This window comes from Pan paniscus, chromosome 8, assembly GCF_029289425.2.
Source record: "Pan paniscus chromosome 8, NHGRI_mPanPan1-v2.0_pri, whole genome shotgun sequence".
NCBI lineage: Eukaryota > Metazoa > Chordata > Mammalia > Primates > Hominidae > Pan > Pan paniscus.
The window spans coordinates 135,575,966-135,850,991 of NC_073257.2; the positions used below are offsets into that span (position 1 = coordinate 135,575,966).

The window sequence follows — 275,026 nt, forward strand, 5'->3', positions numbered from 1 at the left end:
CCCGACCCTCGTCTTCTAATTCTTAACAATGGCTGCCAAGTTATGAGGTGAGGCCCAATGACAGCTCGGGCAATGTTAGAAATTGTAGGCGATTTGGGGAGGATGCTGGGAAAGGGCCTCAGTGCATAAAGGAACATCTGAAAACAGCCCAGTAACAGTGTTATTCATTTTAGTCACTGTGTAGTGTTTTGGCTTCTGGTATCTAAAGTTCTCAGGCAGATTAAATTATGAAAATGTAAGCAAAATTGTTCCTGAGTTCTGTGTTGCTTATGAGTTGGAGATGTTGACTTTTGCACCATCAGAGAGACCTGAACTGGAGTCAACCCAGAAGCTCTTTGAACCTCATCTTTTAGGAATTTTCATGGAGGCTTCATCATATAGACATGGTAAATTATTAGCCCAGTCTCTATCCCCTGTCCCTCTCCTGGAGGATGGGATGTGGGGCTGGAAGTTCTAAGCTTTTAATCATGGCTTGGTATTTCTGGTGATTAGCTCCATCCAGGAGCCCACTAAGAGTAGCCTCATTGGAACAAAAGGTGCTCCTATCACCCAGAAAATTTCAAGGGATTAGGTGCTCTGTATCAGGAACTGAGGTCAAAGACCAAACATTCAAACAAAAGATACACCTAGCACCTCTATGGCTCAGGAATTACAAGAACCCGGGGACAGAGACTAAATATATATTTCTGATTGTAAATCACACTATCACAATATTGCTCCCCCCAAAATACTCAGGGTCCTGTTCTGACAGATGCAGGGGATATTAGGTAGAACCTCAGGCTGAGTTCCCCGGAAACAGCTTCTGGGATAAGGATGTGTGTGAAAGAAATTTATTGGAAAGTGAGTCCAAGAAAACCTGATAGGGGCGTGGAGACCTTCGATCAGGAAAGGAAGGCACCAAGCAAAGATGTGATGTCAAGGAAAACCTTGGCTCAGTCCCATGGGAAGTTCTGGGGACCGTGTAGAATCCAACTCAGAAATATCATGATCTAGGAGCGAGAGAGCTGGGGTATTTATAGACTCACACCCATCACTCATTGGTGGGGGAGTGCTCCAGAGAACAGCGTTCCCAGGCACTATGGCTCTCCAAGCACAGGCAAGTGAGCTCTGAAGGCTGAGGGCAGCCCTATGCCTGGAGGGGCCAGTGCCCTCTCTTCGGAGTAAGAGCTCACCTCTCAGCAGTCTTTTGTTTGTCCATTTGTCTATGTAAATGAGATAATAATTTTGTGCCTACTAGGAAAGACAAGAGCTCTTTGATACTTGGAACTGTGAGTTTTTATGAGCAGCAGCTAAAATGGTAGAATTGAAGCTATAAACTATCTACGGGATCATAAGTCTAGGTGTCTGTAATTCAGAAAACTACCTTTCATTGTGTATTTGATGTTTTTGTATATCCAGAGCGTATTAATAAATTGAATTTTAAAAGTCTCTTAAATTAAAGGAGCTAGGCTGGGCGCAGTGGCTCACCCTTGCAATTCTAGCACTTAGGGAGGCCGAGGCTGGTGGAATCTTCAGAGGTCAGGAGTTCAAGACCAGCCAGGCCAACATGGTGAAACCCTGTCTCTACTCAAAATACAAAAATTAGCCGGATGTGGTGGTGCATGCCTGTAATCCCAGCTACTCAGGAGGCTGAGGCAGGCGAATTGCCTGAACCCAGGAGGCGGAGGTTGCAGTGAGCCAAGATCATGCCACTGCACTCCAGACTGGGAAACACAGCAAGATTCTGTCTCAAAAAATAAAAAAATAAAAGAGCTATATTTTGGTTGGATACAAACACTTCTAGAAATGAAATTTTCCCAAATTACGAGAAAATAAGGACATTAAACTTTTAATACTTGAAGTGTGTCAGCCAAAGCTAACTTAAAAGCATTTTAGGAATCCATATAATTAAGGTAAATCTTTGGCAAATGAGACTAGTTTAATAATTTTGATTAATAACAAGGCAGCTATGTCTTTCTAATTAATGCTATGTATAACATGAGGTAGATTTTATTCTACTATACACACTGTTTCCTAACCTTATTCAGGTTTACTGCTCAAATAAGCTAGCATTATTCCTAGTTAATGTTTAACGCTACAAAAAATGTAAATTTGTGTTCAACTAAATGGTATCATTATTCTGACAGACTGTATACAGACATGCCTCATTTTATTGTGCTTTGCTTTATTGTGCTTTATACATACCTCATTTTTTTATAAATTGAAGGCTTGTAGCAACCCTACAATGATCCATTGGTGCCATGTTTCCAACAGCATATGTTCACTTTGTGTCTCTGCATCACATTTTGGTAATTCTCACAATATTTCAAGCTCTTTCATTTTGATTTTATCTGTTATGGTGATCTGTGACTAGTGATTTTTGATGTTATTATTGTAATTGTTTTGAGGCACTATGAACTGCACCCATGTAATATGGCAAACTTAATCAATGAATGTTGTGTGTGTTCCGACTGCTCCCCTAACCAGCCCTTCCTCCATCTCTTTCCCTTTTCTCAGGCCTTCCTGTTCCCTGTGATAAAACGATATTGAAATTAGTCCAGTTAATACTCCTACAGTGGCCTCTAAGTGTTCAAGTGAAAGGAAAAGTCACACATCTCTCACTTTAAACCAAAAGCTAGAAATGATTAAGCTTAGTGAGGAAGGCATGTTGAAAGTTAAGGTAGACCAAAAGCCAGGTAACTTGTGGCAAACAGCCAAGTTGTGAATTTAAAGGGAAAGTTCTTGAAGGAAATTAACAGTGCTACTCTAGTGAACACACAAGTGATAACAAAGCAAAACAGCCTTATTGCCAATATGGAGAAAGTTTGAGTGGTCTGGATAGAAGATCAAACCAGCCAAAACCTTCCGTTAAGCCAAAGTCTAATCCAGAGCAAGGCCCCAACTCTCTTCAAGTCTATGAAGTCTGAGGGAGTTGAGGACGATGTAGAAGAAAAGCATGAAACTAGCAGAGGTTGCTGCATGAGGCTTAAGGAAAGAAGCCGTCTCCATAACATAAAAGTAGAGGGTGAAGCAGCAAGTGCTAATGGAGAAGCTGCAGCAAATTATCCAGAAGATCTAGCTAAGACCACTGATGAAGGTGGCCACACTAATCAATGTATTTTCAATGTAGACAAAACAGCCTTACATGAGAAGTAGATGTCATCTAGGACTTTCATAGCTAGAGAGAAGTCAACGCCTGACCTCAAAGCTTCAAAGAACAGGCTGACTCTCTTGTTAGGGGCTAATGGTGACTTTAAGTTGAAGCCAATGTACATTTGCCATTCTGAAAATCTTAGGGCCCTTAAGAATTATGCTACATCTACTCTTCCTGTGCTCTATAAATGGAATAACAAAGCCTGGATCACAGTACATCTGTTTATAGCACGGTTTATTGAATATTTTAAGCACACTGTTGAGACCTACTGCTCAGAAAAAAAGATTATTTATACTACTACTGTTATTGACAATGTACCTGGTCACCTACAAGCTCTAGCAGAGAAGTACAAGGAAATTAATGTTGTTTTCATGCCTACTAACACCACATCCATTCTGCAGCCCATGGATCAAGAAGTAATTTTGTTGTACAAGTCTTCTTATTTCAAAAATACATTTATTAAGGCTATAGCTGCCATAGATAGTGACTCCTCTGATGAATCTGGGCAAAGTAAATTGAAAACTTTCTGGGAATAATTCACCATTATAGATGCCATTACGAACATTTGTGACTTATGTGAGGAGGTAAAAATATTAACATTAACAGCAGTTTGAAAGATGTTGTTTCCAATTCTCATGGATGACTTAGGGCCCAAGACTTCAGTGGAGGAAGTAACTGTAGCAGATATGGTAGAAACAGCAAAAGAACTAGAATTAGAAGTGGAGCCTGAAAATGTGACTGAATTGCTGCCATCTCATGATACAACTTTAACTGATGAAGAGCTGCTTTTTAAGGATAAGCAAAAAAAAATTGTTTCTTAAGATGGAATCTATTTGTGGATATGCTGTGAACATATTGCCGCAGCAACCCCAACCTTCAGCAACCACCACCCTGATCAGTTAGCAGCCATCAACATTGAGGTAAGACCTTCCACCAGCAAAAAAATCAGGACTCCTTGAAGATTCAGAAGATCATTAGTCCTTTTAAAAATAAGGATTTTTTTTTTTTTTTTTTGAGATGGAGTCTTGATCTGTCACCCAGGCTGGAGTGTAGTGGCGTGATCTCGACTCACTGCAACCTCCGCCTCCTGGGTTCAAGCTACTCTCCTGCCTCAGCCTCCCAAATAGCTCAGACTACAGGTACATGCCACTAAGCCTGGCTAATTTTTGTATTTTTAGTAAAGACAGGGTTTCACCTTGTTGGCCAGGCTGGGCTCGGACTCCTGACCTCTAGTGAGCCACTGCCTCGGCCTCCCAAAGTGCTGGGATTACAGACGTGAGCCACCATGCCCGGCCAACAATAAAGTATTTTTAATGAAGGTATTTACATCATTTTCTTAGGCATAATGCTATTGTATACTTAATAAGTCAGTATGGTGTAAACATAACTTGTTTACACCATAAATGCACTGGGAAAACCAAAAGTTTGTTTCACTTGCTTTGTAGTGTGTCAGCCTGAAGATACTTTCCAAGATCTTTAAGTAATTCAAACATTTGGATGATATTAAATTGCATTAAGTAATGGATAATCATGGGATGCCTAGATCATTCCTAAGATGAATACTGAAACACTGATTATTCAGCATAATTTTGAATTTATAGGTGTTTGCTGCTTAATTTTTAAATGCTTTGGGCCATATTAGTGAACATGTACATTTTTGCTGTTTGTAGAGGTTCTTTAGGAGAGGTAGGTATATGGCTATAGAAATTGTTGCATTAAGGAGCTGTTAATTTGCTAAAATGCTGGTACGTGATAGCAGTTCTCAACTAATGTTTCACAGTTTGCTCTATGAAAGAGACATTATTTACTTTACTTAAAATTGTAGTTGATATAAGTTGTTGAGACTATGCTAGAAACAACACTAATAGAGAAATACAACAGTGTGTGCTTGTCTTTCAAGGAAAACAGTAGTTTGGTCTTAAAGCAACATTTCTCAGATGTTTTTGGTCTCCAGATAACTTACACTCATAAAACTTACGGAAGACCTTATAAAACTTTTGGTTTTTAGGGTTATAACTATCACTGTTTTCTGTGTTGGCAATTGAAACAGAGAATTTTATTTTTTTAACTTTTATTTCAAGTTCAGGGGTACATGTATAGGTTTGTTTCAAAGGTAAACTTGTGTCATGGGGGTTTGTTGTACAGATTACTTCATCACCCAAGTATTAGCTATTTTTCCTGATCCTCTCGCTCCTCCCACCTTCCACAGTGGGCATTGTTCCCCTCCATGTGTCTATGTGTTCTCACCATTTAGCTCCCACTTCTAAGTGAGAGCGTGCAGGATTTGGTTTTCTGTTCCTGCATTAGTTTTCTAAGGATAATGGCCTGCAGCCTCATCCATGTCCCTGCAAAGGACATGATCTCATTCTTTTTCATGGCCGCATAGTATTCCACGGTGTATATATACCACATTTTCTTTATCCAGTCTACCATTGATGGGCATTTAGGTTGATTCCGTGTCTTTGCTATTGTGAATAGTGCTGTAATGAACATTTGTGTGAATGTGTCTTTATAATATAATTATTTCTATTCCTTTGGCTATGTTCCCTAATGGGATTGCTGGATCGAATGGTATTTCTTGTCTTTAGGTCTTTGAGGAATTGCCACACTATCTTCCACAATGGCTGAACTAATTCACACTCCCACCAACAGTGTATAAGTGTTCCTTTTTCTCCACAACCTCACCAGCATCTGTTATTTTTTCACTTTTTATTAATAGCCACTCTGACTGGTGTGAGGTGGTATCTCATTGTGGTTTTGATTTGCATTTCGAAACAGAGAATTTTTTAAACGCTTGTTTAGAGATAATTTGAAGAGAACAGCAGTGAATGTACTGCATGTTAATAACATCTTAGTATTATTATTCAATTAGTCCTGACCTCACAGACTCCTGATACCTATCTTCAGGTAAAGTGTCAGTTTATTCCAGAATATGAATGAGCTTATAGAGAACCAACTTGGAAAGTGAATTGTATTTGCCTTGGTTTTTAATTCCTGAACTGAGAAACTCTCCCTGAGGCTCCCTACTTTGTATGGCTTGATATGGTTATTTGCATAGTAGGAATCTGTCCTCCTTTTTCACTAGGATATAACCCAAAAAGTTGGTTATGCAACTGATATGGTTTGAATCTGTGTCCCCACTCAAATCTCATGTTGAAATGTAATTCCCAATGCTGGAGGTGGGGTCGGATGGGAGGTGATTGAACCATAGGGGTGGTTTCTAATGGTGTAGCACCATCCTCTTAGTGCAGTTTTCATGATAGAGTTCTCATGAGATCTGGTCATTTAAAAGTGTGGTACCTCCCCCTGCCCTCTCTTTCTCCTGCTCCAGCCATGTGAAGTGCTGGCACCTCCTTCACCTTCTGCAATGATTGTAAGTTTCCTGAGGCCTCCCCAGAAGCTGAGCAGATGTCACCATGCTCCTGCATAGCCTGTAGAACTGTGAGCCAATTAAACCTCTTTTCTTTATAAATTACCCAGTCTCAGGGGGTTTTTTTGTTTTGTTTTGTTTTGTTTTGATTTTTTGAGACAGGGTCTCACTCTGTTGCTCAGGCTGGAGTACAGTGGCATGATCATAGCTCACTGAAGCCTTGACCTCTTGGGCTCAGGTGATCCTCTCACCTCAGCCTCCTGAGTACCTTGTACTGAAAGTACACGCCCCCATGCCCAGCTAATTTTTTTGTATTTTTGGTAGAGATGGGATATTGCCATATTGCCCAGACTGGTCTTGAACTCCTGGCCTCAAGGGATCCTCCTGCCTCAGCCTCCCAAAGTGCTGGGATTACCAACATGAGCCCCCTCACAGGCCAGGCATTTCTTTATAGCAATGGGAGAATGGACTATTACAGCTACCAAAGTCTTGCCTGGAATGTCATATTTGAAAATGATGCCTATTTAATGAGGTATGGTTATGTTTTTTTAAAAAACAGCCTTGAAGTGAAATAATCTATACCATACAGTTCACCTGTCTAAAATATACAATGGCTTTTCAGAGTTATGCAGCCATCACCACAATCAGTTTTGAAACACTTAACCACAAAAGGAAGCCTGCACCCCTTAGCCTTCACCCACCCCAACACCTCCTGAATCTCCTATCACCCCAGCCCTAGGCAATCACTAATCTGCTTTCTGTCTGTATGGATTTGCCTGTTCCGGACAGTTCATGTAAATGGAACCACACAATATGTGGCCATTTGTGACTAACTTCTTTCACTTAGCATAATGTGTTCAAGGTTCATCCATGTTGTAGCGTGTATCAGTATTTCATTCCTTTTCATTACCAGATAATATGCCACAGTCTGAATATGCACTTTTTGTTTATCTGTTCACCCCTTGGCATTTGGGTTGTTTCTACATGTTGGCTGTCATAAATAACGCTGCTGTAAACATTTGTGCACACATTTTGTGTTGACATATGTTTTCATGTCTGTTGGGTATATACCTAGGACTAGGATCGCTGGATCATATGGGAACTCCATAGTTAACATTTTTAGAAACTGTTGGTCTGTTCTGTAAAGTAGGCTGCACTCTGCTCTAACAATAGCCCACTTTTGTTTCAGATCATTTCCATGCTAAAGGTCTAAGCATTTCAAATATATTACGTCAAATTGAATCCCCGTGACAATTCTAAGAGGCAGAGCCTCTTAAGATGTTTCTACATCTCAGAGATGTAGAAACAAGTCCCAGGGAGATGAGGTGACTTGCTCAATGTCACCCAGATGGTAAGAGGTGGCACTGGGACCAAACCAAAGCTCATCCACCCCAAAGCTCCATCTTTTCCTTCTTCATCCCATCCCCAGGGAAGTGCAGTGAGGAGGGCTTTTTTCTTTCTCCAGTGGCCTGGGGCTGCCTTTCTCCACAGACCTCAAGGCCCCCTCTCTTGCTCCTGCCCCAGCCCTGGTGCCGTTTGTTCCCTGCGGGTTGGCAGAAGGCCCAGAGATGGAACCTGATGCTGTGGAGTCACTGGGCTTCCGGGAGCTGGAAAAGAGCGGTGCCCAAAGGATGGGATCATGGCCTTTGCCATCTCCCCCTAGTCCCCACAGGGAGCCTGACAGCTGTGCTCATGCTTAGGGAGGATGAAGAGCATGGCAGAGTCAGACAGGAGGCCATTATTTTCAATGAAAATTCACTGAACACCGACCCCATGCAGTAAGGGTTTCCATGGCCAGGAAACCTGCTTCTGTAACCGATTGCTTCCCTCCTGGGCTCAGCTCCCACTTCCCTCACCGCTCAGCTAATGCAGGTTTCAAGAGCAAAGTAAGGAGTGCATCAAAACAGCTGCTTCCATCCTGGTGATGAACTTGGAAAAACTATACTAGAACATCTGACTACATACATCTATGCACACCCTCAGCCTCAGCTTCCTCATTTGAAAAATGGGAATAATAATATTTACCCCTAAATGTAGTTGTGAAGATGACAAGGGATATTGAATAGCACACTGCTGGGAACATAGTACCTGAGAACAATAACCAGCAGCTGCTCTGCCTCTCAGTGCTTGCCATGTGCCGGGTGCCTGTCTAAATGCTTTTCACTGGAGCCCCATGACATGCAAGGTAGGCCCTATTTACTATGCCCATTTTTTTTTCTTTTGAGACAGAATCTCGCTCTGCTACCCAGGCTGGAGTGCAGTGGTGTGATCTCGGTTCACTGCAACCTCCGCCTCCCAGGTTCAAGCGATTCTCCTGCCTCAGCCTCCTGAGTAGCTGGAATTACAGGCGCGTGCCACCACGCCCAGCTGATTTTTTGTATTTTTAGTAGAGACAGGGTTTCACTGTGTTAGCCAGGATGGTCTTGATCTCCTGGACCTCATGATCCCCCCACCTCGGCCTCCCAAAGTGCTGGGATTACATGCATGAGCCACCGTGCCTGGCCTACTATGCCCATTTTATAGATGAGTAAACTGAGATTCATAAGGTACATAATTTACCCTAGGTTGTGCAGGGACCTAACCCGTGTCACTATACTTCCCTGGGGATGGGATACAGAAGGAAAAGATGGAGCTTTGGGGTGGATGAGCTTTAGTGTGGTCCCAGTGCCACCTCTTGCCAAATGAGCGACTTTAAGCAAGTCACCTCATCTCCCCGGGACTTGTTTCCACATCTCTAAAATGCGTATAGGAATCTCTGCCTTTTAAGATTGTCACAGGGATTCAATTCAATGTAATATATTTGAAATGCTTAGACCTTCAGCATCAAAATGATCTGAAACAAAAGTGGGCTATGGTGAGAGTGGCACATCTCCTAGTTATTTTTTGTTATTTTTGTTATTTTTTGACTTTTTAACAACAGGCATTCTGACTGGTGTAGGGTGGTATCTCATTGTGGTTTTGATTTGCATTTCAAAACAGAGAATTTTTTTAAATGCTTGTTTAGAGATAATTTGAAGAGAACAGCAATGAATGTATTGCTGTCCGACACTTTGCTTTACTGACCGCTATCCTGAAGGCCTTGGAGGCGAGGGAGGCCAGTGGGTGCTGACTCACAATGACGGACTGACATTTCAGTGGATACTCACCACTCAGCCTTGCTCAGAGAGGCTGGGAGAGGGCTCCAGAAAGTGGCCTTCCCTGCAGATGTTGACACATGTGTGAGGCAGGGACAGAGTCCACTACCCGCAGCACCTGTGAGCACTGGGTAGAGCCACTGTCCTCTTCCTCTGTCAGCCTGGCTCTCGAGACAGATCAGATAACAAGAAATGCCAGGGTGGTGCTGAACCCCCAGTGCCCAGCACACCAACCAGGCTACAAAGGATGTGGAGGCTGCATATAGGATGGGCGTTACCAACCGCAAATCAAATCGGGCCTTAACAACCGCAAATCAAATTGGGCGTTACCAACCGTAAATCAAATTGGGCATTACCAACTGCAAATCAAAACCGTCAGCTTTTGGGAAGTCAGGACATCATTGGCTCTTAGGTCATCTCAAGCTGACAGGGAGCTACGATGGCAAAAGACATCCAGAATCAGGCCCAATGAGCTTCCCCCGGCTCTGCTACATATTCAATCAGCTCCTTCTTAGCAGATTCCCCAGCCATAAGCAGATTCCCCAGCCATGTTCATCACACAAGGGCTCCATCCTTTATCCTCTGGTTGCTAAAATGCACCCATAGTTCCCAATGTTCTGTCACTGCCCAGGGTGTGAGCTGCTCCTGGGAAAGCTGGCCCTGCAGGTCAAGAGGCTCAGCCCCCAGGCCTGCGCCGAGACCTAATTACAGGTTCCCAGTCAAGCAGTGGAAAGAGCACTGCCCTGAGAGTTCAGCCTCTGCCATGAACTGAAACGGGACTTTGGACACTTCACGCCCCTCCCTGTGCCTCATTTTTCCTGTCTCTACCCCCAGGCGGACTAGACTAGCTCAGGGATGGAGACAGCAGGCATCCTTGCCCTCACCTTTGCCATACCCAGAGCAGACACAGGTAATCAGTTGGAGCATCTCTTCATTAAGCCAGCTCTCTGCCTCAGAATTCTTCTTAACACAGAGCTCCAAGCAAGGACTACCAATAAACCTACAAGAGTTGGCCTACAAGAGGAAGCCTAGGTGCCATCCCAGGCTCCTTGACCTCATGGCTGCCCCTCAGCTCTAAAGACCTGCCATTGTCCTCTGTATACACCAGAAGGTACTGGAAGGCTCTGCCCCATGTGTTTCAGCTCTCTGAACTTTTTTTTTTTTTTTTTTGAGATGGAGTCTCACTCTGTTGCCCAGGCTGGAGTGCAATGGCATGATCTCGGCTCACTGCATACTCTGCCTCCCATGTTCAAATGATTGTCCTGCCTCAGCCTCCTGAGTAGCTGGGATTACAGGCATGTACCACCACACCCAGCTAATTTTTGTATTTTTAGTAGAGATGGGGTTTCAACATGTTGGCCAGGCTGGTCTTGATCTCCTGACCTCGTGATCAACCTGCTTCAGCCTCCCAAAGTGCTGGGATTACAGGCTTGAGCCACCACAGCGGGCCATGAACTTTTTTTTTCTGATTTTCCCTTGATTTCCTGTGAATTGGCTGGCAAGTTGGGGGTGTGTCTATGTGTCAGGGGGATCGACAGACAGGAGGAAGAGCACCCATGGTCTCAGGAGAGGTCGCCCTAGTACACACAGCTCAGTAGTAGAGGCAGACTTGGGCTGCTGTGAGCCAGGCTCTGCCTCCTTCTGGCCAGTCCTGCTGGGCTGTGGCTCCGTAAGCAGCAGCTCCCTCCACACTGTGACCACCCACTGGGATCGGGGACACAGCACAAAGTGGTATGGACATGTGGGCTTCTTCAGGCAGGGTGGCGGCCTCCAGAGCTGATTCTGAACCTGCAAACCTGGGACTCTTCCCTGGCATGATTGTGTGCTAACATCACATGACAGTTTCAAGGTGTTGTAATGCCCTTGTGTACACTGAATAATGCCTAGGGGTTCCTGGTAAAGACTGGGCTCCAAAACTCATAGAAAGTGGGCTGTGATTGCTGACAAATGCTGATTTGAGCTTCTTCTCTGCACAGCTCCTTAAATGCCCCTCAACATAAAACAGACACGAAAGAGGGTGAAGCCGCTGCGGCCCTCCTGGGACCCACGTGGGAGGATGAACACAGTAAACAGGCACTGGACTCCGCCAGAAGCAGACGCACCACGTTGGTTGATTTTATCCTGCAGAAAAACATCTCAAACAGCCTGTCAATCTCTGGACATGTTTCTACTCAGTCAAGTACCAGATTTCACTTATAAAAATGAAGACTCTTCAAGAGGTAAAAAGACACCAAATACATTCAAAGTACAGATTTTCAATTTCTCAAGTCACATTTTCTGAATGTGTTAAGGGAATCCTACAAACAGGGCACCACATGGCAGAGGCTGGCTCGGCTTCACACGTGTTCATGGTGCAACTGCTGCAGTGGGGAGCAGCCCCGCAGGAGGAGTGGGAACCGAGGAGGATGCAGGTCCTGCCCTTGGGAGCTTCCAGACCAACAGCAGAGAGAACCTGAAGTAACACAACTCCTCTGAGAGGCCCTGAGGGCTCTGCAGATTTGTTCAAAGGAGTGAGAAATCACCATGGTCCTGAGAGGGGGAAGGCTTCCTGGAGGAGGCGGCATTTGAGACAGGACTGGAGAGAAGCAGGAGGGTTTTCAGCTCTGAGGAGAGATAATATATGCAGAGGCCCAAGCTGAACCTAGGGAAAGATCTAGGAGGGTAATTCCGGCTGAAAAGCAGGAGAGAAGGCAAGTAGGAGGGAGGTTCCGGGCTCCGGGTTAAGGAAGGTGATGTGGGCTTGAAGGTCCAGTGAGGAGTCGCTGTGTCACGGAAGGGCTGAGGAGAGAAGTGACTCCAACAGAACAGAGCTTTAGGAATCCAGGATGTCGGCTCTCTGCCAGAAATCTTCGGACGCCACAGCCAGCCTGACCTTTACAGTCTATGAAGCCTGAGGGCTTTACTTTGCAGGAGTAGATGAGAGATTAGAGAGGATGCCTGACCTGAGATCACACACCAAACAGCCCTGGCCAGTCCTGAATGCAGAGCCCCTGCCTGCGAGCCCAAGGTGCCTGCAGACGGGCTCAGTTTGGTGACAAGGCTGCAGGGAGGGTTGAGAATGGCATGGATGCAGTAGGCTGTGTGCAGTAGCCCTGCAAGTTCCAGAGCTGACTACTGGAAATAAGACCGGGCCATCTCGGCACCAAGGGCCAGGACCTGGCTTCTGGGTCAGCATGGCAGGGACTGGACAAATCCACAATCTTCCAAGCAAATGTGGGATTGCTCGGGTTTAAACTGTGGGTCCAGGACATGTCTCAAGGGCCCAGAAGGGTCACTTGCACCATCGTCTCTTTCACCCCTGCAGCTCCCCCTTCTGAACTGCAAAGGTGGTTTATAGTTTTAAATGCTTTATAGCACTGCCTCCATATCTACTGCTGCTAGGCTCAGATTTTCCTACCATGGGCTTAGTTGAGAGCTGTGTGGTCCAATATGTAGCCTTTAGCCACAAGTGGCTATTAAAAGTTAAATTAAAATGAACATTCTATAATATAAGAAACCCAGTTTTTAAGTTTCACTGACCACCTTTAAAGTACTCAATAGCCACACGTGGCCAGCACTGTGGCATTCGATAGCACACAATAGGACATTTCCATCATCACGGAAAGTTCTATTGGCCAACACTGGCTTATAGCAGGAGCCGACTATGTCTTAGCTTGCAGGCCAAATCCAGCTGCCACCTGTTTTTGTAAATAAAGATGTACTGGAATGCAGCCATGGCCATTCATTTCTTTTCTTTTCTTTTCTTTTCTTTTTTTGTGACAGAGTCTTGCTCTGTCATCCAGGCTGGAGTGCAATGGTGCAATCTTGGCTCACTGCAACCTATGCCTCCCGGGTTGAAACGATTCTCCTGCCTCAGCCACCTGAGTAGCTGGGACTACAGGCATGTACCACCATGCCCAACTAATTTTTGTATATTTAGTAGAGACAGGGTTTCATCATGTTATCCAGGCTGGTCTCAAACTCCTGACCTCAGGCAATCTGCCTACCTTGGCCTCCCAAAGTGCTGGCCCATTCATTTCTGTACTGTGTATGTCTGCTTTTGTGCTACAATAGCAGAGCTGAGTGGTTATGACAGAGACTGTATGGCTTGCAAAGCCTAAGCTATTTACTGACCCTTTTAAAGAAAAGTTAGCTGACCCTGAGTATAGATTGTGCAAAAGCTATATGAGAATCTTTTCTCTAAAGATGCTTACTGGCATCTCCAAGAGCCAATAGTGGGTCCCAAACATGTGTCTCTCCTGGGAAAGAGGCAGAGAACATAGTGCTGTCAGCATCAGTGCTGAGCTTAGTGGGGGTGCAGGATGGCCACCCCTAAGCAGGCACCTTGTCTAGGCTGACCAACCTCAGAAAGAGGTAGTGGGGTGGCTGCAAGCCTACCCAGAAAAGTCACACACACCAGAAGGGTCTTACCATTTGCTTTATTTTTTTTTCATTTTTCCCAGGTCAATGAGGCAGCAACATCAACAAAAAGTGAGACATACTTTTTTCTTGCAAGATAATTCAATAATTCTTCCCAAACTGATGCTCCACAGATAATCCTAAGAGGTTTTCATTACATTTAGCCTAATCTGGAAGATCTGGCATTCTACATATCAAAAATAACTCCCAGGCTGATATGAGGCCAACCCATGAGCACTCAATTCCACGCAGGGGCAATACCTCAAGCAGAGAGAGGGCTTCAGGCCACCCCACTTCTGGCTCTTTCCAGTCCTAGCAGGTAAAAGAGGAGATCCAGGCTAAATTATCTGGCCCTTCAGGAAGGCTGGCACCTCTGGCTCTCCCTACCTGGGGAACCTCCAGGGCTACTGGATCAGCAGGGACTTTGGGGGTTGTTTATGGACCCAGAATTTGTGCAAGAAGCTCCATGCTTGCTGCCCAACAAACTCCTGAATGATCTCAGCCTCTCTCTCCTTTTCTGAACACGCTCCTTTGTTGAAAAAGGAGACTAAACAGATTCAAGAGGCTCACTGATGTGCACTTGGCAATGACGCTATTGTCAAAAGAACACAGAATTTATTTGTAGCAGCTTGCAATGTCCCAGGGCCAGAGAGGGTGGATTCTCTTAGGACGCCTGGGAGCATCTCAAATGGTAACATTTGGGACAGCCCAGCTGGGGAAATGCTGCAATTTTAGCTGTGCAAATTGCAAATGCACGTGGAACCCTTGCTGCCACGCAAACAGGGGAAGCACCAGAATCCTTTTCTATGCAGCCAGAGGCTCTGAACGGACAGGCTCCCCTCCTTCTCCTTCTCTCTCTGATTCCCAGGTTGGCTTGCTGAGTTCTCTCACTCCCATCAGCTTTTCTTTGCTGCTCTGTCCAAGTTATTTGGATAAATGGGAACAAAGAAAAGAAAACAGCCTCAGCCTCCAGCCTTCCCTTTTGGGACCTGCCTCACAATGCACCCTCTCTTCCAGGCACTTCTTGAATTACAGAGGAAACAACAGTGAGTGAGTCCACTATGGAGCTACTACCAGGTTGGTTTAATTTGCATGGGTCCCAGACGAGTCTCAAGGGCCCAGGAGGGTCACCCACGCTGTCGTCTCTTCCGCCCCCGCAGCTTCAGCCGCCTGGCTGGCAGGCTGACGGGCTGCTTCCCAAACTTCTCCATGATCTCTCGGATCCTGGCCATGTTGGTTTTGCTAAGTGTGAAGTCACACCTTGTGGCCCCCATGTCATAGCCAACCATACAGTTCTTGGTGGATGCAGTGAAGCCTTCGGCCTTTGCTGTGACCACATACTCTCCAGGGTTCAGGAGGCGCCAGTAATCCCCATCGTTGGCTGTGAAAAAGAAAACCAGGGGAGACTCAGAGCAGCTCTTGCTAATGCAGATCCCGCCAGCCCTCCTCCAAGACCAGCTCCCTGGGCCAGAGAGAGACTCTCAGGCTGGCAACGTGGAATCCGAGCTCCTGCAGATGCAAATTCTTAATGCATTTTGGAAGCCCAGATGTTTTCCTCTCTGAAAGCTGCCTTAATGGTTTTAACAGGGAGGGGAGGTATAGGCTCCCCGCAGTGTCAATACACAGGAGCAAAGCTGGAGAGCCGATCACTAATGCTCTGTGACAATATGAGCCATTCATTATGAACTTGAACTTCCAAACAGTATGCCCTCGCCACAAAATGCCATCTTGAAAAGCCATCAGTGCAGGGCCTCCTGGCTTCCTTAGCATGGCTGCAAGTACACAACAACCATTTTTCAAAGGTGTGGGCTCTTCACTTCTGGAAAGAGAAGGAAAGGACTACATGGACTGAGGTCAGATGGCCCCAGAGAGGCCCTGGTACCTGTACCCCATTCCCTGGCTGGGGCCTGGAGAGACTTGGGAGTTGCAGGGCCATGTATACATGGATGCTGCGGGGCAGAGGAGCCTTGAGACCACATGAGACCCATGCTGGAGCTGAGGTGGTGCCCATGCCTCCCAGGTAACTACCGGCCGATTACCTCCCAGGCACCTAATGTGACCTGGGTCCATCCTCAGCTCTAGGCTAGATCCCTGTGGTGGGCACGGTGGTTCATGCCTGTAATCTCAGCACTTTGGGAGGCTGGGTGTGGTGGTGGGTGCCTGTAATCCCAGCTACTCTGGAGGATGAGACAGGAGAATCACTTGAACCCAGGAGGCGGAGGTTGCAGTGAGCTGGGATCACGCCACTGCACTCCAGCCTGGGCGACAGAGTGAGACTCTGTCTCAAAAAAAAAAAAAAAAAAAAAAAAAAGACAGGTTCTAGGCTGAGGTCTCTCCTCCCAGAGAGCCTACAACCTGGTGAGAACATTTAGATCCACAGCATATCAGAGACCATGAGACAGAAAAGGAGACACCAGAGGCCATCCTGGGGAACACTACACACACGCAGAAAGACGAGGCTGGCACTGGTTCACTGAACACTCCAAGTGACTCTGTGATGCAGGCTGCATGCTTATTCCCTTTTCTACGTGAGTAATTTGATGCCCAGAGAGGTGTAGTATCCTGCACCAGGTCACACGGCTAGTAATCAGCAGTCTTTTGCTTGTGACAATCTGAATGTCCTGCCCAGTCTAAAGTTTTGGAGCCAGGTAGAGAAAAGGTTGGGTTTGATCAAGTACTAAGTAGGCCCTGGTCAAGGTTTGCTTATCTTAGCAAGTCCTGAAGTCTTCTAACGGATGGAAGAAAACTATGCGTGTGTTTGCAAATATACATCTCCCACATACACAGATCTATAACACTTTGAAGCATCATGTTGAAATCATGCACATTCTAATCTCAATTCATCCAAGACACCCCGTGCAATACACTGAGCTCACAGGAGCACAGGACATGATGGGAAACGAAATGTGGAGGTAGTCATTTGCCACATGTACATCACTAAGGAGCTGAATGGAAAACAGGACTCCATCTGAGAGGCCCAGGTACACGCTCAGGTGGGCGGCTCCCTGGCACTTCTTGGTGCTGTGTGCTGGGTCTTTTTTTAATGAAATGGCAAGTTCTTCAACTAAATAAAATGCCACATTAGACCTTTTCAGGAGCACGTCGACAGGCTGAATTATGCCATCGGGTGACTCGAGCCTCGCAGCAAAGTATGTCTTTGGAGATCTCCCTCAGGGTCCCCACAGTCCCTGACAAGCCCGAGCGAGCCATCTCCTCCACGTGCCCTCCCTATCCTCTGCCCTCTCCCTGCTACCAGGCAGTATGTCCTTGAGAGTGGAAATGGCCTCCGCTTCCTGCCTCGGCCCGGTGTTAAAGCTGTAGGCGCCTGAAGAGCCCGTGTTTTCCTCTTCTGTGCTCAACATGCGTGCCGTTTATCCTCCTGGACTGAACGCCGAACAGGTCTGAACATTGGTTTATCTGAATGGGCTGGAGAGAAGTGAGCAACCAGGACAGCATGTGGCTTACTGGCCTGAGAAGCAGAGCATATTAGGTCTCAGCTACCAAGGGTGCTCAGAGGGGATTAGTTAAGGCTGAGAGCCTGCCCCCACCAACAGCTATTGTGGGGCTCTGGACGTTGGAGGCCCCTGGAAGCAAGCCTCTCAGTGGGAGCACCTGACTCAATGGCACTTGGAAGTTAGTTTAAATACCTCAGGGAGGGGGCAGCCCAGGTTCTCACCAAGGGAGGTGTTCAGTAAGCTGAGCAGTGAAAGAAACCCACAATTAATGGTTATCAGCATAACTGGCTCAAGTTCATATTTCTAATAAGAAGCCTTTGTGATTCCCCTTATCCCCGCAAAAGCCAGAAGAAGCCCTCCCTGCCCCCTCCCCAGTCCACCCACTGTGCTGTCGCTGGCCTTCTCATACACATCATGGTGCTTACTCCCTAAACCTGCCGTTATTGCAGGGCCACATGGCGATGAAATCCAAAGTCCTTGGGTGGCCCGAGCCTCTGGGGTCCCAGTTCCTGCCCTCCCCTATTGTATCTCACACCCCTTTGTTCCAGCCATTCTGAGTGCCTTGCAGTGGTGTCTCAGAACACACACATCTCACACCTCTGGGCTTTGCATATACTGTTCCCACTGCTGTTCCCAACTCCTGTGCCAGGTCCACTTCATTTCACCCTTTGTAAAGTCAGGCCTTACAAGATTCCATTTAAATGCCTAGAGTTCGTTTCTTGTTTTGTTTTGTTTTGTTTTTTGAGACAGAGTCTCACTCTATCACCCAGGCTGGAGTACAGTGGCGTGATCTCAGCTCACTGCAATCTCTGCTTCCCAGGTTCAAGCAATTCTCCTGCCTTAGCCTCCCAAGTAGCTGGGATTACAGGTATGCACCATCATGCTCAGCTAATTTTTTTTTTTTTTTTTTTTTTTTTTTTTTAGTAGAGACGGGGTTTCACCATATTGGCCAGGCTGGTCTCGAACTCCTGACCTCACGATCTGCCTGCCTTGGCCTCCCAAAGTGCCAAGGATTACAGGCATGAGCCACCATGCCAGTTCTAGAGTTCATTTTTAATAATGAAAGCTATTCTTACTAATTTTCAAGAAATTTGTTCTGTCCTTGTGGCCCTGTCAGGTGGCCCTCTAATTTTTGAGGAGAAATAGACAAGCAGGTGGAGACAGTGTTCCTGTGAGCCTGAGGGTTCACCCCATTCAGATAAGGGCTCAGTGCTTAGAGCAAAACCCAATGCAGGTCCTGGGGGCCCCTTCCACATCATTGCACTCCACTGCTCCCAGCCGGCCTCTCTCCAGCCACACAAGTCTTCCTTTTGTTCCTTGATTCTTGACTCTGAGCCTTTGCAATTACTGTTCCCTCCAACTGGAATGATATTCTTTGCTCTTCTAAAGGCCAGCCTGTGTATGTCCCCTTAGGGAGGGACCCTTCCTTGGCTTTCCCACCTATTTGTAAATATCACTTGATTTATTTTTTTCATGGCACTGATCATAGTGTGTAGTGAACTTTTAAATCTTCCTTTAGAATTATCTCTAGGTCTCCTTCACTAGAATGTGTACTTTTAGAGGCCATACTTGTTTTGCTCACCGCAGTATTTCTAGTTTGGTGCACAGTAGAAGCTCAATAAGAAAGGTCAAAAGAATGAATACAACGATCAGGACTGTGTGTGGGTTCACACAGTCAGAATGAGGGGTGTTGGGCATGTCATCTCAAAGCTTCTACTGCAGAGACATGGATCTGCCTGATGCCCTCATTGGCCTGGCAGGGCACGCTGTCCTCAGTTCTTGGTTGTTTTCCCCATGTCTTCCTTGAGGCTCTCATTTTCTCTGCTTCTGTCTCTAGCCACTGGAAAAGTCTGGAATCATTCACATTATGAAAAGCAGGAGATGCAGTGTTGGGCTGCTGTCCCCATGAGTGCTCAGGTCTGTGTTCAGGGTGAACCTTCTAGGGAGCTGCAGTGGAAGTCAACACATAATGGGCATCCTGGGCATTCATGCGTGCCAAGCCTGTCCTGCAGACTCTGGCCAAGTGATGGATGAAAGAAGTATGCAGACACAGGTATTTTGCCTGAGCGTGTGGCTAGGGAGCTGCACAGCTTAGTGCCACTGACGAGAGTGCAGCACCCATAAGCCAGAGACGTTTGTATTTATTTAGTACAGATTTAATGACAAAGGCTTGGAGCAAACACAATTTGTGGGTAATTAACATTGTCGACCCCCCGAGTAGAGAGCAGTCCTGTGTGCAAATGATCAAAGGTTGGTTTCTGGAGACATAAGTAAACAAATTCATCTAGATAAATTCCTTTACATTCCCTTGTTATCTACCCTTTGCCCTTCCGAAGCTTTTGCAAAACCTCCTGACCTTCTAAGAAGGTTTGCGTCTTTCCTTATAATTTCTCCCGCCACCCTGACACATCTCCTATACGTGGGCAGAAGGGGCAACTCAGGCCCAAAGAATGTCCACACACGAGCAGGTCAGTTCAGCACCCACCAAGCAAAGGACAGGCATGCGGAACGGTATGCATCTAACTCAAAGCATTCCTACCAGCTTCCCTCCCTGTGGAATTCCATTTAATACCCCTGTTTATTTTATGCAAAATCCATCCCGAAATAAAACTTGTCAGATCACATAAACCTCAGACAGAAATCAAGGCAAATTCAGAGCTTTTCTTGAGAACCGAAAGATTCTGAAACAGAATAAAGAGCCGTGTGTAAAGTATGGAGTTTATCTGTCATGAGAATACACTGGGAAATTATTTATAGAGGGGAAAATCAAGGGAGGGAGATGCATTTCCCATTAGCTCATCAAAACTGTCTCCTTGATTGCAGGGGCTTGAAACTCAGCGCCCATTAGGCAAAGTATTCTATCTTGGCTTATGAGGCCCCAGGGTCTTTTTATCTCCCACTCAGTTCAAAACTCCCACATGTTCTCACATTGCATACAAAGCACTAAATAGTCAAGGAATGTTCTAGGCTCTTTTAGAATTGTCATTTCAAAGGAGCTTCATTTGTAATGTTTAAAATACAAATCCTATGCAGAACCACATCACACAGCCTTTCATGCATAATGATCGCCAACACTCTGCGTGGTCTCTGGCACATTCCAGCTATGCAATCTACATTTGCTGAATTAATTAAGGAATAGTGAATAAATATATGAAAAAAATGAACACCTGTGAGGGGCTACTACGTACAAAATTCCATGGTATTCAGTGTGAAGCCTCATGGTTCATGGCTATAAGATCAGTGACAAACGGTAGGAATGTTCAGAAAATATTATTGAGCAAAGAAATCAGTAACTAGATGGGAAAAATGCAATTTATGGCATTACACAGCAATCTACTATTTTGTGGCATTTTAGACACATTTCCCCCATTTACATATTTGGTCTTTTATGCCAGGCCCACTGCTAGGGAGCCTGGCAATGAAGGATACATGGGCCAGGTCTGAACCCTCGCCTCATCCTAATGTCCCAAAGTCTGCTTCCTGGCAGGTGGAATGGGATCTTTTGTTGGCACGACGGGATCATGGGAACAGTTTGCAGAGAAGGAGCCTCTCCTCCCTGTTCAAGAAAAATGGCATGGAAATAAAGGAAGGAGCACCAGATTTGAAGTCTCCAGTGCTTGGCTCCAATCATAGCTCTGCCACTCACTGGGTAATCCTGGAACATCATGGACTGTTCATCCGCCCATTCACCAACAAGTATTTATCGAGCATCCACTGCTCAGAAGTGGCCAGGCAGGGTGCTCGTAATACATTGAGGAACAAACCAACAAAACAGTCAAGGGCTCCTGACCTCGTGGGGGCGAAGAGACAGAAACAAATCATGAGCAGAGTACACATGAGCCTATTACGTGGTGTGTTAGAAGGGAGACATGCCGCGGGGAAGGGACAAAGTTGGGGCAGGTAAGAGGGACCAACAGCGCAGCGGGGAGGTGTGCCATGCTCATAGGGGTCAGGGTTGGTTGCACTGAGACGGTGACGTCTGAGCAAAGACCTGAAAGGGAGGAGGCAGGAACCCAGAGACCCCCCAGGGAAGAAGGTTGAGGTGGACAGAGGCGCCGCAGTGATGACCCCCCGTGTAGTGTCAGTCCACGGGGAGCAGTGGTAAGTCAGATCATGGGACAGTCAGCCCTGTTTGCCTAGGACGGGTGGGGAGTGGGACACAGCATTTTCAGTTTTAAGTGGGGAATCCCAGGTCATGACAGCCCTGTGGCACAAAAGAAAAACCTGGACTTGTCAAGCACCTTTATTTTCATATCACTTTCTAACCAGCAAAGAACAGGGCAGAGTCCTCTGGGACCCTGAGGGGCACCTGCAGGGCATCTTCCAGCCCACCTGGGGGTCAGAAACCTGAAGCCAAACCCCACTTACCCCTTAACCATCAGTGGGTCACTGCCCTCCTTGAGCTTCTGTTTTTCACTTGAATAAGTGGGAAAGAATGGCCTGTCTCCCTCAAAGGGATAAAGTGAAAACAACTGAGAGAAAGCATGTATGAGCGTTCTTTGAGAACAGATCGTGTGGGGAACAGCTCCTTGTTCCTGCTGTTGCTAAGTGATCCAGGGGCAGCCTTCTGCTGTCCTGACGTGGTATGGCCACTTCATATTTGGTTTATAAAACCCTGGGTCTTACAATTTCTTTTCTTCCACAGCAAAGAGAGTTGGAATAAGATGTCAGCACTGCCTTTTAGAGATCATCCTCTGACCCTCAGATTATCCAAGTTCCTAGAATTTGGTACCCTCCATTCAAAAGGGAATCACGCGTGCTAACCCTGACTAGTTAACACCATCAGACACTCATCCCTTCCAGTGAGTGGGAGCTGAGTCTCCCTGAGGCATTTCATCTAATGACAGCATCAAGAAAATACAATTTATGTGAGGAATGATGGAGTTAAATGACAGAGCTAATACAAGAAAGCTATTAAGAGAGTGGCATATAGGAGATGCCCACGTTTATTGTTACTGTTATTCTTATCCTACCCTTCACATTACAGACACCTGAGTCTTCCTAAGACATCACGCTCAGTGATTTCCTGTGCTTTAATGGAAAAATTGCATCCTCTCTGGCCAGTCCCAACCCACCCCTCCAGCTGTCCTCTTGCTGCTGGTCCCTTCAAACTCTCCACTCCTCCACAAGTCACCCAGTCTACAGCTTCTCCCTCTCCGGAGCAGCCTGGCTCCCTCGCTCCCTGGCCCCTCTGCACTCATGGACACAGGCCACATTCCACCTGGTCTGAGAGCTAAGCTGCCTGCAGATGCAACAACTCCATGGAGACAGAGCTGCTTCCTCAACTCCTTAGAAACTTCCACTGCACCTGGAGGCCAGCTGGCTGCTGCACGACCATCCTGTGAAAGGGACAGTGAGCAACCAGGAAGCACAGGCTGAAAACCTCCCTTTCAAGGGTCTCTTGAAAAGTGGGAAATTTAGAGGAAGGAGACTGTAATTTGGCTCTGAGTAAGACGTTTCTGGCAGTCATTTCATGATTGTAACCCAAGTAAAACGCCTAAAAAAATGGGTATTTCTTACCAAGAGACAGTCTGCACACATTTACAGTTACCTGTTCGGATGTCATGGTTAATGCCTTCTACTGAGATAATGGCGTTTGGGATTCCTTTTCCATGTGAATCTCTCACCAAGCCTTTAATGCCACGATGAACCTGCTCAGCAAACATGAGACACAGGGTGAGGTCACCGACCAGCTCTGGACACAACCGGCACAATGGAGAGGGCTGTCAACCCACCATTGGCCGGTTCCCACCAAGAACTCACACAGCACCACGTCTTGCTCAGAAGGCTTGGAACCGAAAAGCAGGTTCATTGCTCACTGCATTGTCGGGTTCAATTAACAAGGGCGAGGTCTTAGTGTAAGAAAAGTGAACTTATTTCTGAAGCTAGCATTAGGGAAGCATCCTGCTTTAAAATGTGACACTTCTCCTTTGGAGCAAAAAGCTGATACTTTTATAAGGGGAGGGGGCTAGTGAGCAAGGGCAGGGGTCCCCCTGCTAGCCTGGTGTCTTATCTACCAGATAGTTGAGCTGGCACCTTCCTGGGCAGAAATAAGTTGTAGAAGTGGCCAATGGGCATGCTTTCGGCATGCCCTCTGAGGCCAGCCCCTGGAGGTGGGTGGTCTGCCTTGGAGCACAGATGAGCTTGCCCTGCAGGGAATGTCTGCTGAGGGGGAAGTGACAGGTTATTTTGCATTTCAAAAAGGGCTAAGTGGGAAGCAGGGGAAAGGAGAAAGGAGGAAAGAAGAGAAAAAAAAAATTAAATTATCTCTTAGAAAAATAGGAGTCCTCCGGTTATAGGATTGCCTGGCTCTGTGTGGATTTGGAATGTAAACTTCTGCATTTCTTTTGGGTTCTTGCACCAGAAAGTCTTCCATTAGAATGTCCAGAGGCTTAAAAAATATTAGGATCTGAGATGGTTCACAGAAACACTTTTACTAAAAACTGAAATTTAATTTTTATAGGCACATTTATTTTGACTTTGTGGGACTTGCTGACTTAAAAGTCAGAGGGAAAAGAAACAATTCAAAGAAACCTTCCTATAGATGACAACTCCATGCATAGACCCTTCCAATGACTTGTGTCATGCGATGCACTCAAACCTTATGCCTCAGTTTCCCCACCTGTAGAATGATGTGCCAATGCAAGGTGACATTCCATCATTACCAATGACTTTACGCATATTTCGAGGACTGGGCATTTTATCCATAGGAGGCCCTTTGGCTATGGCATCATCACTTAAGACTGATCAGGTTGTTACAGTCAAGTCCTTCTCTTTACAGGGATGCAAAAGAAAAAGAGCCTTCTCTTACAAAATTCCAGGGTGGGAACAGGAATTCCTTGAGTGAGAGGTTCCCCAAAGAAGGAAAAATAGACTCACACCCTTCTGTGCCAGAGCAGCTCACCGGGGGCTGGGTCTCCCAAGACCATCATGGGACAGAGTCAGATGCTAAATCCTGGTGCCAACCTCTGCCCCCTGTGCAGAAGTGCAGCCAAAAGTGCCAGCCAAAGCCATGGGCTGAATGTGCCTTCTGACTCCTGAGCACAACCCATGGAAGGGGAACCTTGTGTCCAGCCTCAGAGTCTTACTTCCTAATGGATGGAGGTTAAGGTGGAGTCAGAATTAACACTTAGAAAAAGCAGGGGCCCTGAGGCTTGACACCTGTTTCTGTTTAATCCATTACTTTCCAGGGAGTCTGTTCCTTAGTGGGGCCCGGATATTGTTTGGTTGGTCGCAGAACTAGAACTGGTGAATTCACTAATGCTGCAAGACGGATGTGTCCTTGACAGCCTACGGCAGGGAGGTGTCCAAGGTTCTCAGCGGAGGCAGCAGCAGCCCCTCCCCAGCTGGGCAGCAGAGCCCAGCGGTACTTGTTAAAGCTGCTCCCAGGTCATTCACCTCTGCCACCTGCAACAGTGACTCTGAAGGCCTGGGAGGGTGTTAGGGATTCAGTTGTGTCCCCACCCCACCCCGACCCCCATATTCATATGTTGAAGCCCTAACCCCAGTATCTCAGAATGTGACTATGTACAGATGGAGCCTTTGAAGAGGTAATTAAGGGAAAAGGAGGCTGTTAAGGTGGCGTCCTCCTAAGAAGAGGAAATTTGGACTCATACACAGAGGTGCATGCACAGAGGGATAACCACCGCATGAAGAGGTGGCAAGATGGCAGCCGAGGAGACAAGCCTCCGAGGACACCGACCCTGTGGGTGGCTTGGTTTCAGACTTCCGGCCTCCAGAGCTGCAAGTCTGCCTTGTAAGCCACCTGCTGTTTTGTGATGGCAGCCAGCGTAGACTGAGACAAGGGGCCTGGGCACATTGGCTCAAACACATAGCACCTGTTCCCTGCGGAGCAGCATCAGAGAGCTCAGGAACCAGTCCCAATTGCTCCAGGCCAGTGGAGACAATGACATTGGTTTAGAGCTCTCTTCCCTGGGGCCTGCTCAAGTGTCAACGCACAGTGGCTCCTCGCAGCACTGTGCTGGCCCAGGATGACGGCCAAGGTCTGAAGCTCTAATTCCATCCCATACTTTCAGCCACCTCGACAGCCTCATCCCCCAGCTAGTCCCCCTCATCCTAGCCACACACCCGCAATATACCTGCTCCATGAACACGATCAGAGATTCCCGGTTATTCTCCCACTCCTCGGGCAGCTGGCTCTCATGTGGGTATTTATCACAGCCCACGTAGATGGACAGTTCGAAGCAGTTTGTATGAAGGTAGCTGAAATCGTTCAGACCTGCCAAGCCAACCGGACAACACTTTAACTGAACAATACTCAAAATGGCACTGGGGAATGGGGCACAGCGGGCAGCAAGGATGTTTAAGAACATTCGGAAGGCCTTGTTTAAACAGGGAGATATGAAGTATCTACTATAGACAAAAATTTGCATTAGAGCAAATGTGTGTGAGTTAGAAAGAGTTTGGAGAGAAGATGCAGCCGGAATGGTTTGTGGTGAGGACAGACACATGGAAGTGTGTCTTTGACAAAAGAAGAACTGAAATAAGTGCTATTTAGATAAAATACTTTATTAAAGTAAAAAAGTTTAATGCTCCTTTTTGGAGTAAAGCTATCATTCATGAACACTATAGGTTTTAAGTGTTTGATTAAGTTTATCTCTACAGTTATGCTGTCTCAGCTATAGCTCTATGACAGTCTTCTATTTTGATTCCAAAAACTGCGATCCTTAACCACTGTTTGCCAAGTGCCTCCTATAAGCCAGGATCTGTCCTAAGCACTCTGCAGCCATTAGGTTACTTAATTTTCACCCCAAACCCAGCAGAGGTAGGCAACACAGCACAATTTTACAAATAGGAAAATTGAGGTTGAGAAGGGGAAGAATAGTACCCAGGACCTTGTATGTGTCTGGAAAGGGCCAGAGTCAGGGTTTGGGCCCAGGTCTGCATAACCTTGCCCACAGCTCCTAATAGAGCATCGCTGCTTGGGGACTCGTAGGCAAACCCACTCTCCCAGTATGCCTGAAAGCAGACAAGCCTTCTGCCTCCTGGCATGACAACAGCAGGACAGGAAGCCCCAGCCTAATGTGTAGTCGGTGTCTGGACTCATTTCCTAGGGCCGCTGTTATAATACAAATTACCACCAAATGGTTGACTTAAAGCAACAGAAATTTATTCTCTCAAAGTCTCAGAGGCCAGAAGTCTGAAATCAAGGTGTCTGTGGTCCCTCCAAAACCTCTAGAAGGGGGGGCCTCCTCTAGGGGAGGAGCCTTCCTTGACTCTTGCAGCTTCTGGGGGCTCCCTGGCATTCTTTGTCTTGAGGCCACATCACTCAGCTCTCTGCCTCTGTCTTCATACGGGCTTCTCTTCTTCTGTCTTGCTTCTGTCCCTTACAAGGACACTTCCCACTGATCTTAAGGCCCATCCAGGTAACACAGGGTGACCCCATCTGGAGACCTTGAATATAATGATACCTGCCAAAACTCGTTTTCCAAATAAGCTAACATTCCCAGGTGTGGGGTTTTAGAAAGCAGACATTATCTTCTGGGGAGGCCACCAACCCGCCCACTATACTATTCAACATTTGTGAAATAAATCAATGAGTGTTTGATGGTATGAAGTACCAGTGGCTTCCTTCCCAGCATTTCTGTTTTTGAACAGGATGATGATTAGCAAGCTGCACTCTGCATGACTTACCCAGTAGAAGGCCCCTCTGACCACCCTCCCTGGGCTCTAGGGTCAGGGTCACAGAAAGCAGGAGTGTTCTGTGCCTTGGACAACTTTCCTTCATTCTCACTTAGTGCACCAGAAGGAACCCTCTCCTGCGATGCTCAGTATCAAAACCATGGCTTTGGGGTGTCAAGAGCAACTCTATCAATCTGCTGCCTGGTCACTGAAGGCAGAGGCAAAATGGCATTAAGTATACAGCCACTCTCTACCCAATTCCAGATTCGAACCATTCACACGTCATCAGCAACAGGCCTCTGATCAAGCCTGTGATGAAACACAGCGTGTTTGTAGTGAGAGCAGTGGAATAAAAAGGGTGGGACAGAGCCAAGTCAATGGAAAATCCCTCACATGGGCCCCGGTCTCATTGAAGGAGATTGGTCAAAATTCCTTCGGTCAAACCTGCAGTATGGAATTACAGACAGTGCAAGAAGGCCAGGGGGCAACAAACCACCAGGGAGCACAGGTTTCGGCTTTCCGGGAGAGCTGAACACCTGTCTACAGAGAAAATGATTGTCACTTCCACCCTTTTAGTCCTCATTAGCACTGAAATAAATGCGATATTTAAACATTCTGGAGTGAGCCTGCCATTTTGCAATATGTGTCTTCAGAGCACAGGAAGCTTTAGAAGAACTGGCAAAATGAGAAACCAGAGGGAGGTGGAGAAGCTTGGGCCATGCTGCCTTGCTGCTGCCTGCCAGCCTTCCAGAGTGTATCGCCTTGCTGAGAATACGTGGCCAGAGAAGGGCTTCAAAAGCAAAATGCGACTTCCTGTCTGAAGTGTGTGAACAAGGGGCCATGACGTGCCCCAGACAGTTCTTCACAAGCCTTCGGCCCTAGCTGGGGTGGTGAGACATTCCTTTGTGTTCTCTCCCTGACTGGCATCCTTCTCTTGTCACCAGCTTCAGCAGGGAAGGCACAGCCGCATTCCTTACAGCTCTGTGCATCTGATGCTACCACGACACCTGCCTTCACCGTGGAGGAGAAGGTGCAGGGTTGCAGGAACAGGGAGGGTCACAGGAGTCTGGAGTGAAAGCACACACACTCCAAACAATGTGCATTTCAAAATGTATTGACCCTTGCTCTCAACTGGGCCACTCCCCATTAACTAGTGCCTGGCAGGGCACAGCTAATGAGTGAGAAAAAAAATGGAACAAAAAGGTGGAGAGGAGAGGGAGGGGGAGGAAAGGAAATTACAAGTCACATTTCATTAATCTACAAAGCAATGAATCTGCAGACTTCATCACACTGTCAGGAAGATGAATGATTAAAAAGGCTCAAGCTACCGCATGGCTCTGCCGTGAAGTCCCAGAAATAATGGAAAATATAATGGATAGAAAAAAAATCAAACGCTACCTATGTGATTGTGCGGCAGCCAACTTCGCAAAATGTTATAAGTGACCAACACTGGGGAATCCAGGTGTGCCCGTGCCCAATTTAGTCACAGCAGCCATAAAAAATAAACAGGTATTTTACTTAAAGCTTTTTGTAGGTGGGTTTTTAGGGCTAAAAACTTGAAAAGCAAGAATGTTTTTTGCCATTAGGAATTCTTCTTGATAGATAGAGATTTGCATTTTTTTTTATTTCATACAAGGTAAAACCATGATGGATTTAGATAAAATGCCTCCGCTTGGTCTGTAAAAGGCAAAAACGTCAAGCTTTCTGTACATGTTTTAAAATGGCCAGGGAAACAAGTATTTCTACTTTGTTTTTCTTTTCCCAAGGGTGGGAACATACTTGAAAAGTAGGTGAAGGCTGAGTTTCTAACAAAGTCAAATAATATTGATGCTTATCGGTACAGTGAAACCGACAATAAGGATGTGCTCATTTGAGGTTTCACAGCAGCCGTGTTACTGCAGAGGGGAGTCCGCAGGGGATGGGAACTTATCACGACTGTTTCTGTGAGCCACACGTCAAGCACATCCACATCTTCCACCTGCGTAATCCTCACAGCTTCCTAGAGGGAGCTGGTACTACCACCACCATCCTCCTCCTCCTCTTCATCATCATGCCCGTTTTTACAAATGAAAAAGTGCAAGGGTTCAGAGAGGTTAAGTAACTGGCCCTGCATCACACAGCAGGGCCAGTGATAGAGTGGGATTTGAACCCCCAGTCTGACATGAAAATATTTTGCAAATTCATCACTGTCTTGACCAACCCTCACAAAGGGAAGGAAACAAGCAAGAAGCATTATGCCTGGGGTCCTGCAGTCAATGCAGAGGGACTTCGGAAATGGGACATCCTCATCCCTCCTGGCTTAGGGAACAGCCCTGAGACAGGAAACAAAGTGCTTGTCCTGACATGTGGACCGCGGGGCCCTCTGGCTGCTGTAAGGGAATTTCTGAAGTCTCTCCTGGGAGCCTCTACAGTCCTGAGTGGATGCCAGGAGCAATACTTTGAATTCCCCATGCAGCACACAGTCGGCGTTGACTGCAGGCTGTGGGTATGAGTGTGACGGGCCATCCCGCTGGCCGCTGGAGGACAGCAGGTATGAATGGAACCGTCCTCACCACAGGTTCAGTCTGCAGCTCAGAGTCCCTTCACAGCTGAGCTTGGGATGGATGCCTGGCCCCCTCTGTGGGTTTACACACAGGACATCACCCAAGAACAGAATAGCTCTTACAGCTAAGATAAGAAAAACCTGGGCTCCAGCGCCAGCACCAGCATGCTCTCCACCCCTTCACTGGGTTGGGGTTTCTTTTTGTTGTTGTCCAATATTGCCATTAACTCCAATTTTACCCATCTCTAACCCTATCAAATCTGAATAGCTTGGAGGCTAAGCACAGGCCACGGAGTCAGAGACCCCAGCCCTGTGCCTTTCTTGCTGGAGCAGATCCCTTTGGGTCTCCAGCCCCAGTTACCTCCTTTGAGCACCGGAAAGTGAGACTGGGGCAAGGATGGAAGGAGAGCCTGAGTGTTGTGCTTAGGAAAGTGCTGGCAGGTCCTAAGTGCTCCACCGTGGCAGCCACCACTTAGTGACAACAGGACAGTAGTGACACCAGGAGGGCCAGGAGGAGACCCCTGCAGAGTCCTCCTGCGCCCGCAGCCCACTCTCCCCCAGAGGGAGGCTTACTTCCAGCGACGGTGTGCCAGGAGGCCCCATTGACAGTGCCCTCCTCCTTCTGGAAGTCCTCCGTGTGGCACACCCTCCTCCGGGCGTCCGTCATGAGGCGGTGTGTGGAGGCATAGGAGTAGGCCAGCCAGCGGAACACGTGGTCGTCGGGGGTGGGGGTGTGTTCCTGCGTCTTCCAGGGGGACCGCACCAGGTCGTAGGGGTACGCCACCACCAGCTCGCCGCCCTGCAGGTTGCCGCCCAGCACAAAAGGGATTTTTTCCATCCAGGCTATGACTGCTCTGGTCTCGGCAGCCACCTGTGAACATCCCAAATGGACGAGTAAAATGAGCAGGAAGTCATTTTATCTCCCCAGCTGTCAAACAGGAACATAGTCGAAAAAGCAGTGCTTTTGTGGAATAATCTTAGTAAAGTTCAGAATTTCAAAATCAATTCTGGGAAAATGTGAAGGAGACTTAGAAAGACTCATAAACCAATCAAAATGAACGGGCTTTGTTTGGATCTTGATTTAAACAACCTTGGGGAGGGGGGAATAACAGGGGAAATGTGAGCACTGACCAGATACTTGACAATATTAAGGAATATTTTATTTTGATATAATAACGGTAATGCCTTATGTTTGTAAAAGAGTGCCTTTATTTTTTAGAGATACCTACTGAAATCTTTACAAAGGAAATGCTATGATGCCTGGGTTTAGCTTCAGTAATCTGGGGTAGGAGGAGAAAGAGAGGGAATAGGTGGATGAAACAGGAACTGGTCAAGTGTCAGAGCTGAGATGGGTCCATGGCGATCCTGGGCAGCTTCCTCCCTAATTCTGCATGTTTGACATCGTTTAACAATGAAATTCAAGAAAAAAAGAAAACGATGTTAAAAGCTAAAATTTAAAGTTTGATATGGTCAAACATTGATCAGTGAAACAAGTATTTGTCATAAATTGCTAATCCCTGTGAAGATAATCTCAGTAAGATCAAATCGACAATGACAAAGAAGATATTGGAAATCATTTCACCATGCAGTATAGAAAACTGAGTAAGGGATGAAATGGACTTGGGATTCATTAAGTGTTGCTGTTTTTGTTTAAACACATCGGGGGCCCTGGATTGGACCAATGAGAGAGCTTAATTCATTGCACAGCATCACTGTTGGTCTGTGCTTGGTCCCCCTCTGGTTTTATTTATTTATTTATTTATTTCAGACGGAGTCTTGCTCTGTGGCTAGGCTGGAGTGCAGTGGCGCGATCTTGGCTCACTGCAACCTCCGCCTCCTGGGTTCAGGCAACTCCCCTACCTCAGCCTCCTGACTAGCTGGGACTCCAGGTGCACACCACCACGCCTGGCTAATATTTTGTATTGCAGTAGAGATGGGTTTTCACCATGTTGGCCAGGATGGTCTCGATCTCCTGACCTCGTGATCTGCCCACCTCAGCCTCCCAAAGTGCTGGGATTCCCTTCTGTTATTTATTTCAATATGGAAAACACCTGTTAACCCACCATCCAACCACAGACCTCACTAACAATTTCTGTTGTGTGTGCCTACACCATCCTACCTATCCACCCTCCTGCCTCCCACTCGGAGGCACCCACTGTATCCTAAGTGATGTGATTCTCATTCTGTCTCTTTTGTTTTATCCCATATGTGTATACCTCAAAATATATCGTTTGGTTTTACTTGCTTTTGATCTAAAAAAAAAAGGCGGGGGCAGAGGGGCGCAACTATACTGCTGGTTGCCTTCTGCAATTTCTTTTTTCCTCCCACTTAGTTTTGTGGTTCCCAGATTCATCCTATTGTTGAATAAAGCTATTTCCAGGCTTTTTTCACTTCAATATGGCGATCTCATTTAATGTGTTAATACCTATTCTTAGATGACGGGCACTGGTAATTTTCAATCTTTTGCTATAACGAACAGTGTTGCTTTGAACTTTCTTTTACTGTCTTCTGGTACATATGTGTTGGAATTTATCTTGCACATATCACCAGAAGTGAAATTGCAGAGGCATAGGATATAGAAATATTCTACTTTACAAGATAATCAAGTTACTTTCCAAAATCATTATGCCAGTGTATACTCACCCGCAATGTATAAGAAATCTACTGTCCCGTATTCCCTCCCACACTGGGGGCTTTTTACTTTTGCCAAACAATGGACATATAATGTTCTCTCATCTGCGTTTCCTTAGTACTAGTGAGGTAGAACATCTTGTCATGTTTATTAACTCTGTTTCCTCCTCTCTTACCTTTTGTCCATTTTTCTACTGTATTGTTCATATTTTTATTATTTGTTATTCTTCAGCTTTTAAATTTTCAACTTTCTCAGTTATATAATTTATAAATAACTCCTCCCAATTTGTAGCTTGTCACAGTTTTTCAAATCTTTTGATGAACAGGCTTTCTTATCTCCATGTAGTCGAATTTACTAATCTTTTATGATTAATGCCATTTGTATCTTACCTAAAATAGCCTTCCTTACACTAAAAGCTATATTCAAAATTTGGTGAGATAGTACTGTGAATAATTGTTAAATTTTGTCAAACACACCTTTCTATAGACAAATCACTTCATATTATTTCTTTGTTTCCTATCATTTCATTGATTTTTGCCCTTGCTTTTTATCTATTTTATGTATTTTAATTTTTTTTTTGAGACAGGGTCTCACTCTGTTGCCCAGGGTGGAGTGCAGTGGCACAATCTCAGCTCACTGCAACCTCCACCTCCCAGGTTAAAGCGATCCTCCTACCTCAGCCTCCCAAGTAGTTGGGACCACAGTTGTGCACCACCATGCCTGGCTAATTTTTGTATTTTTAGTAGAGACAGGATTTCACCATGTTGGCCATGCTAGTCTTGAACTCCTGATCTCAAGTGATCTGCCTGTCTAAGCCTCCCAATGCCCTTGTTTTTAAATTAATCTCCCTTACTTTGGGTTTCTTCTGTTATTAATTAATTTATTTATTTGCTAACTTCTTAAGTTAACTTTCAGCCTTCTTTTGCAATGTAATAACTTAAAGTTATAAATTTCCCTAAAGCACTATTCTTTGCTGTAATCCACAAATTTTCATATGCAATATTTTCATTATTATTCAGTTCTAATTATTTTTTAGTCGCCAGTATTTTTTTCTTTGACTTATTCTTTAGAAGTTTTTTATTTTCTAAATACATGATGAGGTTTTCATTAATCTTATTACAACCTTCCAGTTTAATTGTATGGTGGTGAGACAAGGTCTGTCTGACACCTATTCTCTGAAATTTGTTGAGCTTTCCCTTATAAGCCCAGTTTATCATCAATTTTTTAAAATGCTACAGGATTATTGAGAAGAATATTCTCTAATCATTGGTTATAGAATTCTTATACGTACCTTATGTCAAACCTGCTAGCCTTGTTATTCAAATCTTTATCTTTGCTGATTTCTTATCTATCTAATCTATCCACAATTGAGAAAAGTTTTGGTGATGATAGAATTGTGTAATTCTCCTTGTAGTTCTAGACAACAAGCTCAAATAACTAAATTCTAGTCTAAAAGCAAAGACTGAACATCCAGAGACTCTGTACAGTTGTGCTAAAAGGATTACTTAGTTCTTATAGCCTAGTGGCTAAGAAAGTTGGCAACCAAATTCCAATTTTGGTCTAAGTGTTCCCAAAGTATAACACAGCTTGAATTCTCAACTTTGCCAGGTGTCATTGGGATGTTAGGTGGAAAAACAAACAAATGAACAAAAAACAACTAAAACAGGTTCTGTGGGAAACATGAGAGCAGATTTAGAAGATGGAAGACTCAGGGGCCTCCTTAGTCTCCTGCCCGCATCAGCACCCTTGGGCATCCTAACTGAACCAAGTGGCATTGCCGCCGTCTGTCTTCATCACCCTACTGCTCACTTCTGGAGGGCCTGGATGACCCTGTACTGTGAGTTACTAAAGGAGCCCACCCTGCTGCTCCTCCTCCAGCACGTGGCACCCACATGTGCTGTGCTGGGGGCTGGAATGCCAAGGGAGAGCAGCTGTCCTCTCTCCAGCTCCCTTGAATCCCCAGTAGAAGTCCGATCTTTTGTTGTTGTTGTTTGTTTGTTTTGAGCTTGCAATATGCTTGTCTAAAATATAGCATTTCCCAGCCTTCCTTGCAGTGGTTGATACCACGTGCAACTGAATTCTGGCAGGTGAGAGTTAAGCAGAAGTATTATGTAGAACCGCTTACAGGAAATTGAATTATCTGAGAGAAAACTTTTTCTTTTCCCCAAGCCCTTTCTCTCCTGTTCCTTCAGAGACATGACAGCTGGAGCACCAGCTGCCACCCTGGATTATGACCTTGAAGATGAGTGTCACATGCTGACATGGCAGAGACAGAGAGAGAGAGATGAATCCTGGGTTCCTGATGATTACCAGGTTTCTACTTGGCACGCCCTTGGCTGGCTTCCAGGGTACTTTTATGTGAAGAAAGAAAGAAACTTTTACCTTGTTAAGGCACTATTTTGATTTTTCTGTTGCTGCAGTTGAACCTAACACTAACTTATATATCAACAAAGGTAGAACTCTTGAAGGGTGTTTAAGATCAAAGAATCAGAGTAAGGAGCTCAACTATGATGACCAGGAAAGACAATAAGAGGTATGGGAGAATTATTTCTTCTACAACATACTCTTTGTAAAACAAGACCTAAGAAATCTGGGGAAATATTTCTCATCTAATTTCATTTTTCTTTCCAAAGAAACACCACATGTAGTAAACCCAAGGGAATGTACTAAAATAAAAAATAAGATATATTAAGCAATCAGTGAGGGCTAAGGATAATTTCTTAGTAATATAACCGACAGTGAGAAAGATAATAAAGGTAGTAACAAACATGTGCAATTCAGGGGAGATTGTTTTGGTTTTGAAGCTCCATGTGCTTGTTAAGAAATACAATTAGATGATTTCTCCTCTATGAAGAATCTCCCCAAATATCCACCTAAAAGGTAGTTATTATCTAGCATACTTCTCTGCTTTTGGAGAAAACATGAAAGAAAAAAACAGTTTTGTCTCTTTCTTAAATGTGCTATCCTCTGCAAATACCAATGGAGGTTAAGCCTTGCCTTTGGCTGCTTTACAGATGACGGGTATTTTGACTCACCGTGGCATTTTCCGACAGAAACCACTCAGGGATTGCAATATAGTGATTGGGAACTTTCCTGGGGACATTCTGTCGATCCTCTGCCTCCCAGAGCAGCGTGTTTAAATCAGGAAAGTTGTTGTTGATGTCAATTCCATCGTGGGTCCAGCGTCCCAGGGACCAGCCTCCCAGCTCCGAGCCCTGGAGACAAGTGAGAGTGTGAAGAATGCACAGGCTGCAGGACAACGCGGACCCTCTACCATACAAGATGCATCTGTCTCCACTTCCCCTTGGGGAATGTCTCTAAGCCTCTAGATGCCCTTTGACCCAAAGATGGCATCTAAAGGAGAATATTGAAAAACTTCCTATTAATATTTGGTGGGTGATAGATAGTTCAGCCAAATTACTCCAAAGAGGGAATGCAGAGAACCACCCCTGCCACATGGAAGTGCTTAAAAAGCATTAGGTTCTTTTTCCACCCCTACCTTCCTCTCTTCTATACTGGCCAGGTGAACCTCTGAGTAGCAATGAACTCATCAATGGCCACCACAGTAATGCATTCTCCCTGCCTGCCCATGATTCTGGCTCACTATTTAGCAATGCAAATTCCTAACTGACTATATCTGCACCAATAAATGTGACCACATTTCTATACTGTAAAGCTTGCATTTGATAGGTACCCTTGTTTTAATATAATTTTCCATTGTATTCCCAGGTATTGAGATATATCACTGTCAATACACAACACAACATAATACTAACTATATGTTCTCTTTATACATAATTCTGTACATATGCATATTCTATGCACACCTATAACCTATATACATTCTATATCATAATTGGAACACAAAATATAAAGAACATATCAGAATAATAAAACAACTATCCTCAGAAGACTGATGAGAAGATTAAAGGTAATAATCAAGGCTAACACATGCCATGATTAAGTGCTTAGCCAACATAAAGTGTTACTATTGGATTCCATTATCATTGTGTATATAGCAATATTGCTGCTCATCTTCACGTCCTCCAGTTGGTCGGCATGTCCACCTCTCAAGGCCACCATCATTCTCAATGCCTGCTTTGCACCTTTCATAAACCTTGTAGGCTTCCCTGCCTCAGCAGACACTCAAAAATGAAACTCGTGTGGCCAGGCACGGTGGCTTACACCTGTAATCCCAGCACTTTGGGAGGCCAAGGTTGGTGGATTACCTTAGGTCACGAGTTTGAGACCAGCCTGGCCAACCTCCTCTCTACTAAAAATACAAAAATTAGCTGGGCATGGTGGCTGGCGGCCGTAATCCCAGCTACTTAGGAGGCTGAGGCAAATCGCCTGAATCCAGGAGGCAGAGGTTGCAGTGAGCGGAGATCACGCCACTGTACTCCAGCCTGGGCAACAGAGGGAGACTCCGACTCAAAAAATAAATAAACAAATAAAGCTCAGAAAGTGGAATTTTGCATAACCCTAGGGCCAGACATACTCTGGAGCTGGGGCCTCGCTGCCCATGTCCTATTGGGTGAGATGGGCCAGGGCCATTACCCCTTCGTAGGCCTTCTCGTAGCCATCGGGGTTGAGGGAGGGGAGGACGTGAATCCGCGTCTCCTCCACCAGGTGGACGATGCGCGCATTCCGGGCCAAGTACTCCTGACACACGAACTGCACCAGCAGCAGCAGCAGCTCCCGGCCCAGCACCTCATTGCCGTGGGCCCCCGCGATGTAGTGGAACTCGGGCTCACCTTTACTCAAAGACAGAGAGAAGCACAGGTTCATGTTGAAACACTTAGGGCCAAACGGTGCTTGTCACATTGTGTTGGGGGGAAAGTCTTGAATAATATAAGCTTACCGTTTTTGACCTATTTGTTCTTTCAAACAAACCTCTAAAATGACATCAGGACAACTGTCTTATTCCCAGACAGTCAGGTATGTAAGAAAATGTGTAGAAAAATCTGACATGACACCTGTCACAGGGGAATAATGTCCATTTTTACGTACCAAGAACAGATCAAATAACATAGTGCTTAGGGCTTAACATTCACAAGTTGAGCACAAGCCGTAGCAATCAGTGCCTCTCTTTTGGGAGGCAATTATTTTTCTTAAAATAACTTCCTATTAAGTTTAACAAAGACAAATGAATATAAGCAGAGAATAGTCCATCAGGGCAAATCAGCAGTGACACAGTGTAAAGTGGGCTTTCTTTAGGTATTTTCTCTTTCAAAGCTCAGCTTTTAAAATCTCAGGGTGCTATGGTTTAATGTATGTGTCCCCCCAGAATTCATATCCTGGAAGTTAAGATCAAATGTGAGTATTAAGAGGAGGGGCCAGCCGGGCGCAGCGGCTCACACCTATAATGCCAGCACTTTGGGAGATGGCTCCAGTGCAGGAGTTCAAGACCAGCCTGGGCAACATGGCAAAACCCTAACTCTAAAAAATAAAAAATAAAAAAAATTAGCAGGGCATGGTGATGCACACCTGTAATCCCAGCTTCTCAGGAGGCTGAGGTGGGAGGATTGCTTGAGCTCAAAAGGTGGAGGTTGTAATGAGCCAAGATTGTGCCACTGTACTCTAGCCTGGGAGACGGAATGAGACCCTGTCTCAAAAAGAGAAAAAAAATAAAAGAGGTGGTGCCTTCAAGAGGTGATGAAAAGATAACTCCTCTTATAAAAGGGCTCCAGAGAACTAGCCAGGCACTTTTGACCTTCTGCTCCTGCCATGTAAGACAAGAAGGGGTCTTAAGAGGAACAGCCCTCACCAGGCACTGAATCTGCCCGTGCCTTGACCTTGGACTTCCCAGCTTCCCGAACTGTGAGCAATAAAGTTCTGTTGTTTAGAAATTTCCCAACCTCTGATATTTTGTTACAGCAGTCAGAAAGGACAAGGGCCTGGTATTTATCAGTGCTGGGCTCGAGCTGACAACACATCTCCTTCCCTCATTGGCAAAGCTACTGCTTTTGAGGAAATGTGATTTTACCAGCAGATAAAGTTTTTACCATTTAAAATAAACTCCTGCTGGGTGTGGTGCCTCACTCCTGTAATCCCAGCACTTTGGGAGGCCAAGGCAGGTGGATCACCTGAGGTTGGGGGTTCAAGACCAGCCTGACCAACATGGAGAAACGCTGTCTCTACTAAAAATACAAAAATTAGCTGGGTATGGTGGTACATGCCTGTAATCCCAGCTACTCAGGAGGCTGAGGCAGGAGAATTGCTTGAACCCAGAAGGCAGAGGTTTCCATGAGCCGAGATTGTGCCATTGCACTCCAGCCTGGGCAACAAGAGCAAAACTCCATCTCAAAAAAAAACCAAACAAACAAAAAAAACAAAACAAACAAACCAAAAAAACCACTTCCAGAGAGGAACTCCTGAGACCCTGATGAATGTTAAAGTAAATCAGCCAAATCTTTGCACCTAAATATCAGCAGATTTCTAAACAGCTCCCAGATTTACCAAAAAGAAAAACAGAGAAGCCCATCTGACCTATACAGGTGCAGGCTGGGGAGTGACTGAATGGGAAATGTCTGAAAACAGGAAATATCTAAAAATATAATTGAATTTTTTTAAGAATGGGGAGAAGCTCCTCTAATATGAGCCATTAATGATCAGGGAATCCTGAAGGAGGAGGAAATTCTGTCCTGCCCACCTCAGCCACTTTCTTCTTTGGCTATTGTGATTGGTCTCAGAGGTGGACCTCAGAGAATGAAATATGCTCCATTTGGAGAAAAGATGGGTATTTCCAGTGTAAATAATTCTACAGTCCATATCATAAGATGAGTGGTTCACAGAGCCAACATGGGCAAAATCTGTCTACGTGAGACAGCAGTGGTGTGGACAGCTGGATGCCCTGTGGCATGAATCTTCTCATAGGGTGAACAGTCTCCTAACTGTTTACATGAGTACCAAAGATGAAGGGGCCAAGCATCCCAGAGGGGCCCTTCTCACCAACTTCATGCTCCCCAGGGTGATCTGAGATCTCCACAGCATACAGTTTCAGGCCCTGGTGGCTTTTTCCAATGTTGTAAATTCTGGTGATATTGGGACACATTTCATTCACAACTTTCATCAACTGAAAAACAAGGTGAATCAAAAACTCTAAGCATTGATGACGATGCACTAAAAGGACAGAGCTCCCAAGAAGACGGACACCTCTTGCTTTCCTCCACAGCCTCCCAAGCGCCCCCACATTCTGCACACCCCAGCTGCTATCGCCTCTGCCCAGAACACTCTCCTTATATCCCTCTGCCCTGGAAAGTGCCTACTTTCCTTCCAGCACCCGCTCTGTCATCGCCCCCCTAGGAGGAAACTCCTGGCCATTGCCCCCACCCGGTCCTGTACTTTCCACACCCCTTGGTTGTGGCTATCACTTCCTGTTATCCTCCAAATGTTATGTCTCTCAAAATCCATAGGTTGAAACCTAATCCCCAATGCATGAATTGCTAGGCCCTCTAGGAGGTGATTAGTGTCCTTACGAAAGAGGCCCAAAGGAGCTTGTTTGCCCATCTGCCATGGGAGGATGCAGCACGATGACGGCCCTGTGAACCAGAGAGTGAGCCCTCACCAGACCCTAGATCTGCCAGTAACTTGATCTTGGACATTCCCACCTCTAGAACTCTGAATAGATTTCTGTTATTTATAAGCTACTCAGGTTACAATATTTTAGCATGAATGGACTGAGATACTTGCTGATAGGGTTTGGCTGTGTTCCCACCCAAAACTCATCTTGAATTATAGTTCCCATAATCCCCACATGTCATGAAAGGGATCGGGTGGGAGGTAATTGAATCATGGGGGTGGTTTCCCTCATGCTGTTCTTCTGATAGTGAGTTCTCACAACATCTGATGGTTTTATTAAGGGGCTTCCCCCTTCACTCAGCACTCATTCTGTCTCCTGATGCCCTGTGAAGAGGTGCCTTCCGCCATTATTGTAAGTTTCCTGAGGCCTTATCAGCCATGCAGAATTCTGAGTCAATTAAAACTCTTTTCTTTATAAATTACCCAGTCTCATGTATTTCTTCATAGCAGCATGAGAATGAAGGAATACACCTTCCTTAGTTGTGACTATCACCTCTCTGGTTGTGGCTATCACATACTTGGTTGTGATTATCAACTCCCTGGTTATGGTGACATCTTCCCTGGTTGTGGCTATCACCTCCCTGGTTGTGGTTATTACCTCTTTGGTTGTGATCATCACCTCCTTCGTTGTGGTTATCACTTCCCTGGTTGTGGTTATCACCTCCCTGGTTGTGGTTATCACCTCCATTGCTATAGCTATTGCTACCCTGGTTGTGGTTCTCACCTTCACTGTTGTGGTTCTCACCTCCCTGGTTGTAGTCACCACCTCCCTGGTCATGGTTATCACTCCCCCGGTTGCAGTTATCACCTCCCTGGGTGTGGTTATCACCTCTCTGGTTGTGATCATCACCTGCCTTGTTCTGGTTATCACTCCCCTGGGTGTAGTTATCACCTCCCTGGGTGTAGTTGTCACCTCCCTAGTCATGGTTATCACTCCCCTGGTTGCAGTTATCACTCCCCTGGGTGTAGTTACCACCTCCCTGGTTGTGGTCATCACCTCCCTGGTCATGGTTATCACTTCCCTTACTGTGATCATTACCTCCCTCTTTGTGGTCATCACTCCCCTGGTCATGGTTATCACTTTCCTGATTGTGGTTAACACCTCTCTGGTTGTGGTTCTTATCACTCTTATTGTGTCACCACCTCCCTCATTGTGGTTATCAGCTCTCTGGTTGTGGTTATCACCTTCCTGGTTGTGGCTATCACCTCCCTGGTTGTGGTTATCACCTCCCTGGTTGTGGTTATCACCTCTCTGGTTGTGGTCATCCCTCCTTCATTGTGGTTATCACTCCCCTGGGTGTGGTCCTCATTCCCCTGGTTGTGGTTCTCACCTCCCTGGTTGTGGTTCTTACCTCTCTTGTTTGTGGTCACCACCTCCCGTGTTGTGGTTCTCACCTCTCTGATTGTGAGCATCACCTCCCTCTTTGTGGTCATCATTCCCCTGGTTGTGGTTATCACTTCCCTGATTGTGGTTATTACCTCTCTGGTTGTGGTTCTTATCGCTGTTATTGTGGTCACCCCCTCCCTCATTGTGGTTATCAGCTCCCTGGTTGTGGTTATTGCCTCCCTGGTTGTGGTTTTTATCTCTCTCATTGTGGTCATCAGGTCCCTCATCGTGGTTATCACCTCCCTGGTTGTGGTCATCATCACCTCCCTCATTGTGGTTACCACTTCCCTGGTTGTGGTTATCACCTCCCTCATTGTGGTTATCACTTCCCTGGTTGTGGTTATCACCTCCCTGGTTGTGGTCATCACCTCCCTCATTGTGGTTATCACTTCCCTGGTCATGGTTATCACCTCCCTGGTTGTGGTCATCACCTCCCTCATTGTGGTCATCATTCCCCTGGTTGTGGTTATCACTTCCTTTGTTGTGGATCTCACTTCCCTGGTTGTGGTTCTCACCTCCCTCCGTGGTGGTGATTACTTTTCTCACTGTGATTTCCTGCTTCTTTATTGCCCACTCACTACACTGCAGATCATTGAGGAGACAGACTCAGCCTTTTATCTTTTATGCCTGACCAAATACATGTATCTTAATATCAACTTTTTCTCATAATTTAATGAGCATCTACATTGTTGGGTTGAGCAAATACACACTGCTCCTTCCCTCCTGGAGCTTGCAGCACACAGCCAATAAGAGGCATGCAATGACCCAGTTCATTGCCACTAAGTCAGGAGAGCATTGGGTCACCATGACAACAGGAATCATGGGGTTAAATGGTAGGAAAAGCAGGCTTCAGCAAGGAAGTGAAATAAATGCATGCTGTTTTCTGAATTTTGCCTTTTTAGTCAGCTCAACACACTGATAGCTGAGGTCTGGGAAAATGAGACCAGGGGCCAAAGGAGGTACCAAGGGCTCTGCAAGTCACAGGAGAAAAGGCTACCCTAAAGGTCAAAGGCCAGAGACACCCTGTCCCTAGAGGCTGCCTTGCCTCACGTCACTGAACGAGTATCTGTGAGTTCACTGCAAGTAGCTGTGATTTGCTAGGCTAAATTTGTTTATCAATACCCAAGTGAAAGAAGATCTGATTCAAAGGGCATCTCTTTTTTGAGCCAGGCACCAGACCATGCAGTAAGGGCCAGAGGGTTCCAGGGACAATTTCATGACAGTGTGTTAAAGACCAGGAAGGACGCCCAGGTGCTGCAGAAACACACAGGAAGGCCATCCTGGTCAGGGTGGCCGGTGGGCAGGTGCCGTTAGGGAGGCCCGTGGCCTTCTGAAAGCTGAGCTGGAACTGAATTGATGCAGAACAGTGGAAGGGCATGGCCCACAGTGGGGTGGCGTGGAACTGAGTGCGTTCTAGCAAGCTGCCAAAAAATCGGATCAACCGAATTATCCATAAAATGTCCTTGTAAAGTGTAGATAAACAAATCTGTTGCAAATTTTATGGTGGGTTGAAATCTATTAGAACTGGAAAATTGGTATTATGTAAAATTTATGATACGTTGGAGTTATATGGCTGTGTGCTTCATATGCCTTTCATAACACAACATTCTGTAATGACTGGGAAGAGTGGTTTAATGAGCATCAAGGAGCGTTTCTAAAGGAGTGGGAAGATTTACTATAGCCTGGCTTTTATGACATGCCTATGAGAGGTGACAGGTGCAGCCTTGACTGGGAATTCAGGGCCTAACTCTCTTACTGCTCCAGGGGTTAAAACAGGCTTCCCTTTATGATAACTCACTTTATGTCACAATATTTAGGTGAGAGAAAGCTGGCTACAAGGACTCTTATTCCCAAGAATGCTACAACAGAAACCTATCATAAACGGAGAAGCAACATGCAAAGGACATGTAGCTTCTACAGCCATCACCATGAAGACAGACACTGCCAGGACAGCAGGGGGCCACATATGAATAGCACCATGTTTTAATAAAAGACACAGTAATAACGTCACCAATTGTGTTAACAAGAACAGGAACAATACGTTCCATTTCTCTACTAAGTCTCATCATCATGACTGGCAGGTAAAGTAGAGAAGGCAGAGGAGATTTTTCCCATTCCACAGACTTGGAGACTAAGGCCCACAAAGCCATCGAATAATTTACCCTGTGTCACCCAGCTGGGAGCAGGAGAAGCCAGGACTTTGGCCTTTCAGGGCTCTTCCCTTACCCCTATCTGACCATGAAGGTGTAGTAGAGAAATGAGAACCAGTGCATCTCTGCTGCTTGTTTTATTTGCTGCACACTGTGACCATTCTGATGGCCACAGCATACTTGCCATCTCCTTTGAGACCCCATATACTCGTCCCTGCTGATGCAGTCATTCTCAGCCAACAGCATCGACCTTAGCACATCCTAACTGGCAGGCAATTCACTGTCTTACATTGGGATCAGTAACTATCTCTACGGACATAAAGCCTGGTGGCTCATCATGAACTAGGCAATGAATGCAAGCATTCAGCCCAGGCTGGCTTCCTTCACTGTTACCCTAACCCCTTCCAATTAGCTGTGGGAGAAATGTGCTGTCAGTACTAGAGATCACGACCTTGACACTGGAAGAAGAAAAACATCACCTTCCCTTGAGATGCACACTTAGCCATGGCATGGGAAGATGGTTGGGCCACGAGTCATCAGAATGACCTCCTTATGTTCTACCCACTGTCACTGTACTTTCATATCAGCCACACTTTCCCACCGATGGCAAAGTATTGGTTAACAAAGTGCATGCCACTGTGCCATGGTGTCATAAGCATCTTTCCCACATGAGACCATGGGCCTTTGAAGAATCTTCTTCTCAGTGAAGTTTCTTTACAATTCTCTCTGCACGGTGGCCCTCTGCAATGCCAGGAAGCATCTCTCCAGTGGCTACCAGCACCATCAAAGACACGGGTGGTGGCCACTCTGCTCTTCTGAGCAAGGCAACCATGAACATCCCCAGGAATGAAGTTTTCCATTTAAACACAATTAATTCTTGTAAAGGAATACATTTCTTCTTGAAAGGGGTCAAAGATTTTTTTTGGAGTTTGCGTCTTTGTGGTAAATGTTTGAGTCTTGATGACTTCAGTCAGAGTAAGGAATAGAATTTTCACCATGGCCTTAGAACATGCATTCAAAAGGGATGACATCACCCCAAGGGACTGAAAACTGTGGCTAAAAAAGTCTTAGGTATTACAATGCTTTGTGGTCCCCCAAAGCTCAACCCTATCTGGCAAAATCCTATTTCTTAATATTTAATATAATGGAGGGAGAGTGAGTAAGAAAAGAAAAGAAGTCTGAAAAGTCTCCCTAGGTGGGTAGTAATGAAAAAGAATGTTGAGAAACACCATCTTAGAAAGTACCAGGGTTTGCAAGACTCTTGTTCTCTTCAAGACTCTGTTTTCCCAACTCTGAGATGGAAATAAACTTTGCATCCTAGTGTCTACTGAATCCCAGGCTCTGCTGCTTCACTCTCTACTGAAGGATATAGAATCAAGAGCCTCAATTTCTGGCAAAATATCAGAAGGAAATTTTTCATAAAGATGGTAAAATGTTATGCGCAGTGACACTTGTTGTGGCATGTTTCATACTTTGTCAGTATTCATTAAAAGTTATGAATTGGAAGATAATCCAAATGCTCCAGAGCAGGAAAGAAGCTGAGAAAAGTATGATGCATCCACTCACCAGAACATTCTGCAACCTCACAATCACAATTATGAAGACAGCATGGAAAATGGCTAATGATCCAATATTCGCTGAGAAACACAGGGCCAAGATGTAACTATCCTCTCATCAAAACCGTAGGAATTCTGTGAATACAGAAGTTCAAACACCGGATGGAAATGGGGAGAAAATGAAAACTGCCTTTTTTTTAGAGTAGTGGGTTTGTGGAGGATTTGTCTTTAGGCTTTTGGTTTGCATTTGATGCTGACACAATATTGTTTATCCAGTGAATGCAAGTTTTTGTTTTGTTTTGTTTGTTTGTCTTTTAAAGAGGAGAGTGGAGAAGAGGAAAGTTCTCTTCTGCCATCGTTCCTCATTTGTCTGAGAAACAGGCACCGCACCTGGCCCAATGGAAAGGAAATTCCAGAAGAAGGGAAGAGGGAAGGAATGGAGTTGGGTGTGTCTGGATCTAAAGGCTTGCTGCTCCGCCCTGGCTTCCTGTCCCCACAGGGTCAGGCTGAGTGTGGTGCAAGTGGGTGGGTCAGCCATGGTCCCCACAGCCTGATGTCCCCGGCCATCCTTAGTTGCCCTGGAAATCAATGTCATTAGATGGCTGCCTTCCAGCCTGTGTCTGCCTATGTTACTTTTTTCCACCCATATCACACTGTCTACATATGGGCCATCAGCCAGTACTTCCTGGGCATTTGGGACCTGACAACACTGTGCCCAAACCAAAGTAGGTCATTAACCTTGTCCTCAAAATCACTTCTTCCTTTTCTCCACAGAAGCACACCAGGCCTCTCTCTCTCCCCAACTCACTCCAACGGGTGACCTCCACTGGGCAGCCTGCCTCAGAAATGCCTCTCCTCTCATCCTTCTTCAGGCACAGAGGCCCGCCCTCCATACAACTTCCAGAAAGACAGCTCTGCCCACCTAAAGAACCTCCACAGACCCCTGCATCAGGACAAAAGCCTCTCCTGGCACTCAGGACCAGCCTCCTCCTAGCTGCCTGCAAATTGTCACAGAACACACCTGTCGGCTCTGACCCCATGCCTTCACTCTTGCTGTCCTCTCTGCTCAGAGCACCCTCCCACCACCCCTGCCTGCCAGTGCCAGCCATGCACATTGGATGACAGCTGACCCCCTCTGCAACCAAAACCTTCCAAACCATGGCCAAGCAGATGGCTCCCTTCTCTCTCCCATCCCCCATGACTGTAAGGACCTCAAATACACAGATTGATCAAGTGTACACTATGGATGATAAAATGACAGGGTCTCTTCCCTCATTGTCCCAAGTGAGGGAGACAAGCAATGTACATATAAACCAGCAATTAAGCAAGTATAAATTGCAACACACGCTATGAAGGTCCTCAGTATTTTCTTGGAATAATTCCCTTTCTCCGCCTTACAGTGTCAATGTCAGGACTTTCTCCTTCCTCTCCTCCTCCCTTCTCCACCCCAACCACCTGCAGCTCCCCACTGCCTGGAACTGTGCCTTGCAAGTCAGTGCTCTCTGCAAAAAAGTCTCCTCATTATCTTCCTCGTACAAGGCAATAAGGTTTTCTATTTTCACTTCTTGCTTCCTGCTTCTGTTTCTCATTTGTTTTTTGTTTGTTGTAAATGTCTCTTTCAATAGTAGGAAAAATGAACAAGTTTTTCCTGAGAGAGAAAGATTTCTACAGTAACCTAGCAGACTCCATATGGGGAAGTTGCTCAAAATATTGACTTCTTTCCCATTCCCAGGAGCCAGGAATCCAAATGGCAAATCATTTCTGGCTTGAACACTCTTCAGGATTGATGGGCGCTCTCCTGGACAGTCTCTAGTTGATAACTGCTGAGCTGTGGGATCTCACAGGGGTCTCCCAGTGTCACCCAAGGGGGCTGCACTGATTATCCAAAGGTCCCTCTTGGCTCCAGTAGTGATCAGTCGCCTAGGGTAATGAAGCATACTCCGCTTGCTTTCCTTGTAAGAAAAGAGCCCCAAGTCTCCATGCATGACAACTATTTACAGATAACAGCTACCTAGAGTCTCTGTGCAATTCACTCATTTTAAATGCATTGGGATTTATTGCTTTTGACATTAATTGCACTGAGTTGATATTTGTCTCATTTCTGAGCTCAAGAAGCTGTCCTAAGATGTCCAGTGAGCAAAGCGGAGTTAACACACCAGTGCTCCATAAAATAGAATGGCAAGCAGAGCCATATAAATACCCCAAAAATGTAGAGCAGCAGGGATGATTCACAGCCCTCAAGTCCAAACACATTATCTTGATTTCTGAAGAGCAAGACAGCAAGAAGATTTCTTAGCACATCCCACCTCTAAGTCTGTGCTGACAGGTGTCTGGAAGCTGTGTGTGAGTATCTCAAGTTAGATCACATCAAGACAAACCAGGCTTGTTCATTCCATGGGATTGGAGCTCCGCTTAATTACTCTGACCTCAGAAACATCTTCCACATTTGTAGTGGATGGCTGCTCCCCTCCCTTAGCACCTACAAGCCCTCCCTTTGAGCCATGTTAATTTGCCCTTGGTGAATCCTTGTTCTGTAAATGTATTCAGAAGGACGTTTCTGCATGTTCTGTCTCTTCAGATTCTTAGCTCTCTAAGGATTTCTCATTTGCCAGCTCCTCCCCATGCTTTCTAGCACATGCTGGGGGTGGGCGCAGAACAGGATTTCATAGGCACCGCACTTAGCGTAGGTACTGCCTTTTTAGCTTGTCCTAATAAACACACTGTCCCTTCCCCCTTCTGCACTCGGTATGCAAATGCTGTCAAAAGCTCAGAACTATTGGGTTTCTATAATTAAATCTGGGGAAAAATCTCATCTGGGATTGTCTTTTCTTTCTAAAAATACTAAGAGCTATGAAGCTATTAACCAGTAGTTCTGAAACCTGGCTGGACAGCAGAATAACAAAAAGAGGATTTAAAAATCTGGATCCCCAGGCCCCTGTCTCCTAAGGATTCTACTTTAATTGGCCTGAGACGGGGCTCAATTATCAGTAGCTTCACAAATTTTCCCAGGTGATTCCAATATGCAACCAAGATTGAAACTCTGAGAAACTGAATAATAAGGGGTAATGCTATAGTCTCTCAGTGCTGTTTTCCCATCTGTAGATAACAATAACAACAGTCCCTACCCTTCTAGAGTTATTAGGAGGACTGAACGTGATCATGTATGTAAGTTGATCCTATGTGAATATTTCCCACTATTATTATCTATCTTATCCTAGATCCTTTTTCTTCTTCAACTCTGCATATGACCAACATCCTTAAATCAGTGATAGCACTCAAAAACACAATAATTCTCAAGACCTAGAATATTAACTGAGAAGAACCTGGATTCAAATTGTGTTTCAACAATCTGCCAGCCAGGAAGCCTTCCTCTGGTCACCTGAACCCTGAATCTTGAAATGACAAGCATTTAGTGTGTCTTCAGCAAACCAAATGATCATTCAGATCCCTGATCATCAATTTCTGGGAAAAAAAATTTAAGTGCTTATGGACACATAATATGTTGCTTTTTTGACAAATTCCTGGCATGAGGCTTTGTGATCTGGGTCTTACCTGGCGCATTTCCTTATAGTTGTGGTGCTTAAAATCCAGGTCATCAGTGGTGGTCATCTCGTTCCGGCGGTGATAATAGTTATTAGGATCTAGGGACAGAAACATGATTTTGCATTTACTCCCATCATTCTATCTCCCATGGCATCTCTGTTAGAGACACATGGGGACTGCAGGGACAGTGCAGCCCAATCTCTAGCTTCTAACGTTGGCACAGAGATGAGAAAACCAACCTGCAGGAAGCAACTTAGGAGTCCAAATTACCCAGTGGTTAAGAGTGGAGAGCCAGAATGCCTGGGTTCAAATCTCCGCTCTTCTACTTACATGCTGTATGAGTATGTAAGTGGGCAAGTCACTTGCACAGTGTTTGACTTGGTTTTTTACCCATAAACAAGAAAAAGAATGGTACCTCCCTCAATGGTTTATTTTTAGCATAAATGGGACAAATCTATGCACCTGGCAAGCTGTCGACACTGCATAAATAAATGAGTGAATATCGTGACTACACACACATACTTGGAGACTTCTGGAAGGATGTGGACCCTATAAGCCTTTTACCCAGCATTCATTCCCCTTCCTTCCTTCCTTCCTAAAAAAGTCCTATGTTTGGGAATCCCCTTTTTCCACTTCTAGGAAGATCTCAAGTCTCCAGCTCCAGGGCTCCAACATGACTGGACAATCAGAACATGGCATCTACTGGCCACTGTAATTGATCCAGATTGAAGGGAAAGACTTGATTGACACAGAGGAGGATTGAGTAACAATCTCTCCCCAGCAGTAAGAATGCAGAAGCATGTTGCCCACTTGCTACTGTGGCCATCTGACCTCAAGAAGAACTAGCCTCAGGATGACTTCCGTGATGTGGATGACCCAGAGTAGAAGTCAGAGAACTCCAGTAACGCTAAGAACAACTGAATCAACCAACCCCAGAGCCCAATCTTGGACAAGATAAAGAACCCCCTTTGCAGCTAAGCCAGTGGGAGCTGGGGTTTCTGCTGTGGGAGCTGAAGCACCCTGGCGGGTATAATCAGAATGTGTTAACAGAGCTGACCTTTGGGGACTGGGATTCGGGGGGTCAGGGAGGCAATGTCTGCTCTTCACTTGATTCCCTTCCATACAAATTGACTCCCTCTCTGCATTCCTATAAGCCTGTATGGTTTATATAGTTACAAAACCCAAGAACACAGAGCACAGAGGAGAGGACAGGGAGGAGCAAGAACAAGAAGGAGGGCAACTGGGAAGAGACCACTCCATCTGCCTTGAGGTCCCCCAGCCAGCCTGGTGGCATCTCTGTCAGGAAGACGCCACTGGAAATGTGGTGCATTTCCTGCTCAGTGTTCAGCGCTCCCTCCAATGCAGAGAACCCGCAGCCCTAGGAACCATGTGAGCAATGTGAGAACCATGCAGCTGTCTGTTTAACCCAGTGGCTCCTAGGGCCACTCTAGAGGCAGTGGGGGCAGTAGGGGGCTGAACACTCTGTGTTATGTGGAGCAGCGAGGCCAGATCTGTGCCACCAACTGTGGTCCACAGACCAGTAGCATTGCCTGTTCGCTATACCCAGCCCCGATCTGCTGAATTAGAAACCACATTGCAACAGGATCATTCACAGTTTGAGAACACTCACACATGTTACATACATCTGCCATCAACTGAGCCAGCCCTGTGCCTGCATCCCCACAGCCACAGGTCACAAGTGCCATATCCAAACTGATCGAGGTTCACTTAAAGACTGGCTTCACCCTTGAGAACAGAGGCCACTTGCAACAAGTTAAAAATCACATATAGACCCAAACACTGAAAACACAGCTTTTAATATTCACAAACGGCTTTCCAGTCATGCAATTACAAACAAATAACTGTTATGGGAAGGGAAATAACGTAGGAGTGCAACTGGCATTTCGTCCACACCAGAAAGCAAAGCCATTCAGGCTTAGCCAGATGCCTCAGTGATTTCTCAAGCCCTTTCCTTTTAGGAGTGGAGGCTGACCACACCTCAGGCAAGCTGCCTTCCCTTTGATTTCCAAACCTGCCAGTTTCAAAGCAAAGGCAAAACATGTATTTTGCATTCATTTACACCTAACTTACTCAAGCAGGCTATTTTCTAAGAGCTATTCAACATGCCCTAAACCTTGGGGGCGTCTTTTCAAAGGACTTTAAAGCCCCTTTTGTTTTGGAACACAAATTATGCCTTCAAGGTTCTCAAAAAGGATTGAAGAAAAACTGAGAGCCCTAAGTACAAAAGAGCTCTATGTTTGGCAACATTCTTCCTTCCTCAAGGCTAATAGGGCTTCTGAAAGGTATGGGTACCTTTTCCAGAACTGTCTCAGAACTTCACAACTTTCAGTCACCCACATTTTGAACAAATACTCCCTTACTTGTCCATTTATTCTGATTGGACAAAGTTTTATTGAGACCCTCCCTATTAGGAGCCCAGCACTTAGGTAAGAAATGAGTGAGGACCGAGCCCAGAGTCCACAGACAGAGCCGGTTAGTCATCTAAGCCTGCTATCCCCTGCTTCCTTCTGTGGACAAGAGAAGCCCTTCCTCCTGTCAGAGTTGTTTGAACCAGAGTGACTCCATCTTGAATAGGAGCCGCGGAAAATGAGGCTGAGACCTGCTGGGCTGCATTCTAAGTCACAGGATGAGATAGGAGGCTGGCACAAGGTACAGGTCATAAAGACCTTGCTTATATAAAACCGGTTGCAGTAAAGAAGTCGGGAAAACCCAACAAAACCAAGATGGTGACAAGAGTGACCTCTGGTAGTCCTCAGTGCTCATTATACACTAATTATAATGCATTAGCATGCTAAAGACACTCCCACCAGCACCATGACAGTTTACAGACGCTATGGCAAGATCAGGAAGTTACCCTATATGGTCTAAAAATGGAGGGACCCTCAGTTCCGGGAATTGCCCACCTCTTTCCCAGAAAACTCATGAATAACCCACTCCTTGTTTAGCATGTAATCAAGAAGTGACAAGAAATAGAAGCAGCTGAGTGGCCCATGCCGCTGTTCTGCCTGTGAAGTAGCCATTCTTTCTTCCTTTACTTTCTTAATAAACTTGCTTTCAATTTACTCTATGGATTCATCTTGAATTCTTTCTTGCGCGAGGTCCAGGAACCCTCTCCGGGGGTCTGGAATGGGACCCCTTTCCGGTAACACTCATGTGGGGAATCTATTCCAGGTGCTTCAGATATGCAAGTGTAAGCATGTGACTCAGGAACACACTTCCTTCCTTCAGCTAGGCACTGGCTCAGAGATGATCTCCCAGGATCCAAGCCAGGCCGATCAGATGACTTTTCTCACAGAGCTTGCAGGAGCACAGTCTCTTCTGCTGGAGCCCTTGGAGGGTAGGATGTGAGTGGGAGGTGTTTGTGGCCAACCTGCCAGTCTGCAAGTTAGTGACAGAGGGAGCCCTGACCTCCACACGAAGGCCCTGAAATGTCAGATCTATTCTTGCCTAAAGCCAAAGTCAGACCTGCCCCTGGAATTTTCGCTTATGTGAGCCCTAATTTCTTTACATTTTTCTTAACCTAATTTGAGTAGGACTTCTGACCTTTGAAACAGGAATTCAGGCTGATCCAGTCTATGGGGGCTTTATCCTTACAGAGGGAGCTTTGATCCCTTCCTGTGGTTACTTCTATACCTCCTGTATATGGAAAACTAGCTGATTCCTCTGCAACACCTTAGTTACGTGGATCGACAAACTCCAGAAGTAGCGCCTGAAATGCTCTTTCCAACCTTACTTCCCTTATTAAACTACTCAAGCATTCTGCTCTGTCCAAATTGGTCTACTAATCCTGCCCTGTTATGGGCTGAATTGTGCTCTCCCACCAAAGAAAAGCTATGTTGGAGTCCTCATCCCCAGTGCTTGAGAGTGTGACCTTGCTTGGAGATGGGGTTCTTATGGAGGCTTTTGAGTTCAAGTGAAGTCATTAAGTGAGTCCTCATCTGATAGGGAGATTTGAATGTGGACACACAAAGGGGGAACACCAGGTGAGTGAAGGCAGAGGCTGGGGTGATGCATTTACAAGCCAAGGGATGTCAAAGGCTGACATCAAACCACCGGCAGCTCTGAGAGAGACCTGGAAGAAATTCTCCCTGACAGCCCCAGAAGAAACCAGCCCTGTTGACACCTTGCTCTTGGCTTCTGGCCTCCAGAACTGTGGCAGGATAAGTTACTCTAAGCCACCAGTTTGGGGCACCTGGTTATACCAGCCCTAGGAAGCTACTACCTGCCCTAAACATCTCTGCCTCCTCACCCCTGAGTCCTCCTGTGGTTTTCTTTTTACTCCTCAGAGACCAGAACAGACGTCCGCTGCCCCATAGGGCCTTCTGGTCACCCTCATCTCAGTCATTTCTTACTCCTCAGACATGGTCATAAAAATAAATCCTTCAATCACCTGGACTACCCTTCATCTCCTTTCAATAATCTATTCCTGGGTATCCCTGATGTAAATTCTTGGGAGCCCTCTGGAGACTTAAGAGCTCACTCCCTCACGAAGCAGCCTCTGGTGCTATTTTCAGCCCTGATTGCTAGGAAGGTCCTCCTTTATCAAGCTGAAGTCTACCTGCTGATCTTAATTCTTTCCTCTTCAGCTATGATGACTAAGCCTTCTCCCTTTCACGTACGATTGAGGCAGAAGAATAGGGTCTGGAAGAAGGAAACATAAGGCCGATTCATACTGACTTCCTAGAACTAAATCAAATGGAAACACTTCAGCTATGACAGGAAATATCCTTTCCATTTACAGAGGGCATATACCAAGTAAAGGACTTTGTAATTTTACTTCATCCTCTTCATTTACATAGGGCATACACGAAGTGACCAGTGGAAACCTCTAGAAAATTCTGTAATGAGGCTCTTGAGCCCCTATGCTCAGGCCCGCCCCCACCCTGCGGTGCATACTTTCATTTTGATTTTCAATACATCTCTGCTTTTGTTGCTTCATTCTTTCCTTGCTTTGTTTGTGCATTTTGTCCAATTCTTTATTGAAGATGCCCAGAACCTGGACACCCTCCATCAGTAACATGATGATCCTACAGATTTGGAAGAAATGTAGCCTATTTTCCCCTGAGTTGTCTCTGTTCCTGCCTAAATATCCCTCTTCCCTGCACCGCCCTTATGATGATTTCCATGGCTCTCACTGCCCCGGTTTCCTCCTCTGAACACACTCTATTTTATCTGTTGCTTCCCCAACCTGTAGCACTTGGGACTCTGACATGTGGCCTAACAACAAAGCAACCAACTTGTCCCAGATTTTCCCAGGACTGTCCTGGTTTTAAACAGAAAGCATCGTGTCGTTGGAACCCCTCAGTCCCTGGCAGCCTGGGATGGTTGGTCACCCTCTCCAACTAGCTCAAGCAACTTTGGCTTGGTATCTCCTTTCCTGTGACAACTTAATCATGTGGCTTAAATCACTTTAGCTTCTTTTCTTTTTTTTTTTTTTTTTTTTTGAGACGCAGTCTTGCTCATCGCCCAGGCTGGAGTACAGAGGCGCGATCTCGGCTCACTGCAAGCTCCGCCTCCCGGGTTCACGCCATTCTCCTGTCTCAGCCTCCCAAGTAGCTGGGACTACAGGCGCCCGCCACCACGCCTGGTTAATTTTTTGTATTTTTAGTAGAGACAGGGTTTCACAGTGTTAGCCAGGATGGTCTCGATCTCCTGACCTTGTGATCTGCCCGCCTCAGCCTCCCAAAGTGCTGGGATTACAGGCGTGAGCCACCGCGCGCAGCCCACTTTAGCTTCTTAAGGATCACAGCTCTGACTAGGCAGATGCATGCCTGCAGATGTCTTCTAGTTAAAAATTTAATTATTAATTGATCAGCTTGTTGTTTTGCTGTCGTAATGACCACAGTATATGAGAAAGCAATCTCATGATCCCATCTTGGGCTAGATATGACCTACATTTGGCCAATGCCCATTGATTTATGCAGATGTAGCTTTAATCTTGAAGCAAAAAGCTTTTACTGACTTCATCCTATTGTTCACTGAACACTGCTACATGCTCAGCACTGTGTGAGATGCTGGGGAAATAAGCATGAAAGATACAAGGCCCCCAACCATGAGGGGCTCACTCAAGGCTCGTGGAAGGAGCACACGCATCTGTAGACAGAGACGGACGTGTGGCAAAGGCTGCGTTCCTCTTCATCCTCTGTTTTGGGAAGCATATGTGAGAGAGAGAATGAGAGACAGAGGCCCTGCTTCCAGCTGCCTTCCCTGAAACACGAGGCCTAAGCTCTGTGGCATCAGGCAGTTCAAGCAGACACTGACCCCATACCTGACGGCAAACAACTGGACATTCCCAGGACCCTATGCACATCCACAGGTTGTTTAGAAGTGAGAAATAAAAATAAAATTCTAAGCCCCCAACTGATGGAATGGAACACCTCTTGGCCAAGAGAATCCCAGAGAAATTTGGAAGCTGAGTCCACCACCACAACGGATGGAGACGGGACACATCTCATTATACCCCATTCCTTACTGCCAGTCATTTGGCTTTCTACCCTATGGGCTAAACAGAAACCAGCCCTTTCAAAAGACAAGATCCTTCCAGGCACAGCTTATCTTCCCAAGCACCAAAAAAAGACAAGATCCTTCACCCCTCCCTGAGACGTTGCCTCCTCTATTCCCTTTTTCTTCAAATGTTCACCTATCTTATGTCAAATGCAGATTCACTGGGCACTAAAGTCTCCCAAGGATGTCATCATTTGCCTCAGTGCCAACCTGCCCCCCTTCTTGTAAGGAAAATGTATAAATACTAAACCTCCTGAGAACCTCTTTGAAAAAAACAGCCACAGATGCTTCTGTGACTTGTGTTTCTCCCGGGCACACCCTCCAGCTGGCCCAAAAACCGTGGTGATTTGGGACTCAGGCCACAATCCCTCAGAGGAGGGGAGAGGAAGAGGAGGTTGGCTAAGGCTGGAGTGTCAGTGGTAGGAGGCTCCAAGGTGGCTCCCAGGTGGCTACAGCCAGTTCCCCATGCAGCTGGGCTGTGAGCTATGCTGGGGACAAGATGACAGTGCAGACAGAGATGGAAAAGGGACACAATTGGAAGAGAAGATCTAGGAAAGGTGGAAGGAAGACCCAGGTGGGCTTGGCAGCATCAGAACCCATCTCATCCTCACTCCTGCTGGTACCAGCACCCACACCAGCCACAGCTCAGGACTCCTGAGCCCCAAACCAAGCGCCTCCTCACTACATGAGACTTTTTTTTTTTTTGAGATGGAGTTTTGCTCTTGTCACCCAGCCTGGAGTGTAGCTCACTGCAACCTCCTGAGTAACTGGGATTACAGGCACCCGCCACCACGCCCGGCTAACTTTTGTATTTTTAGTAGAGACGGGGTTTCGCCATGTTGGCCAGGCTGGTCTCAAACTCCTGACCTCAGGTGATTTGTACATGGGACTATTCTTAAAAGAACAGTAAGAATCCCAGATCAAGTCCCATTACTGGGACTTCAAAGGGACCAAGATTTTGGGCTGCTCTGCTTGCTGTTTGCTGCCTTCTGGTTGGGACCTTGATTGAAATGAGTAGGTGCTTGGCTGGGGAAAAGAGGTTCCTTTTTTGGGAAGGTGGCTCACCTGCAACCCAGAAGCCCGGGCTCAGGATGCCAGTGAATGCTCTATCCAGACCGGCAGACCCACAGGCACAGCAGATTCCAGGTTACCCGGAGATGGCGGAGGGGACTGGGGAGTGATTACTTTGGGTTTGTAGCCCCCATTTTTCTAAGAGATGGTTTAATTATTTTTTCTCTCTCTCCTTTTCTTATTCCCCCAGTTCCCCACTTCCTCCTTAGCCCTTTAGAAATGCAAATACAGGCTGAGAGCGGTGGCTCATGCCTATAATCCTAGCACTCTGGGAGGCTGAGGCGGGTGGATCACCTGAGGTAAGGAGTTCAAGACCAGCCTGGCCAACATGGTGAAATCCCAGTCTCTACTAAAAATACAAAAATTAGCTGGGAGTGGTGGCACATACCTGTAATCCTAGCTACTCAGGAGGCTGAGGCAGGAGAATCACTTGAACCCCAGAGGCAGAAGTTGCAGTGAGCCAAGATCATGCCACTGCACTCCAGCCTGGGCGACAGAGCAAGACCCCATCTCAAAAAGAAAAGAAAAGAAAAGAAAAAGGAATGCAAATGCAGCCTTTTACCACCCCCTTCACCAGCCTCTCCCTACAGGGCAAGTTCTTTTAACTATCTGCTCCAAAACAGGTCTGGAGAGTTACAAGTGGATTTACAAACCAAAGCAAGCCTGATATGAAACTTTCCCCCTCCAGGAGGTTGCCTGCCCACAAAGGTGCCAGCAGTCACCAGCCCAATCAACCAGTAGGGAAGGCATCAGAGCTAGCATGAACCCTTCACCCTTGCTTGTTCCCTCCCCTGCCTTTTAAAAGTGCCCGCTTTCTGCTCCAAAAGTGAAGCAGCACATTTAAAGACGAGACGCCTCTTCCCCTAAGCTGGCTTCAGAATAAACCACTTTCTTTATACCAGACCTCACTCTGGGTAATTGGACTCTGCATGCGGTGAGAGCAGGGAACCTGCTCTTCAGTGTCAGGTTCAGGGAGATTTTAGGGGGTGATGACAAAGTTTTGAAACTAGAGAGAGCTGGGGCTTGCACAACATTATGAATGTACTAACTATCACCAAAGCGTACACTTTAAAAGGCTTAGTGTATATTATATGAATTTCACCTTGATTAAAAAAAAAAAAAAAAAAGAAAGGATCCCTGGCCCCAAAGTGCTCTCCAAGGACTGAGGACACCAGAGGTGCTAGGTCACAAGAGATTTTTCTTTACCTGGCACAATGCCAGCCTCCCACCCAAGGAACAGCTGCCATTGTGGCCTTGTGACCACCCCAAACCCCAACATGCTCAGCAGACCCCTGAACAAAGATGGTGTGAGCTGAGCACGAAACCCCTCCCACAAAGAGCTGGCTGTCTGAGGCAGTCACCTTTGTCCAGACCCCATTGACTGCTCTGATGACAAGGTAATTCCTATAGAGCAAGGCCACGAGAGACCCAGGAGCCGCGGACCCCCAGGCACAGCCTCACCTGATCCTGGGTCATCACTGTCAGCAAGAACATCAAACCTGCCGCCCCACAAGGCCCCTCAGAGGGGGCAGCACAACCTCTGTGCTTATTCACTCACTTCCACCCCATTTCCTATGTCCCCATCTCACGACTTCTCCACTGTGGGAGCGGAAGTCCAGGAAACCTTCTGGTTCCTTGGCAGATGCTGCTGTGCCAACAGCCCAGGGCCAATTTGCAGCTTGACTGGCAGGGAAGCTGTCAGGAAAGACAGTTTTCAAGAGTGTGGCTGTTTTAACAGTTTCCCAAGATCATCAACATTGGGCAGCTGGACCACGAAGAGAAATCTCACATTTATTTAAACTTGGTAATGTTAGAAACAAATGCTTGTTCCTTGGTGCTTAAAAGAAGAACCAGCACTCAAAGAATTTTCCCAGCAAGGCAATTTTCCTTCTATAGAAGGGTGCAATGTGCAGATGGAGCAACGGTGAGAGCACACCTGAACAAGGGAGGGGAAGGGGTTCTTATTCCTGATGCAGGTAGCCCCTACTGCTGCGTCGTTCCCCTATTGGCTAGGGTTGGACCACACAGTCTAAGTTGATTCCAATTGGCTATTTTAAAGAGAGCAGGGGTGGCTGGGTGCGGGGGCTCACGCCTGTAATCCCAGCACTTTGGGAGGCCGAGGCGGGCGGATCACGAGGTCAGGAGATCGAGACCATCCTGGCTAACACGGTGAAACCCCGTCTCTACTAAAAATACAAAAAATTAGCCAGGTGTCGTGGTGAGCACCTGTAGCCCCAGCTACTCAGGAGGCTGAGACAGGAGAATGGTGTGAACCCAGGAGGCGGAGCTTGCAGTGAGCCAAGATCGCACCACTGCACTCCAACCTGGGTGGACAGAGCAAGACTCCATCTTAAAAAAAAAAAAATAGAGAGCAGGGGTGCGAGCTGGAGTGGAGGGAAAGGTGGTTACAGAACAGGTGACTCAGGATAATTCAGGTCAGAGCAGGTGACCAGGGGTGACTCAGGATGGAGCAGGTGACTAGGAGTGACTGAAGACGGAGCAGGTGACCAGGGGAACAGATGTGAACTACAGATTAGAACTCATGGAAAAGGTTGTTTACTGAAACTAGGGGCGAGGGAGCAAAGAGAACCAGGAAGTTAAACTTTAAAATGGAGAACAAGGAATAAGAGAGCTGAACATACTGACATACTGATTCTTTGAAGAGAAATTTGGAGTTCACTATATTTAACAGTAAGGGGAAGCTGCCTTCTGCTGCTAGGAGGACAGGCTGCAGCCAACCAGGGCCAATCCCACCTCAGCTGAGAAGGATTCACCAAGAATAAAGGCGTCTCACAGGTACAGACAGGTCTCCCCCATCGTGCCAGGAGAGACGGGGGCAGCAAGTGTGTCTACCTTATCTCAGATTCCCAAGAGTCTGCCTCAGAACAGGCACCCCATACATATTTGATATATGAATGAGTGAAGGAGTAAATGAATGAATGGATGGGTGGACATTCTAATCAAGTTATTTGGGAAAGGCCAGTTATGAAGAAGATGCACTTTCTAGGGCACATGAGGTCTCTAACTGGGGCCCACCTGAAGCTGCGATGCTATCATTATTACCCTATTACCATGACAGAACAGAGAATGGAAGGTAGGGTGGGAGACAGTAAGTTAAAGCCACATCATCAGGGGTGAGGACAGTCACGAGAGTGTGCCATCTTTGAGTCTGAGTATCGGTTTCCTGGGGCTGCCATAACAAAGCACACCACACTCCAGGTGGCTTAAAACAGCAGAAATGGCACGGTGGCTCACACCTGTAATCCCAGCACTTTGGGAGGCTGAGGCAGGCAGATCATCTGAGGTCGGGGGTTCGAGACCAGCCTGACCAACATGGAGAAACCCCATCTCTACTACAAAAACTACAAAATTAGCTGGGTGTGGTGGCACATGCCTGTAATCCCAGCTACTCAGGAAGGCTGAGGCAGGAGAATCGCTTGAATCCGGGAGGCGGGGGCTGAAGTGAGCCAAGATTGCTCCACTGCACTCCAGCCTGGGAACAGCAGAAATGGACTCTCTCATGGTTCTGAAGGATAGAGCTTCAAGGCATCAGCAGGGCCGTGGTCTCTCTAAAAGCTCTAGGGGAAGATCCTTCCCTGCTTCTTCCGATGTCCATTGGCTGCCTGCAACCCTTGGCTTGTAGCCACATCACTCCGATCTCCACCTCCGACGTCACATGGCATTCTCCCTGTGTGCCTCTGTGTCTCTGTTTTCTCTTCTTAAGGACACCAGTCATTGGATTAAGGGCCCACCCTCATCCAGTATGACCTCTTGATTGATAACATTTGTAAAGACCCTGTTTCTAAATAAGATCACATCCAAGGTTGTAGGGGGACCTCCTCTTGATTGATTATATCTACAAGGACCCTGTTTCTAAATAAGATCACATTGGAGGTTCTGAGGGGGACATGAATTCTGGGGACACTATTCAGCCTGGTGCAGTCAGTCGTGGCGAGCCCTGAACAAATGCCCACTGCGAGAGGCCATCCTTCCGAACTGAGCTGCTTCTGTACAGTGAGCAGTGGGCTTCTTGCTGCGCAGCTGAACCCAGGCCCAGAGTTTGAGACAGGCCAGGAGAGAAATCTGTGGTTCCCCATGTGACCTGCCATCTCAACCTCAAATCCCAGAGTACTTTGCACAGGGAGAGGCTTTGGCATTCTTGTTGTGGGAAAAGTAGCGATTTAGCACCATTAGCGAGTCACAGAGAGGACAGAAAACAAAACCAGGACAGGGTTAATGGGGAGGAAGTATCTTCTCACATCTACTCACCACCTATGGGATCTGGTGACCTTAGAAATGAGGCAGCCACAGAACAAAATAGCCAAACCTCAGGCAGGGCAAGGAGGAAGAAGGGGAAATTGGGAAAAATAAAGTGTATTGAGCACTAACCATGCACTGGTGCTCATTTAGTCTTCACAGAGTCCCCGATCAGGAATGGAGGGGCTGCTGGAAACTTACAATCAAAACAAGAGCAGCCTCTTCTGCTTCCTAGGGGAGTAGCAGAGTTCTTCTCACGGAACTCATGGTTTTGAAAGGCAAGGTGCCAGCTAGCCAGGATGGAAGAAGGTCTCTATCAGAAAAAACCCAGACATTCCGCCCACCACCCTAACCCAGAAGCCCCAGAGACAGGAAGCCAGGGGACAGCAGAGACAGAGACCAGAAATGAGGAGCAGAGCCAGATAGGAAAGATCTCCCCAGGGAGAGCACAGTTCTAACACCAGTGTGGCAGGGCAGCGGGCTAGACTGAGGAGGAAGGCAGTGAGCAACAGGTTGGTTCCCCTTGCTGGGATGACAAGAAAACTCAGGAAGAGAAACGCTGATTGCCCAGGCTGCCCCTTTATTATCCCCAGACCTTCTGCAATACTTACGCATACAAATCGGCATCAGAAGGTCTGTTATTCCCACACCTTCTGCAATACTCATGCATACAAATCGGCATCAGTGGAGACTGCTGTTCTAGCACCCAGAGCCACTGGCAGGAAAGACCTAAGGCAACCCAGAGCAGAGCTGGGACCCACAGGTGGTAGAAGACAGGTGGGCAGCCACCCCAGAGCCCCCAGAAACCCTAGGGAAGGAGGAGATTTGGGATTTCCCTTAGGACTGTGAGGAACATTTGTGTTATTTTATTTGAATGTTTTATGAAAGCATGACCACAGAAGTTGAAGGACTCAGCCACACCCCTACAGCGAAGGTATTCCCTCTACTCCATAGGAAAGTAAACCATAGAACATTTGCACGGGCTACCTGAGACCACAGTTGCTGAGGAGCAAAAGTGGAATTTGAGGCTGGGCGCAGTGGCTCACGCCTGTAATCCCAGCACTTTGGGAGGCCGAGGTGGGTGGATGACAAGGTCAGGAGATCAAGACCATCCTGGCTGACACGGTGAAACCCCATCTGTACTAAAAATACAAAAAATTAGCCGGGCGTGGTGGCGAGGGCCTGTAGTCCCAGCTACTCAGAGGCTAAGGCAGGAGAATAGCGTGAACCCGGGAGGCGGAGGTTGCAGTGAGCCCAGACCATGCCACTGCACTCCAGCCTGGGCGACAGAGCGAGACTCCGTCTCAAAAAAATAAAAAATAAAAAATAAAAAAGTGGAATTTGCACCCAGGTCTGAGCTGAGCCAAAGCTCATGTCCCTTCTGTCCACCAGGCTTCTCCTGAAAGGGGTGTGAACTCATCTGCTTTTTAAGTCCCTAGCAACCAGAAGGGCTCAGCTGGTACTCAGCAACTCCAATAAGCTTGTCTATGCCCATCAAAAAGACGCTCGCTGATGACATCACCCTCAGCAAAAGGAGGCCTAGAATGAGGAAGCCAATGGCTGCTTGATGCCCTCTACCTAATTCTTATCTTTTTAAGAGTCCAGGCCTGGGGATCAAATGAACGATCAACCCATTGCCACAAGAGGGTATTCAGACTACAGGCCCGACTTTGCAAGCAAAAATGGAAGGGAGCAAAGCAAATCAATTTATGTACAAAGTCTTGCACCCATGGTGACCCAACAGAGCAACAGACCATCCTTTCTCCAATTTGTTCACCTTGATGATGGGTGGGGTGGCTGGCTGAAACATCACAGTTTAGCAAGACAGGTGGTGGCCTTACAATTAAAATAGCTTTTCAATAATTATGAACTAGTGAACATGGGCTGGGAGGATGTGTGTATCAGGAGGAAGGATACAGCGTGTCACCTGCTCTTGGCCGACTTGGAGGACTGACTCCCAGGCACTGCCTTTCGGCAGCTCCTCTGTGCTTGAGGGAGTGGCTCCTGTCCACAGATCTCTGTGCCCATCACTAGGTTCTGTGAGTCACACCCAAGAACCCTGGACACCTCAGTGCTGTACAGAGGGAGGACAGTCGCTCAGACCTGGCCAGGAAGACGAGGTGGAAAGAGTGACAACTTCCTCCAAAGACATCAAAGCCCCACACATTCATAATATAAGCTACTGGGCAGTTCCAGGGGCTCAAGCACTGCCACCCCAGTATCTTGAAGGTCATTTTCTAGGATGCTGGGTGCCAACGCTGTAGCCTAGTGGGGTAATCATGTGCAAAGCTCACCTGGTCCTTTTAAGAACCAGGCAGCATGTAATGCAGTGCCGTTTGCAACAGCAAAATCTCTGAAAACCACCAAGGCCATGACCATCTGGCCAGTCAGCTGGCACAGTTCTTAACTCGCTTTTTTTTATTGTTAAAACTTTATCTTCAGAAATCTCCCCAGGTTCTGATAAGCATAGATATTCAGTGCAAAATGGACTAGTCCATTTGACCTTAGAAAAGAGGACTTTCTTTTATTGTTTTTTATTAATAGCAATCAAATTATTTTTATTTATTTATTTAAGACCGTGTGTGTGTGTGTGTGTGTGCATGTGTGTGTGTATTTGAGACAGGGTCTCACTCTGTCACCCAGACTGGAGTGTAGTGGTGCGATCTCGGCTCACTGCGACCTCACCTCCTGGGCTCAGGTGATTCTTGTGCCTCACCCTCCCAAGTAACTGGGATTACAGGCACCCGCCACCATGCCTGGATAATTTTTGTATCTTTAGTAGAGACGGGGTTTCATCATGTTGGCCAGGCTGGTCTCGAACTCCTGACCTCAAGTGATCCACCTGCTTCAGCCTTGCAAAGTGCTGGGATTACAGGTGGGAGCCACTGTGGCCTGCCAAATTATTTTTAATTGTGGAAAACTACACATAACATAAAGGTTACCACTTGACCATTTTTCCAGTGTATAGTGCAGTAGTGATGAGTTTATACACCTTGCTGTGAAACCACCAGCCATCTCCAGAATGTTTTCATCTTGCAAAACTGACAGTCTGTACCCATTCAACAACTCTCCATTTTCTCTTACTTTTGAGCTTTAAAAATTCTATTAATAGACCATGGTATATGGTAATTCATTTTTCAGCTCAAAAATTTCTGGAAACATTATGCATAGAGTCTTAAAAAGCACCAGCACCCTCATCCGCCCCCACCGGAGAGTTCACAGGAAGATAGTGAAGGAAGAAAGGGACAGAACAAAGAGACACAGAAGCAAAGGTAAATGAATGTTTCATGAGAAAGAGGCCTGGAAAGTGCAGACTCGGAGAGGCTACGTTTAAACCACGAGGTCACCTTGGGTCATCCCTGGCTCTGGCCTCAATAACTTTTACAAAGGAATCTCCCTAGCACCGGGGTGATAAGCAAGACTCGTTTTGGGCCCCTGAGCTGCCCCATCCTTGGACATGATGACCCCATCAGGCAGCATGCGTGAACAGCCGCTCCCCTCTGAGCAAACTGCTAAGTAACTTCTAGAAAAAAAAAATGGTCCTCAATATTTGGGGGGTGGAAAATAGAACCATTCTGAGTCCATACATGAATTCAGATTTCACAGTGTAACCCTGACTTTGTGAGGGTTTAAAGGACCTCCAGGGCCCATCTTCAAACACACACACACCAAGAATAACTTCACAGGGAAGTATTTATTTCATGAGACTCTCATAGGCTGCCTTTTTGCCCTTTGCCAACAACAGATGAGTTCCTACCCGCAGAGAAAAGCTGCGGCCCTACTTTTTCAAGCAAGCAGACCAAGGCTGTGCTGAGCAGAATAGGAGAGCAAGACTCCTGGGCTGGCATCAAGAGGGCCAGAGCCCATAAATGCCTCCTGAAGATACCTGTGCCCACAGTCGCCCTGTGCTGGAGAGCCCAGCGGGTCCAGGATGCCGGGACCAGTCCTGAGGCAGTTCCTGCACCAGCCCGCCACAGAAGGAGGCCCACATCCACGATCAGGCCTTCCACATTCTCTCTGCATCGGCCTTGAAACTGGGCACATTCTTTGTACCAGCAATCCTATTTATTATAATCTAATTTCAGGAAATAATTGTGGACACACACAAAAGAAGGACAGAGCAATAAGAATGTTCTCTGCGGGGTTGTTTACAGAATCCAGTGATTAGAAACAACTGAACTTCCAACCGTCTGAGGCAGATTGAAAACATGGCATTTTTTCCACGGGCTAGGGGAGAAGCATCCCAAAGACAGATGGTCTCTAATGGTTTTGATGACATAAAAAAACTTGCACAATCGAATAAGTACACGTAAATATAAAACACACAAAAAATATGACCAGTGTGAGGGTAAGCAGTTAGGTAGATAAATCTGTCTTTCTCACCAACATGAGGTTTGTATTCTAAAAATCTGAGGTTGGCTAGCAAGATCATGAATACTACGGGATTGAGAGAAAAACAATTAAATGACCTTCAGTATGCTTCAAAAATACAGGAAATGTAAGTTCATGAAGAGGGGGTTACTACAGAAATAGCATCAGAGCTGGTACCCTGCCCCAGGCAGTGCTGGGAGGGACTACGAGTCCCATAGGTAGCCAGCCCTGCACCTCACACTAGGCAGGAGTGGGAAGGCCTCACTGGAGAGTTTGGGGGATGAGCGACGACTGTGCCCCATGTCCCCACGGCCTGACTGCGTGGGTGGACTGCGGGTGAACAGGAATGTGAAGTTTCCTATAGGCCCCATGAAGTGATGAGGCCCTGTAGGGGGTGATCTCAGGCCAGCCACCTTCTTTGGAGATGTGTGGTCAGGATGAAGAGGCTGCAGCCTGCAGGCTCCATCTAGGCACAAGCTTGGAATGCCTGAAAGGCTGAGACAGAGCAGCCTGTGCAGAGAAGACATTACCAAAGATGCAGGTGGCACATGTGAATTCAAACCCCCTTTCTTCAAGCCACCCCGAGGTCACCCCCAAATATCTCATGTGAAAATAAGGCAAGTGGAATACTACCTGAGTAAGCATTTACCCAAAGACACAGGCTTCCAAGAGCAGCTACTTCATCAGAAAAAGACTGTCAATGGTTTAGAATGAACTTCTACTCCCTCCTACCCCACCGCCACTACCCAGTGTAATGGTATCTGCCAATGACAAATAAGTGTGTTCTCCCAAATTTCAACATAATTTTCTTTTTTCTCACTTCTGAGTGGTAGGCATCATCTTAAAATCACTATAGGCAAAACTACACTTGGCAAGGGACTTCAGTAGCCCAATTGTTGACTGTTCTTCCCAGTGGGCTTATGGGAAATGTTTACTCATTTTCTTTTTGGTTCACTTATGTTTTCTAAATATTCTACCATAGACATGTATTTTTTTACATAAGAAAACAATTGCTTGGTTTAGTATTACTTTTTATCTTTTTATTTATTTGAGACAGGGTCTCACTCCATTGCCCAGGCTGGAGTGTAGTGGTGCTATTTCGGCTCACTGCAGCCTTCACCTCTGGGCTCAAGTGATCCTCCTGCCTCAGCCTCCCAAGTAGCTGGGACTACAGGCTCACTCCACCATGCCTGGGTAATTTTTACATTTTATTTATTATTTATTTATTTTTATTTTTGTGGAGACAATGTCTCCCTTTGTGGCCCAGGCTGGTCTTGGATTTCCAGACTCAAGTGATTGATTCTGCCTCCTCAGCCTCCCAAAATGCTGGGATTACAGGCATGAGCTACTGTGCCTGGTCTGCTTAGTTTATTTTTATTTGTCTTGGCTGGGCATCTGTTTTCCATCAGTGCTCCCACCCTGCAGGAAGCACAGGAGGGTGAACTCACCTGGCAGTGGGCAGCCCAGGATCTCCATTCTCATGCAGATGCTCCCGTTATCAAACCAGGACTGAGGGTTTATGCGGATGTAGCGGGCCACCATGGGGACGGGTAGCTCATTGAGAACAGGGATCTCCTTCTCACTGTTTCCCTCAAATATCTATTTATGCTCATGGGAGAAAAGGAAAATCTTTTAGTGCTTAATTACCAAGGGATAAAAAGTCAGAATTCACTCATTCAACAAGACTTTATTGAGGAAAACCTAATATATGCTGTGCATTGAAAAGAAAAAAAAAAAAAAAGAAATGAATCAGGCCTGGATCCTGCCCTCAGGAAGCCTCCATCTAGTTGGTATGCAGGGAGTGGGGCTGGTAATTATATACTGTAGAAAAAATCTATCGGTGTCACGGCAAAAGGACAACTAGAGAGCTTTGGGATTTCAGAAGATGGAGAGGACCAGGCAAAGTTTTGGGGAAGAGGGGCTGTTTGAACTGGCATTGAAGGAAAGCTATTTAGATCTGTAGGGATGAGAGGGTATCCAGAGAAAATGAACAATGAGTGCAGAAGCCTAAATATTGGATTCATAGGCAGAAAAGCAGCTGTTTCACTTGTACAAGGACACAGGACTCTGTGTAGGGGGTAAGAATGATAAAGAAGGTTGAAAAAGGAGGCCACAGTCAAGACTAGTCAGACTGTGTAAGACATTGGATACCATGCTAGGAATATGCACTTGAGAATCTGAGGAAGAGAGTGACAGGATCAGGACTAAGCTGGAGCTAATCATGGAACTAAAAGGCCAAGGTCACGAAATGAAGTTAGGAAACTATTAAGAACAGCTGCAAGGGGCCCTAGCATGCCCCATGCATGCAACTTCCAGGGCTAACTTGCAAATTACATAAGAGGCTGCATTCCTGCAGTTGCCTGATGGGAGTAAATAAAGGCTGAATTTTACATTAGCTCTAAATGTGTGTCACTTGCTGCTGGGCTTCAGGGCAGGGAAGGGGTCTCTGTCCATCAGACTGTTGTGGTAGGTTTGAGTTGACACAGAATCCACAAATCTCCAAAGAGTTGATCATACATTGCCTCTCTTTGCAAAACCCCACCCAGCCAGGAAGAAAGGCATGGTTAAATGGAGGATGAGACTCACCATGTCTCCAGATCCATTCTTAACAGTGACCCACGTGTGGCTGTCATTGCTCACCATGACCTTATAGGATGTCACCCAGTCACTCCTATGAGAAAATAAAACATCATTAGGACTACACACTTTAAAATGTTTGTTCTTCCATGAAGAGGTTTAGAAGTGAGGAGAGCAGGTGCCAGAGGCAGATGGCACTGGGTCAAACCCTGGCTCCAGGACATTTACAGCTCTGTGACCTCAGCCAGGTAACTAACTGACCCACCTATGCCACTATATATTCATCCATAATAAGGGAATCATAAAAGCATCAACCTTAAAGAATTAATGTAAGCCTCAGTTTAATGCCCTTTAATCACTTAGAACAAGGCCTAGCCCCTAGTAATCACTAACCGTTGATCACAGATGTAAAGATATACAAATGTGTATGTATCTTTTTGCATTGAACACCTACATCACACCCAAGAAGCTCAGTCGAAAAATAATCTGGGTAAAGGTTGCAAACTGGTCTAAACATTTTGGTTAGGAAGCTGATTTGGGAATGTAACAAATGAGATTTTATCAATCACAAAAATAAAATGTTGAGTCTCTAAGAGATACTGAGTTTCTCCTTGGCTGTCACAGCCACACAGACAATCCCCACCCCAGGAAGAATCCAGTGATAGCTGGACCCAAATAAATACCCCCATCATCACACCCTACTGCACAGAAATTTCTGGGGGTAAATTAGCCATAATTTGACTTTCCAGAGTGGAGGTTAACCTGATAGCCTTGGCAAGAAAAGTGACCTACACCTGTTTTTCTCTCTGCCTCAGTTTTTTATAATATTAGTTGTTGAACAATATAGGAAAGTCTTCCTGAGTACACCCCCTCTTTTAACTTTTTAAATATTGGAACTAAGAAGCAATTTACTAGTTTTTTGGGTTTTTTTTGTTTTGTTTTGTTTTGTTTTTTTTAGAAAATTCTGCCCATTGAAGTATTTGGAATCCTTTTCCTACTTGCCTGCTTGCCCTCAGGATTCAGATCTATCCAAATAAAGTTTTGAGTTTCCTGTCTGAATTTATACTGCCCAGTAGAGTTTATTTCAAAAGAACAGCTGGTTCTATGCATTCTGGTTCATCCGACTGACTTGTCATGAAAATGATTCTTAGGTGATTTTATACATGCTTGGAAACAAACCCTCATCTCACACCTTCTCTTCTTCTCCTCTCTCCTCCCCACCAGCTCTGTCTGAATACCCGTTAGAAGCCAGAATCGATCACACACCACATTCCTCCTCTGAGAGTCACCAGTTTGAGCCCAGGGCTGGGGAGGGAGATGCATTAGCATTGCCTTAACAAGAAAAGCACCTCGGCAACAGCTCCTTCCTTTGCCCTGGAAAATTATCCACACCCAAAATAGCAACCTGTTTCCCACATACAAATAATTTCCGAATGACTTGTAGCTGCCGTTCCTTTGCTGCCTGTTTTTCAGCTGATAAGGCCCGAGGGTGATACAGCAAGACAGACAACAGAGGCGGGAGCTGTATCCTGCCGAGATAGAGGTGATGAATGTAGGAAACCCCTAGGTCAAGAGAAGCACAAGACAATAAGAGGGGAGTAGAGAGAAAAATAAAAAGAAGTTCTCCAAAGAAAAAGGAGAGGGCAGGGAAAAAAAGGAAATGAAAGCCAAGTCATAATTTCTCAAACTCAAAAAAAAATAAGAATACCAATCCCCTACTTATGTTTGAATCGTAATTGTTTCTATGGCTCAGAACTATCTTCTGAACTGCAAAGCTACATCATATCCTCCTGCCTAGTTCACCCCTCCACTTAAAGTCTCTGCGACATCTCAAATTTAACTTGCTTTAAACGAACTGATTCACGCCTTCCGCTCTACACTCTGACGTGACAGTCCACCAGAGGCCCTGCCCCAGGAAAGGTACTGCCATTCACCCAGGGAGACCAAAATCCCAGTGTTAGCCTGGGTGTCCCACCTTCCCTTCCTCCCTGATACGGTTTGGCTGTGTCCTCACCCACATTTCATTTTGAATTGTAGCTCCCATAATCCCCACATGTTGTTGGGGGGACCCAGTGGGAGGTAATTAAATCATGGGGGCAGGTTCTTCCCATCTCATTCTCATGATAGTGAATAAGTCTCACAAGACCTGATGGTTTTGTAAAGAGCAGTTTCCCTGCACATGCTCTCTTGCCTGCCGCCAGGTGAGACATGACTGCTCCTCTTTCGCTTTCCACCGTGATTGTGAGGCCTCCTCAGCCATGTGGAACTGTGAGTCCATTAAATCTCTTTATAAGTTACCTAGTCTCGGGTATTTCTCCATAGCAGTATGAAAACAGAATAACACATTCCCCTATATTGAATCCATCACCAAGTTCTGTCAATTTTAACTCCCACATTTTCAAGAATGTATCCAACTCTCTCCACCTCCCCTGCCACCACCCCAGTTCACTCTCTCAGGCCCCCTGGCATCTAAATTGCTCCCCCATCTATCTTGCAGGCAAGAGCTTACTTTTCTAATGAAATATTATCATGTCATCCCTGCTAAAAATAGCTCTTATTTTAAGTATTCTTATATTAAATATTATGCCATCTTAGTATTAACAAAATCCTCATCACGTTCTACGAGACCCTTGCTTGCCTTGTGTTCTCTGTGTTCTTTCTTTCAATTCCTGATACTGTTTATACTCTCTCTTGCCCCAGGGCCTTTGCACATACTGCTGCATCTGTTTGAACTCCTCCTCTTCTCTCCGCCTCTGTCTGCCTTTAAATTATTCAGACCCCATACCAAGTAAAAAAAGCCAGTCTTAACCCTTCAATCTAGCCAATTTCTTTCTTATATGCTTTCTTTCATAGTTTAATTCAGTTTGTAATTTCATACTCCTTTCTGGAATTACTTGATACTGTCGTTCTCTCCCACGGACGTATAAGCATCTCACAGATGGAGGAAGGAGGGCACATGGCACTTGGAGGACAGAAAGGATGCTGGTGCCCCAGGAGAGCAGAGGAAGGGACAGGGGAGCAGAGGCCAGGGCATGGTAGGCTCTTAGGCCATTTGATAGGAGTGGAACTTCCTCTGCCAGGCAGTAGGGAGCTACCCCTCTTGAAGTTCGCCAAGGGTGGTCAAAGTACCTGAACACCAATTAGAAAGTATCCTCTACTTCCAAAAGTTCCACCATAATAGAATGCTTGCCAATCAGAGGCTGTCTTTGTTTTTTCCCTGTTTAGAAAACTAACTCCCCTTTCTACCGCCTTTGAACCACTGCTGAAATAAGCGTGATCACAGATGGGTCCTCTTGTCATAGGTTTGTGAAGGCTTTGTTCATTTTGTTTCAGACCTAGTTTCGTCTTTGATAATTCTTATCATTGCTTATAATTATGCTTTATTCATTCTCACTGCGTTCTACTACTCTACTCTGAGAACAGACACCACAATTTATTTATCCATTTTATTGCTAATGGGGATTTGAGTAGTTTCCAGTTTGGATTATTAGGAAGAGTGCTTCTGTGAACATTCCTGCATGTATATTTTAGTGAATTTATACAAAATTCTGTTTGGTGTATAATTAGGAGTGGAATTGCTAGGTCATAGGGTCAGAGGGTAGACATGTTCACATACCTACGTTCAGCCGCATTATTTTCCAAAGTAATTATACCTATTTGTACTCAGACCAGCAATAAACAAGAGTCTGGTTATTCCATGCTCTTATTGACACTTGTTATTATCTTCCTTTTTTATTTTAGCCATTCTTGATGGATGTATCCTTTTATCTCATTGTTGATTTATTTTAAGTTACTTGGTGACTAATGAAGTTCGATATTTTGTATGTTCATTGGGTATTTGAACACCATCTTTTGAGAAGTGCCTACTCAAGTTTTCCCCCTTTTTCAATTAAGTTGTCTGTCTTTCTCACATTGATTTATAGAGCTCTTTATACATTCTAGATATGAGTTGAATATATACATATATTGCAAACGTCTCCTCCAATTTGTCTTCCTTTTCATCCTCTTTGTAGTATCTTTTTTTTTTTTTTTTTTTTTTGAGACAGCGTTTTGCTCTGTCACCCAGACTGCAGCCTCCCAGGCTCAAGCAATTCACCCACCTCAGAGCCTCCCAAGTGGCTGGGACTACAGGCATGCACCACCATACCCAGCTAATCTTTGTATTTTGTTTGTTTGTTTTTGTAGAGATGGGGTTTTGCCATGTTGCCCAGGCTTGTCTCAAAATCCTGGGCTCAAGTGATCTACCCACCTTGGCCTCTCAGAGTGCTGGGATTACAGGTGTGTGCCACCATGCCCAGCCTGTGGTATCTTTTGATGAAAAAAAAGTCTTAATATAATCCAATCTTAGCCATTTTTTTCTTTATGGCTTTCAGTATTTTTGTTCTTTTCAATAAATTTTTGCCTACTCCAAGATGATAAAGATATTAACTGATGTTTCTTCTAAAAAACTTTATTGCTTTACCTTTCACATTTAAGATCTGCAATCCATTTGGAGTTGATTACCATATAGTGTGACGCGTCAAGATACATGGTTTTCTTCTGTTTTTTTTGTTTTTGTTTTTGTTTTTTTGAGACAGAGTCTCTCTCTGTCACTCAGGCTGGGGTGCAGTGATGCCATCTCAGCTCACTGCAACCTCTGCCTCCTGGGTTCAAGCGATTCTCCTGCCTCAGCTTCCTAAGTATCTGGGACTACAGGCACGTGCCACCACGCCCAGCTAATTTTTTGTATTTTTAGTAGAGAGGGGGTTTCATCATGTTTGCCAAGATGGTCTCGATGTCCTGACCTCATGATCTGCCTGCCTCAGCCTCCCAAAGTGCTGGGATTTACAGGCATGAACCACCGCACCCAGCGCAAGATACATGGTTTTCTATATGGGCTTCCAGCTGACCTAGAACCATTTATATGGTTATTTTCCTATTGCACCAGAGTGGAAATTTGCTATAAATCATGTGACTGTATATGTGTAGGTATGTTTCTGGATGCTCTATTCTGTTCTGTTGGTCTACTTCTTATCCTATCCTAAATCTGTCTTAATGTCTATTGTTTTATAATACATCTTTGTATCTGATAGTATATGTTTTCTCACTTTGTTTTTGCTTTTCAAAGTTGCCTTCACTATTCTTAGATCTTTGCAGTCCTATATAAATTTTAAATTCAGCTTGTCAATTTCTAAAACAAAGCCTCTGGATTTTAATTGGGTTAATATTGAATACATACACCAATTTTGGGGGAACTGACCTCTTTACAGTATTAAATCTTTCAATCTATAAACATGGTTTATGATCCTCTTTATTTAGGTCTTCTTTTATTTATCTTTTGCTAGCTTTATTCCTGGGTAGCTGATTTTTTAAATGATTTTACATGGTATCACTTTAAATTTTACTTCCTCCTTATTTGTTGCTGGTATGTAGACACATAGATGCTTTTTATATGTTGACTTTGTACCCAGCTACCTTGCTAATTTTTTAATTAGGTCCAATAGTTTGTGGGCTCCTTTGGATGTTTTTATGGATATGATGCTATCCCAATGACAGTTCTGATTCTTTATTTCCAGTCATTAGGTCCTCTATTTCTTCTTCTTGTCTTATTATACTGGCTAAGATGTTCAGTCCAATGCTGAAAGAAGTGAATAACTGACATCCCAGCCTCATTCGTGAGATCCAAGGGAAGGTTTCTATATTTCACCACTGAGTAAGATGCTTCCTGTAGGACTTTTTCTACTTTTTTTCTTTTTTTGTTTGTTTTTATTTTAATCAAGTATGAGTTCATTCTTTTTCACATAACAACAGAGTCTGGATGTTTGATGCTGCTGGCACTTATTCAGCTAGTCGACTGTGTAAGAACTCAGTTTTCATACTCATTATCTCCAAGTTCTACGTGGATGTGGCAAGAGGACTTATTACACATTCATTTTACATACTTGTCATCTCAGAGTTCTAAGAGGACATCATCTGCTTTCATTCTTCATATTGTCTCAGAGTTCTAACAAAACATCAAGATGTTTTCATTTTCATATGTATTGTCTTTAGGTTGTAACAGAGTTGTTTCAGCTCTGTATCATGTCAACATTCAAAAATATTAAATCAATTATAAATATTATAAATTATAAATTTTTAAAATGACTTATGTCCTTCCTGGTGCATTCTTTAAGTTTGATTTACGATTCTTTTTATATAGCTTCTTGAGGTCACTGATTGTCAGTTTTTCTTCTTTTCTAATATAGCATTTCAGGTTATAATGTTCCCTCTGAGCACTCTTTAGTTTCACGCCATAAATTTCGATAGGTCATATATTCTTTGTCATTTAGTTCAAAATATTAATTCTTATTGTGATTTATTCTTTGATTATGAACTATTTAGAAGTGTGTTGTTTAATGTCTAGGTACTAGATATTTTCCAGTTACTTTTTTATTACTGATTCCTAGTTTAATTCCGTTGTGGACAGAGAACATACTTTAAATCATGTCAGCCCTTTGGTTTCTCTTGAGGTTTCACTTATGGCTCAGTATATGGTCAACTTTGGCAAATGTTCTATGTGCACTTGAAAACAATATCGGCTCTGTAATTGTTGGATGCAATGTTCCATACAAATAATTTTGATCACTCAAAATTGATCACTGCCAATATTAAGATTGGAAAAAAAATCACAAAATAATCAGATTTTGATTACTAGTTTCTCTTTATTGACTTATTAGTTATACACTCACAATATTCTTTTCATAATTCTCTTAAGATTACAATATGCATCCTTGATTACTACAATCTTATTCAAATGATAATTTCTTCTACTTCCATGGTAATGCCAGAACTTCACAACACTTCAAGTCCATTTACTCCTCCAGCTTTTGCATTATTTTGGAATCCATTTCCAATTCCATATGTATTTTAAATTTTATTAAATATTCCTACTACTGTTGTGTGTAGTTAATGATTATAAACCTACTCATTTATCCTTTCTGGTATTCTTCATTAATTTTGCATTTCCACGTTTCCATCTGAGATCATTTTCTTTCTGCTTGAAGAGCGCCTTTGCTATTTCTTTTAAACCAAGTATGCTGATAGTACGCTTTTTCAGTTTCTGTTGTCTGAATATGGCTTCTTCATTTCATCATTTTTGAATGATATTTTTGTTGGGAATTCTAGATTGATGTTTATTTTCTTTCAGCACTTAAAAATTTTGATTTTATTGGCTTGTGAGGCATTGTTTTTCTGTATAAACACACACATGTTGAAACTACTGTTGTGGCATTGAGTAAACGTGCAATAAGAGTATGAGTAGAAAAATGAGTGTCAGCCATTTTAGCTTGAATCCAGCTTTGTTGTTTACTAACTACATAAGCTTGGCAAGCTACCTAGCCTTTGAAAATAATAAAGTTATCTACATAGAGATTATATATTAATGTATGAATTGAGAGATGTTATAGTATACTGGTTAATACCCCAGGCTTTGACATTAAGAAGGCTGTATTAGTCCATTCTCACATTGCTATAAAGATCCTACCCGAGACTAGGTAATTTTTAAAGGAAAGATGTTTAATTGGCTCACAGTTCTGCATGGCTGGGGAGGCATCAAGAAACTTACAATCATGGTGGAAAGCAAAGGGGAACAAGGCACATCTTACATGGCGGCAGGAGACAGAGAGAGAGTACAGGAGAAACTGCCACTTATGAAACCATCAGATTTCATGACAACTCACTATCATGAGAACAGCATGGGGGAAACTGCCCCCATGATCCAGTCACCTCCCACCATGTCCCTCCCCTACACGTAGGGATTACAATTCAAGATGAGATTTGGGCGGGGACACAGAGCCAAACCATATCAAAGACCAAACTGAAATTCTAGTTCTTCCACTTACTAGCTGCAACCCATGTGATAGCAGTGTGTCTACTGAGCCCCAGCTGTAAGATAAGGTAACAACTCTACCTCCTTGTATAGTGACTAGGGATTGAATGGGGTAATGCAAGTAGTCTGAGCACAGTGCCTGGCACGTAGTAACTGTTCCATAAATATGAGCTGTTAATAAGAACACAGAAATTATACACTGTCAGATGCCATACCAACATACAGGATTACTATTAAAGTTGAACTGGGACATAATTCAGATGCTCCCTCCAAACACTTCCAGGGTGTGGATCTTCACATTTACCCCTTTGTGCCCTAGTAATGGAAATGTTCTGTCATTGCCATAAGGAAATTAATAATTAATTAAATCTTCATTAAAATAATGCAGGCTGATAATCCAGGGTGATAGAAGAGATACTTGCCAATCTGCATGATGTTGTGGGAGGACTGAATTGTGTCTTAAAGCTCTACCTACATGAAAAGGTTAAAGCATTATGGGATGTGTGGTTAAGTCCTGCTCCTCTCCCTGCAGCTACTAGCTTCTGGGAATACAAAGGTAACTTATACAACATTCCTTTACTCAAGGTTTTTACAGGTTGATGATGAAGACAAGGAAGTAATCTGGAAATTTCAAGAGAGTGTGATCAAGTGCTGTGATGAGACAAGTACAGCAAGTCGTGGGAGGGCAGAGGAAGTCTGCGTGGCTTAGATGGAAAAGGAGGCGGGGCAGGTTCGTGAATGAACATAGTCCTGATCTAACATAAAAGCTGATTATGTTATTCTTTTGTGACAGGCAAATCCATTGTTATTAAAGAGGCTCAGAAGACTGAAGCTATAATGTCACTGTTTCCTGGTCTTCTAATCTTCAGGGAAAGTTTAAAAACCATGGCACTGTTGTGGCTTTTTTCCACTTTCCTCAAATAGATTATTCCACATCACAAAACCACTTTGACATTTAATTCTCTGCAACTGGAGGTTACGAACTCCAAGCAATGTAGTCCAAATAAAGAAAGGTTTGTGTCAAAGATTTCTTGACTGTGGAATGAGGAGAGGCTTCTATGGGCTGCAGCCATCTCCCTCACTTAAAAAATTTAAAAACAAAACAAAATACCTTTATATGATATTACCACATTGCCCTCCAATCCAGCCTTCCTTCAAATCAGAAAAACAGAGGATGCAGGCCATAATAGAAAAAGCTGGAATATATTTAGACATTTTACTATATGATGCTAATATGGTTTAATTAAAAACAAAGAATACCTATCATTAACAAAAAGAAAGATTAATTGCTTATAGAGCCTTCTACTAGTGTACAACTAGTTTCTGGTGACATCAAAACAAATGCTTAAAACCATCAGTGGGTTTGTGAGCAAGTAAAGAAACTCTCCAATTGGGCAAACAAAAACAACAGCAACAACAACAACAAAAACCAGCTGTTAGCTGAAAAAAAGAATAGTGAGTAATGCACAAACACAAACGCCAGGGTCGCCCCAGGGAAAATGCATCTAACAGTGCCAGGATCAGAGTACTAAGCCTGAGGACCATCGAAAGCTAGGGAAGCTGAACTTGAGACTTTTCCAGGACTCTCAAAAGTGGCTAAAAGATCTCAGCACAGTTGTATCCACTGGTTCCCAACAGAAGCACACATGAATCCCCTCAAAAGAAAAGAATCTTCAACATAGGCTCTTGGAGGTTTCAGCAGGTACAATTAAGTAATTACTGAGTCAAGAACAATTATTTATACAATTTTTAAAAAATCATTAAACCCATAAGAAAATATTCTCCATGAGAAAAAGGCAGCATAAACAAAAAGCAACAAACCTAGGTCCCAAAGAACTTCTGATTTTGTAATTATCACATTTTTAAATTTTCCTTTAGCAAAGATTTATATAGTACCTAGCACATCAGATGCCTTTGGAAGCACTTCACAAATACTGTAATCCCCCCTTATCCATGGTTTCCTTTTCTACAGACTGTAGTAACTTTAAGTCTGAAAATATTAAATGGAAAATTCCAGAAATGAACAATTCATAAGTTTTAAACTGCACCATTTTGAGTAGCATGGTGAAATAGCACGGCATCCTACATCATCCTGCTCAGGACGTGAATCACCCCTTTGTCTAGCACATCCATGCTGTATAGGCTACCTGCCCATTAGTCACTTAGTGGCCTTCTCAGTTATCAGATCGACTGACATGATATGGCAGTGCTTATAACCTTTATTTTATTTAAGAACGGCCCCAAAGTGCAAGAAGTAGGGATGCTGGCAATTCAGACATATGAAAGAGAAGCCATAAAGTGTTTCCTTTAAATGAAACGGTGAAAGTTCTCAACTTAATAATGAAAGAAGAAAAAATAGGGTATGCTAAGATTGCTAAGATCTATAGTAAGAACCAATCTTCTGTCAGTGAAATTGTGAAGAACAAAAAAGAAATTGATGCTAGTTTTGCTGTTGCACCTCAAACTGCAAAAGTTAGTCATAGTGCATGATAAGTACTTAGTGAAGATAGAAAAGGCAGTAATTTGTGTTTGTTATGTGCCAGGTCCCACTCTAAGATATATAAATAGATATAAATACACTCATGTAAATAGATATAGATACACTCACATATATACATATATAGATATAGATACATACACACACATACATATACATAAATTGACTTAAGTATGACTACAATGCTATGAGGTAGGTATTATTATCTCCGTTTTACAGATGAAGAACCTGAGACACATAGGTATCCTATTATTGTTAAGGAAGTATTAACTTATTAAAAATTAATAAGATATTTCTTTCAATTTTGCTTAGTATACTTGGTAAAATTCCAGGAGTAAAAACTGAAATAACAGAGTGTTTTATGCAAAATCAGCATAATGGAAAAACCAAGCAAGGTGAGAAAACTCAGATTATATAAAAGACAACTAAAAAGAATAACAGAGAGAAAGCATAAATAAATCAAATTATAAAAGCTATCACCACAAATATAAATAGATTAGTTAATAGATCATTAAGTTGGATTAAAAATTACCAATATACTGTTCATAGGAAACAGACCCAAAATGTAAGAAAGTTGAAATTAATGGAAGAACTATCCATAAAAGCAAATACTAAAAGAAAACTAAGGTAGCTATAATAATAACAGACAAAATATATTTTAAGACTAAAAGCATTATTAGAGATAAAGACAGTCATTACATTATTATAAAAGATTCAGTTTGCCAGGAATAAAATAACAATTTTAGATTGTATGCACCTAATACAGGAGCTCCAAAAATATAAGCAAAAAGTAAAATAAAATAAAAATCAGTATAAGTAAAAACTGACAAATCCATCAGCATAGAAGAGTACTAACATTCCTCTCTCAATTATTGTTTTAAAAAGGCAACAAAAATAGCAAAAATATACAAGATTTTAATAAAATAAAAACCTTGATGTAATGAATATACATAGAACTCAGAACACAAAAGTTAGAGAATATTCATTTCTTAAGCATACATACAACATTTATCAAACTATGTAATTATCCATAAAGGTAAAAACATTTCTAAAATAGAATTAATAAGAGAGTTCAGCAAGATGGCTGGACATAAGCCAATACACAAAAAATTAATTACATTTCTATACACCGGCAGCCAAAATAATGTACTTACACTTACAAATAAAATAAAGATGTGCAAGATATTTATGGAGGAAACTTTAAATTTTTATTGAATAACATTTTAAAAGACATACATAAGTGGGGATCTATACCATGTTCATTGATAGGAAGATACTGGAAATGTGTCAATTCTTTCCAAAAATCTCAATTGCATTTTCAAGAAACTTCACAAACTGATTCTAAAATGTATAGGAAAGAATAAAGCCCAAAATAGCCAAGATACTTTATGAGAAAAAGAAACAGTAGAGTATTGTCCTATCAAGATATTGAAGCTTATTATTATAAAGCTTTAAGACACTGTGATAATGGTGTATGAATAGACAAATTTATAAATGTAAGAGAATTGAGAGCCCAGAAACAGACCCATGCATATATAAAACCTGCAAGAGATCTCTAGCATATCAATTTTAAATAAATGAACTATTAAATAAATGATCTCAATGCAACTGAATATTAATATAGAAAAAAACTAAAACTGGACCCTATACCCAACATTTTTCACAAAATCATTTCTTTTTTTTTTCTTTTTTCTTTTTTTTTTTTATTATACTTTAAGTTCTAGGGTACATGTGCACAACATGCAGGTTTGTTACATATGTATACATGTGCCATGTTGGTGTGCTGCACCCATTAACTCGTCATTTACATTAGGTATATCTCCTAATGCTATCCCTCCCGCCTCCCCTCACCCCACGACAGGCCCTGGTGTGTGATGTTCCCCTTCCTGTGTCCAAGTGTTCTCATTGTTCAATTCCCACCTATGAGTGAGAACATGTGGTGTTTGGTTTTTTGTCCTTGCAATAGTTTGCAGAGAATGATGCTGACTGGATTAGCTACTTAAATGTGACAAGCGAAACTTAAAACTTAAAAAACCTGAATAACAAATAGAAGAATAAGTTCATAACCATGGAGTTTGGAAGAAATTTATATATAAAACACAACCAGTCAAATCATAAAAGACAAATAAACTGAAGTACATTAAAATTTAAAACTTTTGCTTATTAAAAAACATCATCAAGAAAGCAGTAAAAGAAATTCTAAGCTGAGAGAATCTATTTTGAGCACATTTAGCTGGCAAAAGATTAATATTGAGAATATATTTTAAAAATTCTATAAATCAATGAGGCAAAGAAAAAGCACACAATGTAAATGGAGAAACATGACAAATATTTCACAGCAAAGGTAACTAAACGGCAAATAAACATAGGAAAGGAAGTTCAACCCTGTTAGTGGTTACGGAAATGCAAGTTTCTCTAAGGACATCAGTGAAAGATAATGCTTTACACCTTTTACATTGAAAAGTAAGAATAGCAATGCCAAATGTTGGTAAACATGTTTCACAATAAAAACCTTAAAGAAGACTATGACAATCACCTTAGACAGCAAATGTCATTGTCCTGTTAAACTACCATTTGCACACCTTCCAACCCAGCATTATACTCCTATGTATATATCATGGGGACTGCTTTGTACAAATGATCCAGGAGACATATACAAGAACGCTAATAGCAGCATTATTCTTAAGAGAAAATTGCAATAATGACAACAGCAACAATAAAAAATCGAAAAGAGGACAATCTAATCTTCATCAAAGAAGAATAGATAAATTGTGGTATACCTGCAAGGTTAAATAGCATTACAAATATATGAACTAAACCCACAGGTAACAACATGGATGATCCTGTGCAGCATAATGTTGAGTGGAAAAAGACAATTCCAAAAGCTACATTCAGTATAAAATCATTTTTATAAAGCCTCAACCAAGAAAAATATTTTTTTCATATGTAATACATATGTGACAAGAGTAGTTTCTAAAGGTAGGAGATTAATTGGTCCCTGATAAGGAGAATGATTCCACTTCTGGGAAGAAGCAGGGGAATCTGGAAAAGGCACAGAGATTATTTCCATCAATCAGAGACTACGCTAACAGGACAATATTCTAGCCCCGGGGTCCCCAACCCCTGGACCATGAACCAGTACTGGTCTGTTGCCTGTTAGGAACTGGGCCACACAACAGAATGTGAGTGAGCATTACCAACTGAGCTCCACCTACTGTCAGATCAGTGGTGGCATTAGGGCATTAGATTCTCACAGGAGCATGAACCCTATTGTGAACTGTGCACATGAGGGATCTAGGTTGCATGCTCCTTATGAGAATCTAATGCCTGATGATCTGAAGTGGAACAGTTTCATCCTAAAACCATCCCTTCCCCATCCCCCATCCCCACCATCTGTATAAAAACTCTTCCATGAAACCGGTCCCTGGTGCCAAAAAGGTTGGGGGCTGCTGTTCTAGCCCTTTAGTTGCATGGCAGGTTCATGAGCATTGGTTTTATTGTAACGCTTAATACCTTACACATATATTATATCCATTCTTTTGTATCCATCAAATACTACATAATGATAAAGCTAAAATATATTTATTTGAATGTTGTACAATAGGCCTACATACAGGAAAATGCCACAACTACCTTTTGTGAGACAGATGTGTGTAAAGATGCCACATTCATCTCTTAAAGATGTTTTATAAGTAAAAAAAATAAGATCTTTGCTCTTGATTTCTTTATGTATAATTTCTTCTTTCCTTGAAAGAGCAACTGTATTAACATTTTCTAATAACAATTCATCTGGCACTTCAGTTTGCAAAATGCTTCCATACACATGATCTTACTTTGTCTAAGAAGAAGCCAAGTTCATCATCAAGGATGTGGTAATTCACTAGGTTGGTAGAAAGAAAGGATCAGATCACTTGTTTCCTATTTCTCCAGACCTGGATGCTCTCTTCCCCTATTCTTTGGTCTTCATCATACTTCTCTTTTCCCTAGGTCCTAGGTATAGGATTTCAATGTTCTCAGATCAATTGCCAACCTTTAGGGGTACTTAAGCAAGTTATCTGGAGCTGCACATGATGCGTAGTAATTGTTCTTGGTTAAAAATTCTTACATCTTAAACCTAAAATTAGCACTTCTCCATCACTTGCATATAATCTCCCTTTCTCAAAACACAGAGGCCACATAATCAATCAGAATTTAAGAAATTGAACACTGAAAGCATAAACTAAACATGAAATCTAGATCTTAGTGAATTTTTCTAATGACTGTAATGTCAGTTGTCTTCAATAATTAGAGACGAGAATCTCAACTTTTGGAAGATGTGCCAAACATGGTGGTGCCCAACAGATATCATAATCTGCTTTAATTATGTCTACCTGGAAACATTGTTTTGTGTGCTTAGCTCTATTGTGGGAGTTACTTTTCCACTTAGACCCTTGTACATGATCACCTTTGGAGCAGATGTGTTGTGCAGCATGACTGTGTACCTTGGCCACAGAGGAATACCTAAAGGTGCACCTGACAGAAACTAGGCCAATCACAGTACCTTGATAATGTGATCACAGTTGATTGGCCTACACTAGACACCTGATCCAATACATTCTTTTCTGGGATTTTGGATTTGAGACTAAGTGGTAGCTGCAGTTATCAGTCTTGACCATTGGGTGCTATGATGGTTAATACTGAGTGTCAACTTGATTGGCTTGAAGGATGCAAAGTATTGATCCTGGGCATGTCTGTGAGGGTATTGCCAAAGGAGATTAACATCTGAGTCAGTAGGCTTGGAAAGACAGACCCACCCTTAATCTGGATGGGCACCATCTAATCAGGGGCCAGTGCAGCTAGAATATAAAGCAGGCAGAAAAATGTGAAAAGACCAGACTGGCCTAGCCTCCCAGCCTACATCTTTCTACTGTGCTGGATGCTTCCTGACCTCGCATATCAGACTCCAAGTTCTTCAGTTTTGGGACTCAGACTGGCTTTCCTTGATCCTCAGCTTGCAGACGGCCTATTGTGGGACACTGTGATCATGTGAGTTAATACTTAATAAACTCCCCTTTATATATCTCTCTATTCTATTAGTTCTGTCCCTCTAGAGAACCCTGACTAATACAGATTTTGGTACTAGGAGTGGTTCTAGAGGAGCAGAATATTAAGGATGGAGTTCTTTCATTGGTTTGGGGGTTTCTGGAGTTGGCTGCTTAATATGATTAGACCCAAAAATGCTAAGGACTCTACTTCTAATAGTATGGACAACACTGATAGTCCTTGTTGTGAACTGTTTAGAGAATTATGCAAAATTTCCAGGTGCAGTGGTTCATGCCTGTAATCCCAGCAATTTGGGAGGCTGAGGTGGACAGATCACCTGAGGTCAGGAGTTCAAGACCAACTTGGCCAACATAGCAAAACCCCATCTCTACTAAAAAATACAAAAATTAGCTGGGTGTGGTGGTGTACACCTGTAGTCCCAGCTACTCAGCAGGTTGAGCTGGGAGGATCACTTGAACCTGGAGGGTGGAGGTTGCAGTGATCCAAGATTGCACCACTGCACTCCAGCCTGAGCTACAGAGTGGGACTTCGTCTAAAAAAGAAAAAAGATTTATGTAAAATAAATACATTTGACACTCCTAATTCATCACTCATGACAGGCAAGGAGTTTAGTGACTCTATACATAATACCTTTGACCATATGTGGAGAACCAAGGGACATAATGAATCTGCTTGGTTGCTCCTAAGTTCAGTGGGCAAAATGATGAAAGAAAATGATGAACTCAGGGATTCTATCTCCCAGCTTCACAAGCTGATACTGAGCCTCAAATCTGCTAAGTTTGCCCTGAGTGACAGCCTTATCTCTGGTAGAGAAAGAGCTGAAATTGTGGAAAAACAGACACAAGCTCTCATCATGTGAGTGGCTGACCTGCAATGAAAGGTGCATGCACAGCCTCATCAGATATTTAGTGTTAAAGTGAGGGCATTCATTGGAAAAGAATGGGATCCTGCAACTTGGCATGGGACGTTTTGGAGGACCCTGATGAAGCTGAGGACACTGAGTTTGTAAACTCTGATGAACCTTTTCTGCCAGAAGGAACAGCTTCCCCATACCCAGTAGTGGCAACATCCCCTCCCCAGCCCATGCTGCCATCAGCCTTTCAACCTTTGTCTGAGGAGATAAACCCTGCGCTGCCTGAGGCAACAGTGATGGCTTCCCCTGAGGCAATTGCCAGGCAAGGTGATGTTGATTCTCCTCAGGAGCCACCCCCAACACCCCTGTTTCCTTCTAGACAGATAATTAAAGTCCCGGCAGGCCCCTAGAGGTGAGGTTAAGAGTGTGACCCATGAGGAGATACACCAGACTTGAAAATACTGCTTGAGTTTTCTAATTTATATATACAGAAATCTGAAGAACAGACATGGGAATGCATAGTAAGGGTGTGGGATTATGGTGGAAGGAATGTAGAGTTGGATCAGACTGAATTTATTGATTTGGGCCACTAAATGGGGACTCTGTGTTTAATGCTGCAGCTCAGGGAGTTAAAAAAGTTCTAACAGTTTATTTGCTTGGTTAGCTGAAATATGGATTAGAAGATGGCCCACTGTGAGGGAGGTGGAAATGTCTGATCTCCCTTGGTCTAGTGTAGAGGAAGGGATCCAAAGGCTTAGGGAGATTGGGATGGTGGAGTGGATTAGTCACTTTAGACCTACTCATCCCAGCTAGGAGGGTCCAGAAGATATACCCTTTACTAATGCCATGCAAAATAGATTTGTGAGGGCAGCAACTGCATCTTTGAAGCTCCCTGGATTCATCCTGTGGTCACTTCCCCAGTGCAAGAATGCATAATTGGCATAGACATACTTAGAAGCTGGCAGAACCCCCACATTGGCTCCCTGGCTGGTAGGGTGAGGGCTATTATGGTGAGAAAGGCCAAATGGAAGCCTTTAGAGCTGTCTCTACCTAGAAAAATAATAAATCAAAAACAGTATCGCATTCCTGGAGGGATTGCAGAGATTAGCGCCACCATCAAGGGCTTGAAAGGTAGTGATTTCCACCACATCCCCATTCAACTCTCCCATTTGGCCTGTGCAGAAAACAGATGGATCTTGGGGAATGACAGTGGATTATCATAAGCTTAACCAAGTGGTGACTCCAATTGCAGCTGCTGTACCAGATGTGGTTTCATTCCTTAAGCAAATTAACACATCTCCTGGTAACTGGTATGCAGCCATTGACTTGGCAAATGCCTTTTTCTCCATTCCTGTCCATAAGGCCCACCAGAAGCAATTTGTCTTCAGCTGGCAAGGCCAGCAATATACCTTTACTGTCCTACATCAGGGGTATATTAACTCTCCGGCTTTGTATCATAATCTTATTTGGAGAGATCTTGATCGCTTTTCACTTCCACAAGATATCACATTGATCCATTACATTGATGACATGACACTGATTGGATCCAGTGAGCAAGACGTAGCAAACACACTGGACTTATTGGTGAGACATTTGCTTGCCAGAGGATGGGGAATAAATTCGACTAAAATTCAGGGAACTTCTACCTCAGAAAAATTTCTAGGGGTCCAGTGGTGTGGGACCTGTCAAGGTATTCCTTCTAAGGTAAAGGATAAGTTGCTGCATTTGGCCCCTCCTACAACCAAGAAAGAGGCACAATGCCTAGTGGGCCTATCTGAATTTTGGAAGCAACACATTCCTCATTTGGGTGTGTTACTCCAGCCCATGTATTGAATGACCCATAAGGCTGCCATTTTTTAGTGGGATCCAGAACAGGAGAAGGCTCTGCAACAGGTCTAGGCTGCTGGGAAAGCTGCTGTGCCACTTGGGCCATATGACCCAGCAGATCCAATGGTGCTTGAGGTGTCAGCGGAAGATAGGGATGCTGTCTGGAGCCTTTGGCAGGCCCCCATAGGTAAATCACAGCAGAGGCCTCTAGGATTTTGGAGCAAGGCCCTGCTATCTTCTGCAAATAATGACTCTCCTTTTGAGAGACAGCACTTGGCCTGTTACTGGGCTTTGGTGGAAACTGAACATTTGTCTATGGGTCATCAAGTCACCATGCGACCTCAACTGTCTATCATGAACTAGGTGCTTTCTGACCCATCTAGTCATAAAGTGGGTCATCCATAGCAGCATTCATCATCAAATAGAAGTGGTATATACGTAATTGGGCTTGGGCAGCTCCTAAAGACACAAGTAAGTTACATGAGGAAGTGGCTCAAATGCCCGTGGTCTCCACTCCTGCCACCCTGCCTTCTCTCCCCCAGACTGCATCGATAGCCTCATGGGGAGTTCCCTATGATCAGTTAACAGAGGAAGAGAAGACTTGGGCCTGGTTCACAGATGGTTTTGGATGATATGCAGGCACCACCCGAAAGTAGACAGCTACAGCACGACAGCACCTTTCTAGGACATCCCTGAAGGACAGCACTGAAGGGAAATCTTCCCAGTGGGCAGAACTTTGAGCAGTGCACCTGGTTGTGCACTTTGCCTGTAAGGAGAAATGGCCAGGTGTGCAATTACATACTGATACATGGGCTGTAGCCAATGGTTTGGCTGGATGGTCAGGGACTTGAAAGAAGCATGATTAGAAAGTTGGTGAAGAGAGGAAGAAATTTCGGGAGGAGGTATGTGGATGGACCTCTCTGAGTAGTCAAAAACTGTGAAGATATTTGTATCCTATGTGAGTGTTCACCAACAGGTGACCTCAGCAGAGGAGGATTTTAATAATCAAGTGGATAGGATGACCCATTCTGTGGACATCACTCAGCATCTTTCCCCAGCCACCCCTGTAATCGCCCAATGGGCCCGTGAACAAAGTAGCCATGGGGGCAGTGATGGAGGTTACGCATGGGCTCAGCAACATGTACTCCCACTCACCAAGGCTGACCTGGCTATGGCCACTGCTGAGTACCCAATTTGCCAGCAGCAGAGACCAACACTAAGCCCTCAATATGGCACCATTCCTCAGGGTGATCAGCCAGCTACCAGGCAGCAGGTTGATTATATTGGACCTCTTTCATCATGGAAAGGGCAGAGGTTCATCCTCACTGGAGTACATGCTTATTGTGGATATGGGTTTGCCTATCCTGCACGCAATGCTTCTGCCAAGACTACCATCTGTGGACTCACAGAATGCCTTATCCACTGTCACGGTATTCCGCACAGCATTGCCTCTGACCAAGGCACTCACTTTACAGCTAAAGAAGTGTGGCAGTGGGCTCCTGCTCATGGAATTCACTGGTCTTACCATGTTCCCCATCATCCTGAAGCAGTTGGATTGATAGAATGGTGGAATGGCCTTTTGAAGTCACAGTTACAACACCAACTCAGTGACAATACTTTGCAGGGCTGGGGCAAAGTTCTCCAGAAGGCCATGTATGCTCTGAATCAGCCTCCAATATATGGTACTGTTTCTCCCATAGCCAGGATTCACAGGTCCAGGAATCAAGAGGTGGAAGTGGAAGTGGCACCACTCACCATCACCCCTAGTGATCCACTAGCAAAATTTTCGCTTCCTGTTCCCACGACATTACGTTCTGCTGGCCTAGAGGTCTTAGCTCCAGAGGGAGGAATGCTGCCACCAGGAGACACAACAATTCCATTAAACTGGAAGTTAAAATTGCCACCTAGATGCTTTGGGCTCCTCCTACCTTTAAGTCAACAAGCTAAGAAGGGAGTTACAGTGTTGGCTGGGGTGATTGACCCAGACTATCAAGATGAAATCAGTCTACCATTCCACAAAGGAAATAAGGGAGAGTATGCATGGACTACGGGAGATCCATTAGGTCGTCTCTTAACTGTGTATTACTGTGCCCTGTGATTAGGGTCAATGGGAAGCTACAACAGCCCAATCCAGGCAGGACTACAAGTGGGCCAGACCCTTCAGGAATGAAGGTTTGGGTCACTCCACCAGGAAAAAAACATGACTTGCTGGGGTGCTTGCTGAAGGCAATGGGAATACAGAATGGGTAATAGAAGAAGGTAGTCATTAATACCATCTACGACCATGTGACCAGCTGCAGAAACAAGATTGTAATTATCATGAGTATTTCCTCCTTCTTTTGTTAAAAACATGCTTGTGCATGTTTACACTTGTACTAAGAAAATACCTTCATTTTATTTCCTTTTTCCTTTATGATATGACATGAGATTTATTGACTTCATATCAGCATTTAAGTATTGTTAACTTTATGTAATAGTATTTGGGCTGGGGATTGGTGCATTTCCGGTTGTACAAAGGATAGTGGTATTATGTTAGCTGTAATTATGACCTTATTATTGTCTTTATTTGAAGATTATATATGATATCAGGAGATGTGTATGGGTTCAAATTGACAAGAGATGGGCTTGTGATAGCTAATATTGAGTGTCAACTTGATTGGCTTGAAGGATGCAAAGTATTGATCCTGGGCATGTCTGTGAGGATGTTGCCAAAGGAGATTAACATCTGAGTCAGTGGGTTGGAAAAGGCAGACCCACCCTTAATCTGGGTGGGCACCATCTAATGAGCTGCCAGCATGGCTAGAATATAAAGCAGGCAGAAAAACATGAAAAGACCAGACTGGCCTAGCCTCCCAGCCTACATCTTTCTCCTGTGCTGGATGCTCCCTGCCCTCGAACATCAGACTCCAAGTTCTTCAGTTTTGGGACTCGGACTGGCTTTCCTTGCTCCTCAGCTTGTAGACAGCCCATTGTGGGACCTTGTGATCATGTGAGTTAATACTTAATAAAGCCCTTTTTTTATATATCTGTATTTTCTTAGTTCTGCCCCTCTAGAGAACCCTGACTAATACAGGTGCTAATGACACTCATCCCACATCATGTGTCTGGAGAAGCAGAGGCCACTCTACAGAGACAGAAGAGTGAGAGAGCAGCACAGAGAAGCTCATAGAAGAGACCCTCTGAGAGAGTCCCATCAGAGCTCAGACCCCAGGTTCCAGAGGAAGAGCTTGAGCTCATCTCCATTCCTGACCCTAAACTCACTGACACACATGTCTGCTCACTAGTGTCCCACTTTGGGCTTTATGCTTGCTGGACTCTTGTTTTGGCCTATGAAGGCCTCTGAGAGCTGTATGAATTCCCTATGACTGCTGTAACAAATTATCAAAAATACAATGGCTTAAAACAACATAAATACCTTCTGTAACAGTCCTGCAGGCTAGAATCTAACATAGCTCTCCCTGGGCTATAGTCAAGTTGTGAGCATGGCTGGTTCCTTTCTGGAGGCTCCAGAGGATAATCTGTTTCCCTGCCTTTTCCAGCTTCCAGAGGCCACCCACATTCCCTGGCTGGTGGCCACCTTTATCCATCTTCAAAGCCAGCAACAGTGCATGTCTCTAACCATTCTTCACTAGCTGTGGCTTCCTCTGACCATAGCAGTGCCCCTTTTAACCCATGTGATGAGATTGGACTCACGTGGATAATTCAGGCTCTTCTCTCCATCAAGATCTTTAACTGAATCACATCTAAAAAGTCGCTTTTGCCATGTAAGGTGACATATTCACAGGTTCTGAAGATTAGCATGTGAATGTCCTATGAGAGGATTTCTGCCTACAACAAGAACCCCACTCTGATTCTGGCTCTACTCCAAGACTCATTCCAGATCCCTTTCTATTCTGACCCAGGCTTGACATCCAGTCTTGTCCTGCCACCTGGGTCCCAACAGGACAAAACAATGGTTCCCTAATTCCATTCAACAAATAGAAAGCTTAGGGCACAGCAAGAAAGCCACAGCCACAAAAATTAAGTCTCTGTATACACTCATAAACACCAGTCTGTCTCCCAAAGTGGACATAGAGTTCAAATTTCCTTAAGAAAATTCCTCCCACTTGACAAATCAATGTTTGACTTCATGGTCCACTTACCATAATTAGGGTTTCCTGGTACTTCTCAAAACATTCAGCTCCTTCTACACAATGTTAGAAGTTGCATTCCTGGAAGAGGCACATTCTATGTTTTACCCTAGTAAACCTGACTGGCAAGAACTGACAGGTCATAGGATCGGCCACTGGAGACTTCTGAAAACTCTTCTGATTCCAGCCCAAGGCACAATATGCTCTTCTGAGCATTCTGCCAACCACGTAAGTGTGTTCCCACAGCACCATGGAATGTCAATTTCCTCACATGTCAGGAAGGCAGGTACTACCAATTGTATTTGACTAGGAAGGGACACTGTGTCTGCATGTCCAACAATGGCTGTCAAATGGGGTTAATGTTGTCCTCCAGGGGACATTTGACAATGTCTGGAGACAATGGGTAAGGTGCTACAACTGGGGACATCTAGTGGGTGGAGGCCAAGGATGCTGCTAAAAACCTCCTAAAATGCATTAGACAGACTCTCATAGCAAAGAATTATCTGTCCCATTGTGCCAATTGTGCTAAGTTTGGGAAACCCATTCTAAACAATTCAAATAACAAGATGTTAATTCTCCATTTGATTTGCTCAAAACTGTTGAGGAAAGGGTAAATGTCATTGGCAATTTATGAGTGAGGAAACTAGAGTACAGACTTCCCAGGGACTTATAACATTTTAAACACCAGAATAATTATTAGATAATACAGGTTTCTTCAACGCATTCCTGTTGATTTGCCTAAAAGAGCAGGAAGGATTCAGAACCAGATGTGTGACCAATGAAAAAGGTAACAGCTTAAACAGTTTTCCACAATGGAGCTCAGCTACCTGAAAGACACATGCCACAAATAGCTGTTGAATAAACAGAAATTGGTTTCTCCAAAGTATCTGAACACAATTTATCTTCAAGTGTCCTGGACAAAGTTAACCTGTTCCTTTACTTAACAAAACTTTTCTTTATAGACAGTGCAAACTTCAGCTCAAATCTTTCTCATACTAGCATAGAAGTCACTCTTTCTCTTCACCCTTGCACCAAATACTTGTCAATACCAGGTAGAGGGAGTGTGCCAGGCACTGGGGTACAGTGAATCCCAAAGCAAACCTAGAGCCTAGCTGCAGGGAGCCTACAGTCTAGTGGAGAACACAGAGATTGCATACTAACTATAAAATTAATGAATGAACTGCAATTGTGATATTGTTCAAAGGAGAAAATACAGAGTGCTTGTAAATCGGGGGTGAGGGCTAGCTTAATCTAGGGCGAGTTGGGGGAGGCACTTCTCGGGAGGTGATATTTGAGCTAAAGAGTCAAGATGAACTAACTAGGTGAGGATTGGGTGGCATTTCATTTTAAGCCAGAAAAAAATTTATACAAGAGAATATGCAAATAATAATTTCAAAAAAGTAGGCAGCAGAAAATGGACCTGAAAATAATAATAATAGAATTTTCCAGAATTGAAAAACTTTATCGAGAAGGAATAGCTCAAAGCTTTAGAAGCTTGCCTACCCTCAGTCCTCTACTCTGTAGCACTGAAGGCAATGGAAAGTATTGAAAAATGCCTCACAATCTCCAGAGATAACAGATATGGGGTTTCTTTTTGGTATAATAAAAATGTTCTAAAATTGATTGCATTGATGATTGCACAACCTTAGGAATATATTAAAAACTGCTGAGTTGTACACATTAAATGGCTGAGCTATATGGTAGGGGAATTATATCTCAATAAAGCTGTTAAAAATTCTTGGGGAAAATTATTTCCAAAATACAACCAAGAGTGATATCAACAAAAATGCATTTTCAGACATTCAAGAAATCTAAAATTTTACCTCCCAAGCTCCATTTCCAGAAGATATGTACCATCGAAATAAAGGAAAAACAGAGAGATGTAGGAGCTAAGAAACACAGATTTAACTCAGGAGAGAGGTGAAAAGAATTCTAAGATGAATGGTGAATGGACAAGAGCCATGTAGAGGCCTGGGAACCAAATCAGTTCAGAGGCCAGCAGACACCAGATGGCTCCAGGAGGGATATCTCAGGAAGAAAATGAAAAAGTGGATTGCTAATATGTATGGATATATTAAGAGGAGATTTTTGTGTCTGTCAGAAAGCTTTGGAATTAACTAGTAAGAGGTACCTAGAAAACCATTAAAAATAAGTGATTATTACCTCCAGTAAAAGAAAAAAGGTTGCACAGGGAAGGAAATTTAACTAGAGTACGCTATTTGACCTGACTTGTAAATAACAATTCAATAATAACTATTGTGTAAAAAAACAACACTGATTTAACAAAACTTGGCAATATAACTCTTTTGGAAGGATAAGAAAATAAAGAGAGACAGAGATAGAGAGAAAGAGACAAAATGAGAAAGAGAAAAAAAGTGTGTGTGTTAGAGGTTGGTCAATAAGAGACAAATTCTCTTTTCATACTGGAATGTCAGAAGATGATAACTAATTTAAAAGAATCTGGGGAAAGAGTACTAAAAGCATTTTATTCCAAAATATTGAGATTAAGAAAAAGAAAACAGAAGAAACAGCTAATGGGTTTGCAATTGTTGTCTTGGGAGACCAGAATTGAAACTGAGAAAAGTATGAGACATGGGCCACCATGTTTTATTAAAAGTAGCATTATTTGGCCTTTTAAACTACAAAATAATTTTTAATTAAAAAATCAATCCACTTCACTCCCTTGGCACGTTTTCAGCTTTTCCACTCATTTTAGGGTCATTTTCTTCCAATGCATGCAAGGATTGTGGCCAATTTATACCTCTGTTACACATTCAAAGCAGGGCTAAAAAGCAAAATTTCTTTTTCTTCTTAAGAGTTCATATTTTACTATGTTTCTCTGGAGAGAAAGTCAGTGGAAGTTTATGTGAATAAAATTGGAAAGCATTTTGCTTTTTACTTTCCATTGCCTGGCTTGTGTTCTAAATGTATTGCCAATTGACCACTCTGCTGGCTGTGCTAATGTTATTTTTCAGATGGACTTTAAAGAAAAACTGGAGATCAGAATGTTATTAGAAAAGAAGAAAAATATTGACTTCTGTGAAAGTTAGCAAATATTTCATCTGTCAAAAATGCTTACAAAAATCATAGGCTCAACCATTCCTTCAACCTGGATTGAAGCTAACACAGCACAAAAGATATTCCCACAGAGAGAGATCTTCATTGAAAATAAAGAAGCTTCCTAGCAGGCATGAAAGATGGTACTGAGTGAGCAAAATCCACACCATGAGAGTTGTATATTCTCAAGACCAGCTGGCGTGCTGAGAGCAAGCAGGGAGATTTGCTGCAGACAACCTGTAGTGCTGGATGGCATCCTGGAAAGATCAGGGACTTTCAAGCCAGGCAGAACTGGGCTCAAAGACTTGTTCTGCCACATCCTAACTATGCCACCTCCAGTGGTTGTGGTTCTCTGTAGCAATAAGTTGATAAATCCTAACTTCAAGGGATGTGGTAGGGAACACAGTTAACAATACTTACTATTACAGTAGCTCAACACATGGTAGTTATTGTCATCATGACCATTTTGTAATGAAATATGACATCTCCCGGCCCTGAATGACACACAGGGACTCAGGCATTCAACTGACTGCCATTTTGCCACTTCCAGTGGGAAGGCAAGGCCAATGTACAGAAACATGCACCTGGAGGAATCATGTCTTTTCCTGTTTGAAAGTCTACCTTTCTCTCAAATCAAAATTACCCAACATGGCTTAGAAATTGGACACTTACTGGAAATTCCAAAAAGACCAGAAACTTCTGGAGGATTCTGAGGGGAAAACATTTACCTTCTGGATCTAAACTGGCCACAATTCTGAATGATCCTCATACTGTGGACAATCTAGTGGCTAGATTACATGTAGGCCTCACACCATGTGCTCTATCCACACATACAGTGTGTATGTGTGTATGTACTCATTAGAGAAGAGACAGAGAGGAAGGGGGCAGGGTGAAATGCCCGTACATAAGGCCAAAGTCATCTTGGGTCATGCATGATGAGTTTCCCAGCACGTTAATGTTTGCACTACCAAGTATCAGACAGCAAATGGAAGAAGACATGCTAACTCAGCTGAATGCAGCAGGCCGTGGAGGAATACGGCACAGACCTGATGCCTGTTCTCCCCATCTTCTTCTCTCTCCTCACTTTGCCATGTGTTCTCCCTTGGAAATATTTACTGTACAGTTAGTTACCACCTTTGTGCAAGGGAAACAAACACAAGACAATGAACCAATGAACCTTCATCTCTGGCATCACAGCACTTGAACTAGCGTTCACAGCTGCTAAACCTCACCTTGCCTTCCACTGATGATGCCCATCTGTCCTTGTCTCCATAAGCATCACACAGCAGTCTCAACCCTTCCAAGCTACCTTCACCTTTTGTTAAAAAAAGAGTTCTCTATAAATTTGAATATAGAGTATAACACATCCTTAACTACCGTAATATTTTTATTAAGATTATTGTCACTTTTAGTGACAAGTTGCTTGGGTTTTTTGAGGTCTTCCCAAAGAAGCTCCCTTACTTTCAGTGCACAAATTTTGCAGAATGTGAGGTTTTAAAGACTGGTATATTACCACAGAAACAGCTCTTCTGGGTGAGAAGAGCTCCATGGTTTTCCTCACACCCCTCAGCTGGCTCTGATGTGAACATCTCCTGTCATAATCACTTTCCATTGCACAGCATCATGTAGTTCCAGCAATCAGTACAAACATCTACTGGATGGTGACGATGGGCCAGACACAATTCTAAACTACTATACTTGTTTTATGTCATTTAAGCAACACTATGAGGTATCATTATTATTCCTGCTTTACAGATAAGGAAACTGAAGCACATGAAATCAAGTAACTTGCTCTCAGTCACACAGAAAGCGGCAAACTTCTTCACTGCTAAGCTTACTCCCCCTTCAATGGCAGGAAGACACCACCTGGCAGGATTTTCATCTCCCCTGCAAGATTATGCTTCTGAGCACAGAAGGTTAAGAGCACTTCCCAGTTCACTCACAGGTAGAATGAGGCTCCAAACCCAGGCATCCTGGTCACTATACTGTGCTACTAACAGCAGAAAAAAGGGAAGGGAAGTTGAAAGATATCAAAGCTAATAAATAAGCAGTGGAGGTACAGGAACATTTAACAATGCAAAGGTAAACACTAAGAATGGTAATGAATCAGCTAAAATTGGAAGGAGGAGTAGAGGAAGGGGACAGGGTATGAAGGATTACACAAATTTAACCATTGTTCATAATAGGATGTTAATAGTATCTGAAGAAATACTGTATTGAGCATTATATAAAATTAGAGTCATAATTTTATGACTATAAAATTAGAGAGAGGCCTTCTTAACTATCAGAGGAAACACAGTCCTATGCTGATACACAAGAAACACACAAAGCGATTCAGAAAAGTTGAAATCGACTTATGGATACACAGAAAGCATGCCAAGAATGCATTTGTAAAACCTGAAGGTGGAATTCAGGGCCAAAAGCATCAAGTCAGACAAATAATGGTATTACATTATTCCAAAAGACACAGCTCACAATAAGGCATTAAACAGTTATGAATATCTATGCACTAAAACATAGCATCGACATTAATGAAAAAAATTATAGAAAAATACGAGGAGGGATAAAGACAAACTCTCTAGACTGTAATGGGTCACTAGTGTGAAGGAAACTAAATGTCATAATTAATAAGGTAAATCTAATTAATAGACTTGAAGTTCTGTAGTCTAAAAACAAAAATCATCTTTCTTTTCAAGCATTCATGGAGCATTCACAGAAACTCTCCCTATTTTAGGCCTCAGAAGAAACTTCCAAAACATCAAGAAATTAGAAAGTAGAGACAACATTATCTGATGCAATGAGAAATGTATTAATAAAAATTAAAAATCCAAAAACCTCCCCCAGGGGAAATGTAAATCAGTCTCTTAGACAATCTTGGACTAAATAGAAAAATCAGAAGAAGCCTCCTGAAACCATGCCTAAATGTATTCAGAACACAGAAAATGAAGGAAGATTTCATACCAAAAACAAAGATTGCCCACCAAAAGTAAACCTTTACCATACTGTCATGTGTGAATAGTGATGCAAAAATCATAAATAAAATAGTAGCAAACAATATCATTTACAATTGCTCAAAAAAGACAAAATACTTAGATGTAAACCTAACAAAAGGTTTACAAAAAAGCATAGAAAACAGGACTCGCATGCTGAAAACTGTAAAATTCTGATGAAAGAAAACAAAGAAGATTTAAATAAATGGAAAAATATCCCATGTTCATGGATTGGAAGATTCAACATGGTAAAGATGCTATCTACAAATGTACACACAGCTTTACTGCAATTCCTACCAAATTCCTAGTAAGATGTTTTTGTAGCTATAAACAAGATTATTTTAAAATTAATATAGAAAGGCAAAGGAGCAAGAATAGCTAAAGCAATTTCTTAAAAGAATGAAGTGGGAAAATCAGCCTCCCCAGTTTCAAGATATTATATAGCTACAGTCATCAGGACTGTATGATAGTAAGGGTTCTGTGGAACAGAACAGAAAAATAAATCAGGGTGGGCAAGGTGGCTCACACCTGTAATCCCAACACTTGGAGAGGCCAAGGCAGGTGGATTACCTAAGCCCAGGAATTTGAGACTAGCCAGGGTAATATAGTGAGACCCTGTCTCTACAAAAAATTTTAAAAACAAAAATTAGCCAGATGTTGTGGTGCATGCCTCTAGTCCTTGCTTCTCGGGAGGCTGAGTCAGGAAGATTGCTTCAGCCTGGGAGGTTGAGGCTACAGTGAGTCATGATTGTGCCACTGCACTATAGCCCAGGTAACAGAGCAAGACCTCACCTCAAAAAAAAAAAAAAGAAAGAAAAAAGTTAAAGAAAGAGAAATAAATCCATACAAATATGTCCAACCGATTGTTTACAAGTGCAAAATCAATCTGATGGTGGAAGGATAGATCTTTTCAACAATTGGTACTGAAGCAATTAAGTATTTATAAGCAAAATAAACCAACTGATATGGTTTGGCTGTGTCCCCACCCAAATCTCATCTTGAATTGTAGCTCCCACAATTCCCATGTGTCATGAGAGGGACCTGGTGGGACGTAATTGAATCATAGGGGCAGGTCTTTTCCATGCTGTTCTCACGATAGTGAATAAGCCTCATGAGATCTGATGGTTTTATAAATAGGAGTTCGCCTGCACAAGCTCTCTCTTGCCTGCCACCATGTAAGACGTTCCTTGCTCTTCCACCATGATTGTGAAGCCTCCCCAGCCATGTGGAACTGTGAGTCAATTAAACCTCTTTCCTGGTTTCTCTGGTATGTCTTTATCAGCAGCATGAAAACAAACTAATACACAAACCGTGACCTAAATCTCACCTTTTATATAAAAATTAACTCAAAATGGATAATAGCATTAAATGTAAAACATAAAACAATAAAACTTTCAGAAGATAAAAGAAAGATTTTTGAGATCTAGGGCTTGATAAAAGAAATTATTAAACATGACACCAAAAGCACAATTCATAAAAGCAGGAAATTGAACTTGGTTGAAATTTAAAACTTTTGCTCTGCAAAGTTGATGTGAAGCCAACCTAAGAAGACAGAAAGACGAAACATTGACTGGGAGAAAATATTTACAAACCACATGTCCAACAAAAGACATATATCAAAAATCTGCTACATGAAGAACTCTCAAGAGTGAAAACATAAACAATGCAACTAAAACATGGACAAAAGACAGGGAGAAACATTTCACTAAAAAGGATATCTAGATGGCAAATAAGCACATAAAAACACATTCAACATCGCTAGCTATTAAAGAAATGCAAATTAAGATGGTGACGAGATATCATTACGCACCTGTCAGAATGGCTAAAATAAAAAATAGTGATAAGATTAAATGCTGGTGAGGATGCCCAGAAACTGGATCACTCAGACATTGCTGGTGGAAAGATAAAGTGAACAGTCACTCAAGGAAACAGTTTGGCAGTGTCTTACAAAACTGAATATGCAATGAACAGACAAATGTGTATAACCCACGTGGAAAAAAATTTTGTTTTTTTTTTTTGAGACAGAGTCTCCCTCTATCGCCTCGGCCTCCCAAAGTGCTGGGATCATAGGCATGAGCCACTGCAACCAACCCAAACAAACAACAACAACAACAACAAAATTAAACACAAACAGTACCAGGAGTAAAAAGAAATATCTGAACAAATGGAAAAGTCAACATCATGTCTTTAGAGAGGAAGACACTGATCTCAGATATGCCAATTCTCCCTCAATCCCTCAAGTTAAGGCAATCCCCTAAAAGATCAACAGAAATTTTTCATGGAGATAATTTGGACCTTATTGAAAACTTTGTATGAAAGAGAATATAGCAAGAATAGCCAGAAAAAGTCTGAAAAGATTAATAAGGAGAAAGAACTAAGTCCACGGGATAGCAAAACAATGCACACTATAATAACCACAGTCATGTAGTTCTGGCAAATAAAAACAGAACAATGTGACAGAATAAAAAACCCAAAAGTAAACCCCACGATAGACAGGAATGTAGGCTATCCTGGGGGTGGCATTTCGGTTGGAAAAAATATGGATCATATAATAATGTTGGGATTTCCTGGAAGCCATTTGAGAAAAAAAAAAAAAAAAGCTTGATATGTTACATATACCCTACACCAAAATAAATTCCAGATGGTTCAAAGATGTCAATGTAAAAATTGAAATAATAAATGTACTAGAAGAAAATATAAGGAAAATTATTTATATGTTTAGAAGGGGTAAGGGCTTTCTTACTCCTTCTAAAGTATGACATATCTTAAGAAACTGATGATATTAACCATATAGAAATTCAAAATTTTTGCACAGCAAAAGGTGCCATAAGCAAAGTGACAAGAAAGGAAATAATTGGGGAAATACGAGTAGCTCAAATCACAGTCAAAGAATAATTTGGAGGGATGCAAGGTAAGATTGAGGAGCTACCTCAATCATGCAGGTCTACAATGCTGGAGTTTCACAGCAATCACCTTGCTGGTTAGACCTTCTCCCTCCAACTCCCCAAATCTGTGCAAGCAGCCATCATCAGCTACAGCAAACACCACCAGATGTGACAAGTGGGCAGAGTCAGTCACATAAAAGGAGCGCTAGTAGTCCCCAACCTTCATTTGTGCAAGGCAATGGCTATTGCCCACCTCTACACACAAGTAGGGAAAGCACTATTAAATCCCTTTCTACTCAGAGCAAAGAGTCCCAAAAGCTCTCCTTGTTTTTTAGGCCAGTTCTCTGCTGGAACCATGAGGAAGCTGGCCGCCTCCTCTTCCTGTCCATCACCTCCTGACAGCTGCATTCCAACAGGCTAGCAGGCTTGAATCTTACCCATGGCCAAATTATAACTTTGGGCAGGACTGCTGATTCCAGGAGGGCTGGGCTTGCCTTTTGCAGCTTCTGGGAATAATATGCAAAAAAAAAATGAAAATGTTATCTTATGTCTACAATAAGCATGGGTGCACATAACACTTGAAACATGAGTATGCACTCATCTCTCTCTCTCTCTCTCTCTGTGTGTGTGTGTGTGTGTTCGTGTGTGTGTGTCTTTCTCTCTCTCTTTCTTTGCTGGAACTCTAATCATGTAGTTAAATGGCTCTGCCATGTTCTCAGTACAGCCAAATGTGGGACACTGTGTGAACTGTTGATTTATTGGATTTTTCACTGTGGACTGGTTACCATGGCTTTTTGAGAATTCAGACCACAGGAGGAAATGCTGTAAACGTAGAAATATTATCTATTTTCCATTACCTCCAGAAAAAATATCTATCAGGCAGAAAGCTGGGGAAATGCCACTTTGGGGGCCAAGTCACAATAAACTTGGGTACAGGGTGAAGCAGTTCCTAAACAGCCCCAGTGCAGAGAACTAAAAGTACCAAGGTACTGAAAGCCCCAAAAATCTGGAATAGTTGCTTGAGGGACCAGGAAAAGAGAAACCCAAGAAAGAACTCATAAGAATCCTAAAGAAGAGAGAGAAGTGGGTCAGCCCTGCCTCTGTCCAGTGTTGAGCAGGCACTGCCTACAGCTGGGAGCTCCAGGACCCATGGCCCAGTATCGGACAGCCAGGCATAGAGGAGGCTGGTCAAGTCATTTCAGGACTTACACGTGCCCTCGGCACTTTGCCTTTGTGGGCACCATTAATTTACTATTGCTGACACAAACTTAGTGGTTTAAACCACAGACATTTATTCTCTTATGGTTCTGGTGGTCAGAAGTCCTAAAATCAGGGCTGCATTCCTCCTGTGGGCCCTGAAGAGAGTCCCTGTTCTTGCCTTTTCCAATGTCTGCAGGCCACCCCTGCCTTGTTGTAGGTCTCCTCCTCCATCTTCAAAGCCAACCATAGCCAAGCCCTTCTCAAGTTGCCATATCTCTGGCATTTCCTCCTGTCTCTTCTTCCATATTTAAGAACCCTAGTGATTACATTGGGCCTACCCAGATCATCCAGAAAAATCTTTTCTACCCTAAAGTCAAGCAATTAGCAGCCTTAATTTCATCTGCAAACTTAATTCTTTGCCATGTAACCAACCATATTCACAGGTTCCAAGGATTAAGATAATGACATCCTGTGGGTGGAGGCCGGGGGCAGGGGCGGGGGTGCCAGGGGGTGGGGGTTGTGGGGGCGGGGGTGGGGTGGGGTGCAGACTGGTGCAGGGCAGTGGGGTGATTATTTTGCCAACCATGGGCCCCTTCCTCCAAAAAGAAAAGTTTTAAATATATTTTATGACTATGGTGGTATAAAGATGAATATATTAACATTACATATCAGAATGTTTTCTTCAACCTGCAAGTTTGGGGGTTTTCTTTTGATTTTAAAAGAAATTAAATGCTTTCATGGGCCCCTAAAGGTCTGGAGGCCCCAGGCACTGCATCTCCTGCATCTGAGGGGTAAGTCAGCCCTGGGGCAGCCATGCAATGGCCCCAGCCCCAACTCAGAAGCACTCAGATGAAGCACATACAAGTCCAGGCCTGTGGAGGTGTCTACACTTGCACAGGCCTCACAACACAGGAGAAAGCCTTGAGCAATAGTGTTGTGGGGAAGGATGTGCACTGGACAGGGAGGAGGGGGCAGAAAGGACAGGATTTTACTATGAGGCAAAGCAGGTGCTGTGGTTGAGTGTGTGACCCTCCAAAATTCATATGTTGGAACCAAATCTCTAATGAGATGGTATTAAGAGGTGGGGGTAGCCTGGGCACAGTGGCTCACACCTGTAACCCTAGCACTTTGGGAGGCCGAGGTGGGTGGATCACCTGAGGTCAGGAGTTCAAGACCAGTCTGACCAACATGGCGAAACCCCGTCCCTACTAAAAATTAAAAAATTAGCTGAGCATGGTGGTACACGCCTGTAATACCAGCTAGTCAGGAAGCTGAGACAGGAGAATTGCTTGAACCCAGGAGGCAGAGGTTGCAGTGAGCCGAGATCGCGCCATTGCACTCTAGCCTGGGCAACAAGAGCAAAACTCCGTCTAAAAAGAAAAAAAAAAAGAAGTGGGTCTTTGGGGGAAGAGCAGAGCCCTCATGAATCGATTAGCGCTCTTACAAAAGAGGGTGAAGCAAGCACCTGAGTGTCTTTTGCTTTTCCATCCTTTCCGCCATGGGAGGACACAGAGTTCATCCCCTCTGGAGGATGCAGCAACAAGGCGCCACCTGGGAAACAAAGAGGAGCCCTCAAAAGACATGGAACCTGCCAGCACTTCGACCTTGGACTTCCTAAACGGTGAGAAACAAACTTCAATTATGTATAAGTTTCCCAGTCTAAGGTATTTTTGTTATAGCATCATGAACAGACTAAGACAGAAGGTTAAGCCACGTTACTTGGGCTTTCTAAACCTGTTTTCTTATGCATACAATGAGAGAAGAAAGGAACCCACGTGGGCAGGGTTACAATGAACAGCATAGGAGGTAACACAGGCAAAGTGCCCAGCCGCCCTGGTGTAGGGAACCCATGTGCTTTTATTTTTAAAAAGTTCCTGCCGGCCAAATTTATGCCAACAAAATACAGATGTGTCACAGGAATATTTTCATAAAATGTCAGATGCTACTTCTTAGCTGCAACATAATTCAGTTGCCAGGCCTTTCCTGGGTGCCCTCTGGAGGCACTGGGGGTGCTGGAGGTCCCAGCTAGGGATAAATAGGGCTTGGAGGTGCTCAGAGGTAAGATGAGGCCACCTGGTAAATGAGAGAAGCTTCAGCTTATTGTGTCTCTGCCATGTGTCCAGACTGCGCTCATGGCTTTCCACAGGCATCTCACCAACACTCAGCAAGCTGAAAGAATGAGGCATCTCCTCTTCCCACAGTCCAGGAAACTGAGGCTTGGAAGGGCAAGATGGCCACTGGCCCACCCACCTACTCAAGGCCGGTGGCAACTGCCTCCCAGTTAACGACACTAGGACCACACAGAGCAAGTGAGAGCCATCAGAGAACCGAGGATGTGGTCCGAGCACCTTTCGGCTTAGCTGGAGATAAGATAGAGGAACGGGGTAGGGGCAGTGCTGGCACGAGAATAGGACCCTCTACGAAAGGGAAGGAGACCTAAGAAAACAGCAGCAACAGCAGACTCCTACAGGGCACTTGCTACATGCCAAGGACAATCTTAACTGCTTGATGTGAATTAACTCATTTAATCCCCACAACAACCCTATGTGGTAGCTGCTATTACATCTCCATCTTACAGATGAAGAAACTGAGGCCCGAAAGGCTCAGAAATAGGTTCAAGGATGTGCAGCTCGGTAGGTCTGGAATCCCAGTCTCACTGCAGAATCTGAGCTCTTATTCACTCTGACACCGGTGAGGACCTGGTCATCGGGGACAGAGAGCAAAGGAGCGGAGCTGCATCCCCGCAGGACGTCCAGGAGCAGGTTTCCACCCAGTGCTTTCTGCACTAAAGAGCCCCCGCTATGCTAGGTGGACTCTGGCTTGTCTCCAGAGGAGACAGTGTCAGGAGGGGCTGGTCACAGAGACCTGCCCTGTGCAGGGCTCTAATCTAGCACTGGAGATTCAAGGGCAAACAACCCTGCCTGCTCCCCAGGAGCAACATCAGGGTAAGTACAAACAAATAGATAGGTGGTCAGATAAAGCCAAGAGAGGACACGAAGCAACTGAGGCTGGGTTTTAAAAGGTGGGCAAAGAAGGCCTCTGAGCACAAGGAGGGTTGTGCCTGCAGGCAGAGGAAATGGCAAAGTGCAAAGGCTCCAGGGCAGCAGCAGGCCTGGTGTGTTTGTGGAACAAAAAGGATGCTCCTGGGCTGGAGTGCAATGAGCAAAGGGAATGACATCAGATGGGCAGTAGGAGCCAGTCTCCATAGGCCCCTGTGGGTTGCTATAGTCTGGCTGTTTGACCTCTCCAAACGTCATGTGGAAATCTGATCCCGTGTTGGAGGTGCAGCTTAATGGGAGGTGTCTGGGTCATAGGGACAGATCCTTCATGAATAGAGTAATGCCCTCCTTGGTGGGGATGCAGGGGGTGCTGAGTGACTTCTTGCTCTATTAGTTTCCCCAAGCTTCCATGACAGCTGGTTGTTAAAAGAAGCCTGGCACCTTTCCCCTGTCTCTTGCCTCCCCTCTCCCCATGTGATCTCTGCACACACAAGCTCCCCTTCACCTTCCGACTTGAGTGGGAGCAGCCTGAGTGGTGCAGATGTAGGCACCATGCTTCTTGCACAACTGCTGAATCATGCACCAAATAAACCTCTTTTCTTTATAAATTATCCAGCCTCAGATATTCCTCTATAGCAACACCAATGGACTAAGACATGGGTCAAGGGGTGGGGGAGTTAGTGAGCTAATCAGGGAAGGAGGCCCACAGCAAGGGGGCCTCCCCATGAAAAAACAGGGGGGAAGCAAAGGCAGGGTGTGCTCAGCAGCCATCTGGGGGGTTTCCTGGGGAGTCACACCTGGGGAACAAGGACCCTCAAATAAAGCGGGGTGGAAGCTTCCAACCTAGAAAAAACTCTAAAATTGTTTCCATTTCAGAGATTTCCCCATCTGAGAGCTCATGCCTTCATCATCAACACCCAGAAAGCCAAGAACGAGCCCCTTGTGAAAGCTTTATTTAATTTCAAATAACTATCCCTGCATTGCTGAAATTTAACATAAAATGCAGAAATGATTGCATGCCTGGCATTCTACTTGAACTTAGAGATGTTTTCATTAAAACGCTTCTATTTCATGCTAAACACTATGGTTCAGAAACTGACAGTTTTCAAAGAGGTTAGAAAGGAGTTTGGAAACTTCTCTCTCCCCAGCCCCACATAGGTGCCAAACATTTCATTTCACCCTTAAGTGAGGAGACACAGCATGACACATTCTGAAAACACACACACCCTCTCTCCCGAGAAGATGGGTGAATGATTTATGAAGTGTTGGCCTCACTTTGCATTCTGCTTCTGAGCTCCTGGCCTGGCCCCGCACCTTCTCTCTGCACTATGGCAGGCTGCTGCCATGTGGGCCCAGGTCCCTTGGGAGGAACAAGGGGACACAGAGGCCGGGACGATGCCTCAGGGGAGCAAAAAGCTGGATCCAGTGGAAGAGAAAGGGTGGACCTTGCTGAATGCTTCCTACTGTGAAAATGGGAACCTCAGCCAAAGGAGGTGTTTGGGGAGGCTCGGGCTCCCCGACGCCCTGGACCAAGGTCCTCCAGCTGCTTCTGTATTTGCCTCTGCCCTTCTCACCTTCCTTTCCGCTTCTGCTAGACCCCACTGTCACTTCAGCTGCCTCCTCATCTCCTCTCCCGACCCTTGCAGGGTCCAGTGTACCCTGGAGATACCCGCAACTGGGATGGTGCTGAGTAGCCAGTCCTCAAGCCTCAAGATTCCCAGAAATCTGCTCCTTTGGAACCTCCCCTTGGCTCCATCTCAGCCCCTTGAACCCTGACCCCAGTCATCAACTCCACTGCCCTGTGGGGTCCTCAAATAGGGCCACTGTCTTCCCCTGCCAATCCTCCATCACTTCTTAAGCCTCATCTCCCACAGCGGCTCCTGAACCTGCCCTGCACCTCCAGGTAATCAGCCCTCTAGCTTGAATTCCCGCCCCACCAGCCTTGAGTCTCACAGTCCCTCACTCCTGACACAGTTTGTGCCACCAGTGCCACAATGCCCTTGTTCCCGATCTCCTCCAGCTGCAACTGCCACCAACTCCACTGCCCCTAGTGAACATACCACCAAGCGTGCCCAAAAGGACAGTGACAATTCCACATCTCCAGCGCCCACAGAGCCCTCTCTGCAACTGGAGAAAGATGCTCTCTGTCCTTTATCTCAATGCAGATCTTACACTCTCTGAGTTTCCAGACCCAAATCCTGTCACATCCCCTGTCTGCAGAGGACTCCACCTCCTACTTCACCAAGAATGTGAAACCCTCTGGGGTGAAGGCTTGGAACACCCCTGAGCACTCCTCCCCACCTTCACTATATCAGGGTATAGGAGAACTTCCTCCTTTTCAGGTGAGCCCCTGCCCCAGTTTCAGCCCCTCAGGGACCTGCCCCATCAGCCACCCCCCACCAACTTTCCCTTCACCTGGATCTTCCCCCCAGGCGAGGTCTCAGGGTAAAGGAGACCCTCCTCCTTTCCAGGTGAGCCCCTGTCCCAGAGTCAGCCCCTCAGGGACCTGCCCCATCAGCCACCCCCCACTAACTTTCCCTCCACCTGGATCTTCCGCCCAGTGGAGAAACAGCCAAATTCCCAAGAAGCAAGGAGAGAAATTCACCTTTCTTGTCCTGGTCTTCCTTCTGACGTTGGCATCTTACCCACTCCTTTCCTTCACCATCAGAATTCTCCAAAGAAAAGCCGAACGTGGAACTCCTGCTAGACTTTCCATTGCCAACCAGAAAGTGAGCGTCTCAGGGCTCAGGGCTGAGCCTCCCCGTCCTTGTGCTCTCAGGCACAGAGCCTGGCTCACAGCAGAAGTTCCATCCATCTTCCTCTCATTAGCCTACCTCCTTCTTATAAAGTCAGCCAACCAGCTAACCTTCCTCAGCCCTCACCTCACAAACTCATTCATCAAATCGCTGCCCCACTTAAAGGACAAATGCACTGACTTCAAGATATACAGAGAATCATTTTGTCGATTAAAGAGTTAAAATTGAAAAGATTTGGTTACTTCAAACTGCCTGTATTTAGTCCAAATCATTAGAAGCATCTATTCACCTCAAGCAGAATAATTAACTTTTCAATCATCACATTGGTTATAACTGTTAACACTCATATATCTAATATACTTTCTGTCATTAGGGAAATAAAAGAGTGCTTTTCATTAGTATACTAACATTGCACAAAATTATAATGCAGTAGGGAAGGATGTTTCATAATTGTGAGAAGTATAAATTATTCAATATCATTAAAACAATCTGGTTGTTTTAATGATATTAAATAATTTATATTTTTAATGATATTGGATAATTTATATTTGTATAAGTTATTGTATTACTTTCAAATAGCATGAATTATTTGGAAGACTAATAAAACTGCGGTTGTAGAACTTATCATCAACTTGGTTATGAGCTTGTGTCAGGACTGCGGATTTCGCTGCTTCATCTCTCCCATTTGTCTCCCAGGTCTCACAGCAGCTCCCCTGTGCCCATTTACCATGGCATGCGCCTTGCTGAGTCTAGTAGACCCATGAAGGTATTGGACTCTTCCACTAGACTGAAAGCTCCCTGCAGGCAGGGCCATTTCTTGCTCACTTTTATATCCCTAGTGCTTATTGTAGAGCGCTTGATAAAATCATAGGAATGAATTAGTAGACATCCAGAGAGCATCAGAAACAAATAAGATTATGCATGTTCATTTTAAAATTCCAACTACAGGGCAAGGCACGATGGCTCATGCCCGCAATCTCAGCACTTTGGGAGGCCGAGGCGGGAGGATTACCTGAGGTTAGGAGTTCAAGACCACCTGGCCAACATGGTGAAACCCTGTGTCTACTAAAAATACAAAAATTAGCTGGGCACAGTGATAGGTGCCTGTAATCCCAGCTACTCAAGAAGCTGAGTATCACTTGAACCTGGGAGGTGGAGGTTGCAGTGAGTCGATATCACGCCTCTGCACTCCAGCCTGGGTGACAGAGCGAGACTCCATCTAAAAAGTAAAATAAAATAAAATCCAACTATAAATGTCCTATAAAGGAAAAGTACATTTCTTAAGTGTTTATTATAACTCCAACTGCTAGTCAAGTGTTTCTGTATTTCGATAGCCAGCTAGAAGCCACTCTGAACAGCAATATCCATTTGGAAAAATCTACCGGGCTGGCAAGTTCCTCCCTTTCCATTTCTAAAACATCACTAACCAAAACGCAACACGCTGTGAGACTAGGGTACGCTCTGCACACTTAACTAGAAAACTCAAACTCTAATTCCAACTCTGCCATGGCTTGTCTTGGTGTGAATTCCACTTCTGCCTGCAACCCTGCAGGACCTGGGAAGCGGCAACAGGCACCGGGGAAGTGTGCAGGATAGTAACCTGCGCAGACCACCCTCAAGCTGTTTACTGGGCTCTTACACACAGATACTTCTACCAATTTGTCCTCCAGGGGTGTTCCTGTGAGGGAGAAGAGGGGAGGACCAGGCAGGCGACTGTCCCCAAATCCTCAGACTCATGCAAAGCAGCTTTCTCTGTCTATATTTTCTAAATATTTCCAAGAAAGATTTTATTTGAGAGAAGAATCTACACCTAAAAATAAAGCTTGAAAACCACAGTTACAGATAAACCCAAAGACGTGTGGCAGGAAGAGCCACCACTCACTCTGCACTTATTATGTTCTGGGTCATTTTAAACCTCATGATTTCATTTTACCCTCACCACGTCTTTATGAGATCGAGAGTAGTTATCCCATTTTTAGAGAACAGGAAACTGAGGGTCACAGAAGAGAAATCTCAGAACCAGCAAGGGCCTAAAGCCCTGAGCCGTCCAGCTCCAGACACCTGTGGCTTCTCAATCTTCTCTTCCCAAACCCCTCCACATTCCCCCCTTACATGTATAATATAAATAAATGCTCATTCATGTATCATTATAGATCAATTAACTCATTATCATTCCATGTGAATGAGTCTTTGTCAACTCTTTACTTCATATCAATACCCGTTCATTAAAGAGTTATTTCTCGTACATCTAATAGGTGCCTGGTCCTGGGTAAGGTCCCTGGTCCTGGGTAAGGTCCCGGGAATAATGAGTGCCAAGACATGGATCTGCCATCAAGGGAATCACAGACTAGTGGGAAGAAATATGAAAACCAAACAACAGAAATATAAAAAAATGATACCATAGCCATCTGTACTGGGAGCAGTGTGGGGACAGGTCATGGCAAGAGAGAAAGGGAGATGACTACTGCCTTCTTTACTGTTAGTATTTAATGATACTCATTTTTGACGTTTTCTGGACATACTGAGATAGAAAAAGGCTCAGATACCAAGATGTATCCTCATCCCATTTCCTCTTCAGTCCTCGTTGGAGACAGTACTATTCCCAGAGATAAGACAAACCAAAACTCATCAGGTTTCTTTTCATTGTTCCTGGAGAATAATTTGGCTTGAAATACATTTTTTAAAAGTAACTCTTAAAGTAATTCTATCCCTTGCCTTCCCTCTGAGATGTTCCCGTACTGTCTGAGCTGAGGAAAGATACTGTTCCACTGCAATTCCTTGCTTACCCCAAACCTTCTTGTGTTTCTAGCTGAAATGGAATGTGAGCTTTATACCTACCTTTCACTTATTTTCTAATACAATAATAACCCGACTACTGGGTCTCTAAGGACAGTGGCCAGACAGCTTAACATGCAAGCATTAAGGCAAAAATCCCCATGGATAATCTCAAACCAGTGTTTTGTTTTAAGTTTCCATTTTTTCTTGAGCAACCCAACTGCCCCCATAAATTCTTGCCTTTCAGAATATCAACAGGGAAAACAATTGTCGTGGTAATAAGCTACTGCTAAAAGCAAAATGCATACCACAGAGCAAAAATCAGCATGTACATACACAAAAGTGACTGAAAAGCAAGGCAAATAAAATGTGATACACAAAATGGCATAAATGCATAATCAACTGTTGTCAAAATGCACAAATTATTTGAGCTCTGAAAATGTATTCAAAGAAAAGAATTCAAATGAAGAAAAAGTATGAAAATGCTTTCTCACAATATGATATATGATAATAGAAAATTGGGACAGTGATGGAGGTGTGGCTGAGTAAATTACAGGCCATTAAAAATAATCATTACAAAGCCTGAGTAACAGCATGAAAAATGTTACTGGTATGTCTTTAAGTTAAAAATAAAATAACCGGATATGTAACATTATTGCAATATGGGGGGAAAAATCTGTTCGCATAAGGACCACGGAATCATGCATAATGTTTTAAAATTTTGCTGGATGTTATAATATTGTCTTTACAGTAAAAAAAAAAAATTCAGAGTAAAATAGATGATGAGTCACTGCCTGACAATTGTCACTGTATAAGAAAGTCCCCTTTGCAGGGACAATGACAGGTGGTTAAATGTAAGCACAGATGCCAGGTCCATCTCACTTATCCCACTTTATTTATTAATGTCGACCTTCTAGAAATTAAAATTAATCTAGTCAGCAAATTAAACTCTGATTTTATTTGATTGCCAACAAGTAATTAGTAAATATTGAAAGATGCCAAGACATGAGCTTTGAGAGTGCAGTATAGATGGGAGGGTTGGGGAGGACTGCAGACGGGAGGGATCTGAGCTCACAAAGATCACAGTTTCCTAATGTTCACGCGTGGGGCATTTGTGATCTTGGCTTCTCAATGTCGGCAGATGTTAGAAGAATTTGAAGATTTCTTGTATAAGTTCAGAAAGCACCTGAGGTCCTGCTGACCCTACTGCGCCCCTCCACAAAGCCCCCAAGCTCTGCATGACCACCCTCCACATGGCTGGAGCCACACAACATCCCTCAGGGATGCAGCTCTACCTCTGTCTCCACAACCAGCCCTGAGCCGCGGTCGACAGGGTGATTTTGTTCATGTATTTTTGCTTGCTTGTTGTAAAATAAACATAACATAAAATTTATCATTGTAACCATCTTGAACTGTACAGTTTTGTGGTATTAAGTTCATTCACATTGATTTGCAACCATCTATCTCCAGAACTTTTCATCAAGCTATACTGAACCTCTGTACCTCTTCAACATTAACTCCCAATTCCCCCTTCCTCCTAGCCCTGGCAACACCATTCTAATTTCTGCCTCTATACATCTGACTGCTCTAGGTCATCATGGAAGTGGAATCATGCAGTGTTTGTCTTTCGTGACTGGTGTATTGCACTCAGCAGAATGTCCCCAAGCTGTACCCATGTGTAGCATGTGGCAGCATGCCTTCCTCTTTAAGGCTGAATAATATGTTTCACTGTATGCATATGTCATAAGACGGAGAGTTTTCAGGGGCTGCAGCCCATCTCTCCTGTGATTACCATCAGATCACACTTGTCACTGTCCCAGCCTTGGCCCTGAGTGGAATTCTGAGAAATGAGACCCCTTCTTATTCTCAGGCCTCAAGCTCTGTCATCCTTGACTTTCACTACTTCTCTCGTGATCCTCCATTTAGGAACCTAGATTTCCAGTCCTTCTTTCCAGGATCTGGACAATCCATGCCCTCTACCCCAGAACTGTGTACTCACTGTTTGTCCAGAGGTCCTGCCTTGGGCTGTGCCCTGGCCACCAGTCAAGACACTAATATCTCGTCCCAGAGCTGCCTAAACTGCCTGGATTTCACTGAGTCTGTGTCTACTCTGCTCTACCTTACAGGCAGATCTTTCTCTCCACTCTTGTACAGGGGGAGGGTGTCATTCTGAAACGCACCTTCCCTCCAGGAGAATGTGTCGACAACGAGCCCAGCCTCCTGTTCATATTCCAATTTTCTCCTCTTCTACTGCCCATCACCAAACACCTCTCTGCAACTTCCCTGTGTCTGTCCAGACCCTCAAAAGCTAGACCCAAAACAGGGTCCAGAAAGCATATGTCCAGGTACACTCACAGCCAGAGGGAGTTCCTCCCTTGAGTGATGACACCAGTGAATCTGGTCAGGCGCCGAGCATCCACTTCAATCCACTGCTGGAGGTCATTTCTTCCTGCGCACCACGCTCCGTCATAAAAATCATTTTCATTAATGCCCGCCTAGAAAGAAAGAAAGCGGTGTTCTTCAAAAAGACTCTTAATTGAAGAAAATTAAGACATATCTTTTCCTGAGGCTGAGAGGAAGGGAGGGAGGATAGGAGAAGAAAATGAGGAAGGTGTTAAAGAAAAAAATAATTGTGCCCTGAACTCCTCATCCTAAATCATAAAAGGGAGTTGCTTAGTATCCACAAGTTGAAAATATTTCAATATACCATGTCCTCTTTTTGCCCAGTGTGAAAGATGAAATTTAATGAGTACTCCTACTACTCATTCATCTAGCACACATAAACCATCTCCCACACAGCAGCCCACGCACACCAGGTGCTGGGGACGCAAAGGTGAATCGTTCCCTCCCAGAACCTCGCCATCTAGGCAGGAAGAAAGATGTGAAAATAGATGAATTAGAACACAGTGGGGCCGGTGCTATTTCAGGAATATGAGCAAACCGCTGCGGGAGCATTTAAGGACAGAATCACTAACTTAGTATGGGGCCGATCATAGACAGAAAGCCCCAAGACCAGGGGATACTTGAACTAGGTGTTGAAGGGTAAGTTTATCCAGTGAACATTTGTTTGTTAGTGTTTATGTCATTTGATGTGTTCAGTATCAGCTGCTATTACTACCAAAAATTCTTTTTTTTTTTTTTTCAGAGATGGAGTCTTGGTATGTTGCCCAGGCTGGCTTCAGACTCCTGGGTTTAAATGACCCTCCCTCCTCGGCCCTCTGAATAGCTGGGACTACAAGCACACACCACCATGCCCTGCTCAAAAATTCTTTTGATCTGAATTTCCAAGATAGGTAAAGTTTTTGCTCTGGAATTTTCTCTATATTATCACCATGTGAAGAGATAATTCCCTGACTCCTCGCCTCCCAAAAAGGACATTTGAACCAAGTGAAGCATCCTCGTTTATTAACCCTATTTTTCCGTGGCTATTTCACAAAGCTATTTTTTTTTTTTTTTTTGAGACGGAGTCTCGCTCTGTTGCCCAGGCTGGAGTGCAGTGGCGCCATCTCAGCTCACTGCAAGCTCCGCCTCCCGGGTTCACGCCATTCTCCTGCAAAGCTATTTCTTATGATCAGATTTTAAAAAAAAAGTCTGAATGATAAAAATGATCAGCCAGCCCATCTTCCCTATCTCTGAGCATTTCAACTCAAATTCTGGGGACAGCCTTACTTTTAATTGGCAATGGAAATGTGAAACTAAGAGTCCAGCTATAGGAGTGAACAACTTGGCCAAAGGTTCTGCTGAGCAAAACTCTATCCATCACTGCACCAGCTAACATAAGCGTTCTATCAGGACAAAACCACGGTACAGTGTTAGACATCTGAGGCTTAGCAGATAAGAATAGAACTGCCACATAGCCTGAGACATGTACCCTATAGAATCATGGAAACTGGAAGGAACTGTCCATCAGAGACTACTGAACAGGATTTGAAATTAAATTTAAGGCTCCTGGTTTTGCCAGCCTGAATATTTTGTTTCTGCTGCCAATCTCAGTTCTTTCTGAGCACACTGGACAGTCAATTAAATGTAGCACAGTGTCAGGGGAATGGAGAGCTCTTCCCAAAGATGACTCATTGGGAAGTGACAGCCACCTCTGCAAAATCGATTATGAATTTAAAAAGCAAGTACCTGGGAGAATTCAGTGAAAGAGGAGGTACCAGCCCCAGAGATGTTACAAAATTATACCATCGTGCAATAAATGATATTCAGATGATGCCTCCGAGAAACCACGAGAAGAATGCATTCATCTCTTTCTCTTTAATAGTGTAGGGAAATCGCTGATAAATTTTGGAGAAATTTCAATTAAAAGTTGGTGAACCAAAAGGTTTGATTCTTTAAAGGGTACGCTAGTCTTGAAAACGTCACTAACATAGAATGAATCTTTCTACTACAATACCAAAAAAAAACCTGAGAATTAATGTAATTTTATAAAGGAAATTAAATTATATGCATTTTTTTTTTTACCTTAAAGAAAGCACACCAATGCCCCTAACACACTCAATTTTGCTTAAGATAAATGTGGGAATTATCAAATCCATAACAAAGAGAAAACCTGATACTGTCTAAGGTCAATCTAAGAGGATTTTTCTGTTTCAAGATGATGGGATAAACACGTTAGTTTTTCTGTGTTCTTCTCTCAAAAGTCAACCCCAAGCAAAGAAAGCAAGACACAGAAATACAACTTTGATCTCTGATAAAACCAGAAGACATGAAAGCCCTAAATTACAATATATGAAGACAGAATCAGATGGAGGAATCCTGAATGACTCAGCAAGAGAAGGAAGTGCAAACGTCAAAACAGCACAATAAGAAGCAAGCCACACAGAACCTTAGAAAAGCTGAGAACCTGGGTTTCAAGATACCTTTGGGAGGTGAGGGTAAGGCAGGACTCAACAGGCAATTGCTTCAAAATGTGTATTAAAAAAACAACTAGACTAGGCACAGTGGCTCACGTCTGTAACCCTAGCTACTCAGGAGGCTGAGGCAGGAGAATCACTTGAACCAGGGGGGCAGAGGCTGCAGTGAGCCAAGATTGCACCACTGTACTCTAGCCTGGGTGACAGAGCAAGACTCAGTCTCAAAAAAAAAAAAAAAAAAAACAATTAATTCCCCCATATCTCTACCTCCACTCCACAGAGGACCTGAAATTTTTCTCTGAAAAGAAAGCAAACTGTAGAGACCCTGGATTGGGGATACTAGGCACAGAGGAGGCAGGGGTGCCGTGATGGATGAAAACAGTAACCTCTGGGGGCATCAGCACACCAAAGAGTGAGATGTTCCAGCTCCTTCCCCCAACCAGCTATAGAACACCATGCAGCCAAGTTTATAATACACAGAAAAAAAAAATGCAAACTATAATAGAGAACAGAAAAAAGGCTTTAAAAATCTATAATTAATATTTCTAGAAAGGTCTTGATTTCATGAAACAAGAACAGAATACTCTAAAAAAGGAAAAAGCACTGAACAAGAAAGAGCCCTTGGAAATTAAAATGTGAAAGTTGAAATTTTTAAAATGTCAGCAACTTTTAAAATAGAAAGGCTTTCTATTTTTAAAACAAAAAGGCTAAAAAGATAAAGTTGAAGAAATCTCACAAAAAGTAAAACAGAACACAAAAATAGACAACAGGAGAAAAATAAGAAAAGCAGAGGAAGAAATCCAGAAGAATTTTAGGGGGAAAAAAACGACCAAATAAAAACTATACTTTCCCAGTTAAGTCTTCAAAACACGTAAGAATCTAGTATACATAATAAACTAATATACACACCATGGAATATCATTTTGAAACTTCAAAACATCAGAAATAAAGAAAAGATTCTAAAAGTTTCCAAAGAGGAAACAAGCAGTAAAAGGAACACACACAAAGAAAGAAAGAGGAGTAAGAATGACATCAGAATTCCCAATAGCAGCATCTGAAGCTAGAAGAATGGAGGGATGGTGCTTTCAAAGTTCAAAAGGGAAAGATTTTTCATCCTAGAATTTTTACGCTCAGCCAAACTATCAATCATGATGGCAAAATAAAGACATTTTCAGATTCACAGACTCTCAAAAAATCTATTTTTCATACACCATTTCCATGAAGCTACTGAAGCAGCAGTCCCCAACCTTTCTAGCACCAGGGACTGGTTTTTCCACCATCTGGGGGTGGGGGATGGTTTTGGGATAATTTAAGCATATTATATGTATTGTGCACTTTATTTCTATTATTATTAAATTGTAATATATAATGAAATCAAATTACACAACTTACCATAATGTAGAATCAATGGGAGCCTGAGCTCGTTTTCCTGCAACTAGACATTTTCATCTGGAGGTGATGGGAGACAGTGACAGATCATCAGGCATTAGATTCTCATAAGGCGCGCACAACCCAGATCCCCTACATGCACAGTTCACAATAGGGTTTGCGCTCCTTTGAGCATCTAATACCACTGCTGATCTTACAGGAGGTGGAACTCGGGCCGTAATTTGAGCAATGGGGAGTGGCTGTAAATACAGGTGAAGCTTTGCTCTCTGGCCTGCCACTCACTTCTTGCTGTGAAAGCCCCGTTCCTAACCAGCCATAGATTGGTACTGGTCTGTGGACGGGGGACTGGGGACCCTGTACTAGAGGATGCACTCCAAAACAATGAGGCAGAACACTACAGAGAGGAATATATCAGACCCAGAAACCAAGGGTTCCAACATAGCAGAGAGTTATCAGAATGATGGTGAAGAAGACCCAAGACAGTAGCCATGTAGGAGACCCAGAGAGTAGCCCATTCAGAATGCAGCAGGTGAAATGGCTTCTGAAAGGGTATCTGACAGAAACGTAAGACACAAAGCAGGACTAAAAACCACTGAACAGATGTGGCTGCATAAAAAAATGATACTGAAGGTTTTTTTGTTTGTTTGTTTTTTCAGATCCAGACCTATTGCAGGGTGTGGGGAGAATACGTTCTTACAAATACAAGCAGGCCCAGGAAAACAAAAGGTTGTTAAGAAATGATATGAAGTAAATATTTCCTGACTCAAAATTAAAGTATTTCTTGGCTCAGTAAGTAGGAAACAAAATTTTCAGTCATAATAATGAAAACCTTAGATACAGATTTACCCAAAAATTGAGCTACAATTTTATTGGAAAGATGGAAGAGGGGAAAGGGGTGATAAAAATGAGTGATAGCCTCATCTTCCAGAATAGGGATCTAAAACATCAAGTCTACATTTAGAAATTGATACAGATCAATATGTGCATATTATTTAGAAGTGAAGATTTCAGGCCAGGTGCGGTGGCTCACGCCTGTAATCCCAGCACTTTGGGAGGCCAAGGTGGGTAGATCACTTGAAGTCAGGAGTTCTAGACTAGCCTGGCCAACATGGTGAAACCTCGTCTCTACCAAAAATATAGAACATTTGCCGAGTGTGGTGGTACAGGCCTGTAATCCCAGCCACTCAGGAGGCTGAGGCAGAAGAATTGCTTGAACCTGAGAGGCGGAGGTTGCAGTGAGCCGAGATGGCACCACTGCACTCTAGCCTGGGCAACAGGGCGAGACTCTGTCTCAAAAAAAAAGAAAAAGAATTGAAGATTTCAATTCCCAAAGAGACAATTAAAAAGAGTTTCCAGTAGCTGTGCCATCCACAGTGCTTGATGGCAGTCAGGGGCCAGGTGGAATGTGAAGTGTGTTTGTTTGTTATAAAATTGATTAAAACAAGTTTTAAAAAGCAATTTTAAAAAGTAAAAGGAAAGGGATACATAGATATAGAGGGTGACTGATACAATGTCTACTGTTTATTCTTTCATTTTTCAGGTATCTACAGAGCATTGACTACGTGCTAGGTATTATGCAAAGGGCTTTGATTTCTGAGAGATAGAGACAACAGTGAATATCAAAATCATTCTGCGGCAGTGAGTCACTGATCTGCACTGTACATATTTCATAATCATGGGCTGCCTCTACACAGAAACATCTGGAAGCAAATAAAAAGTCATATCCAAGTGAATGTAACTATTTAGTGACTCCAGGATAATTGACTTACAGCTGCCTCTCTGTAGACGTATCCCAGGGCTATTTGGAGAGAAACAGGATAAAGTGATAGTTATTTTAAAATATTTTTGAGAAAAAAATTTAGAAGCAATAGCTGAAACTATAGATTATCAGCAAGTTAATGCCTTTTCAGGGGGAGGTTATCTAAAAAACGTTAGCTGTGACATTTGATTAGTAAAGTAAGTAATCTGCCATAAAATGGCCATCATGTGGTCTGAATGTCTGCCTTCAATAAACCTCTGTAATAAACCACTGCTATAAACCCATAAAACTTTCCAGGTGCAATCAGCTGATCCTTCTGCAAATTGGCAATGCACCTTGTCCCAATTCCAACCTTAATCATTGGTAAAGTAGGCTGTACAAAAACACTGTATTCATTGTTTTTGAAGCAATTTTTAAAACCAAAACCAATTTCTTAACTATTTCCTTGCATTGGCCAAGGAAACTAGTAAACATCCACGGTTTAAAATTAAAAATATTTAAAAATAAATTCTATTCAACACACCATAAACCATTTATTAACTATTTAAAAGAAGAAAAGATGAAGAAATATACTAACTGAAAAAGAAACAGGCAAATGTTTTCACATCAACATTCTAATTCAATTTAACTCCAATCTGGGAAATGCTTTAGCCATTAAAATTGTATATCTATGGAACAAGTTTAATTCTTAAACAATTATTAATTCACTTATGAGTGACCCAGTAAAGATTGTGTATATCCTCCTGTGCACTCCAAGAAGGCAGCACAGCTCAGAATCGCCTTCGAAATGCATGCAGGTCAAGTGCAAGTCTTCATTCTACAGCTCATTATTTAAATACCCCCAGTTAGGTCAGTTGATCTATAAAATGAGGATAGAAATAAAATATGTGATAATACCATTGTCACGGTTACAAGTATTTTGTATAGTGCCTGGCACAGAAAACACAGTCAATACATGGAAGCCACTGGGGGTACAAGTATGATTCCCTTTATGTTTAGTATGTGCCTGCTGTGACCTGTGATTACATTTGCTTTATGGTACAATTTCAGTTTAGTTCTATTAATAGGTAAGTTAGGTCCATTTAGCCCATTGACAGATGTTCTTTGTCTGAATGAATCATCCGTGTTTCTTAGATATTCTATTTTTATTGCTTCCTGTGGCTTTGTTTTATTTTTATCTATTGATCGGTTTTGTGTTTTTTGTGTTTTTTGCTTTAAGTGCATATTTCCTCTGAAAATGCTAATGAGCTGTACCTTTGTTTTAGTGGTTGATTTAGTAACTAAGTCTTTTACGTAACATACTTAATTCTGTATTTTTTAGAAAGTACCCATTAACTCCCTACTATAGGCAGTGATGAAATCATTATTTCTACTTCCTGCTGCCTCTCCTCCTTCCCCTTTATCCCTTTTATCACCTAATTTCGTTTATTATATTCTTAACGTTCACTCTTTTTTTTTTTTTTTTTTTTTTTGAGACGGAGTTTCGCTCTTGTTGCCCAGGCTGGAGTGCAATGGCACAATCTCGGCTCACTGCAACCTCTGCCTCCTGGATTCATTAGCTGGGATTACAGGCGCCTGCCACCACATCTGGCTAATTTTTGTATTTTTAGTACAGACAAGGTTTACCATGTTGGTCAGGCTGGTCTCGATCTCCTGACCTCAGGTGATCCGCCTGCTTCAACCTCCCAAAATGCTGGGATTACAGGCGTGAGCCACCATGCCCGGCCTAACATTCACTTTTAAAAGGCTAAATCAAATATACCTCTCTTCTTTAGTTAAAAAAGTAAAGTTTTCATTAATTTTATAACAGATACAGAAAAGTGTGCAAATCCTAAGTGTGCAGCTCATCCAATTTTTACAAACTGCATGTACCCACATAACCACATCCAGACCAAGATGTAGACCATGAGCACCATGCCAGAAGCTCCCTGTGCCCCTTCCCAGACATTAACTTCCCCCAGACATAACCACCACTCTGACTTCTATCTCCTCAGGTTGGTTTTCTTATTTTCAAACTTTATATAAATGAAACCTACTGTAACTACTCTTTTTGTCTGGCTTCTTCTGCTCAATATTTATTATATCTGAGAGATTCACCCAGACAATTGCATGCAGTAGTAATTTAGTCCTTTTAACTGTCATATAGCATTTCACTGTAGTACATAAAAAATGACTTATGATATATCTGGATTATTTCCATTTGGGGGTTATAAATAATGCTGCTATGAACATACCTATGCATGTCTTCTTGTGCACATGTGAGCACATTTCCATTTATGAATGAGAGTGAATCTGTTAGGTCGATGCGCATGAGAATGTTCAACTTTAATAAATACAATAGTTCCCCATTATCTGTGGTTTCTCTTTCCATGGTTTCAGTTATCTGAAGTCAACCACAGTCTGAAAATATTAAATGGGAAATTCCAGAAATAACCAATTTATAAACTGCATGCCATTCTGGTAGGGTGACAAAATCTCACACCGTTTCTCACCATTCCACCTTGATGTGAATCCTCCCTTTGTCTGGCGATCCACGCTGTCTACTTTAGCCACCCAGTAGTCACTTAGCAGCCATCTTGGTTATCAAAGAGCTGGTATTGCGGTGCTTGTGTTGAAGTAATCTTTTACTTAATAATGGCCCCACAATGCAAGGGTATTGATATTGGGAATTCAGATATGCCCAGGAGACAAGTAAAATGCTTCCTTTAAGTGAAAAGATGAAAGGTCTCAACTTAATTTAAAAAAGAAAGAAAATCGTATGCTGAGGCTGCTAAGATCTACGGTAAGAATGAATTTTCTACCTGTGAAATTGTGGTGAAAGAAAAAGAAATCCATGCTTAGCATCTAAGAGCATTTGGTACTATCCACAGTTTCATGCATTCATCGGGGTCTTGGAATATATCCCCCAGATAAAGACAGACTATTATACTGCCAAACAGGTTTCCAAGTGGCTGTGCTACTTTACATTCCCAGCATTTTATGAACGTTTCCATTGCCCTACATCTTTGCCCACACTTGATATTATCCTTTTTTCAAAGCCATTCTGGTGTCTGTGCATCCTGTCTCATTGCGGCTTTCATTTGTATTTACTTGACGACTAATGGTGGAAAGCTCTTTTTCTCATGGCCATTGGCCATGTCATTGCTCCATAACCACAGTGTAGCTCCAGTCACACTGGCTTTGCCTCAGTCCTTCCAGTAGACCATGTTCCCCACCACCACAGGGCCTTTGCACACACTCTTCTCTTTGACCTGGAATGCTCTTCTCTCCCTCTGCCTACCCTTTGTCCAATAAACTCTCAACTTATAATCCTTCTTCATCTATTAGCCCAAGTACTCACTCCATCCTCAGGAAAGTCCTCCAAGCTCCAGCCTGAGGCAGATATATTGGGCATACAGAACCACAGTATTGAATTGTGTTCCCCCTCTCCAAAATAGGCTCATGCCCTAACTCTTGGAATCTCAGAATGTGACCTTATTTAGAAATAGGGCTGGTGACCAGGCACGGTGGCTCATGCCTGTAATCCCAGCACTTTGGGAGGCCAAGGCGGGCGGATCACAAGATCAGGAGATCCAGACCATTCTGGCTAACACAGTGAAATCCCAGCTCTACTAAAAATACAAAAAATTAGCCGGGCATGGTGGCACACACCTGTAATCCCAGCTCCTCGGGAGGCTGAGGCAGGGGAATCGCTTGAACCCAGGAGATGGAGGTTGCAGTGAGCCAAGATCACGCCACTACACTCCAGCCTGGGTGACAGAACGAGACACCATCTCAAAAAAAAAAAAAAAAAAAAAAAAGAGCTGGTACAGATGCACTTAGTTAAGATGCAGTCAGATTAGAGCAGGATGGGCATATCCAGCATGACTGTGTCTTTAAACAAGGGGATATCTGAACACAGAGACACACAGGCAGAGGGCAGATGATGTAGAGGCTCACTGGGAGAAGCCTGAGGTACCAGGAAGGCAGAGACTGGGGTGATACATCTACCAGCCCAGGGATGCCACAGAATGCCTGAGGCCACCAGACGCTGGAAAGGGCAAGGAGGGACCCTTTCCTAGAGACTTCGGAAGGAGCGATGCCCTGCTAACACCTTGATTTCAGATTTCAAGCCTCCAGAATTGTGAGAGAATCAGTGTTTGTTGTTTTCAGTTTCCCTGTCTGGGCTCCCAACTTTGTCGTGGCAGTCCCAGGGAATGAATGCACCTGCTCCTCTCCTTCCCAGGACTCATTGTAATTATGCATTCCCAGGTGGGATTTTTTTCAGTAATTTCATCTCCCCATTAGATTACTAGATTATCAGAGTTACAGGTTAAAAAGCATGCCCGACTCCCTTCTATTCTCTTGCATCCTTCATCCAAACCTCATCTGCCCTGCATCAGAAAATCCTACTTTCAAAATAACCTAAATCCAACCACTTCCAACCCCCCTCCATCACGCCTATCTTGGCTCAAGCCAGTACCATCTCCTGTCTAGGGCCTGAAGTCACCCCCCTTAACAGGCCTCTGCTTCAATGCTTGCTCCCCAAAAGTCAACACAGTGACTAGGTTGATCCGTTTCACATGTAAGCCACAGCATGTCATTCCTGTGTCCAGAACTTTCCAGGGCTCCCCTAATTGGCTCACGGCTAAAAGCCGAAGTCCTTCCAGGGGGCCTGCAGGCCTCCTATTACCTCTGGCTCATGTCTTCTCCCCTGATGCTCACTCCAACCTCCTGCTGCCCCTTGGCTATACCGAGCATGCTATACCTGACCTTTGCTCAAGCCATCCCCTGTGCCCAGAATGCTCTTCTCATACCCCCTTGGCTCCCCATTGATCCCCTTCTTGAAAAGCAGCTGCCACCTTCCCAGAGTCTGCCCCCATGACTACCACTGCCAGCTGTCTGCTGGTTTTGTTTCCCTTCTCTCCATAGTACGTGCCACCTTCTAACATACTATAATAGTAAACACTATGATTTGTTACATTTCCTGCTGATATAGTTTGGATCTGTGTCCCTGCCCAAATCTCATGTCAAATTGTAATTCCCAGTGTTGGAGATGGGGCCTGGTGGGAGGTGATTAGATCATGGGGGTGGATCTCCCCCTTAGAACTGTGTTTGATAATGAGTGAGTTCTCATGAGATCTAGTTGTTTAAATGTGTGTGGCACCTCCCCAGTCTTTTGCTCCTGCTAGGGTCATGTAAGCAGTGCCTGCCTCCCCTTCACCTTCCGCCATGACTGTAAGTTTCCTGAGGCCTCCCAGAAGCAGAAGCCACGATGTTTCCTGTACAGCCTGCAGAACCGTGAGCCAATGAAACCTCTTTTCTTAATGAATTATCCAGTCTCAGCTGTTTCTTTACAGCAGTGAGAGAATGGACTAATACATCTGCCTTGATTTGCCTCCCGCACTAGAACACAAGCTTCAAGGTGGCAAGAATCCTTGTTTTGGTCATTTAGGCATCCTCAGCACCTAGAACATGACCCAGCACATCATAGGCCCCCAGTAAATATTTGCTAAGTGCTCAGGGCTCTTCTGTTTTTGCTCAGCATTGTTTCCTCAGTTCTTATGACAGTGCTGACTGCATGAAAGGTTTCCAGAGGTGTGTTGTGTTTTTGTGTTGTTGTTATAATAAAATGAATAAATAAAAGAAAGAATCTGGCCAGGTGTGGCGGCTCATGCCTGTAATCCCAACACTTTGGGAGGCCAAGGCGGGCAGACCACTTGAGGTCAGGAGTTCGAGACCAGCCCGGCCAACATGGTGAAACCCTGTCTCTACTAAACATACAAAAATTAGCTGGGCATGGTGGCACGTGCCTGTAATCCCAACTACTCAGGAGGCTGAGGTGCAAGAATCACTTGAACCCGGGAGGTGGAGGTTGCAGTGAGCAGAGATCACGCCATTGCACTCCAGCCTGGGCGACAGAGTGAGGCTCAGTCTCAAAAAAAGAAAGAAAGAAAGAATCTGCTGTTATTCTTTCTTTCCCTCCTCCTCTCCTTTTTTCCCCCCTCCCTCTCCCCACCCTGGCTTTTTCTGCTTATATAGCACTTATTGTGTCCTTGAAGCACTAACACAGAATGACCTACACACCTGATTCCCAACCATGCACCTCCAGGAGACGGTCATCTGACCTGTGTGTAGCAGGGCAGGTGCCTTGGGGAACCATCCCCATGAGGCATCACTGGAGAAGCAGCTCTGACTGCTGAACGGACACACAGGCTCCGGGGGTGACTACTGATGCCTCTCAGATCAGACTTTTCTGGGCCCTTCCTGGATGTGGGCGTGGGAGATCCTAGGGGAAACTCAAGCCAGTGGTCAGGGAGATAAGGCAGCACAAGCTGGGAGGCAGGGGTGGCCCAAGAGCTAGTGAACAAATATATATATATATATATATATGTGTGTGTGTGTGTGTGTGTGTATGTAAAATATATATATATGTATGTAAAATATATATATATTATATACTTTTATATATAATATATATAATATATTTTATATATATTTGTTTTAGAGATAAGGAAACTGAAGTCAGGGGCTAAGTGACCTGCCCTAACCCCACAGCTACTAAGTACAGACCTGAGACCCTAATCTCAGTTTTCTGGCTGTAGATAACCCAGGGCTCCTTCCCTGCCAGCTCCAGCACCCACGTGGTGGCTCGGCTTGTTCAACAGACAACCCCCGGAGCCTGTGTGTCTACTCCGCAGTCATAACTGCACTGTGCCTTCTCCAGTGATACCTCATGGGGATGGTTCCCCAGGGCACCTGCCCCACTGTACACAGGTAGGATGACCGTCTTCTGGATGTGCACGTCTCCCGGCAATCAGGTGTGTAGGTCATTCTGTGTTAGTGCTTCAAGGACACAACATATGAAATTTAATAACATATTAAAGAAAAATGCACATAGCAAACAGAACAGAAGCTATATCTGAACCAGATAACCCTGTGGTTCCTTAATAATCTGTGGTCCATGGGTCAAGGAGGCTTTGGTGGTTTTGGACGCTTTTTACTTTGGTTACATTGTCCTTCTACCAGCTTGTGTGTCTACACTGTAAGCTTCTTGAGAAATGAGAACAGCGTATTACCATCATACTAGATATTCATTTTGATTTCTCCAAGGGAGTCACAATTTAAAATATTCAGTCCTGTTATTCCCATAAAAATCCAAATACCCAAAATTCCAATGTTTTGGCTTCCAAACACTGTCTCCCAGACTGTCTGCTTGAAGCCAGATGTAGAACAAAATCCCTTTATCAGAACAAACACGACATTCCTTGACTCGGAAACTATGTCTACTGTGATTATTTTTGCCTCTGCAGCACTTAGCACATATATGGCCCCCAAGAAGAACTTGTGAGACACAGTAAGGTTTTGCATAGCCAGGAAAAACAAAAACAAACAAACAAACAAACAAAACAGAAAATCGGGAAGGCCTGAAGGAAGAGATAGGCTTAGGGTCAAAGACACAGGTGCAGGGCCCAGCCACAGGCAGGTGTGGGTCGGGCACAGGTGAGACCTGGGAAAATGGTGCTGCCAAAGGTTCTCCATAGACTTCCTGCCAGGAGAAATGTGGGTGGCCTCCACCTTTGGTCAAAGTGGGGCCCCAAGAGCACTGGGGCCAAAAGGTACAGGGAGACACGTACAGGACGTGCCCTGGAACATGAGCTGTGACACAGGATAAAACTCAGTTGGTTCAATGTTCTAAAACTGCATTCATGTCTTCATGCGGGGTACAAATGAAGCCACAGGCAGCAGCCACCTCCAAGTATCCCACCTCATTTTAGGTAAAAAGTGGATGAGAACACTGGAACTAGATTCTAGTACTGGCATCGAGGTGCTCCATATAATTTTTTTAAGGAAATGACTGAGGAGAGGACTCATGATTCCTTCCAGCAGTGCTGGGGAAATGGCTCTGACAGACATTATTATTATGGCCAGACGTTTCCTCCTGGAAGAGCGGCAAGAGGTGAGCCTCTCTCTCTAGGGGACCAAACTCTCAGTCATTTCTAACATGGGTGAGACAAGACCTGGTCCACAGAGTGCCAAACGACCGTGACCAGGCTATCACAAGGACACCCAGAGCTGTGCAGGGAGTGTGCTACGTTTTTCCTTGTGACCTCAAAACATCAGCTGTTTCTTCCAAGCTCTGATCTGAGCACCAACTTTTCTACATCCCCATTTATAAGGGATGTAAATCGGTCCCCAGTTATAGGCAGGAATTGTGGTGACATCCTGAGTCCCAACCACACACTTGGTGTTTCATTTCTTCTGATCACACGTCAGACCCTGACTTACTTACTGTAATTTAAATTCTTGAGAATAAGGTTGAAAGCCAGCCCTCTGACACGGCAGTGCTTACTACTGCAATCTGTTTGAGGCTTGCCAGCTAAGAAAATATCCAAAATAATAACAGTGGTGCAATAAATCACTTCAGCAGGGCTGCTGTCCCCGAACCCCCTTCCTTAGTTTATGACCCAGGGAAAATAACTTAGGGTCCTCAAAGGAGGATTCTTTGGGGTGGGGCAGGTGATGAGCTGCCATTAGATGGCCCACCTGAATATAGGGTCACTTCCTAAGACTACCTACAGGCAAAGGATCCAAGCATGTTTTGTTTTGGTTTGGTTTGGTTTTTGTTTTTTTGTTTTTTTTTTTTTGAGACAGAGTCTCATCCTCTCGCCCAGGCTGGAGTGCAGTGGCATGATCTTGGCTCACTGCAACCTCAGCCTCCCAGGTTCAAGTGATTCTCCTGCCTCAACCTCCCAAGTAGCTGGGATTACAGGCGTGTGCCACCACGCCCGGCTAATTTTTGTATGTTTAGTAGAGACGGGATTTTGCCACATTGGCCAGGCTGGTCTTGAATTCCTGACCTCAGGTGATCCACCCGCCTCGGCCTCCCAAAGTGCTGGGGTTACAGGCATGAGCCACCGCACCTAGCCCTAAGCATGATTTTAGAGGTCATTGTCAATATGTTCTCTTGGAGACTCAGAATGTTAATTTCCAATCTGTCTGTAGTTGCTCCCAGAATGGAAGAAACCAGTGACTGTTTCTAAATGAGATCAGAGCCTCACAAGTGAGTTAGTATAAAAGGGTCCTGGGCGCACAGGAAGAATAATCATAGGTGAGGGGCCGAACTTTTGCTCTCCTGCTGAACTGGATGTCTTCCTTGAATTCCTGAAAAGTCTGTTTTGTCCCAATGTAGTGATAAAATGTAAATGTTGGTTTTTTTCTCTAACCTTATATTATTAAGTTAACAAAAGTAAAATTCTACTTGAAAAAAAGGAAGTATTGAGTTATAAGGACTCTTTCAAAGTCTTCTGCTTAAAATGATGGAAAAGGAGACAGGTATTTCTGTAGTAACATGGCAAATGTATTCCAGTAAAAGTTCCCAGTCTAAAACCCAGCTCACCAGCCAGCCCATTCAAAATCTATACAGGTCTGGAAGCAGAAGACTGAAAAAAATTAATTTTAAAAACACATTAGCACAATTAAGAAGACACGTTGAGTTGCTCAAAACAGTGTTTAAATACAGCTGTAATTATAGGATTTGATCTGAAAAGGAAACAAGCAGGGAGGCAGGTGATGCCAGCGATGGAAGGCGGCGTGGAGATGGAAGGCGGCGTGGAGATGGAAGGCGGCGTGGAGATGGAAGGCGGCGTGGAGCTGCTGAGTTGAAGGCTAGGGCAAAACAGAGAAGAACCTGAGCAATGCACCAGCACAGGCCCCACTGACGCCGAGGAACAGGAGGCATAGGGCACCACGCACAGGACTCCGCAGCTTCCACGCTCACCCCTGACAGTGCACTCCGTGGTCAGGTGCTGGTGCTGGGTCCCACAGACTATTCATAGACTCCACACTCACCCGTGACAGCGCACTCTGTGGTCAGGTGCTGATACTTGGTCCCACAGCCCATTCATAGACTCTACACTCACCTGTGACAGTGCACTCTGTGGCCAGGTGCTGATACTTGGTCCCACAGACCACTGATAGACTCCATACTCACCCGTGACAGTGCACTCCATGGCCAGGTGCTGGTGCTCGGCCCCACAGACCATTCACAGACTAGCAAAAGTCACACATGAACCAATGCTGTTTCTGTGTCATAATGACATCATCCCTGTATCTGCCAACCACACAGGGCAAATATGCAGTAGAAAAACACATGTGACAGCAGACCAGCCTGCCCGGCCTCCTCCTAGGCTTCTCCTGCTTAAGCTCCCTTAAGCACTGCAGCCACTACACAGAAGCTTTGTTGATTCAGCGCATCCATATGTGCAGACACCGCGCTCACACAGGGTGGGGAATACCCAGAAATGCAAGAGACACATTTTCTGCAAGCGGCTCAGCATTTGGCGAGGGTGCAGATGAATAAATCAATGTGAGATAACTGTCAGAAAAGAGAGATGTACACGGTTTGATCACTATTGCAGCTGTTGGACCTATACCACTTCTATCTGTTGACTTGGGAGGCAGTTTTATGGCATCATTAGGAGCAACAACTCAAGGTTTAAAGCTGCCTAGATTCTTAATCTGCCCCTCCTGGGAAATGTGAGCTGAGTCATCCCATGCTCCCTGTGTCTGTTTTTCTATAAGGCAGAGGTAATAATAACAGTACTGTCTTCCATGTTGGAGGAATAAATGAAATCAAGTGCATAAGGCACTTAGCACTGTGCCAATAATGCTTGGAGCTGATTCCCACTCTCCCTCTGCTAGAGACTGAAGCATCTTGAAGGCAGAGAATCCCTAGGGCTTTTTGTCATGGCCCTTTCCATGCCTGTCACATAGCAGGCACCTCACAATGGTCTGCTGCAAGAATGAATGTTAATAGGTAAGAATATGCATTTGAGAACTGCCAAAGGCAATTCTTTTTCTTTACTCCTTTTGACACTCACAATTCCATGATGGAGGAAGAGCCAGCGGTGGGACCTGCACCTTCCTGATGACGACACTGAGCCTTGGAGAATGAGGGCATCTCACCCGAGGCCACACGGCTGGTCAGCAGAGCGACCAGCACCAGCATCCCAGCCTGTGAGCCCCATCCCTTCCAGCCTGGAACACAGCCACATCTGCGCCTATAGAGTCCTGGGCCGGCACAGCGCTAGGCTAAACCAGCTCACAGCCTGCACTAGGGTATTAAACACAGTTTCTAATTCTGACATCTTGGGGTTTCTCGATCACAAAATCCCATTAGCTCAACACGCCTACAAAATACTCGTATGTGAGACAAGATGTGGTTATTTTTAAACTGCATTTCAAACCGTTCTGTGTGGGGAGATGTATTTTTGGTGCACACTGACTTTAATTATGCACCTGTGACAGTGGATTCACACTGCATGTGGCACTGGCTCTGGAAGACACAAACCACAAAAGTGGGCTGACCTCGTCCCCATTTCCCTGTGGCACAGGAGCACGGCCCTGCTGACACCTCGATTTAGCCTGGTGAGCTCCCCGTGGGGGACTGGGCCTGTATGTCGAAGCCCACAGACACACATTGCAAACGACACTGTCCTCTCTGGGGTTGACACCAGGTACCCGAGTGGGGTCAGAGCCAGAGGCTGGGGATGGTGGGCCCAGATTTGGCTATTAAAGCAGCAACTTCACAGTCTAAGAGCAGGTACGGAGACTTTCCGGTGAGAAAGCATCAGGGTAAATAAGATGCCCCTGAAGAAAGAAAAACCCACGAAGACAAATAGCACTGATGTGATTCCCACGCACGGCCTCCTTTTCACCCTGACCACAGGCAGGAGAGTGCGCTCAGCCAATGCATTCACTGAGGGGAGCTTGGCATTCTGCCTGGGGTGGGCCTCTCACGGGTGAAAGACAACCTGAAGCCGGGAAGATGAAGTGAGAACAGCCTCGCCGGCTGCTCCCTGCTGGACGCCCCATCTACGGTGAGGCTCCTGTGCAGCCCAGCAAAGGCAGGTCAGTGAATAAACACCATCTGCACCTGAGCCAGGTCTCCGTCCATATCCTCAGTGCACCTCCCATGTTGCAGGTGCTATTCTGCACACCAGGGGCTGGGCAAGCAGGAGAAACAAGGCCACATCTAACATGGGGCTTACTCACAAGGAAGGGGCAGATACAACCCAAGGAAATAAGTAAATGAAGGTTCAGAGAGATACCCAGTCACCCAAGGCCAACCTGGGACTTTCCTCATACGGTAACTAGAAGCCACCAGAGCCTTTCAACAGAGGAAGGAGATGATCCAGGGAATGTTTTAAAATCAGAAGTCACCTAAGATCACCACTCAAGGAACTCTGCGAGTGATTAGGACTCTCATCTTTCTGATGAGGCAACTGAGCCTCAGAGACATGAGATCATTTGTTCCAAAGGCCCCCAATCTAGAAACATCAAGGCCAAGGTCTGCACTCAGCATGCCTGTCTACAACATCTCATTGGCACACCCTGCGTGGCACTCTGCCGGTGGAATTCCCAACTGGAGGGACAAAAACACCATGCTCCCCCCACCTTCCCATTCAACCCCAACACATTTAGGATTAACAGGACCTTTTAATTTTTGACCGAAAGCACAAATAAATGTGAACACTTTCTCTTTTTCAAAGGATAATTTCAATTATAGAGAAATCATGCAAAGCATCAGACGACAGCTCCCCTAATTAATGCACAAAACAGGCTGCACACGCCCTGCTTGGGTCTGACTGTCATTTCCTCAGAGGCCTGGAGCCCCTTCTAGGGTACTGGAGGCACTGTGGGAACATGAACATAGCTCCAGCTCAAGCTTTGCGGGCTCATGTGTTCATCCTCTCATAAAACATAAGAGATTGTTTGCAGTTGACAGCTGTGCACATCCAAATATTTCTTATTAGTTATTATTCTTTTTTAATATGAGTATTTATAAACCAACCTTCGGATCTCATTAAAGTTAGTTCTACAAGTGTTCTACCTGAATTCGTCTGAACTGAAAAGTGGCGGAGGTTAAGCAGTTCAAAAGTCTGTTTGATGCGGTGCAGTCTGAGGGGTGGGGTGGAGAAAGAGCAAAGCTTGGAGTCAGAGCTTGGCTCAGATGCCCCCAATCCCATGAGCTCCCTGGGAAGGAACCTTATCTGTTTGTACACAGTTCCCAGCACAGCAGCTGCCTCTAGCACATTTACACAGACCGCTGGGGGAGTCAGGGGTCCACTCTGTCACTTGGAAGCCATTAGCTTTGAGTGCACCTTTGATGGTTCTCAGGGCCGGGGCAAGGAACCTCCTCCCTCCCTAGGCCAGAGATGGTGCACGTGCAAAGGGGCTTGGAAACTACTCCCAATACAGAAGAGCTATAGAAAGAAAACTAGAATATGGTGCCATTAGAGAGCCACACAGGACGGTAGAGATCAAGTGCTAAGTTGAGAAAGAACAGATCAGCAGGAGGTGGGGCAGGAACAAAAAGCCCTGGGGATGGGGCGGCAGAATAACTCCTACCCAAAGATGTCCACGCTCTAATCCGCAGAACCTGTGCATATATTAGATTACACAGCAGAGAGGAATGAGGGTCACAGATGGAATGAAGGTTGCTTGAGGAAGGGAGATGATCCCAGGCTATCCAGGTGGGCCCGGTGTAATCTCAAGGATCCTCAAAAGGGGAACAAAAAATCAGAACAGAGAACCAGACAGGCAGTCACATGAAGACTCCACCTGCCTTTGCTGGCTCTGAAGAAGGAAAGAGCCACTAGCAGGGAATGGGGCAGCTTCTGAAGACTGAAAAGGGGAAGAAAATTGATTCTCCCTACAGTCTCCAGAAAGGAGCATAGCCCTGCATACCTTGATTTAGCCCAATGAGACGTCTGTCCTCCAGAACTGTAAGAGAATACATTTGTGGGAAGAGGCTACGTTTGTCACAGCAGCAATAGAAAACTCATGCATGGATCAGACGGGATTCATGTGAGTGGAGCATGGTTGGGCAGTAGAAGTTTCAGGCAGGGGAACCTGCTACAGAAAGGGCCTGGAGTCAAGAATTGCATGGCATGTAGAGTGTGCAGGCAGGAGCTCACTTTCCTGGAGCAAGACCTTGGACTGATGGGACTGACAGAGAGGGAGGCCTGACAGTCTTGAGGCCCAAGGTCAGAAAGGCCCTTGAGCCTCCAGGAGGGAGACCAGCCAGGATGTGCATGGTCCCAGGAGCCATGCAGGGCTTGACCCGGGGGAACACAATGGAGGGAGCCACAGGAAAGCCTGGAAGATGTGTGTGTGGCAGAGACAAGAAGCATTGGCAGGGAGGCAAGGGAAGACAAATGCCACTGCCTCGTGTGCCACGGCTCTGCCCCGCCATGCCCCAAGCATTCCACCTTCTCCTCCTGTCCTTTCTGGACCAACAGCATATGGAAGAGAAGTGTTCAAAAGGTGGAAGAGGAACAACCTGGGTCCAGGTACTGGTGGTCTCACTTTTACTCATGACAGTCTTTGGAGAAGACATTGCCTCCCTGAGTCTCAGAGCTCTCTCTGTAAAATTAGGATCATTCAGCAATATCCTTTCTTACTGTGAGCATCCAGGCTAATGCATTTTAAATCCTGTGCATTGCCTGATCCAAGCTCAAGGAACCAGAGCAATAAACAAGGCAGTCAAAATCCTTCCAACCACAGGGCCAGGTACCTGGATGTTGAGTCTCCCTCGATGTGCACCCAGGCCATAGCGCTTCACCGTGGAGGCATGGAGCTGGAAGTCTGTGATTTTTAAGGTTTCCAGACCAAGAGGTGGGCAACCTGGAAAGGACAACGCTTGTTAAAAACAACGACAGATGCTGAAAGGGATGAGTTTCTTATTTTCTAAATCTGGCCACGTGCTTTTCCATTTTCCCCTGAACTCCCACCCACAGGCATGCCTGGTCTTTCCAGACACGGTTGATTGAACTGTCAACATTAAGCCAATGTTCTTTCTTGTTGGCATTTGCTTTAGGGGTGTTTTTGCTCTGATATTCCTTCTCTTTTGCTGTCCATGCTACTGTCTGAGGCTGTTCCCAATTAAGGATCCTTCCCCAACATGACTCAGTCAGGAAGCATCGTTGGAGCTCTGCAAATTAATCAGAACTTGCTGATTTTGCTTCAGCAACTCTGGCCTTTATATTGTGCATGCTAATGAGCAGAGGAATATAAGCAGAAAAAAAACCTATTGTTTTCCAGTCTCTGCAAAATGGATAACCTGGAGCACAGCTAGTAAACACCATTTGCCCCTGGAATAAAACACCAGTGCTTGATCGTCCCAGCCTAGCCCATTGTCCGTAAGAATGACAATGCTTACAGCAGCATCCAGAAGGGGTCTCCTGACCTCTGGGCTGCTGTTTGCCCCCACGCCCACCACAGTGAGGGGTGGAGCATTTAGTGAAGGCGGAGGGGTGCACACAGTGAATGTGAAAGGCCATGCAGCGAGAGGGGGCCACATGCTGAACTGGGGGTCCCCGCATTGAGGGGGTTTGTGCAGCAGGCATGCCAACCACCCGAGGCTGACCTCACAGAGAAAAACCTGGCTACCATGCCCCCTTCCTTCCCCAGGGTTTGCCCTCACACCTTCCAGGCCTGAAGGACATGAATCTAACCCATGTGGTGGCAGTTCCTGGGTCCCACATGTTCACTCTCCATCCTGCCTACCAGAAATGGACCTCAAGTGGCTGACCAGCAGGGTTAATCCTCACATGACATACTCAGAAATCCTCACTGCTGGGCCTCCAACAGCCCTGCCTCCTCATAGAACCTTCTCATGCTGTCCCAGAAGCCCCACCCTGCCACTCTCGTGGTCTGGCACCTCCGCAGCTTGGCCCCTGAGCCCAGGTTATAATCCCACACCCCGTCACTCTCTGAGACAGCTGGGAGCCTGGGCCCGTGCCCTCCACTCTCACCTCAGGACAATGGGCCCCTGCTGTCGGATGCCACTCGCCTCTTGGAGCTCACAGTCCCCAGCGGTCACTGGTATCCACCAGAGGGCCTTGTCAGAATCCAGGGCAAGCTCTGAGAGTCAAGGCCACTGACCCATCAGGCTGCCTGTCCCTTTGGAGAGGCTGGACTCCAGGACATCCTGCAGCCTGGCCCCAGGAGCCTGGGCTCTGGCTGAAGCTCTTGGGCTCCCTAAGCTGGGGTTGCTGCCCTGCTGTGCCCCATTCTCATCCTCGTCTCCTGCTCACTCCTTGCTCTTCTCCCCATCACCTGGTCTCAGCCTATCCTGCCTTAGACACAGTCAGCATTCTCAGGAATAACCGGTCTGTCCTGAGAGATCCCGCCCACCGAGAGACCCCACCCACTGAGAGAGAGACCCCACCCACTGACAGTGACACCAAGCTGGCTAGGCAGCAGGTTCTGTCAGGCGATTCCTGGTGGCCTGGGAATAGCCTCTATTTATCTTCACTCTGCCAGCTGTGGTTTCAGGGTTCAAGGGACCTGGGGGGTTTCAGACCCTGATGGGGAACCAGGCACAGGTCCTGTCCCTCCATGTCCTGGTACTCAATACATACCCACAACAGTCCCACATAACCAAGCATCAGAAACACCAAAAGGATCTGCTGCCATCTTATGAACCTATTTCACTGCTGTGTTGAAGGCCTTCCAACCACCAGCTTCTTCCTTGGTAGCAGAAGACACAGCAGGCGGTAAATTCCATGGACTTCCTTCAGCAAAGCCACCTTTATTTATATCATTTATACACTCTAAGTGAGAGACGGACAGATGGACAGATAGCCCACCAGATGGACAGGCAGACATATATAGATCATGTACCAGCTCAATAAAGCAACAATAATTGCTATTCAAAACATTTCTTCCAGAAAAAGAGCACGACTCCTATGCACGTGAGTATTTTAATTCAAACAAGGAAGTACCTGACTAAAATTACATATCCATCAAAATTGCTTTTCTGTCGATAGACAGAAGCTCTGTCACATCCTCTTGCCAAGATACATAAGGGGTGAAAAGAAAGTGCCCCCAAGTGAGGTGCTTCATGGGTGCACGTCTAATAGCAACTGAAAAGTGCAATGCCTGCCCTCTCACGGGCTGAGTTTCCCGCCGCCAGCAGTGCTGGCAGCTGCCACATCTAACAGCCATTCTTGTCCACCCCTGTGATGGTGTCACGGCGAAGCCAGAAACTTCACCCCCTCCACCCACAGCACAGATGATGACTTTGGTGGCAGAGCCCAGATAAACACACACGAACTTGGCCTGCTCGCAAACGTGGTCTTACAGGAACCCAATGCTCTGACACTGGGATTTTTTGTCCTTATTAGAAGATGCTATTTTTAGAGCCATTAATTTTGGTTTGGAAGCCTTCTCCATTGCCCGTGCCACTTACAAAGAAGCTAGAGATTCCACACAGAGAAAACACAATGTCCTTGAAAGGCAAAGACAGAATTACTGATCTGCCTGGGTTAGTGAGGGCCCTTTGGTTTTAAGAAACCTACCACAGCCAACTTAGACAGGAAGGGAAATCCCTAGAGAAATGAGAGGGATGGCAGAAAGTGAGAAGGACAGAGGCGGGACACAGGACACGTGCAGGTGGAAAGGCACAGAGCTCCCGTCATCTAGGAAGCAGAACAGTGGATTCCAATGACACTGTCTACCTCCTATCACACCTCTGAGTTTCCACTCAACCTCACGCATGCCTCCAGAGAGGGCCTGACTCACCTGGTCCCCTGGCTGCCCACTGGGATCAGGGTGCTGTTAGCAAAACAAGGGGACGCCAAATTCACAACCGACACGGGGCACGGGACAGGCACCTGCAGCTACTGCCCAGAGCTGAGGGTGAACACAGCTCAGGCACGCTCGTCCAGCTTCTGAGTTATGGGTTCTTCCAACTGCCTCCTCCTGGCCAACCCCAGGAGGGGCAACACCTCCATCTCTGCTTCTTCTCTCCCTTCCTTTCCTGGGATTTTTGCTCCTGACTCCATTCATTCACAGTGGCCCTGGTCACTCTGTGGCCCTTTGGGACTCCTCAGCCTCTTCTCCGTTTTTCTGTACTGGGCCCCACAATTTCTCCCTCTCAGCCACTCCTCCACCCCCACACCACACACAGCCCTGGTTTCCATCACACAATGTTCTGCTCTTTCTCTTCTCTCTCGGTCCAGACCTTCCTTCCTTGTTTGGACTTTTCTTTCCACCTTCCCCAGGGCAGTCTTTCCTGGCTGCAGCACGGGCTCATCACCCTCAGACTGATTCCCTAAGAGAGCCCCTCCCCTTCCCTTTAACAATCCACCTTCTGAGCCCACACTTCAGCTATGAGGTGTCACACGCACCATCTATGCCACCCAGCGTCCAATCACATGCACAAAGTTTAAATTCAGGGCTGGGTGCGGTGGCTCACGCCTGTAATCCCAGCACTTTGGGAGGTCAAGGCAGATGGATCAATTGAGGTCAGGATTTCGAGACCAGCCTGGCCGATATGGTGAAACCCCATCTCTACTAAAAATACAAAAAATCAGCCAGGTGTGGTGGTACACGCCTGTAATCCCAGCTACTCAGGAGGGCGAGGCAGGAGAATTGCTTAAACCTGGGAGGCGGAGGTTGCAGTGAGCCGAGATCGTGCCAGTGCACTCCAGCCTGGGCTACACAGTGAGACACTGTCTCAAAAAAAAAAAAAATAATAAGTTTAAACTCAGACCACTTGCTTGTCTGGAGACCGGCCTGTTGACGTGGCAGGCAGGCCTCAGAACCCTGGTGGCCCCCATCAGGCAGGTGTGAACGCTGCAGCTGGAGTAAGCCGCCTGCAATCTGCAGCTGAAGCAAATACCCAATCATCTTCCAATGTCTGCTGCAAAAGAATCTCCTCAAGCTTGTCACCACTTCTTCCTCGGCACTCTGTCCCCTCACTTTTGTGTGGCAGAGGCCGCAGTATCAGTCAGGCACACAGCAGTAATGTCAGCTTCACTTGGAAAGTTCTTATTTAATCAATCTTCCATTCTTTATTTTTCCCTTTGATAGCCTCCTCTCCTTCCTTCCATCCCAAGTCTGCCTCACTCTGACTTCACCCTGTTTTCCATGAGCATCAGGGCAATTCACAAATGCTACTGCAAGCCAGCCTAACACACGGCGCCATGCCCCGCAGTAGGCATCCTGCAGGCTCAGATAAAACTACACACTGAGCCAGCTGGGAGTTACCCACCTTCCCCAAATCCCATTTTAAAACATTTTTTAAGTTAAAAAGAAGTTTAAGCATAAAGTAGTCTAAGCACAAGCCCACTATCCCACATCCCTTTATGCAAAGATCAACAAGGCAAAAATCCCATGTCAGAATCAAGCATCCCAGGAAAAGTTCCCAAGCCCATCTTAAAGACATATTGAACATCTGACACAGGAATCTCCACATTTAGAAAAAGGCAGGATTTTCCTATGCTAAAGAATGGGAAAGTAAGGGACTAGAAAATAAAAGACAGGAAAATTATCTTTTGCTTTAAAGATTCTAAATTAATTCAAAATACATAATATTGAAATACTCATGCTTAATACTTCACTCTGAAGAATTTCAGAATATTTCAACCTGATTCATTTTTCTTCTTTCTTTCTACCTTCAGAGCGTCATCCTAGAGATTACTTTCTTTTTTTTTTTTTTTTTTTTTTTTTTTTTTGAGAAGGAGTTTCACTCTTGTCACCCAGGCTGCAGTGCAATGGTGCGATTTTGCTCACCGCAACCTCCGCCTCCCAGGTTCAAGCAATTCTCCTGCTTCAGCCTCCCAAGTAGCTGGGATTATAGGCGCCTGCAACCATGCCCGGCTAATTTTTGTATTTTTAGTAGAGACAGAGTTTCACGATGCTGGCCAAGCTGGTCTCAAACTCCTGACCTCAGGTGATCTGCCCGCCTTGGCCTCCCAAAGTGTTGAGATTACAGGCATGAGCCACTGCGCCCGGCACATCCTAGAGATTTTTGACAGGTCTACTCAATGTCCAAAATGAATAAAGTGACCTGCTCCTCCCCCTTGGGTTCTCCTGCTAAGGGGAACAACACTACAGTGGGGAGAAAATTATGCAGGATGAGGAAACCACTTGCAAAGCATGCTGAGCTACGTAGGAGCGAGGAGGGCTGGGGAATCTTAAACCTGCAGAATGGTCTGGAGGCCTCAGAGCCACAGGGGCTAGGGCAAAACATTTGAAAACATCTGCAGTTCCTAGGCCTTCAGAGGCCTTGAAAAGTGGATGAGACCTCGGTCAGCCCCACCCTGGGCTGGCAAAGACCGAAGGGAGCACAGTGCAAACAAGTCACCAGAAACCAGCAGCTCCCACTCCCTTAGGCCAGCGCCCAAGGCTGCTCTTGGTCCCTGAAGTGACATCACTGTCAGCACTTCAGTCTCTGGGCTGCACCCTGGTCTTTGGACCCCAGCCACCATGGGGAACTGCTGCTAACACCGTAACCCCTAGGCAGCTTCTCTGAGGCAATCAGCAGCCAGACAAGATCCACAGCATGAATGAACCGGCGTCCAGGAAACCTCCATGTCTTCAAAACCAGAAATCTCAAAAGAAAGGCAGAGACGGCAGAAAGGAGACAAGTACTGTCTCCCAGCCACAGTCCCGGGCTTGTCTAGGACCTGCCAGGAGATGAGCAAGAGTGATCATCAGAGTACACAAGATTTTGCAGCAGCAACCTGTGCATTCTAAGGGCTGAAGGAAAAGAAATTGGGATCTGGAAGCCACTACCAGCTAAGTTACAGTCAATAATCACGGTAATTGTCACGGTAACTAAGGGCTTTTTAAGACACAAGAGTATTTGGAAAATGTACCCTACTCCCACCATAACCATAGGCCTTTACTGAAAGAACAGCTAGAATCACGTGCCCAGAAACATAGACACAAAGGCAAGCAGACACGTGACCGGCAGGTGCAGCAAACACTGAGGACTGCATGGCACTTCCCACAAATAAGCCCAGAGGACTCTGCCAGCCAAAGAACTCCAAAAGCATGGCAAAGTTAGAATGAGAGGTTAGAACTCCATCAACTTTAAATTCTCAAAGAAATATCTGGTTCTGGTCCAAGGACCTGTCAATCACAATACCACTTCCAAGGACTAGGACTTTTCCCCATCCTTCAGAAAACATTACCGAGAAAGACAGGAGTGTTGCATAGGTGACTAAGAAAAACGGAGGAGAAGCAAGGTTTCAAAGCTTAATTTAAATATCTGTAATCAGAGAATTTAAAAAAAATCTTTGTTGGAACTGTAACATATTTGTATTACAATGTCAATTGATGACATAATTACTAGGTTTAAAGAGTGCTTGAAACAAGTAGGAAACTCATTGGCAGCTCTTCATCCCTCAGCAGTGTTCTGCGGGTTTCCCAGCCAGGCTGCAGGAAAGCGGCTCCGACAATCAATCGCTCAGTGACTCTTGAGCCAATTTGTTCCAACAGCCTCAAGACGAGCTCCCCATTTCTCCCCTAAAACAAACAAATTCATCCTTTTTCATTAAATCAAGTTTCTGTTACTTCTAGGAAGAAAAAAGGATCTAATCCTGAGAAGCATGTGGGTGAGGAGAACACAGAAAAAAGTGTGAAAACACTTCAGGAAAATATTAATTAGAAATCAGAGATGTGTCACAATCTAGAGGAAAGGAGAGTGACAATCATCCACGATGAATCTGCTTTTCTCTTAAAGAGAGTGCGGCTCTCTGAGAACACACCACGCTGAGCAGGGCGCCATCTCCCAGCCCCATGCTCTATTCCTCGGGAGGCGAGCACGGCTTCCCCTGCCTCATTCTACCCCACCCCACGCACGCACTGCCTTAGCTCTGTCTCTTGCTAGCAGTCTCTGCATTACATATGCTTTAAAAAGAGGCATTTGCCCTCTGGCACAGATTCATTAGTCCTCATCATCATCATCATCATCACCACCATATATTACCATTTATGCACAGCAGCTCTTGAACAAACTGCAAATGTCCACTGCATTTAAGATCATGGAGGCCTTTGTGGCCCAGAAATTCCAGGACATAGTCAGAATATAGCATATAAATAAGAATTCTGAATCTAGCACCGACCCCAACACCCCACCTTCAGTATCCCAAATCTGTCCAGGGGTGGGGGGCCGTTATGAGTCGTGTTATGAAAATTATTTTAAAAGTGTAGTGATTTGGGGAGCAACAGGGAAAACCTGCAGGTAACTACTGCGAGCCAGACCGGCTAGAGACTCCTGTCATTGTATCTGCACAATGACCCCAACAGATGGGCATCGTCGCTCATCATCGCTGAGACTCAGGGATGCCGAACACAGTTAAATAGTCGTTAGGTGTCTGAGTTATAAAATCTCAAGCATAATCTTTACACCACCTCTGTCTGACTTGAAAACTCGAGAGCATAACACAAATGAAGTTGCCTGATGGTGTTTGGGGTCACACCAGGAAAAGAGCTGGAGCCAAGACAGGCATCCCCCGCTGGCAGAGCAAAGCTCAGAGTCCGAGGCCCTGTGGCCTACTGTGATCGCCTCAAGACGTGGTGGGCGCTGCCAGGAACAAACTCACAGCCCTCCTGAACTTTTGCTTTCATTGTCGCCTATAAATGGAGTAGCTTCGACTTAATGGAATTCTTGCCTTCGCCTTTCTGAACTTGACATTCCCTTTGATCAGTGAAGTGTGAAGGCAGCTTCCCAGCGCACTGAAAATCTGTCTGCAGTAGCTCTCTGCCTTTCTCAGAAACCACTGGCTTCCCAGAGGGACAGGGCCTCTCTCTGGATCTTGGGAAATCTCTGAGCCAATCTCAGCCTTACCTAGTCGTCCTTGGAAAGCTCTTTAACACCCACCACAGGAGAGATGATCCTTCAGACCCTCATCACTGAGCTCCTCCAGAGAGCAGCTCTCACTCCAACTGAGCATCAAAATCTCCCAGGAAACTTAAAGGAAAGGTGCCCTAACCCCTCTCCCAGAAACTGATCAATAGGCTAGCAAAGGAACCCACCACTGGTCGGAAGTTCCCAGGTGATTCTTCTGAGACAACCAGTCTCAGAAGAGAGTCCCTGCAAACCTGGCTGGGGTCTTTTACCTGTGAGGCTACACAAGCTCAGAGATTTTCTTTCCCAGACCCCAGTGGGTCCAACAGAGGACACTCTCAAAGAATCGGGTTCCAGCCCACACTGGCTACAGCGGCTGATATCTGGAGTCAGCCCGGAGCCTCAGCCTCAAAGGTTCTGACCACCTACCTCCTTCTTAAATGTCCAGCTCAGGGGCTGTTCTGTCTGAAAAGCCTCCCAAGACTTCCTCCCCTGCACTCAACCCTCTCAGCCTACCCACTCCTACCTTTAGCCTAACCTCCTAGGAAAAGTCCACACTGTTACCGTGGTAGTTTAGTCTGTCTCCCTGAACAGGCTGTGAGCCTCAAGAGCAGCAATGACAAGTTTTCATCCTCGAATTTCCAATGCCCAACCAATGTTCCCAAATGAATGAATCGGCATTATGATCCAGTATAACTGATAATCCCTATGTCTGCATCATCATGGAAAACTAACACCATTCTTTATACATTGCTTATAAGGCTCAAAAAAAAAGGAATTATTGGTTCAAAAGAACATTTCTCAACCCTCAAGCACTTGCCTATTATCAACTTCATAAATTTTTCCACATCCATGTACCACCTGCACTATTATTTCCTTAATGTTTTTATTTAAATCAAATTACTTTAGTGAAAATATGTTCATATAAAAGGAAACTTTATCACTAGAAGATAACATGAAAATATCTTCATGACCTTGGGGTGGGCAAAAAACATTCTTAGTCCAAAGCAACAAGTACTGACCTCAACAGAAAATATTGATGATTGGTCTATATTAAATTTAAGAGCATTTATTATTCAAAAGACACTTCTACTAGAGTTAAAAGTGAGCCAAGAAGTGGGATATTCACTATGCATGTATCTGATACAGGACTTATATTCATCGTGTTTTCAAGAAAAACAAATAAACAAACAAAAACCCTCCTATAAATCAATAAGAAAAACAACAAGCAAAAGAACTGAGCACATATTCACAAATGAGGTTATCCTAATGGTAAGTAAGCATTAGTCACTAGTCATCAGGAAAATACAAATTAAGACCACAATGAGATATCAGCATATACCCACCAATATGAAGAAAATAAAGGCTGACAATATCAAATGCTGGTAAGGATGTGAAGCAACTAGAACTTTCATTCACTGCTGGTAGAAATGTTAACTGGTACAATCAATTTGGAAAAATCTCCAGCAGTACTTAGTCATACACTATGATCCAGCAATTCTTATAGGTATACATGCAAAAAAAAATGCATTCATATATATACCAAAAGACTTATTCAAGAATAGTCCTAACAGCACCATTTATAATAGCAAAAAAACTGAAAACAATCCAAATGCCCATCAAGGGAATGAATAAATAACCTGCAGTATAGTCATGCACTAGAATACTATAAATCAACAAAAATAAATAAACCATGCTATATACAACAACATAGACAAATCTCATAACATCATATTGAGCAAAAGAAGTCAGACACAAAAGAGCATACAATGTATGATCCGATGAATATTAAGTTCAAAACAGGCAAAAGTTGTATCTGATGGTGGTTATCTTTGAGGAGAAGCAGGAGTAATGGTTACTGGCTGGAAGTAGGAAGGAGGCCTGAAGTTGAGACCTCAGAACAAAAATATTTAAAAGACAAAAGGCTGCTAGAAACTGGAAACTCTACTGTATTGGAGGTTCTGCATTTTGAGCTAGTCAACATTTACAGATCTGAGAAAGGGCTTAGACTGTCCCTCCTGGAGAAAATCTGGCTGAATCTTGCCTCATTGAAAAATAAATAAAGAATGAACACTAATGTACAGTCTGTGCAGAACAAAAAATTCCACCAAAAGAACGTTAAAGGAGGTATACCATCCAAAACACTCAGAGAAATGTGACCTTGAAAGTAACTTGATATGCTGGCTAGGAAAATATTTTACCCAGACACTGTTCATCCTTTGTATAATCCAAGAGTCATGGCTTCTACTTGCCATAAAAAAAGGAAAAAAAAACATGCTGAAGAAAAGGATAAGCAGAAAAATATTTTAAATAAGGCCAAATAGCAAGAAAACTAAAAATACAAAAGCAGAATTAAAACTCACAAGGAAGATCTATTCCTTATGAATGGGGGTCTTTGCCAACACAGTAAAGGAAAATAAATAAAGGTATAAGAATTGAAAAGGAGAAAACAAAATTGTCATTATTTCATATACATTACGATTTATACTTAAATATCAAATGATATGTGATTAACAAGAGTTTAGCAAGATTGCTGAATATAAAAGTCAACATTCAAAAATTAACTATATACCTGTAGTCTACCAATAAAGAGTAGAAAATTGAAATTAAAAGTATCACAGAATAGCAAGTATCAAAGAATAAATCTATTAAAAGATATATAAGACCTCTAGCGATAAATTTCTACAAGCGATATTAAAGAAGGTCTAATAAGTGGAGAGATATACCATGTTCATGGATTAGAAGTCAATGTTGTTAATGTGTTCATTCTCCCAAATTGATTCATAAAATCAATGCAAATCTAAATCAAAATTCCAAGAACTTGACTTGACATCATGTAGAACTTGACTACATGATGTAAATGTGTGCGTGTGTGTTTACAAGTACACACAATGGGTCAAGAATAAACACAACTTTTAAAGAAGAATGAGTCCTGCTCTACCAGATGTCAAGATTTGTTATAAACCTACAGTAATTAAGAAAGTGAGATATTTCAAGCATGGGTAGAAAAATGAATTAATAATAAAGATTAGTGAGCCTGAAAACAAAGCCAGGCATATATGGATACTTGATATCCAACAGACAGGTGGCACTGCAAAATAGTGCCCTTTCATTTGGTACTTAGTACTTGTCTTAGTCTATTCAAATTGCTGTACCAGATTATAAACAACAGAAATTTATTTCTCACATTTCTTCTTTTTTTTTTTTTTTTTTTGAGACAGAGTCTCACTCTGTAGCCCAAGCTGGAGTGCAGTGGCATGATCTTGGCTCACTGCAACCTCCACCTCCAGGGCTCAAGTGATTCTCGTGCCTCAGCCTCCTGAGTAGCTGGGACTACAGGCATGCATCACCACACCAGGGTAATTTTTTGTATTTTAGTAGAGATGGGGTTTCACCACATTGCCCAGGGTGGTCGTCTCAAACTCCTGAGCTCAGGTGATCTGCCTGCCTCAGCCTCCCAAAGTGCTGGAATTACAGGAGTGAGCCACCACGCCCAGCCTATTTCTCACATTTCTAAAAGCCGAGAAGTCCAAGATCAAGGCACCAACAGATTCAGTGTCTGATGAGGGCCTGGTTCATATACAGTGGCTATCCTCTCCCTGCATCCTAACATGGAGGAAAGGCCAAGGGAGCTCTTGGGGGTCTCTTTTATAAGTTCACTAATCCCATTCATGAGAATTCCACCCTCGTGATCTAATCACCACCCCCCGCCCCAACCACACACACACACAAAGGCCCTACCCCCAAATACCATCACCTTGTGGGTTAGCATTTCAACAAACACATTCTGTGGGGACATGATCAGTTTATAGCATGTGTTTACTGCTTTCATAGTCAAATGTTTAATAAGCCAGGAAAGAAGTCTACTTTCACCACAAGACCAACTTCCACCACAAGTGGTTTAAGTGCCAATTTTTTTTTGTAAAGTTTTAGGGCATAACATGGTAAATTTGGTTTTCTGTTAAATCCATCCAAGAGTCAGTAATACAGAATAAAGAGGGTTTTATCACAGAAGCTTTGAGAAGATGGAAACAGGATAGCTCACAGTATGCCAAGAACAAATTCCCCAAGAGCAACAGAAGCACGTGTGCTCACCCTTGTCATGGGGATTCTGAGGAGGTACAGCCCTAGAATGTCTCCCCTGTAAGTGGACCAGCATGTACTTGGTCAATAAGAACCACACTTGGGGTTAAGTGGCTGATACAAATGAATGAAATTTCATGCCACCTATGGGTGCTACCGAGCACACCAGAACATCAGAGTTCTGTCCCCTAAACCCTTGTCTGGGAAGTATTTCTAGGCTGACAAGTCCACTGTGCCTATGGTTTCAGACCAAGGTTTCTGAAGCCTATAGCTGCAGACTGGCCACACTGCTCATGTAGTGTTCATAAACACACTCAGTTTACAGACATGTCTACTGTAGGCTACAGCCAGCCCAGGACCCCTAATCAAACCCAGTGAAGGCCCTGCCACAAACCCATTATTGGAAAAACAAAATAAAACTCTCCACATTGTAAAGGAATGCTATAAAATCCTTCAAAGGCACATGTTTCTTTTTAGAGACTAAAGAATAACTTTTTAGGCATGTTTGAGATGGTGCAGAAAGTGGAAAATAGCAAGGAGTAGGGGCACCTTTGGTTTCCCAGTGCCCACATTTCTTGGGCTTCCTAACCACCGTCTGTCAAGAGGGGTGTGACTCTGTCCCAATTCTGGCCCCTCACCTCCCCTGTCACTCCCATAGGAGTCTGAAATACAGGCATGGCAGTTTATCATGTCTACTGTGTCGGTAAAATCTTCCAGAATCAGGGGTCTGGGAATAGCTGTGCCAGATGCCAAGAAGGAAGACCCAACTTAGCCCCAGGGAACTGTCTGGTTATGCAATGAAGAGAAGAGGCTCATAACAAGGGCTTGAATGAAAAACCAAACTGTCTGTGATGCAATGAAAAACCCTCAAGCTTAAAACACACACAAATATACATTAAGTTGGCCAATCCCCAAGTATGGTGCCTGATTGAGGCCTCAAACTTCTTCCAGTCAAGGCATGAGGGAGATGCATCAAGCAAGCTCGCATTCACCAACATGTTTCAGGGAAACCATCCTACTTCCATCCTGGTAGGAGATCATGTTTCTTTCTTTCTTTTTTTTTTTTTTTTTTTCTTTTTTTTTTTTTTTTTTTTTGGTGGGACAGAGTCTCGCTCTGTCACCCAGGCTGGAGTGCAATGGCGTGATCTTGGCTCACTTCAACCTCCGCCTCCTGAGTTCAAGCAATTCTCCTCTCTCAGCCTCCCAAGCATCTGGGATTACAAGTGCATGCTGCCACGCTCGGCTAATTTTTGTATTTTTAGTAGAGACAAGGTTTCACCGTGTTGGCCAGGCTCGTCTCAAACTCCTTACCTCAGGTGATCCACCTGCCTCGGCCTCCCAAAGTGCTAGGATTACAGGCTTGAGCTACTGCACCCGGCTGATCATGTTTCTTTCCTACAGATCTTGCTCTAAGAAGTGAAATCAAAGACCACTTCCTTGAAAGAGCCAGCTGCTGTTCTGGGTCATAGAGAACCCATCTGAGCATATGTAGAGCACCTGTTCTGTTCACCATGATGCTGGCTCTACCACAATGTGGGTACTCAACAAACAGGTTCACCATTGTCAAGTGCTGCTACCAACATTGGGTCTATCCAGAGATGAATCAGACAAGGCCCCTGCTCTTAAGCATTCACAGGCTTTCAGAACCAAAGAACCATGCACAGGAATCACTGTGATATGAGAAAGGAGGGAACCAGGACCATAAGAAAGAAGCACAGGAAACTAAAGAGAGGTGATCAGAGGAGGCTTCCTGGAAGTGGGATTTGCAGAGCACTGAACTTCTAAGACAGAGGTTGACAAACTATAGCCCGTGTAAAGGTCAAATACAGCCCACCGCCTGTTTTTGTATGATCTGTGAAATAAGAATAAACTTTAAATATTTTAAGGGTTACATTTTAAATGGTTATATAAGCACTTATATAATATCCTGGATTTTGGCTCTTAGCTACTAAAGCATAAAATATTTACAATCTGATCCTTTAAAGAAGTTTGCCAGACCCTGTTCTAAGGCACACAAAAGACCCCAAGATGGTAAATTAAAGTCATAGCTAATGTTTGCTGAGAGCTTACCGTGTGCTGTGTGCTACACTGTGCAGACATTATTTAATCTTCACAATATGCCTATAAGGTTAATATTATTCCCACTTCACAGAGAAGGAAACTGAGTCATAGAGAAGTTAGTAACTTGTCCAGAGTCTGGCAGCCAGAAGTTAGTAACTTATCCAAAGTCTCAAGTGTAAGTCTGATCCCAAAGCTGTCCTCTCAATCACCAACTTTGATGCTTGTCCAATTCCCTATAGAGAGAACATGTGAGCAGAGGCTTAAAGCTTAGGACACATGTAAAAAACAAGCCCTCATCTGGCTGCAAACAAAGGGAAGCAGAGGCCAGAAAATGGGTAAAATTATAGTGGGAATTGCCAAGTAGAGAATAATCCTGCAATTAATGCATGGTAAATAACATGGCATAAGGTAATTTCATTGCAAGAAAAGCTGTTTACAGTAGCAAAAAATTGGAAACAACATAAATGTTTATTATTAGGTGGTTATATTACAGAATGTCATGTAACCTTTGAAAAAACAAGGTCATGCTTTATCTTCATTGTATTGGTCAGCTACTGCTGTATAACAAGCAACCCCTAACTCTTAATGGCACACAATTCGCATTTATTTTCAGGTGTCTGTAGATTAGTTGAGCTCAGCTGGGTAGCTCTGGGTTGCTGGTTGGGCCCACATCTGTTCCACTTATTGCTCAGCCTCCTAGGACCAGTGGTCTAGGTATGCACACTCTTCTTGTGGAGATGCAAGAGGCCCAAGAGACAAATGAAAACAAACAAAGCTTGGGCTCAGAACTGACACATGATCCCTTCACCATCTATTGGCCTAAACAAGGCTCATGGACCAGCCCAAAGCCAAGGGACTTCCAGCTTTGGCAAAGGGAACTAAAGAGTTACACAGCAAAGGGTGTGGACATGAGAAGAGGTGAAGAATTAGAATGACGACTCAACCAACTTCTTAAACTATTACAAAACAACACCTAAAATGTAGTTTGATACTTGCCACAGCTGACACCACTCCTTAATCACAGTGACAGCCATGTACATGTTCTCTTCCTCAAAAGCTAAAGTTCCATAAGGATGACTTCTACATCTGAGATGAGCCTTTTAACCCCATCCACTCTCATAACTCAATGTAGTTAACATCGCCTGTACTGCCCACCGCCTTGCAAATGAAGTGGCTGACATCTGCTCTGCCTGCCACCTTGAACATAATGTAGTTGTCACGTACACCAGCCCAACATTCTGCCACGCTGCCTTCAAAGCCCCCCAGTGCAACCTGAGTAGATCCTGACAGGAGGATGGACTCAGGGTTCTGAGAATGCCCAGTTCTGCATTTGAGGCCACACCTTGCTTGTTCAGGTGCCTGACTCTAGGCCTGCGTTCCTAACGGCCACGTCACCCTGCCACATGTGCCCTGCCTCCATGGCCACCATCTGTCGGTTGTCAGGATCTCCTCAGCTGCTTTTCCCCTCAAAGGTTATCCTCGACCCCCTTTTTTTTTCTTTTCTTTTTTTTTTTTTAGTAAAAGAAGTTTCACAGGCTAAAATCACGTATAGGGCATTCAATGAACCAGAGCCGTGATGGCTGCCTGTGAGACCAGTGATCCCAACCTAACAGAGCTTTGAAGCCAAAGCCATGGGAGCAATCCTGGGTGGGCCAGTAGGGAGGGGTGTACCCATGGCAGAAAAGGAGGCAAATTCAGACGTGTGTGTGTGTGTGTGTGTGTGTGTGTGTGTGTGTGTAATTGAGTCTTCAAAAATCTTTCCGAAAATGGTCTCCTCAAAAGTTTAAGAACTTCCAATTCTGATAATAAAGAACTAAGATAATTCAAACCAACCCTTCTGCTGAAGCTACTCAAAAAAATCTGGGCAAAATATGTTTAAAAGCACTTAAAAATTAACAAGGCAGTGAAGAAATACGTTTATTTCTTCACAAGGCAGTGAAGAAGTACCAGGATCCAATCTGATGGCAGTAAGACCCAGGGAGGCAAGACCAACTCTCAAGGCCACGTCAGCCCTGTGGCATTTGTAATCCTGAAGAAACAGCTGGTGTTTTATCAGCCTGCTTGGGCACAAAATGCCAATGTCCAAGGTCCATTCAAGGTGAGGAGTCCTATTACCCCCCATCTAGAGACGACCCCAAAGCACCACACTGTCAGGGTCAAGCAGCAGAAACACAGCCACAGCGTGCACTGTGCAGAATGCGCTCTCCTGGTCCAATGAGTCCTCTCAATGGGCAATGGGTGCAGTGCACGCCTGCCCACTTTAAGAAGGAATATACTTTACATTTGGTAAGTGACCACAGAAGGTCACTGTTGTTGACATCTGTTTTCACTTGAGGATGCACTATTAGTCATCTCTACGATTTCTTTGATGGCGAGTTCTTGGTTAGAAACACTGCCCCAAATCATTACATTGTGCTTAAGGAAGCAGCACTTCCACCTGTGACAATCAACTCTGGAACACTGTTTATGGACTCACATGGCAGCTAAAGTCCTGCCTCTGTAAATGCAAAGTTGTGAAATGCATCATTTATTTTAAGCTAACCAAAAAGTCTAGAATCAGAAAATCTTGGGTTCAAATCCCTGTTTTACCACGTAGAAGCTGCATAACCCTTGGTAAACTATGCACATTCCCATGTCTCATTTTCCTCATCTGTAAAGTATGGATAATAATGATAATAATAATACCCATAGTCAGAGGGGCACTAGGGGATGCCAAATACTCAGCCAAGTGCCTGGCTACTACATAAGTGCTTAATAAATGGCTGTTATTACTAATACTAATTTTAGCAGAAATGTGATCCTGGTTACCGCAGTTTAGAATAACAATGATACAATAATAATAATGGTAGTAGTTAATAGTAATAGCTGTAGCTCATGGGCCAGAGATTGTTCATGAGTCTCAAAATAATACCTTTGAACATTCCAAGGTGAGTAATTAAAGGTGCACTATGTTCATGACTGTGAGATGCCGGCCTAGCACTGCATATTTTGCAAGTAGATTTGATCTCTGACCCCAGAGGCTCCTGGGTCAGGTTGGGAGATAAGAAATGCACACTGAAGGCCATGGGCAGCTAAGAGGTCCCACAAGAGAGGAAATGATGTTGTCTTTGAGGAGAGAGAGGTGGGGAAAGCAACCAAGAGCTCCAGGAAATTCAAAACTGACTGCAGTTGAATCAGAAAATCTGGCTGTGAGTAGTGAGGCAGTGCACAAGTGTGAGTGTGGTGCAGAAGCTGCCGTGAATGTTCTCGCCCCCGCACCATGGATCGGAATAGACAGCAGGCCCCAGGCAGCCCCACACTCGGGAATCTGTAGTCAGGCTGCTGCACCAGGGGCCTGTACCCACCCATCCTCCCTGAACAGGGCCTAGGACTGGTGTAGGGGCTCTCTGAAAGCCTCACTTACTCTCTCTGACATCTTCATGGGCCACACGGACACTGTGATCATCGTTGGCAGCCTTCTCAGAGCTCTTGGTTCTCATAACTTTTTTGTTGCTGTGTTTACCTAAAGGGGGAGAGAGAGATGCATTTACTTTCACATACGTCAGAGCTGGTTCAAGATGCTAAGAGTTCAACCGTCCTCTCCTGCACAGCAGCCATCTCCCCTTCTGCTCTCCTGTCCCTAAAGATGGTGTCTTGGACTTTAAGGAGTCTCTAGTTAAAGGAAAGGAAATGTGTTATTAGCAACACCCAGGAGAAGAAACACTCCTAATAAAAACAATGTACACCTGCACGTTGTTACTATTATAAGACTGAAGATCACACCTGTAATCCCAGCACTTTGGGAGGCTAAGGCGGGTGGATCACAAGGTCAGGAGATCAAGACCATCCTGGCTAACACGGTGAAACCCTGTCTCTACTAAAAATACAAAAAATTAGCCAGGCGTGGTGGTGGGCACCTGTAGTCCCAGCTACTTGGGAGGCTGAGGCAGAAGAATGGCGTGAACCTGGGAGGCAGAGCTTGCAGTGAGACGAGATTGCACCACTGCACTCCAGTCTGGGTGACAGAGCGAGATTCCGTCTCAAAAAAAAAAAAAAAGACTGAAGGATACTTTTGGGTAGTACATTTGACCCTCACTGAGGCCCAGAGACATCATTTGTAGTTTCTGGAACTGGAAGTGGAGCCTCAGACTTGTGACCCCAGAGCTAGCATTTTCCACCCTGCTGGGCTTCTCCAACCTAACTCTCTCCCAGGCCCTGGCTTGGTACCTGTGGGTAAGGATGCTGCCCCCATCTGGGGAGCCTCCTTGCCATAGCCTGAGACACCTGCCTGCCATGCTCCTGCTGGCCCCTTGGCTCCTTTTCACACTGCACTCCCTCTCCCTGCTCCAGCAACACTGGCCTCCGTTTAGCCTTCAGTTCATGCTTCTTCCTCACCAGAACTGTGTACTATGTTGTTCCTTCTCCTGGAGCACCCTTCCCTTCCCTTCCCTTCCCTTTACGCTCAAGCTAATTAGCTCCTACTGATCCTGAAAATCTCAGCTCTGGCATCGCCTCCTTAAACTTTCCTGACCTCCCCACCAAATCAAATCCACTTTGATGGAAGTTGATAGCACCTGTTTTGGGTCAGGTTGCCTCTAGGTAGAGCCTGATGCAGGGCTTTGGATGCACAAGGTGTATTGAGGGAGAGGGGAAGGAAGGGAAGCAGGATGGGGTGAGGAAAGGAGCTAAGCAAGGCTGTGGTCTCAGCCAGAGTCAGGCTCAGCCCATCCCACAGGAGCTCTGGAGCAGCAACTGCACACAGGGTTGTCCTGACTTGGGACAAGGAGCTGTCATTTCTACTGCAGTTGACTTCGGGCTACAGCCTGAGAGTGGGAGATGTAGCCTTCCAAGGGTTCTTCTGCAGAGGTGGAAGCAGGTGTGAGCTGCCTGAAGAGGAGACTCCTGGTATCTGGGGGCTGGGTGTCCCTGTGGGGAAAGAAGACCTGGGTGGGGCACTGGCAGCCACACCGCAGGTCTGCACCCATCTTGGGTGGCAGCATCCCAGTGGCAATGGGACGTGTCTGTTGATGAGACAGGGATGATGTCTGGCTTTGCTCACTGCTCTGTCTCCAGAGTCTGGGACTTAGGAGGCTGTGATGAATGAATGAATGCATGAATGAACAAATGAACCAGTCGGTGAGTGACAAACAGAAACAAGAGGCAGGGCAGGTCTGTGGAGAAAGAAACTTAGCTTGAACTTTAAAAGCCAGTTGAAATACCAAAATTAGCTGGTGGATTCTGCCAATAATGAAATCATTTCCGACTATGTTACAGCCACATGCTAAAAGGACACTTATTAAGAAAACCTTAAATCTTCAAGAAATTCAAGGGGTACATTGGGCCAAGCCAAAGGAAACCCCCTTTTTGTTATATTCTTGGGTGGTACCTGCTGGAAGTATCTTTCATTTCCATGTAAGCTGAAAAGAAAATAAAAAAATTAAGTGCCCCCTTTAGTGTCTAGAAGCCAATTAACTGAAACTTCTGTAAAGGCCAGAGGAGGAAGGCAAGTCAGAGACCTGAACCCACATCTCTGCCCGACACTGCTTTGGCCTGTGTCCTGCTTCTGTGGGCGGGAACATCCCGGCTGGTGGGAAAACCGTGGAAGAAGGCCACCTCCCTAAGAGCCTGACCAGGGCTCTGTAAAGGCCTTAGTGGCTCCACAAAATCAGGAGCATAACTTTTGATAAGGCTGAGTTAGATTTTTCAGAAACATAAGATGTTTTAAGAAAAGGAAAGAAAAAAATTTCACAAAATATGTGAGAAAAAAAGCCAAAGTTCTGGAAAACAATGCCCCATTCCAGCCTTCCCCAGAAAATGGTGTTCACGACAGCCTTCCTTCAGCCAGGGCCGCCTCCCTGGGGCCTCCATGGAACAGGCAGTGAGAGAGGGAGCCAGGCAGTCCCCCAGCACTATGGCCTGGGCAGCTCCCAATACTATGGCCTGGACAGCTTCCAATGACATGGCCTAGGCAACCCCCCCACCATAACACCATGGCCTGAAAAGCCCCCAACTCCACAGCCTGGGCAGCCCCCACACCATAGCCCAGCCAGCCCCCACACTACAACACCATGGCCCGGGCACCTCCCAACACCATGGCCTGCGCAGCTTCTAATACCATGGTTTAGGCACCCCCCACCAACCCCGCAACCATAATACCATGGCCTGGGCAGCCCCCACACGACAGCCTGGACTGCCCGCAATACCATGGCTTGGGCAGACTCCACACCACGGCCCTGCCAGCCCCCACATCACAACACCATGGCCCGGGCACCCCAGGCCCAGGCAGATTTAGGCCTGTGAGGAAACTCTAGGACTCAGCTCTGGGACTCCAGTGAAAGTCTGGATGTCAGGCGAAGGTCCTACTACACTGACAGTGTGACTCCCCTGGCAGGGGGATGGAGGGTAGGATCAACATGTGGGGAACAGACTCCCCAAAGGGAGTGGCAGATGGGGCTGAGACAGCAGGCAGGGGCCCAGCACCTTCGCTGGGGAGGAGGCAGCTGGTGGTTGGAAGTGCAGGCCTAAGGGCCTGGTTCCAGTCTGGGGTGCTGCCATGTCTGCCCCTGTACCCTCAGGTATGTCCTGGGATGACCTCATCACCTCTCTACACTTCAGTTCCCTCATCAGTGAAAGGAGAAGGCAACAATACCTGCCACGGTGGAAGTTACCAGCAGGAAACAAAAATGCTGCCTGATGGGCTTAGGGTGGCCCTGGCCTGCAGCCTCACTGAGCAAGACCTCTATCTTCTCACCCATCACAAAGAGCTATTCCAGTTGCTGGAGGAATAACAGCTAATGTGCATAGCATGGTTCAAAATTGACACGGCATTTTCACATAGATTCTAACAGGGTCTCTGCACACCATTTTATAGATGGGGACACAGATGCTCAGAGGGGAGAAGAGAGCTGCCCAAGGTCACGGACAGAACAAGGAGGGGACAGAGCTGGAGAATGATTCCAAATCCGAGCCCTTCATGGACAGCACACAGGCCCCCCCTTCATAGCCCCTTCCTCTCTCCTAACAAGAAAGGCAGCATATGGTCCATGCAGATGAAAGAAGAAAGCAAAATGGAAACAGTGTGCAGAGAAGGGGCCAAGATCAAGCCAGCATCTCCATCTGGGCCGCGTGACAAAACCGAATCCCTTAAAAGTAGCAAACTGAATTGCCAATGTGGGCCACATGTTCTATTCTGGTCTACAGAGATAAATATAATTCTTGGTTAATAGAGAACTATTTTTCTCCTCACTATACAAAGGGCTTACAGTAGCAACCCCCAGAAGCCAGAAAAAAAAAATGCTTTGCTGCAATTTTGCATCTTCCCCAGGAAATTCCAGTCCAACAGGCTCTGCATTCCTGTAGTAAAGGACCCAGCCCAGGGCTCTGAGGTCCTTGCCTGCTTCTGCTTAAGGAACCCACATTAGGAGAAAAAAATGACCAAAGAGGTTCTCTGGGGCTCCCCAGAATTGCAGCATTAAGGCTAAATCACCACAAACACACCAGATCTGCTGGGAGGATCTGCTGGGAACCCTCACACAGGGAGAGCCGGGAGAACTTCACAGGTGAACGCGAAAATCTAAACAAAAGCAGTGAGAAACGCCTGCTCTGTGCGATGTTGGCAGGGAAAGGGCCATGACACAGGGAGGAACCACCTGCACCCTTATCCAATTCTGAGGACTGGAAGCTCCCAGAGGAAATAAGAATCCAGGGATTCAGTGGGTCCTGAAGGGCGAGTTGAGCAGTGGACTGATGCGCTGGCTTCTATCCATCTCAATGACCTTGACGGGAGCCCGGGGGGAGGCTGTGGGCTGGACATGGAGGTACTCATGAAATTGTCTAAGAACTTCTTACCAAAACTAGACCAAAATCAATCAATCAAACAATCCATCAAAATCCCATGGCCCATCTCTCTCTCTCTTTCTCTCTCTGTCTCTCTTTCTCTCTCTCTCCATTGTGTCTTCTCTGGGATACCTGCCTGGTCAGTCCCACCCTCCTCTGGGCCAGCCTTTCATGCAGAAGACCTGGCCTCAGATCTGGGCATAAGGAAGAGTGGGCATGGCTGGGGCAGCAGTGCCCTGTGGCCCCCACTCTTGCCCTCTGTGCAGCCAGCAGCCACCTTTCTGACTTGCAACCAAATAGAGTCCTTTGCCTTTAAAGAGACACCCCGGTAACAGCAGCAGGTGGGTGTGTGCAGACACTGTGCAGGGAGCTGTTGGTACCTGCCAGTCTCATCTTAGATTCCACCTGGAAACAGAGCCTGAGACAAGAAGGCTTTGGGCACAGTGCTGTATGTGGGAGGAGATTTCAAGTAGCACAGGTGAAAAGTTGAAGGGGAAACACCAATAACTCAGGCTGTGTTGTCTGGCAGGACTCAACGGGGACTCAACCTGGCTGGGGACTCAGGGTGGGGTTGGGAGGGGAGATGCCTCTGAGCTGCCCCACTCCGGAGGCTGGGAGGCTAGAAGGCTGGGAGGCTGGGAGGCTGGAAGGCTGGGCATTGACCCATCCAATCGTACACCTCCTCCAAAAGCTCGGGTTATTAATTGTTCCCATGCCATCGTGAGGAACTGATGCTTGGAGAAGTCACAAATGCCCATGAGTGGCAGAACCAGACTTTGACCTCAGCTCTCTCTTCATCCTGAAAAAACTCACCATGGAGCACCTACCTGTGCCTAGCATGAACCAGGCATTCCATACAAATCTGTGACATCAGGGGCTTAAATTAACATGTGAAGCTGTTTTGTGCCATGCTAACCATCCTATGATGCCCAACGAGTAGCCAGCTGGCTGCCAGCCAGATGTGGATGCCAGCCCTTCCAGTGGCCATCCAAAGAAACCCTAATTTCCTGGGTTTTGTGACCCCAGAGTGGTAGCTGCAGTGGCTGGGGCCTGAGAGGGCCACAGAGGGCACAGCCATTGCTGGAGATGCCAAGCCTGAGAGCTCAGGCTCCCTGGACCCTCAGGGACATCCAGAGAAAACCCCCACCTCAAAAGTCAAGGCTCCAGGGCCAGGCTGCCATTGTCCCCACACTAAAGGTGCCATGAGCTCTGGCAGCCATGGACACTTGAGGCATACAGAAAACACAGTGGCTATTTTTAAGAACCACAGCATGCAGTCCAGCTTTCGCAAACGTGGGAGTGTCCTCCTTTATTATCCATGCGCGAGCCCTGGTTTCTGGAACCTTGGGCACAGGCAAGAGGAAATTTGCCAGCATTAATAGTTGACTTTGGAAAGCATTTTGGAAATGGAGGTGGTGTCTTAGAAAGCTGCTTGCTAATGTACAGGAAATGACATCCTCTCCCTCGGAATTTTGTAGGGAGTTTACCTGGACAAAACACTTTGGATTTAACTCTTAAAGTAAGCATATAATTTGACATGAAGGATTGCTTGTTAATTGTTTAGGTATGCTAATAGCATTGTGATTGCTTTTTAAAGTACTTATTGAAATATTTACAAACACAGCTTCCTAATCCTTACACTCCCATTTTGCCCAGGAGAAGACATTTCCATCCAAAAGCCAAATGCAGCAAAACACACTGAAAAGAGAAGGAAAGCTTAAATGTGAAGCCCTTTTCACCAACTGGCTTACGGCACACACAACAGAAAAGGCTTTGTTTACAACCAAATATGCTCAAAGAACAACTCTTTGGTTATTTCCCCCTGCAACTGGGGCCCAGCACAGTACAAAATGCAAACTCAATGATTCTGAGCACAGACACACAAACAAACGTGGCTCGCTGCCCCCTCTGCAAATTCCACAGGCTCAAGACTATGGCGATGATGTGGGTTTGTCCACATTCAAACAGCGGTGCATTCTCACCAGCACATGAAGAAAGTTATGAACAAAGGACCAAGCAGAAACTCAAATTTAAAGACTACATATCCAAGCCTACTTCTAACCCAATGTGCAATGAAGAGAGAAATAAATAAAATCTTCAAATCCCTCATTCAAATCAATAGTTCAGCTTATTATTTGATTTGATTGTTACTGCCAAGTGGGAGGAAAAGGATAAGTTCTATAACTATGGTTTATTTTTCTGTTCTATTTTATTCTTCAAAAGGAATATGCTGCAAACCAGGGTCATCAATTTGAAGATGGCATGGAAAGTAAGACACCCCCAAATCCACTTGCACGTGCAAAATGTGGCCCCTTACCTTATTCATAACCCTGGGAGAATGAAAACTGAGGATCTGAGATTCACTCCCGTGGCCTTAAATCATTCCAACTGCAGGGATCTAGAAACTGTCAAATTCAATTCGAAACAGCTAAATAAATGGAATTAGAGAGCAGAACGTTGTCAAGTTCATATGAGGAAGAACATTCTAGCAATAAGTACTCTTCATCCACTGAATGGTGAGAGTCCATCCATGGAAGCCTGTGAGCAGAGGCCGGGCAGCTCACTGTTAGAATCTTGCAATAAGCAAGAATCTGTGCTCAGTGTCCACTTAGGTTCCTTAGAGTTCTAAAATTCTCGGATGGATGAGTGTTCACAATGAGGACCTCAGAAACTGTACAGTACCAAAATCCTACTGCAACCTAAGAAAAAGATTCTACGGTTCCATATCCTGACAGTGGTGGTGGTTCCATGAACCTGTACATGTGATAAAAACTGCAGAGAACATGCCTACAAATGCATGTAAGAACTGGTCAAATCTGAGTAAGGCATGTAATCTAGTTAACAGTATCACTGTCAACCTCCTCATTTTGATACTGTATACGACAGTGACTCCCATCCCCCTGGGGATATTTGGCAATGTCTGGAGACATTTTTGGTTGTGACAACAGGGGGGAGGGTGCTACTGGCATCCAATTTGGAGTCCAGGGACACTGCTAAACATCCTGCAATACACAGGAAGGCAACCCCCTTCCTCCTCTGTTGGCACGCACACACAACACACACACACACATACATAAACAAACACACAATTGGCCCAAAACATCAATCCTGCCAAGATTGAAGTATCTTGTACTAGAATCATCTAAGAGGTTATCACTGGGGGGAGCTGACAAAGCGTACATGGGGCCTCAGTGTACTATTTTTGCAATTTCCTGTGAGTTTATAATTATTTCAAAATAAAAGCTTAAATAAATGTTTTTAAAGATTCCATTCTGTTTAATATATTGGGGCTCTACTTCTCTGGAAACCTGTTAGCCACTCATGGAAAATGCAATACTCTCAGTTAGCCAAAGGGTTCAGTTCTCCAAGCATCTCCATGAACGTCAGCATGTCACACCCATTGGGCATTTCTGTGGTGGTGTGAAAGAACAGCCAATGGTCAAAGCCAGAACCCACATCAAGATCAAATCCCCAATGCCCTTGGCTCTTTGCATAAACCCCCCTACACGGTTAAAACAGGGCTCCCTCCTAGGGCCTACCACATAGAAAATCTGCCTGTGTGGGGAATCACTGCTGAATACATCTTTCCTTGAACTCACCTTTATGCAAAACAAGAGCTATCTGGGAAATATTTTATCATCTGCAAAGATAAAGTACATATAGACTTTTAATTAGTTATATATGCTTTTATACTGTTATGCATCTCTAAATTGAACCCCTCACTCCCACCTCAGTGCCTCATACATAGCATTGCATCATCCACCCAGTGAAGCAAAGTACAGAAGTTTGCATTAAACACTCCAGGCCACAGTCCAATGTTCCTTCCTATGTAAGTGCCTTCCTAAGATATTCCAAAACAATCCAATGCAGAGATAAGTGCTTCTATTACACCATGAGCAGCATATAGATCAAGCCGCTACTTAAAGTAGAAAAAAATAATTTTCTCCTAGTGTAGTTTAACTGCACAAAACTGTCACTGATTCCCCTAACTAAGTTCACGCTTAAACCAGTCTTCCCACTTTGGTCCAGGGCAGAGGATTCTGCTGAGCAAACACCAAAATAAAAAAGGACAGGAGTTAAAAATATGAGATAAATGTCACACTTGTCTTGTCATGGTTGGGGAGAGCTCTAAAAAAGCCCCACAGAATTCATTAGAAACACAGCTGACATGGTAGCAGGTCTGCAGGCAGCTGTCCCAACAGGCCTCTGATGTGAGTCTCTAGATCTTCCGAAGACGTGTTTTCAGTATGGGGCTTGGAGATCTCAGTGGATGCCAGGGCTGCGGTGAACTGGGCAATGTGTCCTGCAGGAGCAGAGGCTAGGCACCGAATCAACAGGCTCCCCCATGGCCTGTCTCTACCTGCAAGATGGCCTTCCAAAACCAAATGAGCTTTTTCTTGCAAATTCAGGTTACACTCTGATTTCTCCTCCAGAGACCCCATTCCAAGAGTGGCAAGAGCTGTTTCTCCAAGGACTAAAGAGAGTCACTTCCCCATGTAACCCCTGAGTCTGCAGACACATTAGTCTGTGGACACTGCTCAGGCCAGGCTGTGACTTTCTGAGATGTGTTTTGTAGGGAAAGAAACCTATCTTAGGAATGATGTCCGGTCACTTGTACGAGTCCCCAGGACAATAAAGCTGACTTACTTGTCAAGTCTTAAACATCACCTCTTCGGGGAAGCATTACGCAAGCCCCCACAGATTCAGTGAGCTTCCCCAGCTTGTTTGTTACCTTAACACCCCACACTTTTGTGCAACCCTTAACACAACTGTGATTACTTTCTCAGAGTTCCCAGCTAGTTCCATGTGGTGGGGGGCGGGGGGTGGGGGGCAGGGAAGAGGAATGTCTTGCTCTCCCCATTCCTAGGATCTCACCCAGCACCAGTGCTTAGCAGGTTCTTGGTAACGGCCTGTGGAATGAATGAAAGGTTCACAGGAAGACTAGCACATAAGCTGGCAGGCACACTGGAAGCTTTCATTAAAAAGGTTTTTACAGCAATTGACAAAGTAAAGTGAGGTGGCAGGTGCAGTCTTCCTATTTGCAAACGATGATGAAGTTAAAGCTCAGGAAACTGAGCCATGATTCCAGATCCCCAAGTTGATGAGCCCTAAACATGGGTGTTAGGCCCAGTCTTCAGACTCCCAGTCTGGGGCTCCTTCCACTTTCCCCCTTAGCACCACTCCCAGTGACTGCCAGAACCCAATATACATGTCTCCTGCCTACACCACCCTACCATGCCCAGGATGGAGCTAAGCACATTGCAGGCACTTTAAAAAAAAACTAGAATGCATGTGGATTTGATTCAAACTACCAAACCAAAAAGGCCTTGAGTTAAAAAGGACAGGAGAAAGGCTTTCAAATATCCCAAGCCAGCAAGTGACACTGAGCAAGTTACTTAAACTGTCTGAGCCTCACCCACCCTTCGGAGCCACTGAAAGGGTGAAATGAAACTGGCACATAAAGTTTCTAATGGAGTCACAGTCGACATTCTACAAATATAAGTCTCTTCCCATTCCTAATCCTGTTATTAAGCCACTGTAGCTCTTAAACACCTGAATTCCCATAACTCTCCCTGAAACACTGGAAATTCTGGATGTGTTCAGGGTTGTCACACAACTCAGAAATCCCCGCCCATTCAAAGTTGTCCACAAATGGAAGCATGCCAGGGCCTCTGCAAAGGGGGGTGCTCATATAGGTCCACCCTTTCAGGAGTTCTGTGTCCTCATCCCTCCTCCACTTTCCCACTGCCCTGGCTGCTGACTTTCGTGAGCAGTTTAACCAAACAAAGACGATGCCTTCCATACCCGGAGCCCTGTAACGGTGGCACCCGCACGTATCTCCTTTCAGGAAAGGCCATTGCGAGGCCAGAGAATTTGGCCACATTCCTGCTCATGCCCCACTCTTGAAATACCAGGCCTGCAGCCCTTGCAATTTGAGCAAAGAACATTTGGAACTAGAGAAAGCCCCACTTCACAAGGTGGTTAATAAACTACGTCATTTAGTGGAAGTCATTTTCCTAAGAAAATGAGGTTGGCAGAAACCGAAGATGGATTTGAGAAGGGTATGAGACTTGGATGAAAGACGGAGCACTGCAGGCAGCCAGGGAGCCCCCAAGCCGGAGTCCAGGCTGCAGCAGACTCCAGGCACAGACTCCCCAGTGGAGGCTGTGCCATCCTGCCCCAGCCGGGCAGAGGACCCAAGGGACCCGCTGAGAGTGGGAGGGAGGGAGCTGAGAAGGGACACAACTGGGTAAAGGCCTACTGGCAGAACTTTCCCTAGAAGGCCATCTGCCAAAACAGCCAGCCATCCACATCCCCAAAGCGGAAATTCAGCCGCATTTGAGGATTGAAGAAGTAGGTAGAGAAGTAAGAGGCATCCAGCAGAAAGACCCTTAGCTCAGGGGATTTCAAGCTTGAAACAAGAACTTTGACTCTCATAGGCAGCCTCCCAATTGCACAGCTCCCTCTTTACCTAAGGGCATAAGCCAGAGCTGAAATGCGTGTCAGGGTCAAGGACAAGTTCTGGGAAGCTGGGCGGGCCCGCAGGAAGCGCAGATACAGTCCCTAGGGAGGCAGAGGCGGCAACAGGGAGATTCCCGGGACTGGCCCATCCCAGACACACACACTGGGAGAAGCCAGTTGTCCCCTGGAGGCGCGCAACCACCAGCGCCCCCTCGGGCTGCCCAGCGCAGAAAGTTCCTTACCTGGTGGAGGCGGCTCCGGAGCCGACTTCTCCCTCTTGGGAGCTTTCTTGGGCTTGGTGGCCCTCTTGGGCGGCCTGGGCTCCTGCGGGCGCCGCTCCCACTCCTCCCCGGGCCCCGCAGGCAGCGGCGGAGAGAAGGTCTCGAGCTCGGGCTCCGGGCGCGCGTAGTAGGGCTCCCGGCTCCAGATCTCCTGCCCGTAATAATCAGGGTCCTCGAGGGCTGCGCCCTGGGCTCCGACCCCGGCCAGGGTCACTGCCAGGAGCACCAGGGCCAGCGCTGGGGTAGCGGTCCCCGGGCGGGACATGCCTGCTCCGCCCCGCGCCCAGGGCAGGGTCACGGTCACCGGGAGCGCCGGGCGGGCTGCGGGCGCAGAAGCTGGCGCGGGGCAGGGGCGCAGGGCACAGCAGAGCGGCGCGCTGGGCACGGGAGGCGGCCGGCTGGCTGCGCGTGTGACCGGCCCGCGGGGTTGGGCTGGGCTGGGCTGGGCCGGGGCGGACAGGGGCGCGCAGAGGCGCGGGGCGGGCGCAGGGGGGCCGGCCCCGCCCTTCCTTCTTCCCTCCCTTTCCCGGCGACCCCTCCGAGGCCGGTCCTTGGAGGCAGGTGTTCCAAGCTGCCAAGCCCAAGAAAGCCCCCTTCCCCTCCCCCGCAGGCCAGCCAGCGTGGGGCCTGCTTCCCCAGAGACGCTAATGAGTTTCAATCTTAGAAGAAAACATTGAGGCCCGCTGTTCCATTCCTGTTTTACAGGTGGAGAAACGTGACCTGAGAGAAGAAAAGATTGGCCCAGGGTCCTAAAGTAAATCAGAGCCCAAGCAGCCTCCAGCTCTCAAACCGTGCCCCGTGTGCTGACCATTCCGCAGACGTGGACTTCCCACTAGCCATGCTTCTGTTTCAGGAACTGGGAATGAGGAATTCCTGAGGTTCCCGGGGTTTCTGGGAGTAAAGTTCCCTGGGAGCAGGGCCTAGGGACCCTGGAGGAGCCCTCTCCCATCTGAGACTGTGATTCTGTTGGGTCTTGGGAAAGACAGTGACGTTACCCCAAGGTGGCCATCCAGGGGTCACAAGAGGGTTTGTGGTTCATCCAAGAGCAGGCTCTTGCCCAGAGGGTCCTTTGAGAAAGGGCCTCCTGCTTTGGACAACTCTGCATGGGTTCTTTATGCGGAGCCCAGGCCCACGGCCCTGCGGCTTCTGCTCTCCAGGCGGGGATGTGGGGAACCAGGGACTGCATCATTTCCCTTGCTGCTGTAACAAACGATGACAAACTTAGTGGCTTCAAACAACACCTATCTCACAGCTCTGCAGGTGAGAAGGCTGATGCGAGTGTCACCAGGCCAAAATCAAGGGGTCAGCAGGACTGGTTTCTTAGGGGAGCCTCTGGCGAAAAGTCCACTTCCGGGCTCACTCAGGTATTGGCTGAATTCAGCTCCTTGCGGTAGTAGGACTGACGTGCAGTTCACTCGCTGGCTGTGGGCTGAGGCGCCTTTCCTCCTGCTGGCTGCCTGTGTTCCTCCTCATGTCTTCTGCAGGCTCCTCCAGGCCTCTCCCTGGTCCTCGCACGTGGGCCCGGCATCTCAGAGCCAGCGCTGGCACAGCTTCAAATCGCTTCCCTTCCTGCCACATCTTTCCGCCTTCCAGCTAGAGAAAATTCTGTGCTTTTAAGAGAGAGTGTGAATAGATGGGCCCACCCAAAAAATTCAGTATAGTCATCCTATCTTGAGTGCTGACCTTAACCACATCGGCAAAGTCCATTTTGCCATGTTCCCTAACTTTTTGCCAGGTTCCCTAACTATCTCTTGTTCTAGGTATTCAGGTGTAGATGTCTTTGGGAACCCATGGAGTGCGCTACAGGGACAGACTGACCCTCAAGCCTGCATTGGCCTGTCACCTTCCCAGTTCCTCTGGGTCTGTGGTGTGATCCTACGATGCCACTGAGCTGAGTCAGGGCACCAGGGCAAGGCCTCACCATTGCCCTGGAGTGAGGACTTCCCTAGAGTGGGGGCTCCTGAGACCCCACAGTGGGCAGGGCTTGGACCAGGAAGGCTGTCATTCTCTTTCTGCGCAGGCCACTCCACCAGGCCATCTTTTAGGGCCAGTCTTCCAGGCTTCCAGTTTGAAGGCCAAAGCAGAATGACCAGAGGGAGAGGAGGAGGCTGCTGGTTGAGGCAGGGCCTGTCTGCAGGGACCAGGAGGCCTTGGTCCTGCCTGTCAAACCCCCAGGACGCTCTGGAATCCAGAGCCAGCAGAAGTCCCCAGGGTGAGAGGGCAGGAGGGTCCCCTTCCCCACGCACCACTCTTTGCTCCCCAACCCTTCCTGGATCCCCGCCCGCCCTCCTCCATGGCCTATCCCCAGGGCTCACTCCTGGGGACTGTTTTATCTGAAGCCAGGCACTCCAGACGACAACACAGTCTTTAGTGGTGAAACAGAAAGCGGCTCCAGCAGCAAGCAACACACCCAGCGTTCCAGCGAGCTGTATGAAGCACTAACAAGAGGCTGGCCTGGCATCCTGGCCAGAGGGACTGCAGAGGCAGCCCAGGCCAGGACAGTGCCCTGCACCACCTCCATCAGAACCCCCAGAGCTTGCTCAACAGCAGACCGACACCCAGGCGGCACCCCAGACCTTCAGAATCTCCTAAAGAGTGGGTTCAAGCACTAGCATATCTAAGAAGTTCCTCAGGTAATTCTGATAGCATCCAAATTGAAGATGAATCTTCTCCCTCTCATTTTACACAGGATCCTGAGGCCCAGATTTACCTGAGGACACACAGCAAGCTAGTGATGGCCAGGACTAACCCTGCTCTGCTGCCTTTAACCAATATTTAAAGTCAGGCCATATACATCCCAATGGCCCCAAGCCCATGAGTCCTGAAGACACTTTACCGCTTTTCAGCACCTCTTAGATGAGTAACATAACATATACCCGCTCTGCAGTGTCTGGTAAGTGTCCAGAGAAGGCCCTACCCAAACATGCCTCTCAACATGTCCCTGGAATAAAGAAATGAGTCCCACTTATTACTGCTCTCCCTATCAATGCTTGCTTGTTTGTTTTCCCTGGAGAGACACATAATTAAAGCAAGTAGGACAAATAGAACAAGAATCGATTGCACTGATGCCAGTTCTCCCAACACAGAAGCCCACGGCACTGTTCCTGGAGCATCCTTTGTCTACCTCTGGCTCCCTCTCTCTGGTGCTGCCCGTCCTGGAAAGGTGCAAGGCACAGTCAGAGCTCATGAAGTTTAGGAAGATAGGGCGGCAAAGCTGACCTCATTCTCTTGGTTTGCAAGCCTTATCCTTTCTCCCAACTCTCACCTATCTGCCTGGGAGGGTCCTGCGTTCTTCAGCTTCTCAGATGAAGACCTCCCTGGTCATCTTGGCCCCATCTCTCCTTCACCTTCTAATACATAGCAGTAAGTCCTGCTGCTCTTATGGCACACATTCTTTAATCTGCCTCTTCCTCTGTTCCCACTGCCCATCACTCAGCCCATGGTTCAGAGACCCATGGCAGATGATGGGAATCCGTGCTCAGCAGGTCTCGCTGTTTGGGCCTCTCTGATCTGCCGTCCACCCTTCCTTCAAGGCAACAAGCCATTCATTCTCCCTAAACACCCATTAACAACCTTGCTCCTCGACCGAAGAATCTGCAGGGCTAACCAATCCCAAGTAAACCTAACCCCTCTAGGTAAGATTCAAGGCTCACCAGCTCACTCAAACTTGGCTCTTTCCACTTGCCACTGGGCAACAACCATAAGACAGATTCTTTTTTTTTTCTTTTTTTGACAGAGTCTCACTTTGTCACCCAGGCTTGAGTGCAGTGGCACCATGTCGGCTCACTGCAACCTCTGTCTCCTGGCTTCAAGCAGTTCTCCTGCCACAGCCTCCCAAGTAGCTGGGATTACAGGTGCCTGCCACCACACCCAGCTAATTTTTATATTTTTCATACAGACGGGGTTTCACCATGTTGGCCAGGCTGGTCTCGAACTTCTGACCTCAGGTGATCCACCCGCCTTGGCCTCCCAAAGTGCTGGGATTACAGGCGTGAGCCACCATGCCCGGCCAAAACAGACTCTTAATGGCCTCCTGCACAGCACTGATAAGCTCTGTGATTATTATAATATGCTAACTTTGCATCTTCCACAGAAACCAACAGAATATAAGAAACACAGAAAATTTCAATAACCCCTTCTGCATAACTAATCTTGCCTAGAGTCTTTCATGGCATCAGCCAAAGAATGTTTCTCTCTAGGACTTTTTTGTTCTCAATCTAATAATTTGTCTATTTAACTCAGGACTGGAACCCTCAGGAGGGGCTGTGAGTCTCTCCGCGTAGTGTAAGTGGAGCTCCAGAAAGCACTGATTCTCCCTGGATGTCAGCCGTGCTATAAACCAGACACACCAGTCGGGGGTAGTAATGGGGGCAAACTGGGAAACCAAAATGGCAGTTCAGAATCCCCCCCAGTTTCTGAGTTCTTCAAATGGTGTTCTTTAAAGTCAACCATTGTTTGCCTCAATTGAGAATCTGCTAAGTGCATATCTGCTAAGCAAAATAAGCCCATGTTTGTCCATTCATTCATCCCTTAGACAGGATTCTGCTAAGCCAGTTTCTGTTATACAACATAAATCCATACTTGTCTGATAATCCTCAAACACCTTACATGGCTAATAATTTTTCAAATATTTATGAGCCCCACAAAGGAGATTTATGTTAAGCTGCTTGGCAAGGAACAATAGAGTGTGCAGGTCCAGAGAACATTCTGTTGAAACAAATATTGTCAAGACATCAATATTTTTATAGCATTTTTCATTACGGACTTTTCACACCTGCTCATTTCCCTAATTATCCCTGAGACTCTTACACTTTCAGAGAGAATGAAAATGGAATTTTTTTGAAAGATCATTAATTTGAAAAATTAGCTGCTATATAAAGAAAAATACATACTCAGGCACAGCCATTACTAAAAATATAGTCTGGAGATGGATGCACAGGGAGAGAGATACTAAGTTGTTATGGCAACTATCATTATAATTACAAAGCTGGAGGGTTTTTCTCGTTCATTACTGTGTTGAGATGTGATAGTTTAAACGGCAGTGTCCTTTGTGATGTCCTCAATCTCATTACTACATAATTACCCATTTCATATTTAATTTTCAGCATGTTTGTTCTTACTCCCATACCCTGTACATTTGGCATCTTTTGATAAGCCTTATTCTTAGTTCATGGGTCCCTCTTGCAACTTAATTCCTCTCCTCACTATTGCCTCCACTCTGTGGTTTCATTTTCAATTTGACCTTTGGGACACTTGCTTTGGCATGAGATATTCCATTTGTAAACAGTAAGATGCTGTTGCAAAAGCTCCTAAGAAACCACATGAACAGGCACCCAGGGAGACACTGAACGCAGGATACACCGGAGCCTGCTGAGCGGCCTTGGAGGCACTGTGTTTCTTGGCCACCTACTATGTGCAGGATCATTTACAGAAGTGATCACATTTGACCTTTGTAAGCTGGGTTCTCTGTTTGCACTGCCTCTGGTCTCCAGCCCTCTGGACTTGCCTCTGTATCTGGGAGGCTGGGAGGCTGCCCCTTGTAAATTAGTCCCCTTGTCCTCTGGTTTCTGATTGGGATTGCCCAACAGAGATAGGAAGGTGAGGAGAAAGGGCTCTGGGTATTTCATCCCCTTCCCCCACCCCCACCCTTCCATGCCCCCCACCCTTCCATGCCCCCCACCCACTTTGGCCCAGGGGTCCTAGTGGTGGCTGGATCCTTGGGCTTCCCTGAAACCCACTTCCTCAACTCTAGCCCTGCAGTCCTACGGAGGGACATGACTTCCTGACAGACTGAGCCTCTACTCATTAGTCTCGGGAGCCTCAATATCACTTTTTGTCTCCACATCCCTGACCACACCTCTGCACTTCATTTAATTCACCTGTCTTCTGTGTGTGCCTCTGTTTCCTGCTGGGTCTCTGACTGATATCATCCTCCCAAAGCTTTGTGAGGGGAGAATAGCTCCCCCTATCTTACAGCTGAGGAATCTAGAAGTGGCTAAGTCTCTTGCTGAAGGTCATGTAATTAACAAATGATCGAGTCAGTTGAACCCCCAACTGTTTCACTCCAAAATTTCTGCCTCCATCACTCATGTTACAGTCTCAAGCCAAAGGGAACTGTGGCCCATCAGGCAACCCGAGATGCGCTTGGGCGGAGTGGCATAGTGTGTCAGGGTGCAGCATGGGCACACTGGGGTGGTCATGGGTGGGGGTGGCTTTAGCTTCCAGTAAATCTCAAGCCTCTCCATCCATCAGGAGTGCTCAAGATCTAAGTTCTTTAAATTTAGAAGTTCTGGAGCTGCTTCTGTGGTCACTTAATGCATGAAGCCCGAAAGACAAGAAGCAAAATCATCTTCATGGAGTTGAGATTTGCATGAAGAGGAACTCAGCGTGAGAAGCCAAGAAGCAAAGCAGAGGAAGATGCTGCCCCGGCCCCCAGCTCATCACTGCCACATGGGCAGGGCTGCCATGCTCTGGCCCAGAATCAGAAGCAAGGGTTTGGAAGGTCTGAGTTCAGGCATCCCTCTTTCTATCCTCTCAGTCAAGGTACGGGGCTCTCTGAAACAGCAGTGCCAAATGCAGTTGGTCCACACACTCTATGAGGCCCCAGGGCTGGGAGAGACCTCCCACACCTGTAGTCTGCTGTCGGGCAATCAGACTCCACGCCAGGGGTCTCACTGATGTTTCTGCAAGAGAACATCTCTGCCTCTCCCCACCACACAAGAGACACTGAACTTGGTAGGATAGAGACTAAAAATATAATAAACTAATGAACCTAATGACTTTGAAAATCTAATAAATTCCTAGAAAAATATAAAATGCTACAGCTGACACGAAAATAGAGAACCTGAACAGACCAATAATATTAAATCAATTAAAATGGGAGTCAAACAATCTTTATTAAAAAAAATTCTAAGCCAGGCGCAATGGCACACACCTGTAGTCCCAACTACTTGAGAGGCTGAGGCAAGAAGATCACTTAAGCCCAGGAGTTCAAGGCTGTAGTGCTCTATAATCACACCTGTGAATAGCCACTGAACTCCAGCCTGAGCAACACAGTGAGACCTTGTCTCAAAAAAATATATATCTTTTTAATTAGCCAGGAGTGATGGTGTGCACCTGTAGTCTTAGCTACTTGGGAGGCTGAGACAGGAGGATCACTTGAGCCCAGGAGCTTGAGGTTATAGTGAGCTATAATACACCACTGCAATCCAGCCTGGGCAACAGAGTGAGACTCTGTCTCCAAAAACAAACAAACAAACAAAAGTTCCAGATCATTTTTCAATTTTCCAGTTGAATTTACTAAACTTTTTTAAAAGCTGAAATTCCCACCTTATAGAAAGTTTTCTTTCTTTCTTTTTCTTTTTTAAGATGGAGTTTCGCTCTTGTCGCCCAGGCTGGAGCGCAATGGCACGATCTTGCCTCACTGCAACATCAACCTCTCAGGTTCAAACAATTGTCCTGCCTCAGCCTCCCAGGTAGCTGGGATTATAGGCATGCACCACCATGCCCAGCTAAGTTTTTGTATTTTTTCGTAGCGCAGATGGGGGTTCACCACGTTGCCCAGGCTGGTCTCGAACTCCTGACCTCAGGTGATCTGCCTGCCTCAGCCTCCCAAAGTGCTGGGATTACAGGCACCCGCCACCGCACCCGGCCTGAAAGTTTCCTTTTACAGAAAATAGAAAAAGAGGGAAATCTACTTAGATAATTTTATTATGCTAATGTAATCTTAATTCTAAAACTAGAGAATGAAATTATTAGAAAAGAATATAAAAGGCTCATTTCGTTATATAGACACTAAAAATCTTAAGTCAAATATTAGCTAACTGAATCCAATAGCTTATTTTTTAAAATACATAAAGTATACATAAAATCCATAAATTATACATAAAATCCATAAAGTATAATTAAGTAGGCTTTATTTCAGGAATACAGAAATGGTTCAATGGTAGAAAAATCGACCTATGTAATTTATCATGTCAACAGATCAAAAGAAAAAGGTTGTATGATTATCTAAATCAATGAATTATCTGAATTAGAAAAGCAGTTCATAATATACAGCATCTGTTTAAAGATGTCCTGAACAATGGAAAGATACCTATGCTCTTGCATGGGCAACTTGGGATCAAAGATTCAATTCTTGCTGGGCATGGTGGCTCATGCCTCTAACCCCAGCACTTTGCGAGGCCGAGGTGAGAGGATCACTTAAGCCCGGAAATTTGAGACCAGCCTGGACAACGCAGTGAGACCCTGGGAGGAAGGGGAAGGAAGGGAAGACTGAGAATGTTACACATCAAGGTGGATTCTTTACCATGTGACCTTGGGAAACTTGGCTGTCATATGGAAAAAACTAAAACTGGATCCTTACCACACACGAAAGTGGACTCCAAATGGATTAAAAAACTAAATGTGAAAAGTGAAACCATAACAATAATAGAAAGTGTATAAACATATCTTTGTAACCTAGAGATGAGGAAAAACTTGTTAAATAAAAACCTCAGAAGCACAAACCATAAGGCAAAAATAAGAAGAGGAGGAATTAATGAGGTTACTTATATCAAGATAAAAGATTAATGTTCTACAAAGGACACACTGAACAAAATGAACAGGCAGATAACATATTGGGAGACAATACCTGCAATGTCTAACAAAAAAAATTTTTTTTGGAGACGGAGTCTCGCCCTGTCACCCAGGCTGAAGTGCAGTGACGCGATCTTGGCTCTCTGCAACCTCTGCCTCCCAGGTTCAAGAAATTCTCCTGCCTCAGCTTCCCTAGTAGTTGGGATTACAGGAACCTGCCACCATGCCCAGAAAATTTTTGCATTTTTAGTAGAGAAGGGGTTTCACCATGTTGGCCAGGCTGGTCTTAATCTTCTGGGCTCAAGTGATCTGCCTGCTTTGGCCTCCCAAAGTGCTGGGATTACAGGCATGAGCCACCACGCCTGGCCAAAAAATTAATATCCATGATACATAAGGAAGAAAGGGCAGACTCCTCATAGGAAAATGGGCAAAAGCTATGAACAGGCTATTTACAGAAGAGAAAACTCAAAAGGCTAACTACATATAAAGAAATACTCAAAGCCATTAGTAACCAGAGAAATGCAAATTTAAATGAAGACGTGTCATCTGACAACTATTAGCTGGGCAAAAATCAGAAAGCTGGATGGTGTCAAGTGTTGGTGACGGTGTGGAGTTTTGGGGCACCCCAGCACTGCTGGTGAGGATTCAGATGGGTACCACCCACTGGGAGAGCAGACGCATGCTCCTGACATTCCCAAACATGTGTCTGTCATAATTAAAGGTTTATATAAAAGACATAAAAGATTATGAATCCAATGAAAATAAATTTAGCTGAGAAGCATTTTTTATTAAAATGCTTGTGCCAATAGAGAATATTACATTAACTCAGGACACAAGTCACTGAAACAATTTCTACATGTTACCATTTGAAAAAGTAAGACTTGGCAAAACCAACCTAACAGATTTTTTTTCTTTTCTACTGAACTGAATGAATCAATCCTTTTTTATGGCATTTCATTCTAGAGTCAGCCCACACTAATTATCTGGTAAAGAGGATTAACATTTTATTCTTTTATAATTTTCTGATTGCTTTTAGGGAGTAAGAGACATAAAGAATAAGCAAACAAATGCAATGTATTAAAAGCATTTCTAATATGTCCTTTTGCCCTCCAGGGACTTTGTAATATAAATACCCTTATACAGTAAGAAAAATAGATCACTAATTCTCAAGCTGCAATTACCTGAGATCATAATACTGAACATACATCAAAGCAGAGGCATAGTAGTTTAAATCCAATTGAATTACATCTACCCTTAGGGGCACAATCAGGAAATACAATTTTAAAAAGAGAGAGCTTTGGCATCGTTCCTTCACACCTGGGCTTCACTGACTAGCTCCAGTTGTAAATCACATGCTGAGACCCAGTGTGTTTTTCCAGGGCTGAGGCATAACAGAGAAGGAGCTCCTGGGAGCAGCAAACACCTTGTTTTCCTTCCATCCAAGCAAGTGTGTGTGTGTGTGTGTGTGTGTGTGTGTGTGTGTGTGTGTGTGTGTGTGTGTGTTTTCCCCTATGCAAATGAAGGCAAGTTTTCACATTGCATTATAAGCTTGATAGCTAAGAAACCATTTCTGTTTCTGAGAAGGTTAACTTTCCAGTTCAAACATCTGATGCTTTGGGTATTGTGAACAAATGTGAACCTGAAAGAGCCAATCTTTCAAGATGGATCACCACTGGCTAACTGAGCCAAAATTTAAAATACAGTCAAGTGGCCATTTGCTGAGTAGAGAGGTCACACACATAACTCTGAGTTCCTGAAAAACAGTATCTCTGTTTAACTTCGGGACTGTCACAGAGCACCTGAACCAACCAATCAGAGTTCACCTGCTTGTGCCAATCAGAGATCAGCTGTATCAACCAATCAAGGCTCAGCTATATTGACCAATCAGGGCTCAGTTTTATTGACCAATCAGAACTCAGCTGCGTCATCACTCGGAGGTAAGCGGGGTTGAATTTTTCATTTGCCTGAATTGCAAACTGTTCACTGGAATGAAGTGTCTTTCCTCCGAACTGTTTTCCAGAGAACTTTTGTGCAGAGTATCCCACTGAAGTAACCACTGTCGCAACCTGGATAAAATGTTTAAATGTTTTTCAAACCTAAGCTTACAAACTATAGTGGATAAAATAGCATTTTTGCTCTTATTGGGGATGAAGGGTGTCAAATATGGAAGTGTTTAAATTTTATATTTCAGTATATAAAGAGCTTCTAAATGGGGTTTTCTGAACTTGGAGTGGGCCAGGTGAGCTCATGCAGCTCACAGGCAGATTACCCAGGGGAGTAATCTGACATGGGCCTGAGCGCCTCCCATTCTGACTCTTCCCACGCTAGCTGGAAAGCCTAGAGCAGGCTGACCTCACCAACTTAGCCTTAGTTTACACATCTGCAGATTGGGGGAATCCTGTCCTAACCTGATAGAGAATTATGGTGAGAATTTAATAAAATAATGCATGTAACAGCTTAGAGTAAATCTTGGCATATAGTGTCTTAGTCCATTAGGGCTGCTGTAACAGAATACTATAGACAGGGGGGCCTATAAACAACAGTAATTCATTTCTCACAGTTCCGGAGGCTGGAAGTCCCAAGAGCAAGATACTGGCAGATTTGGAGTCTGGTGAGGGCCCATTTCACAGATGGCAGCTCCTCGCTGCGTCCTCATATGCTGGAAGGGGCACACAGGCACCCTTGGGCCTCCTTTATAAGGGCACTGATCCCATTCATGCGGGCTCCTCCCTCATGACTTAATCACCTCCCCCAAAGCTCCATCTAATATCATTGCCTTGGGGTTGGGGATTTCAACATATGAATTTGACAGGGGAAACACAAACATTCAGACTGCGACACAGAGTGAACACTCAGGAAAGGCTCGCGGCTGTTGTCATTCTTCATGATGATTATCTTAGCCTGTCAGTGTAAAGCACATGCTCATTACTGCCTGAAGAACAAAGGCCACCTCCCCACCGTGCCCTTTCATTCTTTCCTTGTCAGTGCCTTGCCTTTGCAGACATAGTTGCCACCACCTGGAGTACTCTCTGGCACTTCCCTTCACAGCAAACACCTACTTGGACATCGAAGCCCAACTCTAACGCCTCCTCCTGGGGGAGCCCTCCATGATTGCAGCGGGTGAGGTCCTGTGTCCCTGTTCCCAGGCTCCCACAGCTCCCCTAATGTGGCTTTCCCAGCCCTCATGACCTTGTCCTAGGCATAGGGCACAGAGGACCTTGTCCTGGCCATAGGACACAGAGTACCTTGTCCTGGGCCTAGGCCACAGAGGGATCCCTGCTACCCAATTACCTCCTCCAGGGCTGTTGGCATCCCTCTTGCATGCAGAAGGTGCTCAGTAAATGCTGGTTGGAGTTGGATGCCTGGATGCAAAGACCTTAAGAGCAGGATGCAAAGTCTGATTCCTCTCTGCATCCTCAGAGCCTATCCCAGTGCTTGGCACACAGTAGGTGCTCAATAAACAATCATGCACTGAAATTGACTTTCAAAATGCACATGGCCTGGACTGCATTTCCTCTGAGTGTCCTCTCCTGGCCTCCTGGCTCAGCTGAGATCTGGGGTGCCCACCTGTCCTGTCCCACCACCTTTGCCATCTCCAGCCAGTCCTTAGGTCCCTGCCTTAATATGGGTGAAGTCGTCTCAGGGATAGCGGAAGAGGACTCTCATTCCCATGAGACCAGGGCATGGTTCTTCCTCATCTCACACTGGTGGAGTCCTGAGGCTGGGAGGCCAAGGGACTTTGTAACGTGCAGAGAGCATACCCCAGTTGGCACAGTCCCTTGAAATTTTACAACAGATCTCGTTCTCAAAGGAGGAAAAAATGGAGCCAAACCAATTAGCTTTTTAAACAGCTGAGAGATTCAAATGAAGCAAGGTTTGCCAGGCGTAGCTGTAACCTGACAGAAATAGGAGATGTGCTGGGGGAAGCTCTCAGACTCTGGCGTGGGTTTGCCTGGCCAAGACATGAGCCCCTCCTGCCAGCCCCCACGCGGCCCCAGCTGTGTGAGTTCACCCCATCTCCTCCAATGCAGCGCTCAGCTCCCTCTTTGGAGAAAAACATAGATGAGCCTTAGAAAGTGAAATGAAAAGAGCCTCACAATTAAAACCAGTATACCATTTTTTGTTCAAACGAAACCTTCCCAGTTATTTATTACATAAATAAAATACCTTTTATCCTTTCTATATCAGCTTAAATGTTACTTCCTCGGAGACCCCTTTCTGGAAAATTCTGTCTCAATCAGGACTTACTCTTCTTGCCTCTTTCCTGGCTCTGCAGCCTGTTCTTTCCCTTCGGGGCAGACACTCCACTGGGCCACTTCTTTCCGATTGTGCTGATGTTTGAGTAAGGGACACGCAGGCGCAGTGGGTAAGAGGGTGGGCCCTGCAGGTTCTGGCTCAGCTGCCCACAGCTATGTCCTGGAGCAGTCACCTCACCTCTCTGTGCCTTGGGGTCTTCATCTGGAAAGTGGGGATAACAATCGTTCCCACCTCACCGACCAGTTGTGGGGAGTAAACAGGTTAAGACGTGCAGAGTGTTTGGATCAGGGCCTCGACGTCAAGGGGCCAAATTATATTATTCCCATCATCACTGTCAGCTTCCTAAGTGTTTTATTACTGAGCTATGACCGTGTCTAGCACAATGCTTGGCATGGGGCGAGGGTTCAGTAAAGGTTGCCATAGAGCTCTCCCAAACCCTGGTCTGAACGTGTGTCTCCAAACTCCCTGTCACTTCTGCTATTCATGAATCTCCTTTTCTGGCCAAGTTCAGTATCACCCTCTTGTGCATTCACACATCCAGCACTCCTACCTTCTCATCAGGCATTCCCCTCTGCCAGCACCCATCTACCACTTCCTTCTAGTTATGTCAGCCCCTCCCTCATTTCCCCAACCTCTGCGACCTCCCCATCCCACCCACCCACCTGGAGGGCCCAAGCTCTGCATTACATCTGCATCCTGTGACCTCCCCTCCACCCACCCACCTGGAGGGCCTGAGCTCTGCATCACACCTGCATCCTAGTGAGGGATCAGCCTCTTGTGCTCTGTGAAGCACGAGTCCCTGAGGTTCACCCTGTGACAGGAGCTGGATCAGGCAGGTGGCAGGTAGCAGGTGTGCAGGAAAATGCGTGAAGACAAGGACAGAGCAGGACTTTCCAGCCCTGTTATCAGGCGCTTGCATTCCAAGTGGAGCTCCCCTGAGTGAGGCTATTTCTGCAGTCAAATGCCCTACCGCTGAGCTATACCCCCAAGTGAGGCTATTTCTAATGTGGGCCTTTCAGCAAGGAAAAAGAGGAAATGAAGAGAAAAGAATGAACCCCGCCACACAGCCTGGGAGCCGGGCCATTTGCAGGCAGTGCTTCCAGAACGAAAGGCCTTCCACGAGTAGCTTGACTGCCCTGCTTGGATTCTGTGCTGGGATGGTGTGACCTTCTGATAAAGCCATGGTCTCAGATAGTGCAGCACGGGGACAGAGCACTGGACAAGGAGCCACTTTGGCTCTCGGGATGCCACTCTCTATGCCTGAGGCTTTCAAGGCCTCAGCTGTCCCATCTGCCAATCCGGGCATTGGACAGATTACCCTGCCATTTGAGCCCCTGACTTTTCTGATAAAGCTTGACCACAGCTCTGAAGCTTTCAGTCCAGGGCAGAGGATGCCAATGACCGAGGGATGGCCCAACCCAGCACAAGAGATTCCAGACCTCCTCTGGCCCCTGGGTCTAGGCTGTCTCCCACCTAATGTGACCGTACATTCCCACTGCTCCTTCTTCCCACGCAGCTTCTCCCTATTCACGAAGCCGTCTCTGTGATGCCAGGGTCAGACCATCCTGGGGGTCCCCTCCCAGCCCTCTTGCCTGTAGTTTCTTCTGTTTCCCGCCTTCCTGCCTCCCACCCCACCCTCACCCAGTCATCCTCCATCTCCTGCGTTCTGACTCCTCACCCAGAAACGCTGCCTTTGCCATCTCCCCCTCAGGAGACACGCTGAAGCCCTGTGGTTTTTCCAGGCCTTGAGGCTGATGTCCAGAGCCCGATCTCTGGCTCTTGGGTTCTATGTGAACAGGCCGAGCCCCACCTCCCGACGGTCTGTCCACTCTTCCTTCGGCCAGTGACGCCCAGGTACTGAAGTGGGGGCAGGTCATCCACATGGCCTGCACCTTTGCTCTCAAATCCCACTGCCAGGCATAGCCTTGCCAGCTCCAGAAAGCCTCCCCTTGTCTGCTCCTGCACCCATCTCCCACTCCGGATCCCCAAGTCCATGCATTTCATCCCAGAAGACTTCAGAAATGTGACCGAAAGGCAACATGGGCACACTACAGGCTAACCTCGTTCTTTAACCTCACTGAGCCTCTGTGTCCTGATCTATAAAATGAGACGCTAATGTCTACCTAGAAGAGAGATGGAACCAAGGTGCTTCACAAAATGAAACGCTACGTAAATGTCAGGCCCAATGCTGAGTCAAGGCCAGCTCACTCCTCCTCCTCACCCACAGTAGCCTCCTCACTCTCATAGATACGGCACCTTTCTTCCAGACAGCTACGGGATCTTAATGGATCTGCCAAATCACTGTTCCCCAAACACCCTTGCTATAAATCATGTCAGCTTCACTCAGCTGCCTCTGAGGTTCTGAGCATGTGTGCATGATATTGGAATAAAATTTAAATTAAATCCAGAAGCCGCAACGCTTCATAAAACTTAAACTGCAAATTCCTCACTGTGGAATGCCAAACTGAAAAAGTAATCAGAAATAAATACTTCATTTCACCCCATGTGCCCTGAAGACCCCCAAACTTGGCTCCAAAAGATCTGGGGCCTTCCAAAGATAGGAAATCTATGCAAGAAACTTCTCACATGGCCTCAGGATTCAAGCCATCCCCATGCACTTTTAGGAGAGAAAGCAGAGTCCCAAACCAAGGACCAGGATGGAAAGCAACCCCCAAATTGTGCCGGATCAAGAGATTAGGGAGGATGTCTTTGCTGCTTTCCAGGTGGATGTCTGGCTGCCTCCCTTGCAATAACCAGCTCTTGTCTTCTTCGGGTGAAATTTCCAACTGCCCAGAAGCTGCCTGGTGGATGGATGCCTGCTACCCATCTGAAGTTCACCTAAAGGGTTTACGAGTTTCTGCCCTACAAGTTTGATGCAAAGTTCATGCTGAGAGGCACCTTAGGAAACACGAAGCACGGTGTGTGCATGTGTGTTCTAAATAGTAGAGTTTCCAGGAGGGCTTCCATCAGCACCGAGTGTTTACGAGAGGCTGCCACAGCGGTGTGGTAGACATACCTGCTCCTGCTGCCAACACGATTTGCTAGTGTAATTAACATTCAGGCTGAAACTGGAGAAGGCAGTTCAACTCGCAAAGACTATTTTTAGAGGCCTCTTAATGGAAAACTCTGTTCCTTTCAAACCACACAGCTTTCTGTAATTAGAAGAGACACTATTATTCAAGTCAGATTTTACTTTTTCTCACATTTCTGTGCTTTATGTGATGTTATCCTAAAACTGCATTTACTTGGGGCGGACAACACACAGAGAAGCGGCATCGCTGGGCGGGGTCCTAGCAGCGTCCTTACCCACCCTCCCGCAGCACAGGGAGGATGTGGTCACCAGCACAATCCCCCACCCCCACCCCAAGTACCCCCCTGACCCTACTGGGGATCACTTAGGTGACACGGCACCATCCTGTGCATTTTTCTCTTAGAAACTGGCTACAGGTTCCCCAAAAGCTCTGACATTTATGGGGGATAGTTTAAAATGTGTCTTCTATCATTCCCATTACAGAAACATAGATGCCCCCCCTCACAAGTTCATTCATGTGCCCATCAAATAGCATCTCCTTGGTGCCAAGAAAGGGACTGGACCCCGCAAGGCGCCCACCCAGATGTACACTGAAGGCACCATCCCTGCCTTCATGGAGCTTATTTTCTAGTGTGGGGACTAGGGGGATGGTGCTAAACAAGGCAATACATCAGCAAAACATATAGGGCTTTTGATAAACATTTTAAAAAGAAAAAAGAAGGAAGAGAGGGGAAGCAGGAGGAAGGAAGGGAGGGGGAGGAAAGGAAAAGGGGAAGAAGGAAATGAAAGAAGTGAGAAAGGAAGGGAGGAAGCAAGGACTCAATAGGAGACTTTAAACAGGGGAGAGATGTGACAAGGACCATATTCAGGATTGGGTAGAAAGTGGGGATCTGGTAGACCAGTCTGGGGCTTGTGCAGGGGAGGGATAGTGGTGACTTGGGATGGGACAGGGACTGTGGAGAAGGGAAGAAGGGGACAGATTCAAGCCCACTGTTAGGGGTAGCACCAGTAGGACGTCCTGGAGTGGCCGCAGGTGGGAAGGAGAGAGGAGGAAAGGATGGGGCGGGGGCTTGTGCGGGGGACTTCTGCTGGAGAAAGACTAGGAAGTGAGAACACTTAGATTCCAAAGGCTGCAGCTTGAGCAGCAGCTATTAACAAGAGACTCTCTGCTAAGGCCAAGTGCAGAAACCATCCTGTTTGCAGATAAGCCAGATCACCTGCAAGTTTCTTCATTCGATCACTCCATCAGAAAATCCTGGCTGAGCTCATGCCAGAGCCAGACCCCGGGCAGGTTCTGGGAAGTCGGCCACAAGGACTCAATCTGCAGCCTAGTAGGGAGACAGACATGCAGATGAGGACCACCCTCCCAGGAGGTCAAGGCTACCATGGAGGGCTCGGGGCAAGGAGACAGGTGTGGGGAGAGGGGCCACCTGGTCCATCTGCTTGGGGTACCAGGAATGGCTGCACAGGGACCAGACAACTGAGCAGAGTTCTCCAGAACAGCTGGAGGTGGGCAGGATCTATCCATGTGTTCAAGTTCACTGCAGCTTTAAACAGCCATGAGGTTTTTAATGGCAGAAGGGCACTGGAGACCTTCTGCAGTGAAGAAAATATTCCATATCATGGTTCAGGTACACATTATACATTTGTTAAATTTACAATCTGTAAATCAGCAGTGTACAATCAACAAACTGTACACTTTACATCTAATTCACTCTATGCAAATTTTGCTAACAGTACCTTATATCTTCAATTAAAAAAAAAAGATTTAAAGCTGTAAACACAAGCCAGGAGGCTCATTGTTAACTCTCACTAAATTTAAGTGAATACTTTGTAATAACCTAATGCATTGACTTGACCTTTTAAGAGGCAATTCTGCCCTTTTGAAGCTGTAGGTTCAAGCTTTTGGCTGGGCACAGGCACACTCTGCCATCAACCTCAGGCATAGCGGATCCCACACAAGACAGTACAAGAGCAGGATTCGTGTAGCTCGGGACACGGGCTTCCCTCCACCCAGAGGTTCAGCGTCCAGGAAAGATCTCCAGAAAGTACACTACCAGCCCACATCCCACCTGTAACAGGTCTTCAGGGCCTGCAGGGGGGACTCGCCCTCAGCAAGTCCACCTCCTGAATCCTATGTTTCTATAAATCCCGATTGCAGTCCACACAAGGCTTAATTTTTTTTCTTTAAAGAACACTCTTTGCCAAAATCTGTGTTGAGTAATTAACTAGCGCCATGCCCAGCAAGGGAAAGCAGCTGTATAATTTATGTTCCACAAGGCTCCGCCTGACAAGCGGAAGCCCGGCCAGGCGCTGCTTTCCTTCAGCCCTGCATTGGGTTCTAATTGTGTTCACCCAGGCTGCTCATGTTTGCTGGGCCATTCAAAGCCTCCAGAATATTTCTCTTTCCTTTGTATGGTACTAAATCTTTGTCAACACTTCTCCAAATGCAGAAGTTGACAGTCAGCCCTCAATGACTCAAATGGAAAGCTAGTAAAAGCTCCCAAAGGAACATCTTTCAACAAGTCATAATGCTTTCATAAAATAAAGAAGGCAGGATAACTATAACCACTCTCCTCTTCCTGTCATGTTCTCTCAAAGCAGAGACAGTGGAGGTGATTTGGGGCTTCCTCAATGTCCAGGAACATTATCAGTCATGTGTTCACCCATGAGGGCCATGGAGCAGTGCCCTCAACACAATCTCATGCCAACATTTAGTCCCTCCATGCTGATGCACGTGGAAACAAAGATGCCCTCGAGAGAGGTGGCCCAGCTTCCATATTCCAGGACTGCCAGGGTCACAGCCACCTACCTGTACTGATGGGTGCAGCCAGGCAGCGCCCGAACCCACAGAGACCGTGTAGGGAGCAGGTGCAGCCACCATAGACAGGTGGGGCCACCACAGTCCATAGTGGCAGACAGAGGCTGGAATGTCCCCCACTGAACCCAGCCCCACCGAGCTGGCCCACCTGCACATTCGGGCCCCTGCACACCTGCCTCATCTCCTGACTCAGCCTTTGGTTGCTCACCCATGCCAGACGGGTGCCTTGCTCTGAATGCCTGGACACCTGGCCAGGTTTTTTTTATTCCTTCTCCCTCTGGAGTCTGGGAATCAGTTCTGTGCATTTGCAGCCCTGGAGGTAGGATTCTTTGTCAAATCAATGGCCAAGATCATGACCTCCACCCGGACAGAACCCTTTCATGTCCTGTCAGCATTCATCAAACCTAGCATCACTCCCCCACTGCAGAGATTCTCGGAACTGCACCACCGGCCCCTGTTGCAGTTCCCAGGGGGAGTTCTCCTGATCCACTGGATCCCAGCTTTCTTCACTTCCCATCAGCGAGGGCTACCTCAGCACCTCCTCATTGTGCCCGCCCAGATACAAGCCCCAGGTTGGTGCAGAATCATCAGTTACTAGACATTTGCATAAGTAAGTTAGGCATAACTGGTGTGAAATACAGGTATGAACGCAGGTGCTCACCCAACTGCACCTAAGTCTCTGCCTCATTATTGACTGTATCCGTTTTCTGGGGCTGCAGTAACAATGCACCACAAACTGGGTGACAACACAAATTTATTCTCTCACGGTCCTGAAGGCCAGAATTCTGAGATCCAGGCGTCCACAGAGCCATACTCCCTCCACCAGCTCTCGGGGAGGATCCACTCTTTCCTCTTCCAGGTCTGGTGGGCCCAGGTGTTCCTTGGCTTGTGGCAGCATCACTGCAATCTCCACCTCTGCCTCCATGGGGCCATTGTGCTGCTATGTCTGGGTCTCCGTGTGTCCACATGGCACTCCCCTCGTGTGTCTGTGTCTGTGTCCAAATTTCCCTCTTCTTATAAGGACAGCAGTCATCCTGGATTAAGGCCCATCCCAAGGACCTCATCTTATCTTGATTAAACTTGCAAAGACCCTATTTCCATATAAGGTCATATTCATAGATACTGGGAGTTAGGACTTCAACATATCTTTCTGTGAGGGACAAAATTCAACCCATACAGACCTTATGTTTCTCTTGATCTATCTAGTTTTGTGACTCTCTCATTTGGGAATTTGTTCAGCAAGTATTTATTGAGCACCCGTTACATTCCATGCACTATGCTGTGTATGAGGGACTCCTGCCCTCAAGAACTGATGGTCCAGGGGACAGGTCCCCCGGCAGCTGCTAGGAAGTGCAGTCTGAGGACACTCAGAGCAGGGCAGCCCCAAGGGGGCTCCTATCCCAGCCTTAGGGCATTGATGAAGTTTCTCAGAGGAAAGAGTGATGGAGATGAGAACTAGGCTGAATACGATTAGGTTGGTGCAAAAGTAATTGTGGGTTTTGCCATTAGTTTTAAAGGCAAAACCCACCATTACTTTCGCACCAACCTAATAGCCAGGTGAAGAGGCCATGAACAGAAACAGCTCCAAGAAACTCAGAGATGAGAGAAGCTGAGAGACTTTAGGAAACCTTGGATGATTCAGCAAGGTAGAAACAGAGGCATGGCAAGAGATGAAACTCCAGAAAGTCACATGGGTGCTCACATGTCACTGTGATGCCAAGGCACCCACAGAGCCTCTGTGGGCTCTGATTACAGGTGCCACCCATTGAACACACACTGTGAGCACCGTCTCCTCTAATCATTCCTGTCACCCTGCAGGGGTGGGGTGCTCTACATGTTACCGGTGGTGAATCTGCAGCAACCTCAATTCTTGCCTCCTCCGAAGAAAGAATTCGACTGGGGGGGCATAAGGCAGAAGGAGAGACTGAGGCAAGCTTCAGAGCAGGAGTGAAAGTTTATTTGAAAAGCTTTAGAACAGAAAGGAGGGGGGAAGGAGGGGCAAACTTGGAAGAGGGCCAAGCGGGTGACTTGCGGAACCACGTGCACAGCTAGACCTCTCAGCTGGGGTTTTCTGCATTGGCATACTTCCAGGATCTTGCATTCCCTCTCCCCACTCCTGAGATCTTATTAGGAAGCTGCGGATCGGTTTCAGGTGTTTTCTCTTAGGAGCCTGCCTTTCCCTGGCAGCGCCTGTGACCAATTATTATTTTAGAGAAACAGTTGACAGCTGCCTGACCATCACATGATGGTCACCCAACACTCCTAGTGCGTGTGTGTGTGTGTGTGTGTGTGTGTGTGTGTGCGCGCGCAGATGGTGGGGGGGGGCGGGCATTCCTGCCCTGCTCATACCTAAGTAGCTACCCACTGTAACCCACTGAACAGGTGAGAAAAGTGAGGCCTGTTGCATTGACATTTCTCTCCCCAGGTCACATGAGAGAGGCAGCAGAGGCTGCCCTCTGGGACTCAGCTCCACATCCTGGGCCACCCCTGCATCTGCAGACTGGTCCCCTCCCAGACATTGCACCAGTGTGGAAAAGAAGGGGAGGGGCTGGTGGCCAGGGCTTGTTTCTATCTGTGATGCCCTCCTGGGTATTCACCCCAAAGCCTGCTAATTTAGGAGGCACTGCCAGGGATTGGGAGCATGGAAGTGTGAACAGAAACACGCCCAGCCCTCTCCACTCCGGCTGGAGGAAGGCTCTGAAAGGCACTTAGCTTTTTTCATCCTGGGCTCTGATCAATCATCCACTTCCATCTTTGTGATTTTCACAACCTGTTATTTTATCAAACAACCTCAGTCCAGGCAACCATCCAGTTATTTTTGTCTCTGAAGCCACACAACAGGTTCAACTACTTTGTTGTTGTTTTCATTTGCCAACTAGGTATAGAGGGTCATGAAGGAACTGCCAGACCTTGTGGATTTACCTCTCTTTGTAGTCATACCCCAGACTCCTCCAAAGCTCATCCACACGGGTAGTTCTCTGCTGAAAGAGTGCTTAGCGATGGAAATGGATCCCCGGGCTCTACTCTGCAGAGATGAAGGGCTCTAAATCTGCATAGCTCTTACTCTAGGAGGCTGCTGGGCTCTCTGCCTTGATTTGATTAATGAGTGTGGAGTTTGGCAGAGGCATTCTTGGAAGATTCTGGATTGGTTGTGTGTATATACATAAAATAAAAGATGTGCTGTGGGTATTTTGAGCTAAACATGACTGATAGCTATGTTTATTAAGATAGGAGCAGTCAAAGCCTGGCTGTTTGAAGTTATACACAGATATGCTGAAGAAGTGCAGCCTTATCCAAGTGCAGAGTCTCAGGATAAACTCAAAAGAGAATATGTATTCTCCAAGTAGCATTTGGTGAATAACAAGGCTAGAATATATGTCTCGCCACTCTGTATTCTTTCCCTAATGATTGTTTAGGGGGCATTGGCTTGGCAAAAGAGCACTGGAATTATTGCATAAGTGTGTTTATGTGTGTAGGTGTGTATGTGCATACATCTGAATGAATATACGCATGTATTCCGCACCTTGTTCCCACAAGGGGAATTAAAGATGGCTAAGGAAGCTACGTAATAAAATTTAAATAAATTTTAAATAAATAGATGAGGAAATCAGGGCAAGTGAGACAGAAAATTAGGAATAAAAATAGAGGAAAGAAAGTAGAGAGGAGGGCAAGTGGGTGTGAGGAGAGGAAGGAAAGACGAGGGGTGGGGAGCGAGAAAAAGAGAAGAGGAAGTGGTGAACAAAAGCTTCTGTTTCCATGGTGACCAGCAGCTCCAGGTCCGCAGAGATAAAGCTCTGAAAGAAAGATGGTGTGGACTGGCTGTTTAACCGGATCTGTGGCATACTTCCAAGCATCATCCCTCCTCAGGAGGCACCCCCCTCCCAGGCTCTGGAAGCTGGAAGCTGCCCACAGCCTATGCAATACATAATTCCCAGACCCTGAACCATGCCTGATGGACCAGAGTGAGCACCGGAGTCAGGCCATTGCCAACCGCATTCCCTCCCCTGGGGTTTCGGAATCCAACCTGAAAGGCAGGAAGTCAGTGTCATTTGGTGGCTTGACCTCTTTGGCATGGAGCATGCAATTTGGGAGGAGCTCCAGCCTGCCCTGTGCCTGAGAAGCAGAGGAAATGAGCATGGCCAAGTTGAAGGTCAAAACAGCTCTTGCCAAGGTCATCCGGGAACTCTGTGAAGCTAACCATGAGTCTACTTCTTAATCTCTATGCCACATAGAGCACATTAACCATGGCTTCCTTCCCGGACATTCTCCCATCTGGGATACTGGAATGCCCTGACCAGGCCTTCTCTGCCTCGTCTTCCTTCTCTGAGACTCAAGATGTACATGTTCTTTAGCGCTGGGTCTGGGCCCCTTTTCACTTCCAGCTTTCCCCCTTCTCTCTCTAGGGAAGCCTGTTCATTCTACCCATTGCTGTGGCTTTAAATTCTTGCAGAGAAGTCCCATGTTCCAGGTCTGTGTGACTGACAGCCTCCTTGACATCTCCACTTAGATGCTGCCTCCAGGTCCCAAACTTCACTCGAAAGGTGAACTCCCCATTTTCTTTCCCAGATTCGTTTTCCTGGTCTTTGCCAACAACACCATTTTATACCTGGATGGTTACTTAAGCCAGAAGCCTGGCACCCGGGCCCTAAATGCTCAACCCCAGCATAGCATCCATCAGCCCATCTCGTAGATTCAGCTTCCAGCGTATACCATGTATCTGTTTTCTTCTCTGATTCCCCAAGATTTCACTGCCCTCATTCAGGCCAGCACTATCTTCAACACGGATTTGCTTATCAGCCTCCTGACTAGTCTCCATGCTCCCTCTTTCTCCCTGACAACCTGGATTTGATTAACGGCCTCCTAACTAGTCCCCATATTCCCTCTTGCCTCCTGACAATTTGTTCTCCACGCAGCAGCCGGAGGGGCCAGCTCATAACAACAAATGGATCTGCTTCAAACCCTTTCATTGATTCTTCCCACCCAAAGAATAAAATGCAAAGTCCTTACCAAGAGGTTTGAGATTGGACCTGCTCTGGTCCCCTCCCCTCCCGCGGCTCCTCTGATGCCTTCCTCACTTCTCCCCCGCCTAGATCCTTTCAGTTTCTCAAATATTTCCTGCCTCAGGGCCTTGCACTCACTGTTCCTCTGCCTGAAGGTCCTCGCCCTGCCCTTCACACACTTGCTCCTGCCTCACACATCTGACTCTGCACATCATCCCTGCATGGCAGGGAGATCTCCTCCTACCTCTCCATCCAAAATAAGCCCCACGTAGGCCGGGTGCGGTGGCTCATAGCTGTAATCCCAGCCCTTTGGGAGGCTGAGGCAGGGAGATCACTTGAGGCCAGGAGTTCGAGACCAGACTGGCCAACATGACGAAACCCCATCACTACTAAAAATATGAAAATTAACCAGGCGTGATGGCAGGCACCTGTAGTCCCAGCTATTTGGGAGGCTAAGGCAGGAGAATCACTTGAACCTGGGAGGTGGAGGTTGCAGTGAGTGGAGGTCGGGCCACTGCAGTACAGCCTGGGCAACAGAGCGAGATTGTCAAAAACAATAAAAATAAAAATAAAAGCCCCACATATTATTCTCCATCTCAGCTACCTGCTGAGCCCTTCAGACAACTGATCATTTCTTCTTAGTTTGTTGCCTTGTATGATGTCAACTTTCTCCCTGGTCAATGGCTCCTTGTGGACAGGTCTGTGATTGATCCACACTACTTCCTCAGAGTTGGTCCATAGTGCACATTCATGTATTATTTTGAAAGCTAAGCAGAGAGAAAACAATGACAGGGAACCGAGAACGTGCTCTATGAACTTTCCAGTCCCTGGTCCTGGTTGCTGAGGAAGACGTTGCCCACTCCAGCCCTGGAGTTCCTCCGAATACTCCTGACGTTGGCCAGCAAAGCCTTCTGCTGCCCTTGAGCAATTTTCTGCTACTGAAACCAGCACCTAGCACCTGGCCATGACTCTCTGTGCCCTCTGGGAAAACAGTCACCAGCTTTGAAAGCTTGTGGATTCCAGGGCACTTGGCATAAGGCTGCTCTTTCTCAGGCTTGAAGTTTGGTGCTGTACTTTATGCTTTGGGAGAAAAAAAAAAATACCTGTGCAAACCCAAATTACTACAGGAGTGGAAAGCATCTCAGCCACCAAATATTCCCAGCCCTAGGAGCACTATCTTGGTCATTGGTGAGCTTGTATTGCATCCCAGGGGATTAGGGGCAAAATGCTATTATTTGTGGGATCAGAGGCAGCTGGATGAAGCGAGAGTAGGTGGTAGGATCCATGGAGTAGGGGCCAGGAGCCCTGGGATAGAGAAGCCACTCTGCGCTGATGAATGATACACTAGATAAGGCTCTGGATTGTTCTGGGCTTCTGTGTCCAGGTCTGCAAGACTGAGACAACCAGAGCCATCAAGTCACTTAGCTAAGCACTCCCACCCCACCCCCATTCACTCTGTGCTCCTTTCCATGGAGAGCCATGGGAGTTCCTATTCACTGCCGTTGACCAGTCGTCTCTGACTGCATTAAGCCCACTCCTTTGAGTGGTGACTGAAGTCCCTAACTGCTCAGCTTTCCATGCGTGCATCTGGCCTCCCTAACTCAGGCTCCTCCAGGGCAGGGACACTGTGTTCCTCTCTCTTCCTCAGCTCAGAACCTGGCAAACACCAGGCATCAAACTAATGTTTGTTGGTTTGATCTGGCTAAATGATCTGAAGAATCCTTTCATTCCTCTAGCTCAAGCCACCTTCTGCCATTTGATTCTCTCTCTTTTTTTTCTTTTGAAACAGAGTCTTGCTCTGTTGTCCACGCTGGAGTGCAGTGGTGCAATCATAGCTCACCATAGCTTGGAACTCCTGGGTTCAAGCAATCCTCCTGCCTTGATATCCAGAGTAGCTAAGACTACAGGCACATGCCACCACGCCCAGCTCTGATCCTCATCTTGATTCCAGTTGTTTACTGGAGGGGGTGAGTAGGGAGTGAGAATGACAGATAGGGAGATAGGGGGCAGAGGGGAAGCCAGGACAGGAAGGGAGGGGAGGGAAGGCCAGACCTAGTGTTTCTGAAATTGAGTGAGATTGGATGGAGGCATAGACATTCAGCTTGAGGCAAAAAGGGAGAGAGTAGGAGATGAAAATAGATCTATACAATCAGCAGATGCCAAAATATTCATAACGTTCCCGAATCTCCCTTAACATCTCTCTAGAGGCGCCCATAGAAAAGATCCTTTATTCCATTTCTAATTCAGGATCCGCTTTGATGTGCTCAGGCACAGGAAGGAAAGTTACAATGACTAACATCTTTAATGTCATTAAAAATAATTAAATTACATAGTCATTTCTTAACACCCAGCCTGACTTTTTTCAACACTTTCTTTCAAAATGAAACATTGCAAAGACATCAGGGAGTTGGAGAGAGCCTGCGGACAGAACCTTCCTTCCAACTGCTCCTCTTGATAGAAGATTATAATGGGCTTCAGAATTCATTTGATGTTTTCTTGCTATTTTGTACACATAATAAAGCCTCAGATTTTAATGGCACCTTTCTACCTAACAACCACATGTGCTCTCACAAACATTCACTTTTTGTATGTTGAAGAGGAGAGAATATTACTAGCCCCATTTTACAGAAGTAGCAAGTTGATGATTCATAGTGCATAAGCACTAATATTCCCTGAATGCCTGCCATACTCTAGGCACGGAGCTTTCATACAGTCTCATTTATACCTCTCAGCCAGCTTTTCAGGACTGAGAAAGGATTCAAACCTGGACCACCTGACTAAAAACCCACATGCCTCAACACTGTGCTATATAACTTATTCAACAAATCTTTATTGAACAGCTACTATGTGCCAGACATTGTCCTGGCTGCTGGGGATACAGTGGTACAGGAGACAGATCTCTCTATTGTCAGGGATGATGTTATAATAGGAACACATAAAGAAATTAAAACAGGGTGATGTGTTCAAGACTGTAGGGCAGGTGTGAGAGAGAGTCCATGCCTCCTGAGGAGTTAATGACAAGAAGAACCCATTCACAAGAAAATATGGGCAGTGCATTCCAATCAGAAGGAAGCCCAGGGATCTAAATATGTTGGTATTTATTATTTCCTCAGCCGTTTCACCTGAATATCTGTTGTAAGACAATAATTATTAATATGGAAACAAATATTCACTGCTTATTTATAATAATGAAAACAAATAGAAATGACCCAAAATCGAATAGGGAGAAATTTCAAGGAATTATGACACTTGTGCTTGCTGAAATATTATGCAGCCATGAAAAATAACTTGGCAGGTTTCGATTCTGGCTAGGAGGTATACCTTACTCTCTATCTCTTCTACTGGTTACAACTAAAAACTCAGGACAGACTATATAAAATAACTATCAGAGTACTGTGAAAAATAATAACAGAGTAGGGAAAGAAATAAAAACTTGAAGAAATACAGATCCAGCAGAGTGTCCTGGAGTGCTCCCACCTCATATTTCCTGGCTTAGACACTAGAACAGCTAAATCCTGAACTGTGTGGCAGATGTTATGTGCACAGAATAAGTTCCAAGAGAAATCCTCCCTTTCTGGCCAGAAAATCAGAAGGGCAGCTCTTGCAGTGCACAGCTTGGGGCTAAATCCGCATTTTGTTTTCCTTTTCCCTTCTTTTAGTCTTCCAGCCCTGTCCCAAGGCAATCCCCAGTCATGATGCTGTGATCCCCTTCAGCAGCAGTGGTCATAGAAGCCATACAAGCATGTAAAATTCTGAGAAAATTCTTTCCTCTGACTAGAGGAAGCTGGAAAAGGGGTCCCTGTGGTCCAAAGAGTGAGGTGGGAAGGACGTCTGTTATCTCCTCTTTCTTTTTTTCCTAGCTATTTTGTCCTAAAGTGGACCCAGTCACAGGGAGTGCATGAAAACACAGGGAAGGTAAAAACCCCAGCTGGAGCACCAGGAAAGGGGGCCACTGGGAGCTGGAGATTGTGGAAGAAATTTGGAAGAGGAGGCAGCTGAAGAAAGAGAGCCCCTAAATCTGTGTTTGAAGCCCACAGCTCCTCTCTGAGCTGTGCACGTATGGAACTGACATAAAGTAGCATAGACAAGGCTTTGAGAATTTAACTGCTGTATATCCACTGCTCAGGACCCAGACTGGACCCTGGGTGGTCCCCACACAGGACATATCCAAATAGCACCACAGAGGCTTTGAAAATCAAACTGACATTGAAACTCCAGCCCACAAAAGATGCACAGGGACTTGTGGTCCAATCCTAACCAGCTTGATTACCTGCTAAAATGAAATAATCAACATTTATCAGAAGATTTTAACAGTGCCCATAGCATGATAACATAATATTCAAAAATATCCAGGATACAATCTAAATTTACTCAACATACTAAGAACCAGATACATCCCAGCAACCACAAGATAACCCAGATTTTGGCATTATCAGACAAAGACTTTAAAGCAGGTATGACAACCATACTCCATAAAGTAAGAATGAACACTCTTGAAACAAATAGAAAGTTACAAGCTCTCAGTAAAGAAATAGAACCAGTAGGAAAGAACCAAGTGGAAAGTTTTAAAAACTGAAACATACAAATAGAATTTTTTTGAAACTCCCTAGAGAGGCACAATAACAGAATGAAAATGACAAAAGAGAGTCAGTTAATTTGAAGACAGGTTGCTTTGTCCATTTGTATTGCAATAAAGGAAATACCTGGGACTGGGTAATTTATAAAGAAAAGAGGTTTATTTGGCTCACAATTCTATAGACTGTACAAGAAGGATGTCAGTGGTATCTCCTTCTGGTGAGGGCTTCAGGAAACTTCCACTCATGACAGAAGGTGAAAAGGAGGCAGGGTGGGGAGATCACATTTCAGGAAGTGGAGGAAGCATGAGAGAGAGGAGGAGGTTCCAGGCTCTTTTCAACAATCAGATCTCATGGGAACTAACAGAGTGAGAACTCACTCATTACCACAAGGACAGCACCAAGCCTTTCATGAGGGATCCGCTGCCATGACCCAAACACCTCACACCATGCCCCTTTTCCAACAGCAGGGGATAAATTTCAACATGAGATTTAGTGGGGTCAAACAAACTATATCCAAACCATGGCACAGATCAATAGAAATTATCCAGTGATAAAGAGATAAAAGATTAAAAATAAATTAACAGAGCCTCAGTGTCATTTCTTATTAAAGACCAGGGAAACCAAAAGATTATTGAAAATTATTTTTAAAGTTCTCAAAGACATAATTCCTATATCTAGCAAAAATATCCTTCAGGAATGAAAGCAAATGAAATAAAGATATATTCAGATGAAGGAAAACTACGATAATTTATCACCAGTAGTGTATAAATTTAAAAACAGATTTCAAAAATAAGAACAATGCAAAATTATTTTACAAAGGGCTTGTTATTACTTTGAAAAATTCCTATGATCTAATGTTTAAAAAATCATGATACAAAATTTAAAAAACAGTGTTCTTGCAATTATGTCCAAAAATACTATGCATAGAGAAAAAGCTAGGTAGAAGTAAAATAAAGTGTTATTAGTGACTTCTTTTGGCAAAAAGATCTATTGGTAAATTGTCCTTTTATTTTATTTTTTAATATTTTCCAAAATGACAGTGGATAATTGTTAGGGTTTAAATGTTTCTCCATAGTTCATGTGTTGGAAACTTAATCCCCAATATGATAATGTTGAGAGTTGAGACCTTTAAGAGGTGAATAGGTCATGAGGGCTCTGCCCTCATGAATGGATTAATGCTGTTATCTCAGGAGTGGGTTAGTTATTGTGGGAGTGGGTTCCTTATAAAAGGATGAGTTTGACTCCCTCTTCTCTTTTTCTCTCTCACATGCACGACTTTGCCCTTCCACCTTCCACCACGGGATGATGCAGTAAGAAGGCCTTCACAAGATGCTGGTGCCCTATTCTTGGACTTCCCAGCCTCCAGAACTCTCAGAAATAATTTTTTTCCTTGTAAGTTACCCAGTTTGTGGTATTCTGTTATAGCAACAAAAAACAGATGAAGACAATGATCAAACATTTTTATAACATTAAAAAAAGTTACTTCTGAATGCACCAGGTTGTTAGGGAAAAGGGTGGAATAAATCTCTCAATTTTAGTCCAAGAAAAAGAGCATATTCTTGAAGATTTCTTTCTAAAGAGAGGAGGTGTAAGAGAGTGCCCACCAGATGAAGAAGATGGTCAGTTATTTCAGCTTTCACCCATGTTCATGAGGTTCCAATTATCTAAGTTCATAAGACAATTTTTTTTAAAAAAAGCATCTAAAGTTCAAAATTATTAGACATTATAGATTTGGCCTGCCTGACAGTTCTTAAAGTTCTTAATTCTGTTTACAAAGAGAAAAAGGCCTTTATGGGAAAGAATCTTCCGATATGCTAGTGGTAACCACTGCTTCACAATTGATAAAATCATTGACTGAAAGGAAGAAAGAAACAAAAAATACAGCTAGCCTCAAATGGCAGCAGCAGATTTTAATGCCTAAGGGATGTTCTGTGAATAAGATAAGAGCTGGCAGCCCACCTATCCCTGTATAATATCCAAGCTATGAGAGGCAAGGAATAAAGACCACTAACAAAGGAGCATGAGCTCAGGATCCAGATGATGGACATGGTAGCAGAGGCTCAGATTCAAACACCTGTGTGCTGAATAATTCAGTGGACCTACAGGGTAATAGAGACAGCCACATGTGCCATTGTTAGCCTGAGTGAAGAAGGGAATGATAGACATTTAGGGAGGTAAAAAGAATCCCAGGATACCTAGAGTTTTAGAATAAAGGTTTGCAATTCCCTGGCAACATCCAACTTTGAGGAGGAAAGATCCCTGGTTTACAACTCTTTCAGGAGCTAAGAGAAGGGATAGCTGAGGTATGAAAGTTGTGATGTGTGATGCCTGATGCCTTCCCTTTTGCTTAGCTCTTCTCCATCCCTCCCCATGTTTCCCTGCACAACCCTTTGAATCTGTTCCCTTTAAAGAAGAATGTATCTTGTTCTACTCCAGGACTCAACCTGAGCACAATTGACATTTGGGGGCAGGTGTTTCTTTGTTGTGGGGGCTGTCCTGTTCATTGTAGGATGTTGAGCAGCATCCCTGACCTCTACCCCGTAGATACCAGGAGCACCCATGCCCCACACTTGTGACAATCAAATATGTCTCCAGACATCGCCAAATGTCCCGAGGTGCAAAATCACCCCAGTTGAGAACCATCATCCTACCCATTTTGGAAATTTCATGGATAGTGATTTCTGAAGAAGCAAAAGGTGAGTTCTGGCATCTTAACCACAGGTATGGCACTGAGCCCAGCAGAGCCTAAGGGAATAAGGGCAAACATATAAAGTTCAATTTTTTTAATTCAAAAAGGGTAAAAATGTTTCTGGATGTAATGCAATTTTGCCCTTCTAAAAAAATATATGCTGTCCCTCTTGGATATCTGTGCTTTAGGTATTCACTCATTCATTCAAGCAACACTGACTAAGTGCTGGGTTTTCTGTGATCATCACTCAGCAGCAGCCAACCCAGCCAGCTTGCACCTGTGGCAAGTCCCCTGAGTTTGCATAAGCAAATACAGAACTTTACTGTATTTTGTCTCACTGAGTCTACAACATTTCTGAGCGCTGAGATTAAATTCCCCAAAGCACAGGAGGCTCGGCGAGTGAGAGAACTTGCCCAAGTGGGCAGAAATTTGGGACGGGGAGGGAAGTTCTTCTTTATGAAACATCTCCAGCTGCAGAATCCAAGAGGAATGGAAGAACTTCATGTTGCAGCCTGAGTAGAATAATTGATTCAGGTCAGAATGATCATTGGTTGAAAAACTATTGGGAAACAGGATATTCACACGAGGCCAACGTATCACCCACAGATAACTGAATAATCACAAAGGGAAAAGTCGCTGTCAACACCTTAACCAAGTGAACAGATTACTCACTGTGGAGCAGCTTGAGGCCGTCCCATGCAGTCTCCACCCTCGCCTAGGAAGTATTTCACCAGGGAAATCTATTCAAGCCTCTATAGCTAACTCCTGGTTCAGGGAGAAAAGGAGGGATAGAAAAACATGCAAAATTGCCACAAGGACACAAGAAGACAGATCAAGAACCTGGGACATTCTAAAAGACAATTGGCCTGCGTTCTTCAAAAAGTTGATGTTGTGGAAAAGAAAAAGAAAAAGTGGAGCGACCATGCTAAATGTAAAAAGATTTAGAGATATAATAAGCAACTGCAATGTGTGTGCATTGGATCCTGGCTCTTAAGAAATAAACATTCTTAGGACACATGAGGAAATTTGAACATAAATTGGATGATAAGGTTTGGCTGTATCCCCACCCAAATCTCATCTTGAATTGTAGCTCCCATTATTCCCTCATGCTGTGGGAAGGACCCAGTTGGAGATAATTGAATCATAGGGGTGGTTTCCTTCATACTATTCTCGTAGTGAATTAGTCTCACAAGATCTGATGGTTTTATAAAGGGGCATTTCCCTGCACACGCTCTCTTCTCTTGTCTGCCTCCATGTGAGACATGCCTTTCACCTTCTGCCATGATTGTGAGGCCTCCCCAGCCACGTAGAACTGTGAGTCCATTAAACCTCTTTCTTTTGTAAATCACAGTCTCAGGTATGTCTTTATCAGCAGTGTGAAAACAGACTAATACACTAGCTGTTATATAGGTCAAAATGATTGTTATTTTTTCAAGTGTAGTAATAGTATTGTGGTTATATAAGTAAAAAGGGAAAAACACTCTTTTTCTTTCTACACTCTCACACACACACTTCACTTCTGACACCAAATGTGCGGACTTTCCATACCAAGCAGCTCACCAAATCTCCAGACTCCAACTGTGTGTTCTACTATGCAGTTAGGACACTAACTACCTAGAGTTGGTGCAGACTCCACAGATGAAGGGCTCAGTCCCACAAGACTGCCCCCACTGCAGACATCAGTTACAAATAGCGAGTCCCCAGGTTACCCACAGTTCTGTCTGACGTAGCCACAATGACCCCATGTAGGGGTTCCCATGACCCTCTCCTTAGGTTCCATAGTTGGTTCTAACAGCTTGCAGAACTCAGGGAGATGCCTACTGGTTTCCTGGTTTCTGATGCTGCTTTATTATAAAGTCTACGGTAAAGGACACAGATGAATAGCCAGAAGAAGAGGCACACAGGATGAGGATTGAAAGAGTCCTAAGTGGAGGAGCTTCTGTTTTCACGGAGGTGGGGTGCACCACCCTCCTGGCACAGGGACGTGTTCACCAACCCAGAAGCTCTCTGATTTTTATGGAAGTTTCATCACTTTTGTATGATTGATTATAAACTCAATCTCCTGCCCTTTTCTCCTCCCCAGAGGATGCAGAGTGGCGGTGGGTGAGCTGAAAGTTCCAAGCCTCTAGTCCTGGCTTGGTCTTTCTGGTAACCAGACTCCATCCTGAAGCTATTCGGGGGCCCAACAAGAGTCATCTCATTAGAACAAAGCATGCCCCTATCACCTCAGGAAATTCCATAGGATTTAGGAGCTCTGTGTCAGGAATCAGGGTCAAAGACCCTGATTAGAACAAAATACCCCTATTAGAACAAAAGACATTCCTAGAACACCTTATTGACGAGAAAATTCCAAAGGTTTTAGGGGCTCTGTGCCAGAAACCAGGAACAGAGACCAAATACATATATTTTTATTGTATCACAATAAGAAAATGTTGTTAGGAAGTAAGTGCTAAGAGATTATGATTTAGGGGTAAAGTGTCATTATAAGTCATAAATTATTTTCAAATGATTTATTTATATATATTCACAGAGGGGTGGGAAGGGTGGGAGAGAGACGTGGTCCCTGGACCCAATTTATGCCCTAAATCTGCTGGATTTTCCACTGTTTTACACGTTTCTAGCGGGGAGAAGTTCAGGAAATTATCCACTGGTTATTTTTTTCAATTAAAAGACAGAGAATTCAGGCTTGAAAGCTTGCTCAGTTCTTCAGCAAGTTTCCAGACCTCATTAAGCAGTGGAGATTATTAGAAAGAATCTCACACACTTATTAATTTTGTTTTCCAGTGAATCCAAGATCATCTTTGTCAGCCTTTGCTAAATCTGCAAAACACATCGCCGTCTTGATTGCTAATTAGTGTACCGGGAGAGATAGTGGCTTCCACAATAATTTCACATAATAGAGTGAATTTAATTAAAATGCATAAATTTTAAAACACCTTAATTTGTAAACATCCTCTTGGAAATCTTATGTCTGTGCCAAAATATTTGTAAGTTGCACACATCCAACAAAATTGGCATCTCTTGCCTCTCTTGTGTGTATTATGAGGTAAAGCTTGTTATTCCTGCAACACTATGGATCCCCCCACCCTACCACACTTACCACACCATGTTTCTGTCTTGTTTACCTGTATACTTTTTCCTCTAGACTATAAGAGTTATTCATTCATTCATTCCACAAATATTTAGTGACAACCTACTAAGTGTCAAGGCTCTGTTCTAGAAACAACAGAGCAATGAGCAAATTCATGGAGCTTCCAGATACAACCATACAAAATTGTAATAATTTAACATGTCAAAAATTAGGGTCCAAGATCTATACATTAGGCAAAAGTGCCCTATTTTCACTGATTTCCAGTGAAATCTCAGTAACATATGTACGCATATCATGCTTTTAAAGTATAGCAGGATCTCAGGGCTAGAAGGACTTCCAGAGACACATGTCCCAAGCCTGCCCTCTTCCACAGGAGTTACCCACGACATGCTCTTCTCATGGCAGATTCCAAGCGGGCCAGAGGGCCAGCACCATAGCATCTGTGCCATGTCTGTAACATGCCATTGGCCAAAGTAAGTCTCCAGCCATTCCAAACCAAGGCAGTGAAGAAGTGGGAACAATAACCTAATCTTCCGATACCGGGTCTTACCATGGAAATGGTTTCCTCCACCTTCTGCTCTTCTTCCTCTGCTAGCTCTACTGTCCTTAAGGTTTAATTTGGATATCGCCTCCTCTGAGGACTCCTCTGTGGCTTGGATGCTCCTCCTGGGTTCCCCCAGTGCCCTGGGCATACCTCTACCATGGCACCTAGCACAGTTTATTGGAATCATCTGTGTGTCTCTCTCCCTTGAACTGAACTCGCCTGACAAATGCCTCTAATTGCCTCCTGAACATGTTTTCTCCCCTTCTTTAGAGCTAGAGAACATCAATTCTGTCCAGGGCAGTGGTCCTGTTAAAACTATTCAGTTTCCTAGATATTCTTTCAATTAAGCTGACCACGCAAAACAGTTTAGCTTTCTGCAAAGCTTTCTTAACAGAGATACATCCAGAAAATCTGTCTGCCTTTTGTTTTTGTCCTTTGCTCCTCCCCTTTCTCCTGCCTGGAACATAAACGTATGTCCAGAGTGCAGCAGCCATATTGCAATCATGAGGACTAAAGCCATGAGTTAAAGATGACACAGCAGAAAGACAGGAAGACAAGACGGGGGAATCCCCAGGGCTTCTGAGCTGCTGTGTCTGCCCTGTACTGCATGGCTCCAGATTTTATGTTATGTGAAGGAAACCCTTTCACTTCATTAGTCACTTCTGTTAAGTTTCCCGAGAGTTCCAGCCAAATGCCCCCTAACTGACAGAGCCTCTCAGAGAAGAGACAGACTTACTCATTCTTGCATCTCAGACCTGGGACAGGTCCTGGGACATAGGAACCCAGTAAGTGTTCATCTGTGGATGGGCACGTGACCTTACCGAAGCTCTGCCAACCTTCTCACCTCAGTCTCACCACTACCCACTCTCAATTTCCAGACCCCAGCCACACTCCACAGGGGTCCCCTCATGCATGCCAAGCTCCAGCTCACCACTGGGCCTTTTCAAAGGTTGCTCCCTTTACAGGAAGGACAGTCTCTCCTCTTTCTCTACCTCCCTTGAGGCTTCTTCTCTGGCAGCCTCCTGTGTCCCACCCTTCAGTGATGCTAGACAAGCAAAATGCCCCTGTGCCTCAGTGTTCTCATCCATAAAGTGGGCATGATAATAGTACCTGCCTCATTGTTGTTGAGTTGATGTGAGAATCAGAATAGCCAATTCTTACAATCAGAGAGTAAAAACGTACATAGGCTTATCTCATGCCAGGCACTATCCTAAGCACCTCACATGCCTTTAACTCATTTAATCCTCCCCATGACCTACAAGTGCTAATGTCAACCTCACTTTACAGATGAGGAGACTAATGCACCTTGCCCAAGGTCACACAGCAAATGACTGGCAGAGCCAGGATTTATACCAAGCAAGTGAGCTCTGGAGTCCAGGTGCTTACCTGTTGCTCATGCGGCCTTAGGGCTCCCAACTGCACCTGGTTCATTAGCTCCCAGTAGCTGTTAACAACTATTCTCATTGGCCAGACACCTGCCACTCTGGAAGTAACTGCTTGTGCATTCACTGCACCAGGCTTTGTTACCCCCAGATGAGTACAAATGGGTCACGTTCATAATTTCTTCCAACATTTGTGTGGTTTTAGTTCCCACCTACTTGTTAGCAAGATATCCAATCTCGTTTCCCTGGATCTCCCTTTCGGGAATTTTCTCCAGGAACCCCCCAGTGTTGGGGGTAGGTACCAGGCACTTCCATTCTCTTTGCCCACCCAGGATCTGCACACCCCTGAGGACTAACACACTCAACTCTGCCCCCACCTCCTGGCCTATTCATGAGTGTCAATGCCCACATTAACACACAGCACAGAGCTTGTCTGCCAAACCTCCTGGCTGTGGCACCCACTCGCCTCCACCACCATGTACTCCTATCAGCCTGCCTTCTGCGAGACCTTCATAGACCACAGATTCATGCTTGGAAACTGGTTTCTTGAGTGCTGAACAAGAGAGGCCACCAGAGAGCTTTGATTCACCACAAAGATTGTCCGTGGACACCTGGCCTAGCCAACCTCAATAGCTGGTTCCAAACCTCTCCAAAAACTCTTCAAAGACAGCCAGAGTGGATGGTCTGATGACCCCTGGGAGTGGTGGACTGCTTCTGTATTTTGAGATGCAGATTTTAAATGACTGCAATTTAAAATTGGTGAATTTTATTCTATGTGAATTATGTCTCAACAAAGCAGAATACACCAACACATGTGGCCACAGCATGCTCTTCTTATAATACGGCCTTGACACTGCTCTATCAAATTGTGGCATCTCTCTCCCCTCCCCTTGATCCTATGTTGACCAACAGATGATGGTAGAAACATCCCTATCTCTATGTGACTTCTGAGACAAGGTCAGAAAATTCTGCTTTGTTCTGTTAGGACATTCATGCTTGGAAGCTAGCCACCATGCTGTGAGGAAGCCCAAGCAGCCACATGGAGATGCTATCTCTGGGTGTTCCCGCTAACAGCCCTGGCTGAGATCTCAGGTAATAACCAGCATCAAATGTTCAACATGAGTGAATGAGCCTTCAGATGACTCCAACCCACAGCCATTTAGTCCCCTAGCCTTTGAGGCTTCCCAGACATCAGAGATAGGAATAAGCCATTCCTACTGGCTTCTGTCCAAATTACTGGTTCACAAAATCCATGGCCATTGAAAAATATACTTGGTTTATGCCATTAAGTTTGAGGTGGTTTATTATACAACAATGGTAACTGGGAGATGGGGCTTCCCCAGAGGATCCTGGGAAGACTGTGGTCCTGAGTGGAGCAGGGGGGCACTCCTACAGGGGGCCTATAGCTGGTACCTCTCCTAGGCAGGAGTCCAGGACAGGGAATCCTGGAGCAGCCAGCAGGTTTGAAGCCAGGAGACATCTGAGACCTTGTTGGGAGATCAGAGAAAGGATCTGTCACAGGTGACAGGACAGGGCAGGCAGTGCCAGGACAGGCAGTGCCAGGACAGATGATGGCTCAGCATGCAAACTGGACTGCTTTTGGGTGGCCACAGTTAGGGACCTGAGGATCCAATGGGCTGGGGCACTGGCAGAGTGCAGAGAGGATGAATTTTGGAGGATTCGTGAGGCCAGACCCCGGGCCCATGGGAGGGCACTGGTGCCTTGGCAATCCTTCCCCTGGAGTGAATGAGGCTGACTCAGCTTCTAGGAGCTGGGGGCTTCCTGGTCAGCACCACTGATGGCTTTATGGGCCAGAGTCCCTCCAGTCTTTGACAAAAGTGAAATTGCAGAACAGCAACTGAATCTGAGAAGAGACCAGATAAACTGAGGAGCTAAAAACAAGACTAGGAGGAGGAAAGCCAGGAGGCCACCATGGAAGAAACCTCATTTTCTCCCTGCCCTCGCTGTTTCACTTCCTTTTGGATCCCAGTGTAGAGTGGGTGCTCTGGCCAGAGTCCTCATTTCTGCTTCTCCCCACCCACCCTCACCCCCACTATTCCTGCTGGGAAGGGTCCCTCTGCCTTCTGCAAGCCTTATTTTAAAATGGCTACCTGCAAGGAACCTGCTGCCCCTTTGGTGGTAGCCCAGAAAGGCAAGCAGGTCCTGTCTTGCAGCGGGGTGTGCACCCACACACATACACAGCCCGCCCCCGCCAGCTCTGGATCCCTGCCAAAGACCCCATCTGTAATCAGAAAGGGACAAGAAGCCTGGGGACACAGCTCCGACCACCGGGTCATGCTTCCCTCCTTGGGTAGGGTGTGCCCAGAGCTGCTGCTGAAGCAGAGGTGACAGAGGTTCCCACCACCTCCCCTCCCAGGCATCTGCTGCGGGCGTGGCTGCCCAGCCCCTCCTGGGCCATCTCTGTCCCCTGAAGAACCTGGCTCCCTTCCACCCCTGTCTTCCACGCGGCCACCAGCCTGGTCCTTTTCTCACACCTGATACACGAAGCACACTGAAAAGGCCACCTCACAGTGACACACTTTGATAGCTTGAGTTCTCAGCTCTCCTGGGAAAATTCATGCCTGAGTACACATGTGGGCCCTGTAAGGCAATCCCAGACCCCTCTCCTGGGCTTTTGCTCAAACCTCCATCCCACAGCCCTGCTTCAAAGTTACTCTTTGAGACTTTCTGTTTGCTCCCCACAGCACCATCTGAACTGGAGGCAGAGGTGCTGTCCTCAGGAGAAAAACATACTGGGGTGTGCTGCTTCCAGCAGCCCCATGACTCCAGCTTAGTTTATCTTGGGCGTGAAACATTCCAAAGGAACGCAGTTCTCCCTGTGCCAGGGACCAGTACTGCAGGAGAGGCCACGTGAGTGCTGGTACCTTTGTGGGTTCCTGTAGCACACTCTGGCCAGATTCCTGGACCCTGCTTCGAAGCAGCCCTGTCTTCCCCTTCCATCAGGACCTCCAAGTGCATACAACCAAAAGATAGTAAGCCCAGAAGCAGGTTGATGAGCTAGGCAGACCTCCAGTAAGCGAATCAGGATTTGAAATTGCATAACACTCCTGAGAGCTGCCATGTGCTTTTAATTTCCCTGTTACGGTTAAAGCAGGAAAAGATATCCAGTGAGTCGATCCAATGAATTGCTGAAAGAATGCTCCAAAGCCAGGTCATGATGGCGTTTCCTGACATTCATTTTAATTGAATAGTTTAATGTTAGATGATTACAACCCTGTCACATTTACAGAAAATGAGTAGCCCGGGAGGTCTCCAGAGCTTGGCAAGGAGAAATAAATCTTTCATTCCCACAGCAGCTGATCTGAGGGCAGGCCGGGGAAACTTACCCACACTGGGTTTGCCATAATATCCTGGTTTAGGCCCCAGGCTTCTAAGTGTACACCCATATTCATGGGGACAACTTGACCACGTGTAACCACAACAGAGAGTAAGAACTAATCAGGCTGCTTATTCAAGGGGGGTCCAGAAAACTCAGGGAAGGGACTGACCACTACCATCATCTGGCAAAGAGACTGCCGGTGGGAAGAGGTGGGGACCAAGTGAGCCTCAGCTGTCTGGCAATTAGCAAAAGAGGAAGGGAGGTGAGAACATCAGATCTATGAGGCCGAACCCCAGTAAAAAAATCCCTGGACACTGAGGCTCAGGTAAGCTTCTCTGATTGACAGTATTTCATGAGTATTATTGAACATTACTACTAGGAAAAGTTAGTCTGTCCATGAGTTTGTGGAGGAGGACATTGGCAAGCTTCATGTTTGGAACTCTTCTGGACTCTGCCCCATGTGCCCCATCCCTTGGCTGATTCTAATCTCCATCCTTTCACTGTAATAAACTATAACTGTGAGTGTAACAGCCCATAACTTGCTCTGTGAATCCTTCTAGGGAACTGTCCAACCTGAGGATGATCTTGCAGATGATGGGCTTTTCTTATTGTGAGAGACATTTGGCTTCTTTCCTGCCCCTCCTCCTGGGAAAAAAAGTAGCACCAAACTCATACAGGGCAATATTTGAAAACAATGGATAAGTTGAACTTCATCAAAAAGGGATGGTTGTGGTTATCAAATCTTCCCACTACACTCATTTTAAATGAATAGATGCAGTAATTATTACATTTTTAGATTAGTATATTCATATCAGACTCTCAGTCCACCAATAAAATGGGAGAGTAAACCACTATATGTAAAAAGGTGTTTATCATAATATTGTTCAGAATAGCACTGCCTTTCTCAAACTACGTGCCATGCGAGGAATGTCAGGCAGTGACTGATGATGAAATTCACAAGAGTTTGACATACATGAGAAATATGGATGCTTTACTATGAAGTAAAAAGCAAAGTAAAAGAAGAAAGTCAGGTCTTAAGTCAGTATACAGAGTATAAGTCTGAGTGGTTTTTTTTAAACAGGGTGACAGTGTTGATTAAGTTAGGGAATATGTGAGTCTAGGAAGGTACAGGTGAAACTGTACAAGAGGAAGGTGTCAGCTACATCTTCAAGCAAAGACTGGTGGCCACTTTGAAGCCAGTCTTCTTTGTGAAGTGCAGACTTGGTGGTTGGTTATGCAATGCAGGGTCAGTAGGCATCCTTGCCAGGCACCATCTTCTGTGTGTATAGGGTGGTATTGGGCTGCTCTGGTGCCTGTCTCTAGAATCCTCTCAGCCTCACCTCTCATGCCAGCCTTTACTGCAGCAACTAGCTCTGTGCAGGCTTTGAGCTAACCGAAGAGCACCTCACTCCAGACTTGCAAATTAACACCCCATAGGACACTCTTGACCAATGGGACCTGGAGCCAGCAGATGATATTTCCCACTTTGTTTCTTGGGTGGACAGTTCTAAGACACATTCCATAGATTTCCCAGAAAGTCTGCAAAGTCAGGCAGTCAACTGCCTTTTGCAGTGGCCAACTCAATAGTGCATCTCTGAATGACTCTCCATCCTTCTGTATGGACAGGCTCTCCCTGTCCCACTCTGCTCCTTGCAATCTCATTCTCAAACTCACTCAACAGCATCTACTTAAAGTCATTTCTCCCCTTGGAATGCAGGGCTCTGTGTACAAGGTGAATCAATTTACATAAGGAACGCAAGAGCCTGCTGTGGAAGGAGGGTTCAGACTCCAATGCCTGCACCCTGAGCTCCAAGTGCAGGAAGAGTGGGAGTTTCTCGGCGTGGCAGATAGCAAAATACAGCAAAGGCTCCAACAGGGAATGCAAAGGGGAGAAAGGGGAAGCAGGGCTTGTAGGCCAGTCTCAGTGCAAGGGCACAGGGCTCACATGGGGGAGAGCTGGTTCTGTAAAGCATTGTAAGCCATAACAACTGGGTCTCCTGGAGCACAACTTCAAAAGGTAATGTGCCTGCTGTCCACTAGAGTTGGGCCCTGTAGCAGAGACAGGAAGATCTCAGGACCAATCCACCCTGGTACAGTGATTGTGCATTAGGGACAATAACTGACCAAGGAGGTGTCAAGTAAAGCTACCTTGAATGCGATTTTGGAAACCAAGCATGGGGCTCCACCATGGCCTGGGTAGGGAATGGACAGTGAGGCCATCACAAGGAAGGGCAAGTAGGACTGGTCTCCAACCACAGTGCCATGTTGCAGCAAGAGCCAGCATCATCCCTGCACTGACCACCAAACTTCCCAGCCCTGTCTTCCTAGCATTGATCTAGGACTAGTGGCATTTTGATTAAATAAGACCCAGCTGTTCTGATCCTTTGACGGCAGTGGGAATGCTCAAGATGGATGAGCTATTAGAGGAATCAAGAAGAAAACCAAAAAAATGATGTCACCATATTTGAACTTTAAGAATCAAAAACAGGCTGGGTGCAGTGGCTCACGCCTATAATCTCAGCACTTGGGAGGCCAAGGTGGGTGGGTCACTTGAGGTCAGGAGTTTGAGACCAGCCTTGCCAACATGGTGAAACCCCATCTCTATTAAAAACACAAAAATTAGCCAGGGGTGGTGGCATATGCCTGTAATCCCAGCTACTTGGGAGGCTGAGGCAGGAGATTCGCTTGAACCCGGGAGGCAGAGGTTGCAGTGAGCTGAGATCATGCCACTGCACTCCAGCCTGGGCAACAGAGCGAGACCATGTCTCTGAAAACAACAACAAAAACAAAACAAAACCAAAAAAAAAAAAGGAAGTACACCTAAACCCAGGCTTCCCCACCCTGGGCAGGCCACAGGAGGCCATCATACCCTTCATAAGATGTAAGGAGCCCAGGAGGAAGGGAGCTCATCTTCTTTTCTGAATCTCCCTCTTAAGAGAGAGGAAATATGTCTTCCCAAATACCTCTCCTTACCCAACTCCCCTCATCTCTTGTTGGTCAGATTGGGTTGTGTCTGCTCAGAAATGAGTCCCAGGCAGGGGTCATGGGATGGCATGACCAAACCTGATTACCTGGGAATTAGGGCTGCTCCTGGAGCCGGGGTAAGTCTTCACTTTTGTCATGTTGGGGTCAAGGAAGAGGTAACAGCTGAACAGGCTTAAGGTGCTGTTAGGAAAGGGGGAAGGGGAAATGCTGGCAGATGCCCAAGAGGGTCTGCTGTACCCAATGACACCGAGCCCTGCATGCACTTCACGGGGCTGCCATAGCCCAGCACCACAAACTGGTGACTTACAATAACAGAAAGGTCTTCTCTCACAGTTCTGGAAACCAGGAGTCTGAAATGGTGGTGTCAGCAGAACCACATGCCTCTGGAGACCATAGGTGGGGATCTGTCCCTGCCCCTCCCAGGCTCCGCTGGCTCCTGGTATCCCTTGCCTTTCCTTGGCTTGTGGGTGCATCTCGCCAATCCCTGCCTCTGTTGTCACCAGCCCTCTCCCTGTGTGTCTGTGTCTCAGTGTCCAAATTTCCCTCTTTATAGGAACACCCATCATACTGGATTTAGTGGTAAATTAATGCAGTTTGACGTCATCTTGATTCCACCAGAAAAGACCCTACATCTAAATAAAATCACATTCAGAGGCTCAAGTGGACATGAATTTGGTGGGGACCCTCTTCAACCCACTGTAAACCCCAAGGGAAGGAAGGCACTCTGCGAACCACATGCCAGGAACAAGCCTGATGGGGAAGCTCTGTGTTCACCCATGGGAGGCCCTTCATCCACATCCGCCCCACCCACGTAGAGGGTGTGCAGGGCCCTTTCTCCCCACCCGTTTCCTCCAGCCGTCTTTCTGCTTTTGCCATCCGTCGCCTGCCACTGAGACCTGTGCCTCCCACTAGCTGTGTTGGATGAAGTTCGTTTCAAGTTCCCCTTGATCCTGATGCCCAGCCTTCTCATTCTGTCAGGCCACAGTGAGGTGAACTCCTCATCATCTAAAATTACATGAAGCACCCAAGGCTGTCTTTGGGTACGACCTAGCCAGGAAGTTCCTAGTTGTTCTTCTCGGCCACGTTCTTCTGCCTCCTCCCAGCTCCAGCGTTGATTAGCAAGTGACTTAACTTCCTGTCTTGGTCTCCTCTGCAGAGGGAAGGTGTGTGCATTGTAAGAGACGATCAGGGCAAAGGCCTGTCAGAGCCTGGTGCATGGAGCCCACTCAATCCTGTTAACCATGAGCTGTTAATGCTATTGTAGAGAGGAGTAAAAAAGCAGCCACAACTCACAAAAAGGGTGACAAGGCCTGGCTTAAACCCTCCTCTCTCAGGGAGAGCTGCACTTCCAATGAATAAAACCTTAAGCTGGTAGCATTTTCAATTGTGGCGGGGGTCAAGCAGAGGTGCCTGCTTAGTGGCTGGGAAAAGGCAATTGGGGAACCCACCCTGGGTGGGGCCACAGAGACCACACAACACCCAACCATTCCAGCTTAGCATCTGTCTCGTGAAACCATACCTTCGATGATGTGAAACTGCTAAAACAAACTTTGCCCTTGCCAGAATGGCCCAGAAACTGGGGACAGACCTCACAGGGAGAGGGCTCAACAGTTCTAACACCTCACCTTATGTTCGACCTGCTCCTCCCATAGTGGTTGGTAAGTGCCCCAGTGTGGTGCCTGACACTTAAAAGCTGGTGTAGTGGGTAGGAGCCCAGACCTGAAAGATGGGAAGAAAAATAGCCAAGACAAGGATGCAGTCAGGGAGGGACTCTGAGCAAAGATCCAGCCAGAAATACAAGCATCATCACCATCATCATCACCATCATAACCAGCATCTTTACCATCATCATCACCACCACCACCAGCAGCATCTTCATCACCATCATCACCAGCGTCTTGACCATCATCACCACCACCACCATCACCACCATCCTTACCATCATCACCACCACCAACACCAGCATCTTCACCATCATCACCACATTTACCATCATCATCACCATCATCACCAGCATCTTTACCATCATCACCATCATCACTACCACCACCATCACCACCATCCTTACCATCATCACCACCACCAACACCAGCATCTTCACCATCATCACCATCACCATCATCACCACTATCTTTACCATCACCACCACCATCACCATTATCACCAGCATCTTTACCATCATCACCATTATCACCACCACCACCATCTTTACCATCATCACCAGCATCTTTACCATTACCACCACCACCATTATCACCATTAGTCTCACCATCACCATCATCACCAGCATCTTTTCCATCATCACCATTATCACCATCATCATAATTACCATCATGATTATCATCATCATCATCTATTGTTATTAAACTTTTACTGGGGTTTAAGCACTGTGCTTTACAGCTATTATTTCATTTAATCCCCAAAGTAGCCCTGTAAGATCAGCACTATCATCCCCATTTTACAGATTAGGAAACTAAGGCTCAGAGACTGTAAACCTTCCAAAGCCACCAGGGAATAAGAGTGGTCCAGAACTCCAGACCATCCTGTAAACCATTATGCCTTATTGTCTCCCCAAAATCAATCAGTAATAATAGAGGCAGATAAGTCAGGAGCTGAATGATTCCAGAAGATTCCAGAAGTGTCTACAGCTGTTATCGGCTATATGTCAGTTTCCTATGGCATGGGTGGATTGGCTGGTGCAAAGCTCCTGTCTCTAGACAACAGCCACACAGAAGAGATATTACTCACATTTTGCATGCCTTCCAAGTAAAGCGAGGCTACCTTAAGGCCCATCTCAGCACCATGATGCATCCAAACCAAAGGAAAATGCAACTCCCAGAAGCCTTGCAAAGGAATGAAGGTCTTGACCGAATGTCTTGTCTCAAGGGGCAATGACATCATACAACTCTCAAGATTCCTTCACAACATTCTCTCTTTCCTCAAGTCTCACACCCTGCGGCACTTTCCTCTCCACTCTCCCTTTGTCTCTCACTTTCTCTCTCCCCATACTCCCACCTCCAGTCCTCGGGCCCCACTGCCCCTTCCAGGCTCTGGCCTGCACCCTCCTGCCTTCCTCATCTTCCTCTTCCTCTGTGGGTAGCAATCAGTTCCCTCCTCTTGACTTTTTTCTCCATCATTCAGGATGCTTCCTCTCTCTCACCAAAGGGGGAACCCAGCATTCAAGTCCTGCAACAAAGGCTCCTCCCTGGAAGGCCAGGGTAGGGGGTTCTTACATCCCCCATCTCAATCAAATGAGGAAACTGAGGCTCAGAGAGGCCAACGACAGCTAGAAGGTGGCAAAGTTGGGACTTTTACAAATTCTAAACACACAGCAATTCCCCTTCCCAGGGATCAGCCTTCCTGACCAAGTAAAGGGGAGTCCAGGTGACCCTAATTTTCCTCTGATGTAACTCAGGCTTGGTTAGGGGAGGTGCTAACGTGGAGAAAGGAGCTGGACTTGGGTCCCAGCCCTGACTCCACCCCTCCCCAGTTGTGGGGTCTCAGGAAAGTTACAATTCCCCTTGAAGCTTCGAGTTCCCTTCAGGATCAGGAGAGCTGAAGAAGACAGCATTGACCCGGCAGCTCAGGGGGCTTCCCTCAGCGATGCTGAAAAATCTGCCTGACACTCTGCAACCTCCAGGACCCCCCACCCCAAATGTCCATCAGCCAACAGGCATCCCCAGCTTTCAGTCTGTTAGAAAAACAAGACAACAAAACAACACACACACACACACACACACACACACTAGAATTCTGGAGTTATGGAGAGAAGCTGTTTCCACTGGAATTTTATCTCTTTGTTCACTTCCAGGAACCAAAGACCCTTTCTTAAGCAAGAATGCCTTTTTTCAACAAAGTCTCTTGACAGTTCCTTGAAGCTCAAATTCACAATGAGCTTTCTCTTCTGAGCATCCTGACTGCTTGTCTGAGAAGGGAAACAAGATTTTTGAAAGAAAAAAGCCCCAGGCAACTTTTATTTTTCTTTCAGGGCCCTGTTTTGAACATGGAGGTTTTGATCTTTCTAAAATCAAAGCCTTTAGAGAAGATGAGGGAAGGTTCAACCCCAACCCAAGGCAGGAGTGAAATGCCAATGTCCCCTGCACCCACAGTGACCAACTGTGGAAGTGCAAGAAACCGCAGTGTCTATTTCTGGTGCTAGAGCCTTGTGGGAAGCGTGGAAGCAGCTCTGTCTTCCTTCTGAATAGAATTAAGATTCCTTTGTTCCTAACTCAGAGGCATAAATACAGGTACACCACCAAGAAAATGAGTTTCTAGAAAAAGCCAGTTCTTACAAGAGATTTCTCTCCCTCTTTCTGACTCTCTCTTTATGTATCTGCCACTCTCCCTCCCTTTCTCTCAGTGGTCAATGTTTCTAACACTTTTGTGTGCACACAATCACTAGGAGGTCTTTTTAAAACATATGTTCTGATTCAGCAGGCCTGAGGAGGGGCCTGAGATCCTGACAATTCTGACAAGCTCCTGGATGATACCGAAGCTGCAATCTGGGATCACACTGAGTAGCAAGCACTCAGACAATGAAAGACAGTTCCTTATATCACGAAGCCAGTGGTCTGGAGGTAGATAGGTGCAGTGTGGTCTGCAGCTCAACCATGTCAAGGGGTTTGGCCAGTGCCTGCAAATCTCCTGATCATGAGATGGCTTCAAAGAGCATGTCTGTTCCCTAAGAGAGGAGGAGAGTAGCTCTTTCCCCTTGTCTCTTTCTTTTTACTAGGAAGGGAACAATTTTCCCAATAGTCTCCCAGGAGATGTCTTCATAGCTCATTGGCCTGCACTCTGTCATGTGACCTCCTGGAGCTGCAAGGGAGCCTGGGAGACTGTGCACCTGGCCAAGGGGAACAGGGTCACTGTGACAGATGCCGTTAGCAAGCAAGAAAGGTGAATGCCCGCTGGCTGCCCGGCTGGCCAGCGTCTACCACAGCCATCTTGCAGATACTCAGGGCCACCTGTATACGCTCTGGTCTATGGTGAGCCAGTAGAAAGAGAGAGGGGTCATGCCAGGCTTTCAATGTAGAGTTGGTGGTGGCAGTGGGAGGCAACACTTATCTGGAAATGCAGGTGGGACCCAGCCCAGGTGACTTTCACTGGGGGACATAGGTGACCCAGGGACACGGGTGGATCACAGCCCAGGTACTTCCATAGCCCACCCAGAGCTCCCGCCCTGCCAAGCCCTCTGATCAGACAAACTAGAGCCGATACAAATGACACAGCCAGACTCACCCCTCTCCCTCCTCTGGAGGAGCAGACACATTATGTTCCTGGTATCCTGGATACCATGTCAGGGACATAAAGCCGCGAGAAGTGTATCTGCAGAGCCAACTGTGAGCAGTGCCAATTAAACTTGTCCCTCAGACCCACAGAGCCGTAGTATTGGGAACCAAGGTATCATCTTTTCCAGAAGCAGTACTGCCCCTTGGTAGCAGGGTTACCATGGCAATGTTTTCTACCTGAGCCTGCTTCGGGTAAGGCTGGAAACAGGACTCACATATTTAAAGTAAACCAGAAAAGTGGCACCAAGCAGGGCCCAGCAGGTGGAAGGCAGGCAGGTTCAGGAAGTCCCCTCTTGCCATCCTGGTGGGTTTTGGCTTCTCGGTCATGCCGGTGGCTCTAAGAGAGGGGATGTGGAAAGAGGCCAGCTCTGGAGTTAGATGGGGCTGGATTCCCATCCTCTCTCTGTCACTGACCTGCTGCGTGGCCTTGGGCAAGTTGTTGAACTGCCTCAGCCTCAGTTTCTTCATCTTTAAAATAGGAGGAGAGAAAGGCACACGCCCTAATATACAGGGTCATTGGGATGATTGTAATGTCATGAGACTCTGCATGTAAAGGGCTCAGTGGGGTGTCTGGTGCAGAAGTCAGTAGAGCACCAGCCCTGGGGGTGGCATGGGGAGGCCGGGCCTAAGGAGAGGCTGTCTGGATGTGACTTTATCAGGCCAGACAGGTAGACACATGCTAAGTGGGAGCACAGAGGCCCAAGGCATCAGTCTGCCATGAGAATTCCTGTCCCAGAGCCTGGGCGCACCCCAGATGTGCCTGATCAGGGCTCTCTGACAGCCAGGCCCAAGTGCAGGAACCCCATGGCTGGCTCTCCAGGAGAAGGCCCGGGAGACCACATTGCTGAAGAGCTAGCACGCACTTCCTGTCCACACAGGCAGAGCTGGGTAGGGGCATCTGCAGGACTTGAAGTCATGGAATTAGAGCAAGGAGACTTAGAAGAAGAGAATACTTAATAATGGCCCCACCCCACCATCGACATCCCTCAGTCCCAGAACCACAGTCATTGACACATCCTGGCTGTAAAGCTCCCTGAGCTCAAAGCAGCAGGACCACAACCCCTCCCCTGCTGCCTGCACCCAGCTCACCCTGGGAGGCCTCAGTCCTGCCATCAGGGCAGGGGGGAGGCAAAGTCTGCAGCCTGATGCTTCTTCTTCCCTGAAAGCTGCTGCCTGCATTCACCTCCATGCCTCTTCTTTACCTACCCATGGGTGATGAGCCCTTGCTGTGATGTACACAGGACATCTGTGTCATTGTGATGATGTACATGGGACATCTGTGTCCTTGTCATTTGCACAGGACATCTGTGTCATTGTGATGATGGGCACAGGACTCTGTGTCCTTGTGATGATGTGCACAGGACATCTGTGCCCTTGTCCCAGATCCACCCCAGAACCCACCTGGCAAGGGAGCGCCCAAGCCTGGGAATCACTCATCACTACCCAACAACTTTGCCCATCTCTGATCTACACTCTGTGTGTGGGCCTTGGCTCCAGCTCTCAGTGAGCAGGCTTATTTCCCTCATTTCCAAGTTCTTGGGGGACGCCTCAACACCCACCTAACAAGCATCCATAGATGGCAACAGCCTTTCTCTTTCGACTTCCAGCATTTTAAACCAACTCTGAGTTGTTGGAGTGGGTGGAGAACAGCACTTGCCTTTCTGGGACCATGGATTAGCTCAAGATTCTCACACCGGTGGGGCCCTCAAAGCCACAGGACAAGCCTGGTGCTTCTTCCTGGAGCATCTGTGTCTCCATGGTGAGGGTACTCATTGCCTAGTGCTGCCGTCCAAAAGTGCCACAAACAGGTGGCTTAAAACAATGGAAATGGGCCGGACACGGTGGCTCACGCCTGTAATCCCAGCACTTTGGGAGGCCGAGGTGGGCGGATCAAGAGGTCAGGAGATCGAGACCATCCTGGCTAACACAGTGAAAGCCCGTCTCTACTGAAAATACAAAAAATTAGCAGGGCGTGCTGGTGGGTGCCTGTAGTCCCAGCTACTCGGGAGGCTGAGGCAGGAGAATGGCATGAACCTGGGAGGCGGAGCTTGCAGTGAGCCGAGATCGCGCCACTGCACTCCAGCCTGGGTGACAGAGCGAGACTTCATCTCAAAACAAAAAAATAAATAAATTTAAAAAAAAATAAAACAGAAATGTATTGTCTCATAGTTCTGGGGCCTAGGAGTCTAAGATCAAGGTGTGGCTAGGGCCGTGTTCCCTTTGAAGGACCTAGGGAAGCATCCTTCTTTGCTTCTTCCTAGCCTCTGCTGGTTGCCAGCTTCCCTGGTGTTTCTCGGCTTACAGCTGCAGCAGGTCAATCTCTGCCTCTGTTGTCACGTGGTCTCCGCCTCCTGTGTCTGTCTCTGCGTCTTCTCTTATTATAAGGACACCATCATATTGGATTAAAAGCCCCCCACCACCACTCCTGTATGACTTTGTCTAAATTTAACTAATTACATCTGTTGTAACCTTATTTCATAAAAGGTCACATTCAGAGGTCCTAGAGGTTAGGATCGCAACATACATTTTTGGAGGACACAATCTGACCCATAACAGTGAATAATGTTAAAACATTGTTTTTATGTTTAACCAGTGTGGATATTCACGAGGTAGAATGTAAGACCCTCCCACCTGCAGCGGACGGCTGCCCTGTGGACCCCAGAGGACTTTCCCCCTCCTCCGCCTTTGGGGGTGCTTTGAAGAAGAGCTCAAAAGCTGGAGTATGAGGCCAGAAGAACTGGTTCTCTCATTCACCTTGAGCAGGCCACCTACCTTCTCTGAACCGCATCTGAGATGCGGATGAAGCAGTGGAAACAGGCAAACCCAGAATCTGTAGTCACAATGGCTTGCACATGCAAGTGTGCTTAGATCCCTATGGGCATGCCAGGAGAAATTGTGAAAGAGCTTAAAATAGGTTAAAAAGATTGCTGGGTGTCCTATCTATGCACCCCTCCAGGGTTATCTGAATCTCTAGGGGCCTGCACCTTTCATTGTCTTTGAGGAATTGGACAATTTTGTAAGTTGCAGAAAACTTAGAGTAATGCAAATGGCTCTAGTCCACAGAAGTGCAGATGGATTTTGTCTGGTAGAATGCAACTGCTATTGCTCTGTGGGTTTCGACCAGCTTTGGATCTATAGTCATGCACGGCATAAAAACATTTCAGTCAAGGATGTGTCAGAGGCATCTGAACCACAGTGACTCCATCTTGAACAGGGACTGGGTAAACTGAGGGTAAAATGACCTGCTGGGCTGCATTCCCAGGAGGTTAGGCATTCTTAACCTACGATGTCACAGGATGAGATAGGAGGTCAGCACAAGATACAAGTCACAAAGACCCCGCTAATGAAAACAGGATGTGGTAAAGAAGCCAACGAAAATCAAGATAGCAACAGAAATGACCTCTGGTCATCCTCACTGCTCATTATATGCTAATTATAATGCATTCACATGCTAAAAGACACTCCCACCAGTACCACGACAGTTTACAAATGCCATTGCCACATCTGGAAGTTACCCTAGATTACCTAAAAGTGGGAGGAACCCTCAGTTCCAGAAAATCCCCACCGCTTTCCAAGAAAACTTGTGAATAATCCACCCCTTTTTAAACACATGATCAAGAAATAATTGTAAAAATAGCCAGCCAGCAGCCCTCAGGGGGGCTCTCACTATGGAGTAGCCATCTTTTTGTTTCCTTACTTCACTATAAAGTTGCTTTCACTTTACTCTACGGACTAGTCCCAAATTTTCTTGTGTGAGATCCAAGAGCCCTCTCTTGGGGTCTGGATGGGAACCCCTTTCCGGTAACAGACCACATATATGATGATGGTCCCATAAGATTATAATACCATATTTTTACCTTACCCTTTCTATATTTAGATATGTTTAGTTACACAAATACTTACTATTGTGTCACAATTGCCTGCACTGTTCAGTACAGTCACATGTTGTACAGCTGTGTAACCTAGGAGCAATCGACTACCATGTGGCCATACCAGTAGACTATACCATCCAGGTTTTAGTAAGCGAACTCTGATGTTCACATTATGACAAAATTGCCTAACAATGCATTTCTCAAAACGTATCCCATAGTTAAGCAATGCATGGCTGTATTTCTAAATTCATTTCAGCATTCCTGATTGCCTATATATGTGTGTTCTTTGAATGTTCCTTTGAACTGGTCGTAGCATACTATTGCTTTCCTCACTAAATGATAAGTTAAGTAAACTTGACGTGTTCATTGTATATTTTATGACAATCATGAGTGTGCCTTTTAAAAATTATCCTTTTAACAAGGACAACAGGGCAAAGCATTTGGATGTACAAGTTTGTGGGAAGTTGCAAAATGTATGGACACGAACATCAACAGCAACGGCAACAATAAAATCAGAACTCAATGCCTCAGGGGAGCCTCTGGTGCCTCAAATAAAACCCAGAAGGGATTTGCCAGCCGTGCAGGGCTTGGGTGAGCAGCACGAGGCAGATCCTCCAGGGACCAGCAGGCTGCAGAGAGGCCAAAAGTCCCCTTGGGCCCCGCAGGGAGATGCATTTCAGCCCCTGAAGTGCAGAGCAATGAGGTTAGGTCTGAAAAATAACAAACGAGGTCCTAAAAGCATCACTGCTACCTGTAAAGCTGAGCCAGGTATGTGCCAACTGGCTGGAGCCTGTTGCTGAGATGTTGCTGAGAGCCTGGTAGGCAGAAGCCCAGGGCTCAGGCTACGGTGGGGCTCTCTGGCGCCATGAAGCCACCTGCAAAGACAAACACAGTCCGTCTTGGGCCTAGAGGGACACCACTGTCCTGGTCCTCTTCCCAGATGGAGCAGACAGAACCCCTGCTGCCCCATGGAATAGAAGGGGGATCTGTGTAGTGGGTAGCTCTGAGAAGGTATTTGTATCTCCAGAGCTGAGGCTAAACAGGTCCTTTGTGGCATCCTAATTAAAGAGACCATCGTCATTGTGGTCACCTGCTTCTGCTTCCAGCCAGGATCATCCTGCAAAGCTCCACAGCTTGGGATAGGATGTCCTACGAGGTTAAAGTGTCCATGATGTTTGCAAAGGCCCTGGGCTGGGGTGTGAGGCTGAGCTGGGTTTGAGTCCCAACTCTCCGTTTTGCCTGCTGTGTGACCTCACAAGGGGTGTTTAACTCACCTGATGAGTTGTGGGATTACCTGAGAATATAGGAAACGTGGAAAAAGCATCTGATATAGAGCAGATTCATCCTAAATATCAGTACCCCCATTCCTTCTTGTAGAGCAGGAAACAGGTCTTCTGTAGGATCTACAAAGCACCAGATAAGATTTGGCCAATCTCTACAAGTCAAAAGTTCTACTTCCGGCTCAACACAAATTCACTTCTTCTCCGTGGGTCTTTAAAACAAAGGGTTCTGAACCTGGTATGAAGTTCTAGCATTCAATCTTGCCATTTTCAGAACCTGGGAAAACTGACTTGCTTTTCTAAGAAATGCCTGCAAAGTTCCAGCAGAACGCTGGTCCCACTCTCTTTCCCTCTTGACTCTCCCTAGACAGATGCGTTACCATTGAGATGAGAATTTCTGGACGGTGCAAAGCAAATCTGAGGGTGGCTCCTCAGAGTTCTGTGTGGAATTTTCTATAACCTCCACTGCCCTCTGGACAACAGACAGAATCCCAACCACACTGCCAGCATTCTGCTTCCAAACAGGAGAAGCAACAGCACCTCTTCCCTTCATAAAGATGGCTGGCTCTTCTCAGGCATCCTAAAGCCGGAGTGTGGGCTCCACAGGGCGGGTGCTGGGCCTCAGCTGTCCAGAGAAGTCAGCCTCAGGTCAACGTGGGCTGCTTGGCCTGTTATTCCAAATGATGGAATTCTCTGGCCTTGAAAGCTCATCTCCTCCTTTCCACCAAATGATTAAAATGCTAAGTGAAAAACATTGCTGAGACTCAAAGGGAGCCGGGGCACAGCGTGTCCTTAAATAACTCCTCAGGCCGCAAGTCTAATCACTCTTTGTCCTGAACTTCTGGTAGCAGCATCAACTTCTCAAAGGGCCCAGGAGTGCAGTTTTTTTTTCCCCTACAAAGACCATACTTTTTCTGGAGGTCATTTCCCCCTTTGACAACTATTCCAAGAATGCAAAAAGAAGGAATATTTTCTTCCTAAAAATTATACTTCCAGACTTTAAGCTGTGACGATGCTCATGAAGGGTCAATAATATGCTGCTGCCGTGGAAATCACAAGCACAAAGGAGATGTCTTTAGCCAGCCCCAGAGGGTCCCTCTCAAGGGCTGTTCCAGGTGCATTTTAAATCATGCCAGCAATTGTAACCCACGCACCAGCAGGGTCTCCCTGCCTCCAAGGACCTGGCTAAGCTCTACATTGACCCTTCTTCTGTGGTCTCTACAAGCCCACGGTTACATTCATGTCCTCAAGGCTACCTCTGACCTTCAATTTAGCGTTTATTCTCCCGCCTACCTTCTCACACACACACTCCCTGCTGCCCATCCAGCCAAGTCAGACCTGGACTATGCAGTTTCTGCAAACACACACGCGCACACACACACACACACACACACCACTCATGCATGTCATTTGTGTATTTATAGCTTTTTATGGAGTAATTGGAGACAGGGAGGAATTGTCAGGATATAGCACTGCCTGTTCACAAAAGCCTTACTTCCTTTGGGTACAGAGACTACATTTCCCAGCTTCCCTTGCAATTAGGTTTGGCCACGTGACTTGCATTCTAGCTAATGGAAGCGGGGCAGAAGTGAAGTGTCATGGTCTGTTCATATAATGGAATACACTTCAACAATAAATAGAAACAAACTACTGTCTCTCTCTCTGAGTGAACCTTAAAAACATGAGGCTAAGTGAAAGAAACCCGACACACAAGACCACAGATCGTATGACTCACTTTCAATGAAATGTCCAGAAGAGGAAAATCCACAGAGACAGAAGGTAAAGTAGCAGTTCCCTGGATATAGGAAGAGAGATGACAGGAAATGGGCATGAGGGATCTTACTGGGGATGAAAGCGCTCTAAAACTGTTTTATGGTGATGGTTACAGCACTTGGTAAAGTTACCGAAATCAGTGAACTGATATCTGAAATGGATAAACTTCATGATACGTAAAATGTACCTCAATAAAGTTGTTTTAAAAAAAGGAGTGAGAGAGCTATTCCCAGCCCCAATCTGGAGAAACCTTTTGCATGTTCTCTAGGCCCTTTCCTTCGTGTTAACCAGACCATGATGGAGACCAGGAGGAGGGACCCTGGGTCCCAAGGGACTACATGGAGGTGAGCCTACCCCAGGCCTGTCCTGCAAGCACAAGGTGCGCGGCCTCGTGTTGAGCCAGTACTCATTTGAATTTTGTTGTTAAAGCAGCTAGCTTCCACCTCCCAGGTGGCTCCCTGGCAACCACACATATTTCAGTGTGAATGGCATTTTGGTTCTTTGGCCACACCAGCCTTGGAATTGTCTTTCTTGGCTACCAGCTTTTTCATCTTCCCCACCTCTCACTGGGTCCTCTCTTCCTCTCCACTCTTTCACCCTCTGCCACATCCCTGCCTCTTGAATTGTGCCCAGGGATTCCAGATCCTTCTCTCTTATGCAAAGCATAGCTGTCAATAGATGACCAAGTATAAGGGCTTGTTTTCAGAGTAGTCTTGGGAGAGAGGGAAGAGGGGAGGTATTTGCCTTTGTGAGTGGTTGAGGGTGGGGGCTAAGCTTAGAACTGGGAGACTAAGCTTAGGTGGGAAGCTTACGGGACCAGGCTCTATCAGATTCTGCTGTGGGTGCTTGGGCAGTGCTGAGACCACTTAGCCCCCTGCAACAACTGGGGAAGGGAGGAGGGCAGGCAGACGTGGACCTGGGCATGCCAGGGACACAGACCTTTCGCCATCTCCAGCACTCAGGTTTTTCTGCTTCTCCAGAACTGAATTGGCACGTGGGTGGTCAGAGTCAAGAACATCTCTTTGAGTCATAACAGAGAAAAGGTATTGAGTATTAGCACGGGAGAGTTACTGAAACAAAGAAAGGCCTTAAAGTATTCATATTCTCAGTGACAAGCAACATAATTCAGCAGGCATCATTGAAACTGTCGGGGAGAAAACTCCTGGAAAGTTTCTATGGCATAAGCATCGACAATGGCAGCTGATTTTACAAGTCCCGTTGTTACTCACCGAAGATGTTTACAGTGGACTGCACATTTTCTTCATTCCTTGTGCTGTCACTCTCAAGCTCCTACAGAAGCCACTGCGGGCCCCACACAGCATGCGCCCCTCCATTCTCCCCAGCACTGCCTGAAAGCAGCCCTGACAAGCCTCACCTGCATTCACGAGGCTTCCTCCCAACTGCTTTCCTGCCTCCGCCTTTTCTTCCTCTAACACATGCTCCACAGCCACTGTGATCTTTTAAACTCACATTTATAGCCATGTCAATCTTCTGCTTCAAACCCTCTGAAGGCTGCCCATTCCCCTCAAGATAAAGCTCATCTCCCTTAGTGGGGCAGGGTCACCCTGCTCAGTTATTTGAGTTGTGCACTGCACAAGTGTAGGGGTGCTCTGAGACACATCTGTACTCCACGCCCATGAAAGTAACACAGAGAGAGACCTTCGAGGCCTTCAGGTCCCCAAATCTCTCTGGCCTAACGTGTCACCATCTTTGACAGACGCTTTCTATCCAGCCACTTAGAATTCCCAGTCCATGCGGCTCGGTCCCTTCTGCTTGGAACTCCTCGCCACTCCCTTCTTCCTCCAGGTGTTTCCCATTCACCCTTCTTCCTCCAGGTGTTTCCCATTCACCCTTCTTCCTCCAGGTGTTTCCCATTCACCCTTCTTCCTCCGGGTGTTTCCCATTCACCCTTCTTCCTCCAGGTGTTTCCCATTCACCCTTCTTCCTCCAGGTGTTTCCCATTCACCCTTCTTCCTCCAGGTGTTTCCCATTCACCCTTCACAGCTCAGTTCAGCATCACGTCCTCCAGGAGGCTGCCCCATCCCCTCGCCAATTCTCTCTGCTCCTCCTACACCCACCAGGTGGCTGTGGTTTCTCTAATACCCACATCAAAGCACAGGTCACTCTGTGCTCTGCCTACACCATGAGTTCCTGGAGGATAACTACATCTCGGGAGATGGGAGGTGAGATTTGGACTGTCCCTCATAGAGCAGGTGGGCCCAGAAGCAGAGGCACAGATGGCTACCCCTCAGCCAGAGGAAGGCCATGAGGGAAATGCTGCAGGAAGCCAGAGGGAAACTGAGGCCAGGATCAGGGCTCTGAGGCTGATAAACCTACAAACCAGGGTCACCATGGGAAAACTGAAGCAAAGATGGCAGGTAGTTGCTGAAAATATTCACTGACCCCTTCCCCAACCCGTCTCCATCCCTTTCCCCCACCACACTGCTCATCTCCAGCCAGGCCTTTTCTGGGCCACAGCCACCATCTCCTACTCACCCCAGGGCCAACGAGACACGTGCTAACTCAGCCTGGCACAAATGCCCTGGGAAGGGCCTGGGTGGCAAAGGGTTAAGATGGGCAGGCTCAATGCAAATGGCACCACTGGCCTGTGGGAATGGTGCAGGCCTAGGGTTTGATCCAGCTCATCATTATAATATACGATGTTAATGGGGCTCAAAGAACTAAGGTGAAGGGTGCCCTTTAATCCCCTTGAGGTTAGATGCAGATCCCCAGCTTGGCTGGAGACACAATATTCTCTGCTAGACCGTCGGGAGCTTGACCCATGGGCACTGGCAATGAACCTCTCAGAATCCTTGTTTACCTACAAGAGATAATAAAACCGCATAATCACGGAAATGAATACGCATAGTCACAGAGATCAACCAAGAGTGACTGAATCTTCCATTCTGCTGGAATGATTAAAATTCTCCAGATGGGTCTTTGCTGTAAGAGGTCAGATAATTGGATTCTCTCTAAAGGGAGAGCTCTTTCCTTCTGCATCCACAGAGCAAATACCTATTTGAGAGTTCAGGCCCGGGAGGCCCTGTGGGGTGGGCAATGACAACTTCGGAGCACGCAGGGGTGCGGGTCCGGGGATGGACACAGGAAGAACAGGCCAGGGCAGTGACATGACCTCACATCGAGGAAGCCAGGCTCTTGTTTGGTTTTGTTTTTAAATAAAACTGCTATGTTAAAAGCTTTTTGTTCTATACTGAGTTTCTAAATCTTGGGCTTCTTTTTTCTTTAAATGACAAACAGATCATGATGAAGGCATTTTGTTATGTATATTAAATGCAGACATATCCAGAGAAAACAAATAAAAGGCAGACATAACACAGGCTTATGCGTCTGTGCTCAGATGCTTGTGCATTCGCTCAGTTACTTAAATGAAGTCAGTTTCTATCATCTTGTATTACGCAGAAAGGGGAGTATTTTCGAAGCCCTTTCTCAATTAAAGGGGAATGGCTCTGTCCGATCTTTTCTCCGACATGGTATTACAACAGGGTCCTTTCCTCCCTGCCCCACTCCTTCTGTAGGAGTTGACTGCTTCTTCCCTCTTGGTATTTAATTACTCACCCATTGGAGGAAAAAAAGATTTGATATTTAAGTATGTCACAAAAAACCAGGCAAATATACTGCTGCAAGGGGTGTGGAATTAGAAATACCCAGGTCTAAGAGTCTCTGCCACTTACTATTGGGCAGGTGACTTCATCTTCTAGCCTCAATTTTGTCATCTATAAAATGGAGGAAACGGCTGGGCACAGTGGCTCACGCCTGTAATCCCAGCACTTTGGGAGACCAAGGCGAGCAGATCACCTGAGGTCTGAACTTCAAGACCAGCCTGGCCAACATGGTGAAACCCAATCTCTACTAAAAATACAAAAAAATTAGCCAGGCATGGTGGAGGGCGCCTGTAGTCCCAGCTACTTGGGAGGCTGAGGCAGGAGAATGGTGTGAAACCGGGAGGCAGAGCTTGCAGTGAGCCGAGATCAAGCCACTGCACTCAAGCCTGGGCGACAAGGCAAGACTCCGTCTCAAAAAAAAAAAAAAAAAAAAAAACATTAGTCGGGCGAGCCTGTAGTCCCAGCTACTCAGGAGGCTAAGGCAGGAGAATCGCTTGAACCCAGGAGGCGGAGGTTGCAGTGAGCCGAGATGGTGCTACTGCACTCCAGCCTGGGCGACAGAGCAAGACTCCATCTCAAAATGAAATAAAATGGAGGAAAGAATGTGAGAATTAAGTGAAATAAGGCCTGCACAGGAATTTGAAGAGTGTCTGAATAAGCCTACATTATGATGTTTTATGAATTCTGTCTACTAAATGATCACTTATCCCAGAGGACTCAGTTCCTCGGGTTGGAAGGGATCTTGGGATAGTCTATTTACAGAAGAAACTGATCTTGGGAGGGGCAGGATGGCTCACTAGAGCCAGACAGCAGGGAGGTGGCAGCTAATTCTTACTGAGCACCTACATTTGGCATTCTGCCTCCACCTAGGTTCCCCACACAGCCTGTGTCCCCAGAGACACAAGCCTGCTCACAAGGGCTGCTCAGTGCACAAATGAACGGATGACTGGATGACGGCCCTCCAGTCTCTCCCTCCCCACATGCCCACCCCCAATTTCTCTCCGCTCAAGCCTCAGCTTGAGGGGTTGAGGTTGGAGAGAAGGAGGGCAGCTCTAAGGGCTGTGGCTTGGGGACAGTCTGAGCCCCAAACCCACACCTGGCCCTGGACAAGGAGAGGGCCCACTGAAGTGGAAACTGGGGGGAAGGAAGGGAAGAAGGTCCAGCAATCTCCCCACAGAGGGGCTTTGGGTGATCACCTCCTCTGGTTGCCCCCCAGGATTCTGTGTGAGCCACCTGGGCTCTGAGGGGAGCCCAGACACCCCTTCCTCCAGTGCAGGCCTAAGTAGGGGCACCAAGACTCCTCTGCTGCATGGGTTAAGACCCCTGACAGCCAAAGCCAACCCCACGAACCAAGTCAAGGCTCCAAGCAAAGGGCCCCATCTGCCGTCAAGCCTTTCTCCAAGGGCTGGGTGCCCACAGAGCCCCCCTCAGCAGGAAGCAGGGAGGCCCCGCCCACCCTTCCCAGCTGGTTCTTTGCCCTGGGGAAGATGGATTAGGAGAGATGCTTTCAAAGGCACGGAATTTTTTTTTTTCTTCTCTCTCTCTTTTTAATGAAGCAAACCAGATAGACAGGAGAAAACTCAAAAAGAAATGTTTTAAGAATAATGACCTTTTGTTGTTATTGTTTAAAAAAAACCATGCTCATTAGAAACAAATTCAATGATAAATACCAGAGACTAGGAAGGGTGTGTCAGTGGGCAGAAGGACAGAGAGGTTGGTTAATGGATACAAACACACAGTAAGACAGAAAGAATAAGGTTCAATAGCAGAGTAGGGTGACTAGTTAGCAACAATGTAGGGTGTATTTCAAAATAGCTACAAGAAAGGTCTTGAAATATCCCCAGAATACAGAAATAAATACTTGAGGTGATGGATACCCCAAATACCCTGACTTGGTCACTCCACATTCCATGCACCTAACAAAATATTACATGTATTAAGCCGTTCTCACATTGCTATAAGGAAATACCTGAGATGGGGTAATTTTTAAGGAAAAGAGCTTTAATTGGCTCACAGTTCTGCAGGCTGTACAGGAAGCATGGCAGCATCTGCTTCTGGGGAGGCCTCAGGGAGCTTCTAGTCATGGCAGAAGGTGAATGAGAGCCGGCGTCTTATGTGACAGGAGCAGGACCAAGAGCAAGGGGGAAGTGCCACATGCTTTTGAACAACCAGCTCTCATGAGAACTCACTCACTATAATGAGGGCAGTACTCGGGGGAAATCCACCCCAATAATCAAATCACTTCCACCAAGACCCACCTCCAACACCGGGGATTACAATAGATTTGGGCGAGGACACAGATCCAAACCATATCATTATATGTACCCCACAAATATGTATGAATATTACGCATCAATGAAAAAAACAAATTCAAGCAATATAAAAAGGACCAAATGATCCCTTCAAAGTCAAGGGGAGAAAAGGGTAGACAAAGAGTGATTATTCAAGGTTATTGGATTTTGATATGACTGCATGTTTCCAGTTTTACTTCCTGCTCTGAAAGATGAGGGAAGTGCCAGCGTTCCCTCACCTCCTTTTCCGATTTGGTGATGACATCATGATTTACACCGGCCACGTTTATAAGAGTTACTCTGTTTTATAACACAATTTCACTAGTTGTTGGGGTCTTAATTCCAAAATAGAATGGATTCTGTGTTCACCGTCATTCGTTTTCAGCACAGTTCCTTGTTCCTAAGATCTACAGTTTGATTCCTCAGTGTTCTGTCAAAAATGGCTTTTAGGAACTGTCCGCCCTGAGTGCCCACACGTGTAAAGCCATCTGTGTGTGGTCTTTATATGTGCCAGGGTCTGCTGATCCACATTTCCTTTCCCCCTAACTGTAGATTGTGGCCACCATCCTCGGGTGCTGAATGCTGTGGGGGAATTTGTGCTTTGGTTTCCTTTGGCTTTTTGGTTGATAGGATTCTGCCTTTGTCACTGTGTTCAGAAGCTAACCATAGTTATGCTTCAGCATGGGTCACTCTGTCTATGTTTCTCTTTCTGGGATACAACGTGCTCAGTTGAATTGGAAGTCCATGTCCTCCTTCTGAAAAGTCAGCTTCCCATGGTTCCTTGAATGCCTTTTCAGTTTCATCCATTCTGTTCTCTTCTTGGAAAAACCAGTTGCCCTTTGCCTGCCATTTACATCTTCTTTACGATCAATCTTGCATGTTTTTTGTGCCAGTTTGTTTTGCATAATTTTGTCAAACTTGTGCTTTCAGGGTTGTGTGGCTTTGAACGTGGTTCCCGTCACTGTAATGTTTTATCTTTTTCTTCCATTTGTTTCCTCAACTTGCCTTTCATCTCTCTGTTGTCACAGAATCTCTGCTTGAAACTTACAGAGTTCAGTTGAGCTCAGTTTGTTGGTCCGTTGCGTCTGCAGTTTCTTTTGGGATATAAGGAACTCATTTGATCTTTCCTTTTCCTTCTTTGAGCCCTCCCTCTTGGAAGTGTGTTATTCATCTCACTCTTTCTTACATCCCTTTCCTGCTTTGCTTTTTTCTTGCTGTTGTTAAAGAAAATGTGTTCAATAATACTTGTTAAAGCATGGTAAGGAAGACTTTATTCAGGGCCATTGACATAGTTATAGGGTACCACTGCAATGGGGTCTTAGAGTTGGGGAGAGAGATTGCGTAGAATTTATGCAATTATATAGGAATTTATAGCCATGAAGAGTGTGGGGGTCAGTGGATAGAAAATTACTAAGAAGAAGGCCGGGCACGATGGCTCATACCTGTAATCCTAGCACTCTGAGAGGCCGAGGCAGGCAGATTGCCCTGAGCTCAGGAGTTCAAGACCAGCCTGGGCAACATGGCAAAACCCAGTCTCTACTAAAAATATAAAAAATTAGCTGGGCACCGGCTGGGCACAGTGGCTCATGCCTGTAATCCTAGCACTTTGGGAGGCCAAGGTGGGCAGATCACAAAGTCAGGAGTTCAAGACCAGCCTGGCCAACGTGGTCTAGAGACTATTTTTAGTCTCTACTAAAAATACAAAAAATTAGATGGGCGTGGTGGCGAGCACCTGTAATCCCAGCTACTCGGCAGGCTGAGGCAGGAGAATTGCTTGAACCCAAAAGGCAGAAGTTGCAGTGAGCTGAGATTGCGCCATTGCACTCCAGCCTTGGCGGCAGAGCAAGACTCCGTCTTGAGGAAAAAAAAAAAAATTAGCTGGGTATGGCAACACACACCTATGGTCCCAGCCACTTGGGAGGCTGAGGCACAAGAATCGCTTGAACTCAGGAGGCAGAAGTTGCAGTGAGCCAAGATCGTGCCACTGCACTCCAGCCTGGGTGACAGAGGGAGGCGCTGTCTCAAAAAAATAATAAAAAAATAAAAATAAAAAAATTACTGAGAGGAAACATAAGAGTTAAGGGAGATTCTGGCTGAACTGACCTAACAGAATTCTTGCTGAAGACAGGCTAGGGTAATCAGACATCACCTGGGGGATGATGGCAACTGAGCAACCTGATCAGATATTGAGGATGGGGGTCGGGGGGCGGGTTCTTGCTAAACTGACTTACCAATGTTCTTTGCTGAAACTGGATTTCACAAGGAAGTGCACAGACGGGCCGAGGGGAAGATTTAGAAGCCTGACTAAAGTTTGGTCAAGCAAAGAATCTTTTGTTAGTCCCCACCTCCCTTGTTCAAGGGAAAAAAGAGGCATTCTTCTTTCTTTTGAACAATATAAACTCATTTTCTTATTCAGTTGCCTATTGTTCATGAAGGACCGCTGAATCAGCTGCTGGGAGTTGGTAGCAGAGGAGATCTCCTGGATGGTGTGAGCCATCAGCCCTTTAATGAGGATAGTTTCATTTCTATAAAAATAAAAGAAAAATAAATGTTAATAGTAAGAACAAACCATAAACTCGCTTTCTGAGTCCATAGGGCAGCCAGTAAAGATTTCTAGATGCTGGCCCTGAAGTATCTTCAGCTGTAGCAAGGCACCGGGAGGGCAGTAGCAATCTAACGGATTTTCCAGGTTTGCAGTTTGGATGTCATGAAGGTTGTCCATACGTAAGCTGTTGTGGTTGGTGGTTCCTCCGAAGTTTAATAGAAAGTTGCTCAGCTTTAGCTTACAGGGCATTAGGAAAACAGCAGTGATCCCAAGCCAGAAAGATGAGAGAAAATTGGAAACATTAGTTTGGAAAGTCATAGCCGGATATTGGGCGAAACTGAGAGAACTCAGGATCCAGTCCAATCTACATGTGGATAATAAAACCTCAAAGTAAATGAACAGGGCTAGAATCAAATATTAGGTACACTATAGTTTTCTTCTGAAACAATTTTTCTCCCTATAGTCACCCCCATTTTTACCAAAGATAATCAAAGAAAGACTAATTCATTTGCAAAACAATAAGTTTAAGTCTATTATTTACACAAATGCAGCAAGAATAGTGACTGAACACTTAGGCTCTTGTTCAGTCTGCTTTGCTAGAACTTTTGGTAAGGAATCTCAGATTAGACTTCTGAAAGCCTCTTTAGGATATGAAGCCAAACCAATGACCTACCATCATGCTTCATCTGTTACGTTTAGATTTGAGTGAATTCCTCTCTTCTTGAGGTCCCTGAATATCCTGAGGTTTCTGTGCCTGCCAAGAAGGGATATTCCTTATTTGCCTGTAAGGCTGGAACCCTCAAGCCAGTTTTATTAAGATGGGGGTGGCTTATTGGCTCCATAAAGTCAACCTTAGTTCCTTAAAGCTGTCTGGTCATATCTGAAAATATGGCATTCCAGTCAAAGCCTTGTAATATATCCAGTGCTTCCAATTGTGTCCTGTTATAAGGAGGACAGATCCTTATTTAACTTATGCAAATAACTATATTTCCATAAACATAAGAATACTTACAAATAGTTTCTGAATTCCGGATGGATCAAGGAGGGAGAAACCCCATTTTTGTTCACAAAAGTATACTTTATCAAACCGTTGCAATCTACAGATAGCTTTTTTTTAAAAAGTTTGCTTAAATCTGGACAACAAAACAATTAAAGCAAGCAATGTTTTAAATAAAAAGTCATTAAAAAGTATCCTCATCAGTTTATTCAGTCCCATGTAATTACTTTGTGTTCTGCTTGATATTGAAATGGTTGTTTCATGAACCCATGAGTTTCTTCACCAGAGTTCTGGAAATTCTTACTCAGACCAATGGTATGATCTTAAAGTTTTGAGAAACCTGTGTTCTAGAGTACTTGTCAGAGTCTTTTCCATGAAACTCCTTGAAAAAGAAATTTTGGACTGTAGCTGATTGCAAATAATTTCAGAGAAGAATAAAAACAATAACTGTGAGGCCAGGCACGGTGGCTCATGCCTGTAATCCCAGCACTTTGGGTGGCCAAGGGGGGCGGATCACCTGAGATTGGGAGTTCAAGATCAGCCTGACCAACATGGAAAAACCGTGTCTCTACTAAAAATACATAATTAGCCAGGCATGGTGGTGCATGCCTGTAATCCCAGCTACTTGGGAGGCTGAGGCAGGAGAATCACTTGAACATGGTAGGGGGAGTTTGTGGTAAGCCGAGATTGTGCCATTGCACTCCAGCCTGGGCAAGAAGAGCAAAACTCCACCTCAAAAAAAACAACAACAAAAAACAACTGTGGATGACAAAGACTTAGAATGGCCGTGGTTAAAAATAGCATGAAAGTTCCTTATTATTATTATTATAATGATGCAACTCACAAAGAAATTTGGTTCTTTCAGTGGAATACAACAATTTAACATAGCCAAAATTATGACTGGTAGAATATGAGATTTCTAGACATCTCACACAATTTTTAAAACTTTCATATTGATAACATACCCATAGGCCAGGCAGAGTGGCTCATGCCTATAATCTCAGACCTTTTGGAGACTGAGGCAGGAGGATCACTTGAGGCCAAGAGCTCAAGACCAGCCTGGGCAAAATAGTGAGACCCTGTGTCTACAAAAAATAAAAATAAAAAAAAATAGCCAGTCATGGTGGTGCACACCTGCAGTCCTAGCTACTCAGAAGGCTGATGAGGGAGGATCCCTTGAGCCCAGGCATCTGAGGTTACAGTGAGCAATGATCACATCCCTGCACTCCAGCCCAGGTGACAACAGAGCAAGACTATGTCTCTTAAAAATTACTTAAAGAAAGTTTTGAATCACTTATCTGACAATGCTTCCCATATAACTTAACATCAAATAAGTCTAGTTAGTTTAGCCTCTCTCTTTTACAAAATCAGAGACACATCTTTTGAGCTTTTCCAGGAGCCCAATTTAAAAAATCCCAATGTTAATTCAAGGCCAAAAAGACTTAATTTAGAATTTGATAATGGCAAATTTTTTTCAGTGTCAAAAAGTTTAAAATGCTTCATCAAAATAGGATCACAGGTCACTTTGAAGTAAGAGTCACTCATTTAAACAGAGTAATAATTAAAAGACTTCAAGAGGTAAATACAGAAGTTTACATAGTTATCAATAAAACCTTAACTCTTAATATTGAGAAAATGCACTTATCTTAAGTAATCAAATACTTAATAAAAGACAATAATGAAACACAAGAAGATATCTTAATAAAACACAAAATATTTGTTTACTTAAAAGATAAGGGAAAACCCTTCATATTCTCAAACCATTACTCTGAGAAAATCCTGTCATTTTAACAGAGAAGACGAAAATCTACTTTTGTGTCAATGTAGTGCTGAAACTTATTTTAATAAACCTTATAAATGAATCTATTCAATCTTAGTTAACTTTGACCATACAAGATAAAATTTTCACAATGCTTTTATAACCTTTTTTTTACTTCTATTACTGATACTCATTAAGCAATTAAGCAATTCATTTTTACTGTGCATTCTACTCTAAGGTTGTATTTATAGTTTTATGTCCTTAAACATCCAGCAGAGACAACACAGACCTCTCTGACCAGAGAACCAGGCAAAAATTTATGTCTGTATGATATTCAGTGCTGACAATTCTGAAGACAGTCCTATCTTTATTTGATCAGTAATTTTTAAACTAGCTTTTGTTTAACAAGGATTATTCCAGAGCACATGAACTTAAAAAAAAAATTGAGTCAGTTTCTAATTTTCTGAGAATTCTATGAAAACTTAATTTGTTTGAGCATTCATTTATCCCTAAGCCAATTTTAGCATATTGGTTGGGTAATGCCATTGGAGGTAGAAAAAGATCACGTATATATAACATATAAACATAGATCATACATGTACACATCCAGAAACATACAAAGAGATGCAACTAGATCTTATGGCTTTCCATTTTTAAAAAATTTTAGTAATGAGGTAGTAAAACAGAGTCATACAAACTCACTGGTTTATCTTCACTTTATATTTTTATCCAGATTGTGTTTCTGATGAAAATAAGACAAGTTGAATTTACCTACTCAACAAGGGTTAAGGCTTTTTACCAATATTTGTGGAGAAGATTTTAAGATTTTTTCATTTGCCCAATTTCCAAATAGTCCTTTCTTTTTCTCTTTTCAGCCTCAGGTGCTTGCTTTTGAGGGGCCTTGTGTCCCTTATGAGCCCCTGGAGGGTAGAGAGGCTAAAATTCAATTGATTCAGGGGCAGGAGTGGGAAAGGAAAGGATCTGGCAAAGGTAACCAGAGTTGGCAGAGCATCTAGTCAGCAGGGGTTCAAAGAAAGGAGCTTCTGGTGACAGAATCATTCCAGTGGGAGAAGCAGGATCCAGTAGAGAGAACAGAAAGAATAAACAGAATGGGGAGGCCTCACAGAGAGTCAGGAAGAAAGACTTCCAGCCCAGGGAGTCAGGGAATAATTCCAACTCAGAGCAAGGAGCCAGGAAAAAGATGTCCCAGCTAAGGAAGTACCCTTCAAAAGAAGCCTGGGACTCTAACCCAGCTTCACAGAGTATACTCATACCTTAAGTATCAAAATCTGTCTTTACCAACTTGCCCATTTCACCACATTAGGACACACAGAGTGTACCTTCCAAGGACATTTGTCCAGAGCAATTGTTCAGGAGTCTGACTCATCAACTGATCCTCTACTGTATTGAATAATTTCACTGTAACAATTATGGGGCCATGTTTGGTCTCTGACTTTCATTCTCTTCAAATGTCGAATGGGCTTTGACTGTGGTTTACAGTCAAGAGGGATACACTAAAAGATTACCATTCATGCAGGGATTTAAGACCATTTCCTAAAGGGAACTTGAAGCAGTTGACAACTTGGTGGGGGTCTTTCTCTTGAGTTGATAACTCTCTTCATGGGGTAACCTCCACACTTCTGCCTAGGAGAGTCACACATTTGAAGACAGAGCAGAAAAGGGGCTGACATCTCATTTTAGGAAAACCTGCACCTAATCCTGTATTTCAGTGTGCCTCTCCTCTCTTGCCTGCTCCCTGAGACCAAGGTCCCTCTCCTCAGTCTCTCTGGAAAGCAGACCTCCAGTCTTCTGCAGGATAGCAGAAGAGTCAGGTGCCCATTCCTCAAAGGGAAGCAGGGAATCTTGAGGTCTACTTCCTCCACAGACTTTGTATTCCAGATTCCACAGTCCTCCTGCTTTCACCCCCACTGGTCGCCACACTAGGGATCCTGCCGACTTTCTCTTGTCAGTTAATCATTTACTCTCTTGCTATGGTCTGAATGTATGTGTTCCTGCAAATTCATATGTTGGAACCTAATACCCAGTGTGATAGTACTAAGAGTTGGGGCCTTTAGGAGGTGATTAGGTCACAAAGGCTCCACTCTCCTGAAAAGAATTAGTGCCCTCATGAAAGAGATCTGAGTGCCCCATGAAAGAGATCTGAGCAAGCCTGCTTGCCCATTTCACCATGTTAGGACACATAGAGTGTGCCATCTATGTGGAACAGGCCCTCCTCAGCCACTGAATCTGCTGGTGCCTTTATCTTGGACTTCCCAGCCTCCAGAACTATGAACAATAAATTTGTATTGTTTATAAATTACTCAGTCTAATGTATGTTGTTATGGCAGCTGAACAGACTAAGACACTCATTCATCCACTGTCCAGTTCCCAAAACATCCTGTTGTTATTCCACTCACTTTCTATTTGTCCTTAAGAGTTTGTGCTCCCTTTAATCCCTTTACTGTCTTTTTGGTGGGATTTGGGGTGGGGGTAGAAGGAAATTCACGTGTTCGGTCTGCCATATTTAACTGAATGTCACTTCTATCTGGTTTTCAAGGTGTACACTTTAATCAGAGTCTACCACACTAGTCCTACCCTCACTGAACTTCAAAATCCTGCTGTATTCAAGGCCCAAATGAAATATCATCCCTATCTGAACAAGCCCCTCTGAACAACCCCCAATACCCTCTAATGTATAATTTTACAATATCAGGACCCCATCCACACAGACAGGACCCTTAGAGGGCCTGGGCAAGTGTACAAATGGACACCCACATACCATATGTCTAAATATTCAAAAGTTATAAATCAAGCAAACAAGCTGTTAAATACATTCCCTCCTCCTACAATGATAATTATACTTTCATAACAACCTGGAAACTTAAGTTCAAATTTAGAATTATCGGACTGCTTGGAGTTTTGCACTGAAACAGGCAGTGCAGCAACAGTTGGCCCCTAGCCTGTCTCTTTTTTTCATACTGGCCCACCCTGGACCAGTTGTGAACACCTATATTCACTCTGTAGACCCTTATATGAAACTCTTCTCCCCATCCCCACAAATATCCCCCCTTGGCCCAACTTTGGGCCTAGACATACTCATCCAATTGTGTGGCCCACCTGAGGAAGAGGAACCCAGGAAGAAAGCCAGCACAGGCCCTGGAAGTGCCTTGGAGCTTGTAATGGTTAATTTTAATGTATCACTTTGGCTGGCCACAGGCTGCCCAGATATTTGGTTAAACATTATTCTGGGTGGGTCTATCAGGGTGTTTCTGGATGAGATAAACATTTGAATCAGTAAACTAAGTAGACTGCCCTCCCCAGTGTGAGTGGGCTGCATTCAATCCATTGAAGGCCTGAACAGAACAAACGGCCAAGTAAGGGAGAATTCTCTCTCCTCTGTCTGACTGCCTTCTAGCTGGGAAGTTGGTCTTCTCCCACCTATGGATTTAGACTTGGACTTGGATGGAATGTACACCACTGGATCTTCTCATTCTCAGACCTTCAGACTCAAACTGGAACTATACCACTGGATCTCCTGGGTCTCCACTTTGCCAACTGAAGATCTTAGGATATCTCAACCTCTATAACTAGGTGAGCCACTTCCCTTAAAATAAAGTACTTATAATAAATGCTTCTTATATAATATATATACATTTAAATATGTGGGTGTGTAACCTATTGGTTCTGTTTCTCTGGAGAACTCAGACTAACACAGGGCCATTTGGATGGGGCTTTCCAATGTTCCAGGAATTGGAGCATTGTCTAGAAGGCAGAGGTGTAGGAGACCAGAAAATGCTACTCCAAAGTATGCCTCTTTGGCTTAAGACTTATTTTGAGCTTATTATTTTGAGAAGCTACAGACACAAAAGACGCTCTGAAAACAAAGTGGCAGCTACCTTTGTGTAAGGGAAATTTATATCTATAAAAGGTGACATCTCCATCTGTAAGAGTGTCTCCCTCTCTGTACCAGGACTCAAATCACTAAAGACTCTTATTAATGGAGAAGGCGCTGACTCAGATCTGCAAATACAAACATTACTCTTTGTTTACTGTGCTTTTTCTTCCCATAACCAGCCTTCCCCATGCCCTTGTTTCTTAGTTTCCATAGACAATAGTTTTTAAGCCTGAATTCCAAGCCACCTCTTTGAGATTTATTCATTTTTCTGAGTACCTCCCATCCATGCATGAGGGTATACTTGTTATTAAACTTCTGTTTTTCTCTTGTTAATCTGTCTTTTGTTACAGGGGTCTGTCCCAACTAAAAACTATGAAAAGTAGAGAGAAATTATTTTCCTCCCCTACACAGGCATGAGCTCCAAGTTGGCATGTCAACTTGGCTTTTGGACTCTAACCCTAGGAAAAGGGCATGACCAGAGAAAGGTCAGACGGGGTGTGACACAGAAGTGTCAGAGGGGGCCAGACTTGTTGTCTAGGAGACTTTCTGATCTCACTCATGTCTGGAACAAAGGAGAGAAGAGTCTTCCCCATCCCAAGCCTAGCTCAAAGAAATAAACATTCACAAAAATTTCGTAGCTTCCAATCTTATAGCATCATCCAAATCCCTCCCAATTTGTACCCACCTCCCATCAACATAATAACCCACCTCTTCCAGGGAACAGAGCCAAGGAGGTTTACCTTTTAAGGGCTTTGTCTTCTGTTACGATCTGCCATGGTCTACAGCATAACCAGTTAAATCTTGATCTCTTTCTGTCCAGCTTCTTCTGTCTTCCTGACGCCTAGTGTCCATATGTCAAAATATATTGATATATATTTTAGAAATGGAGACAATCAGCCGTGAAAACAGTAGTTCCCAGCCTTTAGGGTTTCAGAAACCAATACTTTTAATTTGAATTCACAGGCCATGATTCCATTAAAGAAAGCCAGCTGAACACAAAAATATAGGAACAGCATAATCTCTGTGTAAAGGATACTCCAAATTAAATAAGCTTGGCTTTATAAAAAAAAAACTCACTATATTTTCTTTATTTTTCACATTTAGTCTTAGACCAAGGAAACCTTGATTCTTTTCTCATTTTTTCCACAAAGACCAATATTTGGAAATTACTTCTTTAAAGCTCATAACGGGAAAAATTTTAAAGCCGTTATGTTAACACGGAAGTACGCCAGTGTCCAGATTCCTGGGATGGGCAGGGAGTACAGAGAGAAGAAGACGTCTGCCCTCCAGCAGGGCTTACTCCAATTCTATTCTTTTTCCATGGCTCAGGCTGGACCTTGACATTGACAGGCGCAGCTCCTAAATCTTCCTTTGTTTTCAAATTCATTTCTCCCAGGTCGTCTGGACTGTAAGCTCCTCTACAGTGACAAGTATTTTGCTTCATTTTTGTGTCTTCTTCTCATCTCCAAAGCCAGGACTAGGGTGAGCTTATCTCTCACCGTTCCCCCAACAAAAGCCCTCTCTCCAGGTGCTGCCTCTGCTGCCCTCACCTGTGCTGTGCCCATCCAGCCTCCCCGTACTTGCTCATGCCCTCTCCCCCAGAAATGCCCTCTGCCTTCCCAGATGCTGTGGAGCCCAGCCCAGGGCCCCTCTCCAGGAAGCCCACTGGAACCTCCCTGTCTTCTGAGTGCCTGTGACCCTCTTAGCAACACTGGGTTCTCAGCAACCTCCAACCTCCAGGCGTTCTCAAATCTATCACAGGTGTGTCCATTGGACTGGAGCTCCACCTGCATCACACACTGTCATGGATGTGTCAGGAGTTGGCATCTTACCATCCTCTGCCCCAGGAGCAGTATGGGGGCTTTTTGCTAAAAGCCAGTACACTGAAGCTTCAGCCTAGATTGTAGCCCAGCGTTCTGCTCACAGTTGGGGGAACCAGACGGGGGCTGCCCGGCTGTCCTGCCTTACCCTGCGGGGAGAGCGCTTGGTTATTTCCATCCAAGCCCCTCCCTGGTGCGTTTGTTCTGCAAACTCTCTGGTCACACTCCAAGCCACTGCCTTTGCTGCACTGTCTGTAAACATGACAGTCTCGGGGCTATATTAAGATTTTATGAGTCTGTAAAACAGATTAAGAGATTCAGTGTGAAATTCTTCTCCTTTTTAAAAGCTCTTCTTTCCCTTCAGATCCCATCAGCTGCACCAGCCCTGGCCCCATTGGCTTTCCATCCTGCCTGGGGACTGCTCTGAGATTTCAAAGTTAAAGTAAATGCTGCTTTTTCAAAACATATGGGCACCAGCTTCCTTCCCTTCTCATCCAGTGTTACTATTCGACTAGGTGATGGATCCCATTTTTCTTGACACTTAGGCATGGAAGGGGCTTTCTAAATGGTGTCTTTCCCTTCTCTAAACAAGCATGGCTCAAAATATAAGCTACTCAAGTGAGAATGTGAGAGGATGAACAATTGGCCTGGTTTTCCTGGGACTTTCAGCACTAGAAGTCCCATGTCCAGAAACCCCACGGCGCTGGGCAAAGTGGGAGAGTTGTTTGCCCTAGCATGAAGGCTTCTTGCAGAATCACCAAATGTTAGAACCAGGGGAATTGTCTGAACACTGGGAGAGAAGACTTTCAAATGATTTAGAGCCTCAGACCACTGTTTCAAATAAAAACTTATCTGAGAAGCAATAAGCAAACAGACGCGACAGGAAATCCTCTGGTGGACAGAGGTGGGGAGCCTGCAGGGAGAGTAAGGCTCTGACCTGGACGCTGGGCTTCTCTGATGTCATCCAACCGTCACCCAACCCCCAAGAAGACAGGGGGCTCCCACTCACCTCAAATCAAAGCCCTGGGAGGAGCTTTGCAGTGACTTTGGTTAATGATATCAGATTAAAAACTGCAGCCCCAAGGGGAAGTATGACTTTAGGGGCCAAACTAGACCTCCTCTTCCTTAATTTCCAAAAGAGACAGCTAGACATGCCCTCTGGCAGCACCTCCTTCCTCCCCACATACATTTGCTAATTTTGGAAAAAAGTCTCATGAACCCCAAACCCAATCTTAGAGATACTGCCACATAAAACCCCCACACGCATGCATGCATGCACCCACACAGTCGCCTCCCTGGGGGCCTTGCACACCCTGACTGAGAGGGCAGCCAGCCCTGCTTCTGTCAGGGAAGATGGAGAGAGGGACAAGGAGGGGAAAAGGAAAAGGGAGAATCAGGCAGACAGAAGTAGGGCAGAAGCTGGGTTCAGAGCCCTGGCCATGCTATCACCAGCTTATAGCCGAGAAACAGACAGGCAGAGTGAGGGTACGAGGCTGGGGTCAGAGGTTTTGAAGCCAGACTCATGCCTGGCCTCCTGACTCAAGGCTGTTTCTGCCACCCAGACAGAATCATACCTAGCTGGGCCATGGCTATTTAAGGGAGGCCAGCCACCCACTAATCACAGATTCTGACCTTCATGGCTTAGTCTGACCTTCACAGCTTAGTATGAAAAAAATGCAGGGAATGGGGGCGTTTGAGGAGTCCATGCCGGGACCTCCAAACACTGCATCTCTGAGATCAATATAGACCTTCTGGAAAGGCCCTGGTTATTTACAAGCTTCTGCTCACACCTAGTGCCCAATTCGTCACATTCTCACTAAACACAACCTCAGCACCATGGGGGGACAGGGAAGGGTCTGTTCTCCCTGCACATAGAAGCGGCCAGGCACCCAGCTTACCCTGAATCTGGAAACTTCTGCACTCAGAATCCTGGATTCCATTCCCCAGTCAACTGCAGGTCCCAGGTAAGGAAACCCATTCCAATTCTCTGAGTTTGGGAAGAAAGGGCAGGCCCACTCATCGGTGATGCTGGAGCTCCAGCTGAAGAACCCACCAGCCCTGGAGGAGGGGGGCCTGGGCTGGGCGGACTCTCTGGCAAGAGCAGGTTTCCATGGAGACATGAATCCAGGGCTGGAAGGACCTTCTCAGTTTGCTCTGAGCCACTGCCTGGCTCACACCCTACGTGAGGCTCCTGCCCTCATCTCCCCCTGGCATATTCTCCCCACACTGGACTGGCAGATGATGGCTCACTGTGCAAAGCACTTAGTGACAGGATCCTTTTATTCCTCACTCTAACCAACCCAATGGGCACGAACTCCATCAAAGGATGAAGCAGAGTCCCAGAAGATCAAGTGTTCGCCCAAGTCTCAGAGTTTGCGAAGAAAGGGCAGGCCCACTCATTGGTGATGCTGGAGCTCTGGGCGAAGAACCAAAAGTCACCCAGTGAGTTCACGGGGACACACAGCTCCACCTCCAGCAGAGGTTCCTACTCCCCCAGCTGGGACAGCCACTGCAGCACCGCTCTGCTCTCTCGCCTCCCCAGCGGCAGACACCCCAGCCTGTGCCACGGCCACTGCTCAGGGTGAGCCACATGCCCCCTGGGCACCCTCCGCTGGCATATGTCAGATGTTGCTCTCACAGACTTTATTTTATCACTACAACAAGCCTGTAAAACAAGTCTGAGCCTATCCCCCTTCTGTTTGTAGATGGGGAAGGAGGTTTGATTTGCCCAAGGACCACCAGGGAATCACTGCATGGGCTGACCCCAGCTGCAGCCCTCCTGCATGGCTGCCTGTCACTCCAGCTAAGCAGAGGAGCTGCCGTTATCAGCACCCTTTCCCTTTCTAATCTGAAGGCAGCCCTGCGGTGAGAGAGTCCCAGCGTCACCCATCACCCCAGCAGGTCAGGGGCCCTGGAGTCCCCCCTTGATGAATGACCTTAGCAGGAAAGAGAAATCTGCCCCCTCTCCGCGCCCCACACCCACAGCCAAACAGTGGCTTCTCACCACTCCAGCTTCCTTTCCAAGAGGGTCCAAGCTCCCGCCGTGGCTTCCACACTATTCAGACACTTCCTAAGATCACGGGTCATTCCAGTGCTTTGCCACTTCCAGGGAAATCAGCACTGGAAATGCAAGTCAGCAAATAGGCCAGAAGCCCAGGAACCAAGGGTAGGGCCCAGGGAGCCCTACCAGGGGCTGGCAATCTAGGGCAAGTCTCTCCCCTCCAGGCTCGTCTCCTCCTCTGTTGTTGGATAAACCAAATCGCCTCCAGCTCTATATGCCCAGCCATCTTTTTGTAATTAATATTTCAACTGATTACATGAGTTAGAGGAAACCAAACAATGAGGATGATGAAAACAAAAAGTGTTTGCATTGGAATTTACACAATGAACACACCCTAGAACTATTCCAGAATTAAGAGCCTCTTAAAATACGGTCAGATGCAGCATAGGCCAACCCATGCTGCTTTGAGCTGCTTCCAGTGGCCTTGGTTGGAAAGAATGGACTGCCTAGGATGGAGGGGGAGTGGGGTGGGGTGGGGAGGTGGGGGCCTGCACAGAACCTGGGGGAGCAAACCCTGGCCTCAGGCATGAAGTCTGACAAAAGAGCCTTGTGTGGCGTCGGGCTCAGAGTCCAGTTTCTTGTGCTGAGACCCAAGTGGAGGATCGCGTGTCTGCCTACCCGCCCCATGTCCCCCCACCCCATCCCCCAACTGAGCGCCCACTGCTTGCGTCGGGGCCATCAGGAATAGCAGTGAGGGGGGCTCTGTGGCTCCCTGGAGCTCTCAGCCGCCTTGCATATCTCCGGGGGCTTCTGGAATGGTCTGGATCTGTATACAGTTTCAGGGTTTCCTTGCTTTTCCAGTCTGAGACTGAAACTCAACCTCTAAGCATTTGAAAGAAACAACAGGAAAACTCAATCCTCTTTCCTTCCACAGCACATTTAGGGTGAGAGTTTCACAGCTGAAAATCTCCTTCAAAGAAAAGGCGGCCCAAATGTGCTGGGAGGAGAAGCCAGTGGATCTAGGAGGGGCCGGCGTTGCCGGCTCTGTCTCTGGGCTGACAACCTGGTTTCAGTATTGGTAAGTGGGTCAACCCCAGCTCCAGCGGCTCCTCCTCACCTCTGCCGATTGAGGGCCACTGCAAATTTCAAGCAGAATAAAAGAGTATTCTGAGGGCCACTGCAAATTTCAAGTAGAATAAGAGTATTCCACAGTTAAAGAAAATTTTATATATCTATATCCATCTCACACAGATTACGTACTAGGCCTTCGTCTAAGCACTTCTTAATTATTAACTCATTCAGTCCCATTTTACAGATGACAAAACTACGAAGTGGAGAACCAAGGTCACGTTGCTACTAAATGGCAGAGCCAAGAGTTGAGGCCAGGCTATCTAGGTAGGACCAGGACCCAGAGTGGAGGGTGGGCCCAGGGCTGCCAGGTGGGCTCAGCAGGCCTGGAGCTGGTTTGAAACACAGGCGCTGCGGTGACCAAGTGAGCTGGCCCTGAAGGGCAGCGTGAGGGAAGAAGCCAGACCCCCCAGCCAGAGCCCCAGCCCTCAAGGGACAACTTGGCCAGGACAAGCTACTGGAACAGGCCAGGGCCCTTTTGGCGGGGAAGGGAGAACTGGACCACCCGGCTGAGAATTCCAGAGATTTTTCTCACTGATGGGAAGAAAACTGGGTCCCGGTAGGGGCCAGTGGGGAACGGGGCTTTGAAGGAAGTCAGGACTCAGGCGTCCTTGGGATCAACTCGGCAAACTGCAGGTCTCCGGGGAGCCGCTCCGGTGCATTCCCAGGTCCAGCCTGCCCCCTGCTGGCTGTGTCGGGGAACCAAACACAGGCGTCAGCCTCATCGTGCAAAGGTGGACTTCTGAGTTCTCAGATACCCCCGTGAAGCCCACGCTTATAAACTGGGAATGACACGTCACAAAATCAGTTATAGAGTGCTGCTGATACAGTCATCATTCATTCTAACCACGTATTTAAACCGAGAAGATTGCATGTATGTTCTGCCTGTCAAGGAAACCATGGCATAAATTGTGTAAAATTTGTGTGCAGCATATTTTTGTCAGAAGTGGGGCAGAGAGGAGAGTGTTTAGGGGCTGGAGGTTAAAGTGCTGGAATCCAGGTCACCTCTACCCCAGTATACTCAAATGGTTGACTCAGGGCTTCAATGAAACACTCAACAATCGGAACCGGGAGTTTCAATCCTGTTAAGAGAACAGTCTATTTCCCTTCTGCTAATTTCATTAACTCAGTCTAGTATTTTTCAAAGCCTTTGGGCAGTTATCATAAAACAGACTCTCTGATCCCATAGGACAGTGATAGAGGATCAGAAATCCAGCTGATTTGCATCTTTTAATGACCCAAACTTAATCACCCATAAAATCCCAGCCTCCAGCCAGACTGGCTTCCAGTTCGTTGCTGTTATTTGAGTATTTGCAGTAGAAAGTTTAATTTTGCTTTCACCTGGCCAGGACCCTGGGCTCACACCCACCATGTGCTAGCATCTGTAGTAAGAATAAATTTTGCAGAACAAAGCAGGTGACAAAACAGGTATTATTTTTCTATAACAGGACTTAATATGAGAGTCCAGCCCCCATTCACCAAATAACAACAAATGTCATCTAATCACTTCTGGGAATGGCTTGGTGATGCGTTAGTCTCTTTGCAGCTCCAGGTACACTTTCCCCTTCCTTGGTATCATCCACTCCTAAGGATTAAAGTGCCATCCACCTGCAGTTGCCTCCTGTTTCTCCCCACAGACCAGACCCCTCCTGTGCTCCAGACTCACCCAGCTAAAAGAGAAATGCCATTTCCATCCACACCGCTTCCCTCTGAGCCTTCCCTGTCTCCATGACTCAGGTCCAAACCAGGGCATCTTTTTGAGTCCTCTTTCCCTCACACCTAATCCAACCTTCAGTACAACCTGTGGGGTCTAACTCCCAAATAGAGCCCAAAGGTGACCTCTTTCACCTTTGCTGTTGCCGCCAGCCTTGTCCATGCACCACCGTCTTTAATCCGGATGATTCCAGAACTTCATGGTCCACACGGAGCCACTAGCCACATGTCGCTATGTAAATTTCACTAATTTAATTAAAATAAAGTGAATTTTAAAGCCGAGCTTCTCAGCCACACCTAGCCAGATTCCAAGTGCTCAAGGGCCACACGTAGGCCTGTGGCCACTGCAGGTGCAGTGCCAATGCAGGACGCTTCCATTGCAGGACAGCCCTGCTCCAGGATCTCTCAGGGACAAAAGGGACGATGACCCCTGCCTGCATGTGTGTCTCCTCCCCCAGGCCCAGCCCATCTTCTCCAGGGCAAGCAGGGCCTTCTTCCTGAGCACGACTCAGCTGACATCGCACCTGTGCTTAAACTCTCTTATTGCCTATCCCGGTTAACAGAACAAAACGCCAGTTCCTTCTGTGGCCAGCCAGGCACCACATCTTCACATTCAGCCAACCATCAGCAAATATCTATTGGACATAAACTATGTGCCAGGCAATTGTGATGGAAGATGCCAAACAGCAAAGAGTCAAAACTCCTCGCCTCCATGGAGCTGTCTAGGGGTAGGGGGGCGGGGGGAGCAATAAACAAACGGTAAGTAAATGATGGTTTTCTAGAAGATGAAATTGCTATATATATATATATATAAAAAAAGAGCAGATTGAAGGCACCTGGAATGCCAGGGGAGGGTGACCAGATGGCCTCGTTGACAAGGTGACAGGTGAGCCTTCCAGGTGGGGGATCAGCCAGCGGGGAGGCTCCAAGGTGTGGGCAGGCCTGGGTATTTGAGAAACCCAGGGGATCCAAGGGGCTGGGAAGGAGGAAATGAGGGAAAGGGTAGGTCCTTGGGGTCATGGGAAGGACGTGGGCTTTCATCTGAGCCAATGGGGAGTTATGGCAGGGTTTGAGCTGAGCAACAGTTCCCAGCTCATATTCAAAAGGCTCCTTCCAGCTGCCGGCATACGATGGGTGTTAAGCGGGGGGCGCAGAGAGCCCCGAGTCACCTGCAGGGAGGAGGAGGGTGAAGTGGATTTGGGTGGCAGTGGTGAGGAGTTCAGAGATGTTCAGAGGATCCCAGGTGGGTGGGATGTGAGTGGGGGGAGCAGCCCAGGATGGCTCTGGGTTCCTTGGCGCCTGAGAGATGGGAAGGACAGGTGTGCAATGCTGGTGAAGACACGAGTGGGAGGCGTTCACTGGACACTAAAACAGAGGGGCAAACGGAGAGCAGGAGGCATTCACTGGACAGCCAAGAGGAGCGATAAAGGGGAGCGGGAGGCGTTCACTAGACGCCCAAGCAGAGAGGCAAGGGCTGGGTCTGAGTCCACAGTGCTGGAGAGGGGTTGCTTTAGAGGCGGGAGCTAAGTGCTATGAAGCTGGCCCGCTGCTCTCTCCCTTCCTCTCTCCACTCTCTCTGTCTGGCCACTTGCTCCTCCCTTTGCACCCACGACATCCCAGCTCATTTCAGTGCCCTAGCCTCTAACCAAGCAGTCCCCTGGCCAGCTCCACTGCGCGGTTCCGCCCTCTGCTTCCCACCGCACTCCGCAGCCCTGAATGATCGCTACTCACCCGGCTTAAGCTGTGAGCCCAAGGATACTTGAGGACAGTTGTGTGAGGACACTTGTGGAGGACAGACACTCCAGCTCCTTGCTTGGGCTGTATTCCCAGCGCTAGACAGGCCTAGCCCCAGAGGACTCAGCGTCTGCACTGCCCCCACCTTGCCCCGCCCCCTGCCCCACCTTGCCCGCCCCCTGCCCTACCTTGCCCCGCCCCCTGCAGCCACCTGCTGCTTTTCTGGGAGGCCCAGGAACCCAGATGGTCGCTGATGAAGAGGAGCATCCCTCCCGCACCAGTGGACCCAGCCCTGGGTTCTCAGCCTATAAGATACCACCACGCCCATACACAAACACGTACAAACATACATACTCCCACACACACACACACGCAATCACACACACAAACACCCCACACCCACACACAGTTACACACACACCCCACACATAAACATCCACACATTCACACACACAATCACATACACACACCCCACACCCACACACAAACACATACACACAAACATCCCCCCCACACACACTGACATACATACAAACGCCACACAAACACACAATCACACACAAACACCTCCGCACACAATCACACACACAAACACCCTCACAGTCACAAACACAATCGCAAACATACACATCCCACACTCACACACAAACACAATCACAAATACCTCACACACAGTCACTCACAAACATGACCCCCACACACAGTCACACACACAAACACCCTACACACACACAACCCCCCACACACAGACACACACACAAACACCCTCCACACACAAAAACAATTTCACACAATCACACATAAACACCCACCTCCAACACACACAAACACCAACACATGCCCACACACACAAATATTCCCCATACACATGCACATGCAACCCCCCACACACAAACACACAATTACTCACAAGAACACACACAAACACTTCCACACTGACACACAAACACAATCACAAACATATACACACTTCACACTCACATGCAATCACAAACACCACACACGCACACACACACAAACACTCCCCCACAATCAAAAACATACACCCCACAACCACATAAATGCACACAACACAGAAACACACACTCACACACAAAAAACACTCCAACACACCCACACATACAAACATCCCACAAACACCCACATACAATCACACACACAAACACCCCCAACACACCCACATACAAACACAATCACAAATACCCACACACGAACACACCCAATATACATTCTCACACTCACAAGGTTTAACTTATTTTCTTCCCCTCCTCCCCCTTCCCCATTCCTGGTCTGAGAGTTTTATTTGAAAAGACAGGAAAAGCCTGAAACACCAGCTCGCCTCAAAAGTACACATTTTTAAAAATTGAATACAGTATATTAATTATTGATTATGAATTTGATTTATGAATGAGAAATGACTTTGAAACTTCTTTTTTCAGCAGTGGAGCCATTCAAAAGGGATAGGAGCGAACGTACTTGTATCCTGACTCCTGAGTCGATCCCACTTAAGTTGTCAACGGTGATGCAGAAGGGGAGCTGTGGAAACCCACAGAAATGTGGCGGCGGGGCGGGGCAGAGAACGAGGAGGGGAGGGGAGAGTAGGGGAGGGGAGGGAAGGGGAGGGGAGGGGTAGGGAGGGGAAGAGATGGGAGAGGCGGGGATGGAGGGGTGGAGAAGGGAGGGGATGGAGGGGCGGGGCGGGACGGAGAACGAGCGGGGGAGGGGACGGGACGGAGAGGTGGGGAGGGGCGGGGAGGAGATGGAAGGGAGGGGCGGGGAGGAGATGGAAGGGAGGAGCGGGGATGGAGGGGTGGAGAGGGGTGGGGATGGAGGGGTGGGATGGGAGGGGAGAGGATGGAGGGGAGGGGAGGAGGTGAAAGGGAGGGGCAGGGATGGAGGGGTGGAGAGGGGAGGGGATGGAGGGACGGGGTGGGAGGGGAGAGGATGCAGGGGAGGGGAGGAGGTGGGAGGGAGGGATGCGGCAGCGATGGGGAGAAGGGAGGAGCAGGCAGAGGAGAGAGGTGGAGGAGCGAAGAGGGGATGAAGAGGAGCGGCAGGGCGGGGATGGAGGGACGGAGGGACGGAGAGGGCGGAACGATTTCCCGCCGCTCTGAACGCCCCGCCTGGCCGTGCTGCTCGCCGTGCTGGGAGCGCCCCTGGAGGAGGCTCCCGGGCGGGTGGGCGTCCGCTGCCAGAGCCGAGGCCGCTTCTCTCCCGGGCGGCCACGTTGCGGGCTGTTCCTCGCTGTCTCTGCTGGAATGGGTGGGCAGGTCTTTGTGCGCTACTTTTAAGTGCTATAATGAGCGCCCTCTGATTCCCAGCCCTGGAAGGGGCAGTAGCTCCGGGGAGCGGATGGGGTGTTGTTCGCTCCGATCCCACGTCTGGACGCACCAAAGCCATAGCAATGATCATAGGGACCCTCGGCCGCCAGGCCGGGGCGGGTGATGGGGACTCTCCGCTCTCCGTTGCGCCCCGCGGGTGGCTGCTCTGCACCTGGTGGACGCCTTCCCTGAAGTTCTTGTTCCCTTGAATACACTCAGGGCCAAGCAGATTTTCCTCCAGGTGTGGGGATGGGAAATAGCTGGCGGACAGCCCGACGGGAGCGCTGTCTCCCTGAGATTTGCAGGGCTCGGGCTTATGCAGCAGACTTTGCGGGCTAACCCAGCCATGGGTGTCTGCAGGGAGGCCTGCGCGCGTGCAGACTCCGCAGGCGGGAGGCCATGGGCTCCCCTAGTTCCTGCTCAGCCTGCGTCCTCACCCACCAGGCCGGCCAGGGTGAGTGGGACTGAGGGGGCTTTCCGGAATGCAAAACTTTCAAAGCTGAAATCGCAAAAGTTCTGGGCAGACCAGGGCAAGTTGGTCACCCAAAGGCCAACCCAGCTTCTGTGGTTAAGGCAGTCACCCCTGCTGTATTAACCCCCAAAGGGCATAGACTCCTGGGTGAATAATCACCTTCAGTTTCTTCCCTTTCCTGGAGACTCCAGAGATTTTGTATTCTTTACTGTGTGTGTGGCTGTATCTGGATTCAGCATACAGTACAATCAATCTGCTTTTGATTCTTGTAAGCCCAGAATTGCTTATGAATTCCTGATTTGGGAGCAGCTCCAATGTAGCTGTGGGTACCAGCCCCATCCAGCTCCTTCAGGTGCAAGGTCGCTGCAGAGAGTGCAGGACAGTGAGGTCCTGGTCCCTTCTTTCTGGCTTTGTGGTAGGCTCTGAACAGTGCCTCTTTTGAGTGCACCGCGCCCTGTCCTCTTTCACAGATTTTGTTGGTTTCCTTTTGGTTTGGGCGCTGGGTGAAGCTGACCTGCTGAGTTCACGAGCCCACGTTTCCTGCTGGAGCTCTGCTACTGAGTATCCTCCCTCCACTCCTGGGAGGAGGGCTGCCCCTTGCCATCTGGGTCTGCCTTAATCAGGAAGATAAGTTACTGTTGATGAAGGAAGAAGAAACAAGGCATATTTTTCTGAATCTTTTCTTATTCCTAGACCAGGGTTCTTGAAGTTAAGATCCAGGAGCTGCCACCTCATCCCCCACCCCACTTTTACATTTTGTTTTATTTACATTTACGTTTTTATTTGTGACTTAGCCTCAGGGAATGTGGTCACCTAACTAGCGACCCATTTATAGGGTTTTGCGGAGCTGGAAGGAGCCCATCAATTAATTTTTTTACATGCCATCCTGCTGGGATGGCACAGGGTGAACTCTGACCTGCCTGTCTTGCAGCTAACTAGACGGTTTATGTGTCTTCTCCTCCCTCTAATGGGCCTAACGGATCGATGCTTTTTTCTTCACCTTTTCTGTACCATGAGACTTTTAGTGTCCTCCCACTGTGGGCGTGGCATTCTGCCCCTTGACCCCACGTGACTTGCTTTGGCCAATGGGCTGTTAGCAAACATGACTCAGCGTGGGGTTGGGTGGGGGACACTTGCACTTTTCCCTCACTCTTGCTCCTTCTCCTTTGCCAAGATAGTCCAAGTGGTGAGTCATGTGGAGCAGAGCCAAGTTTCCCAGTTGTCCCTGGTGTGCTCATCCTAGAACAGCCAAGCTGCAGCTGACCAGCAGACACGTGGGTGAGCCCAGCCAAGACCAGAAGAACTGCCTAGCAGAGCCCTGCCTAAGTCACTGATCCACAGAGTTGTGTGTCAGTATTTATAGTGTGACATGAATAATAGGGTGTTATTGAGGTTGTATGGTTGATACACAGCATTATTGTGGCAGTTAATGGTGGATTCACTCTAGCTCCACACAGGTGCCAGAAGGAGCGCTCAGTTTCTATGATGTCCCAGGACCTAGCATGGTTCTATGTGCAGTTCAAAGCAGAAGGTGACAGTGGAAGGAGCCTGGTGTCAGGCAGACCAGAGTGTGGACCTGCAGTCTGCCACTTACAAGGAGGGTGACTCTGGGCAAGTTAGTTAACTCCTCTCGTATTCAGTTGTCTCATTCTAAAATGGAGATACTACTGATATCACTAGTCCTAATGCTATGGTTTGGATATTTGACCCCTCCAAATCTCATGTTGAAATATGATCCCTGATGTTGAAGATGTGGCAAGAGGTGTCTGGGTCATGGGTGCCAATCCCTCATGAAGTGCTTGGTGCAGTTCTTACGGTAATGAGTGAGATCTCCTTCTATCAGTTCCCACAAGAGCTGGCTGTTAAAAAGAAATTGACACTTCCCTCCCCTCTTTCTTGCTCTCTTCCTCTCCTTCTATGCGATCTCTGCACACGCCAGGGTCCCTTCCTCTTCTGCCATGAGTGGAAGCAGCCTAAAGCCCTCACCAGAAGCAGGTGCTGGTGCCATGCTTCTTGTACAGCCTGCAGAACTGCACCAAATAAGGCTCCTTTTAAAAAACAAAAAATTATCCAGCTTCAGGTATTCCTTTGTAGCAACACAAATGGACTAAGACATTTAATAATTCTAATAGGCACAATTCGTTGGGCAATTATGTGTCTGAAATCATGTTCACAATTTCATGTATAGCTGATTAGACTTTCACCACAGCCCTGTAATAAATATCTGTTTTACAGATGAGAAAGCTGAGGTACAGTGAGACTAATTGAAGGGGCCAAGGGCACACAGCATATCCTACATTAAGTTTTGTTTTATGTGTGTTTTTCTTTGAGCAGCATGTAGATTTTCCATATAATATGATCTCGACTAAAGCAAAATATATAGAAATAAGACTGGAAAAATATGACAATATGTAAATAGCAGTTGCCTCTGAGTACTGAACTTTGAATTTTTTTATTTTTATATTAACTCAAAAATTTTTATAATTATCTTTATTTTTATATCTTTATGTTTATATAAAGATAATTATGACTATTATAATAGATATTATTTTATATTATCTTTATAATTAGACTCAACATTTTTTTAAAAATCTTCTTCACACAGTATTTGACTGTGTTCCTAAATCTTGTGGTTAATGACAATATCTGGCTTTAGAGTTACTTCATTCATATTTTTTATTTTAATCAATGTAAGACCTTTGGTTCAACATCCTAGAAGCACAGTTATTGCAGGCCACTTTCTCCTAAAAATATATTAAAATGCTGATAGAATATGTATTATTTAGGGTAGGGTGGCTTGGGGTAACAAAGAGACCCCAAAATATATAATGATTCAAACACAATAGAAAGGGGCTTCTGTTTCTTAGAGAGCTTGCAGAGGACCAGTCTTCTTAAAGAGAACAAGAACGCTGATGGCATACCAAAAAACATTTGTCTGAAGGCATTGGAGAGCTGTGGAGGCAACCAGGCCTAAGGGGCCAAGATTCCTGAAAGGGAAAACCCATGGAAAGATGAGCCATATTCTGAAGCCGCTCTTCCCTCATGAACTTGGGAATGCTGGGCAGAAGGCCAGGCCTGGGCTACTAGAAAGGGCAAGAAAACTAGCAAAGATGTGGGAAGCTTACAGGTCTGGAAAGGGAAAATTAAATTCTTAGGGGTGGGGGATCCAGAATCCCATAAGATGGAGCAAATAACTGAGCCAAACTCTCAGTCAGTTTTTAACAGAAGATATTGGGAAATTTCTGGAGCTACACAAAATGGAAACTAGGTAGGCAAATACAGAGCCTCTGAAAAGCTAAGTGAAGTTTTCAATAGTCTTACTGTGCTGAGGACACTAGGACTAGAATTTAGAACTTATGGGGCAAGGGCCATGATAAACACCCCAGCCACTCAACGGAAAACCCTAAAACCATGCTCTAAGAATAAACATGATCCAGGAGTAGGTAGAGATTCAATACTGCTACTGAGCCCTGAGTTAACTCAGTCCCTGGTTGAATTAAGCTGACTAACCCATAGTATATGATATGGTTTGGCTGTGTCTCCACTCAAATCTCCTCTTGAATTGTAGCTCCCACAATTCCCACATATCGTGGGAGGGACGTGATGGGAGGTAACTGAATCATGGGGATGGGTCTTTCTCATGCTGTTCTTGTGATAGTGAATAAGTCTCATGAGATCTGATGGTTTTATAAATGGGACTCCTGCACAAGCTCTTTTTTTGACTGCCTCCATGTAAGATGTGACTTTTCTCCTCATTTGCCTTCTGCCACGATCGTGAGGCCTCCCCAGCCATGTGGAATTGTGAGTCAATTAAACCTCTTTCCTTTATAAATTACCCAGTCTTGGGTATGTCTTTATTAGCAGTGCAAGAACAGGCTAATACAGTATATCTACCTATCAGAGGAAAGGATGAACAATGTCCAGGATTCAATAAAAAATGTAGGCATACCAAGAGACAAGACTAAATGGTCAAATATCAGGGGGAATATTTAGATATGGGAAATCAACCCACAGGTGATTCAGATATTGGACTTAGCTGATAAGGGCTTAAGTGAACTGTTATTAATATGGTAAAGACAATATAGAAAAAGATGGATGAAAATAGAATTTCATCAGACAATTGAAAACTATGAAAGGAACTAAATGAAAATTTTAAGAACTAAAAATTGCAAAAACTAAACTTAAGAATTCAGTAGGTGGATTTATTATTAATGTAATCTGTTATTATTAATAATCTATTATGAATAGATTAGAAACAGCAAAAAAGATTAGTGAATTAGGAAATACAGCAATCTAAAAAATTAAGATTGAAACAGAGAAGAAAAGAAGATAGAAAATACAAAAGAGAACATAAAGGACATAGACAGCAGTGTAAAGGTCTAACATTAGTGTAATTGCAGCCTCAGATAGAGAGGAAAGAGATAATGGGATAAGGAAATATTTGAAGAACTAATACCTGACAATTTTCCAAAACTGAGGAAAGACATTAGTCCACAAATTAAAAATCTTTACATACTCTAAGCAAAGTATATATAAAATAAATTTTACTTTAGTATAGCTGAAAAACAAAGATAAAAAAGGAAATTGTGAACACAGCAGGAGAGGAACGACAGATTACCTTCAATGGAGCAACAATAAGACTGAAGATTGGCTTTTCAGAAATGATATGTTTAAAGAACTGGAAGGTAGTAAAACTAACCTGAAATTCTATATTCAATGAAAGTGTAACAGCTCAATAGGTTAATCTTGCCCACTGCCCACACAGATACAGCCAATGTATCAAGATGGGGAATTGCAATAGAGAAAGAGTTCAATACATGTAGAGCCAGCTAAACACAGACTGTAGTTTTATTACTATTCAAATTAGCCTCTCCAAAAATTGGAGGCTAGGGTTTTGTAAAGATAGTTTGGTGAGCAGGGGGATAGGGAAAGAGTGCTGCTGATGAGTTAGTGATGCAATCATAGTGGTGTGGTAAGTGGTCCTCATGTGCTGAGTTCACTTCTGGGTGGGAGCCAGAGAGGAGTTGCTGATCCAGTTGGAGTCATCTAGTCATCAGAAATGCAAAAGTCTGAAAAGACATCTTAAAAGGGCAATCTGAGGGTCTACAATAGTGATGCTCTTTACAGGAGTCATTGAAGAAGTTGCAAATCTTGTGACTTCCAGAATAATGGCTGGTAATCATTTAACTATGCCTACATCTTAGCAGGATTCAGGTCCCTCTCATCTTCCTAACCTGGTTGCCTTTCATTAGTTTTGCAAAGGTGGCTTAGTTTTGGGAAGAGCTATTATGTTTTAGTCTCCCAAAGTTAGTCTGGCCCATGCTCAGGAATGGCCAAGGGCAGTTTGGAGGTTAAAAGCAAGATGGAGTTGATTAGATCTTTCACTATCATAATTTTCTCACTGTTCTAATGTTTGCAAAGGCAATTTCCAAAACATCTTTCAAAAATAAGGGAAAATATTATTTAAAGACACCAAAACAGAAAAACCCAGTGTAAAATAAATGCCAATAGAAATTCTTCAGACAAAGGAAAAGAACCCAGATTTAAAAACTGAAATGCATGAAGAAATTGAAAGCTACAGAAAGAGTATATATGTAAATATAAATAAATATTAACCATACAAAACATCAAAAATGATGTCTAGTGGGATTTAAAATATATACTGACAAGAATAAAGGAAAAGAATGGGAGCAATAAAGTATTCTAAGGTCTCAACATTGTGTAAAAGAAATAAAAGTCCTAAATTATATTAGACAATATTAAATCAAGGATACATGTTGCAACATTTACAGTAGTTACTAAAATACTTAAGTACCAAGTTTATATAGGGAAAATAGAATAATAAAACTATTCATCCAAAAGAAAGTAAAAAAAAAAAAACCCAAGACATGGAAAAGCAACATAAAATGGGTACAACACAAAAAGTAAAATGGTAACTATAAATTCTAATATATTAATAATTATGTCAAATATAAATTGACTAAATACTTCAAGTAAGACCAAAATAGTCAGATCTGATTTTATTAACTCAAGTATATACTGGTTACAGGAGACCCACCTCAAGAGCAAAAAAGGATGAAAGTAAAAGTTGAAAAAAGCTATGCCAGATAAACGCTAAACAAAAGAAAGCTGGTATCATTATTCTAATATCAGAAAAGTAGACTGGAAGGTAAGAAGCATTGCTAGACATAAAGCAGTTGCTTTGCAATGATAAAAGGATCAATTCACTCATAAAGCAAAAACAGACAGAACTAAAAAAGAAAAAGAGACAAATTCACAATAATATTCAGAGGCACAAGCACACTCCTCTCAATATATGATAGAAATGCAAATAGAAAATCAGTAATAGCACAATTAGCCTGACCTAATTAACACTGTATCCTACAATGACAGAATACGCATTCTTTTTAAGTGCACACATAACATTTAATAAAATCAGTCATATGCTGGGTCATAAAACAATTCTCAACAGATTTCAAGGGACTTGAATCACTCTGACAACTGTGAAATTAACCCTCTGACCACTGTGAAATTAATCTAGAAATTAATAACAAAAAGTTAATTAGGAAATCTCCTTTTCTGCTATGCTAGCAATCTCTGCCTCCAAATATATGTCAATGTCTTTTTAATTCATAGGAAAACTTGAAGGAAGGAAAAAAGACACTTCTTGAACAGAAATAAAATAGAAACTACAGCCAGTGGGTAATCCATGAGCCAGCACACCAGGAGCCCAGGGAAGCATCAAATGTGAACACATGTCCTAAGGGCTCACAGCTGGGTTTTGATGCTGATTAGGAGAAACGGAATATGACTTTGACCTGCATGAGGCAGAGGTGAACTAAGAACTCTGAGTAGAGTTGAGACCCTGGAAGACTGCCCCCTTCTTATAAGAGGAACTAGAAAAACTCAAGCAAAATCTCCAGAACCAAGCTTGACTGCACAGAAAAAGCAAAGGGGAAAAATATCCCACTGGAAATGGAAACTCCAAACTCATTCCATCCCAATCAGATGTAAAGTTTTAATTTATACTTCCCACAAAGTAAGGAAATCCCAAACCAAATATATATAAAATATAATTATAAATAAAATATAATTAATTATAATTATATAAATAGATATTTTTATAAAATATAATTATGTATATATGATATATTTATAAAATGTAATTATATTATATACAATATATTTATATATATATAATGAATTTCAGAAGAGTGATCCCTTGGCTCCAAAACTGAAGCAAAGAGAACTCCTTTTCTAAAGACATCTTCAATGCCAGGCCACATGAGACTCCCACAGGGGAACACAATGGCAACACCAGCTGAAGAAAACTTCCAATGATTTTTTTAAAATCACAAACTACACAAAGAAACAATTCACAATAAGGGAAGTCAGCAGATACAATCAACAGCATAATTAGATCCCCCAGACACTTGTGATGACAGAATAGCCCAAATTAAATTATATACCAAATATATTTTAAATGATTAAACACATAAAGAAGGGATAAAAATCATGTTGAAAAAATAAGCTTCTATTTAAAAAATAATAACAGCCTGACCTGAACATGAGCCAAATTGTAGTTCTCAGACTGAAAATGAACCCCAAAAGTCATTTAAAAACTTAATAGTTTAAATAGTAGAATTGATGGTTTAGACAAGTAGGAAGATTTGGTGAACTGGGAGATAAATGTAAGAGAATTTCACAGAATACAATGCAGATATGAAGAGGTATAAAATCTGAAAAAGAGCTAACTGAGTGAAATTGAAACATGAAAAACCATACAAAACATCAACAAGCCATAAGTTTGTTCTTTGAAAAAATACGTAAGATAGACAGGCTACTAGCTAAACTAATGAAAAAAAGAGAGAAGATCCAAATAAACACAATTAGAAATGACAAAGTGGACATTATCACTGACCTCACAGAGATATAAAAAACCATTAGAGACTATTATGAACATCCCTATGCACACAAACTAGAAAACCTAGAAGAAATGAATAAATTCCTGAAAACATGCAACTTCCCAAGACTGAACCAGGAAGAAATTCAAACTTCGAACAGACCAACAATGAGTTCTGAAATTGAATGAGTAATAAATATCCTGCCAACAAGAAAAGCCCAGGACTAGATGGATTCACAGCCTAATTCTACCAGACATACAAAGAAGAGCTGGTACCATTCCTACTGAAACTATTCCAAAAAATTAAGGAAGAGGGACTCCTTCCTAACTCATTCTGTGAGGCCAGCATCATTCCAGTACCAAAACCTGGCAAAGACCCAACAACAACAACAAAAAGACTTCAGGACAATATCCTTGAACATAGATGCAAAAATCATCAACAAAATACTAGCAAACCAAATCCAAAGCCCATCAAAAAGCCAATCCATAACAATCAAGTAGGCTTTCCCTGGCGTACAAAGTTGGGTCAACACACACAAATCAATAGATGTATTCATCACATAAACTGAACTAAAGGCAAAAACCACATGGTAATCTCAATAAATGCAGAAAAGGCTTTTAATAAAATTCAGCATCCCTTCCTGTTAAACACCCTCAACAAAGTAGGCATTGAAGGAACATATTTCAAAATAATAAGAGCCATTTTTGACAAACCCACAGCCAACATCATACTGAATGGGCAAAAGCTGGAAGCATTCCCTTTGAGAACCAGAACAAGGCAAAGATGCCCATTCTTACCACTCCTTTTCAACATAGTACAAGAAGTCCTAGCCAGAGCAGTCAGGAAAGAGAATAAAAAGCATCCATGGAGGAAGTCAAACTTTCTGTTGGCAGACAATATGATTTTATACCTAGAAAACCCCAGCCTCTGCCCAAAAGCTCCTAGACCTGATAAACAACTTTAGCCAAGTTTCCAGATACAAAACCAATGTACAAAAATTAGCAGCATTTCTGTACATCAATATCATCCAAGTTGAGTGCCAAATCAAGAACACAATCCCATTCACAATAGCCACAAAAGGAATGAAATACCTAGGAATACAGCTAACCAGGTAGGTGAAAGATCTCTACAACCAGAATTACAAAACCTACTGAAAGAAATCAAAGATGACACAAACAAATGAAAAAACATTCCATGTCCGTGGATAGGAAGAATCAATATTGTTAAAATGGCAATATTGCCCAAAATAATTTACAGATTTAATGCTATTCCTATCAAACTACCAATGACATTCTTCACAGACTTAGTAAAAACTATTCTAAAACTTATATGGAACTAAAGAAAGAGCCCAAATAGACAACACAATCCTAAGCAAAAAGAACAAAGCTGGAAACATCACATTACCCTACTTCAAACTATACTACAAGTCTACAGTAACCACAACAGCATGGTATTGGTACAAAATAGACACATAGACTGATGGAACACAATAGAGACCCCAGAAATAAAGCCTTAGAGCTACAGCCATCTGATCTTGGACAAAATCAGCAACAACAAAAAAGCAATGGGGAAAGGACTCTGTTCCAAAAATGGTGCTGGGATAAGTGGCTATCCATATGCAGAAGATTGAAACTGGACCCCTTTTTTACACCATATACAAAAATCAACTCAAAATTAAAAATGTAAATGTAAAACCTAAAACTATAAAAACCCTTGAAGAAAACCTAGGAAATACCACTCTAGAGATAGGCCCTGACAAAGATTTTATGACAAAAATGCCAAAAGCAATTGCAACAAAAATTGAAATGGACAAATAGGACCTAATTAAACTAAAGAGCTTCTGCACAGCAAAAGAAACTGTAAAACCGAGTAAATAGACAACCCACAGAATGGGAGAAAATATTTGCAAACTATGCGTCTGACAAAGGTTTAATATCCAGACACTATAAGGAACTTAAAAGAACTAACAAGCAAAAAACAAGCAACCCGATTAAAAAGTTGGCAAAGGACATGAACAGACACTTTTCAAAAGAAGACATATATGCAATCAACAAGCATACGAAAAAATATTCAACATCACTAATCATTAGAGACATGCAAATCAAAACGACAATGAAATGACCATCTCAAACCAGTCAGAATGGCTATTACTAAAACATCAAAAAATAACAGATGCTGGCAAGGCTGTAGAGAAAAGAGAAAACTTATACACTGCTAGTGAGAATGCAAATTAGTTCAACCACTGTAGAAAAGCAGTTTGGTGATTTCTCAAAGAACTTAAAACAGAACTACCATTTGACCCAGCCATCCCATTATTGGGTTTATACTCAAAGGAATATAAATCACTCTACTATAAAGACACATGCAAACATGTGTTCATTGCAGCACTATTCACAATAGCAAAGACAAGAAATCAACCTAAATGCCCATCAATTGTAGACTGAATAAAGAAAATGTGGTACATATACACCATGGAATACTACACAGCCATTAAAAAGAACAAGTTCTGTTCTTTGCAGGAACATGGATGGAGCTGGAGGCAATTATCCTAGGCACATTAATGCAGGAACAAAACACCAAACATCATGTGTTCTCACTTGTAAGTGGAAGCTAAACATTGAGTATACATGGACACAAAGAAGTGAACAATGGACACTGGGGGCCGACTGGAGGGTGAGGAATGAGAGAAGGGTGAGGACCAAAAAACTACCTATCAGGTACTAGCCTATTACCTGGGTGATGAAGTAATATGTACGCCAAATCCCCACAACATGCAATTTATCCCTAGAATCAACCTGCACATATACCTCTGAAACTAAAATAAAAGTTGAAAAAAAAAAAAGAAGCCGGGTGCAGTGGCTCATGCCTGTAATCCCAGCACTTTGGGAGGCTGAGGAGGGCAGATCACGAGTTCAGGAGATTGAGACCATCCTGGCTTACATGGTGAAACCCTGTCTCTACTAAAAAAATACAAAAAAATTAGCTGGGCCTGGTGGCAAGCACCTGTAGTCCCAGCTACTTGGGAGACTGAGGCAGGAGAATGGTGTGAACCTGGGAGGCGGAAGTTTGCAGTGAGCTGAGATTGCGCCACTGCGCTTCAGCCTGGGCATCACAGCGAGACTCCATCTCAAAAAAAAAAAAAAAAGAAGAAAAAGAAAATCTGAAAACGATTAAAAGGAATTAAGATTAAGAGAAAATCTGAAAAGATTAAGATTATGAGGAGTAATGAATGAGGACCAACCTAGAACCTAGTAGTTCATTTTGTTGTTGTTATATTTTATTTTTAATTGACACACAATAATTGTACCTATTTATGAAGTACAGTGTCATGTTTTAATACATGTATGCATTCTGTAATGATAAAATCATGGTATTAAGCATATCCGTCACCTCAAACATTTATCATTTCCTTGTGATGAGAACCTTCAAAATCCTCTCTTCTAATTATTTTGAAATACATGATACAATGTGAGGGATCTTCAAGAAGTTCATGGAAAGTGCATATTATTAAAAAAACTATGCATGGATTGCAAAAATTTTTGCACAGAAATAAACACATACTAACTTATTATAATAGGGGCCTGAGCAGGATCTAGTTTGAGGAACTAAGAAGGGTAAGACATGGACTTAAAAACTGCCTGTATTAGGCTGTTCTCACATTGCTATAAAAAAATACCTGAGACTGGGTAATTTATTAAGTAAAGAGATTTAATTGGCTCCAGGTTCTGCAGGCTGTACAAGAAGCATAGTACTGGAGTCTGCTTCTGGGAGGCCTCTGGAAGCTTACAATTATGGCAGAAGGTAAAGTGGAAACTTGCATGTCACATGGCAAAAGCAGTAGCAAGAGAGAGGAAGGGGGTAAGTGTTACACACTTAAACAACCAGATCTTGTGAGAACTCATGTACTCGCTATTATGAGAACAGCACCAAGGGGATGGTGCTAAACCATTCTTGAGAAACATCTCCATGATCCAATCACCTCCCACCAGGCCCCACCTCCAACACTGAACATTACAATTCAACATGAGATTTGGGTGGGGACCCAGATCGAAACCGTATCAGAGCCCCATCAGAGCAACATGAATTCTGCTAAAATTGAAGCAAGAACAAACACGAAATTTATGGTGAAGCTTGGATGGACAAATGATGAAATCATTGATGTTTTTCAAAAAGCTTATCAGAACAATGCCCCAGTGAGATCAGCAGTTTACACAAGGATAACTCAAAGGGATGGGAACATGCAGAAGTTTGGCCAACAGCAGCAGATCATCCACATCAATTTTCGAGGACAAAATTAAGCTTCTTTGTGCCCTAACTGAAGAGGACTGACAATTAACAGAAGAAAAAATAGGCAAGACCATAGATATCTCAGTTGGTTCAGCATATACAATTCTGACTGTAAAATTATAACTGAACAAATGTTCCACTCAATGGGTGCCAAGCCCATTGTGCCCATGGCCCCCTGTGCAGTAACAGACCCATTACACTGGGACAGTAGGGGTTGCAGCAGAGAAAGGATTAATTGATTGCAGAGTGCTGAGCAAGGAAATGGGAGGAGACCCTCAAATTCCTCTCCCTAAGGAGTTCTAGGATTGGGTTTTTAAGGGGATTATGGAGGATGAGGGGCTGGAGAATTAGGGGTGTTGATTGGTTGGGGTAAGGGGGATGATATCATCAAGATGTGGAAACTCATGCTTTGGTGAGTTAGCTTCTTATGGGGTCCTTCAGACCAGCTGGCATCAGTGGGGTCCTTCAGACCAGCCCAGTCAATAATTCATCAGTATGCAGGACCTGAAAGTATATCTCAAAGGGAAAACTTAACATTTTATACTTGTTAAGTTGTTATCTATAGAGCAGTTAAGGAGAACTATAATCTTCTAACAGGGTCTACATCATTCCAGGACAATAGGCACCAAACAAACAACCGTGAGGAAGCAGGTCGGAGAATAAGCTGACTTCATGATTAATGCTGAACGTGCTGCAAGCTTGGTTTATTTTTATTTCTCCCTCTCCCTTCTTCCCTAATTTTCATTTTCTTTTATTTTGGGAGACAGCATCTCATTCTGTTGCCCAAGCTGGAGTGCAACGGTATTAGCAGTTCACTGCAGCCTCGACCTCCTGAGCTCAAGCAATTCTCCTGCCTCAGCCTCCTGAGTAGCTGGGACCACAGGCATGCACCACTACACCTGGCTAATTGTTTCTACTTTTTATAGAGACAGGGTCTCACCATGCTGCCCAGGCTGGTCTCAAATCCTGGGCTCAAGCGATTCTCCCAAAGTGCTGGGATTATGGGCATAAGCCACTGTGCCCAGCCCCTGATTAATTTTATAAACGAGATAAGGGCAGTTTTACCCAAGTTAACTTCAGAGAAGAACAGAACTTTCAATGGAAATTTCAAACAGTAGAATCAATATCCTAAAGCAGTTCTTCAAAGAATTATAACAGAAAACGAAGCATGGCCTTACTAGCATGATCCTGAACACCAGGCACAATCAAAGCAATGGCTACAAAGGAGTCCTGTCAAAGCAAAACAGACTAGTCAAGGGCAAAGGTCATAGCAACATGTTTGGGGATGCTCAAGGCATTTGGTTTGTTGACTTTCCGGAGAACTAAAGAATGATAACATCTGCTTATTATGAGAGTGTTTTCAAAAAGTTAGCCAAAGCTTTAAGAGAAAATCTCCCAGGCAATCTTCACCAGAATCCTTCACCACAAGAATGTTCCTGCTCATTCCTCTTGTCAAACAAGGGCTTTTATGAGAGTTTCAATGAGAAATCATTAGGCATGCACCTTACAGTCCTGATGTGGCTTCTTCTGCCTTCTTTTTGTTTCTTAATCTTAAAAAAAAATGTATTTTTTATTTCATTTATTTATTTATTTTTTGAGACAAGAGTCTTGCTCTGTCACTCAGGCTGGAGTGCAGTGGCGTGATCTCAGCTCACCACAACCTCTGCCTCCTGGGTTCAAGTGATTCTCATGCCTCAACCTCCCAAGTAGCTGGGATTACAGGTGTGCACCACCACACCCAGCTAATTTTTGTATTTTTGGTAGAGACGAGCTTTTGCCATGTTGGCCAGGCTGGTCCCCAACTCCTGATCTGCCCACCTTGGCCTCCCAAAGTGCTGGGATTACAGGCATGAGCCACTGCACCCGGCCTTAATCTTAAAAAATCTTTAAATGGCACCCATTTTCCTTTAGTTAATAATGTAAAAAAGACTACATTGACATAGTTAAATTCCCAGGACCCTCAGTTCTTCAGGAACGGACTAAATGGCTGGTATCATCCAGTATTAGTCCATTGTCACACTGCTATTTATTAGAAAAGAGGTTTAATTGGCAGGCTGTACAGGAACCATGGCGGCATCTGCTTCTGGGAAGGCCTTGCGAAGTTTTACTCATGGCAGAAGGCAAAGTGAGAGTAGGTGTCTTACATGGCAAGAGCAGGAGGGACGGTGGGGGCGGGCAGGAGGTGCTACACACTTTTAAACAACCAGATGTCACAAGAACTCACTATCATGAGGACAGCATCAAGGGGTAGTGCTAAAACATTCATGAGAAATGTGCCCCCATAACCCAATCACCTCCCACCAGGCCCCACCCACTTCCAACACTAGGGATTACAGTTGAACATGAAATTTGGGTGGGGACACAGATCCAAACCATATCACATCTCTTAGAAAAATGTCTTGAAGTTGATGGAGCTTATGTTGAGAAATAAAATGTATGCTTTAAATTTTTATGTTTTAATTCTATTTTTTCCTAACTTTTTGAAGTCCCCTTGTATTGTTAACTATAGTCACCCTACTGTGCAATAGAATACCATAACTTATTTCTTCTATCTACCTGTAATTTTGTACCCATTGACCAATCTCTTCTCATCCCCTCCTTCCCCTAAGCTTCTCCACCCTCTGGTAACTTCTATTCTACTCTGCACTTCTATGAGATCAGCTTTTTCAGATTCCACAAATGAGCGAGATCATGTGGTATTTATACCTCTGAGCTTGGCTTATTTCACTTAACATAATGTCCTACAGGTTCATCCATCTTGCAGAAAATAACAAGACTCGATTCTTTTTATGGCTGAATACAATTCCATTGTGTATGCGTACCTCATTTTCTTTATCCATTCATTCACTAATGGACACTTCGGTTGCTTCCATATCTTCACTATTATGAATGGTGTTGCAATAAACATGGAGGTGCAGGTGTCTCTTTGACATACTGGCTTCATTTCCTTTAGATATATACAGTATACCCAGCAGTGAGATTGCTGGATCATACGGTAGTTCTATTTTTAATTTTTTGAGGAACCTCCATACTGTTTTCCATAACAGCTGTGCTAGTTTACATTCCTCACCAGCAGTATATAAGGTGATATGGTTTGGCTCTGTGTCCCCAGCCAAGTCTCACATTGAATTGTAATAATGCCCATGTTTCATGGGAGGGGCCCAGTGGGAGGTAATTGAATCTTGAGAGTGGGTTTTTCCCATGCTATTCTCATGATAGTGAATAAGTCTCATGAGACCTGATGATTGTATAAAAGGGCAGTTCCCCTGCACAAGCCTTCATGCCTGCTGCCATGTAAGACATGTCTTGCTTCCCTTTTACCTTTCACTGCGATTGTGGGGCCCCTGCAGCCATGTGGAACTGTGAGTCAATTAAACCTCTTTCCTTCATAAATTACTCAGTCTCAGGTATGTCTTTATTAGCCACGTAAGAACAGACTATTACATAAGGGTTCCCATTTCTTCACATCTTTGCCAGTATTTGTTTTGTTTTTTGTCTTTTTGGTAATAACCATTCTACTTGGGGTGAGGTAATATCTCATTATGGTTTTTATTTGCATTTCCCTCATGATTAGTGATGTTGAGCATTTTTTTACACTCCTGTTGGCAATGTTTATGTATTCTTTAGATAAATATCTGTTCAGATCTTTTGCCCATTTTAAAATTCAATTATTTAGTTTTTTGCTATTGAGTTGTTTGAGTTCTTTATATATTCTGGATATCAGCCGCTTGTCAGATGCATAGTTTGCAAATATTTTCTCCTATTCTGTAGATTTTCTCTTCACTCTGTTGATTGTTTCCTTTGTTGTACAAATGCTTTTTAGTTTGCTATAATACCATTTGTCTATTTTTGCTTTTGTTGCCTATGCTTTTGAGCATAGGCAACAAAAAATCCTTGCCCAGGCCTATGTCCTAAAACATTTCCCCTATGTTTTCTTCTAGTAGTTTTACAGTTTCAGGTCTTACATTTAACTCTTCAATCCATTTTGAGTTGATTTTTTTTAATAAGGTGAAAGAAAGTGGTAGAGTTTTATTCTTCTGAATGTCAATATCTAGTTTTCTCAGCACCATTTACTAAAGAGGCTGTCCTTTCTCCCAGTGTGTGTTCTTGACACCTTTGTCAAAAAAAATCAGTTGGCTATAACTGCATGCATTTATTTCTGGGTTCTCCATTCTCTCACATTAGTCTATATGTCTTGTTTTTATGCTAATATCATGTTGTTTTGGTTACTATAGCTTTGTAGTATATCTTGAAGTTAGGTAGTTTAATGCCTCCAGCTTTGTTCTTTTTGCTTAAGATTGCTTTGGTTATTTGGGTTTTTTTATGGTTTGGTACATATTTTAGGATTGTTTTTTCTATTTTTGTGAAGAATGTTAATTTTTTTGATCGGGATTGCATTGAAATTCTAGATCACTTTGTGCAGTATGAACATTTTAACAATATTAATTCTTCTACCCCATGAACATAAAATACCTTTCCATTTATTTGTGTCCTCTTCAGTTCGTTTCATTGATATTTTATATTTTCATTGTAGAAATCTTTCACCACTTTGATTCAATGTATTCTTGGTTTGTTGTTGTAGTTGTTGTTTTTGAGACACAGTCTCACTCTATTGCCCAGGCTGGAGGGGAGAGGCACTATCTCGCCTCGCTGCAACCTCTGCCTCCCGCATTCAAGCAAGTCTCCTGCCTCAGCCCCACCAAGTAGCTGGGATTACAGGTGTGCACCACCACGCCCAGCTAGTTTTTGTATTTTTAGCAGATACAAAAGGGGTTTCACCATGTGGCCAGGCTGATCTTAAACTCCTGACCTCAGGCAATCCTCCTGCCTCAGCCTCCCAAAGTGCTGGGATTATAAGCGTGAGCCACCACGCCCAGCCCAGGGATTGCTTTCTTGATTTCTTTTTCAGATAGTTTGCTATTGGTGTATGGAAACAGTACTAATTTCTGTATGTTGATTTTGTACCATGCAACTTTAATGAACTTATTAATTCTAACGGTTTTTTTGGTGGAGGCTTTAGAAGATCACGTCATCAGCAGACAGAGAAAATTTGACTTCTTTCTTTCCAATTTGGATGCTATTTCTTTCTCTTACCTAATTGCTGTGGCAGGGACTTCCAGTACTATGTTGAATACAAGTGGTGAAAGTGGGCATCCTTGTCTTATTCCAGATTTTAGAGGAAAAGCTTTCAACTTTTTTTTTATTCAATATATTAGCTGTGGGTTTGTCATATATGTCCTTTATTGTGTTGAGATATGTTCCTTTTCATACCTAATTTGTTGATGATTTTCATCATGAAGGGATGTTACCTTTAGTCAAATCCTTTTGTTGACGTTGATTGAGACAATCATATGGTTTTTGTCCTTGCAGAGTCTCATAGGAGTCCTCAGTGAAATGCAAGACAGCGCAAGTTCCTGACAGCATCTCTCCATCCAGGCCAAGGCAGACTGGCCGTCTCACAGCTGGATGGGGACACAGATCGAGTTCTGGCAACTGAAATGTGAGTGGACTTAAACGCGTCGCTTCTCAGCTAAGGCAATGGTAGTTCCCTCTTCTGGTGCATGGGCTGAGAGGGCCCCGTGTTCCAAGAGGCATAGTCACTGGTTGGTGAGGGGCTGTGATACGTGAACAAGCATGGGCTTGAGGGACTGGGGAAAGGGAGCGATTAAGAAGTGCAGGCCGGGCATGATGGCTCATGCCTGTAATCTCAGCACTTCAGGAGGCCAAGAGGGGAGGATCACTTGAGGTCAGGAGTTTGAGACCAGCCTGACCAACATGGTGAAACCTCGTCCTACTAAAAATACAAAAATTAGCCGGGCGTTGTTGCACACGCCTGTAATCCCAGTTACTTGGGAGGCTGAGGCAGGAGAATCACTTGAATCCGAGAGGTGGAGGTTGTAGTGTGCCGAGATCAGCCATTTCACTCCAGCCTGGGCGACAGAGCGAGACTCCATCTCAAAAAAAAAAAAAGTGCAGCAATTAAGAATGAAGACATTGGGCGTCCGGGCGAGGCTCGGGGCGCGAGGATCGCGCAGGGCAGCGGGTTCGCCAGCCGTGGGGAGGGGCCGGGGCGGTGGCGGCGGCGGGGGCCGGTACTGGACCCGGCGGGATGAGCGAGGTGGAGGCGGCAGCGGTGGCGACAGCGGTCCCCGCGGCGACGGTGCCCGCGACGGTGGCAGGGGTGGTAGCGGTGGTGGTACCGGTGCCCGCAGGGGAGCCGCAGAAAGCAGGCGGCGGGGCGGGCGGCTGCGGCGGGGACGGAGCCGCCTTGGACCCCGCTGCTGGGACCCCCTCGGCGCCGGGCCCCCGCACCCCTGGCAACCCGGCGACGGCGGCCTCGGGAACCCCCGCCCGGAGTCAGGCGGACAAGCCGGTGCTGGCAACCCGAGTCCTGCCTGGGCACTGCCAAACGGTTCAACGTCCGGAGTGGTTACGGATTCACCAACAGGAATGACGCCAAGGAAGATGTCTTTGTTCACTAGACAGCTGTTAAAAGAAACAACTCCAGGGAGTTTCTGTGCAGCGTTAGAGATGGGGAGACTGTGGAATTTGATGTCGTGGAAGGAGAGAAGGGCGCAGAACCCACTAATGTAACTGGGCCCAGGGCGGGGGTGCCCATGAAGGGCACCGTTATGCCCCCAACCGACGTAGGTTCCGCTGATTCATCCCCGGCCTCCCTCAGTTGCCCCACCACCCATGGTGGCAGAGATCCCCTCTCGGGGGACAGAACCTGGCGGCGAAGGGGAGCGGGCCGAAGACTCTGGGCAGCGGCCCAGACGATGGCGCCCCCCACCCTTCTACCTACGGCGGTTTGTGCGAGGCCCCCGGCCCCCCAACCAGCAGCAGCCTATAGAGGGCACTGATGGGGTAGAACCAAACAGACAGCCCCATTGGAGGGGCACCAACAGCAGGGAGATGAGTGGGTCCCCCCGCCCAGATTCCGGCCCAGGTACCTAAGGCCTTTACACCCCAGGCCACCCCAGCAGCCTACCATGGAAGGTGGGGACAGTGATACCAAGCCCAGCCAAGGAAATTATTTTTTTAAAATTAAAAATAATAAATAAAAAGAATGAAGACATTTATGCAGCCAACAAACATATGAAAAAAAGCTCATTATCACTGATCATTAGAGAAATGCAAATCAAAACCACAATGAGATACCATCTCATGCCAGTTAGAATGACGATCATTAAAAAGTAAGGAAATAACAGATGCTGGCGACGCTGTGGAGAAATAGGAACGCTTTTACACTGTTGGTGATAGTGTAAATTAGTTCAACCATTGTGGAAGATAGTGTGGTGATTCCTCAAGGATCTAGAACCAGAAATACCATTTGACCCAGCAATCCTATTACTGGGTATATACCCAAAGGATTATAAATCATTCTACTATAAAGATGTATGCACACATATGTTTACTGCAGCACTATTTACAATAGCAAAGACTTGGAACCAACCCAAATGCCCATCAATGATAGACTGGATAAAGAAAATGTGGCACATATACACCATAAAATTCTATGCGGCCATAAAAAAGGATGAGTTCATGTCCTTTGCAGGGACATGGATGAAGCTGGAAGCCACCATTCTCAGCAAACTAACACAGGAACAGAAAACCAAACACAGCATGTTCTCACTCATAAGTGGGAGTTGAACAATGAGAACACATGGACACAGGGAGGGGAACATCACACACCGAGACCTATTGGAGGGTGGGGTCTAGGGGAGGGACGGCATTAGTACAAATACCTAACGCATGCAGAGCTGAAAACCTAGATACCAGTTTGATAGGTGCAGCAAACCACCATGGCACATGTATACCTATGTAACAAACCTTCATGTTCTGCACATGTATCCCAGAACTTAAAGTAAAATTAAAAAAAAAAAAAAGTGCAGCCAAGGGTCACAGATTGGATCTTCTAAGTGTGTCTTTTAGGCAGAGCAGGGCATGTGGATTTATCTGCGTTATCTCGGCTTTTCATTGAGACTGCGGACACTCCTAAGCCTGCACAGTAGCGGCTTATTATCCAGACCCTCTGTCCCTTGGAACCCCAACCCCAGCCCTAGCCCAGCCCAGTAAATCTCCTTCACTGCCGGAGGGGCGAGAGCAAATGGAGAGGAGGAGAGAGAAAGCAAGTAAAGGAGACCAGAGAGCAGAAAGGACTCACAGGCAAAGTGGACAGGGGAGGGGAAGGTCAGGGCCAAGCAGGATGAGCACCTGGGTCCAAGATGGAAATCCCAGACCTCAGCGTGTTGAACTAAGGCTGGGAAGGTGCTCAGATAACACAGGGAGGCCCTGGGAATAGGGCCAGGGGTGTCGGAGCCCAGCGGCCCCTGGACCTGTTCCATCCTGTTCCATCTGGGAATAGAATGGTTCGAGGAACAGGGATAAGCAGAGCCTGCCTGCATAGGACTACGAGGACACAGACGCAAGCCTTAAGGAGAGAAGAGAGGCAGAGAGGAGACGGGAGAGGCCGGGGAAGACAGAATGCTGGGGAGAAGTGGAGAAGGCAGAGGCAGGCAATGGTGAAAAAGGATAGGACCCTGGTGTGTTTGCAGACAGGCCCCTGATCCTGCTCCAGGAATTCCCCATCACTATCATGCCCACTTCCAAGGCCTCCCTGGGGATAGTGGTGGCTCCTTCCGAGGCCCTCCTCAACCGTCCACAGTCCTAGGAGGGGGCTTGAGGCCAAAGTACAGCTGGCTCAGGACAAGGTTTTGTAAGGGTTCAGAAGAGAGGGTTGGGAAGCGGCAACTGTCCCAGGGTGGAAGGACTAGGAGGGCAGAAGGGTGGGGAGGAGGTGTCTGCGCACCTGCCACTTCCAGCGGAGCTGCTGGGCGGCGCTCCTGAGAAGGCCGTGGGAAAAGCCCACAGACGGAGGAGCAGCTGGGCGCACCTCTGGGGGCCGCCACATTCACTCCTTTCCCGCAACTGGGCCTCTTCAGAACTACGCTCTTGATTGGCTGAGCTGAGACCCAGTCTTTCACCCTCCAACGCCCTCATCCTGGGGTTCCCCTTGGTGTCAGGAGCTCCCTAGCCAGGTGAGAGGTGAGCCGCGAAGCCAGGGGAGTGTCCAGCCGGCAGCCTGTTTCCGGAAGGCCGGGAGGGAAAGGCTTCCTGGCTGCAGTGTCCACATCGGCCACCAGGGGGCAGCGCAGGGCTGCCTTTTGGCGCCTCCTGGTCTCCAACGAGCTGGTCCGCAGAACCCCAGGGGCGTGGGGACGGGGCGGCCACTCCCGGACCCGCCCCCTTCCACACCCTTCCCGCAGCTCCTCTGCAAAACGCCTTAGGAATTCAAGCAGCTTGGGGAAAGTGGCGAGTTTTCAAAAGGCAATAAAGAGGCAGATCTGTAAGGGCCCCTTGAAATCCTCCGTATTCCCACCCCGTTCAGAGGCTGGGGAAACTGAGGCTCAGAGAGGTTAAATTGCTTAAGATCGTCCAGCTCTTTCTCTGGCCCCCCAGTTCGGTTCTCTCTCCAGACATCCACTGCCTCCGCATCAGGAACATCGCTCCACTGCTGCATATCTGGGGATAGGGATGGAGGAATCCAGGCAGCCATCATGGAGGAAGCAGCAGCACTTGAACTTGGCCTTGGGGTGGGGTAAGAGGCGGACTCAGTTGAACAATGTGGGGGTGGGCACTCCTGGTGGAGTCACCTCGTGGGCAAAGGCAGGAGGCAGAGGCCTGGGGTCCCGGGAGGCAAGTGGTTTCTTAGGAGACGTAGGAAGATAGCGGGGATAGGAAGTGTACCCATATCCCGAGGTCCTTGCAGCCTGCCCAGGTCTCTGCCTTTAGAATTGCGGGGTGGCTCGGCTCAGGAATTTTCCTGAATTCCATTATGCTGAAAGCGCAGAGTATGGCAGGAGACCTCCTGATTATCTCATGTGGAGGTGGGAGTAAGCAAATAGTCTCCCCCGCCACTGGGGCACGAGCCAGCTGCCCCTCCGCGGCCGGGAGCCCAACCCTGGGGAAGAGAGCAGCCACGCCCCATTCCTCCACCGTGACTCGAACCTTCAGCTGCTGGAGCCCCTAGCCACCGGGGCCCCGTATTGACCTCAGAATTGGCCGTGTCTGGGGCGGCTCGAGGTTCCTGGGCTCTGAGCAAGCGTCAGCCTGTGAGGTGGAAGGGCCCAGGGCACAGCCGGTCCCATCTGCTCAACGGCGCCTGCGAAGCCATGGGGCTCCTCCCAGGGCCAGCAGCACACTCAGCTCGGCTCTGGCCTGCAGGGGGATGTGGGACAGGGAGGGGATGCAGTGAAGGCAGCGGTGGAGCCCAGGACGGAGTTTCTGCCCCTGGGAGTCTGGGCACACAGTGGGTCGCAGGGGAGGAGGAGGCCCTGCTGTCCTGGCATTGCTGTTGCTTCCACAACCTGAAGATGGCACCCAACCCTGACCTCAGCCCTCCCTACCTGCAGCAGCTCGGTCTGGCCTCCCAGCCCCAGACCATGTCCGAAGTCATTGAGTCCACACCGTTCCACCGCCTCCTTGGAAACCCTTTTCAGAGACTCAGAGTTGAGAAGCTGAAGCTGGGACTCGAGCTCTGGGGACCAGCAGACCCGAGATCAAGGACCAGCTCTTCTCCTTACTAGCTGAGGGGACTGAGCCCCAATTCTCCCACCTTTATAATGGCGGAACCAGAATAAAGATAAAACCTCCTCCTGGGGTTGCAGTGAGGATCTAATGAGACACGAGGAGACGCCCCAGCACAGGGCGTGGCGCTCACCGTGTGTTCAATCATAGCTGGCCCTGTTGTGACCGTTTTCATCCCCTTTACCATGGATGGCCTCTCATCCGGCCCTTGCAGGTGACAGGTGTGTCCATGTCCCCTAGACATCCTGGGCGTGCTCAGCTCTCCTGGCTTTCAGCCGTTTGGCAAAACAACCTCCAGCTGATCTTGTATTTACCACAAGTCAATTGTGTTTGCCCCCGAGCCTTTTTCATGCCAGCTGTTCTTGATATTATGAAGGCACAGGTTAATTAAATATCATATAAGCTAGCAAGTTTTCAGACTAGTTGGGTTTGTTTGTTTGTTTTCAGAGGTGGGGTCTTGCTCTGTCCCCCAGGCTGGAGTGCCGTGGCATGATCACAGCTCACTGCTGCTTCAAATTTTGGTGCTTAAGTGATCCTCCCACCTCAGCCTCCCAAGTAGCTGGGACCACAGGTGTGTGCCACCACATTCTGCTAATTTTTATTTATTTATTTACTTACTTACTTACTTACCTACTTTGTAGAGACAGGGTCTCACCATCTTGCCCAGGCTGGTCTCAAACTCCTGGGGTCAAGGGATCCTCCTGCCTCGGCCTCCTAAAATGCTGGGATTAAAGGTGTGAGCCACCGTGCCCAGCCTCAAACTGTTTAAAGATTCCTTTATACTCTTAAAAATCATTGAAGATCCCAAACAGCTTTTGTTTCAGTGGCTTGCATTGATTGATATTGACCATCTTCAAAATTAAAGATGAGAGACTTTCAAAGCACAGGGACACACAAGCACGCATTCCATCGGCTGTCAGAGGCCAGGGCTGGGTCTCTGAAAATCTTTATTTGTACCTTCTGGAGAAAATGAGAGCATCAAGGGCAAACAACATCTCAGTTTGACCGTGAAAAGAGTTTGGACTTTGGATTCCCTGAAAGGGTCGCAAGTGGTCCCTGGGCCACTCTCGGAGAGCCACTGAGGGAAGCTGATGAAATATTAATGCAGAAAGGGAGCTGCTCCCTGAACGCCGGGCTGGAAGCTTTGGAAAGTCCCAGCACAGATGAAGGTAATGATTTGGGGAAAATAATCACACAAATAATGAAGGACTCTGCCTCGAGATTGCCTTGCAAGCGCCTTCCAGTTCTCATGTCCCTTTAGAAACACTGAAACCAGAAATCAGTGCTGATTCACTGCTCTGTGGTTTCTGCCACAGAGATGACCCAGAGCTCCAATCAGTGGGCTCATGCTCAGAGAAAAGGTTTTGGCTCCATACCAAAAGGCAGACAAATAGATGGGCTGTACTTCACATATTTGAAGTAAAAATAAAATGTTTAAGAAATGTCTATGTGGTTAAGTAGGACTTCCCCACCCATCTAACTTGCCCAGCTAACGCTGCAATTACGGATGTGGCAAGAACGTTGACTCGACCCAGCCTTCCCCTGCTACGGTAAATGCCCCTCACCCCTCCACCCTCAGGCTGGACACCAGCTCCAAGTCTAATCCTTGTCTTTGACCATTTGGGGCTTGACTTTGCCTTTGACCTTGCCTCCATTGCCTGCCACATCCTTCAGTTAGTGACAAGCACAAGATGGGTCAGATTTGGTGGGTTCCAACACTGGGTCCAGTACTAAGTGTGTGACCTTGGAGCAGTCACCTAACCTCCCTGAGCCCCAGCTTCCTTTTCTGTAAAATGGGAAGTTACACATAAGCATACATAGACCCCAGCTCTGTGGGTGCCGTCAGTAGTGATGTCACCATCCCATTGGTACAGTGCCTTTGAGATGGCCCTTCAGCCGTGCTTCCTACTCCCAGCCCCTGTGATCACTCACTTGGACCATAGAAGCCTCAGCCTTAGTCCTTCCATTTCCAGGCACTTCTACCTGCTCCATATTAATGACCTAAATCCCTGCGCTAACCAAGTAATTCCTCTGCTCAGAAAATGTCAGTGTGGGAAGCTCAATACACCACTAGTTCAACCAAAGGCATTTACCCTGAGACCCAAACCCTCTTTGACCTTGTGCCCACTTACCTGGGTGGCTTCACCTCCTACTGCTACAACAATCGTGCCTGAGGACCATTGCTGAGGTGACCTGCCCCCACCTCCAGGGTCTAGATGCCATGTGGAGGGTATTACATGCGTGAACCCTTATCGCCATAAGGGCCTGAGTCTGAGTGCATACCCATTCTGCAGATAAGAAAACAGAGGCTCAATAGCATCAAGCCCTCTGCCTAAGGTCACACAGAGGACAGTGGCAGAGCCAGGATTGTAGCCCAGGTCTCCCTGACTCCAAAGCCCAGAATGTTCGTATGCTCCTTTCCAGAGGCACTGAGACCTTCCCTGCTCTTTTGGCCTTCCCTGGTCCCTGCCCCTGCTCACCCCAGCCCCTCCTCTCGGCATGCCTGCCCACCTTTCTAGATCCTGCCAGTCTTTAGGGCTCAGCTTAATGCCACCTCTTTCCTGATGCCATCTGGGTCACAGCCCCCATGCACCCTGCAGACCTCTCCTCTGCTGGAGGTTCTGACATTTGCACAGGGCCTGCATTCTTCTAGGCTCTCCCTGTTCCTTCCTTAGGAAAGTGAGCCTGGCCCTTACGGTGAGGTCCTCTTTCCCTGCTTCACACTCCAGAGCAGCAGGCCCCAACTTTTTGGCACCAGGGACCAGTTACATGGAAGACAGTTTTTCCACAGTTTGGCGGGGGGGATGGTTTGGGATGATTCAAGCTCATTACATGTATTGTGCACTTCATTTCTATTATTACTATACTGAAATACGTAATGAAATAATTCTACAACTCACCATCATGTAGAATCAGTGGGAGCCCTGAATTTGTTTTCCTGCAACTAGATGGTCCCATCTGGGGGTGATGGGAGACAGCAACAGATCTTAGATTCTCATAAGGAATGTGCCACCTAGATCCCTCACATGCACAGTTCACAATAGGGTTGGAGCTGCTATGAGAATCCAACGTTACCACTAGGAGGTGGAGCTCAGGTGGTAATGTGAGCGATGGGGAGCAGCTGTAAATAGAGATGAAGCTTTGCTTCTCACCTCCCGCTGTGTAGCCCAGGACTGCTACTGGCCCATGCCCTAGGGGTGGGGGGTTGCCTGCTCTACAGCATCATCACACATGCCTTTGCCCCATCTAAGTTTGTTGAGTGAGTATTATGTGCAGTCACTGATTCAGGCTCTGAGGCTGCAGCCATGAACAGAGTTCCCACCTCAAGGAGCGGAGGTCCCTGATGGGCAGAGGGCTGCTGAAGCAGCAGCAGACACACAGATGGTCCAGTCTCAGGTGACAGCTGTGAGCAAATCAAGCAGGGAGGCTGGTCATGTAGGAGGGTATTATTTTGTGTAAGTGGTCAGGGAAGGGACCATAGTGAGGCAAAGGCACTGGCCTGGCCAGGGTCAGGGAAGGGACCGTAGTGAGGCGAAGGCACCGGCCTGGCCAGGGTCAGGGAAGGGACCATAGTGAGGCGAAGGCACCGGCCTGGCCAGGGTCAGGGAAGGGACCGTAGTGAGGCGAAGGCACCGGCCTGGCCAGGGTCAGGGAAGGGACCGTAGTGAGGCGAAGGCACCGGCCTGGCCAGGGTCAGGGAAGGGACCGTAGTGAGGCGAAGGTGCCGGCCTGGCCAGGGTCAGGGAAGGGACCGTAGTGAGGCGAAGGTGCCGGTCTGGCCAGGGTCAGGGAAGGGACCGTAGTGAGGTGAAGGTGCCGGTCTGGCCAGGGTCAGGGAAGGGACCATAGTGAGGTGAAGGTGCTGGTCTGGCCAGGGTCAGGGAAGGGACCATAGTGAGGTGAAGGTGCTGGTCTGGCCAGGGTCAGGGAAGGGACCGTAGTGAGGCGAAGGTGCTGGTCTGGCCAGGGTCAGGGAAGGGACCGTAGTGAGGCAAAGGTGCTGGTCTGGCCAGGGCCAGCGAAGGGACTGTAGTGAGGCGAAGGTGCCAGCCTGGCCAGGGTCAGGGAAGGGTGTGCCAGGCAGGGCACCCCAGGGTCACAGGCCAGTACAGGGAAGGGCTTGGTGTGCTGAGCATGGCGGTGAGGTCAGCATGGCCAGGGCTGAGGTGAGTGCGGGCAGCTGAGGTCTCAGAGGTCAGCAGGGCAGGGTAGAACCCAGGGAGGGCCTCGAGGGCCATGAGCAGGTCTTGGCCTTTTATCCTAGGTGTTTTGGGGGGTTGGGGAGGGTTTCAAGGAAGAGAGTGACATGGTTTGAAGGACTGCAGGGGAAAAGTGACAGTGGAGGTGCCAGGAGGGCCTTGGCCCCGGCTCTCACCACCATGCGGGAGTGCTGCGGGGGTGGGGGGTGTTGAAGCATAGGTTTCACTGTTATTCGGGTAAAGTGAGACCAACAGCTCAGAAGATTGTCTTTAGCTGGGCTCAGTGGCTCATGCCTATAATCCCAGCACTTTGAGGAACTGAGGTGGGCGGATTGCTTGAGCCTAGGAGTTCAAGACCATCCTAGGCAACATAGCGAAACCCTGTCTCTACAAAAAAATACACAAAGTTAGCTGGGCATGATAGCAGGTGCCTTTAGTCCCAGCTACTCAGGAGGCTGAGGTGGGTGGGAGGATCACCTGAGCCCTGGAGGTTGAGGCTGCAGTGAGCCGAGATGGTACCACTGCACTCCAGCCTGGGCATCGGAGTGAGACCCTGTCTCAAAAAAAAAAAAAAAAAAAAAGATTGCCTTTGGCACAATGGTTTGTTACTCACAGTTCCCAAGAGGAAGAGACACACCGGGCTATGTGGGGCCACTGGGAAGCACCGGGGGGAGGAGGCAGAGAGAGCCCCGGGGAAATGGTGAGCCAGAGCGCCCCGGGGAAATGGTGAGCCAGAGCCTTTGCTGTGGTTTTCATAGGAAGAAATGGACAAACAGCAACTGGGCTACGCAGGGCTAGAGCTGAGTTTGAATAATTTTATGGGGCTCAGAGTGTCTGGGCTTCCAAGTTTCTGGCCCCTGGCCCGCGGGGCGACTGGGGAGCTGCATTGCCCGCTGCAAGAGCTCAGGAAGGGAGATGATGGTCGGGGTGGGCTGGGATTGGCCGTTTTGCATACAAAAGGTGTGCTCCAAGTGCCTCTATATCTAGGGGTTAGCTAGTCCCGAGAGGGCAGTCCTTCCCAGGCCAGCAAGATGTCAAAGGATCATAAAATACAGAAAACAGTCAACCAAACTAATACAAGAGTGGTCAAGATGAGGGGGCAGAGCCGGGAGAATGGTGGATCCTATGAGGCAGGATCCACCATTGGTCTCCTTACTGTGACCAAGTGAGATCACCTTACTATGGTCCCTTCCCTGGCCCTGGCCAGACCAGCACCTTTGCCTCACTATGGTCCCTTCCCTGGCCCTGGCCAGACCAGCACCTTTGCCTCACTATGGTCCCTTCCCTGACCCTGGCCAGGCCGGTGCCTTTGCCTCACTATGGTCCCTTCCCTGATCACTTACACAAAATAATAAGATAGGACGGTGAGAGAGTGGCTTGGGAAGGGGCGGGGTGGCTGTTTGGTCAGGGTGGTCAGGTTGACTGGGAAGTGGCTGTCAGCCTGAAGGAGGAAGCTGGGGGCAGAGTCTTCCCACAGAAGAGATGGCAGGAGCAGGACGGCCGGCAAGATGGGTTCCAGGGTGGGTGTGGGCGAGCAGTGCCCAGGTAGAGCTCAGTGATGTGGCCTGCATGGGCTGGTCACTGCGACTGAAGATGGAACCCTGCTGGGGAGGCGGCTTAGGTGGAGAGACAGACCCAAGAGCTCTGAGTCATTAATGCTGGGGGCGCCACCTGTCACGCAGTGGGTGCACCAGCCTCCGCTCAGGGCTGAGGTCTGGGAGTCATCGGCATAGAGATGGCGTCTGAGGCCACGGACTGGATAAGAACAGTTATGGGAGAGGGCTAAGGACTGAGCCGCTGGGCACCCCGACATTCATGGCCAGAAAGAAGAGCAGGTGCAGCCATGGAGGCAGGATGAGGACCAGCGAGGAGTCCATTGTTCTGGAGACCAAGTGAGAGTTTCAGGAGGAGCTGCCAACAAAGTCAACAGGGCCAGGAGATTGGATTAGGAATGGCATCTCCAGACGAGCATCTGCAGAGGGTCTGACAGGGTGCACTCAACTTGACCCTCAATGAAGCAGCATGTTACCCACTCCCAAAAGAACCCCTTGCTTCTCGTAAGCAGAGCTGTATTACCAAAAAATTGTACTCAACTATTGTATTTTGAATTCCATCTCTAAATATTTGTGGAATCTCTTTTCTCTGTGTTACATTAGTACCTAATATCTCTATTTTTCCTCTTGGGCCCACAAAGTCTAATATTATTTACCATCTGGCCCTTTATGGAAACACTTCAGTCATCTTGAGCTAGAGCATGAAAGTGGAGGAGGCATTTTGAGAATGGATGAGGGGCCATGGGACACACAGGACCCAATGCAAGGTACAGTGGCTTCCTGAGGATCAGGGCATGGCAGCCTTGGGGGTGACCTGGTAGGTAGAGGCGCTGGTAGGCCTGAAACATTCTGGGAGTGGTCTTCATGTGGCCTGGGGGAAGCTGGGGGGTCAGTTCCAGCCCAGCCTCCTCTTGGGGCTTGGTCTCTGAGGCAGATGGGGAGGTCATAGAGAGTGGAGTAGCTAGGGAGGGATGAGGGTATCTCACCAGAAATATGTCACTGTCCCCAGTATCGCCCCTCATGCCTGTTGCAGTTCTGAAATGCTTCAGGCAATGCTGTGATCAATGTCTTGTCTGTTTCTGATCAATATCTGTCTGCTGCACTGCATGCAGGCAGGGACCAGCTCTGCTCTCCCAGGTGCCTCTAATACCAAGGACATGGCTGGTGATCCCTCAATATTTGTTGGAAGAACCAGTGAAGGAATCAATGAATGAGCAAATGAACAATGTCCCACCCTCACCACAATGCCTGGCCCAATGACTCGTGCATAGTAGATGTTCAGAAAATATTTGCAGAGAAAATTAAATTTTGGCTTTTTTACACTTTCTAGCTCAGGTGTATACATTTGGTGCCTTTGAGGCCCTGGGCAAGGCCGAGCCCTGGGGTGGAGCAATGTGCTTCTGATGTGACTCAGGGCTCAGGGGACTCCTCACCGCAGCTAGCCCATCACAGCCAGCCCCTGAAGTCTGCCTTCAGGGAGGCGCAGACAACTCACGCCAGCCAGCCCAGGGCAGGGGGAATATCCGTGCCAGCAAGTCTCGGCTGAGAGAGCCTTTTGGCAGAAAAAGCCATGTTTATTTCCCTTGTTTCCCCCTAGAAATCCCAGTCATCACCTAGACCCCTGATGGGTTGAGCTGCAGAAACCCCTGGCCCAGGTGACCCCAGAAACCACTGGCCTTCCCTGAGGGAACTTGAAAGGGGGGCATTTGAAATGGAGGGGAAGGAGAACTAACCCTCGAAATGTAGACAGGCTACTAAGGATGGAAGCCTGGGGCTGGTGCTGAGGGTATATAATGCAGCACTATGGTTAAAAGCACTGACTCGGAATGTCTGAGCTACCATTCTGCTCTCTTTCTGGGGATCTGAGCTGTGTGACCTCAGGCACGCATGCAGCCTCTCTGATCCTCAGTCTATATTTGTAAACTCTGAGACCCACTCATGAGCAAGACAGACCTGTGGGTGCGGAAAGGGCCTGTGGTGTACCCAAGGTTATGAGATGGCTCTCCCAGGCCCTCTGCTGCGGAATTGGGCTTTGAATCCAGCTCACCTGGCTCCACTCAGGGCTTACCCTCTTCCCACACTGTCCTTGTCGGAGGCAGAGTTTGCAGATGCAAATCATAGTCCCTTATGGTGGGAAAACAGTCGAAGGGGGGATGGCTCATGACCTGGGGGAGATGGGCCAGGGTGCAGGGAGAGGCAGCTGGGATTTCCCCACCCTGATTCCCTGGCCCCCACCTTTCTCTGCCGTACCAGGAAGAGAATTCCTCAGGGGGCGTTGGGCCTCCAACCCTGGGCAAGTCACAAGGCTCAGGGAGGCCGAGGTTTCAGCCTCAGCTGAGACTTGCCGGCTTCTAGATCTGACCAGGACCTGACTTTAAAGGGGCCTTTCAAAGCATGCAGAGCTGAGGGTACACTCCAGAAAGCCCCCAGGATCCCCACTGGCCCTCAGGCCTGCCAAGGACCCTGCATGAACCCGGCCTCCTCATGCTGCTGGCGGCTCTCCACTGTGGGAGAGGAGGCTTTTCACAGTCTCTGTGTCCCAGACACACTGCCCAGCACCTATAGAGCAGTCAGCAGAGGCTGCCCAGCAGGGAGTAGACCAAGTCTCCTCCTTGCTTTGCCACAGGTTCAACAAGGAAGAACCCAGGTGCAAGCCTGAGCTGGGTCCTGGGTGCCCCATGGCAGGAGGACGCAGCCACTTGCAGGTGGCAATTTAGAGAGCCCTGTTGCTCCTCCCCAGAGTCTCTCGCAGGCCTGCTGCATTGCCTGAGAATCCCCACCTTCTGCCTTCGTACTCAGCCCTTACAGTCCAAGGTCAGCAACCTGTGCAGCCTGAGGCTCCCAGGACGGCCCACAGTGCTCAGCCTCCTGCCCTGGACCCGAGTAGGAGCAGGTTTGTAGAGGATATTGGGGATGAGCCAGGGGGCTGGGGACAGGGTTGGTGAGGACAGAGATGGTGGGGGTGAGTCCAGCCTGTAGCCATCAGTGAGACCAGACACCAGCCTTCCAAAGCCCAAAGCCATGAGGCTGGGGGCCACGGAGGTCACCAACCCCTGAATAGGGACTGGAAAATGTTCTATTTCTCCAACTTTCATAAGCTGCTGCCTTTGAAGTCAACAACAGCTGAACTTCAAAGCAACTCAAAACTATCTAGGTGGCTGATGTGTGTAGTTTACACACATCCTGGAAAACTCACAAAGTAACTTCACAAGAATTTTTTAAAAAGTAAAAAGGTAAATAACTAGTAAGCACTCAAAAATTACTTCTACCAAGAGCTGGAGAAATTGTCCTGTCTCCATTGTGGGGGACAAGGCTGACTCTTGGAAACCAGGTGACCTTCCATGGGAAAAACACTGTGATGTGAATTCAGGAGGAGGTGGGTCTGTGGCCTGACCCCTCGTGTCACCCTGTCCCACCTACTCCACTACCCCAGTCACAGGGCCTTGCCTGGACGGGAAGATGCGGTGTCCCAAAATAGACGCATCCAGAAGCTTGGCCTTCTGCTGAGGGCAGCCCCCTCCCCACTCAGACCTGCCTGGGCTGTACAGTAGAGCACAGGGAACCAGCCACGGGGTACCTCCTCCATCCCACGCTTGGCTGACTGGCCAGCTCTCCACACCACCCTCCTGTGGTTGGCCGAATACAGGCCTTTGAAGATGTCCACGTCATAATCCCTAGAGCCTACAAATATGCTCCCTTCTATGGCAAAAGAGGCTTTGCAGATGTGATCCAGATATGGGGAGATGATCCCAGATTATCTGGTGGGCCCGGTGTCATCGAGAGGGTCCTTACGACACCAGGAGCATGAGGGTCAGAGAAGGCCATGTGATCTCTGAAGCAGAGGGAGAGAGTTAGACTTGAAGATGCCATGCTTTTGACAACGGAGGAAAGAACCAGGAGCCATGAGTGCAGGCAGCCTCTCAAAGCTGGAAAAGGTAGGAAAACACTCCCTTTGAGCCCCCGGAAGGAACCAGTCCTGCTCATCACTTGAATTTAGCCCAGTGAGACCGACTTCAGACTTCTGACCTCCAGCACTGTAAGATCATAAACTTCTGTTGCTTTGAGCCACTAAGTTTGGGGTGATTTATAGTAGCTGCTGTAGTTTGGATGTGTGTACCCCAAACCTCATGTTGAAATCTGATCCCCAGTGTTGGGGTCATGGGGGCAGAGCTCGCATGAATAGCTTGGTGCCATCCTGGGGGTAGTGAGTTGTTGCTCTATTTGTTCCCGCAAAAGCAGGTTGTTAAAAAGAGCCCGGCACCTCCCTCCCCCGGCCCTGCCCTCCCCTGTGACCTCTGCGCAGCCCGCCCTCTTCACCTTCCGCGAGGAGTGAAGCAGCCTGAGGCTTTCACCCAATGCTCAATCCTTAGCCAGCAGAATCGTGAGCCAAACAAGCCTTTTTTCCTTTATACATTTCCAGCCTCAGGTACTCCTTTATAGCAACATAAATTCACAAAGCTCCCAGGCCGACAGCTGCTCCGGCCGATGCAGCTTCTGCCCCACGGGACCTATTCTGTCTCTGCTGCTCTGCAGGGAACCTTGCCCGGTGAAGTACTGGGAAAACCCGATTCATCAGAGTGATGTTTTCCTATCAGTCCCCATGGGATCCACCTCACCATAGGCAGCACAGCTGCCTGGAGGGTGAGATTTCTGGAGTAACAGGAACATAGTCACCCACATAATCCCTGTCTCCACACTCAGGGATCCTTGGAGTTCCTCCACCCGGAGCACAGCCTTTGCTTCAGTTCCCAAATAGGGTCATTTTGTGGGGAAGAGGCATACTCCTCATCAGGATCCTTCCCGAGGGCTGGTTTCTCGGTGGGGAGTGGGTGGCCTCACGGGAGAGGCTTTCAGAGGAAATCTGAAATGGAGGGAGGTCATACCCTCAGCCCTCAAAGATGCACCCCAGCCGTCCTGCTCCTGACTCCCACCCGTCCTCCATTCCCTGCTGGGTAAAGCCATTCCTGACCCTCGCAGGAAAAGATGGGGTCTTCCCTATTTCCAGCCTGGACACACCTGCCCCCAACCTCAACACACCACTGTGGGAGGTGGTGCTGGGGAGAAAGTCTCCCCCAGGAAGGTCTGCCCAGAACTGGGGGACCCACCATGGTCCACGCTGTGCTCAGGATGGCCCAGCTTTCAGAGCCCTAAGCCTGAGATGTCCCCTCT

At 45.8% G+C, this 275,026-nt stretch overlaps 1 protein-coding gene, 1 long non-coding RNA gene and 1 pseudogene across 3 annotated transcripts; 1 reads left to right on the plus strand and 2 right to left on the minus strand.

The window, feature by feature from the left end:
* Window positions 1-12,356: 12,356 nt before the first annotated feature.
* On the minus strand, window positions 12,357-159,956 carry CPXM2 (carboxypeptidase X, M14 family member 2). 2 transcript variants are annotated; one of them, XM_003816302.4, is made up of 14 exons: window positions 159,480-159,956; window positions 148,364-148,462; window positions 130,747-130,856; window positions 110,538-110,677; window positions 67,334-67,418; window positions 66,196-66,346; window positions 48,533-48,621; window positions 39,258-39,381; window positions 36,864-37,060; window positions 35,342-35,521; window positions 30,248-30,545; window positions 25,590-25,729; window positions 23,042-23,141; window positions 12,357-15,416 (listed from the first exon to the last, which is right to left on the minus strand). In XM_003816302.4, the coding sequence occupies exons 1-14, from the start codon at window positions 159,781-159,783 to the stop codon at window positions 15,163-15,165; spliced, it is 2,271 nt and encodes a 756-aa protein (XP_003816350.1). In that variant the 5' UTR covers window positions 159,784-159,956; the 3' UTR covers window positions 12,357-15,162. The 2 variants fall into 2 exon arrangements, with proteins under 2 accessions (XP_003816350.1, XP_034787542.1); XM_034931651.4 differs by lacking the exon at window positions 12,357-15,416 and adding an exon at window positions 15,641-21,046 and having other exon boundaries at window positions 159,480-159,928.
* Window positions 159,957-217,399: 57,443 nt separating this feature from the next.
* On the minus strand, window positions 217,400-233,053 carry LOC117974740 (uncharacterized). Its single transcript, XR_004664886.3, has 4 exons — window positions 232,854-233,053; window positions 229,876-229,976; window positions 222,171-222,464; window positions 217,400-221,153 (listed from the first exon to the last, which is right to left on the minus strand). It is a non-coding gene; the product is annotated as an uncharacterized LOC117974740 (long non-coding RNA).
* A 23,638-nt stretch (window positions 233,054-256,691) lies between these two features.
* Window positions 256,692-267,433, plus strand: LOC129393253 (Y-box-binding protein 2-like; annotated as a pseudogene).
* Window positions 267,434-275,026: the final 7,593 nt, after the last annotated feature.

Coding starts and splice junctions, on each gene's coding strand:
- CPXM2 (XM_003816302.4), bottom strand. CDS start 159,783: ATGTCCCGCCCGGGGACCGCTACCCCAGCGCTGGCCCTGGTGCTCCTG. Junction 67,419..110,537: donor GGGAGGAACTCCCTCTGGCT/GTGAGTGTACCT, acceptor ATTTTCTCATAG/GAGTGACTGGGTGACATCCT. Junction 66,347..67,333: donor AGAATGGATCTGGAGACATG/GTGAGTCTCATC, acceptor GAGCATAAATAG/ATATTTGAGGGAAACAGTGA.